General features: G+C 44.4%; 1 protein-coding gene, 3 long non-coding RNA genes and 1 other non-coding gene across 10 annotated transcripts; 3 read left to right on the top strand and 2 right to left on the bottom strand.

Annotated features, from left to right (window-relative positions):
- Positions 1 to 3,610: 3,610 nt before the first annotated feature.
- LINC02910 (long intergenic non-protein coding RNA 2910) lies at positions 3,611 to 4,867 on the top strand. The gene is made up of 2 exons (XR_008541345.2): positions 3,611 to 3,767; positions 4,712 to 4,867. It is a non-coding gene; the product is annotated as a long intergenic non-protein coding RNA 2910 (long non-coding RNA).
- LOC107970073 (uncharacterized) lies at positions 4,251 to 21,720 on the bottom strand. 2 transcript variants are annotated; one of them, XR_008541349.1, is made up of 4 exons: positions 21,497 to 21,715; positions 15,266 to 15,358; positions 6,966 to 7,088; positions 4,251 to 6,370 (listed from the first exon to the last, which is right to left on the bottom strand). It is a non-coding gene; the product is annotated as an uncharacterized LOC107970073 (long non-coding RNA). The 2 variants fall into 2 exon arrangements; XR_001712329.3 differs by lacking the exons at positions 4,251 to 6,370; positions 6,966 to 7,088 and adding an exon at positions 14,638 to 14,895 and having other exon boundaries at positions 21,497 to 21,720.
- On the top strand, positions 21,336 to 224,517 carry LOC107970072 (uncharacterized). 5 transcript variants are annotated; one of them, XM_063802703.1, is made up of 8 exons: positions 21,768 to 21,923; positions 30,650 to 31,632; positions 33,039 to 33,195; positions 35,195 to 35,901; positions 51,824 to 51,887; positions 55,111 to 55,204; positions 88,812 to 88,906; positions 114,393 to 114,481. In XM_063802703.1, exons 4-7 carry the CDS (start codon positions 35,720 to 35,722, stop codon positions 88,904 to 88,906), a joined length of 435 nt encoding a protein of 144 aa, XP_063658773.1. In that variant the 5' UTR covers positions 21,768 to 21,923; positions 30,650 to 31,632; positions 33,039 to 33,195; positions 35,195 to 35,719; the 3' UTR covers positions 114,393 to 114,481. The 5 variants fall into 5 exon arrangements, 2 of the variants coding, with proteins under 2 accessions (XP_063658774.1, XP_063658773.1); XM_063802704.1 differs by lacking the exons at positions 30,650 to 31,632; positions 88,812 to 88,906; positions 114,393 to 114,481 and adding an exon at positions 56,556 to 57,080 and having other exon boundaries at positions 21,394 to 21,923; positions 34,263 to 35,901; XR_008541347.2 differs by lacking the exons at positions 21,768 to 21,923; positions 30,650 to 31,632; positions 35,195 to 35,901; positions 51,824 to 51,887 and adding exons at positions 72,280 to 72,652; positions 115,168 to 115,250 and having other exon boundaries at positions 114,393 to 114,632.
- Positions 224,518 to 242,912: 18,395 nt separating this feature from the next.
- MIR646 (microRNA mir-646) lies at positions 242,913 to 243,004 on the top strand. Its single transcript, NR_035966.1, has one exon. It is a non-coding gene; the product is annotated as a microRNA mir-646 (primary transcript).
- A 24,047-nt stretch (positions 243,005 to 267,051) lies between these two features.
- LOC107970074 (uncharacterized) lies at positions 267,052 to 269,620 on the bottom strand. Its single transcript, XR_001712330.2, has 2 exons — positions 268,553 to 269,620; positions 267,052 to 267,452 (listed from the first exon to the last, which is right to left on the bottom strand). It is a non-coding gene; the product is annotated as an uncharacterized LOC107970074 (long non-coding RNA).
- Positions 269,621 to 288,358: the final 18,738 nt, after the last annotated feature.

The following is a 288,358-nucleotide window of genomic DNA, read 5'->3' on the forward strand; positions in this document are numbered from 1 at the left end:
CCCCTCACTTGGTCCTGTCATGCATCAAATCATAGCCACATGGTTTTTGCTTTCTGTTTTTCAAAGAATTTCAAATTCTCTTCTCCCACAGGGCCTTTGCACAAGCTTTTCCCACAGCCTGCAACACCTGCCCTTCTTCCCCACACTTGGCTTGTTCCCAGAAATTCATCATCCTGTCTTAAATGTCACACTCTTCAGAGAGGCCTTCTTTAGCCCAGATACATAAGTAGGTTGACCCTATTGTTGTCTGTGACATTATCTTCTTGATGTCTTTGGACTTAATCACACTTTTAAATATATATTTGTTTTTCCTGTCTCTTCCACGAGGCTGTTGAATGTTGCATGGACCTGTGCCCGGCACAGAGAATGTGCTGGTTTCAGTAGAGTAATTAATACAAGCAGCAGCAGTGAATAACCCAGACAACGTCAGTGGCTTATCTTGGAAAGGTTTTTTTTTTTTTGAGACAGAGTCTCGCTCTTGTCGCCCAGTCTGGAGTGCAATGGTGCAATCCCGGGGCTCACTACAACCTCCGCCTTCTGGGTTCCAGTGATTCTTCTGCCTCAGCTTCCTGAGTAGCTGGGACTACAGATGTGTGCCACCAGGACCTGCTAATTTTTGTATTTTTAGTAGAGACGGCGTTTCACCATGTTGGCCAGGCTGGTCTCAAACTCCTAACCTCAGGTGATCCCCCCACCTCGGTCTCCCAAAGTGCTGGGATTACAGGTGTGAGCCACTGCGCCCAGCCAAAAAGGTTTATTTCTTGATCACATGACTCAGCCAGAGCAGGTGGGCATGGACCTCTGCTCTCCCCACTCCACCTAAAGAACCTTCTCCACCTCCTGGTCTCCTTACCTGGAATATGTGGCCTATGAGGTTTGCCAAAGAGGAGAAAATGGAGACACACTAGCTGTTATCAGCCTGGCAGCCACAGGCTCACTTCTGTTCTTGGCCCATTTGCCTGACCAGTCCTGTGGCTCCCACCACCTGCAGGAGAGTGGGGAACAGAGGAGGCAGGAAAGACACTAGGAAGAGTGGGGAGGGAGGAGAACTGCACAGCTGGAGAGTGTAGGAGGGATGCTGAGGGGGTGCTGCTGGGAGGAGGGTATGTACTGCTGGGAGGAGGGACGCTGGGTGGGTATTTCTGGGAGGAGGGGGAGGGGGAAGAGCCACACAGCCCGAGGTCCGTGGCAGGAGGAGATGACAAGCAGGGAGAACACCAACGGAATAAACTCTGCAGTTTCCTTCAGATCATCCCTGCGTAGGTGTTTCTCGAAACTCATGTTCAGTGAGAACAGCAGGCATAGACTCAGGACAAACCCTCCGTCTCCTTTCAGGTTAGGTTGGCCCATGGGCTGGAGCGTCTGCGTCTTGGTCGGCCCGGCAGTGTACATGTCAAGCAGCGCGCAAAGACTCCACAGCCATTCGTAGGCACTGCTGGCCTCATGCTCCAGACAGCCCTGGGACAATGGGCCACCAAGGGAAATCAATGATTGTGTGGGCGCAGGTGACCTCCAGCCTGCTTCAGGGCCACCCTTGTTCCCCATGCCAACTCCCTCCTTCCTATGGGCTCCCAAGAAATGGGTGGCAGAGACCAGCCCGGTGATTTACCTCCTGCCTTTCCGTGACTGCCTCCCAGTCCTGTGCATCTCATGTTTAATTATGAGGCTGTGGAAGGTGGTGATATTAATTATAGGGCTGAGGTTGTGTTACTTGGAGAAAGTCAGTGCACATGTCATTTGATTTTCCTCAAGAAGGAAAATTGTATTTTTTTCCGATCTCAAAAATAATTCCAGGGAAATAAATGTGTACAATCACACTTTGGGGTTTAAAACTAACGAGTTTCAGTTTTAAAACATGTTAAAAACCTTTCTATTTGGAGAAAGCTGGAAGAATCCACTTTGGGGATCTGGCGGTTCTCAGGAGCTGTATTACCTCGGGATGGTCTCACTGGTTGGTAGCAGCTTTTGTATGAGGAGGGGCATGGGGTCCCGACTTAGGCAGAGAAGGCTTTGCTGAAGAGGTGCAAAGCCCAGCTTAGGGCTGGGTTTTCTACAGACCAGGAACAAAAGCATTGCTTGGCAAGATTTCTTCTCTGCTCAGAGAAAACACGCAGATTCCAAAGAGTGAGATGGAGAGAATTTGACATGTCTTGGTTTGAAAATAAGTCAAAAGAAGTCTAATATTAACAATAGCAATGATAATAACAACCATTAATTGTGCCTTTGTTAGGTACCAGGCCCTATTCTAAGTGTTGTGAGTGCCCTCTGTCATTTAATCTCCATGGAGTCCTGAAGGTGCTTCCCAGGTTTGTCCCCATCACACAGATGAGGCAATCGTTCTGTTAAGACTGTCCTTGGGTCATTATGTCAGCAATGAAATCGGTCCTGCCATTACTAAACCCTTACTGTGTGCTGGCATTTGTGTATACATGCATGTGTGTGTGTGCACACGTGTGTGTTTGCGTGTACATGTGCACGTGTGTGTTGTGTGCCTGTGTGTGCACATGTAGAAAGAAAGTGATGTGTGGGAATGGAGAATTCCAACCCAGGAGGAGGCTGTGCCTGGGGCTGCCACGAGAAGTGGTGACACTTCGAGAAATGGGTTCCAAATGCACGTTGCCTTCCAGTTCTCTGTGTGACCTTGGGCAAGTCACTTCAGCTCCCTGAGCTTTGTTTTTAAAAATATTTTTTAAATGTATAAAACCATGGACCATTACATATGAAGAGAAATGTGTGTGCAAACATTCAGTTAATAATCACAAGGTGGAGGAGTGCCTGCTCAGACCCAGAGCTGACACAGGGACCTCTCCCAGAAGGCTGCAGGGCTTCCCTCCCGACCCTCCAACGGCCCACTTGCTGAGCCCGTGCTTATCTGTTCAGTGGAAATGCCATGTGCCACGTTCCTCAGAAGTAAAGCCACTAGGTAAGTGTGACACTCTGTGCCCAGCTTGGTGCAAAGTCCCTTGTGTGTGCTATCTTATCGACCTCCCAAATAGCATGGTAAGGTCAGTACTGTCACTTTCCCCACTTTGAAGATGAGGAGAGCACAAATTCTAGATGGAAATGGAAGTCACGCAGTGGAAATAGGATCCAGACAGATTAATCCAATCTCAAGCCTGAATTCTTCCATTCCACGCTACGCTTGAAGCTCAATCTCTCTTCCTGGTTGATTCTCCCCACTTCCCCACCCCCAGATATATACCATCGCTGCTTGGTGGACAGTAGCCATGACTGGATTTTGGTAAAGGTTGCTGAATAATCAGGCTGCTGGGTAGTTTTTCCATTTCACCTTTCCCAGTGAAATGGGGCCCCATGAAAAAGGCAGCTCAAGTTGTAAATTACTCAAAGGAAGGACAGAAAGGTCTTCTGTTTGCACCTACCCTAAGGATTTGGGGTAGACAATGGGAATTTACTAATTATGAATTCCAGTGCTTTCCTTGCTGAAAGAGAGGCGTGGAATCAACGCTGAGTGAAGGCATCAAGTTTAAGCTGCTAATTACTTCCTGATCATGCAGAATAAAAGCTACATCCCTTGAAATACACCAGGCAGCTAAACATAATCTTTGCCTTTCCGTAGTGTTGGTTAAGGAATCCAGATGTTACCGCAATAACCACTCCATAAACAAAAGGAACACCCAGCTGTGAGAACTGGCTTCTCAGCATTCGTCCCAGCAGAGGCTCTTCCGGGGCTGGGTTCTGATGGTTGCCCTGTTTCAGCACAGCCCTTATTGGCAGGCAGACGGCACGGGCACAGCCACAGGCTGAAGGTAAGTCCAGCACACAACTTCCTGACAGTGAACAGGAGTAAACATGGGACCCACCCGAAACCTTTGTCTGTTGACTTCTTAGCAAATGGAGGCAGCTCTAGGCTCTGGAGAGTTCAGGTATAGGAGACCATGACTTGAGCAGACTGATATAAGTGGAATGCAAACATATTTAGATGGCACAACTTAATTTAGATTTATCAGTGCTAATATAGGAAAAGCTAGTATTTATTGGGGCTTATTAGATTTTTAGTCTGAATCCTCACAACTTACGAGGGGTTTCGTTTTACAGACTATGATCTTGCATGATTTCCCCAAAGATGCTCATTAAGTATATGGTGAAAGTAGAATTTGAATACAGAAGACCTGGTTCTGCTACTTTCTGTGTTTCTATTTGGTTCAAACCAGCCTTTCTTCTTTCAAAACAACTTCAGTGCAATTCATGGTTTTGGAAAGTAAACTTGATTTTGAGATTCAGACAATAAGTGCATTTTTAATGTTTATTCTTTTATCTTGAAAAACTGATATATTTATGAAATGATATGTGCTCACTCAGTGTCAACACTTCAAACAACACAGACAGTACAATGACAAATTGGAGATCAGCTCTAATCTCGGCCCCCAATTTAATGCATTGCTGAATATTCTTCTGAACATAGTCCATCCCACACTGTCCCATGACACAAGACGCTCCAAGGGGCTGAAGATAGAGGGACTTCTGCAGTCAAGAGAGCTGGGAAACTCTTGGACAGTCACAATGTGCATTTGGGTATTAAAGGCTCTGAAAAGTTCTGCACCAAATAAACCCTTGGATTGGCTTGATCCGATGCCATGTTTCCAAAACCTACTTGCCCGTGGGACACCTTAGTCCATAACACAGGTTGGCATTTCTTCTAGAGAGTGTGCTGTGAAAAACACTGGTCTCACAACACTGTGCATTCATCCAGCAGGTATTTACCAAGCAGGGACTTTGGGCCAGGTCCGTGCTAGGCTCTGCAGGTGGACCAGCCAGCCCTGACCTCCATGGTGTCGCTTCTCATGGGAGAGGCTGCACAGCAGTCATTGAGAAAATGAAGAAACACACAGGTACTTTCAGATGCTGATAATGACTACCATGTGCTAAAAGAGCTCCAGTTGTTGTCTATTTTGAGACAATCTTCTCGACAATGAGATAGAATGAACCATGCAAACTTTGGGGGCTACGATGGTTTTAGGAAAGAGCTAGAGTGAAAAATCCTTTGACATATATACATACAAATAAAGATACATGTGTATAATTTTATGTAATTGACATCACATTATATGCTGGCACCTGCCTTTTTTGCTTAATGAAAATGTCAAAGGTAATATTACCAATCAATCAGTATATTTCACCATCGTGTTTAATTTCTGCAGAGCACTTATTCAAGCACATACTGCATTTTTCTTAGTCACTCACTGGTGGGAATAGAAAGTTTTCTCAGGCATGCATTTTTCCCACTTCTGAAATGATCTCCTTAGAATAAATTCCCCAAATTGTATTGCTGGGTTCAAAGGCATGAACATTTTACATTTTTATACAATAATGTCAAACTACCTTCTGGAAATGATGCTCACTTTACTTTCCCTCCAAGACTGCGTGAAAATGCCCATTTTCCTAAATGCTTACTATGACTGGTTTCCAACTACATTTTAATTCTTGTTCAATCTGATAGGTAAAAAATGATATTTAATTTTTATTTGATTGATAATGACCTTGAACGTGCCTATTAGCCTTTTGCATGTATTCTTTTATGAAACATCTGTTCCTATCCTTCATCAATGTTCCTCTTCATATGTTAACTTTTCTTATTGATTTGTTAGAGCACTTTGTATATGGTGAATATTAGCTTTTGTGATCAGAATTATGGAACTGTTGTTGTCTTTAGTTTTGCTTATCAAGGTTAAAGCCATTCAGAGATGTTGTAAATGTGTATGTTGTTAAATTTATGTCTTATTTTGTGTTTTCTGATCCTCCTATGTTTAGAATGGTCAAGCAACCCCAACTTATGATTACATAAATATTCTCCCATATTTGCTCTTAGCATTTTTTTTTCTTTTCATGTAACCCTTTGTTCTTTCAGGAATTTACTTTGCGGTAAGAAATGGGCTGGCTTCCAGTTTTATGTTTCCCAAATGGTGATTCAGCTGTTCCATTTCCATATTCTCCCTTATTAGAAATGACCACTATATTACGTTCTAAAATATCTGCATACTTGTGTCCCTTCCTATAATCTCAGTTCATCTCTTTGAGCTATCTTTTGATTCCTTTTTCAAACCACACTGCTTTACTGAACTGTCATCATCTTATACATTTTTAATACTCAGCAAGACAAGTTTCTCAATGCCACTCTTTTTCAGAGTTTTTCTGGTGGTTGTAAGATGTTTATTCTTCTGGATAAACTTTAGAATCACTCTTTTTGTCCAAGGTAAAATATATCCCACATTGAGATCATACTGAATGTACAGACTAATTCAGGAAAAAATGTATGTCTTTATTGCATTGAGTCTTCTTATCCAATAAAAAAGATATGAATTTCCATGTATTGAAATCTTCACTGAGACTTATTTTTGGCTTTTCACATGTCCTGCAAATGTATTGTTAAATTTATTTTTAGGTATTTCAGGGGAAATGATTTTCTAAAGTTTGTATTTTCTAGCTTGTTATAATTTACATATGAGATAGTCATTGTTGTATATTATTTATAACTGATCATATTACTGTACTTTTATTGTTTTAATAGTTTTTCTATTATTTTGGGTTTTCCTGGAATACAACCTTATTATCTACAAATTATGATTGCTTTGCCTTTTCCAATGTTCATAACTGTTTTTATATTCTTGTCAGATTGCTTTGTTCAGCACTTCTAGAATAAAGTCATGCAATACTAGTGATAAAGGGTACTCTGAACTTGTGACTCTCATAGGATGCTGATAGTATTTTTACAAGTAAATTTGATGATAATTTTTGGATTGGAATGTGCATTAAAAAAATTCTATGGTGCTCACACCTGCAATCCCAGCACCTTGGGAAGACAAGGTGGGTGGATTGCTTGAGCCCAGGAGTTTGAGACCAGCCTGGGCAACATGCCAAAATCCTGTCTCTACAAAAAACAAACAAACAAACAAAACCCAAACGACAACAAAAAAACCCAACAATTAGCCAGGCATGGTGGCACACACCTGTAGTCGCAGCTACTCAGGAGGCTGAGGTGGGAAGATCACTTGAGTCCTGGAGGTGGAGGTTGCAGTGAGCTGAGATGGCATGGCGCCACAGCACTTTAGTCTGAGCGACTGAGTGAGAGCCTGTCTCCAAAAAAAAAAAAAAAAAAAAAAAAAAAAAAATCAAAAACCAACCAAACAAACAAAATCTTATAAGAAGGAGTTATTGATAATTTCAAGTATCAGAAATGGATGTTAAATCTTATCAAATGTCTTTATGACTCATAAGAAATGATCATATACTTCTTTTTCCTTTGTCCTATTAACACTTTGAGAGTATTTTTTAAAGTTTCCTAAACCATGTAGCTCCTGGATTTTGCAAATGAGTTCCTCATCATCATGGTGTGTTATTTACCAGCGCTTTTCTCAAGCTTTTTGCGTGAACTTTCTCTAATTAACTTTTCTGCGGGGAGTCTGTCAGGCCCTGGCATTCAGGTTATGCTGACTGTGGAGAAACCATTCAGTGACTTTTTGTCTTTCTCAATGTACTGGAATTATTTCCATAGTACAGAAATAATCAGTTCCTTGAAGATTTGAGAAAATAAGACTCTGGCAAGCAGTAACTTCTATCCCACTGTTGGGAATATAAATGGTTTCAGCCACTTTGGAAAGTCTTTTGTTAATATCTAGTTAAGTCAAAACACTTGTACCCTATGCTCCCGCAACTCTACTCCTCTATCTGGGCCCTAGAGTAATGGTCCCCGGCGTTTTTGGCATCAGGGACGGGTTATGTGGAAGCCAATTTTTCCAGGGACTGGGTTGGGTGGGGGATGGTTTCAGGATGATTCAAGCACCTTACATGTACTGTGCCCTTTATTTCTATTATTATTAGCACATTACATTTATTGTGCACTTTATTTCTATTATTATATTGTAATATACAATGAAATAATTATACAACTCACCATAATGTAGAATCAGTGGGAGCCCTGAGCTTGTTTTCCTGCAACTAGCTGGCCCCATCTGGGGGTGATGGGAGACAGTGACAGATCATCAGTCTTTAGATTCTCATAAGGAGCACATAACCTAGATCCCTCGCATGGGCAGTTCACAGTAGGGATCACGCTCCTATGAGAATCTAGTGCTGCTGCTGATCAGACAAAAGACAGAGCTCAGGAGGTCATGCAAATGATGGGGAGCAGCTGTAAATACAGGTTAAGCTTTGCTCACTCGTTGGCCGCTCATCTCCTGCTGTACAGCCCAGTTCCTAACTGGCTCCTAACCTGTACCGGTTCACGGCACGGGGTTGGGGGCCCTGCCCTAGAGAAACTCTCTTATGCATGCGCAAGAAATGGTATGTGTCAGAATTTTCATTGCAGTGTTGTTCGTACTGGTTAACAAATCAGAAATGACTTAAATGTTCCTTAGTAGGGGATTGGATTAGGTAATTTATGTAGTGGATTACTCTGCCACAGATGAAATGATTAAATTAGGTCTACTGATATCGACCTGGAAAATTCTCAAAAAATTAGTATGGGGGAGGAGACGGTGAGAAGAAAGTGAAAAAGAACATGTTCATCATGATACAATTTGTGTAAAAATAACAGGAAACAATGTTACATATAATTTTGTTATATAACAAATAATAGGAAATAAAGTTATATATAATTTTGTTATATAACAAATAACAGGAAACAATGTTATATATTATTTTGTGCACCAAGTGTGGATAATATATACACATATATCATCAAAAGCACAGAAGAGAGGGGTATTAATCACCTTCAAGAATCAGGGTTTCCCCTGTGGAGGGAGGGAGCGGAGACAAAATGGTAACAGAGAAGTGGAGCTTCAAAGGTCTTGTAGTATTTTATGCATTAACCAAAAAAGGTCTGTTGTAAATACAGAAACACATGATATCTTTGAAAGCTGTGTGGTGGGGCATGGATATTTGTTATATTAACCACACTTCATTTATGGTCTTTATGAATTTCTATCTGGTTTCTCCATTAAGGATTAGAGAGGTATTTCAAAGGCTCCTATTGTATTTCTACCAATTCTGTCTGTTCATCTTCCTTTTAAAAATTGGAGATGGAGGCTGGACACTGACAATTGTTATTCTTTAGATACTTTGAGTTAGATAACACAGTGCTTGGCACGGGGCAGGTGTCCAATAAGCGCTAGGTGGCATCATCATCCTCTTGGACACTTTGGCTCTGTGTGCATCCCTCCAAATCCTCTGTTCCCTTGCCTTGGTGTGAAGCCAGTGCGCTTCAGGTGAACCCCCTTGGCTCCCAGCTCTTCCCAGGCTGAGGTGGGCATGGCACCCCATCGAGAAGTTGGAGCATAGGCCCTTGTGCTTGGTGAGAACATTATGTGTGTCCCTTTTTGACTCCTTTGACTTGCAACACTGATTCCTAGGTTACGCTTCGGGACTGCCTGCCAGTTCGTGAAAATGACAGGGCTGTCCCTTCTCACCTGGGTCCTGCTGTTCACCTGACCTGCTGGGGTGGGGCACCAGCCCAGGAAGACAGTTTCTCTTTCTCCCTGGTAACCTGTGGTCCAGGCCCCACTCTCACATCTTCTCTTACTTGTCCATGAGCTAAAGTGACTCACCTCCTTTGCACCTTTCACTTTGACCTGATTTGGATTGCTTCTGGTGGATTTCCATCAGTGTGGCATGGCGGTGTGCTTTCCCCAGTTTCAGGGAAGGCTGACTTAACTAGTCTACTTGTGGATCCTTTGGGTCCGTGGATCTTACTTTGGGGTGATTTTGCATGATGGGGATATTTGGCAATGTCTAGACACATTTTGGTCATCACAGCTGGGCAGGGACACAGGGAGGGTATGCTACCAGCATCTAGTGGTGGAGACCAGGGATGCTGCTGAATGTTTTAAGATGCACAGGACAGGCCACCCCCTTTAAACAAAGATTTATCCTTGAAGTATAAATAGTGCCCAGGCTGAGAAACTCTGCCTTAGGCCCATTGAGCCAATTTTACTCTGATATGCCTCACTTTGCTTCAACAGCTGGGCTTCGGAGAGACAGCATGCATTTTACATTGATGTGGTCTGATGTAACAAGCACCAGGCACCTTAGTATCTTAATATGACTGATTAGATTATCATTTGCATTGTCATTTTGTTAATGTGTAGAGGAGGAAATATGACTGGAAGTCAGAAGATGGATCTTTGTTATGCCACCTTCTTCCATTCCTGCATGCGTTTAACAACTATTTACGGAGCATCTACTATGTGCTGGATATCATGCCAGATGATGCCCTTTTAGTGCTCTCAGTCCAGCAGGAACACAGGAAAAAAAACCCAACCAAACAAACAGATAACTGTATGTCTTGGAGATGGTAGCGTGTAGCAGAAAGGAAATAAGAGCATCAGGGAATCCACCCATGTAGGCGGTGTCTTAGCCTCCCGTGGCTGCTGTAACAAACACCGCACATTCAGTGGCTCCAATCACTAGAATCATATTCTCTCCAGGTGTTGGTAGGGCCTTGCTATTTCTGGGGGCTTTAGGGTAGGATCCTTCCTTGCCTCTTCTGGTTTTCGGTGGCATCTCCTGGCCTTCCTCCCTGTGTAGCTGCATCACTTCTATCTCTGTCTCTGCTGTCATGTAGACTTCTGTCTGCATCTTCTTCTCTCCTGTCTCTTGTAAGGGCACATGTCATTGATTTAGGGCCCACTCTAATCCAGAATGATCTCATCTCAAGATCCGTAATTACATCGGCAAAGACCAGGCCCTTCTTTCCAAGTAAGGTTACAGTCACAGATTCTGGGGATTAGGATGTGGATATATCTTTTGAGTGACACTTTTCAAACCACTACAGATCAGCAAAATTTTCCCTGGAAGCCCCTAGCTGATTTCTTTTCTGTTTTTTTTTTTTTTTTTCTCTTTAATCACCAAAAGGAGATGAATGGATTAGGCCAAGCGAGATTCATCCACTTTTCCTAAGCACATTGTTGCTCAAACATAGATTTCTAAGAATCAAGAAGAAGGCAGAGAGCCAGCAGGGTCTGCCCCAGAAGCTCTCCCTGATTTTCAGATATGCCAAACTCCATCTTCTCTGTACGTTTTTTTCTTTTTGCTTAAAACAGCAGTTCTGAAGCTTGGGAAGGCATCAGCATCACCTGGGAGCCTTGCTAAAACGCTCTCCCCTGGAGTTTCTGCTCACAATGTGCATTTCTAAAAAGCTCCCAGGTAAGGCTGATGCTGCCAGTCCAGGGGCCACACTCAGAGAACCACTGCTCTGAAACATTCTTCCTGCTCCTGGCTCTTGTCACTCTTGTCTTCCCCCTTGAGGCTCCCTTTTGCCCAGAGCTTCCTGGTGTCTCCAACCCATGGGTTTCACCCTTTCCTTCTCTTCTGTGGCATTTACCACAGAAATCTTCCCTTCAGCTCCACACAGGGCACATGTCTTGCAGGCACAGATGTTGTCTTTCTGTCTCCATTTTCCCAGCACCCAGCACCTCGTGTCCACAGGGACGGCAATGCTGAGCGTCTGCTGGATGAACAAGTGAACGAGATTCATGCACGTTCTTTTCCTTCTCTGCAGAGTGCCTGAGCCTGCCAGGTCTTAAGCTGTGGTGGGCTCTGGACTGGAGACTGTCTGGGTTCAATTAGTGCCTCAGCAATGTGACTCTGGTTAAGCCATTTAAATTCCCTGAGCCTCAGTTTCCCCATCTGTAAAGTGGGCATAATAATAGCACTTACCCTAATCTCAAGGGTATCAAATGTGATAAAACCATATAAAGTGTTCATTGCATTTATTAAGTGGCTGATCTGTGTTAATTACGGTTAGTATCATTTAAGGCTGGAGGAGTGCACCTTAGTTTTCTCTTGTTGGGACAAGGCCAGTTGGTTGTGTGTGCCCCTTGGTTTAACCCTAGGGCAGAACTTCTTTGGTTTGGGGTGCAGGCCTCAGGGGTGCAGGGCTGAGAGGCAGAGGCTGAGTCAAGCCCAGGGAGAAGGCTGGTGTGTTGCCCTGGAGCACCAGTTTCCTCCACAGTCAGCAATGTCAGCCTTTGAAGACTATTAAGACAAATGCAGTTACATTACAGAAAGCAATAAAAATGCTTGTGAATTTTTAAGGTAAGATACCTAGATTTTAGCCAGGTCCTGGGCTGGGGCCCCCTCCTTGCAGACATTCCCTTCCTTTGCTGCCTCTCCCATGGCCCCTGCACAAGGCTGCAGGCTGGGTGGGGCTCAGGCCTTGTAGCAGTGAATGGATTGATGAAGCTGCCCTTCAAGGCACTTCTCTTTTCCTTACACAAATGCTTTTGCAACTCCTGTGCCCTGAGGCTGTCTTAAACTGGTGTAGGCCCCAGTGGCAGGGCTGACACCTGACAGCTAAGCCTGGGAGGAAATGCTTTTGATTGTTCCATGCCAGAATAGTCCAACCTTCACCTCCCTGGCCTTTTGTGTGCTGGAACAAGGCCAATCAGTTCTGTCTGCTCCTTCCAGTGGTGATTTGGTTTAATCAAACAATTGCATGTCTGGGAGAGTTCCCTGTCCGCCTTGATTATACATGCATCACCCTTGCCCCGCCTTGCACACTCCCCAAGTCACATTCATCCAATTTCATTTCATTGCAGATAAACCACACACAGAAATAGATAATGCAATCACCACAGCCCACGTCTAGGAGAACATCTTGTCCAAGCACAGGAGCAATTTTGCCTCCACTTGGCCGTGTCCTTGCTACCACCTGTGTGGTCTTGGGCCCTGCGTGGGGGAGCAAGAGGGCCTGGCCTCCTTCCTGTCTCATCTCACTGTTCTTCCACACACAGCAGGCAGCACCCTCCCAGCCACCCTCCCCATCGCCGTCCTCTGATTTGTGAGGTGCCTGACAGGGAGCCAGGGAAGGGCTCACTCCGCAAGCACAGTCTCCCAAAGTGGCAGTGTCTCAGCACTTTGCAGAGCTGGCATGATCGTTTCCGAAATGTCCACCCAGGCTCTAGGGCAGGGTTTCTTAGCCTCGGCGCTATTGACATTTTGTGCAGGATCCTTCTGTGTCATGGGGCTGTGCTGTGCACGGTACCCTGGCCTCTACCCACTCGATGCCAGTAGCACTCCCTCCCCAGATACGATAACCAGAAGCATCTCTTGACAAGGCTAAATGTTCCCTGGAAGTCAAAATCGCTGCCAGTGGAGACCCATTGAGAGACAGGAAGGTGCAGACAAGGCTTAGACTGTCAGGGCATGACTGAAGAGCAGGTGGCCAGCCCCTGAGAGGCCTTGATGGAGCCTATCAAAGACCCTGCTCACCTGACCCCTGACCCCTCCGTGTGAGCTCTGCCCAGGCCTTGCTCTCCGCCTTGGGGTGCTCTGCATGCAGAACCCATCCTGCCTGCACCTCTGAGGTGGCTCTTCCTCTGCAGGGTTGCTTTTGGCACAGGTGGAGGCTCTGACTATGGGGACAGGGCTCCCCCTCTGTCATGCTCAGCACTGTCCCGTCTAAGTCTCATCGCTCATCAGGAACACCCAGGCCCTTGGCTCCCTTTAAAGCTGGTGTTGGGCCTCAACAAATGCCTCTCTCTTTTGGCTGGAAGCTCCAATATTATTTTCCTCTTTTTATTGGATTATCTTTCTTGAGGTATTCAAATGATAAGATAAAAAATATGTCAAAGCCTAGGCTGTCAGCTGCAGGGACTGGCAGTCCTCCATTCAGGAGGCTGAGCAGGTGAGGGCTTTTGATTAGGAAGCTATCATGCTCTGATTTTTTCCAGAATTATCACTTATAGATCAAGTGAACTAATCTGTCCCAATTTGCTCATCATGACCTTAGGTCTTTATCTGCATGTCTAGGCTATCCCTGTTCGATTTACAAAACCAAGAACAAGAAAGGTTGACCTTACAGCCCCTATGAGGCCTTGGCCCAGACGGCCGCCTATAAAAACGGCCCACTCATTATGCAGTCACCCAAATGGCTCAAAGGTATAATTGGCACATTTGACTGCATATTGCTCGGCCCTTTAAATATCTCTTCTGATGTGTTAAAATTAGCTTCTTCCCAACCACAAAAAGGGAAAGGAGTGTCCTTTTTAAGCAAATATGGGGAAAAAGCTCCTCTTTGTCTGGCTTAGTTAAAAGTGACCCCATCTAAAGTCAAGGGTATGTACCGGGTGACCTTTCAAGGCAGCACCCAGACTTAAGATGTAAGGATTCTCCTTTTTCGATTGAAAAAAATAGACTTTCTTGACACTTCAGAGCCATCATAGCACAATGGGAACCGGAGAGAGGGAAGGGGCGGAAGGGCAGAGACCCCAGCTGTACAGTGCCCCTGGGTCTAGGCTTGAGCGAAGGAGTGGGAGTGGGAGGGAGACCATGTGGCTCATGGTGCATGGAAAGGATTTGATGTAACTCAGCCCTCCTCTGTCCCCCAGGTGAGTATCGTGTGTGCTGGCTTCTGTGGATAGGGGTACAGCACACAGGGAGTCTCACCTGGGTCTTCAATATGCTTCATCTCCATTTCACTGCAGACAGACCCAACCTCAACCTCAGGGGTTAAACAGCTGCCCTGGGTTCCCCAGGGTGCAAGGGAAAGAGCAGGAATTTGAACCCAAGTCTGTCTGACCCAAGGGCTAAGCTCATTACAGTTTTCTGGTACTGAGGTTAAGGGAAAAATCAATCTTGCTTGATTTTCTTCCCTGACCAAATAAAAGCCCCCAAAGACCTAGATAATTCATCTGAGGTTATAAAAATAAAGTAAAAGACAGCCCTTTGGGAACAGTCCTGGTCTTGAACTTGAGCTGGTGTTATCGCTGGTGGAGGTGCCCACAGTTTTCACTTGTGGACTCAAGCTCCTTCCCTGACAGCTTGCTGCAGAGAGCCCTTCACTGAGAGGATCCAGGTGATGCAGCCTCCAAAGTAGGAATGGGCAAGGTGTGTACCCGGAGGTGAGAGGCCGCTGTCCTGGGGCACCGGTGGAAGGAGGTGCTGAGGAAGGTCACAAAAGACATGTTTATTTGACTTCATTAATATTTGAAGGGTGAGCTCTATGCCCCAAGCAGAGAAAAAAGAAGTGAGGAACTATTAGCATTTTTTATCATATTTAATGGGACAAACATCTAAGGGGCAGATGTCATAGCGGTTAAGAACACGGATCTTAGAGTTAATCAGATTGGGATCAAGTGCCAAATTTGCCAGTTTTTGGCTGTGAGACTTTGGTCAAGTTACTCTACCTTTTCAAGCCTCAGTTTATGCATCTGTAAAGTGAGGATGATGGTAATCATATCCATTCACTAGAGTGTGATGCCTGATAGCTAGTACACAGAGCATTAAGGAGAGCTGGGATCTATGCACTCACGGTCAGAGGTTGTGTTGTTTCAGCTCCGTTCTGTTCCCTACTTGATGTGTGACTTTTCTTTGGTCCCTTTGATTACCTAAGCAGTTTCCTCATCTGGAAAAAATAAAAACAAAAAAGGTCAGGGCAGAGGGAGAATCACTGCCCAGTTTGGCAAAGAAAGGTAGAGATGATGGAAAGGAAACATTTTTGTAAACTGCAAAATGCTGTCAAAATAGAAGCAGAGATTCCAGAGAGACAGGACTGATGAATGGCTGGGCATTGTCAGGCACCTCCTCGCAGGACCCTCAAACCATTAAGAAGGACTTAACTTTGCTGTCCCCAGTTCTTCCTCTGTCTAAGACGTACGATTCAGAGATGAAAAGTCAGGGCCCACTGGAAAGACGATGGAGGGATTCCTACTGGCTGGAATAGCATCCAGGCTCTCTGTTCTTTATAATATCTGGGTTATGGGTGGCACAAAGAGGAAGCTGGGAGAGGTGGCGGCAGTGCCCAGGAAGTTGACATAGAGAAGGGGTGGGTGGAGGAGGAGGAGGGGAAGAGAGGATCACTTTGGATATCAGGAGATTGATTTTGGGGTTTGGCAGGTGGGACATCAGGAGGATATAAGGTAATTGGGGAAGAAAGGAAATTTGGAGAAGTGATGTTTTGGGTTATGAATAGGTTTCCCATTAATGTCTGTGGAGAGAAGCAAGAAAAGATGGTAATTTATTGCTGATCATTTTTAGCTGTTGGAATGTGTGTCTTTGAATGTTATTCCATGCAAAGACTGGGCACTGGTGTGCATTTGTGCAAATTGCAAAGGTGTTTTAAACATCCTCTGCGAAATGAGATATTTCATCACGGGGCAGACAGTGTTTTGTAGTCCACAGAGTGTTTTTGCAAGTATTTTTCCCTTTGAGTCTCTTCCAAGCCCTCTGAAAAAGATATGGCATGAATTATTATTATTATTGTTATTATTATTTTGACAGTGCCTCCCTCTGTCACCCAGGCTGGAGTGCAGTGGCATGATTTCGGCTCACTGCAACTTCCACCTCCCGGGCTCAAGCAATCCTCCACCTCAGCCTCTTGAGTAGCTGGGACTACAGGTGCACACGACCATGCCCGGCTAATTTTTGTATTTTTAGTAGAGACAGGGTTTCATCATGTTGGCCAGGGTGGTCTTGAACTCCTGACCTCAAGTAATCCACCCACCTCGGCCTCCCAAAGGAAATTTTATAATGTCTTGGTCCTAAGGGTTCACCTTTCCTGCTTGCTCTTAGAGTAGGATTCTGAGGCCTTGGTCATGCACGTTAAGCCTCAGCCATTCACTAACTGTTAAGCTTTATGATTGCCTCAATCATTTCATTTATCCATTTAGGGAATGTACATAAGCACTCCCCTGTGCCATGCACTGTGTTGGGCAGTGGAGGTACAGCATGCACGGTCAGACATAGTTTCCAGATGAAGTAATATGTAAGGAGATTATGGAAGGATGAACAGGAAGTAGTTACGAGGACAGTCAGGAGGCAGGTGGAGGGAGGCATGCAAGGCAGAAGCACCCAGTATGTCAAAGCCTGGCTCAGAAAAACACGGCAAGTTTGTGGAGATCTTCTCACATGTATTGTTTTGTTATCAAGTGTCCTTTTGCGTTTCATATCTTAAACTGAATGTAAATGGCATACAGCCCACCGTATCTATCTGCAATAAATTGCAAATAATTACATGTTATAAGTAAAAGTTACCAAGAGGCCACAAGAAGTTTTTTTAATTTATTGTTCATTTTAACCCGATTTTCCCAAGTGTGTCATTGATTTTTGAATTTTTAATATTTTTTCTAGAGTTCATGTTAAGACATACCAGAAGCCAGCAATTCTGTTGTTCTATTTTACTAAATATTAGTTATTTTCCAAATAAATTATTGGCAATGTATGTTAACAAATATTAAGTTGACAAAGTAACTTATTGAACTATCACCATATTTTTATTCTTAATAAACTTCATCAATTACATGGTACATATATGACATTCAACATCGACATTCTTTTAGAATACTACAGAGTTATTTCCACTTTAAAGCAGAGAAAATTGAGGCACAGGATGATTCAATGATTTGCCCCTGTCCTCCTGCCAATAAAGGGTCAAACTGGAATCAGAAGTCAGCTTTTCTGATGGAGGCTAACTCCTGTAAAATCGCATGTGGAGGAAGGACTCTTGTGTTTGACAGTCTAAGGGCCTTTTCTGCCTAATCTAAGGTCTGTTTCCCTATATGCAGGCTGGGAGGGGTGTTTGTGCAGAGGGACCCTTGGAGAACTGTTACATTATGCAAACTTGATTATCCTGTCTGACATTATTGATGTCAGCAGCCATTGTGAAATGAAGTTTGGGAGATGGAGTGTGGAAGGTGGCACTTGTAATTTTTAATAATCATCCTCTTTTACTTCTTGGGGGGAGGCAGTGGGGGAGAAACAGAGCTTCAGGGTTGCGGATGCTTTAATGGAATCTGTCTGTCACAATAAGGAAGTAGAGAAAGTCTTTTAGCATTCTACAGGCTAAATCACAGGGCTTGAACCATGGTGTTTTTGGTGAACAGAGATGCCGTACCATAAAGGCAGATGGAGAATGACTGCAGGGTCAATGAGATTGTCACCCCCCGCGGCAGGGACAATGTTTATTCATCTCTGAAATCCTAGTGCCCTTCACAGGGCACTTAGCTGGAGCTGGTCCAGTGAGAGCTGATTCCAAATACACTCTATAAAGGACCTTGTCTGTGTAGAATTTTGGCATCTCAGGCACTGTAATGACCACTCCCCCCAGTTCAAAATCTCCATATCCAACTACCTGATGAATTTCTCCCTTTGGATGCCAAATGACCAGAACAGGACAGATAATGTCCCCTTCAAGAATTTTTTATCTTATGTGAAGTCCAGTGAATGGTGTTACTGTCTACCCAGTCTTCCAAGTAAGTGTGACAGCTTGGCATCATTTTTAAATTTCCATTCTCCTTTGCCCCACATTCCAGATCATTCACCAAGCACTGCCTCTTCTATTTTCTCATGATCTCTTGAATTTGTCCACTTCCCTCCATCTCTACCAACACCTCCTTGGACGATGCCAACACCATTTCTTGCATCTGCAGTTTCAGCAATCTCCTAATTGGTCTTCCTGCCATTACCTTCATTAATCCATTCTCCATGTAGTAGCTGGAATGACATCTGGTTAACCTTTACTTAAAACCTCCATGGCTCTTGAGGTCAAAGTTCAAACTCATTACATGGCCTAAGGCTTTTTGGGGTATGAGCCCAACGAATTTCTCCATCTGTCTCCCATCCTGCTCCCTGCCTCCCTATCTTCTTCCAGTTCCTCTAATGCCACACTTCCCCACACCCAGCCTCCACTCATGCTGTTCCTTCTGCCAAGAACATCCTTCCCTGCTCTTGCCTAGCCAAATCTTGCTTATTTTCCATGTCTCAGTCTCAGTTCTTCAGTGGGGACTTCCCTGAATAACCGTATAAGCAAACATTAATAAAGTTCTTGCTATGTGCCAGATACTTGCCTTTACATAGATTAACCTGTTCAATCCTCACAATAACCCTATGACATAGATAACATACGGTCTACAGTTAGCAGATGGAGAAACTGAGGCACTAAGAGATAAATGAACTTGTCCAAGGTTACATGCAAGGTAGAAGAGCTGAGATTCAAATGCAAGCGTCTTGGTTCCCTAGTCTGTGTTTTAATCACTACACCCTGACTCCAGACTATGCTGAGTTGTACCTGCTGTAGCCTGGAATTCACTTCCACTGCACCCCTAATGCTTACGCGGCATTATTTTCCCTTCTATAGTTACAGCATCATGTGGACAGGAACTGTGTCTGTCTTGTCCACGGGTGTGTCTGCAGTACCTGCACAATGCCTAGCATGTCACAGGCACTCATGAAGATGTTTTCTGGTTGAATGAATAAAAGATTAAAATTCTCCCTGAGCATATCAGCTGTTGGAGCCACTCTTGTTCCCAGTGTGTTTCAGATTCATTTGGGGGCAGAGAGCAAAAGTGTCTGCATGTGGCAGGTGAGATGCCCCTATATGAGGTGTTTGGATACAGTCGTATGTTGAAGAAGACTTTACCTCTTGGTTGGTGTTTCCCTATTTCCACTCCCAATATGGATGGCAGCCAAGCTTTCATTTTGCAGGTCTAAGCCTCTGTGTCTAGAAAACGGAGGTTTTAGTGACTTCTCTTTTGCAAAAGTAAGAATTGGCAGACACCATGGCAGTGGGCGTCCTCTCTTGCTGAGGACAGGAATGGGGCTAGGCTGCAGCATGCCTGATGAGAAGCTGCTGTGGGTGGTTGGGCAGTTAGGCACTATTTCCCATGGCCTGGAGAGCAGCTGAGAGGGTCCTGTGGGTCACTCTGTACTAGAATGGACTGCAGCTAGGGGCGCCCTGAGCCCTTTCCCTGGAGCTGAGTGACAGCTTGAGCTCAGGGGACCAGCATGTAGAGTAGCAGACTTGGGCTGAGGTCCCGCCCTCGTGGCCCCATCTCTGTGGGGTGTCCACTACGTATGAGTCCAGGCCCTTAAAGATACCATGGGGTCGGGGGAGTAATAATGAATGCAGTTGAATTTGCTGTCTCTTGGATAGTGGCGGTTATTTGCAGATGAACTTTGGCTTAAAGAAAATAAAGAATGTGGCATGTCTTTCTTCCTAATGTTGTGAATAGGAATTCATTCCAGCTATGCTTGTTGGCACACCTTAAGCACCGTCCAGGGCTCAGGAACATATCGGGCTTATGCACCTCTTGGATGCTTACCACAAAAGGTGGGCTGGTTGTGGGTGAGAGCCATGGCAGAGTCTGGGGCATGGCAGGTGCATTGCTGCAGGATGAGCCTTTGCGAAGGGCTAGGCTTGCTGCTTTGGGGCAGCTCCCAGGATGGCCACCAGCAGAAAAAGCTCCAGGCCTGGTTCCATGTTCTTTCTCCGGTCCCCACCTTTCCTTCCTCCACAGCACATTTTAAAGTCTGATTTCAGGGGCTTGGGAACGTCCCTCTGCCAGATCCACCCGCATGCTTGCGTCTTGGGATGTGACCACAGTCTTCAACCTTCTGAGGGAGTAGTTACCACCTTTTTAGGTCAGGGAGTGGGTGATGGTGAGAAGGGAGCAAACAAGCCTCTTGGGAGAGGGTGCAGGGAAGTGCACTGATGTTTTGGAGTACCTTCCATTACCATCATTGTGCTTAACGTGTTCGTTACGAAGCAGCCTGGTGATGCTTGCTTCTCCTCCTATGGGTGACTCCTCCTCTGTCCAACAGGGGAGCCTCACGGTGGGTGCCTTTGCTCAAAGGGGACCCATCCTCAGGGAGTTTGCAGCCAGCCGAAGGGCAGCCAGGAGTGAAGAGTGAATGGGAGGTGAGGCGGGAGAGGAAAATCCACCTAAGCTGAACGTGGCTTCAATAATTAGCAGCAGCGGGCAAAGCCGACATGACATTAGGAAAATTTAATTAGAACATGCAACTTATATATGTAATTGGATGCCTGGGGCAGTAATAATGCATTTTCACCGTACCTCAACCATCCCCCCAGGCTTGTTTTGACTCATAAAAAGGGATCAGTCATGAAGAGCTGTGATGCTGGAGTGTTATTTCTGTTGTCCTGGTGGTCACTTACGTAACCTAGTGTGTAGCCTGGGGCAGGCTGTAGCACCTGGTAGGTAGGTCCTCAGATGATATTTGTTGACTGATTTAATGGGATTTTATGATGAGATTGAATAAATGAGGGCACACCTGGTTTTTAGGACTTCCCTGGATGGCTGCATGCTTCCTCCTAGACCAAGTGTGTTCAGATGAGAATGGCCCTTCCTTGCTGTGGGCACCCTCTTTGCTAGGGTGCCAAGGTCGGAGCTGATATTGGTTATCTCATCGGGCCTTGCAGCAGCGCCGCAGATATTCTGCCGCCCATTTTACCCGCGGGGAAGCCGAGACCCAGTGCCGTATTCTGCCGCCCATTTTACCCGCGGGGAAGCTGAGTCCCGACGCCGTATCCTGCCGCCCATTTTACCCGCGGGGAAGCTGAGGCCCAGTGCTGTGTCCTGCCGCCCATTTTACCTGTGGGGTCGCCGAGGCCCGGCGCCGTATCCTGCCGCCCATTTTACCCGCGAAGAAGCCGACGCCCAGTGCTGTGTCCTGCCGCCCATTTTACCCGCGGGGAAGCTGAGGCCCAGTGCTGTGTCCTGCCGCCCATTTTACCCTTCCATTTTACCTGTGGGGAAGCTGAGGCCCGGCGCCGTATCCTGCCGCCTATGTTATCCGTGGGGAAGCTGAGGCCCAGTGCTGTGTCCTGCCGCCCATTTTACCCGCGGAGAAGCTGAGGCCCAGTGCTGTGTCCTGCCGCCCATTTTACCCGCGGAGAAGCTGAGGCCCAGTGCTGTGTCCTGCCGCCCATTTTACCCGCCCATTTTACCTGTGGGGAAGCTGAGGCCCGGCGCCGTATCCTGCCGCCTATGTTATCCGTGGGGACGCTGAGGCCCGGCGCCGTATCCTGCCGCCTATGTTATCCGTGGGGACGCTGAGGCCCGGCGCCGTATCCTGCCGCCCATTTTACCCGCGGGGAAGCCGAGGCCCAGTGCTGTTTAATATCTTACTCATGTTCACTTGATGAGAAAGTGACAGAGCTGAGACAAACCCAGGTATGAGGCTGCAGAGCCCTGCTCTGAACCGCTGAGTCTGTCTCTTTTCCTGGGACAGGGACAGCTTCCTGTGGTGACAGCCTTGCTCTTGGCTGCAGGGATTAAGGGAGGAATAAAGCTCGGGGCTACAGCCAGCCCATCCGGGATGGGGAGCTACCGCAGGGCAGCAGGTTTAGCTCTCACTGCTTTTCTGACCTGAATATGCCTAGACTAAGGGGAGCTCAGAGCCATGGAGGAGCAAGGAGAGGCTTGGGTCTACCGCGGCTACCAGACCTCTGCGTGCAGTTCTCGCCCTGGGCAAGCCCTCTGTGTGGGTGGGTGGGTGCTGCCAGGACAGGCCTCTGGGAAGACGTGGAACACTGACGGAAGGAGGGAGGAGGGCAGAAGCCAGGGTGTTTGCTCCTCTCTCCCGTGGCGTGGGATGGGGGTCTCGTGCACTGATGTGTTTCCCTCACCACTCCCGTGGCACGGCCCCTCCCCCTTTCTTCCCCGCTCCAGCCAGCACACCCCTGACTTGACTCCACCTTCAGCAGGATGGCCTTGGCGTCTGTGTTCTGGCAATGTCACCCTCCTCTCATTTCTTCTTTAGTTCTAGAGGTTTTGACACCAGCTATGGAAGAGCAGAGAGGCCAATGAGGTGGGGAGGTTGGAAACAAAAGGCCTTCTCCACCCCAGCTTGACCAACCCAAAAGCTGGAAGGCAAGGAAGACCTAGGTGGGTTCTGTTTCCCTGAACAGACCTTGACTCATGGACCCTCCATATGGCCAGAAGGTGACCCAGGCCTGTTAATCAAAGGCCCGCACTGCCCTCTTTGCAGCCACTGACTCAGGGTAGGGCATGTGGGTTAATGAAGCCAATCATGAGCAATGGGACTGAGCTCTGAGTGTTTTGAGTGTTTTGCTTGAATTGAGTAGGGGCTGCCTCTCTCTGTCCACTTCCATGTTGTGACATGGTGACAAGGAGCTGAGGCAGAGCAGCGTCCCTGCAATGCTACCAGAGCAAAGCTGGTTCTGAAGGCAGAGCTCCTCTCCCTAACTTTGCTGATATGCAAGCCAATAACTTGCTTTTTAAACAGAAGCCAGTAGCCAGTTTGCATGGGATTTTATCACCTGTAACAGAAGAGTCTTTTTTTTTTTTTGAGATGGAGTCTTGCTCTGTAGCCCAGGCTGGAGTGCAGTGGTGCAATTTCAGCTCACTGCAACCTCCGCCTTTCAGGTCCTGGTTCGAGCAATTCTCCTGCCTCAGCCTCCTGAGTAGCTAGGATTACAGGCACACACCACCATGCCCAGCTAATTTTTGTATTTTTAGTAGAGACGGGGTTTCACCATGTTGGCCAGACTGGTCTTGAGCTCCTGACCTCGTGATCCACCCACCTCAGCCTCCCAAAGTGCTGGGATTACAGGCCTGAGCCGCTGTATCAGCAGAAGAGTCTTAACAGATACTGTTCACTTCCTCACAGTAGGAGTCACCCAGGCAATGGGATGATGGGGGAAGCGCATGCGATGCCCTCAGGTGAAACTGGTCCTGTGCCCACATCTCGCATTAATTTGTTAACTGACCTTGAGCAATCCACTTCCTTCTGTGGACCTCATCTCCCACCCTCTCCCGTAAAATGAGAGGGGGGCTCTCCTTCCTTCCCCAGTCAGCAGCCCTACAATCTACAATGGCAGGAATGTGTGAGTGCTCCTGTTGCCACCCCGCTCAGCTTCGATGGTGTGAGTGCTCCTGTTGCCACCCCGCTCAGCTTCGATGGTGTGAGTGTTCCTGTTGCCACCCCGCTCAGCTTCGATGGTGTGAGTGTTCCTGTTGCCACCCCGCTCAGCTTCAATGGTGTGAGTGTTCCTGTTGCCACCCCACTCAGCTTTGATCGTGTGAGTGCTCCTGTTGCCACCCCGCTCAGCTTTGATAGTGTGAGTGCTCCTGCTGCCACCCCGCTCAGCTTCATGGTGCCCCGTTGTCCACCACACAGCTCTTCTTAGATTCCCTTTTTAAAATGAAATGCTTGCACTTAGCCACGCATATCTTACAAGGAACAAATTCATTGATGGTTGCATTTCTTAGGGACTGGACAACAGTGTGTCATAGGCCTGGAATCTGAGTAAAGGGGGAGAAATGCAAAAAGGTGCAAAAAAGGTGCAAAAAGGGCCACTAGACTTGACCAGCCTGACAGTTTTCACAAAAACTAGACTGAACAAAAAGAAAGTGCTCACTGCCTGATAGAAGACACGCACTGTTATCATCAATAAGAATGGACTTATGTATTGCTAATGTTTACTATGCAGTTAACAATTTCCGTTGACTGTGTGAAGCATCTTAAGTGCATTTTAAATTTGCTCCTCCTAAAAGGGTACATGGGCACTGTCTTTATCCTCAAGTCACAGATGAGAAAACGGAGCCCCAGTCAGGTATTAATTAATTACTCAAGGTCACAAAGGGAGAAGCCAGGTGCCCCAGCAAATCGACCCTGAAGGCAGAGTCCCTGCCCTTCATCCTCCTCCTCTTCTTGGGGATTTTCACTGACTTGGAAACATTCTCCTCTGCTCCTGAGGATGGCCTGAGTTTATCAGAATGGGTGTATATTGGCAATTCTCCTAACATTTGCTGAATCTTCATCAAAGATGCCAATACTGTCTGTCAAGCCTGCAGTTCCAGTGTGGCCCCTCTGCCACTGCGCATTCTCCTCGGTTCACTTTCAATTGCCTTTTAATGGGAGAGAGATAAAGTGAAATTACAGCCTTGGGTAGCTGCTTACTTGGGAGGCTAGGAACAGCCCAGCCCTGTGCATCACTTACTAAAGCTGCATTTACAGTCCCAAGAGCAAAGGGACAGATCACAAATCAGATCATTTATTGCTGCTGCTAGCTCAGCGAGGAGAACATTCCCAAGGTGAGAGAGGTGGAGGCTCTGTCCGTGAGTAAAACAGTTTGTGTGTCCTGGGCTCTGGAATCCCACCCATCCCCTGGTGGGTCATTTTAAGTGGTAAACTTCCCAGGAGCTGCTTCAGCAGAATCTGAGCGGAGAGCCTTGGAGTGCTGAGAAGAACACGTGATTTGGAGGTGGGGTCTGAATCTTGAGTCCTAGTGCTCATTGGCTACCAAATGCTTATTGATGAAATGTAATTTCAGAGGAACCTTCTTCTGCCATTTAAAAACAGAAATTTAAGGGAGGGACTCTGCTAACTCCTCCAGGTTCTAAGAGGAGGAGCATATGGCAGTTTTGAGCAGACACTTTGGAATTTGGCAGAGCCAAGTTCAGCTCCTGGCTCCCTGACTTATAAGCTGAGACCTTTGCTGGACCTCACTCAGATTCTTCTACTGCAGATTCGTCTTGTGATATCAACAAAGGCATTTACCTGTGCCCCTAGCACAGAGCCTGGCATCCAGAAGTGTTCCATAAGCAGCAGCAGTTATTATGATGATTATTCCTGTGACTATTATTAAGAGTTTGCCATTCTGCAAATAGTTGCCTTTTTTCCATTCCTTTAGCACCAGGTGCCTTTGGGCCACCAGCTGCCCTTCAGCAAGCACTGCCCAAGGGTTCCAGGAGTTGCAAGCAGCCCTCATTCTCTTTGGTTCACTTTCAATTGCCTTTTAATGGGAGAGAGATAAAGTGAAATTACAGCCTTGGGTAGCTGCTTACTTGGGAGGCTGGGAACAACCCGGCCCTGTGCATCACATACTAAAGCTGCATTTACAGTCCCAAGAGCAAAGGGACAGATCACAAATCAGATCATTTATTGCTGCTGCTAGCTCAGCGAGGATAACATTCCCAAGGGGAGAGAGGTGGAGGCTCTGGCCGTGAGTGTAACAGTTTGGTCCCAGGGCTCCTGAGGATCATACTGGGCAATGCTAGTGATACTGGCTGAGGAGAGCAGTAAATGATGACCCACAGAAGCTTGCTCTCTCTTCTCTCTCTGTGTTGTATCTCTCTATAGTTTGCTCATCCATCAATCTGTGTGTGAGATGGGGAGGCTCTCTGACCAATAGTCTTCAAAAATAAAATGCAATTTGCCAAACAAACAAAAATGACTGAAGTATATGAAAAGGCCCCAGGCTTCCTGCAGTATGTGTGACCTTCTGGGCTCTCCTAGTTTGCTTGTAGGGGAAGATATCTTAGGGGAAGCAAAACTGTTCTCCTCCAAGCTCCAAGGGGCCTATCTCAGGAGGTTCCTTGCTTTATTTCCTGGTAGGATCTGGCCATTGAGTCACTGAGAGACCGGGGAGTCTTCATAGACCAAGCCCATTCTCTTCATCAAAGTCTCCCTATTCCTATTGGTGAGCATGGGGCTTAGGACAACACACAGTGCATTCCAGTAGAAAGTATTTACTGAGTAATTTTTGTGAGTCATTATTGAACAAGTGGTGTATTCAGAATTCAGAAAATGTTGTAGGTCCCTTCACTGTCCCCCTGTATGTTCTGTATGTTATACTTATCTTATGTATGATATCTACATAGGGTGAAGACCCATCAGAGGTTATAATTGTTATTTTCCAACATCCAGCAGATTTTTTAAAACTCAGGAGGGGAACTGGGCTGGGCACCATGGCTCACGCCTGTAATCCCAGCACTTTGGGAGGCTGAAGCCAGTGGATCACTTGAGCTCAGGAGTTCAAGATCAGCCTGGGCAGCATGGTGAAACCCACATCTCTACAAAAAATACAAAAATTATCCCAGTGTGATGGCATGCACCTCTAGTCCCAGCTACTCAGGAGGCTAAGGTGGAAGGATCATTTGATCCTGGGAGGTTGAGGCTGCAGTGAGCCATGACGGTGCTGCTGCATTCAAGCGTGGGTGACAGAGCAACAACAAACAAGCAAACAAACAAACAAATGAACCTCAGGAGGAGAACAATCTGTTATACTCACTCAGATTGTTACCATTTCTGTTGCTTCTTCATTCCTGATTCTTCAAGTTTCCTTCTTTTTGAAGAACTTCCTTTAGTACTTCTTGAAGTACATGTTTGCTGGCAATAAATTCTCTTAGTTTTCCTTCATCTGAAAATATCTTTATTTTGCCTTTATTCTTGAAGTGTATTTTCTCTGGATAAATCCTGGTTTGAACATCCTTTCCTTTCAGCACTTCAAAGGTGGTGTGCCATTTCCTTCTCACCTCCATATTTTCTGATGAGAAATCTGTAGTCATTCAGATCATTGTTCTCCTACAGGTTAAATAGATTGCATTTCCCTGTCAGTTTCAAGATTATTATTATTATTTACTTTAATTTTCACCATTTTGATTACAAAATAGTGAAATATTTGATTACAATTTGAATACAAAATAGTCTGGGTGTGGATTTCTTTGGGTTTATCACCTTTGGAGTTTGCTGAGCTTCTTAATTTGCAGGCTTATATCTTTTGTGAAATTTGGGAAGTTTTTGGCCATCATTTCATTACATATTTTTTCAGCCCTACACTCTTTCTCCTCTATTTCTGAAACTCCAACGACTAGAAGGGAAGCATCTCCTCCTTCAGAATTTTGGCTCTTGTGGGAACCTATTTCTGCCACTGATTATTGCTTGGGGGCTGAGAGAATGGAAAAAAGAAAAATGTGGGGATTTCTGCACTCTCTCAGAGTCCTAGGAGTTTGCTTTCTCACTCCCCATGCCAGACCAGAGGCCTCCCCACTGATATCTCTGTCTGAGTCCTGATGCCCATGTCCAGGTCTCAGGCTGTGCTGGTATCAGGCTCGGGGGTCCAGAAGGAGAAGAAGGGCGAGCCTGCTGCCCACTCAGTGGCACTTCACATTCTGATCTTCTTCTGGATTTGCCTGCCACTGTCTACTTTCAGAGCTCACAAATAGTGCTCCATGCAATTTTGCCCAGCTTTTATTGTTACACTCACTGGGAGAGACAGGGTAGAGCCCTGCCTTACCCAGGGTTCTTGCCTGGTTCACTTTTAATACAAAACCTATCCATGCCCAATGTAAAGTCAAGCTCAAATGACACAGAAGTATGTAGAGTAACAGGAAAAAAAGAGATCATTTTTTGCCATCTCGCCCCCTAAGGATAGGGTCTGTTGATGCTTTTGTATGATTTTCCAGACTTTTCTCTCATGCACATGCTGGCATCCTTGCGGGGAGCAGTCTGGCTTCTGATGGTCAGGGGTGCAGGCTGTAAACACCAGAACGGCAGGTTCCTGAATCAGTGCCTGTAACTCTGGCAAACAACCTAACTTCACCAAGTCCAAATTCCCACTGATGTAAAGTGGGAATCATAATGCCTGACCCTCAAGGAAGTTCTGAGGGTGAGAGGAGCAAAGGCACATTGTAGTTGCCTAATAAATGTCTCCATGTCATCTGATCTATACATAGAGAGAGCACATGCTCATTTCTGGGTATGGAGACAGACATCGCTTGCTGCGATAAAACCACAGACGGTTGCTCTTCTCTCCCTCTGCTTTGTCTTGGCCATCTCTCCACATTAGTAGATAAGATTCTCTTACTCTCTGGGACGGCTCCAGGTGACATTGTTGCATGGACATGAAGTCGCTTATTTTCTCTGTTGCCTTGGAAACCCCATTTCCTGAGAGTCTTGCCCTCCATTCTCCCTCTGACAACAGAGGGGCAACCCTTCATCCTCTGTGTGTCCTCACGCTTTTCGATAAGCAGGGGTCATTGGGAAGAAGCCACAGGAGAGTGGGGCCAACAACCCCCGAGAGAGCTTGCCATTCTCTGTTTTAATTCATTGAGGTTCTTGGCTGATGCTGTCTGGATTGGAGGGAAGGGATTCATGTAAGTGTACATTAAGGATTCTAAGATGTGTGTGTTACATAAACTGCAGGGCAGGTATTGATTGGTTTGCTTTCAAGAGTGTGGGGCATCATCTTTTTCCTGGACCAGAAATGACTCCCCGTGGGGGGGTTCTTGTTCATTCCAGGAGAAGGGTTGAGGTCCTTGATGGCTTTTCTGGGGTGCTTACCAGGGGTGCTCTGGTGAGTGAGGGGCACTTACCACCAGGAGGTGTTCAGAGGCTTGGCATTAAGTAACCATCCACATAGTAAACGTTCGTTCTTCCTCTTCAGTTCCATTCAGTCCTGAGAGCCTCAGAGAATGTCTCAGACTGGGGCTCAGCCGCCTCTGTGGCTCTTGCCATTTTCTCTTTCTCAACAGGGAGAATGGACCAGAGGCCCAGAGGTGTTGATAGCTGCAGTACCTCAGCAGAATATAATAATATTCATTGATTTTCATGGTATTCCTTTTTTTGATTGTTTTCTATTTGTGGCAAGTTTCATTTTTAAGTGTATTTATTTTCATTTGAAAGCTGAGATAATTTGAAGAAAAATATGAAGTAAACAATGTGGTCCTGGTGATATGCGGGTAGGGTATGATTCATGTAGGGGTTCCCTAGACGATTTAAGTTTGGCAAACATTGAACTAACATGTGAATGACTCATAGCAGGGCTTTCCCTGAGAACAAGCTCACAAGGTAGATGGGAAGACTATGGGCAAATGGGCGCAAGAATGCTGTCCATAGATAGTGGGGAAAACTCCATCAGTTTTATGCATTTTCTGGGAGTTGACCCTTTCTGCAGACTATCTGCTGAGGTGAGAGAAGAGGAAGGACACAAGCCAGGGCAGGGAGTGGACTGGAGAGGTGATGGTGGCAGACAGACTGCTGGCTTTGCTGTCTTGTGGGAAACAGACTGGATAGGAAGAGGCTCACACTCTCCCGAGGGAGACAAAGTCTTTCGTAGCAGGTATCCGTGATTCTATTCTGTCTGGGACGCATTCCCCAATTTCTGGAGGGTGATCCTCTGTTTTATCTCAGGGGAATATCCCTTCTCCACTCTTAGTCCATGTGGTGCACACATCACCCAGCTCAGGCAAGCTCACATATTCTAAACCCTTGGCCTCTGTGATTGGTGTAAGGCTGGGCTCCTTGCCCAACAGGGTCCCATGAGGATAAAGTCAGCAATGCTGAATGGCTTTCTGCCAGGGTTGCTAAGCTAGTGGGGGCAGGTGAGGAGCTCTCTGTGAACAGAAGGTCCTGAGATTGAAGCCACCACCTAGGAAGGAGGAACTGACAGAAGGAGAAAGGTCGAGTCCCAGGCATCTCCTTGGAGATTCTGGGCACAACTGGGACAAGAGCCCTCGTTTGCGTGAGCCAGTGAGTCCCTTGCATTCCCATCTTATTCTCTGAAACTGATTTGAGTTGAGTTTTTGTTATGAGCCACTCCAAGTCACATGTACCTACTGACCTACGTGGAGACTCTCTTGTGCTCTGCATGGCTGTAGCCATAGCTCCGCAGTCAGAGAAACAGGCACTGGAGTTGGGACCTGGACTCCCATTGCAGCTCAGCCACATATGGGCCACAGGACCTTGAGCAAATCATTTCTCCGGTTGATGGGAGGGTGAAGTGAGGGAATCCATGCTAAGCTCCTAGTAAAATGCCGGCATAGACGCTCCGGGTGGATGTGAGCTGCTGCTGATAATGATGGTGATTAAAATAAAACCTCAGTTATAATGAAATGTAATTCCCATGCGAATGCTGTTGCCCCCTTCCCCACGGTGAAGTGTGTGTGTGTGTGTGTGTGTGTGTGTGTGTGTGCGCGTGCGCGCGGGGGAGGGGGCTTGGAATTGTGGCATCTGCAATGCCAGGAGAAGCTTTCATAAGCCTAAGGCTGTAGTCCTTTTTCAGGGATGGAAAGATGCCTCCAGTCGGTCCAATCTGAGTGACACCCACGTCTTTGGTAAGCAGCTGGGAAAGAAAAGCTCTGTCTCCTTCCAGATGGTGTGCTGCATTCCCATGGTTTTGGATCCTGCAACCACTCTTGTTCCACGCAAAGGCCAGCCTGTGGGTTAGAGAGATGCACAGAGAGGGACAAAGCCCGGAACAATCACAGAGAATCAAAGCACTCTGGTTATACCTTGCCTTCCCTAAGCTGCTGATGAATTAGCAGATCAAATTCCAGAAATAATTCAACCTTCCACTGTTTTTTTTCATGCACGTGTCCCTTTGCCAGGCAGCCTTGCTGTAGTGCCTCTGTTTAATATTCCATTTGTAAGATGGGCAGCTCCAAGTCTATGCTCACTCAGCTGCTCATCAAGAATAACAAGGTAAATGACAAAGGAGGTAAGGATGTCCTCGTCAAATGTCCTATGCTGTCACCTGCCAGAAAGCCCTCAGCAGTCAGTGTCCGAGATGGCTCCCCACGCAGGAATCTCTCTGAAGTGCTCTGTGATCTCCACAACTAAAACATAATTTCTGGCTCCAGAGAGCTCTGGGGCTCTGTTCCCTTGTTCAGCCCGTGCTCCTGGTCATCGTCAGCCCCAGGACTGAGGCTTGGACAGGCTCAGGGGCTGCTGTCTGTGAAAATCAGATTGATGCATCTGATTACATGGCCTGTTAACATCTGCAAAAAATAAGATAAAATAAGAATTATTTACCTGTCACAGCTTTGAGACACCATCACAAACTGGAGCTGACACCTCTTCTGTTCACCTTGGAGAGGTGCAGAGTGAGGAGCAGACCGTGACACACTTAATAGATTGCTGGGCATTTACGGAGCTGCTTGTTACCCAGCTCAAGAGCCGTGTCCAACTGCTACAGCGTTCATCAAAGACAAGAAGCCACAAGGAGCAAGTCAGTACTGCAATTCATTAAGGCAACTTGACCTCTGGGGAGAGGAGAAGAAAAAGGAACTAGCAGCATTGATCGCCTATGTTTCCTGAAGTGTGGTGTCATGGCATAAAATGACATTGAATCACAGGGTGAGAAAACCACGCATTTCAGCTCTTGCTTGGCCTTTGAAGACGACATAGGAAGTCTCTGCTGGTGCTAGGTGTCTTGAGCTTCTCTTTAACACCCTTTCCTAATGCAAACAGAGTGGGCCTCAGGATGGGAGCTTCTGCAGGTGACTCTGCTAAGAGGTTACTAACACTGTATAGTGGTGTTCCATCCATTTAAAAATATACTTTAATTTTTAGAGTAGTTTTAGGTACACAGTAAAATTGGGTGGGAAGTGCAAAGATTTCTCATTTACCTCCTGCCCCCACCTACACACAACCTCCCGCATTATCAAGATTCCCCCTAGGGTGGTACATTTGTTGTAATTGATGACCTGACATTGACAGATGGATGACATATAGTTTGCATTAGGGCTCACCCTTGGTGTCATACATTCTATGGGTTTGGACAAATGCAAAATCACATATATCCCCCATTACAAGATCCTACAGAACACTCTCACTGACCTAAAAATCCTCTGGGCTCTGCCATTCATCCTTCCATACTTGTAGTCCCTGGCAATCACTGGTCTTTTTATTGTCCCCATAATTTTGCCTGTTTCAAAATGTCATACATTTGGAATCACACAATACAAAGCCTCTTCAGATTGGCTTCTTTCACTTAGCAATGTGAGTTTCAGTCTTCTCCTCTGTCTTTTCATGATTGGATAGCTAATCTTTGTTTCATCTATTTTTAAGGTTATGCACCAGTTAAGGGAAGTGGTGTAAGTTTTCCGTGTATAGGAGTGATATATAGTTTTCATGTTCTTTGATTTGAAAATTAACTTCCTTTAAATATATAATTGCTTTGTTTATTTTTGGCCAGATAGGACACTCACTCAGCTCAAAAATCAATGTAAATCAAAAGGTTTGTATTGAAAACTCTGCCTGCCATCTGTCTCCTGCCACCCAGCTCCTACCCACACTGTGTTACCACTGACTTCTGTTCATCCTTCCAAAGAGTTTATGCAAATACAACCTGTTATAAATATATGTTCTCCCTCAACAGTTTTCTACACAAATGGTAGCATACTTTATGAACTCTTCTGTATCTTTTTGGCATAACAGTATACCCTGGTGATCGTTCCCTATCTGTATATTTCCTCATTCTTTTTTTCTGCTGTATAGAATTCCATTTTCTGGATGTACCACAGTTCATTCAACCATCCCCTACTAATGGACACTTAAGGTGCTGTGGTCTTTGATGCTGTAAACAGAGTAGCTGGGAATAGCTTGTACTTACATCGATCCACACGCATAGGAGCATATCTGGGAAGTGGCGTTGCTAAGTAAAAGAGAACATTAACTTCTAATTTTGGCAGACATTGTCAAATTGCCCTCCCTAAGGAAGTCATAGTTTTTTAATTGTTAAATGGTCTTATTATTTGTAGATCGACAGAGAAGAAATGAGTCAACGATGGTGCAGGTGATCTGTGCAGTGCTGTGCAGGGGATGGGTCAAAGCTGTGATGCTGGCATGCAACTAACTCACCATTGTGAGCCAATCACAAAAGCAGAAACTTGGCCAAGCTGGAATCTTTCTAGAAAGGTAACAAAGACAAACTTCAGATGTTTAATTTTTATTTATTTATTTATTTATTATTATTATACTTTAAGTTTTAGGGTACATGTGCACAATGTGCAGGTTAGTTACATATGTATACATGTGCCATGCTGGTGCGCTGCACCCACTAACTCCTCATCTAGCATTAGGTATATCTCCCAATGCTATCCCTCCCCCCTCCCCCCACCCCACAACAGTCCCCAGAGTGTGATGTTCCCCTTCCTGTGTCCATGTGTTCTCATTGTTCAGTTCCCACCTATGAGTGAGAATATGCGGTGTTTGGTTTTTTGTTCTTGCGATAGTTTACTGAGAATGATGATTTCCAATTTCATCCATGTCCCTACAAAGGACATGAACTCATCATTTTTTATGGCTGCATAGTATTCCATGGTGTATATGTGCCACATTTTCTTAATCCAGTCTATCATTGTTGGACATTTGGGTTGGTTCCAAGTCTTTGCTATTGTGAATAATGCTGCAATAAACATACGTGTGCATGTGTCTTTATAGCAGCATGATTTATAGTCCTTTGGGTATATTCCTCAGGGATCTAGAACTAGAAATACCATTTGACCCAGATGTTTAATTTTTAAATGGACCAGTAGAAGTGGAAAGGAGGGACATGTCTGTCTATACTCAGGGAGAGATGACAGATGCCCTCATTTGCCCCCAAATTGGTGCATCGGGGCGGGGCTGGGGTTGGGCTTTGGGTGCTGCATCTTGCACCCCTTAATGGGTGTGAAGGGTCCCAGGTGCTCAGGTGGGGCTGGCCACGTCTCCAGGGGACTTCTGTTTCCTGCTTGTCTTGCTGGAGGCTGGCCGCTTTGTCTTCTTCAATTCCTTGACATTCCTGATATTAAGCCCCTTCTTGGGCCAGTGTGAGTGGGCTTCCTCCCTTCTAAAGATCAGCCCGCCCTGAGACACTCGCTGTTTCTCCCTAGGTGGAAGCACCCTCAGTGGGGGATGCTAGAAATATCTGCCCATCATTTCCACTTCTACTGGTCCCATTTTAAAAATTAAAAATCTGAAGTTTGTCTCTATTACCTTTCTAGAAAGGGACCAGCTTGACGAAGCTTCTACTTTTGTGACTGTCTCATAATGGTGAGAGTATTGAGAATTTCTTCTTATAGTCGCAGCAGTGAAAAGGAACTTTTCATCCAAAAATTACAAAACAGATTTATGTTGAAAATAATGAGAACTTTGTTGGTGCCCTGGAAAAATATTTGAGAGAAGCAGAGAGTGATTCCTTTTATTGGGCCAGAGTGTAAAAGTCAGCTCATTGGTCTCAAGGGAAGAAAAAGTTCTTTTCTTCAGTTGGCAATTTGTTTTCAACAAAAGATTTGGAATGCCTTTTTCTTTTCTTTTCTTTTCTTTTCTTTTTAATAAAGGAAGGATATAGTTAGTTGACCAGGAATTAGCTAGGGATTAAGAATCGGTTGGCTTGGCAATATTTCTACCTGCTTGCTGTGCATATACTTGAATTAACAACGGTCAATAATCAAAAGGGCATTAGAATGTGAGTTGGGCTGTGGAGGGACCACCCCAAATCTACTTCTCTGTAGTATTGAACCCAGGGGCCTCACTTTGCTTCGCTGCAATTCTGTGGTTTTTAATTTATCATTTCCAGGATCTGGGGGTTTCTTCAAGCTCCCAGACTTGCTCAGGCATATTGCAAATAGCCATGATTTGAGATGATTTTCTTTAATGCTGAAGCAGATGAAGAACCCAGGTTCTTTTTAGTGGCAAGGCTTGTTTATCAGCAGCTATACAGCTATGGGCATAGACACAGGTAAACAGCACAGATGCTGGGAGAGGGCTGGCATCCAGACTCACAATACGGCCAGCATCTGACCGTGACCATCACGCCCATGTGACAAAGGATGTCACCACAGTGAACAGTTCTGACCACAGTGGCTTTTCACCTGCTTTGTTAAATTTAACTCACACTGGCTCAGAGGACAATTTGATTCATTCTGTATATCAGCAGAAACCAGAGCACCTCAGAAGATCAAGGCTTCCAAATTCTCCTGGGGGAACAGACGTCAGCCATTCAGCACAAAGGAAACTTCCTTCTCCGTATGTCAGAGGAAGACATAATTGTGCCATTTCCTTCTTGAAGAAGTTTACAAACATTTGCAAGTTGTCAAAAATAATTAGTCTAAAATTGTTTCATAAACCATGGAATGAAACAGGACGTGCCTTGTTGAGATCAAAGGGCTTCTGTTACCTTCTTGTAAACTCAAATGAAATTCTTTTGAAAGTAAACTCTTGGAATTAGCAGTGGTTTTTGTGGCACATGTATGGCAGGGGGAGGGGAGCAGAATGATTCAGATAGCAGAGTCCAATGGAGAGCCGGGAGGAGTAAAGCCCTGTCCACAGAGAATGGGAATGGGTCTTGAACAGCCATGGTGATCTGTGCCAGTGGGCACAGGACTTCTTCAACGGGAAGCTCAGGCATTCAGGAAACACTCGTTTTGGTGATCTTGAACTTGCAAGAGTGAGAGTGGGCATGGACACTCACAGTTCTACAAACAAAGTAAGAACTGGGGCTTGTGAGTCAGTCGGACCGAGTTTCCATTCCAGCACGGCCGGCTCCTACAAGCAGACCCTGGAGAAGCCACTTCACCTCTGCGTCTCAGGCCACTCACCTCCAAAGACAGATGCAAACTCCGCCTCCCTCCTCGGTGAGAGGTAAGTGAGGTGTTGCCTGTGGGGGGGCTCAGTTCAGTGCCCAGCCCCGAATAAGCTCTGGGGAATGGCCGCTCTGATACTTATGATTGTTCCTCATTATTAGGATGGAAACAAGCAGGCATTTACCGAGGGCTTATCGGTGGCAGATGCTAGAGGGGGCCTGGGACCTCATTGAGAAATGCAGAGGTGTGCATCCTCTCCCTCAGGGGAGGTTGGATAGGAGTCCAGCTCCTAACATAACTGCACAGGGCATCAGCCCCACGGAATGCAGCTATTGTGTGGCCGGGTCCTTTGGGCACGGTGCCCATAGAACTGAGCCTGGTGGCCTGGTGAGCAAGCGGGAGGGCACGTGAGAGGCGGTGGTGAGAAAGCAGGAGCCTGGGGGGCTCCTGTGAGCCCTGCTTGAAGGGTCAGTAGGGGAGAAAGAGTGAGATGATAAAGAGTTGCTTGTCGAGAGGAAGCAGATAAAATGGAGCTAAATAGCTACAGTTTTTTCTCTTTCTGTGTGTGTATATCTGTGTGTCCTGCCCTTCCAAGGAGGAGACAGAGGACAAGCAGGGATGAGAGGAGAGAATCAGGCTGGACTGTCAGTCTTTTCTCCCCTGGAGACCCTCAGGGTAGCAGGCTACAGGCCTGAAGTTGGCCTGAGGCCCTGGCTGTAGGACACGCTGTGTGGAGGAGAGCAGGTAGGGGAGAGAAACAGCATCTCTCCTATGTGTGCTGCCATGCAGGGGCCCTCAGAGAGGGTGCTTGGGAGACAGAAGCATCCCACACCACTCTCAGGTTGCAAGGACCCTGCTGAGAAGGGAAAGGTGGCCCCTGACAAGCACAGGTGGACACAGCCTGCACACAGTGGCCTGTCCTCCCCACACTGCATTACTCTGTCTGCTGGAGTCATGGCTCAGTGAGCTAAGGGCAGGGATGTACATTTCTGACCCTGTAAATCATATATTTGCTGTCACACAGGGCAACATTTATCCTTTTAATACAGAGTCTATCCCTTTCTCAATTAAACAATAATACTTTTTACCAGATTTAGACAAACTTCATCTGCTGAGTCATCAGATATTTACAGAACACTTACTCTGTGCTGGGTCCTCTGAGGTGCAGAGGAGAGCAGTGAGGAAGCGAGTCCCTGCTGCCCTCATGGGGCTCAAAGTGCAAACTCCAGCTTGCAGGCCAAATCTGGCCCACCGCCTGATACTGTAAATAAAGTTTTATTGGCACACGGCCACACCCACTTGCTTATATAGTCTCTGTGGCAGCTTTCAGGCTGCAGTGGCAGAGTTTAGCAGGTCTGACAGCGATCATCTGGCCCACAAAGCCAGAAACAATTACTCTCTGGTCCTTTACAGAAAAAGTTTGCTGGCCCCTGGTCTACACCTCCCCTGTCCAAAAGAAATATAAAATGAGTTATGTGCTTAAGTTGATGTTTTCTAGTAGCCATATTAAAAAAAATAGAATGAAACCAGTAATGCTAGTTTCATTAATATTTATGTAACCCGATATGTCCAAAATATTATCATTTCAACATGTCATCAATTTAAGAATATAAATGAGTTATTTTGCTTTTTTTGTAAACAAACTCTTAGAAATCTGATGTGGATTTTACACTTAAAGTCGATCTTAGTTGGGATAAGTCCCATTTCAAGAACGCAGTGGCACACGTGGTGGGTTTCTGCCAGGGCAGAGCTCAGAGGAGGGCCGTTATATAAATCACTGCACACATGGGACCCCCAGTGAGGAACCTGGACACATACTGAGAGCCTAGAGTAGGCCCGGCACCAGGTACTCATCGCCCTGGAATTCTGTGGAGTAGGGGCGAGTGTCCTGATTTTCTCATGAGGAAGCAGAGGCGTAAAGAGGTTTAAGAGCCTGTCCCAGGAGAAGCAGGGGCCAGCTGGGGGGCATAGAAAGGGAGCTGGGACCCAGCTTGAGGAGGTGGGGAGGCCTCCGGGGTAGTAGCATCATTTTTTCCAACCATAAAACATGCAGCCTGGGCTTCCTTCTTGAAGTTGTAGGTCCTGGAGCGTATTCACTTTGCATAGAGATCATTTGAAAAATGAAAATAAAAAGCAAATTGCATCCATGGTGTGCCTTCATGTACTCATCATTGTTTTAAAGCAGGGAGAAACAAGCTGTGGCCTCTTCATGTTCACTCACAGATGCTGCAGGTGGCTTAACTAGCAGAGTGGAGTGGCTCTTCAAGCCACTAAACCAGCCACTGCTTGCATTAAAGGAAGGTATTTCGATGGATTGAAAGCATTTTCTAAATCACTAAGGTTTGCTTTTCAAGTGGCAGAAAGCTTACCCCCGATTGCTTCAAACCATTAATATGCTGGGAAAAAATGTGTGTGAGCCACCGTAGCAGGCACGTTGTACTCTCACCATTCCTCTGTCTGACAGCCGGTGTGAGTTAGTGCTCATCAAGTAACCCATATGGTTGCAGAATCCACCCATGGTCAGCACTGACCCTGAACCGGGAGCTGGACACATTGGTCTAGTCCGGGTGGGTTGCACAGCCCTGCGCTCAGAAGGGCCCTGCACTCCACTGAATTCTCTGCAGTTCTGACCTGAGATGCTCAGCACCTTTTCAACAAGGACCCACATTTTCATTCTGCTCTGGGATGGCAAGTTCTGTAGCAGGTCCTGCATCCAGTCTGTCCTGCTGCCCCTCACTGGTGGAGCCACTTTGGGCACCATGTCCAGTTTGTCACACCTCAGATGAGAACCACACAGTGCTGGGTGTTGTGAAAGTGACAGGAAGGGCTTGGTGTGGTCCTTAGTGCACAGCAAACAGCTGGGAAGTGGTGAGGGCATGATGACACATGGTCCGCCTTGGAGTATGGCACTGAAGGGGGAGCTGGGCTGAGATGCTGTGTTAGTCTGGTTTTCACTGCTATAAAGGCAAACCTGAGGCGGGGTAATTTATAAAGAGAAGAGGTTTATTTGGCTCACAGTTCTGCAGGCTGTACAGGAAGCATGGCACCGACATTTGCTTCTGGTGAGGCCTCAGGAAGTTTACAATCATGGTGAAAGGAAAAGGGGAGCAGGTGTGTCCCACGTGAGAGGGAGAGCAGGAGAGAGAGAAGGAGGTGCCAGGCTCCCTGAAACAAACAGCTCTCACTCACGCGAACTAACAGTGAGAATTCATTCATTACCGTGGGGAGGTCACCAAGCCATTCATGAGGGAGCTGCTTTCATGACCCAAACACCTCCCACCAGGCCCCACCGCCAACATTGGGGATCACATTTCAACATGAGATTTGGAAAGGACTCACATCCAAACCATGTCAGATGGGCTCCCCATGCCAGACTCCTCACCAACCCAAACCAGGCCCCAGCTCAGCCAGGCTGATTCTCCCTTTGGCCCTGAAGGACTCTGATTGCTTTACCCACTCCCACCTCCAGAATGCCACTGCAGCGTCTACCCTCTGCCTGGGGATTTTTCAAGATCTCTACCACTCACCGGCAATATTTGCACAACAGACGATTTCCTTTGTTGTGCAAATGTGATCACAAGCTCCTTGGGGCTTAAAACTCCCTGGGACTTTAAGTTTTCCTCAAGAGAAATGACAACTTTTTTTTCTTTTTTTTTTTTTTTGGTGATGAAGTCTCTCTCTGTTGCCCAGGCTGGAGTGCAGTGGGGTGATCTCTGCTCACTGCAACTTCCACCTCCTGGGTTCAAGTGATTTCCTTGCCTCGGCCTCCTGCGTAAGAGGAATGACATCATTTTAAACATGGTTTGTAAAGCCCAACCCAAGGTGCCTCCTCCTCCACACTCATGTCTCTCTCCCTAACTCTTTGTGTTCCAGACAGACTGGATTTCCTTTTGTTGCCTTCCTTGCCCAGGGCCTTCATGCATGTCTATCTTTGATGACTCTCACTTCATCTAAGGCTTCTTCGGAAACTGCTCTCTTTTCAGAAGCCTCTGGTTTCAGAAGCTGCATTTAGCCTCCGACACATGGCCACAACCCTCTGCATCTTTCTCTCCACCACTCCTCATATCTGTCTTCCCTACAGGGCTCCAGGAAGACAGAGCCATGGGGCTAAACCTGCCAGTGCTGCTTCCTCAGTGCTTGGCACATAATAGCTGCTCAATAAACATTTATTTCATCACTGAGAAATGACGGCTTGAGATCTCAGTAATGTAGGAGCTACCCACAATGTCATTTTTTTTTGAGAGAGAGTCTTGCTCTGTTGCCCTGGCTGGAGTACAGTGGCATGATCATAACTGACTGTAACCTCAACCTCCTAGATTCAAGTGATCCTCCCACCTCAGCCTCCCAAGTAGTTGGGTCTACAGGTGCATGCCAGCACCCTTGGTTGATTTTTAAATTTTTTGTAGAAACAGTGTCTCTGTATGTTGTCCAAGGTAGTGTTAAACTCCTGGCTTCTAGCAGTCCTCCTGCCTTGCTCTCCCACAGTTTTGGGACTACAAGCCTGAGCCACTGTGCTTAGCCAACTCACCATGTCTTTTAAACATTCAACTTTCAGTTAAAGGGAACACTCAAGACATGTTATGAGGCTGGGCATAGTGGCTCATGCCTGTAATCCCAGCACTGTGGGAGGCCGAGGTGGGCGGATCACTTTAGGTCAGGAGTTTGAGACCAGCCTGTCTAACGTTGTGAAACCCTGTCTCTACTAAAAATACGAAAATTAGCTGGGTGTGGTGGCACATCTGTAATCCCAGCTACTCAGGAGGCTGAGGCAGAATTGCTTGAACCCACGAAGTGGAGGTTGCAGTGAGCTGAGATCGTGCCACTGCACTCCAGCCTGGGTGACAAAGGGAGACTCCATCTCAAAAAAAAAAAAAAAAAAAAAAGACATGTTACGGTGATCATATGAAAATGGACAGGAAAAGTGATACCTCCGCTCACCAGGGGACCTGAGGCAGAAAATCAACCACTCTGAGCCTGTTAACATCATTGACGACAGGGAACCCAGGGTGCCTGGAATGCCCATCGCGCACATTCTCAAACCTTCAGGAACCACTGGCAGCAGCAGGCATGAGTCTCATCGTGTTTTATTTAATGCTGGTGTCACAGAGTTACTTATGGCCAAATACCTCAAGACAAATTATGCATTTTGGAATTTAAAATACCTTTTTTTCCCAGTGTAAAACCAATACATCCTTATTCGAGTTCTGCAGCATTTGAATTTTTATGTATCCTGTAAAACTGAAAGCCCCTCCAATAATCCCCGCAATCCTCCAGCAACATTTTCACCATAGATCTATGCTAGCAGCAGGTTGTTAACGTATTTGACAAAATGAGATCAAACTATAACATTCTTGTACAGCTTGCTTTTTAAACTAATCAACGAATCATGGGTTCCTTCCTATGGGAGTACCTACCAACCTCATTCTTTTTAAGTTTTCTCTGTTACTCAGGACAATGAAATGACCATTGTTTACTTAACCAGTCCTCTGTTGATGGAGATATGGTTGTTTCCAATTTTTCATTATTATAAACCGTGCTGCCAAGACCATTAAAAAAGTTTTTGCATAATTGAGTGAGGGATTCTGCAGGGTAAATTTCTTCCTGGAAATATAATTCATGGGCAAATGGCACAAACATTTTAAGTATTAATTGACATCGCCAAACTGCCATCCACACAAACTTGGGCAAAATGTACACTTTTAATGATCTGTGGAAACTTCTACCAGGGAGGATGCTTTTCAGTGGAAGTGGCAGAAAATCTAAATCAAACCAGTTTAAACAAACAAAATTGTATTGGATCACATAATGGGGAAGTTTGTTATAAGGGCATAAAGGATGCGATCAGAGCCTGGTTCTCTCTGGCTCCCTGCTTAGCTTTTCTGCGTGCTGTGTGTGTATTCCTTCCAGGCAAGTTCTTTCCTCACGGTCACAGGAAGGCTGCCAGCAGAAGCTGGGCCACAGGCTCCAAGGTCCACATGAGGAGAATACAGCTTCCCAGCACTCCTGGCACAAGCCCTGGGAGTCACTCTGATTGGACGTCTTTGGGTCACATGCTCACCATTGAACCAATCAATATGGCTGAGAATTGCAACGTAGGGGTTGGGTGAGCTCAGGGTCACATGAGCTTGCATTTAGGGATGGATGTCGCCTCTGTTCACACCTTGTGGAGGAGATGGGGAGACTGGCCCGACTTCTTGAGTGTGTGGCCTGGGTGGCTGCATGGGGTCCCTGTTCTCAGAAGGGCCCTGTTCTTAGTTTAATTTTCTGCTGTCACCATCTTAGAAATTCTTAATAGTTGTTGAACAAGGGGCCCCACATTTTCATTTTGCACCAGGACCCACAAATCGCACAGCCTAGTTGCTAGATGACAATGGGGCTGTTTCTAGAAAAAGGGGAAGATAGCTGAGCTGGGAAAATGTGAATGTCCTCTGCAATGGTCTGTGCTAACATGATTCAGATGGAGTTTCTCCTTGAGTGGTTTTGTCACTTGCCCTCTCTAGTCCTTTTAGTTCTTTTCCCTCTACATTAAATGGCAGGGTTGGGTGAGGTGGCCTCCAAGGATGTTTCGGTTGTGCTCTTCTCTGATTTATGATGTCTGCCTCACTTATGCTATGAAAATCCCAACCTTGCACCAAGTTTATGGACATGGTGATATTCTTCAACATAAGTTGCCTCAATTGTATCGGTAATAAAAAGTGACCATGAATTACAGTCAAGTGCTGCACAGTGATGTTTGAGTCATTGACAGACCCTGTATACCACAGTTGTCCCATAGGATTATAATGGAGCTGAAAAATGTCTATCGCCTAGTGACATGGAAGCTGCCGTAACATCATAGCACAGCACATTCCTCACGTGTTTGTGGTGAGCTGGTTTAAACCTACTGCACTGCCAGTTGGAGAAAAGTCCAGCACATACAATTGTGTATAGTACGTAATACTAGATAATAAATGACTGTGTTACTGGTTTATATGTTTACTATACTATAGTTTTAATCATTAATTTAGAGTATATTCCTTCTACTTATTAAAAAAAACCAATTTAACTGTAAAACAACCTCAGGCAGGTATTTTGGGGAGAATTTCTAGAAGAAGGCATTGTTCCCATGGGAGATGACAGCTCCAAGCCTGTTTAGCCTCTGATGACCGTCCAGTGGGACAAGGTGTGGGGTGGAAGGCGGTGACATTGATGATCCTGACCCTGTGCAGGCCTAGGCTAATATGTGTGTTTGTGCCTTAGTTTTTAACGAACTAAGAGCGAAAACAAAACCAACCCTGTCTTTTACAGAAGAAAGCTTATAGAATAAGGATGTAAGGAAATTATTTTTATACAGTTAAAATGTGTTTTAAGGTGTTATTACAAAAAGTTAAAAAAATAAAAAGTTTATAAAGTAAAACATTTACAGTAAGCTAATGTTAATTTTTTATTGAAGAAAAAATTTTTTCTTTTTTTGAAAGAGAGTCTCTGTTGCCCGGGCTGGAGTGCAGTGGCACAATCTTGGCTCACTGCAACCTCTGCCTCCTGGGTTCAAGCAATTCTCGTGCCTCAGCTTCCCAAGTAGCTGGGATTACAGGAGTGTGACACCACACCTGGCTAATTTTTGTAGTTTTATTAGAGATGGGGTTTCACTATGTTGGCCGGGCTGGTCTCAAATTCCTAAACTCAAGTGATCTGCCTACCTCTGCCTCCCAAAGTGCTGGGATTACAGGTGTGCGCCACCGTGCCTGGCCTGAAGAAAGAAAAATGAATTTAAATGGATTCAGTAAAACCTAGGTGTACAGTGTTTATAGAGTATACACAGTGAACAGTGATGTCCTGGGCTTTCACATTCGCTCACCACTCACTCACTGACTCACCCAGAGCAACTTCCAGTCCTGCAAGCTCCGTTCATAGTAAGTGCCCTATACAGGTGGGCCATTTTCTATCTTTTATACCATATGTTTACTGTACCTTTTCTATGTTTAGATACACAAATACTGTTGTGTTACAGTTGCTTACAGTACTCAGTACAGTCCTGCTGTACAGCACTCAGTATAGTCACAGGCTGTGCAGGTTTACAGCCCAGGAGCAAGGGGCTGCCCACATAGCTCAGGTGCGTAGCAGGCTGTAACCTCCAGGTTTGTTCAGTTCTCTCTATGAGGCTCCCACAGGAGGAAACGGCCTAAGGATGCATTTCTCAGAAGGTATCCCAGTCGTTAGGGGATGTATGACTGTAAAAGAAAAGAACCCAGCTTCAAGAATCAGGAAACTGCATTGATGGGTTTCAACTTGATTCATCTCTTAACAACCACCAGTGTCATGGAGAATTTCCAATAAGAAAATCCCAAGGTTTTGGGAAATGCTCTTTGAAGATTTTTGTAAATTGGTAACAGCTTGGTGTCATGGATTAGACATATTTTCATAGTTTGCTTTCTTTTTTACAAGTAACCCAATTATTTTCGTGTAATTGAGGAACACAGCAGACACTTAATGACATCTAAGTATTTCTGACGTGCTTCTTTCCTTTTCATCCTCATAAGTGATCCGATCCATACATTTCGGAGAAAATTATGAGGTTGGTGCAAAAGTAATTACGGTTTTGGCCATTATTTTCAATGACAACAACCACAATTACTTTTGCACCAACCTAAGTATATTATGGCTCACATTCCAAAAAAGTGATTAACATTTAATTTAGTTATCAATACATGAATACACTCTTTTGTAAAAAAAAAAAAAAAAAAAAGGAAATGGAACATTCCAGATGAAGGCAAAGTCCCTTTTGATCAAACGTCTCCCCCCTCCTGTTCTCTGTGATCCCTTCTCAGGCCTCACCCCTTCTGAGGTGACCATCTCCATCAGTTCTTTGTCTCCTTCCAGAATGTTTCCATGTGTTTGTATTATAGATATAGCCAGCTAGAGTCCCACAGAACATCTATCAAGTGGTTTTGTTTTGACCTAAAAGGCCTCATTGTTGGCCCTCTCTTGCCCCCCTCAACATAGCTTTGTGAATTTTCCGGTAATTCCGTGCAGACCTGCAGGAGAGTTTGTGCTGTGGAAATATTGCTCATTTTATACAGCCTCGATGGGTCTCTAGGTTGATTTATGATTTTCACAAAGAAGTGCTGTGATGAACAGCCTTGTGTGTGCCCGTGGGGGCAAGGTACCACCCTCTGCCTCAGTGAGGGTGCTGAGGAGGGGTAGAGGCCAGAGGGCATCCCTGTGAGGCCAACTGTGACAGGGTTTATGGGGCTGTTCTCAGGGTCACACTGCCAGGGAAGTGGAGGCAGTGAGGTTGGGCGAAGGAAGGCCTCGGCTGCCCCCAGGGTTGGGGTTGTGTCGTGGAGCAGGGACGGCTGCCCGGAGCTGTTCTGAGCTGGGGCCACAGGGTAGGGTGCCTGCACCCCAACATGTGTCAGTCATTGGATGTGGGTTGCCCTGGGGAGGGGGCATGACCTTGACGATCTTGAGCAGTCCCGGGGATGGGCTGGTAGGGGTGTGTGATAGGAACCTGGCTATGGCTGTCGGCCATGAGCACCGGGCAGCCTGAGGCCCCAGAGGTCTGGTTCTGAGGGAGGGAGTGTGCATAGAGCAGGGCCCATGAGGTCTGCACATGGAGTGAGCAATGCACAATTGCCTTTAATGGGCCCATGCACTTGAAGAGTGGGCGCTGTCAGGAGATGGACTGCTTGCTTTTAGAGTAAGAAGACAGTGCCAGATAATCCGAGGCAAGCTCTGTGGCATTTGGGATGCATACCTGCATTTTTGGAACCATTTCCAAAAGCAACCTTTATTTGTAGCTGTCTACAGTTGATCTCGTTCTGTGTATCACCCAGTGAAGGGTCACTTTATGACATTGTTTTTTCCATGCAAATGATTTTTAAGGTAATCCTAGGAAGCTGGACCCTTTTTGCGTGTCCTTGACTAGTGACTCAGAGCCCAGTGGAAACCTCCAAATGGAAATGGCCACCCATTAACACACACTGCACCCTGCTGGGGGCAGCCACATCAGCTAGAAGAACTTGAATTAAATTGGGGTCTGAAAACTTATTTTTATGCAATAAATTTTATTAAACATAAATGGAAATCATTAGCTGAAACACTTAATTAAAACTATGGCCAAATTAGATGAATGCTAAGGAACGTTCTCTGAATTTATTGCCCAGTGATCTATAGACTTGCTCAGTAATAGACTCCCAGAAACCTCCTTAATGAAGCTATTAAGTGCATAAATATCATATGTGCCAAATGGCAAAATTTAGCAATGATCTAACCCAATTTACTTGCTAAGTAAATAAGCCCTGTTGAGAGAAGCCACTAATTTATACTGATGACAGTTGTAGGACAAAAACCCCTTACCTGCCTGAAAACAGGCATTTTAAATAAGCAATTTATTGCATCTTGAGGCTGGGCAGCGAGGAGCTTTTCCACTCTTCTTGCTCCATTTCCTGAATTTTCCTTCTTGTGAATGTAGAACACGCGCCATGGGCCACAGAGTCACTTTGGCTTTAATCTGCTTTGTGGAGTTTGAAATTCCTTCTCAGGGTCCCCTCTTCTCTGCTTGCAGATTTCAATGAGTTCTTAGCTGACTTCAACCCTGGAACTGCTGTGGTTTTGGAGGTCCGGGTGGGCTGCAGCTGAGGCCTTGGACCCAGCCTCCCCACCCACTCCTACCCTTAGGATCTGGCTCATTTGAATGGTCAAAGCTTCATTGCTAAAAGCTGGGCTTCAGACTCTTCATTTAACAGCTGGGCTGGGTAGGTTGGAAGGCAAAGGCCCAGATCATGGCCGCAGGTGGGCGTTGCAGAAATGGGCTGTCCTTTCCCTTGCTGACCTGGGTTGACCCCATCTCTTGATCTCAGCCTCGCTCCGGCAGCATCAGCAGCAGCACAGTGGCCTTTCCCTCCACCTGGAGTGCCCGTCCCCAAATAACCACACACTGCTCCCTCCCCAGCTGATGCCAGAGTGCAGCCTGCTCACCTCCTCTCATCATGGCGTCCAGCAGGGCCCCCTCTCCTGTCATCTTCCCTCCCTGGCTGGTGCTTGCTTCACAACTCTTGACAACACGTGATGGATTTTTATGTTTTTTATTAATTGTCCATCTCCCCTCCTTGAATGTAATGCCAGTGGAGCCAGGGGATGGTGTGGGTAGTTGTTTTGTTCATTTGAATTCCTAGTGCTTCATACAGTGCCTGATTCCTGGTAGAGGCTCTCTAAATATTTTTTGAATAAAGAAGTGAATGAATGATATGCAGCAGTCACTTGGAGTCCCCGCTGTGCACCAGGCACTGTGCTAGGACAAGAACCACACTTGTCCTTAAAATGGTTGCCATCTATTGGGGCTGGAAATGAAGTCACGGGAAGTTGCATGAAGCAGGTTGATTCTCTGGTGGGGCCGTGCGTGGTGAGGAAGCAGCACAGGGAAGTGTGCCTAACTGGGTGGCAGATGGGGAGGGCTCCTGAGAGAAGTGAGTGCAAGCTGAGCTCATACCCTGGTAGTCTGTGCCTGTGTGTAGCGGGTGGTAGCTGTGGGGGAGGCTCAGTCTCTCTGGAGCATCTGCACAGTGAGGACAGACCGCCAAGGAACTCCAGGAACAGGCATGGGGCAGAGGAAGAGAAGCCCTCAGACCCAGTGCAAGGAGAGAGAGTGAGCCAAGGGCACAGTCAACTACGTGACCTGGTGCTCAGCAGGCAAGAAGGAGCAGGAGAAGCATGGCCACTCACTGGAACAAGGAGGCTGTGCTGGGGGCCAGGTAGCCCAGGCCAGACCGCAGTGCAGAGAAGAAAGTATTAAAGGCAGAAGCAGACACAGTGAAGGTGGGGGCTCTCCAGGGTTGGCTGGCAAATTTTTCACATGGTCTAATCCCCACTTGACCCAGTTGAGACCCAGACTGCTCAACTAGACACAGGTCAGCCTGACTTCGAAGCGTGAGTTATGTCACTCTGATAGTGGGTCCTAAAGTGCAGATGTGTTTGGGTGATGCTTTTCAGTAGCCTATGGACATGGCACCAAGTGACAATGACTTCCGTGCCTAAGGAGTGTTCTGAATGCAGAACAGGGAGCACCTCCTCCGGGTTGGGAGAGATGCCTCTGCCCCCACCTGCCCAGTATCGGCCTCTGTGCATAGCAGTACTGGGCTTTCCTGGAACCCATGTTTCATGACAAATGAGGCTGGAGATGAAGTCAGCAGGAAGTTGCACGAAGCCGGTTGATTCTCTGGTGGAGCTGTGCATGGCAAGGAAACATCAGCACAGGGAAGTGTGCCTGACCGGATGGCAGATGGGGAAGGATCCTGAGAGAAATTAATGCAAGCTGAGACCATATGTGCACTGATAGGCTCCTCACCACTCTACTGGGTCGAACAGTGTCCCCCCTACAATCCATGTCCACTCAGAACCTCAGAATGTGACCTTATTTGGAAATAGAGTCTTTGCAGATATAACTGGTTAAGATGAGGTTGTACTAGATTAGGGTGGATCTTAATTGGCCAATGTCCTTATAAGAAGAGGAAAATTTGGATGCAGAGATGGACTGAGAAGAAGGCCATGTGACGAAGGCCATGAGAAGAAGGACTGGAGAGGAATAGCTGCCAGTCATTGATATAAAAATGGAGTCGCTACATCAACCATAGTAAAATGGGGTGCAGCACCCCCACCACATGCCTGACTTATCACAAGACATCCCTGCTTGTATGCCTATGACAGGAACTATGCAAGGAACTCCTCAAAAACACAGGATTCCAGGTAAGCCACTTATGGATGCACATAACTTGTCCAACACTGGCTGCTTCCACCAATGAGCTAACACCAACTCCCGGAACAAGCCCCTGTGATCAATGGTCTTCATTTCAAAACAACTGAATGTGGACTTCTCCCTTTTGTCTTTAAAAGCTTCTCCTAGTCCCAACCTCTTTGGATGTGCTTATGGCTCACCAGAGAATGCATATCCTGGATTGCAATCCTCTGCTATTCCCGAATCAACTCTTTGGAAAGTCTCTCTCTGTGTTGTTATTTTACAAGGCCAAGTAATACCAGGGATTTCCAGCAACCACCAGAAGCTGGAAGAGGCAAGGAAGGACCCTCCCTAGAGTCTCCAGACAGAAGATGCCTCATAGACACCTCGATTTCAGATTTCTGGCCTTTGGAAGTGAGAGAGAATAAATTCCAGTTGATTTAAGCCACCTGGTTTGTGTGCTTTGTTGGCAGCCCATGAAAGTCATATCATGACTTTTGCAAACTGACCAATTAATAATTAAGAAAAATGGCCTGAGATGGTAAACTGATGAGCATTTTGAAATTCACAAAAATTTGTTCTCACGTTTGTTATCCTGGGTGAATCTTCTGAAGCTGTATGTTAAACACACAAGATTCCTATGTAAACCATGATGTCTTCACAATATCGAGCATATTTTATCTTTTAAAAAAGTAAATTACCCATTCTTGCACAAAAAAGTAGATTTTTGTTGATCTATATTTTTATTTAGAATAAATTTGATGAAATCAGGTGGTGGGACAGCTGGCCCAGCTTGGAATAATGATCCCTCTGGATATATCCTTGTCTTGTTCTCATTTACAACTTTTGAGGCATAAAAGCATATTTTCAAAAAACCAACGCTTCTATATGAAAGCAGATTTATCATTCAGATCCATCATTAATTTCCCAATGACGTTCTGCCTGCCCATAAAAAAGACTTAGAGCTCGTTATGAAAATTTTATTCCAGAGAAAATGGTCTTGGGACATGGTTTGCACTGACCTCTTTTAACCTCTGGTTCCCTGTGTTATTATTATTAAGTAATAATGTTGCTTCCTGCCATTTCCTGCCAACATAACTCTTCCCTCTTTGTACTTCAGGAATCTGGGGACGGTTTTGGTTGCAGAGGGCAGATCAGCACTTTGCCATCGCCCTGCGCTCCTGGCCAGTCCCCATGCCGCTGCTGGGATGACAGTCTTACATCATCTTTTATGAGTACATCAACTTATTTGCAATTACGTTTAGATTGTCTAATAAAATCGGGTGACATTTTAGCTTACAGTTTATGTCCCAGTAAAAGGCTCCAAATGTTATTGCCATAAGAATCTATGTGGCAACCCAACATAAACCTTTTATTTCTAGCTGGACAGCTGACTCTGCGTTTAGCAACAGGAAAGCAGGGAATTGGAGGAGCGGGTTTCGGGGGGCGGTCGTGACAGCAGCCACCTCCTGCGGGTTTTGTTTTCTCTGTCAGGTTCCCCTTCTAGCACTCAAAAGCATCCAGCACTTTCTGAAAAGGAGGCCTGGGAAATGGTTGGACATGTCTCTGTTGTGGGCTCTGGGTGTGAGCCACAGAAGTGAGAGCTGAAGAAACCTCAGAGACCATCAGGCTTCCTCGTGGGATAGTTTTGGGTCCTTAGGAAATTAGGCCTTGGCACTCAGCTTAGATGACTTCCATTACAGTCCTATAGGTGTGAAATAAACATCTGGCTTAGAGGTTCTCCACTGAGGGCCACCATGAGTCAGTGTCTGGAGACATTTTTGGTTGTCACACCTGGGGGCAGTGCTGAGACTAGTGTGTGCGCATTCATCTAGCGGGTGCAGGTGGGATGCTGCTGACACGTAACATGCACAGGGCAGCTCCGCCACAGAGAAAGATCCAACCCCGAATCTCGGCATGACGGAGGCTGAGAAATCCTGATCTAAGTGATAGCTTACTAAGCAAGGCCTTGGCGTTCAGAAGCGGTTGCCTGATTTCCTTCTTTCCTTTTTGAGTCGTGGTTTTGTTGAGTTCTTGAAAGTGATAGACCTGCTGTAAATAAAATCACTGGATAAAGTTGGCGAGGGGTGGCCTGCCAGCCTCCAACCCCTGCCTGATGTTGGGGGCGTGGCCGGGCAGCCTCCAACCCCTGCCTGATGTTGGGGGCGTGGCCGGCCAGCCTCCAACTCCTGCCTGATGTGGGGGGCGTGGCCGGGCAGTCTCCAACCCCTGACTAATGGGGGGGGGGGGGGGGGCGTGGCAGGCCAGCCTCCAACCCCTGCCTGACGGGGGTAAAATAGTGAAAAGCAAAAGCACCTGGTGTTTTTAGTAGACAGGAGACACAAGAACTGAATATGTGGGCAGATTTGGGGGAAGAAAGAAATGAGCCCCAATGACCTGCTTCAGTTTTCTATTGAAATAAATGCAACTTGGAAGCTTCATTTTTTTTTTTTTAAGCACATCCTTTAAAAACATTGCCCAGTGCGTTTGGAAGTAGCCTTCCAGAAACCCTTGGGATTTGTGACTCCAAAGTATGCTCACAGGTGCTCCCAATGAACCTTTAGGTGTAACGTGGATGAAGTGTGGAATGTGCCGTGACTCCTGCCTCTTAAAAGCTTACAGATTCCAGAAATGAAACCAGTTCATGCATAAAATATCTTCTCTCAGAGCACGGTCATTTTCATGCTTCCCCTTGTGTGATGATCAGGGTTATAAAGTATTGTGGTTATACCAGAAGATCCTCAACTGTGTGGAAAGAGGCTCTTCTATTTATAGCTCTCCCCATCGTGACTTACAGCATATGTGTTAATCTCCCTGTGAATTCTGAGCTCCCAAATGCCGAAGGAGATATGCTAAACCCTTTCCCCGTGGCGTTCTTCCAGACAGAATTTAAGAGACACCAGAGGATGGCACGTTTATACTGAGCTTGCAGTTTCCTAAACATGAAGAAGATGAACGGCTCTCAGTTAAGCAGCACGGGTCAGATAGGAGCTTGAAACTGAATATTTGAGCTGACACGGGAGAGACATACTGTGAGTGGCCTCATGAAGTTAGCTGGATCTCTAAGCTTCCTAAGACACCATGATTAGAAATAGATTGAGGTCAGGGTATGCGGTCCTATTTGAATTAATGAAAAGCCAAATTGCTCCTCAGAGTGCTGGTTTTTGTGCTGCAGGTCAGACCACTGGGTTTTGTGGACCCTTTGCAGAGGTCGGGGGAGCAGCTGGGCTCTGTCCTTTTCTCACCTTTCGTCTTCTATCTTTTATAGTTTGAGATTCCAAATACGATTTCTGTGGAGAAAACAAAAAAGGACTCTGTTTTTAATTCAAAAGGTGAGGCATGGTTAATTAAAACATTGATGTGAACTGTTTTAAAAGAAAAAAATAATTGGTTTACTTTTGAGTGCTGAAGAGTCTTGGCAGAGTGGAAAGTAAGTGGGCTTTGCTATTGATCAGACTTTGGTCAAAATCTATGTGCCACTTACTAGTCCTCTGACCTCAATCCTGCTGATTCTTAGTTTCCTTGTCTTTAACATGGGGATAGTAATTCATACTTTCAATGGGCACTGGGAGGTCATAGAGAATGACACCCACAGCTCCCTTTGATGGCAGCTGTGGCAGAGGGTCCAGACAACAGGTCTGCTTAAACAAAGAGGTGGGTAATGATGGCAGTTGGTGAATGGAGGTCTTGGTTCCCCTACCGCAGGTCCCTACTGACCTTTCTAAGCCCGGAATCATTTAGAGTTCTTTGGTAGCAAGCAATAGAAATGAGCTCTGTCTATTTTAAGCAAAAATGAATTTGCCTAAAGTCTGCTGGGTGGCTGGAATGGACAGGAATGCTGTAGGATCAGGCTCTCGAGCCAGAGAGAAACCAGGGCAGCCCCCTTCAAAGAACAGAACAGATGGGCGAGTTTGTTGGGCATTTCCAATGGAAATAAACTGATGCCCTTTAGTTTTTCTTTCTTCCCTGATCTGACTCCTTCTAACTTTGTTTGGGTCCCAAGCCTGGTTCTTAAGGGAGGACAGAGCACTTAGACTAAAATGCATGAAACCTGTGCACAGTGGGGCAGAGGTGAGCTCTCCAAGTACACCCAGATGTTGTTAGGATGTGGGAAGGGATGCTGGGAGCCAAAATGCTAACAGTGCACTGCAGGCTTCATCTGTCCCGAGCTTCAGAACACCTTGCCTACCCAAAGCCATCCTCCTCTCTTAAGTTTGCTTACTTCAGCCACCCTCAGCTGCCAACTGGGTAAAAAGTATGGTCAGTCCCAAGTCAGCTGCCCCTGCTTGTTTATCTGAAGTCAGGATTTTACGGAAGCATCGGCTGCCATGGCAAATATTCTTGTCATCACCAGGCAGATAAGTGACATATGCTACCATCTCAGGGAGTTAGAGGGTCTTTCTAATGATGCACTCCAAAAACTTGATCTGAGATCTCACAAGTTTCCAAGTTAATTAATAACCAGGGTCCCCAGAAACATGAACAAACATTCATTCCCAACATCTTTCCTAAGTAGGTCCTCAATATGTGGATTTGGGATGAAACCTGAATAAATGATTGGCATGCATGCTCTGATGCAAATGCCCGGCTCCCCTATGTGTTCCCTGTGCAATGACAGCTTTAGTATTCTGTTGGGAAACGCCTCAGATTTGTTTTAATGGTATCTTATTCTGTAAGACAGTATGAAGCGATCTAGGAAAAAATGAACAATACAGGCATATAGGCTAATTAAAAAAAGCTTGCAAAACTAAGAGAAACAAACAGCCTCTGAGTTTCATGCTTATGAAATATTTATTCAGTGCCAAAGAAGACACTGAAGTCAGAAATGAACTTTGCAAAGTAATTACTTTTGATCCCGGCAAAATCCATTCAAAGGCCTTCAGGTAAACATCATCTTTGATGGGCGGAAGGTGGGTCGTAAAGCAACATAATATTTTTAAAGGAAACAAGGAATGTGTCCAAGTAAGCCACTTGTCCAGGGCACTCTGGAAAGTGTTCCTGGGTGGAACTTCCTAGATGTCCTCCTTGCTAGCCGTGCAGAGATATAAATAGGAGGAAGATGAGATATGATCAGATGGCAAATAAGAAAGCCACAGGCAGCACGACCATGAGAGGGGTCTTCCTTAAAAGACTCTAAATGAGGCACACGTATTTTAAAAGAGAGTACGTGCCACTAATTTTGATATAGATCTTTAAAATGACATTAAAATGGAAATACACTCAAACTAGGCATCTCCTGGGAAAATGTCAGCAGTTATGTTACACTTGTTTTCCGTTTCGTTCCAGTGCTCCTGTGAAAATAGCTTTATCTTCAATACTCCCAGTGTGGAAGAATACAGTTGTAGGGAGAGGGGAGTATTTGTTTTTTTCAGTTTTAAATGAATTCTCCAGGGAGGGTTTGCTCTGTGTGAGACATGCAAGCCTTTTCAAGAACTGAGCTCACCTGGATATTGATTCCAGTGGCATGTGTTTGCCTGTATTCTTTTATCTTTAGATTTTAGGCCCTCTTAGAGGAGGCCAGGGTCCATTCCCAAGCTTAAGAAGTAACATCATTGACCAAAGAGCCCTGTAACAAAACAACCCAGGGTTCTAAGTTCACATGTGGCTCATACCCCATAAGACCTAATTTCCCGGCTCTGAACCAGAGTCCAGCTGGAGATGACCTGATGGCTTCAGGGGATGTCCCAGGGCTATTCATTTCTCTTTAAAAATTTTAAATCTATTTATTTGTTTTCGAATTGACAAAAAACGTATATATTTGCCATGTACAGCATGGTGTCTTGAAACATGTATATGTGCCGGGCGCGGGGGCTCACTCCTGTAATCCCAGCACTTTGGTAGGCCGAGGTGGACAGAGCATGAGGTCAGGAGATCGAGACCATCTTGGCTACCATGGTGAAACCCTGTCTCTACTAAAAATACAAAAAATTAGCCGGGCGTGGTGGCAGTCGCCTGTAGTCCCAGCTACTTGGGAGGCTGAGGCAGGAGAATGGCATGAACCCGGGAGGCGGAGCTTGCAGTGAGCCGCACGCCACCGCACTCCAGCCTTGGTGACAGAGTGAGACTCCGTCTCAAAAAAAAAAAAAAATATGTATATGTTGGGGAATGGCTAAATTAAGCCAATTAACATACACATTACCTCACACCCTTATCAATGTTTGTGGTGAGAACACTTCAGATCTACTCTCTGAGCAAGTTTTCAAAGTCCAATACATTGGTATAACCATAGTTGCCGTGTTGTACACAGGGATGCTTCTTATCTAGGTTCACGTACCCACCACTTCACCATCTCATTCCAGGGCCATGTCAGTGTCAAGTCTAATGGAAGTAGGTTCCCATCTATAAATTCCCCATATGGAAAAAAAAAGAGTAAAACATTCGAGCCCACCTCTTTGCTTCCATAAAACCCCTAAGACGTTTTCTTGTAACTCAAAAGTCATTTCTAGAATACTGCTCTTGAAACCCTCCTGCTGAAATCTTGGGGCAGCACTTAAAGAAAGAAAGAAAAAGAAAAAGAAAGAAAACCAAAACTCTCTTTTCCTCCTCAATTCATAGGGAGAAGTGAAATTCTACCTCACTTTTTTAAAAGAAGAGCCTGGAATTGGCCTATCCGTCTTTTTCCCCGTTGGATCACAGAGCAGAAAGGAAGGTGAGCAGAGATTCAGAACAGTAATAAAGGTCAAATCATCCTCCAAAGAGGGCTCGAGACTAATCTCGGCCTTTGTAATTGGAGCAGTTTTAGATTTTGAGGGTGTGCTTTGGAAGGTCTGGAGACAAAGCTGGAGGTGTTTTCTTTGGGGTTATCCCATAGAGCTGATCCTCACTACCCCTTCAAAGTGGAGGAGTGGTGAGGGCTGCTTCCATCTGTGATGAATGCTACCCAATGCCTAATGCAAACCAGCCCTGAGCACCAGCTCTGTGCACAGAGGAGACGTTAGGAAGCTCCCAGGGGCTACTGGTGGGGGACCGGGACGGTGGGACAGAGGAGGCCAAGAGGCCAGCCAGGGTGGGATTTGCAGTTAGAAGCAAAAACACGAAGAAACCTGGGAGTGCAGGGCCACAAGCAGAAACAGTCAAAGACCAGAGGAGATCTGGATACATCTCCTATACCAAACATCACATCGTAAAAAGACAACAAAGTGTAAGAGGCTGGGCAGCCTCATAAGAGCTTATGTTTTCCCAGAACCTCCTCTGTGGAGCTTCTGTGGTGTGCAGGTCACTTGCTGTTCTTGATACTTTGCCACTCACCCCCGTCCTGATACTGTGAGGTAGGTCTTGCTCTCACTTCTCACAGATGAACTAACTGAAGCTAGAAGGCTGAAATCACATGCCAAAGGTGTTAAAGTCCCGTTGGTCTTATTGGAAGGGCCCCAGTCTCTGTGTCCCACCACCCTGCCTTTCAACTTCAGCCAAATGTCCTTATAGGCATTTTGTTATAAGACACTTGGCAAAACCCATTTTCTCCCTGAGATTAAATAGATTCACTAGCTCACCTTGCTACTTTGTATGCTTTGCGGAATCCTGGATTGTTTGACTACATCCTTCTCTTCCACGAGGAAGACGAGAAAGGGCCCCGTTCTCCCCCAGCAGATGTGACAGTCTTGCTAAGTGACAGTGAGAAGTAATTAGCACCCCGAGTCCCACTGCCTGCAACCTGTCTGCAGCGGTTCCCACGTTCCCTGTCAAACGGGGCTTCTGAGCGCATGGATAATTCATGGTTACTTTCTGCATGCAGGTAGAGATTCTGCTTTGGTTGTTATTGGAAAAAGCCCAGCTTAGTGGGTGAGGCAGGTTTCCTTCTGAAAGGGGGTTTTGCACATAGAGCTAATAGGCTGATGACCAGCTCAGATGGGCTTTTTGGGACACACAGAGACACCCCAGCAACCAGTTCAAAGCAGAGCCCCAAGAAGGGCTAAATTGGTTTGGGGGTTCCCCCGTTCATCCTTAGATGTGCTGCGGTAGCTTTTCAGGTTTATTCATTCACCTAACATGTTTTTAAGGAGCATCACTGAATGAATGATCAACCCGGGACTCCATTCCGCAGTCATCAATACGGACAGACAGACATCATCTCTTCTTCACTGGGACATTCTATATTTCACTTTACTTCTCTTGGGCCCCTTGCTATTCCCTCCCTCATGATTCAGTTGGTTGAGTACCTGTCTGTTTCCCTGTGGCTGTCTATATATTCCATCATCATTCTCCTGTCACTACTGCTCCAGCCTCTGCTCCTCCAGGTCCTCCCAAGCCACTTTGTAGACATGATCTCATTCACCGCAGCTCTCCCTCTGAAGGAGACCTATCACCATCTTCAGTAGCCTAGGAGACTGAGGCCACAGTGCGGATGTAACTCGCTTGAAGTAACGTGGTAGCTCTGAGATGCAGTGAGCCCTTGAACCCAGGAAGTCAGCTCCGCAGCCCACGCCATTTCTACCTTCTGCACTGTCTTTCTGTGCCCAGCATCCTGCCAGGTGTGTAGGACACATTCAAATATCTATTGAGTATAAACAAGTCTATTGAGTATAAATAAGTCTGAGTTACTGGGTCTCTAAAGGCTAACATGTTACTCTTTCTAGGGATCTTTTGTAGGAAGTGATTTGTTTTTCAACAAAAAAGCAAGGGAAGGAAATGAAGAGCTTTCCCAGTAAAAAAATTACATGGGATCAAACACATCCTACATTGTTTTTGTTTTTGGTTATGTCAAGGGGCTCCAACCACTTGCCTATCATCGAGCACTGAGTCTGGGCCACGCACTGGTGAGCTGTTCACATTCCTCAGCTCAGCTAACCCATGAGGTCGTGCTGCTACCATCATTGGACACATGAGGAGGCCGGGCTCAGAGTGGTCAAGCTGGCCCAGCTCCCACGATTAGTAGCGGCGGAACTCAGAGTCGCTGGAGCTCTCCCCTTGGCATGTTCATTTATTGACCAAATATTGATTGAGCTGATACTGTGTAATAAGTTCAGGGACTATAGGATCAACTTAGTATGAACACCTTCACCCTCTCCCAGGTGGGCGTTTGTGTTCTGGGTGTTGTCCACGCTGGACGTGCCAGCATCTCCCACTGAGCCAGATGTTCCAGGGCTAAGGCCAGCTTCATTTGAAGGCACAGCCTTACTATATCATGTGAGTAGCAGGTGGTTGGCTGCAGGTCAGGGGGCTTATTTTCTAGACTCCTAACCTGTGAGTGGGTTGATAGATCATCTGCCTGCAAATGTATTGAAAAGCTTTACCTAGATAAAAATGGAGTTGTTGTAACATGTACCCAATACCTTTCTTCTCTGTCTCACTACCTCTAGATTAATCTGATGCCAAGTTTTTGGATGTTATGAGCAACCACCTCATTTATTTTTTGTGGTTGTTTAACCACAATGAGTAAGGTAAATTTCGTTGAAGGAATAATTCATAGTATGGCTGTTTTCCCACTGGAGGGGTTTTATCTTCGTATTCTTTCTTACGTAAGCATCAATAAGGGAGAATGGGCAACAGAACACTCCTCCTTAAGATTCCGCATGGTTCATACTATGGGTCACATTCTCAATGAGCCTAAGTAAAATTTCCTCCACTTAATGTTCTTGCTCATTGGTTGTTATTTGGAAGAATAATGATGAGAATTTGAGAAGTCTTTCAGATGGAACTTAAAAATTCACATTTAATATTTATAGCGTAGAAAGGCCTAAATTGGAATTTCCAAAGTCGGGGTATGTAGGAATGTAGAAACTGATTCTGGGCATTGTTCAACCTGATATAAATAAAAGTGGATGCTTTTTAATTTTTTTAATTGTGCATTTCATCAGGATGCAGGTTGAACCCAGAATAATAATGTGAATGCTTTACACTAGTTGCTGACTTGAACAATGCATTTCATTTACATTAAATATTCTAGAATTCAGAGCATAGACTTGATACTTATTTATGTTGTACATTTTATCATTTAGCTGCTTTTTCTAGCTCACTGAAAAAAGTCTGAGCTCTGAAGCCATGGGCTCAAATCCTGGGTCAGTTCCTTAAAAATCCTCTGATCTTGGACTGCCTCATTATCTGTGCCTCAGTTTCTCCATCTGTCAAATGGAGATCATAACCATATCCCATTCACAGGATTATGAGGATTGAAGGAGATAATTTACGGGATGTATCCGCATTGTGCCAGCCCCAAGCAGGCCCTGAATCAAACTGCTTGTTTTGATTATTAGCTGGAGAGACTAGACTTTTGTATAGCAAAGAAGAGGTGGTTGCAAAATGCTGTGTGTGAGATGGACCAGTCAGTATGAACAGGAAAGTCTGGGAAATTACTTCTTAGAGAAGTTTAGGTTTGTGGAAGAACTGGAGGCATAGGTGGGATTCAGACAAGCAGGGGAGTGGGGGCTAAACTGAGCTCAGTTCCAAGCCAGTGTGGGTGGTGGGCAGAGCACAGGCCATGTCAGTAGATTTGTGTATTCCCGTCTGCATTTCTATTGTGCAGGATGGCTGATGTGTCTCAATGTATATTTATCTTGTTCCTTGAGTCACATGGCCCCCACTCTGTCTGCATTTTGAACATGTCTTTCTGTTCATTTGTGTTCTGCATACAGAGCTGGCTCCAGAAAAAAATTCTGTATATTGGTTGCCTGCCACATGCTGATGAATGGGTCAATCAGAGGTGCAGGGGTCGACCTTCCAAGAATGGAGAAAGAGAATTCAGGCCATGGTTGCAGATGCAGTTAGGGTCTTGTAGAGCAGAGGCAGGGCTCTGTGCTGGGGGCGGGGGAAGCGGTGCTGTCTTTAAAGCCTGTTTGTTATTCATAGAGGAAAGCAAAATTTTGCAGAAATAAGATAAATATTCCATGCAATTGCACAAGTTTTCTTGTCAAATTAAAAACACAAATGGTGTAGCAGCAGCCTAAATATTTTCTGCTTGTTGTGCCACCTCCAGCAAAAAATAAAATAAAATAAAATAAAGTGAGAATGGGATGCAAAGGGGAAAAAAATAAGAAAAAAGAAGTCTCAACACAGGTGAAGCTAAGCTTGTTGGCTTCCCATATCTACAGATTCTGTTCCTGTGCAGCGTGGAAGGCTGCCAGGAAAGGTGTGAGAGGGTGAGATTGTTTTTGAAAATCATCTGTCGCAGTTTCTAAGAGCATTTTGGTGCTGTTTGCTTTCATTATGCTGTTGGAGGTGAGAAAACTGTGATGCGGTCGACTGGCACCTAGCATTGCCCCTATCTGGAACATCTGCAGCCTAGATCTGTTCTGATGAAGTAGAAGCCGCAGATCTTATCCTGAAACAGGCCAGGTGCAAGCATCCTCTTAGAAGGGATCAACCATGGGATGCGGCATTAAGAGAAGAGAGAAGAACATCCTTACAACTGTGCCTTTCTTTCAACTCAGTCGTGCGCATTAGGCTTGTATCAGTTAAAGTGCAGGCAAGAAATTTCAAGCAGAAAGGGAGTCAGGTGCTCATAGCATTGCTGGCAGAATTGAGAGCAGCGGGAGCCGTGGGATGGGGGTGCTGCCTGGAAATCAGGAAACTGGAGAAGCCTGCTGGAACCTGCTGAGGAACCCATCACTGCCTGTGGCCTGCAGCAAGAGACTGATGGTGGACTGCAGGGGCCAGGAAGGTGCAGGAAGCCCCTGCTGCTGCAGGAGAAAGGATGAGGGATGGTTATCTTCCACCTTCCAAATCTCACAGGAACACCTCTTCTAGGTGGAATCCAAACCAGATTCCTTCTGGAAAGGGATTCTGGAAAGTGTAGTTCTTATGCTTCCAGCCTCTGAGATAAGCAAGGACAATTGCTGGAGGCGAGGGTGTCGCTGAATACCAAGGAAGGATAGCAGGTGTAGTTGCCCACATGGCCACTCGGCATCCACATGGACATCCCATCTGTGTTAATTTCCAAAGAGCCATCACAGAAACATGATCATGCTTCCTCACAAAGAAGAAATGCTCACCTCCACCCCAATAGAAAGGGTCCAGGTATCCATCTCTGAGTGATGGTCACCCTCCATATTCAGTAAAAAACACCCTCGGATAGAATGTGGTTGAAAGACTAAACCTTTAGATTAGCCACAGTCAATATATCTTATATAAAATAGGAGAGGCGGGGAGAGCAGGGGAAAGAGATACTGGGTTATGTATGTAAAAACATACACAATAAAGCAAACAAGAAACGCTGTGTAGTTCCTAGAGTCCTCATCTCTACCAGTGGTCACAAGGTTTTTGTGATGGGTAATTTTAGGTGTCAGCTTGACTGGACTGAGGAATGCCTAGATGGCTGCTGAAGCATTGCTTCTAGGTGTCTGTGAGGATGTTTCCAGGGGAGACGGGCATGTGAGTAGACTGAGAAAGACCCCCCTCAGTGTGGATGGCCACCGTCAAATTAACTGGGGGCCCAGTTGGGACAAAAGGGTGGAAGGAGGGATTCTCACTTTCTCTTTTTCTCTTTCTCTCGGTCTCAGTCTCTGTTCCCCAATTCCTGAGTGGGACGCTCAGCGAGGATACAGTTAGCTGGTGAGGATACAGAGAAACTGGATCACTCCTACCTTGCCCGTGGGAATATAAAATGGCACAGCCACTCTGAAAAGCAGTTTGGCAGCTTGTCACAAAACTAAATATGCAATTCTCCTTCTACCTTTGAACATCAGATTCTAGGTTCTCTGGCTTTTGGACTCTGGGACTTGCAACAGTGGCCTGGGAACTACAGGGCCTTTGACCTCAGACTGGGGGCCACATGGTCTGCTTTACTGGTTCTGAGGCCTCTGGACTTTGACTGAGCTACACTGCTAGCTTCTCCAGTTCTCCAGCTTGCAGATAGCCTGTTGTGGGACCTCTCTGCCCCTGTGATCATGTGAGGCAATTCTGCTAATAAACCCCTCTCAAATATCCTATGGGTCCTGTCTCTCTGGAGAACTTAACACAGCCCTATCTGGTATTTATAAATTCCTGGCAAGGCACAGTGGCTCACAACAGTAATCCCAGCACTTTGGGAGGCCAAGGCAGGTGGATCACCAGAGGCTGGGAGTTCAAGACCAGCCTGGCCAACATGCTGAAACCCTGTCTCTACTAAAAATACACAAATTAGCTGGGTGTGGTGGCATGCGCCTGTAGTCCCAGCTACTTTGGAGGCTGAGGCAGGAGAATTGCTTGAACCTGGGAGGCAGAGGCTGCAGTGAGCTGAGATTGTGTCACTGCACTCCAACCTGGGCGACAGGGTGAGACTCTGTCTCAAAAAAAAAAAAAAAGAAAGAAAGAAAGAAAAAAATCCTCTTCCCATGCTCTTGCTTCTCTTAGCCATTGCAGTTCCACCCAACATCTCATTCCTGAGGGGACTGTGCTCTCAGTGGTCTTTCCTGTTTTGAGATTGCTATGGTTTTCCATGTGCAAGTCCTAAGAAGAACCCCAGAGAGTCCCTGGGCTTCCACTTTTCTCTTTCCTTCCCCTAGGGCAGCAGCCACGTTTCTCTTTTAGAACTGTACTCAGTGGGCTCAGCCAGCATGGGGGGGCTTCCTTTGCCTTTGGAGGCACAAGGAGTCTCAGATTCTTGCACCACAGTATTGACTCCCAACATTGTTTCTTTGGAAACCAAGACCACTAATCTGCAGGGTTGAGAGTTGCTGAGACGAGAGGTAAAAATCTGTTGAGTGGAGGGTTCAGTGTTATAGGGACAGGGGCCACTTGCATTTTCACCCCTTAGTTCCCAGATCCACTTATTCTGGTGAGGGGAAAAACACTACTACATATTGATCACTGGTCCAGAGTTCACACTGCGTCTTACAAATACAGACTTCAACTTAGCAAGGTGCTGCCTCCCATTGGTCTCATCACCGAGTCTTCAGAAGGCCATTGCTCACTCTAACTGATAATAAGACTTACAGTGTAGCTGCCATAATCAAATCAGTGTGACACTGGCAGAGAGATAGACACGTGGATCAATGGAAAATAACAGAGAACTCAGTGGTTAGGTCCACATAAATATGCCCAACTGATTTTTTGCAAAGATGCAAAAGCAGCTCATAGTAGGAAGAATAGACTTTCAAGAAAAGGTGTGAGAGCCATTGGACATCCATAGGCAAGAAGAAAACAAAGAAAAAGATAAAAAGAGAACCTCTACCTAAACCTCATCACCTTATGCAAAAATTAACTCAAAATGGATCATGGACTAATGTAAAACTAAAGCCATAAAACTTCTAAAAAAAACATAAAATCTTTGGAGTTGAGGGCTAGGTGAACATTCTTAGGCATAACACACAAAGCACAACCCATAAAAGAAAGAATGGATACATTGAAGCCCATCAAAATACAAAACTTTTGTTCTGTGAAAACCCATATGAAAAGGATGAAAAGAGAAGCTACAGGCTAAGAAAATACTCAATAACTATATATCCAATAAAAGATTTATACTAAGAATATTTAAGGACTTCTCAAAACTCAAATGTAAAAAAATAAAAGAATCCAATTAGAAAATAGGCAAAATACATGAAGACACATTTTACTGAAGAGAATATACAGACGGCAAATAAGTATATGAGAAGATATTTAACATCATTAACCATAAGGAAAATGTAGATGAAAACCGCAGTGAGAAATCACTACATACCTGTCAGAATGGCTGAAGTAAAGAAATAGTGACCACACCAAATGCTGATGAGGATGCAGAGAAGCTGGATCACTCACACTTTGCCCGCAGGAATATGAAATGGTACAGCTACTCTGGAAAGCAGCTTGGCAGTTTCCTCATAAAACTAAATATGCAATTACTATACCAGACATCCAACAGTTGTACTCTTAGGAATTTATCCTAGAGAAATGCAAACTTAAATTTGCACCAAAGCCTGTCCATGAATCTTTACAGCAGGTTTGTCTATAATAACCCCAAACTGGGAAAAATCCATCTGTCTTTTAGTGGGTGAATGGTTAAGCAAGTGGTGATATATCATATCATGGAATACGACTAGACGATCAAAAGGAATTAATTGCGGATAGTCATAAACATGAATGAATTTCCAGGGAATTATGGGTGGAAGAAAAGCTAATACCAAAAAGTTATATATTTTTGTATGCTCGAGTCTGTTTATATAACATTGTTGAAATGACAAATTTATAGACATGAAGAACAGATTGCCGGTTGCCAGATGTTAAGGAGCGGGGTGAGGGTGAGAGGTGGGTGTGGTTATAAAGGAATGGCCCCAGGGATGCTCTGTTCCCTTTAATGATTTTGACGGTGGAGATGTAAACTTGCACACGTGATGCGATTGCATAGAACTAAACACACGCGTGCACACACACACATACCACCCACACAGGAGCACAAGGAAACTCATGAAACCTCAGTAAAATGGATGGGTTATATCAATGTCACTTTCCTGGTTGTGATATTTCCTTTAATTTTGCAAGATTTTACTACCAGAGGAAATGGATAAAGTGTACGCAGGATCTTTGCATTATTTCTTACAGCTGCATGTGAATTTACAGTTATCTCAAAATAATTTAATTTAAGAAAAAGGATGGTGAGATAGGTGGTAAGAACAGTCAATCTCTAAAGTGGCCCCAATGACTCACTTCTGCTATAAAAAAAAATCAGTGTTTCAGTAGCTATTTGTTGGATGGATGGATGATCATGGTAGGCTCACACCCTTCTCTCCCATTGTCTGCCAGAACCGTGCTTTTGATCTTGCTGGCAGACAAATCCTGGTGGGTCTGCCTTGAGTTTTAAATCTGATGTTAAGTTTAAATCATTTGGACAAAATAAGTGAAATATTTTTTAAGAATAAAAAGTAAATAATTAAATTGTATATAAGAAGGCCATTGATTGTTGTGTGATATATCTCCTGCCGCCTTAATGCATTATCTTATCATTTGCATTTCTTCCTTGGATATTCCTTTAAAAGGAGATTTGTATGAAAATAACAGCGTGGCTAGTGGAAATATAAATTTATATCCTTTTCTTGAGAGGTAACATGACAACATGAATAATTTAAAACACCCCGAAAATAACAATAACGAAAAACCGCTTAGTCTAGCAATTCAACATCTATGAATTTATCCTAAGAAAATAACTGGACAAGTGTGCAAAGATGTATGTGCAAGGATATTGACTAGTATTGTTTATAATGGTGAAGAAAATGGTAATAAGCAAAATGTCCAAAATAAACAAACAAACAAAAACAACTTGAATTGTGGTACAGTAAAACAATTGAGAAGGAAATAGCCATTAAAAACTTAAAGTATAATAAAAAATGAAAAAAAAGAAACAAGCAGGAATACATGTTCCTAAAATTCTCAAAAAAAAAAAAATGGTACTGTGGTTCTGTATTTGCTAAAGTGAGAGGTTGTTTCAGAATAGTGATCTGAAAGAATCCATAGTTATTTGCAAAATACTGAGGTTGTGTGGGGGGATACATAAGCATGAAAATAGGACATCATATGAAAGGGTAAAGACCCCACTGCAACTGTGGAGGGGGGAGAGTTCAGCTAATTACATAGTTGGAAAATGTATCCCTTTGAGTATGTTTACTTATTTTCTGTAATAATTGCTTGCATACATAAAAATATTCATGTCTCCTGAGTTATTGTGTATGAGGAATTTTTGTTTTGTTATCGTCTATATTTTCTAATTTGTAATAAATTTACCACAAGGAAAAACTGAATAAAAACAGCAACATTTATTAAATACGATGAAGAAAGACAACCTAATTCTGACTTCAGAATGAGCCATGCTGCCAACTTCTGGCTGAGTCGGTCCCAGCTTCAGGCAAGTGTATTCAGGGGGCACAGATGAAGAGGTAGGGTTGATGTCCATTCCTAGGAGCTGGACATTTAGTTAGGCCAAGAAAAAAGGATGGGTCCAGAGCTCTTTGAGGGCAAAGAACATGCCTGCCTCATTCCCTAGTGGGTCCTTGTATGGGGCTCAATACCAGGCTTACAAAACATTTGTTGAGTGAAGAAAAGAAAGGGATGCCACTTGCTCAGGAAGGACGTCGGAGTGCCTGCTCTGTGCCAGGCATGGTTCTTTGTGCTTAGGAAGCCGCTGTGAATAGGGAAGCCACGGTCTTGGCATCCAGTGGGGGAATAAAGGGGCCAACCACAGAGAGAGGCATGGGAAGAAACTACTTGCAGCATGAGACAGATGGCAGTCCTGTGGGGCCACAGCAGGAAAGGACTTTCCGGAGAGGAAATGTTCAAACCAAGCTGGCCTGTTGAGTCACCACCAGAGATGGGATGACTTTGGAGGGGCACATTCTAGGGAAAGCAAAGAGAAAATGCAAGAGCTGCAAGGAAGAAACGACTTCAGGGCCTGGAAACAGAGAGAGAGGTCGGGTGTGGCCAAGGTGCTGGGTGAGGGATGTAGGCTGCACTTGGCCTTGTGGAGTCTGGGCAAGTCCAGCAAGGAGTTGGACTTTATTCTGGGTGATACAGGAAGCTGTTGGAGAGCTTTAAAAATCTTTTAATTTTAGAATGGTTTTGGATTGATAGAAAAATTGCAAAGGTAGCACAGACTTCCTACATATCCCTTACCCTGTTTCCCCCACTATCAACTTCTTGCATTTATATGGTGTGTTTGTCACGGTTAAGAAACTAACATAGGTGTATAACTACTAATGAACCCGTAAGCCTTATTCTGCTTTTACTCATTTTCATTAATGTCTTTTTTTTCTGTTTCAAGACCCCGTCCAGGGCACCGCCTCGCACTTAGTCATCATGTCTCTAGACGCCTCTGGGCTGTGATGGTGTCTCAGACTTTTCTCATTTTTGATGACTTTGATGGTTTCTAGGCATCCTGGCCAGGTGTCCTTCAGTTTGAGTTTGACTGATGTCTTTCTCAGGGTTGGACTGGGGTGATGAGTGTTCAGGGAGAGGCCCACAGAGGTGGCAGGCCCGTGATCATATCTGGGCTCCTGCTGTCAACACGCTGTTACTGGTGATGGGAACGTTGGCCACGTTGTGGGTGAGGGCAGACACTGGAGAGATTTAACAGGAGAGGTGACCTGGTTTGCTACATTCTTTAAAAGGGTCAGTTGGGCTGAGGGAATTAGCTAATGTGAGTGAAGCATAGTAGGATGAAACCAAAGCTGTGTTGGTGACAGTGGGTGACCAGGTGGACCTGAGATGCAGATTCGTGCAGAGGTGTGTGCAGGGGTGAGTCATCGAGAGGCTCTGAATGCCAGGCTAGGGAGTTGGCATTTTATCTTAGTAGATTTCAAGCACTGGCCTCAGAGTTCTCTCTTCAAATAGAACTTTACAAAAAAATAGCCAAAGGCAATACAAAACCTAAAGATGAACTTCCTGTGATGGAAAGTGAGACCCTGAGTGCAGCGTCACTGGAGGCTCTAAGATTCCTAAATGGAACCTCCTGGGTGGCTGAGGGCAAACCGTCAGCAAGGCACGTGACAGGCACAGCGAGCCAGTGAGGTTCCTCCCCTCCTCCAGGTAGGAAGCACCTGTACCTGGATCAGGTGGGCAGAATGGAAAGTGTGAGGAAGGCAGGAAGAGCCGAAGTCAGTGTGCCTGTTGGCAGAGGTAGGGGCCAGGACAATGCCGATATTGACAGCAGTGAGAAGCCAGCACCCCCACATGGGGAGGTAGGCATGGGCAGCAAGGTCCCTTTAGAGGCAAAGGTGGAACACCTCTGTTGCTGGGCTCCCCAGGCTTTGGGTGTCCTCTGGGCCTGGTCTCATGGAGTAGTTCAGGCTGGAGACTCAAGACTGCAGAAGACGCTATGGCGAGGGGAGATCCACCTTTGTGTGGAGTTTGGCTACCAGTGATCTGTGCATTGAACTGAGAAACCACCTCCTGGACCCACGTTTCTTTTCACGTGAGCATTTTTGTGATGTGGTGGTAGACTGAGCCAGATTATGACCACAAATGATTGCTCAAGAGGCGATCTGTTAAATATTTAATGTGCAATCACAGTTGCTTGCTGTGGAGCTCCTTCTCCGTCTGAGATGAGTAGGGTCTATTGGCGGGCAAGTTCCAATTTAGTAATGAGATCATTATAATCCTGACCTCCTCGGAAGGATCCTTCACACCAGAGCAAGCCACTTCTCTGAATTCTTTCCACCTCTTCCCAGCATGAATTTAGTTCTCACAACTCTCAAAGGAACTCCCATTTCCTGTTTCTCCCCTACTCCTGACCTCACTCTCACTCCCCTTAGCAAAGTTGTTCTGTCCTTCCAGACTCCTTCACAATGGCTTCGCTTCATCTCACAAATGAGACGCTGAACACTGCTACTTCCACACACTGTGCTTTGTCCCTTCAGGGACAGAGCTGGGGCCTGGTTTCAGCTCATAAAGAGCTCACAGTCTTGTGCTGTTTCTTGGACCAACAGAGTCAGAAATAGCAGAGGTTCTTGTGAGCACATAGAATGTTCTGGAGCCCATCTCAGATCTTTAAATGAGACACTTTGGGGTCAGAGTCTGGCCTCCTCCTTTTACTACACAAGACCCCTGGCTTGGTTAGGGGTTCACCCTTACACCAAACTCCTAGAGTGGTTGATGGTTTCACCCTCTGTGGTGGTTGATCTTAGGTGTCACCTTGACTGCGCCTCTGGGTGCCCAGGTTAAACATTGCTTCTAGGTGGGTCTGTGAGAAGCCTTCCCAAAGAGATTAGCATTTGAGTTGCTGGACTCAGCACAGTAGATTGACCTGCCCCACAGGGATGGGCATTACCCAATTTGTTGAGGGCCTGAATAGAACAAAAGATATAGAAAGAAGGAATTCGCCTTTTTTCTTGACTCCCTGCTTGAGGTGGGACATCTCATCTCATCTTCTCCTGCTATCACAATAGGATTTACACCTCAGCTCCCCTACGTCTCAGAGCTTTGAACTCCAATTATACCATGGGCTTTCCTGGGTCTCCAGCTTGCTAATGGCAGACTGTGGGACTTCTCAACCTCCATCACCACCTGAGTCAATTTCTTTTTTCTTTTTGTTTTTTTTTTTTTTTTGGAGACAGAGTCTTGCTCTGTCACCCAGACTGGAGTGCAGTGGTGTGATCTCTGCTCACTACAACCTCCGCTTCCTGGGTTCAAGTGATTCTCCTGCCTCAGCCTCCCGAATAGCTGGGATTACAGGCATATGCCACCATGCCTGACTAATTTTTTGTATTTTAGTAGGGATGGGGTTTCACCGTGTTGCTCAAGCTGGTCTCAAACTCCTGAGCTCAGGCAATCTGCCCACTTCGGCCTCCCAAAGTGCTAGGATTACAGGCATGAGCCACCGTGCCCGGCCACAAGTCAGTTTCTTATAGTAAATCTCCCCACACCCATATGTGTGTGTGTGTGTGTGTGTGTGTGTGTATATATATATATACACACACATATATGAGATATATATACACACATATATAATATATATACATATATAATATATATACACACATTTATAATATATATATATATACACATATATATAAGATATATACAATATCTCCTATTGGTTCCGTTTCCCTGGAGAACCCTGACTAAACAACCTTCCTAGAGAATCTAGAAAGTAGACTTTGCAGGAATATTTTCTCCCTTTTGCTAGTTGTTTTGTCTTATGTGAACCCTGAAAGAGCCCATTCTCCGAAACAGCTCTTAAGCATCTAACTGGGTCTAGTTTCCAAATAGAGCCAAGCAGCCATTTGCTGACTAGAGGTCACACACATACTCTGTGTTCCAGGAAAGCACACACCCTTGCCATGTAACTTAGGGACATTCAAGGCTGTTTTTTCCTGTTCATGCCACCTGAATCAGTAGCTGTGGGAAAACCTTATTTTCCTCCTGGACCTGAGCAATAGACTGTGACAGCATCGGCCAATCAGAACTGAGCAGTTTACATCCCACAATTGCATAAGTGGCCCAGAGTGGGAAGCTGGGTAAGAGCTTTCTCTATCAAAGACAACCACTCTCTTGGTTCTCTCCGGGCCCACCTTTGTTTTGTACTGAAGGCTGCATCTCCCCAGTTTGCAAACTGCTTGTGCAAATAGAGTCTCTGTTAACCTAATGTTTCTTTCTCAGGTGTTTGGTTAACACTTGTACATGGTAGGCATTCTGTCTATATTTGTTGGGCAGATGTGTGCGTCGAAGGTGGTTAAACTTTCCCAGCCAGAGTGGGCATCTCCTCTGGGGTAAGGAGTTGGTGACATGCAGGTACCTGAGGCCCTGCCATGGGTGCATGGGCTGTGATTGTCCATAGACCACGTTAACTTAAACTTCTGGTCTAACACATAGAGTGGGCATCTTCCTAGGAAACCCTGGAAAAGCAGCAGATAGGACTGGCTCTCAGCAGTGACGAAAAGCAATAAGAGGACAAAATGTGGTACTTTATACAATGGAGTACTATTCAGCCATAAAAAAGAATAAGAACCTGTCATTTGCAACAACAGGGATGGAATTGGAGGTCATCATCTTAAGTGAAATAAACCAGGCACAGAAAGACAAACATCACATGTTCTCACTTATTTGTGGGATCCAAAAATCCAAACAATTGAACTCATGGAGATAGAGGGTAGAATGATGGATACTAGAGGCTGGGAAGTGTTGCGGGGCTGAGGAGGACGGACATGGGGATGAATAAGACCTAGTGTTTGATAGTACAATAGGGTGAGTAGAGTCAACGATAATTTAATTGTACATTTAAAAATAGCTAAGAATATAATTGGATTGTTTGTAACACAAAGGACAAATGCTTGAGGAGATGGATACTCCATTTTCCATAGTGTGATTATGGTGCATTGCATGCCTGTATCAAAACATCTCATGTTCCCCATAAATATATACACCTACTGTGTACCCATAAAAATGTAAAAAAATGATTAAAAGTCTAGATATAATTTAAAAGAGGAAACTGTCTTTGTGTGGAGGCCAGCTGAAGACAGATACTGCATCAGGCACTTGGCAGCCTGGTTTCCAGTAGCTTCTCAACCCAGTGGAGTAGACTCTATGGCCCCATTTTATAGATGAAGAATGGAGGTGCAGAGAAATCACAGCTCTAGCTTTGTCAGGAGGACCATAGAGGTCCAGGGGCTGGAGGTCTGAATATTTAATAGAGGGATTTGAATAACCATGGAAGTTAGCCTGGAGAGAGATTTAGGAGGCAGATAAGCCTAGTGTTCACTGTGGGGGCAGATGCCTTCCCCATCTGTGCAGAAGATTGGCCCAAGTGGCCATGATGACATGGCTCCTACCTACTTCCTAATGGACCTCAGAGAATTAAACAGCGAGGACAACAGCGAGTGTTGTCTCTCAGACCCTTGGCTTTTTCAGGACTGCCTGACCTTTCTTTGTCCTTATTTGGCTTCAAGTCAAGTCAGCTCAACCCTGATTGAGCACCGGCAATGAGTCATGTCTGTGAAGGCGACACAGCCCCTGTCCTTGAGGAGCTTCGAGTCCAGTGACTGTCACTTCAGTGGAAGTTGGGCTGGACACAGTCACATGTGTATGCCAGACATGAGGCTTTGTTCTCGTTACAATAATTGCCCTGCATTATTCTAGCAATTAAGCTTCTCCACGTGTGTGGATGCATGTTCCCAATTTTTTCTGGCCTCTACCGAACACAATGTTAATATTTGAGAGCAGTCCTAAAAAATTAAATAATTATACAAACTGAATTAGGATAGCATAATATTACCAATCAGAGTAATGTGGCTTTGTAATCCAGTGTGATGTCATATGAATCTACAAATTAGGAAGCATGTCAGAGGAGGAAACCACATCCTTTATTGCTTTGCCTTAAATAGCTTAAAACTAATCTTTTCCATGAGCCAACAGCTATCTCTCATGTTTAATAATGCTCCTCCCTGCCCAGATGAAGCTAACTAAATGATGTTGCCCCCTGCAAATGCCTGGTGCCAGGGCAGGGACACAGGGAATGGCAGAAGGGGAGACCAGATGTTGGCTGAGGCATTGATTTATGGGCATGACCTTCCATGTGCCCCGAGGATGGCTGAGACCAGGGTTTGATGAATGCAGTGCTCTGTGTGAGAAGTTCTAAGGTGACAAGCAAAGATTCTATCCTCTGGAGGGGCAAGCCCTATTATTAGGTTGGTGCAAAAGTAATCGCAGTTTATGCAGTTGTAATGGCAAAAACAGAAATTACTTTTGCACCAACCTAATACCAGACAGAGGAGGTGCAAGTGCATGCCACCAGGGCAGGTGCAGGTGATGGGGGCAGAGAAAACTCAGATGTCTCCAATCTGTGCAGAGTAGGGAAACAGAAAAAGCTAAGTGAGGAAAGTGAGATTGCTATCACACAGATGCATGTCTTAGGTTTTCTGATTCCATTCCTCATGAATTTCATTAAGTAATCAAAGTGCTAAGCATGAAATGTGGGTATGCTGTCACCAGGTGGCAGCAGCATCCACTCTCCAAAATGCATTTTGTTCAAACCTGGTATGTGCTGGGTATTCTGAGCACATAGCAGAGACTAAGGCAAAGAGTCCCTGGCACTGTGGAGCTTAGAGGCTAATGAGGTGGCAGGTGCTTACACTTTAGAAACCGTTGTGAGGAATAGCTAGTGGTAGTTAAATGATACAGTGATAGTTAACAGAGAGAAAAGCTTTTCTCTCACTCCAAGCTATATTTTTATCACTATTAATATAAATAGAAAATAAATATTAAAATAGTTATTAAATCAAAAGATAATGTTGCATTTAGTTATACGATTAAGTAGAGGTTTTCAAATATTTTTTAGCTTCGTGCAACCGAAATTATATGAGGAAGCAAAAACCACAAATACAGAAAATAAGAAGAACTTTTCTGTTTGAACAGAAACGAGGACACTGGGGAGGCCCTTCCAATGCAGGCCAGACTTTTAGGGGCTGGACAGAACACAGCTGGAGAAACATCCACACCACACGCGGTTTCACCTGCCACACGGCAGCCCAGGTGCCCGGATCACTGTGTGTGGAGACTCAGGCTCACCGGCAAACCTCTTCCGGTTCCGGTCAGGGTGCTGCCTCCCTATCCACTGGGAGTCCTTTTGCGTTTCAGATGCTCCCAGGCTCTCCCGCAGTTTAAAGACTTAACTCAGCGGCTTTCAGGGCCTGTGGTTGAGGGACTCCGAAAGAACTGTTGCTGGTGGACCGGTTCAGGGTCTTGACTTCGCCACACAAAAGAACTTGAGAGCACGTCCAAAGTAAAGGTAAGCAAGGGAGTTGATTGCACAGCGAAAGCGCACTCTGCCAGCGGATCGGAGCGGCCGCTCAAAGGCGAGGCAGTGCTGGCCGACACTGGGGAAACCCCCTTTATGGGGGTCTTACATGATTATTCATGAAGGGCTGGGAAGGGGTGTTGCCATTAAGCATGTTCTGGGCTGTCTCCTGGTGGCACATGTGCTGTGGTTGTGCATGCTAGTACACACATCGCATGTCTCGTTAGCATCGTAAATCTCCACCCAGTTCTTTAGTATTCTAATGAGCGCAGGTCAGCCCAAGGACACTCATCTTGGGTTTCTGCACTTGGATGAATTCGCGGATTTTTCCTTCGCTCTTTGACCTCCTCGCTAAAGGATGGTCTAACCACGAGCCTTGGATGCGGCTTGTGCACCGCAGGTGGCTTGTTCTCGCCATCTATTTAGCAAGTTTGCTCTCCTTTAAGTGAGGCTGTGACCACCCTCTCTGACCTACCTCAGAACCTGTTGCTTAGCTTCAGAAATCCAGCCTGGTGCTGGGCTGAGGTCAGCCTGAGGTCAAGCCATGCCCCTGAGACTTAACTACCCTTGGATACCAATTTTCAGCAACAGAAAAGAATGAAAATAAAGTTCACATGAGGGCTAGTGCTGCTGGCAATGAGAAGGTCCTGTGACTACTTTTATTACCACTTCAACGATAAGGAGGTGACTTTTCATTCTCATTTCTCTCTCTCTAATATTTTGCATTCTCCAACTGTTATCTGTAAGAACATCTTAGCGCATTTGAAAAGCAGGGAAAATACATAATAAAAACCACAACCAACCACACCATCTTAATGATAGCACTATTATTTTGTAATTCCTTCCAGTATCTTTGCCCAAGGTTTATTACTTGTTGAGTATTTGCAATTGTCCTCAGTAAAATTCTGAGACATGATTTTTAATTTAACATACCTTAAGATTTTTGTTTGCAGGTGGCTGAATTTCTTCAGAAAAATTATTTTAAAGGCTACTCAACACTGAGCAGTTAGTATTCATTCAGGTGGCCATTCTCTGACGCCTGTATTGCTTCCAGCTGTTGGGAAATGAACCCAGTGGAGAATATTGTTTTTCTTTTGCTAACAACAACATCCGTTAGGACAGATTTCCACATGTCTGATTGCTGGGGCTGATGACACAAACATTGACAATAGCGCTTCACGCGTGTTGACTGATGATTTCCAAAAGCTTATCTTCCCAGTAGGCAGTTTTCCAGATGCTTCCAGAAATAGATGAGAATGCCAATTTCATCACACTGTTGCCAGCACTAGGTATGTCCACTACATTTTAATGCTAGTGTAATAGGCAAAGGGGACCTGCTGTCTGTTTCACCATTCATTTCTTTGCATGGTTGTCAGGTGGGACATTCCATTCTCCTGGAGAGGCCAGATCACTATGTCTCCCAGGAGGCCCTGGCAGAAGCTGCTCTGGTGTCCAGCTCCTGTGTGAAGCCTCCTGGTCCCTGACTCTTGGAACAGACTTCTTTTCTGCCCTTTAAACACCCCTAACATCATGCGTGGTCCTTTGCTGTGATACAGTTGTTCCCCATTCTGCATCGTCATGAGGCTGTCTACACCCTTTCTCTCTCCTGGGCAGGGCTCCGGCTCTGCAGGGGATAGGGACGTGTGTTACTCTCTTAGTCCCCTGCCTTGTCCAGCACAGCACTGTACATGCCACAGAGGCCCCACAGAGCTTGATCAAAAACTAACAATGATTAAACCAAAATTACGAATGGACAAAAAATTTCCATCAAGAAACCTCAACATTTTAATGTTCATGAGGGGGGAATGTAGGGTAAATGCACCTGATAGTAATAAGCATACCCTTAGAATGACCCTGTATGGCAGATGCGCCTAAATGTGTGTTCTGTGCTAGGGAATCCAGGAGTGGCCAACCTGGAGATTGATTCTGTGTCTATGATAAACATCTGAGCCCCTGGCCTGTTCTGTGGAACGTGGGCTGTTCACGGGATTGAGGCCCTGGGTTTCGGATTGGATGAAGGTTGCCAGGGCGAGGTTACCAGGAGGGTGTTAAGTGAAAATGGTATGTACATGGCATGCTGTTCAGAAGAGGTTACAGTTTTCCTGCCTGGCCCGCCACCACTGGAGCATTTCTGTACATAAGGTGATTTCCCTGTTCAGCCCACCACCATTGAACACTCTCCCTGCACGTAAGCCCCTAATAAAACCCCATGGCTTGGTTGCTAGCTCTGGGTCTCTTCGGCCTTCCTATTGAGCTTAATAGGGGTTCAGCACAACCTTGGAACAAAGAACAACAAAAAAATTGGTGATCTTAGCTCTAGTTTTCTTTCTTCCCTGAATCACATATGAAGGGAGTCATGTGGCCTTTCAGCCTTATCTCATTTGAAAACAGAGGCTGTAGGATCAAATCTCAGTCCCCTTAGTCCTATATTTAGGAGTCAAACTCTGACTTCTTCATGGGGCTGTCATCAGGTGGCAAAGCACACAGGGCAAGGTGGAGCAGGAAGCTGCTGGACGCTCTGCCTTCCTTATCGAAATAGTGAGGTTACATGGGGAGAGCTGTGGTCCTGATTCACTTGAGTGTTTTTTAGGGACCTACTATGTGCCAAGCATTGAGCTGCCTCTGATAGTGAAGGTAGAATGTGATCAATAATAGCTGTGTTTAACAACACTGTTGTCTGAGCTACTTATGATGTTAGAGCTTGATGTCAGGAAAGCCAGCTGATCAGAGTTGCCATTCAGTATTTGGCCTCACTAGTAATTTCTTCATTGTATAAAGCAGTGCTTCTCGTGCACTAGCAAGCATCAGCGCACCTGGAAGACTCGTTAAAACACAAATTTCTGGACCCACTCACTGAGTTCCTGCTTCAGTAGATCTGGGGTGAGAGCTGACAATTTGCATTTCTAACACATTTGCAGGTGATGTTGCTGGTCTGGGGAACCACAATATGAGCGCCACTGCTGTCAATTGAAATAATAACAGTTCCCATATATAGGCGATTTACCTGTGCCAGGTGTTATGTGGACAGCTTTACTTGCCTTATCTCAATTCCAGAGAGACTTACAAAGGAACTATTGATAGCTTTAATTTCTGAGATGAGGTATCTGAGAGTAAAAGCTGTGAAAACCCTGTTGAAGCTGGCACAGTGAGTGGGATTGGGGCTGAGCCCCCGTCTCTCTGGCTCCAGTCACATTGCTATCCATGCTTGGTGCACCCACTGAGTTACCAAGCCACTCTACCTCCTTGGGGACCCTTCTCCCTATTTACCAATGAGTCACCTTCAGATAACACTGGGCCCCCCCCAGGCAGTGCAGATGCCACCTAACAGAACATTCCCAGTTCCTCCTTCAAATTCTTGGGATGTTGTTGCCTTCACCCCACTTCTCCATGTGCCATAATCACTCAATAAATTGTTCCTGTCATTTTAAATGATTGCCTTTTAAATATCAATAAAAAAGATCAAAGATTATATTTTATCTTCATGATTCCTTCATGACGCCCTTCCTTTCTTTATGGAGATCTGTATTTCTGACCTCTTCCTTATTCCTTCTCCCTGCAGAACTTCCAACAATTTTTTCAGAGCAGGTCTATGGGCTGTGAATTCCATCCAGTTTTTGTTTGTCTGAGAAAGTCTTTGTTTCTCCTTTACTTTTGAAGGATCTTTCTGGATAGAGAAAGAAAGCGTTTTCTTTTTTCTTTTTTTTTTCTTTTTCTCTCAAGACTAAATGTTTCATTCCATTCTCCCATGGCTTGTGTGGTTTCTGATGAGAAGTCTGCTGTGATTCTTATCTTTGCTCCTCTCTAGGTAAGAGGTTTCTCCCCCAGCCCTTGTCTTGTTTCAAGATTTTCTCTTAGTCTTTGGGTTTTCTGCAGTTTGAACATAATATACCTAAGGGTATGTGATTGTGGCTTTTGTTTATTTGTTGCTTGTTTTGTATTTGTCAGTTCTCTGGGTCTATCATTCATTTTGAAATGTTATTAGCCATTATTACTTTGAACACTCATGTGCTGTTCTCTCTTTTTCTGGTATTCTGATAACACATACATAAAGCCTTTTGATGTTGTTCCACAGTTCTTAAGGATTCTGTTGTTTTTTGTTAAATATGTTTTTCTCTTTGCATTTCAGTTTGTGAAGTTTCTGTTGCCATATGCTCAAGCTCACTGATTCTTTCCTTGGCTCTGTCTGGGCTACTGAAGAGCCCATCAAAGGCATTCATCATTTCTTTTGCAGTGATTTGATTTTTTGTATTTCCTTTTGATTCTTTCCTAGTATTTTCATCACTCTGCTTATATTACTTATCTGTTGTTGCATGTTATCTAGTTTTTCATTGGAACCCTTAACATACTAACCACAGTATTTTAAATTATCTGGCTAATAATTCAGAGCAATAGGAACTGAGGTCAACAGGCCTTAGTGTGAGGATTTATGTTCATCTGGCTCAGAGTTGGGCTGTGTTCAATATTTGCTGTAGGTGCCAGAAGCCTCGCCTCTCGACCTTGAGTCCTGCTCTTCAGAGCCTCTGTCTGGAGCTCTTTCAACTGTAATTCACTGCTGTTATACTGAAGCCCTGTTGTTGAGGTGGTAAATTGTAGGGGAAGGGGAGTGTCCTATAATCATCAAATTAAATCTCAGTCCTTCAGTGGGGCTCTGTGTCTGGCCTGTGACTTCACAAGTGTTTCCCCCAGCCTTAGGTGAGACTGGAAGGCTGGAGGGAGCTGCAGTAGAAAATGCCCTTCCCCAGGCTGGAATGAGGCTGAGAAGTCTTTCCCTTGGAGAGTGGACCTTCCAGGGGAAGGAGAAGGTCTGGTGTATTTCATAAGGAATACTCTTCCTTTCCCTGCCAAAGCTGGGAGCAGCTCTTTCCAGGATCTTCACCATCAGAACCTGAAGGGCTCCTGGAGATAAAATCCATAAAAGCGTGAGGTCTCCCCAAGGCTGCAGTGACCAGTCTTAAATTGCCTTCCTCAGTCTCACACATTCAGTTCATAGGAATGTGTCAACTTGGTCATCTAAGTGTTCCTACCAGTTTATGTCTACAGCGGCTTCTGCTCCAGAGAGGCAGAGTTCAGCTGTGATTCTCTGGACTCATCCAGAGATGGAGAGATTCCAGATTTCTGGGTAGTGACTTACCCTGTTATCAAAAGGCAAACTTACAACAAACTTAAAGGTCTTAATGGGCTTTTATTTTCAATTTTTCAACACCTCATTCTATAGAGTCCGTGTTCTAATAAGCTGAGCATAGGAAGTTGGCTTCATGGGCAGAAAGGGGCTGAAGAAAGCAGAAACAGAAAGCAGATTGGGCACTTTGAAGATATTTTCCTTGTAGGACTAAAACAAAGAGAACTTTCTTATTATGCTGACTGGTCATTTTGAAGATATTTTCCTTATGGGACTAAAACAAAGGAAACTTTCTTATGCTGACTCAGGTTAACCAGAATCTCTCGTTTTTTAGGAAAACTGGTTCATTTCAAAGTTCAGTTTCATTAGGTAGCCCTCAGTACATTGACTCCGTTTTGGTCTGCCCAGGGCCTAGTGCAGGAGGCCAGTCCTAAACAATGGCCTCCCATGAGCTCTGTTTCACACTGTGAACTCAGTTCTCCAATAGGTTCAAGAAAGGTCATTGATTTTCAGTTTGTCCAACTTTTATTTGTTGGAAGGACTGGAGTGATGACTTCTAAGCTCTTTACATATAAACTTGAAACCTAAACTCTCTTCCTTATATGTAAAGGAAAAATGCCCCCTTTCATGAATATATCAACGTATGTCATCTGTCAACTCTTTGACATAATTTACACACTCAGATAAGCCCAATTTTTAGCATTTTCTAATTGAACAAGAGACTTATGGTTTTTTCCCAGGAAATGTTGTGTCCACTCTCCATTCCCTTGTAGGAGATTTTTTTTTGGGAAACAGGAGCCCAGGAGAGCCCAGGTGACACCATTTTAGAATTAATGCCATCTTAAAACCAGCAAGGCTCATTCCTTGCCAATCACAACCCATGGTCATAAGATGTTTATGGCTAAGGAAGCAGTTTACAATGACTGCAAGGACAAACTCCTATGACAACAAAATGTCCAGATGCCCCAATGTACATAAAAATATATGCCTTCAAGATACTTCTTATTATGCTTTGATGTACATATGCACTAAAATGCCAAATACAGTTTTCTTTAAATCAGCAGAATAATAAATTTTGTCACGCTGTCAGCCCGTCTGCACATAGTCATAGCTTAGCTTAGCTTTTGCATAGATAAGATCGCTATGGAAGAAAAACTTAAAACAAGGATGATGTGTTCCTTCTCTCACTTTCTGAGGATCCCCACTCTGTAATTGGAGTAGCTTTCAATAAATGATCTCATTTTATTGTATTCTGTGACTCACCTTGAATTCCTTCCTGCACAAGATCCAAGAACCCTCCCTTAGGGTCTGGATTGGGACTCCTTTTTCCAGTAACAAGATAATAAATGAGAGATGGAATTAATTCAAAATAGCACTTGTTGGAGTAACATTAAGGGGTAAAGATCATAGGAAGTTGGGAGAATTACTTCTTGTTTGGTCCAATATTTGAAACACTGTCATCAAATGAGCCCCGGATATTTTCATATTATTTAAATGACTGACTTCTAGCCCCTAGATTTTATCTTCCCAGGAATGTATAAGTAACTTTAACAACATGCTGTATTAAAACACATCGACACAATTATATTACAAAATGAGTGCATTCTTTTCAATATATTGGAATTAAAATACACGATCAAAGTAATAAGAATTTTTCCCACTCCTCCTTCCCCTCCTGGCAACCTCACCTCCAGGATTTGTAACAGAGCCTCTGCCCCCAGCAGGCCTGTCCTCACCAGTGCTTGCAAACTGCAAATTATATGCAAGTTGTTAAAACAGTGCCTGGAGGCCTTTATCAGCCTGCTAAAGCTTATACATGTTTTGTTTGGTAGAGAGGAATAAAGCAATTAAAATCGGATGCGTTCTGTTTATACGTGCAATTTAACTAACATCACCAGTGCCTCTCGATGTCTCGAGGTGCTCTCTGATACCAAGAACACAGAGGGATCTTTTCTGAACTTCTCGCAGGAAGTGGGTGAGGCCTCATGGGGTTTGGGAAGCGTCTCTTCCTTTCTCCAGAATCGTATGCTTTGTGGGCAGAGATCTTCAATGGATTTATCTAAACAACTGTGTGCAGTGGGAAGTCAAAGACCATGGATTTCAGGGAATTAAAAACCTGAGGGTTTCAGGAAGAAAAAGAAGGCAATTTGAGGCATTTGGACTTAATGAAACTTACTCAGATGGTGACAGCAGCATTTTCTTGGATGCACAATTGGCCACTGGGGATGCTCATACAGCATTTTTTTTTTTAAGGACTTGGTGGCTTCCCAGACAGGAAGAATTTGTTTTGACTAATTGTGTTCTCTAATGAACCCCTAAACACACTTCCTCTGATAAGCCTGATGAAGTGCTTCACCTGGGAAAAGTCTTGGTGCTGATTTTCTCCACCTGGCTCTCTGGGCTGCAGTTGAAGCTAGCCTGGCTCCACGCTTGCCAACTGATTCTCCATCCTCCTCCACACCCAAATGACTTGTTTCATGATGGCCAAGCGATTAAGACAATGATCCAGATAGGGCAGCCATAGAAAGCCATACAGATGTATCTTTGAAACCTTTGATGGTTGTACTTTGGCAAGGAATAAATTATTTGTATTACTATTGGATTTTCCATTCTTTTATTCCATTGCTTCACTGATCCATTTGGATGTCACACAAGCCTCAAATTTAACAAATGTGAAATAGAATGCTTAATGCTAATCTCTACAACTTATTTCTCCCCCTGTTCACCTACTGTTCCTCTTTCTGCAGTGGGCTTTCCCCAGAGTTTCAGATGGCAGGTTCCCTCTCATTCTTCGGGTCTCACCATAAGTGTCACCATCCTAGAGAGTCTTTTCTTGACCACTTGTTATGGAATGAATTGTGTCTCTACTCCCCATCCCTCCACCACCCCTGCAATTCATGTGCTGAAGCTCTAATCCCCCAATGTTACAGCATCTGGAGATGGGGCTTTTAGGAGGTCATTAAGTGTCAGGCCTCTGAGCCCAAGCTGAGCCATCATATCCCCTGTGACCTGCACGTATACATCCAGATGGCCTGAAGTAACTGAAGAATCACAAAAGAAGTGAAAATGGCCTGTTCCTGCCTTAACTGATGACATTACCTTGTAAAATTCCTTCTCCTGGCTCATCCTGGCTCAAAAGCTCCCCGACTGAGCACCTTGTGATCCCCGCCCCTGCCTGCCAGAGAACATCCCCTTTGACTGTAATTTTCTTTTGCCTACCCAAATCCTATAAAACAGTCCTACCCTTTGCTGACTCTCTTTTTGAACTCAGTCCGCCTGCACCCAGGTGAAATAAACAGCCTTGTTGCTCGCACAAAGCCTGTTTGGTGGTCCCTTTACACGGACACGAGTGGAATTAAGGTTAAATGAGGTCATAAGAGAGGGGTGTATGAATTTGCAGACTTAATGGTGGAGCTCATGCACTCTCTCTTCCTCCAGGGACATGCACAGAGGGAAGGCTCTGTGGGGTTTTGACAAAAAAGAGTCAAACTCTGTAAAATATTTGAAGGGATTTATTCAGAGTCATAAATGAGTGACCAAGGCCTGAGGCACGGTCTCAAGAGGTCCAGAGAACATGTGCTCCAGGTGATTGGGTTATAGCTTGATCTCATACATTTTTGGGGGATAGAAATTATAGATAAAAACAGAAATGAATACGTGCAAGGTGTACATTGGTTTGGCCTGGAGAGGCAGGGGCTCCCAGGTCATAGGTGGATTTAAAGATTTCCTGACGGCAGTTCGTTGACAGGGTTAAGCTCTGCCTGAAGAGGTGAAGTCAGCAGGAAGAAATGCTAAGATAAGGAGGGTTGTGGAAGCCAAGTTTCTTGTTATGTAGATGAAGCCTCTAGGTAGCGGGCCTCAGAAAATAGATATTAATAGTAAATGTCTTTTATCAGGTGCTAAAATGTGCCAGACTCTTAGTTGAATCTCTCCTGGGTAGGAAATTACCTGGAAAGGGAAGGGGATTCTCTATGGAATGTAGATTTTCCCCATGAGAGACAGCTTTGCAGGGCCATTTCAAAATATGTCAATGAAATATGTTTTGGGGGAAAGTACTTTGATTTCTTTCAGGGCCTGCTGTCTGTCATGTGACGCTCTACTAGAGTCAGGTTGGAATTTGATATCTTATTGCTACATGGATTTTCTTCTGTCAGTCTTAAGATCTACATTTTAATGTTAAAGCTGGTCAGTTGTGCCTGAATACCAGGGGAGGAGGGTATAAGGAGGCATGTCGGACACCCACTTCCCATCATGGTCTAAACCAGTTTATTTTGAAATCCCCTTGGCCAAGAGGAGGGTCCCTTCAGTCAGGGGACTTTGAATTTTATTTTTGGTTTACAGAGGACATTGTGACAAGGTGGCCATTTGCAACCCAGGAAGTGAGGCCTCACCAGAACCCGACCATGCTGGCACCTGATTTTGGACTTACAGCCTCCAGAACTATGAGAAAATCCATCTCTTTTGGTTTAAGCCACCAAGTCTGTGATATTATGTTATGGCAGCCTGAGTGACTAACACATCACCTGAGGTGAAGTAGTAGCCCCCATTGTATTCTTCATCAAGACACCTTGCATTTTCCCTTTATAGCAACCATTCCAATCTGTGGGAATTTTGCTGATGGTCCTTCTGAAGGTCAGGCTTGGCCAGGTCAGAACAATGACCCTTTCATGCATCATTCACCTCTATGGCCCTTTCCCCACCCCAGGGACAGCACTGCAGAGCAAAAGTAGGTGAGCAACAAAGACCTATTAGAAAAATAATTTCAGGATGTCAATCCTGTTAGATGACTTTAAAATTAATACTTTCTATATTTGCATAAGGGTGGATTATTTTGTACTCACATGGTCTTAACATATCCACTCAGAAACCCTGTGAAATGGTGGGCCGGCAACGAGGTATCCAGAGAGTTATGTCCTATTTCAGGAGGAGAAAGCCAAACATTCAAAGCAGAGAGAAACCTCACTCTTCAGTTTTCTTTGTGAAGAGAGCACTCTGAGGATCTGTTTCATAAATAATAAAGAATGACAGACACAAAGAGGGAGAAGCAGGAAAAGATACAAAGACAAAGAGGAAAGGGGAAGCAGTATGGAAGAAAACAGGCCAGGCAGGAGCAGGAAGAGAAAGTGTGGAAAGTCGCAGAGATGCAGAGGCCAAGGGTTGGAGAATGAGCCAGGGGGAGCAGAAAAAATAAGCATGGAATGTCACAGAGATGCAGGGGCCACAGGGTGGAGAGTGAGGCCAGGGGCAGCATAAAGAGTAAGCATGGAAAGTCTCAGAGATGCAGGGGCTGTGGAGTGGAGAGTGAGGCCAGGGGGAGCATAAAAAAGCATGGAATGTCACAGAGATGCAAGGGCCGCGAGGCGGAGAGTGAGGCCAGGCAGGACTGTAAAGAGTAAACATGGAAAGTCTCAGAGATGCAGGGGCTGAGGGGTGGAGAGCGAGGACACTTGTGATAGAGTGGGAAGTTCAAAAACCCAGAGAGGGAGCAGGAGTGGTCCTTTCATAATAAGATGTTTGGGGCATCAGACTGTTAGAGTTGGTATTTAGGCAGACATGAGCAGGGCAGAAGAGGGCCCCCTGCCCCAGGGATGTCAGGTGACCATCAGGTGATAGCCAGGTTGTTGTTAAGCTGTCTCTAATTGGCCACGCCTGGCACTAGGGAAAGGCTGTCTTCCAGTAGATAGGAAACATCCGAAGCTGGTGATCAGCTTCCTGATAGGATCTCAGGAGCTGGATGAGTGGGCCCAAGTATGTGCACTAAATGGCAAAATGGCAGAGTTTAACTGGTATGTGACCTTCCTCTAGGAATGCTTACCTGGAAAGGGAAGAGCGCCTCAAATGAGCTTGCACACAATTTCAGCAAACACACTGTGCATGCTCCTCTCCCAAGTGCTGGCAGGCCACTGCATGGGAGCAGCCTGCTGCAAGGGAAGAATCAGGGAAGAAGAAATGTGGACCCTGGAGTCATGTCATACAAGACCCCACCCAAGTCGAGGGTCAGACAGAGCACTTGAATCTCTCAAGTCGCCTGCTTGGCCCTTTCCAACTGTACTTTACTCCCTTTCATTCCTTCTCTAAAACTTTTTAGTAAACTTTTACTCCTGCTCTAAAACTTGCCTCAGTCTCTCACCCTGCCTGCTGCCCCTTGGCTGTATTCTTTCTTCTGCAAGGCAAGAATTGAGTTGCTGCAGACTTGTACAGATCCACCCCTGCTAACAAGACTAGACTGCAGCCTCCAAAGGCAGCCCCCACAGTGGGCGACTGCTGACACGGGGGTCTGGGGAATGATGACCTCAGTCATAAATTTGCCTTAGACTGATATATCATATGCACTTAAATGTTTATAGAATGGCTGGCAGGTGCCATGAACCAGGGGCAAGGAAAGGCTTGGGTTGCCCCAAGGTTCAGAACCTCAAGAGCAGTTCTAAAGTAGATAGTTCTTTCTCTTAGCATGGTGGCCAATTCCAAGGGAAGATGCTCTGAATAGGATGGCCTCCTGTATTTGGGAGCTGAGACTGCTTGGGATTGCTCAGCCAGCTCACTTGCAGACTGAACACTGAAGCTGTGTGTGTGACCTCCAGGACAGCCCCAATTTCTATGCCCATGACCATGTGTTGCATATAGTTTCTTTCTTCTCCATTATCAGGAGCTACTTTCTATCTGGCTCGACAGGACAATGTGCCCGATCATGTGGAGATCAAACGTGTTCCCCGAATGTTCAGTATGCAGTGTGTGCACACACACAACCCATGCTTTAGATATATGACTTGTCTTCGTGAATCGTGAAAGCATACCTTTTCTTCCCTCAGCTTGCCTTTCCAGAATAACAATAAGATAAAGCCCACATGGCTCCCAAATAGGATCTTTGGGGATTACAATTATCTAATAATTGACACCAAAGTGATCCTCCCGACTTGAAGTGGGAGGAAATTTGGATTTCTAAACTAGGGCAAATGCTTCTTATGAAGCATCAATGTGTGTTGTGTTCCCTATTCTCTTTGCTTTAAAAAATAAAGAGAATTATATTTCTTTTTCTTCAGGCAACTTTGCAGACTATCAAAAGACATAGATATCTGAAAACTCTATCTGCCTATTCCCTGTTAGCCATCATTTGGAAATAAATTTGATCCTTGGTTACTGCTTGACATAATGTACAGGTGACCAGCAGGAGGGAAACCAAAGTATAAACAGATCCAGTCTGTTGACAGGGATTGAATGATGCAGCAACTTGATTGCATTGAGCCATTTAAACTTTCTTTTTCTTTTTTAAGCTACAGGTTGAATTAAAAAAATGAAGTAAACTCGAGAAATCCATTAAGCCAGATTAGTATTGAACTCCAGTCAAGACCGTCACCTGTGGTCATTAGATCTGGCTGTGGGTGAAACAAAAAGTAAAGTCTGGCTCCTGCTTCTCATATCCACACTTATCCAAATCACCTGAGATTAAAGAAAACCCTTTAACTGGTGTTAGAGAGGGGACCTAAGGTGGAAGATGTAAAGCATGAACTACCTACAGTGATGCCTTGACACCATAGAACCAAAAGCTCCAGACTTCTGTTCTGAGGATGGAAACGCGGTTCAGCTGGACTTAACTGTGCTTAGAACCCCACGCTGGATGTGCGTGGTTCCCCTAGGAGGACCACTAGGGAGGCTTACAGAGAGGAGCCACAACGATAGAAAGCAGTGACTGCTGGGCTAATTAATAACGATAACTGTGAAAGGTCATGAGTGGAGAATTGAAGAAAAGTGGAAACTAATATTTAAATGCCTCCCAATGTGTGATGCTTAATTCAGAGAATGAAGTCCAAGTCTGCAAGCAGTAGATTTTGCATTAAATGAACTGAAATTGGAATAGGACTCAGTGGGTATTTCATTTTGCCTTGGTCTTAGGTTAAGTAATTAAAATCAACATCAGGTTGTGCCTGAAAGGTACAGCAACTGAGCAACGGCTAACTGTTGTAGCGGCAAAATTAGCAGAGGATCAAAGAGAATTTCAGAGTTTCTTGCCAGAGTAGATATGCATAAAATTCTATCCTCTGGTCCAACAAAATACATACAGGGTACAATTAAATTTAGCTAAGTAAATTAAGTATAAATTAACTGATTTTTTAATTTCTTACACTGTATTAACATTTATCAAGACTTTGACCAAAAAGTAGAGATTTTATAGTTGGAAGGGACCCAGGTGATTAGCCTATCCCCCATCCTCCATTAAGAGCTTCACCCTCACCATTTCTCATTTTCCTAGACACATCATTGTTCACACTCTACTTGAATCATCCCAGAGACAGAGAACTCACTACCACTCCCTTCCACTTTTGAAATGACAGTGGGAAAGGTGTTGAATTCATAGAAGAGAATGATCAATTGTCAGATTCAAGAGAGACATTGAAAAATGAAAAAGTTACGAAGAGGGGATTTCAGAATGAGTGCATTCTAGTGATCACACGTGAGGTGAACCCCAAAACATTGTAATGCTAGAAAGTGGAACATTGTGTGGCCTATGCTCACAGCATCATTGTGCGGGAAGAAACTGGGAGAAGGGCAATCTCATTCTTTGAAGGGTGGCTTTTCTAGCAAGGATCGACTTCCATTTCTTTGCTTCCAGTGAAGAAGGTTGAGTTCATCCCAAAAGGCTAGGATGAATAGAAGTGGAATTTCTTTGACAGCTTACATTGTTGAATGGTTTGGATCATGGCAGTAGTCTCCTAACTCACCTACCATCAGTCCTGCAAACTCTGTTAAATTTTATCCATTCAGCATCTAGAGATTAGATATTACTTTAAAAATATTTTTATAATAAAGGATTACTTTATGAACAATAATATGAACAGGTCTTACCATCTTAAGTATCTATTTCAATGAGTTTTGTCAACGGTGTGTGCTCCTGTGATCGTCCACCCAAGGCATGATATAGAATACTTTTGCCATGAAACCCCCAACCAAAAAGTTCCCTAGTCTCCTTTCCAGTTGATACCCTTAGTCTGGAAAGGCAAGCACCTTCTGATTCTGTCACTGCAGGTGAGTTTATCTGTGTTCTTCGATCTCGTACCAATGAAAGCACACAGAATGCCTACTTTGGGCAATGGCTTTATTTTTGTGACTCAGTCATGGTATTGTGTATTAGCAGTAGTCCTTGCCTTTTTATTGCCAAGAAGCATTTTATGAATATACTTCAATTTGTTTATCTACTCATCTGTTGATGGACATTTATGTCCAGTTATGAGCTATTATAAACAAGGCTGTTATGAACACTCTTGTACAAGTCTTTTTGTGGACACAGATTTTCATCTCTCTTAGGTGAATCTCAAGAGGGCAGACTTGCTGGGTTATAGGGGACTTGTATATTTTTTATAGAAAACTGCCAAAAAGTTCTCCAAGGTGCTATTCTACCCTCCTGCCAGCAACATATGAGAGTTTCTATCACTCTGTGTCCTTGCCAACATAGGGTATTGTCAGTCATTTTCACTTCGGTCTTACTAGTGAATGTGAAATCGTATCTTGCTTTAATCTAGTTTTTCCTAATGACTAATGGGGTTAAATGCCTTTTCATGTGCTTACTAGCCATTTTATGTCTTCTTTTGTGAAGTGCCTGTTAAAGTCTTTTTCCCACTCTTTTAATTGGAGTGTTTGTCTTTTTATTATTGATTTTTTGGAGTCATTTAAACATTCTGGATATGAGTCCTTTGTTAGACAAATGTGTTATGGATATTTTCTTCTCTGTGGTTGTGTATCATTTGCCAAATGGTGTCTTTTAAATAGCACTTTTTTTAATGGATCCCATGTAACCTTTATTTTTCCTTTTTGCTTTTATGTTTTCTTCTAGAAGCTTTATGGCTATAGCTTTTACATTTCAGTTTATAACATGTTATTGTAATTATTATTTTGGAGTGGAGCAAGGCGAGGTCAAGCATTTATTTTCCCCTGGATACAGCTGTCCATTTGTTTCTGCAGTATTTGTTTAAAGCGCTTTCTTTTCTCCATTGAGTTGACTTGATGCCTTTCTCAAAAATCAACGTATGGGTCTCTTTCTGTACCTTTTATTCTTTCCACTGATGGAGGTATATTCTATTTTTGTGCCAATATCAACTCATCCTGATTACTATAACTTTATGTAAACCTTGAAGCAGAAATTATAAGTCCTGTGACTTTGTTTTTTTAAGATTATTCTATTTTAGATCCTTTGAATTTCCATATAAATTATAGCATTAGCTTTTCAATTGATGCAAAAAACCTGATATAATTTTCACTGGGATTGTCTTTTATCTATGAATCAACTTGAGGAGAATAGGCATCTTAACAATATTAGTTTATCGGGCTGTGAGCATTTATTTAGTTTTTAAAATTAATTTGTATTATTACAATACAACATACACTTGGGTTGCATACAATGTTTCAGTCAATGATGAACTGCATAATCAACGGTGGTCTCACAAGAATATAGTACCATATTTTACTGTGTTGAGATATGTTCAGATACACAAATACTCACCATTTTGTTACAGTTGCCTACAGCATCCAGTATAGTTACATGCTGTACAGGTTTGTAGTCCAGGAGCAATAGGCTCTACCAGATATAGCCTAGGTGTGTTGTAACCTGAACCATCTGGGTTTGTGTAAGTATAGTCTATGATGTTTCTATAAGGAAAAAATCATATAATGACCCATTTCTCAGTAGATATCCTGCTGGTTAAGAGGTAAATGACTGTATTATAGTTTTCAGTGATGAGGTCTTACAGATCTTTTGTTAGATTATTCTAGGTATTTAATATTTTGGAATGCCACTGTAAATATATATGTATACAGATTTAAATGTTCGTTTTCCCATTGTTACTGCTTGTATATTGGAAATACACTTGAGTTTGGTGTATTTATATCCTGTAACCTTTCTAAATTCAATTAAGTCCAGTAGTTTTTCTTTGCAGATTCTATTGATTTTTTTACATTTACACAATTATGTCTATAGTAGGGACAGATATACATTGTTTTTCTCAGTGATTATAGTTTCTTTATTTTTTCTTATTTCAACAGCTAAGACCTCTAGTACAGTGTTCAATGGAACTGGTGAGAGAAGACGTCCTTGCTGTGTTCCTGATATGAAGAGGAAAGCAGTCCTTCTCCATTAAGTAAAGTATAAACCTTAGGTTTTTCATAATGTCCTTTATCAGATTTTGAAATTTCTCTGCTATTCTCATTTTGCTGAAAGTTTTAAAAAATTATTTAAATAACGGATTTTGAATTTTGTCAAGTACATTTTATGCATTTATTGAAATAATTATATGGTTATTCTTCTTAATTTCATTTATGTAGTGAGTTATACCAGTTGAGGTTTGAATGTTGAAACCACCAGAATTCCTGGGTTAAGCTCTATTCAGTTATGATAAATTTTATATATTGCCATATTTGATTTGCTGATATTTTGCGATTGTACTATGAAGGATATTGGTCTGTAATTTTATTTGTTTGATTTGTTGTGTTTTGCTACTATGGTTATGCTGCCCTAAAACAAGTGGAGGAACTGTTCCTTCTTCCTTTTTCTCCTCTTTAAAAGAATATACATTTGGTATTATTTTCTTTCTCCAACATTGGATAGCATTCGCAGTGAAGTTATCTGGATGATATTTAACTGTTGGAAAGTTTTTGATTACAAATTCAAATTCTTTAGAAGATATCGATCATTTAGATTTACTAATTCTTGTGTCATTTTTGTTGGCTGTGTTTTTCAAAGAATGTTTCCATTTTATCTGACTCGTTAAGTTTATTGATAAAACATCGTTCCTCCTGTTATTCTTTTAATGTCCATAGAATGTCTGGTAATATTGCCTCTTACGGTCTTCATATTGGTGATTTATATGTTCTCCTTTTTTCTTATAAGTCTTAATAGAAGTTTGTAAATTGTATTAATCTTTTCACAGAAGCAAACTTTGACCTTTGATTTTCTCTATTGTTTCTTTGTTTTCTATTTCTTTGACTACCACTCATTTTAAAATCACTTGCTTTATTTAACTTCTTTCAGTTAAACATGTTCTTTTTCTAGCTAATTAAGTCGAAAGCTCAGTTCGCTGATTTTAAACCTTCCTTTAAGTATATATATACATATATAAAGATATGTTACCTCTAGACATCAATTCAGCAGCATCCTAAAATTTTGACATTTTATTATTTGTCTTGTTATTCAGTAGAACTAATTTCAATTTTTCCTTGTCATTTATTCATTGATATACATTATTTAGAGGCATTTTAACAAATTTCAAACCATTTTAAGGTTTTCTAGAAATCATATTATTTTCTTAGGTTATACCATTTTAATTAGAGAACATACTCTGTGCGTTTCAATGTTTTGCATTTATAGGGACTTGTTTTTATGGCCCAGCATTGCTTTATCTTGTTGGCTGTTCAATGGGTATTTAAATACTTACGTTGATTGAGAATGTTGAGCAAATTTTTATAACCTTATAAATTTATTGTTTAGTTGTTCTAGTAATTACTGAGAGAGAAGTGGTAAAACCTCTAACTAATATTGTGGATTTGTCTGTTTCTCTCATTTCGCTGTGAATTTTTACTTAAATTTTCACAATCTTGTTTTTTTTTTTTTTGCCTAATATGTAGCACTGTTACATCTTATCAATTAACACTTAACATAATTATGAAATTTCCCTCATTGTCTTTATTAATACCACTTACATAGAAATTTTTTTCTGATATTAATGTAATTTTCTTATGTTTATTTTTTGCCCAATATATGTTTATCCACACATTTACTTTTAACCCGTATGTCTATAGTTAAAGAATGTTTTTAGTAAATAGCATATAGTTGTATCTTGATTTTTTTTCCTTGAAACTGACAATCTCTGCCTTTCACATGTTTAGTCTACTAATAGTGTCGTAGTCAATAGGATTGTATTTCAGTCTATTATTTTGTCATTTAAAAAGATGGTCCCATTTATTCTTTGTTGTTCTCTTCCTTCTTTCCTATCTTCTTTTGGGTTAACTAAATATTTTTGTAGTATTCCATTTAATCTCCTTTTTTTTTTAAAAAAAGCAATTATTTTAACATTTAGTGGTTCTATGTATCACAATATTTATCTTTAAATTATCAAACACATCTTCAAATAATAATTTGCCATTTCATGAACAATGTGAATTTTTTTTTTTTTTTTTTTAGACTGAGTCTTGCTCTGTCACCAGGCTACAGTGCAGTGGCACAATGTTGGCTCACTGCAATCTCTGCCTCCCAGGTTCAAGCAATTCTCCTGCCTCAGAATCCTGAGTAGCTGGGATTACAGGCGCCCGCCACCATGTCCAGCAAATTTTTGTATTTTTAGTAGAGACGGGGTCTCACCATGATAGTGTCGATCTCCTGACCTCGTGATCCGCCCGCCTCAGCCTCCCAAAGTGTTGGGTTTACAGGCGGGAGCCACCGTGCCCCACAATGTGAATATTTTATAGCCACATAACTCTATTTATTTCCTACACTACTCTGTCCTCTTAGTGTCATGTATTTTACCTCTGTGTATGTTATGCACTTGCAATACTTTTATTCGTGCTTTAAGCAGCTCATAGTGTGGTATAATTTCTCATAATCCTAAACAAGGTCTGTTAGCATTTTTTTTTGGCAGCACATATCTGTTGGATGTGAATTCTTTCGGCTTTTGTCTACTTAAAAAAGTCTTTATATTTCTTAATTTTGAAGTATATTTTAACAGGATAGTATACTGTAGATTGGGAGGTTTTTTTTTCTCTTAGACTTTTAAAAATATTGTTTCATTGTTTTGGACCACCACAGTTCTTATTGTGAAGTAGCTTACATTCTTTTTAGTGCTTCACTGTATGCAATATCTTTTCTTTCCCCTGTGGATGCTTTTAAGATGTCTTCTCTGTCTTTGATATCATCAGTTTGAGTATGTTATTCTTAGTTGCAATTTTCTTTGTATCTATCCTGTTTGGGGTTTGCTGAGATTCTTGGATCTCTAGATTGATGTCTTTCATCCCTTTTTAGTAATTTCCAACAATGATTTCAAATATTTTTCTTCATTATTTCCAATTTTGGGGGGGTTCAATCACACTTATATTAAATACTTCATATTGACTCACAGTTGTCATTCTCTAACATTTAAAAAAATTGCTCTTTTTGGAATATAAATTGTTCTATTACAAAGGCACATGCATATTATGTTCATTGTGGCACCATTCACAATAGCAAAGACATGGAATCAAACGAAATGCCCATCAATGGTATGCTGGGTAAAGAAAATGTACATATACACCATGGAATACTATGTGGCCATAAGAAAGATCAAGATTATGTCCTTTGCAGGAACATGGAGGGAGCTGGAGTCCATTTTCCTAAGTGAACTAACACAGGAACAGAAAACCAAAGACTGTAGGTTCTCACTTATAAGTGGGAGTTAAATGGTGAGAACACATGGATACATAGAGGGGAACAACACATACTGGAGCCTATTGAAGGGTGGAGGGTGGGAAGAGGGAGAGGATCCAGAAAAATAACTATTGGTACTCAGCTTAATACCTGGGTGATGAAATAATCTATACAACAAACCCCCATGTTACAAGCTTACCTATACTACAAACTTGTACATGTACCCCTGAACTTAAAAATTAAATTTAAAAAATTGCTTTTACTCTCTTTGTGTTGCAGATAGAATAATATCTAATGTCCTTTCTTCAAGTTTCCAAATCCTTCTGATATCCAGTCTATAAAATTAATAAAATATTTTTTGTATCATGTTATTCAATTATTGAATTTCCAATTGTTATTTAAGGGTTTGAATATTCTGCAAAATTTTTCTACCTATCTACTAGACCTTTAACACATTTTTCATAGTGATATTAAAGTCCTTATCTATTAATTCAATGATTAGGTTATCTGTGGATTTACTTCTAATGACTGTTTTCTCTCTCTTGAAAATGGGTCACCTTTTCCTCCTTTCTATGTCTCATAATTTTTAATCCTATTCTAGTTATTGCCTGTATGAAGACAGTAGATATTGAATAAATATCTACTGGAAAGGTGGTGTGCCTCTTCTTTTGTCAGGACACAAGTGTTGGCAGCTGAGTAGATCCAATCTGCCTTAGAGCTGGGTCTAGGCTTTCATAAGACTCATCCTGATAGGGAATTAATTCATTTAGGCTTGTCTCATTTTTACCTCTCTGGTGGGTCTTTAAAAACTGATTTTGTGGTCCATCTGTCTTGTTCTCATTGTTCATGTGGTATTAACTACCTCTTGCAACTTTCTGCATTCTTGTGATAACAGATTTCTATTATCTTTGTTGTTATTACGATGTGATGATTTTACCAACTGCAACAACTATTTTAATCCATGTTAACTCATTAAACTGTAACAGAAATCATAGGCAGGGTGTGTTGCTCTATGAAAATTGAAGGGATGGGGCTATGAAAACTTGTGGGCTTGGAAGAGAACTGTGCTATTTCTTATTGAACAAAATAATGATTAATGGCAGGGACTGTTGGAAACCAGCTGGTTTCCATACCTGCTTTAAAAGCAACACTCAACTTTAAGAAGCAATAGACTGGATAGAGAAACTGTGGTATATATACATATAGTCTTAAAGAGAATAACGGAGTATGTCCAAGAGGAGACAAACTGGGAGAAGGGAAAAAGGTAGAAAGGAAGGGGAGAAAGAACGGGAAAGGGAGGAAGAGGAGGAGGAAATAGCAAAAGAGAAAGAGGAGGAGAAAGCGGAGGAGGAGAAGAACTGATGGAGGGAGGGAGAGAGAAAGAGAACCTTCATACAATTCAAACCCTACAGTGGTCATCTCTGAATACCAATCCCTTGGGCTTCTCAGTTATGAGTTCTTACATTCCTTGTTTTGACCGAGACTGGTTTGAGTTTCGTCCCAGTTTAGCAACTGAAAGGATTTTAACTATAAATTGATTACTTTCTGTTCAGTGGCTGTATCTTAACCTATTTTTACATCTAGTTAAAGTAGAAGTTGGCAAATTGTAACCAATGGGCCAAATCTGGCCCACTCTCTGCTTTTATACAGCCCATGAGCTAAGAATAAGAATAGTCATTGCATTTTAGAATGGTTGAAAGATGAAAGAATATGACATTCGTAAGGCATATGAAATTCAAATGTCAGTGTCTTAAATAAAGTTTTTTTGGAACACAGCCAAGCCATTCATTAATGTATCATCTATAGCTACTTTATTCTCATACACGTGAGGCAGAATTGAGAAGCTGAACTGAGACTGGATGGCTCACAAAGCCTAAAATATTCACCATCTTCCCCTTTACAGAAAATGTTTGCCAATCCCTGACCTAAAGAACCTACTGCAGAAAGCATTGGCATTACTGGGGCCGTTAAGAAGATACCCTTTATTTAGGGATGAGAAGGGGGCAGAAAGCCCCATGTTCATTCTAGAATTGCCCCTTAAAGCTCTGACCTCACAGTCTCTGCCTCCCTCACCTTTCTTTGCCTCTCTCTGTTTGGGCACCAGCATGTTCCAGGCTCTGCGGTTGGGGGCGGGGGTGCAGGGGGGAGCAGTCACGAGTGAAAATTGCACTTGACTGAAGGTCCAGAGACCATTTACTCACCATGCAATTCCTGGGAACTCACCCAACCCCTCTGACCTCCAGATAGTGAAGTGGGGTACTTAATGACACCCTTTTCCTAGGTTAACTGGGAAGATTAAGTGCATAATGATACATGTCTGTTACATAGAAATGGGCAGCAAATGCTTCCTCTCACTAGTATTGTGAGAAGCAGTGAGATAAACTTTGGGACAGCACTTTGTAAATGATAATGCACAGCTGAAGGGAAGTAAATATAATGTTATAATAATGGCTACATGTGCAGTTAGGACCTAAATGACTTCAGAGTCACTACAGTTTCCCCCCTTTGATTAAATAATTTTATATTGCAAACCTAATCGATGCCCTTGAAAAGTTTAGAATAGTGAGACTCCACTGTCCCTCACACATTCTTCCCAAGGGCAGATGAGGTTGTTATCTTTATACACTTCAGAAATGGTCTCTGCACATATCACTAGTGAATATTTGGGGTGTGTATATGTATTTGTGTGTATGTGCCTATACCACCATCTCTTTTTCATATCAATGACCATAACATAACCTGATCTTTACTTGACTGCATTTACTTAAAAAAATTATTACATTCACCAGGGATATGTTCAAGAATGTCTAAAGCAGTACTATTTGAAATAGCTAAAAACTGGAGAGGACCTAAATATCTGTCAACATGAGGATGAGTCAGCAAATTGTGTATTTATACAATAGAATGTTATCCATTGATGAGAATGAACGAAGCACAAACGTAAATGGCCCCAGGACTTAGCTATGAGGTCACAAGTTAGGACAGTGGTCATCCTGTGTAAGAGAGACCCTGGATGGGTGCCTACAATGTCCTACTCCCTGTAGCTGTTGGCTGCCCAATGTGTAGACTTTGTGAAAATTCATCATCACATATGGTTTGTGCACATTTCTGTAAGCATGATTTTCTTCAATAAAATTCATGTTAGAAATTTAAAAAAACATATCTTGGAAGTCAATTTCAGAACATATGGGTTTGCCGCCTTCTCTTTCATAGCTGTAGACACCTTTATCGTACGGACAAATGGCATTTTCCCTCAGACTCCCACCCTCTCATGCACACTTGTTTCTGGCTATTTGCTGTTGAATGCATTTTCCAAGATATTTTCTAATCACCCTTCTAAACAGAAGCAGGTTGTTATGAGCACAGACAGATGATACCTTGGTGCATGGGACCAATTCTGCCCTGCAGATGCCAAGAGGGAGCTCAGCCTGTTCCAGGCCACCACACAGGTGTGTGGAGCCCTGACCCTTCGTGAACCAACAATGGCATCGTGTGGGCAGACATGCTGCCTGCATGGACGCATTGCTGCTAATGGGTATTCCCAAGGCATGGGTTGTTATTTGCATTTTCTCATTGTCATGAGCACCCAATGTTCTGAATATTAATGAAACAATTTCCAGCCTCCTTTGCAGGCTTAAAATATTCAGCATCAGACATACTGTTTTGTTCCCATTTCAGCCAAGTTTAATTTCTCTTAACCAGCTTTGTTGTTGTAAAGTAAAATTAATGTATGATTTCAGTGTTTAAATCTCAATTCTCAGCAATTCACGACAGATTGCAAGTGAATGTGATTTGTTCGTTAACACCTAATGGGTTGAAATAATTTATTGCACAAACATTTCCAGGAAAACGAAGCCACTTGAGCAAGAGCAAAGCAGGAAATGTTACTTGTTTATCTAATAAACTACCCTAGGGTGAGCGAGTACATTAGCATTGCACAAACTTTGTGACTTATTTATCATCGCTATTTATTATTAAAACTTTATCTGCTTCAACTTAGTGAATGGCTGCCTTGGGATATACCGCTTGCAGCAACAACAACAAAATAAAGTTTATGCAATTTGCATAATATTGTACAAAGAATATTAGCTTAGAACAATATGAATCCCTGGATCATTTGCACAGCCCTTTGGTGTTTAATGTTGGTAAATATTTAAATAACAGCAAGCCTGTATAATTATAAAGATTTCTCTTTCTAATCTGCCCTGGATGTACAGCTGTTGTAAATCACCACATTCATGTGATTTGACTGGGAGAATGTTAGGGATGACGAAAAAGCACTTGTTGCTTATGCTGGCAAAGATGATGGAGACAGAAGCACCTGCAGGAGAAGTCTGAGACAAGATGCTGAGGTCTTGCTGTATTTCCTTTTTGATGGTTTATGACAGCGTTGGTGTTTCACATGAACTGGGTCCTGCATACAGTAAGCATGCAGGAGATGGGTCTCTACAGTTCCAGCTCCTCGTTCATGAATGGAATATTTGCCTATTAAGAAAAAATATGATTCATACCCCTGGGCTTTTGCACATGCTATTTTCTCTCTGGGTCATTCTCCCTATGTGTCACCTGCTCACCTCCTAGTTGTGGCTCACTCATCCTGTTGGTTTCAGCGTAAACCTCTGTATTCTTTGTGACGCCCACTTGCCCCTGCTGGGTCTAGCTTGGTCTCCCTATTAAGCACCTTCTTGATGCTTTGCATTGCTCTCTCATAGCTGAGTCGCTCAAATGTCTTTTTTCTCCACTGGACTCTGAGCCCCATGAAGCGGGGGGGATGTGTCTATGTTGGCCAGTGTGGCAAATCCTGATTTACAGTTTTGTTGAATTAAAAAAATGAATAACTGAATGCCTACAGTAATCCATTTAAAGAAGTGTCTGCATAAGCCACCATCACAGGCTATGTTAACCTTTCATATTAGACACATTAAAAATGAATGCTGGCCGGGCGCAGTGGCTCATGCCTGTAAACCCTGCACTTTGGGAGGCCGAGGCAGGTGGATCACCTGAGCTCAGGAGTTCAACACCAGCCTGGCCAACATGGTGAAACCCTGTCTCTACTAAAAATACAAAAAATTAGCCTGGTATGGTGGCGTGTTCCTGTAGTCCCAGCTACTTGGGAGGATGAGGCATGAGAATTGCTTGAACCTGGGTTGCGGAGATTGCAGTGAGCCGAGATCGTGCCACTGCACTCCAGCCTGGGCAACAGAGTGAGACTCTGTCTGAAAAACAGAAAAAAAAGAATGCTATGCTAATATGCTAATGCCTTGTGTTGGTGAGAGTCTGCAGATGTGGGAGCTCTGAAATACTTCACAAGAACACTTTAGATGCATGAGGCAAAAGTCTTAAAGTGATTATTTTATTTTTGGCTCAGCAAATACGTTTGTGGGAATTTACCCTAAAGCAGTAATTTGGGAATGTGTGGACATATTTGGGACCAAGGATATTCGTCACAATGTCGTTTAAAATTGTGAGAAATTGTAAACAACTTAAATGGTCAATGGTAGAGAATTAGCTGAGAGAGTTGTAATTTATCTAAATGACAGAATACTATGAAGGTATTAAAATAATGATTTAGAAATATGTTAATACATGGAAGAGGTTTATGATATACTCTGGGGTGAATAAAGCAAATATCAAGCCTTATGAAACTATGATTCCATTTTTTGAAATAGCATTTATGTAGGCAAATGACTAGAAACATATATTAAAATGTTAAGTCATTTTCTGTGGTTTGGCATGATTTTGTTTTTAATGTGATCCTTTTCAAAATCAAAAGCAAAATGAGACAAATAAACCTATGCATTGAGTTGTTGTTTTAACCCTCACAGAGGGACATCAGTTAAGTTACTATAAAAAACAGTTACTTGGCTGTACATCTTAATGGAATATATGTTAAGGACGTAAATAACATCAAAGAAATTTTATTTTCTTTTCAGTAATTATACTGTTAATAATAACTTTGGTATTTTGTTTGGAAGCTACTTAAGTAAATTCTAGGAGAAATCAAATTATGTTAACATGAACAAGAAATAATATATTTAGCTTAAGAGAGAAAAATATAAAAGAATTTAAATAAAAACCCTGCAACCTTAAATTTGAATTGAAAATATCAGCATAGATGCCCAATATACTTTCACTTGAAAGATACATTTTCCACCTCTGTCAACTGAACAAGCCCTGAAAGAACTTAACTAGTAGCAATGGATGTACTTAGCATCTGCACTATCACTGCTGAGCACCTATCCACTAAAACAAAGCAGGGATTCTTGGAGAAATGGCTGACTCCTAATCTGGGGCACGAAATATATGAGAAGATCCCAGATCATCTTACTCAACCCCAGGAAGCAAAAGAAAAGGTTGCTGGGTCTCCTCGGAGGACCCAGTAGCTGATCTAAATAGGCTTCCACCGGACAGAGGTCACACACTCGGGGCTTCAGTAAGAATAACAGCGTGGAATGGAAACACATCGTCTGTGTTCCCATCCATGTGTAAAAGACAGACAACAGACAACAATGGAGCAAGACACATCAACCATGTCGAAATCCACAGGTAAAGCACAAAACCACCACAGAAGCAGCAGCAAATCAACACCACCACGAAATGCATTGAAAGAATGATAGGGAACCAACTCACAATTTTGAAAACCAGCAAATAAAGAGAAAAAATTGAGCATTTTTCCTGCCTTAATTTTACAACTGTACCTCAGGATAACACAGTGGTTTATTTGGGAACGTTTCTTTTTTATATTGAAGAGTTCCAGCTCAATAATAATGATGGATGATAGAATTAGAATATCATAATTTTTCAGCCTCAAAGGCAATAATTGGACGATGCTGTCATCCCCAATGACTGTTGGCATCACAAAAAAGAGCAACAACCTGGTATTGTGTCTCTAGATGAAAATACATGATACCACTTAGGGGTTTTCTTGAAAAATATTGAACCTGAAGACCAGGGATAGAGCAATACGTTAAATGATACCACAGGGTTGTAATCAACAAATTTTAGAATGTGAGAGACCCTATGTCGTCACTGACAAATAAATTGTGAAGCCATTAAAAAGAGAGGAGGAAGAACCTACAGATAGAGATTTAAGGGTCATATTAGGCAACTGCAAGGCGAGGCCTTCTTTGGATCCTAACTTGAATAAGCCAACTATATATAAAAACACATACACACTATATGTAAAATATATATATACACACACACTATATATATAAAATATACACTATATATATGCATATACTATATATAAAATTGATATATACACACTATGTAAAAATATATACACAATTCTATGTATACACACACCATATATATAAAATATATATACATACAACTATGTATACACACACACTGTATATATATACTATGTATGTACACACATATATATACACACTATATAAAATGAATGCTAATGCCTAGTGTTGAGAGTTTAGAGATGTTTTACACTATATAAAAAATATATACACACAACTATATATATACACACACATATGTGCAATCAGGGAAATGTTGACTTTCCCTGGATGTTGGTTACATAAAGACGTTATTGTCATATGTTATGCTGATAATGGTATTGTGGCCATTTAAAAAATGTTATATTTAAGAGATACGTGTGAATTATTTCCAGAAAAAAATAAGCTCACCAGAACGTGCAACAGAGGTAGCTTCTTTTGACTTTCACTAATTTTTTAGGTCCTTGAGACTGTTCTGTTTTGAATACTCAAGATGAGATTTAATTATTTTCAGTGCTCAGAAATTTTCTTCTATGATTTTATTGATCCTTGCCACAACTCCATTTATTCTGTTTCTCATTTTGTAATTCCCTTGGGTAAATGAGGTATCCTGGGCTGGTTCTATATTTCTCTTTTCCTTTTTTCTCCAAATTCATCATTCAATCATAATAGAATTAATTGAATTAAATGAAGTTGATCCAAAGCAACTTATATCCCACATGTGATATGCCAACATCTAGATTTCACATCAGCCAGATATCACGACAACGGAAAGCTTGAAATATGAAAGAAAAAATACAAAGATCCTTCTTATTTTGTAGGAAAGTGAAGTTTAGGGAAAAAAACTAACAATCACCTTTTATTCTATAGAGAAGCAGTGAGAGCTGAGAGCTTCAGACACATTGGAAATAATATGAAGTATTTGAATCAGTTATATGACGGCAACAAAGAATAATTCTGTTTTCGTGGGTCAACCACTAATTGCAGTATAATGTTCTCAGCACTTTCATCTGTCATTGCTGGGAAATATTAATGGGACTGTTAAGACCAAGGCTTCAGCACAACTATTGGGTAATTAGGGCACGAATCCCCATGCATACTTAATTGTATGATATAGGACCAGGCTAACTTTAGAGTGGGGGTGGTTTCAGAATGACAATACAGAGAAACACCTCCTTGGTTTCTATAACTCTAAGACATCAGATTAAATTGAGTACGTTGAAAAGAATTGCACTGAAATATCCCAGACTGTGTTTCTGTTCTAATTAGCTTATTTACAAAGTTTAGTTCATCTATTTTTCCAAAAAGATGTTTCTCTGGACTGCCCTACAATTCTGTTATAGTCTTCTAGTTACTGAAATCCAGCTCAAAACATAGGTTCATTTCCCTTTTAAAAGGGAATTTATTGTCTCATATAATGGAAAAGCCAGAAGCCAGCATCCCAGGCATGGTGGATCCAGGTGCATAAATGGCGTCCTCAGGAATCAGTTCCTGTTCTCATGTCTTTCCATCTGGTGATGAAGGTGGTCACCAGGAGTTTCTGGCCACATCTTACCAGTTTAGCAACCCTGCTATAAAGAGCACTAAGGCTCTCGTTAGCCTAGCTGTGGTCACATTTGCAGCCCTAAACACATCACTTGGCCAGGGGGATGCTGTCCATTGGCCAAGCTTGGGTCCCAGGCCCACCTCCAAAACCACAATATGGGTTCAACCTCCCATACGCCAAATGGCAGAGGGTAGTTCTTTGATGGAAACTTTGTCTCCACAACCTAGAAAAGGGAGAATGAATGTTGGGCAGGCAGAAATCACAACAGACATCTTTTGTGGAATTTAAATAACTTCTGGAATATTAGTCACTACTCTGTCTAGCCTGACTGTTTCCAGGCTTGCTAAAGGAACAATAGCAAGGCTGACTTGAAATGCTGGCAGAAGCTTTGCTGTTCTGTATTTGAGGGTAAAAGAAGGAGCAGTTTGAGGAGAATGTGAATGTTGAGCTGTCCATCTGTCTTTCTCTCTAAGGATGCAAAAGCAAGAATGGTCAGATATACATTTACTGATGGATCGTTGACTTTTTAAAATTCCTATGAAAAAGCAACCTGTAATCCTTTGAGATTTTAGAAGTGATAAAATGAATCCCCTCTAGTCAACTACCCTAATGGGAAATACAACAGACACTTATTTATTCTAGCTTTACATTAACAAAGGTTATGTGATAGAATAGCTTTCAAGAATGCTGTTTCTAGAACTTTCTGTTTGGTCAAAGAATGAATATTATACAGTCACAAACACATGGCCAGCCACCTGAGGAAAGGTAGCATCTAAATGACACTATGAGATAGGAAGTTCAAATAGTCAAGTGTTTATTAAGGTGGGTATTCTGAAGTCTCATCAAACTTTAGCCCACATATATTGAGCACTGACTGTATACTGTATGATTTACTGTGCCTTGGGCATGCAGATATATTAATGACATGACCTCTGGTGTCTAATAGGGATGATCTGCTTATAACAGGTTCTACATCAGATTAATTCAAAGAAAATGGAGAAGAGGACTTATAGTGAAATGTCAGGAATTTTATGTTTTTCAATAAATGGAGCTTCATTCCTAGACCTACTGATGGAATGAATAGAGTAAAATTCAATTTTAGGATTTTTGTTCCAGAAGTCCTTACAGCTAAGGGGTGTAGATGTTAATCTCTGAAATGGGTGAGTTTGTTTTGTCTTAAATTGTGTACTGCCAGGATATATGATGTCAGACAAAATAGATTCAGGCATTGATTTCCGGGTGAGTTTAATTGATTGCTATTTCTTTCTGCTTGACTAGAGACTGAGGTTTGCTGATGTTTCTGCATGTCTAATATAATTTCCATTTGGTATTTGGCTTGCTTATGTAAAGGAATACATATTCAATTGAGTTGAGAAAGACCAGACCATGGTTGTTCAAAACCCTGGGGATGTGGCTTATGCTTGTTAGCACTTAGTCTTCTCTGGTTTCTACACACAGTTGCATTGTGACACCAAGCTCCCTGTCAACTTTCACCACGAAATAAGTACAAAAATATTTACATGGGTGTAAAGACTGATGGTTGCCTTAACATCTATGGCCAGTGCAGGGAAATAACTCATTAGAAGGATTAGAAGACCTGGGCCAATTTAAAATTATGTATAAATGCCAGATTCTAATGAGCATTTCAGCCACAGTGGGTGATAGTAAATTAATGTAAGCAAGGTTTTTCTTCTTTTCTTTACTTTCTCAAATCTCAGTGGGAGACATGTAGAGTTGGGGCCTGTTGCTACCATCTCAAGTACAAACATTTCTTTATGTCTGTGGTGAAAGTGGGGATCTGTTGTTGGGTCATTTCAGCCCATCTCAACAAATGCAGGTATCGAAGTGTGTGTTTGCAGGATGAAGACAAGCTGCATCCCAGGAAGAAAGTTTTCAGGCAAATAGTTTCAGGACCAATCATCAGTTATATCAGGACAAACAGGACTTCTTCATGATTGAGGGAGCCCAGGCTATTGTCAATTCCTGAAGCTTCCAATACATTGAAAAATGAAGGAATCTTGAAACAGGTTATAAAAATTGGATATATTTATATTCTTTTCATTGAAGAAATTTATGCTTTTTACACAGTCAAGTGCAGTGACTAAATGCGTGATCTTACTTGAGGATATGTCTAGCAATTACTCCCTGGACATTTGGGAATATAAGGCCAACACCATGAAAGACAGAGGGCAGAGGAAGAAGGAAGCTGGATTTTAGGCTATGTCACTGAACCACTGAATGACTCCTCACCTGCAGTCCTCAGGTAGATGTCCTACTGCTATACTCTTCATAGTTGAGCCAGTAAATTATTTTCTAAGTCAGGATGAGTTAGGTGCTGGCTCCTTGCAGCTGAAATCATCGTAGCTGATGTGGACCTGCTTCTGCCCAGTGCCTCCACCCTTTAACCACTCTTAGCACTCACACAATGCTGAGGCTGTCTTCATTTAATTGCAAGGTTAATTATAGGTGGAGGTCTGTTGTAGAATATGTGGTTATTTTGGTCTCTGTAACAGTAAACAGGTTTGACAGTGCTCTGACTGACTTGACTGGATGGATGGATTGTTGATATGACATAATTCTAGCTATTAGCTGTCAATCCTTTCATCCTGAAAGATGCTGTTTTCTCATTTCTTTACACTGGTTTGACAATTTATACAGCTTGAAATGCTTTCCTATGCATTATCTCATCTGATCATAAATCCACACTTGGGGTTATAGAATAGACATTTTCTACTTTTTCAGTGGAGGAAGCTGAGACAGCAGCCGCCCCAGGCCAACATAAACATAGAATCCAGGGCTCCCCATGAAATGTGTGTGACCTCCCTGGCTCCACATGGATGGGCCAATCTAATCAGTGTCTGCATTGTTGGTCTGCATTAGGCTATAAGCGACTGAATACAGTGACTCAGACCAATCCAAGCAGTAAGGATATCCATGGTGCTATGTAACAAGAAATTCGGAGTCAGAATGGGGTCTAGGCATGGATGTCAGGCTCTGGAGCCTTTATCTGCATTTTTCCGGTCTCCCATTGCCTTTGAGGGATTGGCGTCATCCTCCAGAGATGGCAAGGTGGCCACAGCTGGTCCAGGCATTATCTGACTCAACAACGTCCAGGGGCAGGACCTTCTCTTCTCCTGTTCTTTATTGGAGCCTGGAAACCTTTTCCATAAGGACATGTAGCAGACATTTCCATTTTATCTGCACTGGGTCCATGCCCACTCCCCCATCAGTCATTGAAGGGGAAAGGGAGCCCATAATCCTCTGAGAATAACCTGCTGATGAGAATCAGTTGTTGAATAGTGAACCACAGTAACCCCCACAGCGTGGATCTAAAATGCGCTGTCCTAGAGTATGCAGCAGGTGAAGAAAATTGGCCTGGACATGGTGGATTGCTGCTGTCACAGCCCCTCATTTGTTCATGCCTCTCTGTGTCCTGGCATTTGCGTCGGTGTGGTCCACTCTCACGCTGACTCAGGACCTGGCCAGAGGACTTGTTTAGGTCAATGAGAAAAAAATCAAATATTACACAAAGGGCTTGTCTTCTATTTGCTCTTGGGAACTGTTACGGACTGATTGCATCCCACTAAAATTCATAGGTCGAAGCCCTAACTCCCAATGTGACTGTATTTGAATGTAAAGCCTTTAAGGAAGTAATTAAAGTTAAATGCGGCCAGAAGGGTAGGGCCCTACTCTGATAGGACTGTGTTCTTATAAGAGGAGGGAGAGATACCAGAGACTACTTCCTCTCCACAGGCTCACAGAGGAAAGGTCACATGAGGACAGAGCAAGAAGGCACCCCTCCACAAGCCAGGAAGAGAGGCCTCACTGGAAACCAGTCCTGCTGGCATCTTGATCTTAAATTTCCAGCCTTCAGAACTGTGAGAAAGTGAAGTCATATTGTTTAAGGCCCCCCCTAGTCGGCGGTATTCTGTTATAGTAGTTCTAGCAAACTCATACAAGAACTTAACAACCACCATCCCAAGAACAAGCCTGGGCAGGCCTGCTGGGTGATAAAAGACGGGACACCTAGGTACCTTCATGGCCTCAGCCTGCAGCCAGCCAGCCTGTAGGCAGGCACGTTAGTTCAATGACCACCAGCTGACCACAGATGAGTGAGTCTAGTGAGACCAGTAGAAGAGCTACCTACTTGAGCCCAGCCCAGGTTTCAGACACACATAATTAAAAGCCAAATAAATGCTTGTTTTAAGTCACTGAGTTGTGGGGAGGTTTGTTATTCAGCTATACGTAATCGACACTTGTAGGATATAGAGGTTTTCAGCCACATGCTCCATTGAAACAACTTGAGTTGCACGTCCTTCTGTTGGTCTGATTGGGAATGCAATTTATTGACACTGTGGGTCAAAGCCATATCTACAGGGATCAGGTAGTCAGGCAAATGAGCAAGGCAAACTGCATAGAAAAATAATCATCAGGCCCTTTTAGTTTGAGTTTTGTTGTACATATTTGGATAAATGTACAGATACAGAAATAGCCACAGACCATAGGAAAGCAACTGTCTAAGAGAGGTGCCGGATGACGACTGGTACACACAGTCTCAAGGATGGGGATTCAGTAGGGAGTGGTGGGGACTGTGGGGAGCTGGAATGAGCATGTCACTAACAGAGATAGCCACTGTTCCGCTCCAGCCCTTGTTGCTATGTAGGCATGTGGGCCCAGTGTTTTGCTATGAGAATTTCCAATTTTTCAACAAATACCAGAAATCTGGATTTTTATGTAACGTTTTATATTTTTAAAACACTGATTCACTTGGAAGTAAAACACTGAACTGGCAAAATAAAACTCATTTTAGGCTAAACTGCCACTTTGTAATGTCTGCTCTGCACAAACTGGCTAACAGTAGAGTTAGAAGTCAGTAAACTACCCTGATGTCAAGTGGCTGGTTTGGCTGAGTTTTTACTTTCCTATTTGTTTGGGATTTGCATATTTATAGTGTACAGATGCAAATGAAAGACTTTGCAGAAAAGTGGATTCTGAATCCAAAATATAATAGACAGGAAATAAAACAATGAAAAAAATACAGTCTTTGATTGCAGGTCTTTCTGCCTCCAAGCTCAGAGAAAACAAACAAAATGCAAAAACCTAATATGGGTAAACCCAGTAAGAAAAGTTTTTCAAAATCAGAAAACAAATAAATGGGGGTTTGGACCTTTGCATTCCAAAATTATTCTCAGCCAGATGGTGAATTTCTTGAATTAAGTCAGGGACCAGATTTTATTTATTTTTGTATCCAGGGCAGCTGGAAGCATCGAATCAAGTTTAAGTGAATGAATGAATCAATGAATGAATATTTCACATGGATTTATAGGTAATTAACATATGGCCCATGTGTTGGGGAGTGGCCCTGTGTGCGTTACCACCATGCTGTTTGGAGTCAGGAGACATGGCTTTTTATCTGACCTGCTCTTCCATTTTAGCCACATTAGTTATGTAACCTCTGTGTGTCTCCATTTCTCATGTGTGAAGTGAGGATAATAAAAAATGCATACCTGTTAGTGCTGTGAAGATGCAATGGAACCTGCCTGTAACTGTACTGCATGGCCTGACATGGAGCTCGGGTCCAGTAAATGTTTCTGAGGTTGATGCCTAGTTAGTTTTAAACAGTGGATTACCAGGGGAGTGGGCAGGAGAAGATGACACCTACTTTACTCCTCTTCAGGGACACGAATTTTGAGTCCAGCAACCTGAATTTGGACTAGCTTATGCCAACACATTCTTTCTATGGATTCTGTGAGAATCAGCTCAGGTCACCTCATGGGCAGAGGTCTGAGGAATCTGGAAAGCAACCCAGTGCTGTTTCCAAAGCATTGTCAACAGCAATGAGGCAGATGCTGCCCTTGGGAATGATTCTTTGCTACAGAGTTGGCCATTTTCAGCAACACACAGTGATGTTGTAATAAGGAGATAAAACATGTGAGTCCACAGCCGGCCTTTTATGGGGTGTTCGATGCATCCCAGTTGTTCTTAAATAAGCAAAGAGAAATTGCATCCTCTAGGCCGGTGGAAGCTTGCGGCTTTTCATTTTCTGCCTCTTTTTGGGTATTGTTGCTTTCCTTTTCACTTTGCTCTAATAAGGAATGTTCTCTCTAGAGCAAAATAAATGCCAATCTTATGCATTTCTGAAGGGAGAGCTATTGTAGTTGGAAACTACTGAATAATTCTCAGAGTATTATTTTGTCATTATTACTCAACCTTTACTATCATATTCCTGATGTTGGCTGGGACCTCCTGGTCCTCTGAGGCACATAGACAAGGTCAGGGCCAGCTTCCATCACGTCCCATACTCGGAAAGGAAAAACCTGCACTGAAACTTCTCCTCTCCTCCAGTGGGCAGCAGGGTGAGCAGTGACTCAGAAGGTGGGAGCTCATTCTCATGGCTTCTTTGCATCCCAGGGGACACCTGCCTTGCCTGTGGGCTATTTTGCCCCATGTTGAACCAGATGGAAAAAATCTTTTTCTTTACAAATCATAAATTTGCCCTATTCACATACAATGTATGTGAATACAGAAACCTTAAAAAAAAAAAAAAAAAGGCTGGGTGCGGTGGCTCACGCCTGTAATCCCAGCACTTTGGGAGGCTGAGGTGGGCGGATCATGAGGTCAGGAGATTGAGACCATCCTGGCTAACACAGTAAAACCCCATCTCTACAAAAATATGAAAAAAAAAAAATTAGCCGGGCGTGGTGGCGGGTGCCTGTAGTCCCAGCTACTTGGGAGGCTGAGGCAGGAGAATGGCGTGAACCCGAGGGGCGGAGCTTGCAGTGAGCTGAGATTGCACCACTGCACTCTGGCCTGGGTGACAGAGTGAGACTCCATCTCAAAAAAAAAAAAAAAATAGAGATAAGAATGATGAGGATGAGGGGGGAAAACTTGTACTGGAATAAAGAGAAAAAAAAAGAAATTCATGTAGAATAGTCAGGTAATGCTGTTAAAATGCCCTTTGACCACCCCACTCCTTCGCCAGGGAGTTTCTCTGATTCACTCCATATTTCTTGCTCCTCCGTCAGATTGTTCCTAAAACTCCAAACTCTCAGGGTATTTGCAACCTCTGCAAGGTCCACGCTCTAACCTAACAACAAATCCATGAAGACACAGCAGGCAGCAAGGCATCCCTTCAATGGGGCATGCACCCCTTCAAGAGCAGTTGAAGTTACAAGAGGAATCTTTTATTTCTGTTATATTTTCAACAATCACATTTACTGGTTAATTAGTGAGGTGAGCATATGTCCTGGCTTATGTCGGTTGTTCTAGTGTGGTTATTAAGAATGCCTGTGGGCACTGTCCAATTGTCCCACTTTGGATCATGAATTAAATGGTCACTCCATATACTTGCTTTACTCATTGCTTATCTGGAGTGGCACTATACAATAGATATATAATAGAAGCCAAATGTGTAATTTAAATTTTTCTGGTAGTCCTATTAAAACACAAAAGGAAAAAGGTAAAGTTACTTTTAATAATATACTTTTTCTCCTGCCTCAGCCTCCCAAGTAGCCGGGATTACAGGCACCCACCACAACGCCTGGCTAATTTTTGTATTTTTTTAGTAGAGATGGGGTTTCATCATGTTGGCCAGGCTAGTCTTGAACTCCTGACCTCAGGCGATCCACCTGCCTCAGCCTCCCAAAATGCTAGTTGCAATGAGCCGACATGGTGCCACTATCCTCCAGCCTGGGCAACAGAGTGAAACTCCATCTCAAAAAAATAAATACATATTATACTTTATTAACACAATATATCCAAAATACTATCAATTTGACATGTTGTCCACATAAAACATGTAATGGGATACTTTACCTTTCTCTTTTGTAGGAAATCCTTGAAATCCAGCAGAGCATGTATTTTAATTGTGGCACCTCTCAGTTTGGACTAACTACATTCCAAGTGCTCAATAGCAAACTATGGCTATTGGCCACTGGATTGGATGCTCAGATCTAGGTCCATATTACTCATTTTTATAAATGTTTTAATGGTACAATGAATAATCACAGAATAATCACAGAAGGTAGAAGCTGTAAAATTATACTTTGAGTGTGGGGAGGGGTACATAAGGACCTCTTTCCAAAAGTTGAATATCTTATGGAACTTTAACATGTAAGATCAGCACAAATAGCATAGTGTTAGAATAAATTATTGTGTATAAATTTAAAATTTCAATATATAGTTAATGTACAAGGGGACTTCAAAATGTTCATGGAAAAATCGAATTAAGAGATAAAAATAAAGAATATAAACTTTCTTAACATAAGCTCCATTAACGTCAAGATACTTTTGTAAGCAAGGACACCAATCATTTAGACCATCCCCAAAGAACTGAGCATCCTAGTAATTGAACCATGTCAGTTCAGTCCTTTTTCCATTATTAACTGAAGAAAAATGGGTTTCCTTTACAATTTTTTTAATATTTGGAGACAAAAAAAAGTCAAAAGGAGCCAAATCAGGTCTGTAAGGTGCATGCCTAATGATTTTCCATCAAAATATTCCCCAAATTGCCCTTGTTTGATGAAAGGAATGAGCAGGAACATTCTCATGGTGGAGAAGGACTCTCTGGTAGGCTTTCCTGGGTTTTTTTGCTGCTGACGCTTTGGCTTTCTCAAAACACTGTCATAACAAGCAGATGTTATTGTACTTTGGCCTCATAGGAGTCAGTAAGCAAATTTGAGCAGCCTAAAAAGCTGTTGTCATGACTTTTGGTCTAGCCCAGTGCACTTGTATTTTGACTGGGTCACTCTTGGTAGCTGTTGCTTTGGTTGTGCTTTGTCTTCGGGATGGTACTGGTGAAGCCATGTTTCACTTCCTGTTACAATTCTTTAAAGAAGTGCTTCAGGAGCTTGATTCCACTTGTTTAAAATTTTCATTGAAAGCTCTTCACTTGTCTGCAGCTGATATAGGTGCAACAATTTTGGCACCCATTGAGTGGAAATTTGCTCAACTGTATTTTTTCAGTCAGAATTGTGCAAACTGAACCAACTGAGATGTCTATGGTGTTGGTGATTGATTGCACTGTTAATTGTCAATCCTCTTCAATTAGGGCATGAACATGATGCATGTTTTCCTTGCAAATTAGGGGTGTGGTCTCTGCTGCTGCAGGCTTCATCTTCAACATTGTGTTGTCCCTTCGTATAATGAGTTATCCATTTGTAAACTGATGATTTCTTTGGGGCATTGTCCTCATACATTTTTTGTAAAGCATCAATCATTTCACACTCTTTCACACAAACTTCACCATAAACTTGATGTTTGTTCTTGTTTCATTTTTAGCAGAATCCATGTTGCTCTGATAGGTCTCTTTGCAAACTGTTGTCTTATCCTTCTTAGTACTTCAAACTAGATCCTATTCAGACAAGTTATAACAAGTTAGTATGAGTTTATTTTGGTGCAAAAATTGAAAATTTTCAAAAAAAAATTAAAAAATTTTTTGAAATCCACACAGTTTTTTAATAATACATATTTTCCAAGATTTGTTGAAGCTATCTTATATATTTAATAAATATAATAAGAAAATTAAAAGAAACGATTTGTAAAATGTTAAAATAATCAACCTCATGTTTCTGCCACTCAACTTCAACACCTACCATTCCCTTATAATCTCGTTTTACAGGTACTCCTGCCCACTCCCCAACTAATGGTTTTAAGATTTACATGTATCTCTAAGAGATAAAGATTCTTGTTTTTACACGTAGCTACAATAGTATTTAAAATATCAATAATTCCTCAATTTCATTCACTACCTAGTCAGTGCACAAATTTCCCCAGGTACCTTATAAATTTTTCTTTTACATTTAGTTTGTTCAAATCAGAGTCTGAATAAGGGCCATACATTGCAATTGGTTGATAAATTTCTCAATATTTTTTATCTGTATTTTTCCTCATCTCTTATAATTTACTTGTTTATTAGTCCTGTGGAGTTTTTCGCAGTTTCGATTTTAATGCTTGATTCTCTGGGGTGTTATTTAATGTTCCTCTGTTCTCTGTGCATCTGTAAACTGATAGGGCTAAAGGTTGGAGGAAATTCAGAATAGAAACTTTGGCAAAAATATTTCATAGGTAGCATCAAAGGGTACATCACATCTGGATGCCTTTTTCTTCTTTTTGAGTGTGCGTGCGTGTGTGTGTGTGAGAGAGAGAGAGATGGGTGGGGAGAGGGACAAAGGGAAGAAAAAAGGTAGAGAGATTGAGAGATGGGGGGAGGAACAGAGAGAGTGGGTAGAGAGAGAAAGAGAGAGATTAGATCAACCATTGTTGATCACTGCATAAGACCTTAATTCAGTAAGTGTGACAACATTAGAATGCCCTTGTTCTGTCATTTATTTCTCATTTGTTTTGTGGAACATCTCTGTCAGAATAATTCTTCCAATTCAAGTCCTTGGTTACTCTGAGGTATAGTTTGTATAGGAAATTTAGGATAAAAACTTAAATCTTTCCCCTTTTATTTACTAATTTTCAAAATAACTTCACTTCCTGGCATTCTCCAGAGGTGACCAATCAGTTTTTATTTTCTTTTTTGTTTTCGAGGTAGAGGATGGTATTATTAACTCATAGGTTTGAACATGTTTGATGTACTTCAACGGACTGTGATTATCTCTGGCCAGTGGGAGCTGCTGCAGGTTGATTGTGACTTTGTCTGCTGTCAGACATGACACGATGTCTAGGCTAATCTTGTACATTTCTCGACCTACAACTTTGATTCAGCCATTTCCCCATGAGGAAATTGAAACCGAGAATAGCATCAGCGTTGAAACTGGGGTTGCATTATTTAAAACTCTTTTGCTTGCAAGTAGCAGGAATTCCAACCCAAACTGCCCAAGCATGGTGTCATTCATTGGCTCCCATGATATAAAGAGCTGGGACTGGATTTGGGGGCAGGCTGACACAGGGGCTCAAGCCCTCTATGGGAGCTGGTGTCTCTCCCTCCACTTCCCTGCTGCATTTCCTTTAGGTGGCCCCAGGGGAGATATTAAAACTATTTAGCAACCACGCACTGAGGATCAGAAGGAACACAGGCCAAAGTTTTGAGTGGCTCCTGGAAGACCCCTGCTGTGCCAGCATTACTTCTTCAGTTGCTGCATTGTGGGGAGATACAGGAGGACCAGAGGAGGGGCTGGGGTGACAGGTGGTAGAGGGAGAACTTGGAGGACCTGAGGGTGGTGGCTATTTGCCAGCAACTATGGAGGTATTTTGACAGTTTAACAACCAACTCAGTCTCCCCAGGGCTACCTAGTCTAGTTGGTTCCATTCTCTGACCCGCTCTTTGCACATGGTGGCCAGATGGCCATACTCCTCACATCCAGCCAAGAAAGGCAAGGCTAACCCAAGTCCAGAGAGTCACTTGGATGGACTGAGCTGGACTGTGTGCCCGGGAATGAGCTGAGTTGATTAGCTCGTCCCAGGCTCCATTCCAGGAGCTGGGGCCAGAGCTGCACGTGTACCAGGACTGAGCATGGGGAGGTGAAGACCATAAATAAAAATTGGGATTATGGCCAGGGGAAAGGGTACCAGCTGTGGCAGGACAGCACCATGTGCCCACCACAGAAGGGGCAGAGGACATTTGCACCTTATGTTAGTTTCAAGGTCAAATTTGCTTTTATGTTTTGTTTTGGTTGCAGAATATTAAGAATGTTAGGCTTCACATTGGTATAGAGGTAAAAATTGTAGATGTTTTCAACACCTTGCCTTCCTATCTCATCAATTACACTAATCAGTGTGATTGAAAGAGAAGCAGTAGGAAACATTTTCCAACATGAATTGAAACACCAACAATCAGGACTGGTGTGTAATTTGTGGGACCTAATGCAAAATGAAAAGGTGGATCCCTTGTTCAAAAGTTATTAAAAATGTCAAGACAGCAATGGCAGAGTAGTAAACCTGTGGGGCCCTGTGTGTCTGTACAGCATTGCCAACAATATCTGGTAACAGCCCACATTTCTTTCCTTGAATAGAAAGATCAGACAAGAAGCACCCTAAAATTTCAAGTGCTGAAATGTCTATATGAACTAAGGTTCAACCTCAATGTGGTGTGTACTCACCGTTGTGCACAGTTAGTGCAGTGGTGAGGAGGCCAGGCTCTGGCCTCTTAATGCTTCTGTTTTTCAGTTCTCCCCACTCACTGGCTCTGTGGCCTTGGGCCAATGATTTCACTCCACCTCACTTTATCCTCTCCCTCTGTAAAATGCGAGAATAACATGATCTACCTTGTGGGATTGTTTTAAGGATTTGATATGAGATATGAAAATAATTTGAAATGAGATCATGGAAATTAATGTACTCAGAACGGGGCTGTTACAGAATGGCCACTCTACATAGGCTTTAGCTGGTATCTCAGTGACAAATGTTATAGTTATTATACCTAAAGCATGCATACACAATGTGTCATACATGTAGGCGTACTGCATGTGATGCTGGAGCACGCCCCACACAGGTGCTTCCCAGTCTTGCCTGGCACGTGGTTGAGAGAGGCACGTGTGTGCTTCATCAGCTTGATGCTTAGATAATTTTATCTGAGTAAAATGGAAAAAGCACTGAATTTTTTAAACACACAATGCAGAGTTACAGCCTTCTTAACCAGTAAAACATGTTCAAGGAAATTAAATTATGCACAAAAATTGCGTGAGAATTTATTCGAAGTTCTGCAGAAACACAGTTTAACCTGTGCTATAATTTGATATATATGACATTTAAGCATATTGCTCTTTATTGTACAGGTTTTTTTGAAAATAGTTAAAATACATTTTAAGAAAAAGAAATTTGAGCACAATCTTGGCAGAACCCTTGAACTTCTTATCATGTCCACAAAGGTCTTTGTGATCCTAGGATATGGGGCCCCCAGAGAAAGGCCTCATAAGTGAGTTCCTTACAATGGGCACCTGCTTTTTATTATTAAACAGTAAAAAGAAAATCCCTTCCCAAACCCAAACTTGATTGAAACTTCATCTTAAAATAATGAAATGAAACTAGGAAGATATGTTTATCTTATAATTAATATTTACATTATAATCACAACTATAAGCTAATTTTAAAATAGAGAAAGAATAAACCAAGTTGACTTCCTTCCAATTTTTTTTTAATTGTGGTAAAATATATGTAACCTAAAATGTAGCATTTTAACCAATTTTAGCATATAGTCAGTGGCATTGAGGACATTCCCATTGTAAAACCCTCACCTTCATATATCTCCAAAACTTTTTCATCATCCCAAACTAAAGCTCTGTCCCCATTAACCAACAACTCTCCATTCCCCCTTCCCCCAGCCCCTGGCAGCCACCATGCAACTTCCCCTCCCTATGCATTCGACCACTCTAGGTACGTCATATAAGTGAAATGACACATGGTGGTCCTTTTGTGACTAGTGAGTGTTAATTGTTTGTAGAATTTTCCAAACCAGGTTGTATGACAGCACAATAAAATATCCTTCCCTTTCTGCTTGACTTTCACAGAACCATCAGGAAGAGGACATTTTGTACAGTCATTCAAGGGTTTCATCATCAATTTTGCAAGAATATTCTTTAAGTTTTTATGTGGAAATGAGTTATAGTAAAGTATTACTTGAGCACAGTGCATGTCTTCTGTCTTCAGCCCAATCAACTTTCACATCCGGGTACTTCCATGTGGCCATCCTCAGATGCAGATCTAGAACATTGCCACCACCCAGAGTCTTCTCACGTGATTCTTTGCAGGTGTTAACTCCTCTCCACTCACAGGTCACCGCTGTGCTGACTTTCCTTACCTCAGGCTAGTTTCCCCTCTTCCCCAACCTCATAGAAATGGAATTGTTATCCTGAGTTCTTTTGCATCTCGCTTTTCACCCAGCCTGTCTGTCATCTGTGAGGCTCATCCTGGCGACTGTTCTTTGCAGCTCACTCGTTGTTAGGACTTTGAGCTATTTCTTGCTATGCAAGTACTATCATTTATTTATCCATTCCTCTCCTGATGGACCTTTGGGTTGTTTTAATTGCCTGTTATAAAGATGCTATAACCACTCTGCCAAGAACATTTCTTAATTCAAATGATTTTTTCTTCGAAAATGTCTGCATTGTCACCATTCTTATAAATTCTCTTTTCGGTTCTTGTCTCTGCCGAAGAATCCTCTTGCAAATGCCTCTGCACAAGACTCTGTGTTTTCCAAAATCACAGTTATCTGTTTCATAACACCATACATCATTTGTGAGATCTTTACACTTCCTTTGAAACCAATTTGTCTTGTCCTTTTAGATGCTGACAACATGAGCCTCCCGTGGTCGGAACGGGCTTGTGAAGGCAGTGCTGGGGTGCACCAGGGCAGCAGCTACAGGTGAGTGGGCGGGGACATTTGAAAGGGGCTAATTTTCTCGTGGTCCTTTATAGGGGGATGTTTGTATGTTAAGACAGCTCTTTCTTCCCTATACAACTCTGTAGCTGGGGTTGAGTGCATGTAAACTCAGCTAACAAAATCTTCTTGCATTCGGTTTGAGGTCTATTGCTCTGCAGAATCCCCAGGCCTGCCACTTTCCTGGCACATCTTCTCAGCCTTTAGGCTCAGGCTGCAGTCTTTGATTAGTGGTGCATGTATGTGCGACGGGGACAGTTGTCACTGAAATTACAGACAGCTGAATGGTGATTTGAATTGCATGAGCATTAAGGCCTTTCTTAAGAGAGATATGCAAAACCCACGGTTTGATTCTCTTGAAGCATCGGGAAGGCCTGTATAGATAAACCCCCCTGACATCAACATAGCGGGGACACTCTAAGAACCTAATTTTAATGAATATACATTTTGACTTTCCAACTGCAAGAGAATGAGGGCAGATTTGTTTAGATCTTCCTAATTAATAGCCCAGGTTGACTGTACTTTTCTGTTTAATATAACTGATTTCATCTCATTAAGGGAGAGGTAGAAATTAGATGCATTCTCCACTTCCTGGTAAGAATATCTTCTTATTATAAGCTGGGCATAAAAACCCATCATGGCATGCGTACTGGGACTGCTGTGTTCTGGGTGGAGCCACGTTCGGAAGACCTTGTCTGTAATGAAATGGGACATTTTTCTGTACTTAGTTAATAATCTTTGGGCAGCATTTGATCATTTGAAAAAAGTCACACCATTCACTTGATCAGGAGGCATCTGCAGGGAATGCAGGTTGGGCCTGAGTCCTGTTGGCCCAGGAACAGGTAGTTGTGGCGTCAGGCAATTTTTGTTGTTGTTGTTGATGTTGTTGTTGTTTTTGAGACAGAGGCTTGCTCTGTCGCCCAGGCTGGAGTGCAGTGGCACTATCTTGGTTCACTGCAACCTCCGACTCCCTGGTTCAAGCGATTCTCCTGCCTCAGCCTCCCGAGTAGCTGGAATTACAGGCACGCGCCACCAAGCCCAGATAATTTTTGTATTTTTAGTAGAGACGGGGTTTTACCATGTTGGCCAGGATGGTCTTGATCTTCTGACCTTGTGATCTGCCCACCTCAGCCTCCCAAAGTGCTGGGATTACAGGAGTGAGCCAATGCGCCCGGCCTGAGGTGTTTTTTTAGTCAGGTAATTGAGGTGTTTCCACCAGGACGAAGCCTCTTGGTGGCTGAGAGGGACCCCACTGAACTCTCTGCTGACCGATGGGGGAGCATGCTAAGTGCTTAGGAACATTAGCACACACCTTGTGAAACTGATGTTTTTATGGTCAAAAAGGGTTGGATATCAGCACTTCCATAAGATACAGTGGACATTGGGACGCACATTTACTCCCAGTGACCCCCCACTCTGTTTCTTGGTGCTCTGTGTCTCCAGCTCAGCTGCTCTGGGCTGTGGCTTTCTGCTCAGCAGTTCTTGTTTTGTTACTGCTGTTGTTGCCTTGGGGTGAGAAAGGATTTGTATCCGCACACAGAGGAAGATGAAAAATGTCATATTTCTTTATTTCATAAAAGACTGAATTAAATACGACTCTCAAGCAATATCTTGGCAGGCTGGTGGGAAATTCAATCTCAGACATTTTGGACTTCCTTGTGCCTTCCTTTTGGGGCACAGACATTCTGGTGGTTTTGGTGAGTTCGAGGGTGGCTGTGCTGGTCTCCATCTCTGGTGCTCACTACTGATGACCTTGCGCATGCTGTATCATTATTTCGAAAGATGATTTTATCTCAGTGTTTTGAATAAACATTTTCCACTGTGCTCCAAGGGCCTCCCAGTGGACTGATGGGTATTAGTTCCCAGATATGGGTCTTTGTGGAGGTTGTAGGCCCCGTGAGGCAGGGGACCACACCTGTCTTAATCACTGCTTCGCCTCCAGAGCCTAGAACAGTGCCTGGTTCATAGTGTCCAATAATTATTGAGTGATTGATTTAGATGGAAAAAGTCTCAGGGGTAACTGAATCAGGAAGTTTAGGATTTTAGGAGTAATCTGGATACAGTTCCTTCTGGACTAACAGACAACTTAGGTAGAGAAAACATTGTTGAAATATACTTACATTATTCAGCAGAAAGAGACCTGAGGAATAATAAAACACTAGAAAGAAAATCAATAAGGAATTATCAGTAGACTTTCTGCAAGCAGTACATTTGTATAATTTATTACTGGATATATAACAATATGATCTCTTTTAAAATATACTTATTTCAGTATAACATACATAAATGTACATAAATAATACTTTGTGTAGTTAATGAGTCTTTACCTACTCAAAGGAAGAAAGAGAAGGTTATCAGCATCTGGAAAGCACACTCCTGCCCCCTCCCAATTACAGCCTTCTCAAAATCTAATCCCTATCAGAAGGTCTATCATTAGGAATTAATTCTGATTGTTGAACTTTATACACAATGTGTACACAGTGTGCTTTCTTTTGTGTTGGACTTCCTTCACTCATCGTTATGTGTGGGAGATGCACCCATGTTGTGTGTGGTTGTAGTGTATTCATTTTCATTGCAATGTAGTATTCCACTGAAGAAGTCGTGATTTATGCATCATACTGTTGAGGGCCATTTGGGATGCCTACAATAAATAACAGTGCTATAACATCCTTGTTCCTGTTTCTGGTGGATTCATGCAAACATTTCTATTGAGTGGAATTTTATTTAGGAGTGGAATTACTGGCTGACTTAGATCACATTCCCCAGAAGCAGAGTCTGAGATGAGTCTTACTGTGCAAGTGATTTACAGAAAGGGTGCTCTCAGGAGGAAGCTGGGAGGAAGCAAGGGAAGGAGGAGACAGCCTGGGAGAAGCTATACCATATATGGATTCGGGTAGAGTCCAGGGCAGCCTGATGCCATAGGGAGCTCTGGGGGGTGACCAGCACCACAGCATTGATCCTCTGAGGGCTTTGGTATCTTTTCATCAGCCAGACATTGGCTGGGTGTCATCCCAGAGGGGTGGGGATAACATTGTGAAGCATCTGTATGTGTGATGGCTCCCATCAGCAAAATCACTCTCTGGAAAAGGTGTGGGACCTCAGCAGCTAACACTCTGAGGAGCTGGGACATTGGTGCCCTGGCTCATAAAATGGCCTGGGTGGGTCACCAAGCATGTCTGCTACACTAAGGCAGCAAGGAGCCAATGGCCAGTATTAGCAGGCATTGCTAGTGTTTGTATGGATAGGAATACCTCGAGCATCGTAGGAGGGTTTCTGTTGTTCCAGCTTCTCATCAACACTAGGTATTGTCTGATTTTTCATTTTAGCTCACAATTTTTCCATTGTGCTCATTTGGCTAATAAGATACAGTGGTATCTTGTTGTGACTTTAATTTGCATTTTCCCGATGACTAATAAGGCTCCCTTTCCTTATGTTTATTGCCGTGTGTTTATATTATTTTAAGAAGTGTCTCAAGAACTCTACAATTACGTCGTCTTTAATTGGGTCATCTGCCTTTTTCTTATTGTGTGGGTTAATTACCTATTCTGGACTATAGTCCTCATCAGATATTTGCTTTAGAAATGCCTTCTCCATCATTACGGTTGTCCTTTTTAATCTTGTAACATGTCCTTTGCTCAACGGAAGTTCTTAATTTTAATGAAATCCAGTGTCATCTTTTTCCTTTTGTGGTTTGTGCCATTTGCCCTATTTAAGGAATCTTTGTCTGCCCCAAGCCCATGAAGATATTGTTTTATATTATCATCTAGAAACTTCATTTTAATTTTCACCTTTCATATTTAGAGCACCAAAGCTTTGGGAACAGATCTTTGCCTATAGTGTGAGGCGGTATATCTTTAGTCATAAATCAAAGAACTCTATGTATGGTCTGTATCTGATTTTTCATTTTATTGGCTCTGTTTTCTATTCCAGTAGTTCTCAACCGGGGGTAAATTTTTCCCCCAACAGGGGACATTTTGCAATTTCTGGAGTTGTTTTTTTGTTGTCACAAGTATGTGCAGAGGCTGCTACTGGCATCTCATGGGTAGAGACCAGGGATGTTGCTAAGCAACCTACATCACACAGGACACTCCCTAATAAAACCATCCAGCCCCAAATGTCAGTAATGCTGAGGTTGGCTAAGAAACCTGGCCTGTGACTACACCAAGCCCACAGTGTCTCACTGGCTGTGGCTGTGGCTCCACAATCAGCCCCTGCTTTTGGTCTTGTGACCTGTAACTCTGTGATTCTTTCCAGGCATACTTGGTGCTGCTTTTTTTTTTTCTATGTAAATTTTTGAATCATTTCGTTAGTGTCCAAAAAAACAAAACAAAACAAAAAACAAAAAAAGCTGCTGGGATTTTTATAGGATTGCCTATAATCTATACATCAACTTGAGGAAAACTGGCACCTTTCCAATAAGAACTCTTATAATCCACGAACATGATATATCCTTCCATTTACCTAGGTCTTTTATATTTTATATTTTATTTTTTTATTATTATACTTTAAGTTTTAGGGTACATGCGCACAATGTGCAGGTTAATTACATATGTATACATGTGCCATACTGGTGCGCTGCACCCACTAACTCATCATCTAGCATTAGGTATGGTTCCCAGTGCTATCCCTCCCCTCTCCCCGCCCCCCACAACAGGCCCCAGAGTGTGATGTTCCCCTTCCTGTGTCCATGTGTTCTCATTGTTCAGTTCCCACCTATGAGTGAGAATATGCGGTGTTTGGTTTTTTGTTCTTGCGATAGTTTACTGAGAATGATGATTTCCAATTTCATCCATGTCCCTACAAAGGACATGAACTCATCATTTTTTATGGCTGCATAGTATTCCATGGTGTGTATGTGCCACATTTTCTTAATCCAGTCTATCATTGTTGGACATTTGGGTTGGTTCCAAGTCTTTGCTATTGTGAATAATGCCGCTATGGTGTTTTTCTGTTGTTGTTGTTGTTGTTGGTTTTTCTTTATAGGAATCTAGCAAGTCTTCTGTTAGATTCATTCCTGGCTTTTGTACATTTCTACTGATATTGTAAATACTATTCTTCACATTTCAGTTTCTAGTTGCTTGTTACTGGCATTAAAATGAAATGACTTTTGTGTATTGACATGGACGTAGCAGTGATGCTGAATTCTCTTAATAATTCAATAGTTTGTGAATTCTTTTGGATTTTCTACATAGTATTAGATAGGAGAGTCTTATCTTTTTCTTTTCATGTTTTATTATATTGATTGATTGCTTGCTTATTGTCCTGGTTAGGAGCTCCAGTACAATTTTGAATAATGGCTGTTCCCAGGCTGGTTTTGAACTCCTGGCTTTGAACAATCCTCCTGTGTCAGCCTCCTACAGTGCTGGGATGACAGGCGTGAGCCACCGTACCCAGCTTTGTTTTCTATTTGAATATATCCTGTATCTTCCTTTATATTCCTTTCATTCTACTTCAGGTTTTTTTGGTTTTTCCAAATGTAATTTCTTGAGATTGGTAGTCAGACAATTGATCTTTCAGCTTTCTACTCTCCTACATAGGCATTTAAGACCATGAATTTTCCTCTAAGCATGGCTTAGCTGCATACCACACATTTTGATATGTTGATATATCATTGAGATGTTGATATGTGTGTGTATGTGTGTAAAATGTTTTACATGTATTTTAAAAGTATGCAAATTCTACAGCTGTTGGGTGACATGTTCTATACATGCACATTAAGTCAGGCGTGTCAGAATGCATGAATCTTTTGTATGTTTTTCTGGCATTTTGTCTGCTTATTCTATTAATTCCTTAGAGAGGTATGTTAAAGTCTATCATATTCATTGTAGATTTCCTGTTTCCTGTTTTATTCCCATCAAGTTTTGTCTCATATATTTTGAATATATGTTAATTAGGTACATGCAAATTTAAAATGATCATATTTCTCTGACATATTCTTTTGCCACGATGAGACATCCCTCTTTATTTCTAGTAATGCTCCTTTCTTTAAAATTGATTTGCATATTAGCCTAGGAAACCACCATTCTTTTGATTACTGTATGCATGCCTTTTGTCCCATGTTTTAATGTTCAACCCGTTAGTATCCTCATGTAGAAAGTGTGACTCTTTTACATCATACATTAAAAAAAAATCTAATCAGACATTCTTGCTTTTTAAACTGGAGCATTTAATCCATTTATGTGTTATGCAAGTACTAATATATTTGAGCTTATAATTTTGCTATTTGTTTTCTCTGTTACCTGTTCTTCCCTTCCTTGCTTTCTTTTATATGGATCAATGTTTTCATGATTTTGTATTCTCCCCTTTTTACCTTGTTATACATTCTTTTGCTCTTATTTTAATAGGTAAACTAGAAATTATAACATGTATTCTTGTGTCACTACAGTGCCTCTGTCTAATCTAATTAGCACTTTTACCACTTCCCAGACAATTCAATTACCCTAGAACACTTTAACTTCATTTAACCCCTTTACCATTTGTGTTACGGGTATATTTTATTTCTATATATATACTTCAAGCACCACAAGACAGCGTCACTCTTATGATTCAATACTCTGAACAATTCTTGAGATCCATATATCTACATACATTTTTCTGTTCTCTACATCTTCCTGAATTTCTGTGCAGGATCGTTGTATTATACCGGTGGACATCTCTTTAATATCTTAGTTAGGCCTGCTAATTTTTGTTTGTCTGGAAATATGTCTATTAATCTTTACTTTTCAATGATATTTTCACTGGGCATAGAATTCTAGTTTGGATATTAGTTTCTTTAACCACTTTAAAGGTGTCTTTTTTTTTTTTTTTTTTTTTTTTTTTTTTTTTTTTTTTACTGGTTTCCACCATTTCTGTTGAGAAGTTAACGGTCATTATTACTGTTTACTCCTTTGAAAGTAATGCCTCATGTGGCTTTTCTCCTTAAGAACCTAAGAGTGGTTACTATCGCATGAACTTTAAATAATTTTTTTTTTAAAGAGAGGAGAAAAAAATAACCTAAGTGTGGCTTTCTTTTCCTGTATCCTGCTTGTCAGTTTTATTGTTACTTCTTTGTGATAAAGTGGGTTTTTAAAATCTGGTTCCTTTTCAGTTTTTCCTTGTCTTAGATTCTCAATTATTTCATTAAGATGTCCCCAGGTGTGGTTTTCTTTTTATTTAAACTTCTTAGAGTCCATAACATTTTTGAATATACACTTCTATAATTTTATCAGTTTTAAAATATTCTTGACCATCACCTTATCAAATAGGGCTCCTTCCCACCTTTATTCCTTCATCTCTTTGGGGACTGTAGTTAATATGTATATTTAGTATTATAATCACATGTGTATTTTCTATCATTTTTCCCCTTTTGCACTTCAATGTGGGTATTTTTCTATTCTATCATCCAGCTCATGAGTCCTCTTTTTAGTTCTATCTAATGTGCTGTTAGACTCGTCTATTGAGTATGTAATTTCAGTTACTTTATTTTTGAGTTTTTGGATGTCCAGTTTCAATTTGAGACTCTAATTCTCTACTAAAACTTCCCATTTTATTATTTATTGTCTCGTATATGTTAACCATAGTTCTTTAAAAATCCATACCTTATGACTGTAATGTATGGATCATCTATGGATATGCTTCTGTTGTCTGCTTTTTCTCTGTGTCTTATTTCATGGTATACATGCTAATTTTTGAACTTTTTCTTGAACGATGGTGCAGAGCCTCTCTACGGTATTACAGTCTTCCAGAGAAGAATTTTATTTTATTTGAGTTTATATCAGGCAGTTATATCAGGGGAAGACCACTCAGGCTAATCAGAATTTGGTTGATCACTTCAGGACTGGGTTTCTACTCTGTAAGACAGGGTCTTTTTTCTTCTATTTGCCGCTTTTCCCAGGTATACCTCTGAACTTCACTTTTTCTTTTTTAGCCCTGTAAGACTGCTGAAAGCCATGCTTAGTTTCTCCGACATCTAGAACCGTTTGTGCTTGTCTTTCTAACCTTTTGCTAGTCCCCACTTACGCATTGGCAAATATCTCAAGGGGAAAACCAGAGTAGAAATGCTGGGCTTGTGTCTCAATGCTTGCCTTCCCTCCAAGATCTTGGACCTATGTGTCCTGGTAGCCATCATGTCCGTGAATATAACCTTCATCTCCCATCTCTATAAACTGCCAAAAGCTCTGCTCAGCTCCCACTTCATGCTTGGCTTTCTGCTCAGGTTCTCAGCCTTTTGCCCACATAACTTGCAAACTAAATAAACCTCAAAGTGAAAGCAATGGAAAATACTCGCCTCATGTAAATATGTTTTCTTTTTCTCCGGGATCTTGGACTATCTGTCTTCGTTTGGCAGACCTTTCTCCAACCTTGAAAATAACACAATCACGTAAAATTCACCTTTTGAGTATACATATTTCATCTAATTTTTGTGTGTGTATGTTTTCAGCAAAAGATTTGTCTTGCTGCAGACTAGTCCTTTATATCATCAACCAGATGACTAATATATATCTTAGTCACTTGATTTCCTATTATAAAATAACATCCTATGTATCAGTTTTTGTTCTAAGCAACAAAAAAGCAAAGATTGTTTTTGTTCTAAGCAACAGAAGCTGACTCTGGTTAACTTAAATTAATTTTTTTTAAGGTGTACTATCTGGGATTGGCATTACCATGACCTTCATTGTGTATCTGAGGCTCTGAGGCTCTGGAAGGTTGAGTAACAGGCCCAAGGTTGCAGAGGCAATAGGGAGTGATGTAGGGATCCAAACTGATGCTCCCCAGCCCACAGATGCCATTGTGTCCTGCTACTCCCCAGTGACAAGGTAGTTTCACACACAGTTGTAAGAAATAATGCAGAGAAATCTTGCATACCCTTCTTTCAGCTTTCCCCAATCTTGCAAAACTAGGGTACAAGTGTATATCAAGACAAGGATGTTGGCATTGACACACTCAACCAACTTCATTGACATGGCACCAATTTAATGTGCACCCTGATATAGACTGAATGTGTCCCCTCAAAATTCCTATGTTGAAATCCTAATCCCAAAGATGATGGTCTTAGGAGATACGGCTTTGGAAGGTGATTAGAACATGAGGGTGGGGCCTTCATGAATGGGGTTCGTGCCCTTATGAAAGGGACCGCAGAGAGCTCTCGTGCCCTCTTTTCTCCATGTCAGTGGCAGTTTGCAGCCTGGAAAGGGTCTTTACCGGAACCAGGCTGTGCTGGCATCTTGATCTTGAATTTCTAGCCTCCAAAACTAGGAGAAAAACCTGAAGCAGGCTTTAGAAACTAGAATCCTTCTTCCCCAAAGCAAGCCATGACACCTAGAAAGGTCACTCTTACCTCTTCCCTTCTCCCCTGAAGATCCTCATTGTCCTTCCTCATACCCGGGGCGGGGGAGGAATGTTTTGCAGAAACACAGAAAAGAATCTGAACAAACCGGCCTTGCTGAAGATCCCCCCAGATTGTTACCATTAGATCATACCCATTTTGTGCCATTTTACTTCTCCACAAATTAAATTTTTCATCAGACTTATTATAAAAAGACATAGTTTTCCCTGGGTCTTTGAATATTCATTTCTGGAGGCTCCTCACATTAACCTTTATAAAAATAAATGTGTTATGCTTTCTCCTGGCAATCTACCTTTTGTTACAGGGTTGTCGGTCAAGACCCTTGCCATGGGTGAGGAAAAGGTGCTTTTTCTTCCCTACACGTGGGTATTTAGTTCCCTGTAATTTTATGCCACGTGTAGATTCTTGTGAACATCACTTCAGTCCAGAAACAGCATATCCGTCATAAGGCCCCTTGTGCCACTTTGTCATAGCCACACCACGCGCTTTCCTTGTCAAACTCTGGCAACCATGGATCTGCCTCCCATCTCTAAAATTTTGCCATTTTAAGAAAGTTATATAAATGGAATCATGTACTAAGTAACCCATTGAGATTGGTGTTTTTCACTCAAGGTAATTCCCTTGAAATCCAACCAGGTTTTCTCACGCATCAGTAGTTCACCCCTTTTCATTGCTGAGAGGTATTCCACAGGGGTTTCCTTTCAGGATTGTATAAGATACACTATGTTGAAAGCTTAGAATGGTGACATTATATGTGCCTACTGCATAATGGGACATCCTGTAATGGAAGCTGGTGCTTTTCCTCTATGCAGAAACATGATGTAATTTTTAAAAATTGAGTTCAATTACACATGCAACTTTAGGTCAGAAGACATCAAGTTACCCTGGAGTAAGTGTTCAGTTACGAACGGTATTGGGAGGCTGAATTGAGATGCCTCCCTCTCCTGCAGAACTTAGAAACACTGGCTTCAACAGGGCTTTAAGAAATAGATCAACACGTAATTCCCCAGATGAGAGAGGCAGAGCCAGCTAGGGAGGGAGAGAGAAGGCTGGCTGGGACCTGGGTGAATTTATTAACAACTTCAAGATGAGGTTGTGTCATTCAAAGAAGGTTTGCTGTGCTCAGGAAGCTGTGTATAAATCCCACTGGCAAATACTGGGAGTTTCATTTAGAACCTCTCTGAGGGGTAGAGAGAGCTTTAGCCATGGAGGCAATCTGGCCAGGGTGGCAAAACCCATCAGGTGAGGCTGATGCATCTTCCTAACCCAGTGACATTAAACATTGAACACCCCTCCCTCTTCCTGTGTCTATTCCAGGCTCCCCAGGCTATGTGCTGATTATTTGTGGTACCCCCATTGTCTGCCTGCAGGGAAATAATGCAGGAATCATAGAGACTTTGAGCATCCTGTGCCCAGCATGAGTTACTTCTCATTCTAAAATCAAACAAATGATGCTCTGAATACAAGTTGGCTTCTTATGCCTACCATGCACGGGCAATCTTTTCAATCACCATGATAATTACAGGACATTTTGCTGCCATTTATTGAACACTTATTAGGTGCCAGGCTCCCCAGGAAGCCCTCTGTGCATATTATTTTGTGTCAATCCCCGCTCCAATCCTATGAGGTAGGATTGAGAGAGGGGATTAACAATCCACAGTGTGCAGGTGGCATCACTGGGATTTGAATCTAGGTGGGTTTGATGCCAGAGTCTGTGTTCTTGACCACAAAATGACAGAGATGAGTTACTGTAAGTTAAAAATTGGCATTTGGAGCTTAGACTTCAGCTGTAAAAACTTGGCATATGTGGGGTTGCCATTGTGAGAAGGATCAGCTCTTGATGTGCTGGCAAACCAGCCTCTGTAAAGTCTGTGACCACAGCCTGAACCAGGGCACATTTGCAGGCTGAAGAGGACAGTAGAAATCATGATAATGTTGTATAACAATGATGGGGGTCATTGTTTAGAATGAGCTCCGTTTTAGGCGCAACAGACCAACCAGACCAGAATGGATTCATCCATGCTAAGTGCCATGTAATCAAACGGACTCATATGGACCAGTTTTCCAAAAAACAGGAGATTCCTAGCAGCAGTTGGAAGAGAAGCCCCATTTGTCTGAAACAGCATGATACAGAAGTTCCCTCCATTTTGACCTTATAAGGAAAGTAACCTGTAATGCCCATTCTACTTTTTATTCCTTTTTTCAGCCATAAAGTCCATCTCCTTTTCTCAGCTTACAGGTTCTTCTTTCTAAAGCTTTAGATGGAATGTTGCCTGACACATGACTCACTAATGAAAGCCAGCTACATCTCTAAACTAAATTGGTGAGAATGCTACTTATTTTTTTTAACAACAGTAATAAGAGGAAGAGTAGAATAGCTAAAACTTAGTAAATGAATATTTGGGTCAAGTGCTGTTCTATGTGCTTTACACATGTTAACTCATTAATCCTTAAAACAAGCCTTTGAGATAAAAACAATGGCATTAGCTGCATTTGGTAGATGAGGAAATGGAGGCACATGGGGGCGAGGTGACTTGGTGACTTGTCCAAGTCATACAGTGGTGAGGAGCAGAGCTGGGATTCAAGCTGGACAGCCTTGGTCCAGAGGGCACATACTTCACTGTGGATCTGTGCCATCCCCTCCATTATTCAGGGCCACAGTGGAGGAGCTCTGGGCCTCCTGTGCTGGGTGCTGGCCTGGCCATCCTTTGAGGGGAGGGGGACACTGCCAGGCTCTTGTTGCAGAGGAGGAAGACTAGATGCCCTGCAGTGTCTGGGAGGACTTCTAGCTGCTGCTTCTCAGGTGAGGAGGAATCATTTGATCTGTCAAAATGAGTTTGGGCCAGTGAGGGTTACCCAGGTCACAAACTCTGGTTAAGCAGAAGAGGATCTAGTAAGAGCATGAGAACTCTGCTTGGGAAATGGCAAGATCAAGGGCAGAGCTATGGTCCAGGTAGCAGGAGCTGGCACCAGGCATCTCAACTCAGTGTATCTGGTGGGAATCAGGTTAACTCTTTTCCCTATCTTGTGTCATCTTGGCTAACAGAATATCTGGGGGTTGGTGGAAAGAGAGCTCATGAGATTGCCCCAGCTTGAGTTCCAGTGCCCCTTTACCCCAACATTGCTAAGCAATGAAGCAACGGCAGGGCATCTTGACTTATAGCCAGTAACCAGCCCACCCCACCAAGCAATGGCAGGGCACCTTGACTGACAGCCAGCCTACCCCACTAAGCAATGGCCGGGCACCTTGACTGACAGCCGACATACCCCACTGAGCAATGGCTGGGCACCTTGACTGATAGCCAGCCTCCCCCACTAAGCAATGGCAGGGTGCCTTGACTGACAGCCAGCCTACCCCACTAAGCAATGGCAGGGCACCTTGACTGACAGCCAGCCCAGTGCACTAAGCAATGGCAGGGCACTTGACTTATAGCCAGCCCACCCCACCAAGCAATGGCAGGACACCTGACTTGCAGCCAGCCCACTCGACTAAGCAATAGCAGGACAACTTGACTTGTAGCCAGCTCACCCCACCAGCAATGGCAGGATACCTTGACATGGAGCCAGCCTACACTACTAGACAATGGCAGGGAACCTTAACATACAGCCAGCCCACCCCACCAAGCAATGGCAGAATACCTTTACTTATAGCTAGCCCACTCAACTAAGCAGGGCACTTTGACCTCCCACCAACCCAAGACCATACACAGTGGGAGAGGGGCAATTTCCCCAAAGGGAGATGGGCATTGTGCAAAAAGTAGGGAAATAGATGTTGGGGTAGCCCAACCCAAGCAAATCCCCTAAAGAAGTGTGTGGTCCACAGCCACCATATTGGGTAAAACAGGGGAGGCAAGTGCTTTGGGTGGTGACTGCAGAAGAGGAGAAACAGTCCCTAACATTCTGCCAATTTACCTGTTAAAAGTCCTGTGTCTCTTCAATGGGTCCTTGCAGTCTCCAGGGAAACTCAATTTCCCATAAATGATGGTTAAAACAATAAAATAATTTCATCAAACTTGGGCATATTACATTTGGCTATCTTTAAAGTGGAAAAAAGTCTGGAATCATCCATTTTCCCTCTCATTACCTTTAATTTCCTTGCCATCATTTTTTTAAAACCAAGTTAAATCCATTAAAAAGTCAATGAAAATGAATGGGTCTTTACTGGACATGCACACAATGTCCCTTTATGCAGAAATTGCCCGAAAAATTGCCAAAGAATTTACCTCCATAATTGGGATGTCTCTAAAAGTTTAAGAAAGTGCCAGTTTGTCAAAAAGAAAGGTAAAAGGAGATGAAACAAGTTCAAAGGTATTTCAAAAGGAAAAGACTTCAAATGGGAAGTTTCCAAATGATTCCTTTGGTCCTAAGGATAAGATATTTGTGCAGAATAGTCGGCTGGAGGTGCTGGTCCCTCGACACTGCTGTGTGGAGGTGAGACCTGTGAGTGCTTGAAGAGAGAGAATGCCAGTGTGCATATCTGCATCCAACAAGGACAGGGGCCCACATATTTTATTGGGAGCAGTTGCTTTTAATTTTTGTAAGGCTTTGAAATTACCAAAAATGGGATGCTTTTGCTCATCATGAAATGGCTAAACTTTGCAGTGAAGGTGTTCTAAAGTAATGTTCCCGAAGAGAATGGACGGAGCACCTCCCTGACCTGCCCCTGCAAATCCTGCTGACTCTTCTGCACAAATACCTTTTCCTACAGTCCCCTCCCCACTGAGAAATCCAGCAAGGCTGGGACTCAGCAAGTGGCTTAGAGCTGTGAGATATGAGACTTCAAGAATGAATGTTGTGTAAAAAGAACTTTTGGTACATTGGTCCCTGGAAAAACACAGTTCTGCATAACATTCTATTTTTATAAAATGAATTTTTCTGTGGTCAGTTAAGAGAAACCCATTTGAGCCCTTAGCATTGTGTACATTTGTGTATTCAGGTCTCTTGGGAATCCTACACAAAAGAAATTCAGATAACTTAGTGAAATTCAGTCTCTTTCAAATATATTGAACAATATACCCTTTGTTCCAAGGAATATATTTTTTGGAAATGCTCTTTTTCTTTTTTTTTTTAAGTTTAAGTTCTGGGATACATGTGCAGGATGTGCAGGTGTGTTACATAGGTAAACATGTACCATGGTGTTTTTTTGCACTTATCAACACATCACCTAGGCATTAAGCCTAGCATGCATTAGCTATTTTTCCTGATGCTCTTCCTCCTCGCACGACCCCTCCCCCGATGACAAGCCCCAGTGTGTGTTGTTCCCTTTCCTGGGCCCATGTGTTCTCATTGTCATCTCCTACTTATAAGTGAGAATATGTAGTGTTTGGTTTTCTGTTCCATGGATAATGGCTTCCAGCTCCATCCATGTCTCTGCAAAGGACATAATCTTGTTCCTTTTTATGGCTGCATAGTATTCCTCAGTGTATATATACAACATTTTCTTTATCTAGTCTATCATTGATGGGGATTTCGGTTGACTCCATGTCTTTGCTATTGTGAATAGTGCTGCAATGAATGTATGTGTGCATGTGTCTTATAATTAATATTCCTTTGTGTCTATACCCAGTAATGGGATTGCTGGGTCAAATGTTATTTCTGGTTCTAAGTCTTTGAGGAATTGCCACACTATTTTTCACAAGGGTTGAACGAATTTATATTCCCACCAACAGTGTAAAAGTGTTCCTATGTCTCCATAGCCTCACCAGCATCTCTCGTTTCTTGACTTTTTAATAGTAGCCATTCTGACTGGTGTGAGATGGTGTCTCATAGTGGGTTTGATTTGCATTTCTCTAGTGATCAGTGATATTGACATATTTCTAGTGATCAGTGCTGTTGAGCTCTTTTTCATATGTTTATTGTCTTTGAGAAGTGTCTGTTCATGTCCTTCACCCACTTTTTAATGGGGTTGTTTTTTTCTTGTAAATTTGTTTAAGTTCCTTGTAGATTCTGTATATTAGCCCTTTGTCAGATGGATAGATTGTGAAAATTTTCTCCCATTCTATAGGTTGTCTGTTCACTCTGATTGTAGTTTCTTTTGCTGTGCAGAAGCTCTTTAATTAAATCCCATTTGTCAATTTTTGCTTCTGTTACAAATTGCTTTTGAGGTTTTCATTATGAAAGCTTTGCCTGTGCCTAGGTCCTGAATGGTATTGCCTAGATTTTCTTCTAGGGTTTTTATAGTTTTGGGTTTTATGTTTCAGTCTTTAATCCATCTTGAGTTAATTTTTGCATAAGGTGTAAGGAAGGGGTCCAGTTTCAGTTTCCCTCATATGGCTTGCCAGTTTTCCCAGCACCACTAATTAAATAGGGAATCCTTTCCGCATTTCTTGTTTTTGTCAGGTTTGTCAAAGATCAGATGGTTGTAGATGTGCAGTCTTATTTCTGAGTTATTCTGTTCCATTGGTCTATGTGTCTGTTTCTGTACTGGTACCATGCTGTTTTGGTTACTATAGACTTGTAGTATAATTTGAAGTTAGTGGCATGATGCCTCCAGCTTTGTTCTTTTTGCTTAGGATTGTCTTGGATGTACAGGCTCTTTTTTGATTCCATATGCATTTTAATGTAGTTTTTTTCTAATTCTGTGAAGAATGTCACTGGTAGTTTAATGGGAATAGCATTGAATCTATAAATTACTTTGGGCATTATGGCCATTTTCACAATATTGATTCTTCCTATCCATAAGCATGGAATGTTTTTCTTTTTGTTTGTGTCCTCTCTGATTTCCTTAAGTAGTGGTTTGTAGTTTTCCTTGAAGAAGTCCTTCACTTTCCTTGTTAGCTGTATTCCTAGGTATTTTAACCTTTTTGTAGCAATTGTGAATGGGAGGTCATTCATGAATTGACTCTCTACTTGTCTAATGTTGTATAGGAATGCTTATGATTTTTGCACATTGATTTTGTATCCTGATACTTTGCTGAAGTTGCTTATCAGTTTAATAAGCTTTTGGGCTGAGATGATGGGGTTTTCTAAATATAGAATCATGTCATCTGCAAACAGAGACAGTTGACTTCCTCTCTTCCTGTTTGGATACCCTTTATTTCTTTCTCTTCCCGGATGCCTTGGCCAGAACTTCCAATACTATATTGAAAAGGAGTGGTGAGAGAGGACATCCTTGTATTGTGCCAGTTTTCAAGGGAATGCTTCCAGCTTTTGCCCATTCAGTATGATACTGGGTGTGGGTTTGTCATAAATGGCTCTTATTATTTGGAGGTATATTCCTTCAATACCTAGTTTATTAAGAGTTTTTAATATGAAGGGATGTCGAATTTTACTGAAGGCCTTTTCTGTACCTATTGAGATAATCATGTGGTTTTTATCTTTGGTTCTGTTTACATGAGGAATTACGTTTATTGATTTGTATATGTTGAACTAGCCTTGCATCCTGAGGATGAAGCCAACTTGATTGTGGTAGATGAGCTTTTTGATATGCTGCTGGATTTAGTTTGCCAATATTTTATTGAGGATTTTGCATTGATGTTCATCAGGGATATTGGCCTGAATTTTCTTTTTTTGTTGTATCTTTGCCAGGTTTTGGTATCAGAACTGTGCTGGTCTCATAAACTCATAAAATGAGTTAGGGAGGAGTCCCTCCTTTTCAATTGTTTGGAATAGTTTCAGAAGAAATGGTACCAGCACCTCATTGAACCTCTGGTATAATTCAGCCATAAATCCATCTGGTCCTGGGCTTTTACTGGTTGGCAAGCTATTTATTACTGCCTCAGTTTCAGAACTTGTTTCGGTCTATTCAGGGATTCAACTTCTTCTTGTTTCAGTCATGGGAGGATATATGTGTCCAGGAATTTTTCCATTTCCTCTAGATTTTCTAGTTTATTTGCATAGAGGTGTTTATAGTATTCTTTGATGTTTGTTTGTATTTCTGTGGGGTCAGTAGTGATATCCCCTTTATCATTTTCTATTGTGTCTATTTGATTCTTCTCTCTTTTCTTCTTTATTAATCTAGCTAGTGGTCTATTTTATTAATTAAAAAAAAAAAACTGGATTAGCTATTTTCCTGAAGGGTTTTTCATGTATCTATCTCATACAGTTCCACTCTGATTTTGGTTATTTCTTGTCTTCTGCTAGCTTTGGGGTTTGTTGGTTCTTATAGTTGTGATGTCAGAATGTCGATTTGAGATCTACTTTTTTGATGTGGGCATTTAGTGATATCAATTTCCCTCTTAACACTGCTTTAGCTGTGTCTCAGAGATTCTGGTATCTTGTCTCTTTGTTCTCATTGGTTTCAAATAACTTCTTGATTTTGGCCTTAATTTAATTATTTACACAGGAATCATTTAGGAGCAGGTTGTTCAATTTCCATGTAGTTGTGTGGTTTTGAGTGAATTTCTTAATCTTGAGTTCTAATTTGATTGTGTTGTGGTCTGATGGACTGTCATGATTTCAGTTCTTTTGCATTTGCTGAGGGGTGTTTTACTTCCAATTATGTGATCAATTTTAGAGTGACATGTGGTGCCAAGAAGAATGTACATTCTATTGTTTTGGGGTGGAGGGTTCTGTAGAAATCTATCAGGTCCACTTGATCCAGAGTTGAGTTCAAGTCCTGAACATCTTTGTTAATTTTCTATCTCAGTGATCTGGCTAATATTGACATTGGGGTGTTCAAGTCTCCCACAATTATTATGTGGGAGTATAAGTCTCTTTGTAGGTCTCTAAGAACATGTTTTATGAATCTGGATACTCCTTTATTGGGTGCATATATATTTAGAATAGTTAGATCTTCTTGTTTAATTGAGCCCTTTACCATTATGTAATTCCCTTCTTTGTCTTTTTTGATCTTTGTTGTTTTAAAGTCTGTTTTGTCAGAAACTAGAATTGCAACCTCTGCTTTTTTCTGCTTTCCATTTGCTTGGTAAATTTTTCCCCGTCTCTTTATTTTGAGCCTATGTGTATCTATGTGTATTCAAGTGATGGGTCTCTTGAATACAGCACACTGATGGGTCTCAATTCTTTATCCAGCTTGCCAGTCTGTGTCTTTTAATTGGGGCATTTAGCCCATTTACATTTAAGGTTAATATCGTTATGTGTGGATTCGATCCTGTCATCATGATGCTAGCTGGTTATTTTGCACACTTGTGATGTAGTTGCTTCATAGTGTCATTGGTCTGTGTGCTTCAGTGTGCTTTTGTAGTGGCTGGTAACAATTCTTCTTACCTACCTTCTGAAGCCTACTTCTGTCATTTTCATCCATCTCAGCCTCAGCCCAGTTCTGTGCCCTTGCTGGAGAGGTATTGCAATCATATGGAGAAGAGGCACTCTGGTTTTTTGAGTTTTCAGCATTTTTTCATTGATTCTTTCTCATCATCATGACTTTATTTACCTTTGATCTTTGGGGCTTTGAGGTTTCTGATCTTTGGATGGGGCTTTTTGTGGGGACTTTTTTGTTGATGCTGTTGTGGTTGTTGCTTTCTGTTTGTTTGCTTTTCTTTTTAACAGTCAGGCCCCTCTTCTGTAGGGTTGCTGCAGTTTTCTCAGGGCCCAGTCCAAACCCTATTTGCCTGAGTCTGTCCCACACCTGGAGCTGTCACCCAGTGGAGGCTGCAAAACAACAAAGATGGCTGCCTGCTCCTTCCTCTGGGGGCTCCATCCCAGAGGGGCACCGACCTGATGCCAGCCAGAATGCTCCTGTATAAAGTGTCTAGTGACCACTGTTGGAGGGTCTCACCCAGTCACAAGGCATGGGATCAGGGACCCACTTAAAGAAGCAGTCTGGCTGCCCCTTGGCAGAGGAGGTGTGCTGCCCTGAGGGGAATCCCACTTGTCTGGACTGCCCAGATTCCTCAGAGCCAGCAGGGGAAAGACTAAGTTTGCTGATCTATGGAGACTGCGGCAGCCCCTTTCCCCAGGGGTTCCATCCCAGTCCTAGGGAGATCAAAGTTCTGTCCATAAACCCCTGGCTGGAGTTGCTGAAATTCCCACAGGGAGGCCCTATTGGGTGAGGAGGGATGGGTCTGAGTTCAGCCTAAAGAGGCAGTCTGGCCATGGTCTGCCACAACCGCTGTGCTGTGCTGTGGGGAATTCCTCCTAGGTCCAAACCACCCAGTCTCCACGGCACCAGCAGAGGGAAACCGCAGACTGGAGCTGCAGTGATGGTGGCCGCTCCTCACCCTGGCAACTCAGCAGTCTTAGGCAGCCTCCTGCCGAGTGGCCTCTGAGAACCTGCACAGCTGTGTGCTTGGGACCCGAGGCCCTGGTGGCGTGAGCTCACGAGGGGACCTCCTGATCCATGGGTTGCACGTATCAGTGGGAAAAGTGTGGTTTCTCGGGTGGGATAGCACAATCACTCGCCACTTCCCTTGGCTGGGGGTGGGAGGTCCCCTTGCCTTGGGTGGCTCCTGGGTAGGCTGTCACTCCACCCTGCTTTTTCTCGCCCTTCGTGGGTCACGCCAACCGCCTAGTCAGTCCCAGTGAGAACCTGGACACCTCAGATGCTGGCGCAGGATTCACTCGCTGTTTTTATTCTGCTCGGTGGGAGTCTCCAACCATAGCTGTTTCTAGTTGGCCATCTTGGCCCCAGAAATGCTCTTTTTCTAGATTTTGAGTTATCAGTTGGGGCCCCATCTTAAAAAAAAAAAAAACAAAACAAGTGGTGCTGATACTTATAGCAGAAGACTTTCTAAAACAGATTTTTCTACTTTAACTTGCCATTTTCTTCAGGCCAGAAAAGCTGAGACCTCAGCACTTTGCAGGAAGGAAATAGGTCTCTAGTGCATCCCGGAGACCCGGGGGACAAAGGGCTCTATGAGTTCACATGGTTTCAATATGGTGATGTCATGTGGCACAGCAATGTCCCCTGAACCTATGCCGCATTGGTTTTTAACAGTATCATCAAACAACACATCTACCAGGACTCTTTAGGTTAAAAAAAATCCAGCTCAAACTGGATTAGAAAAGGAAGAGGGGAATTAATTGGCTGCAGGCATGGCAGATCCAAGGGCCCCAGGTGACATAAGGACTCACTCTGTTCCATTTCTCACTCACTTTGTTGGTTTCATTTTCTAAGATGCCTTATACTCAGCAGTCTCTCTCCATGCAATGACAAAAGGTGGCCTTCAGCAGCTCCAGGCACACAGCCTCCCAGCTCAGCACCCTCACCAGAGGAAGCACAGATCCAACAAACAGTTAGAGGATGGCTTCATTTAATTGCATTAGGTTATGTGACCATCTCTGCACTCATTCCCATGATTAGATGTGAAAGCTATTCCTAGAACTGGCCTGTGGGTCTGCACCATCCTTACCACATGGTCTGAGAGTAGGGAAGGGGTGAGGTCCCCAAACAAAATGATGACAGCACACCTGGAAGAAGGGGAATGCTTGCTGGGCAGTGAAGAGGTATCTTTCACATTAAGGCTGAGAAATGGAAAATTAATCGGTGATCCAAGTGAGACTCAAGAGGAAATTCTCCCTACTGCCTATTCAATTGGAATTCCCCTGAGGTTGGTGCTCAATGAAACTTTGTTAAATATGTTAAATGAAATAATTGTTCAAGAAAGCAGAAGATAGCAAACTGTCATCTGTAAGGCAAAATTGCAAACTACTGGAGATAGGTACAGTGGCTGACTCCCTTCCACCTGACTGGTTTGAAAATCAAATGATTTGACACATGGGCTCCTTGGAGAGATGAGGCGCCACAGCGTTTGGGCAGAGTTAGGCAAGGTTCCCACAAGATCTGCTGCAACCCAACACTGAAAACCCAGAATGATCCAGCCTTGCTCCCCGTCCTGATGTCTTCCGGCACTGCTGGGCAGAGGAAGGGCTCCTGTGTTATAGGCAGCTCCCCCACAGGCCCCTGGGTTGTCCTGACAAAGGAGAGGATGGCACCAGTCGCAGAAGCTGCCTGCCAACTCTCACAGTTGTTCTGGGCAGATAACTCCGTCCTGACAAGCCTGACTTGCCCTAGAGTCTCTCCAAAGCAAGGGCTGTGGCTGCAGGAGGGAGGGACATGGCTGCTCTGGACACCCTCAGGGTATTGCTCTTATGTGATCTGTGGACAAGCAGATTTGGTCCTTTAAACTCTGCCTTTACCTGTGGGCTGCTATTTCCCGTCCACAGCCCTTCTTCACCACTGTGGTTCCACTTAGGTGACTGCAGACCTAAAGCCCTACTGGGAGCATTGCATTTTCCAGCTTTCCTCTTTCAGTCTGTAATTGTCTTAAACAATAACACTAGCTGCAGCCCCGAATGGATGGCGTGCAGGCTCCCAGGTCACTAAAAAGTGGGTCCTAAACCATAGCTTTCTTTATGCTAGCTGTGTGTCTTTGGGAGAGAGACTTACATTTTTGTTCCAATCTTTTTTGTTTTTTGATAAACTTTTTATTTCAGAATAGTTTAGATTTATAGAAAAACTGCCAATACACCACAGAAAGCTCAACTGTCCCCATTATTGACAGCCTACATCAGTATGACATATTTGTTATAATTAATCAATACTGATGCATTCTCATTAACTAAGTAAGGTCCAAACCTCATGTAGAGTTCCTTATTTTTTCCTCTATAATGTCCCTTTTCTCTTGCAGGTGCCCATCCAGGACCCCACATGACAGCTAGTCATCATGTCTCCTTGAGAACCTCTTGGCTGTGACAGTTTCTCTGACTGTCTTTGTTTTTTATAACCTTGACAGTTTTGAGGAGGTCTGGTCAGGGTTTTTGTAGACTATCCTTCAGTTGGGATTCATCCAATGTCTTTCTCATTGTTAGACAGGGAACATGGGGAGGCCTGTTCTATTTTCTTTTCTGATGGCTGACATGTAGTGAGCATCTGCTCTGATCCAGCACAGTGCTAATCACTGCTCCTGGATGATCTCATTTAATCATTACAAAGCAAACACCACGTAGATATCATGATTAAGCCCATTTTACAGATGTGAAAAGTGAAGCACAGCAAGGACTAGTACCTTTGCTAAGGCCCGACAGCTGGGAAGATGGACAGCCAGTGGTGTTAATCGGAGTCTAGAGAGAACCAGAGATCAGGGATGCCAAATCCTCCTAGGATGCAGGCTAGAATGGAATCTTGATCATAAAAAACTTGCCATTTATTTGTGGCAGGTCTATGAGCTCTAGTTTTAAATTTTGTCAACTCCTACTGGCTTGAGCAAGACGTTTGACTCGAGGCCTGTAGCTTCCTAGGCCTGGCAACCTCCCACCATAGAAGGCCCTCCAAGGCCAGGGAGCCTGGACCTCTGTGGGCAAGAAGGTGTAGATGCAGCAAGCCTGGGCAGGGATGGCCTGACGAGTCCCACCCCAACTATGAAAGGAATTTGCAGGAGAGCTGGAAGGACAGAGGAGTTCAGAATTTAGGTGGGAGTGATGTCTGGTGTGGGCAAAAGGTAGCAGGGGAGGGGAAGCAAGGCAGCCTCGGGCCGTTTCACACAAAGGGTGGGTGAGCCCGGCCAGTCTGCAGCAGACATTCAGCCACTGCCCCTGCCCCAGCCCACTCATCAGCTCGTGGCTTCATCGTGCTGTGGGATCCTGCAAACTACATTTCTCCTTTGGGTCCTGACAACAGGCAGGAGGCTGCAGGGCTCCTTTCTGTTCGGGTGTCCCCCAGCTGTGGGCTCCAAGCTCTACTTCTTCCAACACCCCAAAGCCAGCCTCGGGGGCCTGTGAGGCTCCTGTACACACTGGGCCGTGCCCTCTGCTCTGTCCTCCCAGCTTCTAGGTTCTGATGGCTAACAATGAACATTTGCTAGTTTAGTGTTGCCCTCAATTCAGTCTTTTTTTTTTTTTTTGAGGCAGAGTCTCACTGTCACCCAGGCTGGAGTGCAGTGGCGTGATCACGGCTCACTGCAGCCTCCACCACCCAGGTTCAAGTGATCCTGCTGCCTCCACCTCCCCAGTAGCTGGGACTACACACAGTCTCACACCACCATGCCTGGCTAATTTTTGTATTTTTTGTAGAGATGGGATTTCACCATGTCACCCAGGCTAACCTGGAACTCCTGGGCTCAAGTGATCCTCCCGCCTTGGCCTCCCAAAGTGCTGGGATTACAGGTATGAGCCACCACGCCCGGCCAGTTCAGTTATTTATGTACCACCCTATGGATGGTTTTCAAATCCTACACTGCAAGTCAATTCATTCTTTTAAATATAAACATTTAAAATTTAAAGGTATGTATTTTTAAAAGACACTTCATATTTTTATTATCAGTGAAAAACCAATGTCTTAATTTGTCTTAATTGTTAAAAAATGCATGGCAATTAAACAAGTGTTTGTCCTTGTACTAAAATCTGTCTCCCACCATTCACGATGGAGTAACAGCCTCTGCAAAACCCTGGGGTATTCATTCAAATGGTATTTATTGAGGACCTATGGATGCAAATGCTTTCGTAATTGCTCTGAGAGTTTTACAAAGGTGACCCAGACCCTCAGCCACAGTAAACCAGGCTTTCAAGCCTTCCTCCCCCACCGCCTTTCCACCCATGATGACCACTCAAACACGGAGCTTGGAATCCTTTGAAATGCCTGGTGGAGCGGGCTCCGTCCCTAATGGGTACGGCTGGTGTTAGGACCTGGGGACACCAGGGAGAACACAGAACTGAACTTGAATTACTCACATCACACATGAGCTGAAACCCCCAGAAGTTTAACAGGACATTATTTATTATAATTTATGGAATATATTAGAGAATTTCCCAATGTAACTGAAAAGGTCTAAATGATATTCAAAGGAGAATATTTAATGACATGTTAGAAGGTACTATATTTGAGAGCTGTTTGTTAAAGTGCTCCCAATTTTGACAAACATTTGTAGAAGTGTTTTTTTTTTAAATCCTGAGGGAACAGAAGTAATAATATGGGTAAAAACTTTGAGTAATATTTACAAATGACACTGGGAAAAATAAGAAAGCATCTGACGTATTTTCTCTTGTGTGCATAATAAAATCAGACATCACTGGCTTATGTACATAATTATCAGGACTCATCTTTATAAAACCAATAAGGAATGTTAAATCAAGAATTTTTGTTAGAATTTTAAGTTAAACAGATGGTAAAGACTTACTAGTGCCGATTCATCTAATAAAAATATCTCAGGATAAATTCATCTAATTTCATAAAATCAAAGCAAATAGAGTAAGTGCTTTGCCATTTTCTTTTGAGAATATATACGTGTATATGAATATATATGTGTGTGTATATGAATATATGTGTATATATGTATGTGTGTGTGTATATTGCATTAAGTACATTTACGATGCTGTGAAAACATAATCGCTACCCACTTCCAGAACTTCCTTATCATCCTAAACAGAGGTTCTGTACCCACTAAACAATCACCCCCATTTTCTCCCTCTCCTCAGCCACTGATCATCTCTATTCTCGCTTCTGTCTCTGTGAATTTGCCAATTTTAGTTACCTTACATAAGAGGAATCATACAATATTTGTCCTTTTGTGTCTGTCTTATTCCACTTATAATATCTCCAAGGTTCATGCATGTTGCAGCATGTATCTGCATTTCATTCATTTTTAGAGTTGAATAATATTCCATTGTGTGACTATGTCATATTTTGTTGGTCTTTCTATCTATTGAAGGGCATTTGGGTTGTTTCCACCTTTTGATTACCGTGAATAATGCAGCCATGAATATGGGTATTCAGGTGCCTGTTTGAGTCCCTGCTTTTAATTTTCATGGTTATATCCCTAGGAGCGGAATTGCTGTGTCATATGGTTATTGGATGTTTAACTTTTTGAGGAACCCTTTTGTCATACTTTTATGTCAAATGAATCCTTTGGAAATTGAATTTATCTGTACAGTTATGAGGCACAGTCCTTTTTAAATTTTATTTTAAAATCCAGAAGCATTTGGTTACCCACTAATACCTACTGAGCCCCTCCTGATTGCTAGGCTGGGTTCTAGATGCGGGGACTATGTAGAGAACAAAACACAGCCCTTGTTCTCGTGCAACTTATGTTCTAATGTGGGAGACAGAAAGCAAGCATGTGAGTCTATGATGTCAGAGAGTAAGAAAGTCCTAAGAGGACACAGAACAGAAGAGGGCGATGGAGAGTCTCCCTGAGCTCCTGTCATCACTGGGTGGCTGGGGAGGGCTCCTGCAGGGAGGCATTGAAGCAGAAACCTCCACTGACTGAGGAAGCCGTGGTGGGGGAAGCTGGAAGGAAAACATTCCTAGCTGGAGGCACAGCAAGTGCAAAGGTTTGGCAGAATCCTAGAGCGGCTGGAAGCCTTGTGGCTGCAGCCCTGTGAGGGAGGGTGATTAGGGGGAAGCTGGCTGGATCACAGAGGGGCTCCTCAGCTGTATCAGTCAGTCCTCACGTTGCTATAAAGAAATACCTGAGGCCAGGCACGGTGGCTCACGCCTGTAATCCCAGCACTTTGGTAGGCTGAGACAGGAGGATCACCTGAGGTCAGGAGTTCGAGACTAGCCTGGCCAACATGGTGAAACCCCATTTCTACTAAAAAATACAAAAATTAGCTGGGCATGGTGGTGCATGCCTGTGATCCCAGCTACTGGTGGGGTGGGGAGCTGAGGCAGGAGAATCACTTGAACCCAGGAGATGGAGGTTACAGTAAGCTGAGATCGCACCATTGCACTCCAGCCTGGGTGACAGAGGGAGACCCTGTCTCAAAAAAAAAAAAAAAAAAAAAAAAAAAAAAGGAAAGAAAGAAAAATACCTGAGACTGAGTAATATGTTTGTTTGTTTTGAGACGGAGTCTCACTCTGTCACCCAGGCTAGAGTGCAGTGGCACAATCTCAGCTCACTGCAACCTCTTGCCTCCCGGGTTCAAGCAATTCTCCTGCCTCAGACTTCTGAGTAGCTGGGACTACAGGCACCCACTACCATGCCCGGCTAATGTTTTGTATTTTTAGTAGAGAAGGGGTTTCACCATGTTAGCCAGGATGGTCTCGATCTCCTGACCTCGTGATCCTCCCTCCTGGCCTCCCAAAGTGCTGGGATTACAGGCGTGAGCCACCGTGCCTGGCCGAGACTGGGTAATTTATAAGAAGACAGGTTTCATTGCCTATGGCTCCACAGGCTGCAGAGGAAGCATGGCAGCATCTACTTCTGAGGAGGTCTCAGGGAGCTTCCAATCACGGCGGAAGGCAAAGTGGGAGCAGGCGTCTTACAGGACAGGAGCAGGACCAAGGGGCTGGGGAAGGTGCTGCACACTTTTAAACAGCCAGATATCAGGGGATCGCACTCATGATCAGACCGGCACCAAGGGGGAGATTAGCCCCCATTATCCAATCACTTCCCACTAGGACCCAGCTGGGGATTACAGTTCAATATGAGATTTGGGTGGGGACACAGATCCAAACCATATCATCAGCTATGTGAGAACTTTGGGTTTCTGGTTGAGGGCAATGGCAGGCCCTTGCCAGGTTTTGTGCTGGGAGTGAGAGGATCTGGTTTCTATTTTGAAAGGATCCTTCTGCCTGTTGGTGAAAATGGTTGGGGAGGGCAGAGAGTGGAAACAGGGAGGCCCACTTGCTCTCTGCGTGGGACGGCACCCCTGAGAAGGCATTTCTTCCAGGCTTAGGGAGTCAGTGCCTGAAGAGCACGTTGAAACCGGCATTTCAATCTGACATTGAAGTTGCTTTCCAGGAAATTACACTCTTTCAACGCCTACATTAGAAGGGCTATGTGGGCCGTTCACCTTTTGCCTTTTCAATTTCTCATCAAACTCATTGCCCAGTGTACTCCTGTCATTACGCACAAAGGAGCAGATGAGGAGCAAATGGCATCCACACCTTTGCCAGCATCTCGGCAGCTGAGTCCTCCCCCCACACAAAAGATGCTAAAGAGGACATCTGGGTCAAGATGCTCCTCTCTAAGCTAGGACCCAGGAAAAATAGTCTGTAAAATTAAGTGAATGCCTTCTTTCTGTGTGCTTCTCTCATCCTGTTTGAAGAAAACCAAATGCGAAAGAAGAATTAAAGAAGAAATCTGAAAGACTTCCCACGCGGAACTCTGGGATGGTAACCAAACCCAACCTCTAACCTTAACGTGAAGAGTATCTTGGGTTGTAATAACAAAAACAAAACAACAAAATTTAGATTTTTAAGCACTTTGTTTATCTAGTTTTACAAACTTAGGAGTTACATGTTCCTTATTAAAATTTATTGGTGGAGGAGAAGAAGAGAATAGAAGAGGAAAATATCAATTGTTCCGTTTTGAGTATATGTTTCTCTTGATTAGTGAAGGGTTATTTCCAAATTTAATATAAGATGTTGGTGATCTGACGTTTAACATTTGAAGTTACTTAGAGTAACTTATTTCCCCAAATTCAGTAATGCCAAGAAACACAATTAAGCTGATTAACTCCATGGAATGGGCCGTCTGTGCTGTTTAATCCATTTTGGGGATGGTGACCTCCGACACCACACTTTGGCATCAGTATTGATGACTTCGTACATTTCCTGGCCCTCTCTACACTGGGGAAGTCATGTAACCACAGAAATAATATTTATTTTTCTTACATGTTAAATCCCATCCCAAATCATATGGGAAGAGCAAAACAACAGTGCAAATTATAATCCAAACAAGATAAAGTGACAACAGTAGACCAGGAGGTCTTGAAAGTTAAAAGGCAAATAAAATCAGCCACTCAGAGAAACGAAGCCAGATCAAACACAGGCAAAGGTCCGGGAAGGGCAGGAAACAAATCCAGAGCTGAAGACCTGGCAGGCGGGAGGGTGGAGGTGGGGTTCAGGGGCCTTGCCAAGCAGGTTTCCTGAGGGTCTTCATTCGGGGAGGAGGCTCTTTCCATCTCTCCACAGTGTCAAGTAGGAATGATATTTGCCTGAGGCCAAAGCGGGTAGTGAGGGCTCCAGGTCACAAAGCCAGTGAGTCAGTGACCTCCAGAGAGCCAGGGTGGCTCCCACACCCAGAAAACAAGATCTGTCAGCCAGCAGCAGCTGGCCCTGCCCCTCCCCACAATCTCAGAAAGCAGGCATCAATAAATGGACCAGGCAGGAAACCAGGGCGTTTAACACATAAAGATAAGCAAATCATCACACATCAGCAGACACTTGAGAGAAATCAACAGTGGGGTGCATGACTCCAGATGCATCCAACTGAAGAACCAAAACGTAACGAATGGGAATAACCCAGCAAACTGAAGAAAATGGAGCAACTTTAGGTACTTCGGAGAGATTCAAGTATGTAAAGCATCATCTAGGATGTAAATGAATCCACCAGAGATCTAAGAAGTTAAAAATGGGATTATTGAAATACTGTATTAAGCTCCATGCATGGGCTGAGTAGCAGAATGGATATAGCTAAAGCTTAAGGGATTCTTCTAGAATGCACCAACATTCTATGTGTAAGATAGATGAGAGAATGTAAGATAGATAAGAGGCATAGAGAATGAATCTCCACGATGGACATCTAGTTAAAGAATTCTGGGAAGGAAGAAAAGAGGGAATGTGGAGAAGGAATTGAAAAGAAAAAATCAGTGAAAATTTTCCAGAGTTACAAAAAGACACGTGTCATCATATTGAAGGTACCCACTGCATTGGGAGCAGGAGAAATAAGAAAGGCCTGCGCTGGACACATTGTGCTGAATTTTCAGAAAACCAAGGCCGAGTAGAATATCAAAAGCTCCCAGAAAGAAAAATGAGGTTTCTTGCAAAGGAACACAGTTCAGATTGGCATTAGACTTCTCACTGCCAGTGTCAGATGTTAGGAGACGATGTGGGACTTGGCAGTTCTGAGGGAAGCTGGCTTGCACGTAGGATCTTGTGCTGAGCCGAAATCACATTCAGGTTAGAGAGCAAAATGGAACCCTTGCAGAGATGCAAGGACCCAAAAAGCTTGCCTTCCAGAGATACTCTGAGGATGACTCGAGTATGTCCTCAAGCACCGTGATAGTAAATCCAAAATTAGTACATGTTTGCAACACAATTCAAATAATGCAAACATGTACAAAGTAGAAAGTGAATTTCCTCCTTTTCCTCCCACCCCCCAACATAGCCACTGTTTGTAACATCACAGTGTAGAACACATTCTTCCAGATATTATGTGTGTGTGCATGTGTGTGTGTAGAGCACACATCTTTACAGAAAGACCACATTCTACATGATTTTGGCAAAGCTACTTTTGTAACTGAAAATTTTACTATGGCAAACCGTCCAGTCTCCTTACGTGCATAACTCCTGGTTCATGGCAAATTGGTTCATGGTAAATTTCACACAGGCTTCTGTGCCCTAGAGGGCCCTAATTTATTTTACCAGTCCTATTAACAATGTTTACATTGCTTTTATATTTCACTACTAAACGAACACTGCAGTGAGTATCCCTTGGATTTTTATCTCTGCATACAAGCTAATATTTATGTGAGATAAACCTCTAGAATTGGAATAATTGCTAGATTAGAGGAAATGGCCAATTAAAAAAGTGATAGATCTTACTAACTCTTCCTCCAACACCATAGTAGCCATTTATTATTTATTATTTTTATTTCTTTAAAGACGAGGTCTCACTCTGTTGCCCAGGCTGGCGTGCAGTGGCGTGATCACAGGTCACTGCCGCCTGGAACTCCCAGGTTCAAGCGATCCTCCCACCTTGGCCTCCCCAGTAGCTACGACTACAGGTCCATGCCACGCCACCGTGCCAGGCTAATTTTTATTTTTAGTAGACACGGGGTCTCACTATGTTGCTCAGGCTGGTCTCAAACTCCTGGACTTAAGTAACCCTCCCACCTCGGCCTCCCAAAGTGCTGGGATTACAGATGTCAGCCACTGTGCCTGGCCCATTTATTCTTTAGATGACCGAGTTGGGCATTCAGCTCATCCAGGGATGGGTGTGTGTGTGTGCTGGGGAAGGAGTGTTGGTATCGGAGCTTCTGAATCCTGAAAGTGTGGGACGGGGCTGAACCACAGGGTTGAGCGTCCTGCCTGGGCTGTGAAGTTTCTCCTACAGATGGCGCTGTTGCCTCGCGCCTGTCACTCAGGCCGTGGGGCAGAGTGGTAATTATAAGACAAAAAGAAATTAAGCAGCACGCAAGCGGGCTGCCGCATTTTTATGTTTATGCCGAGACGACCCAAATCTATGTTTCTTCACCTTCCTGGCTGTACAACTCAGATAACTTTGTGATCCACTCTTCTTCAGAAGGAAGAAAGAAAAGATTCTATTTGACCGTCTTTTTTGAAATCCTTAGAAATTCACCCTTTGAACATAAGTCTTTGAGAACTTCCATCAATGTGCATAGTGAGTGTGTTTCAGGAGAAGAAATAATTTAGATTTTAGCTCAGTATTTTGTTTTTCATTCTATTTCTTCTTCTAAAAACAAAAACAAAAACCTCTTGATCCAAAGGAAACACATGGAGAATGGAGAATTCCACAGCAGCCTTGCAGCATGAGCGGCTCCGGATGGCCCTGCCTCTGGGCTCCAGACCCACAGTGTTTGGTTCCAGGGCTTCTGCCCAGTGGTGATGGGGCTGGGAGACTAGATTCACTGTGTTGGGAGAGCAGTGGGTGTCTCCTGGGCAGGAGAGCCTCATCCCTGTGCGCACCCACGCTGGGGCCTTCTAGGTGTGTGTCCCCGAGTGTGTTTAGTATGTCTCATGTGTTCAAGTGACAGACTCGAGCTGGTAAGGACCTGGAGTGCCTTTCTACCCAGGCAGAAATCAGGAATAAAGTGTGAGCTGTTGACAATCAGGCTTCCCGGACTGTAACTACCAGGTTCAGAACATGCTTGGAGTTAGGATTTAAATGTAAGTGGTAAGACTGTCCTCTCTGCCCGTTTGAAATGAGCGCAGGCCGTGTTGCAGGTCTCTGATTCGGAGTAAAGATGAGCCTGGCTTCCTCTGTGGAGGAGGCCAGAAGCAGGTGCGGAGGGCTTAGCAGAGGCCTTTGCACTCAGAGACTTTCATCTCCTGCATCTTTTTAGGCCTGGAAGGCACCCGCATGCTCCTCTCGGCGCAAAGGTTCCAGGAGGTGGTGACCTTGACGAATCTCAGTCAAGATTATGAATAATTTAGGAGTAACACAACCCAGCCAGAGAATGCTTTCCCAGACAGCAGACAGGCTGCCGTTCTTCCAGGCGTCCCTAAATGGGCATCAGATATAGGAAGACTGGTGGGCACAGCAGCGGAGGGCTTTTTTCTTGGCATTATTAAAAGCTGACATGCTTCTTTGTGTGAGTTGCTTGTTCCACTGACATAGAATTGTTTTGTTGTCACTGTAGCTTTAGTGTACACATAAGCAAAGCAAGCTCTTTAGGTACCGTGAAAAAGCGATGGTGGATATTTCTGTGTGTCTTGAGCATAAATTGTAAGAATACCAAACAGATTTTAAAGGGTTTGGAGGGGATGGCGGGGAGATCTGGGTGTTTGCAGAAGAAGGGACTGTGGCTGGGGGTTCTGAACAGGCACTGCCATATGTCCCAGGCCACGTTTAGTGCACAGTAATTATGGCAAAGGTGGGAACTTGAAGGGGTGACCTGGTAGCATTATGCTAGAACCTGAGCGGCAGCGGTCCTGGGCTGGACAGAGGAGCTTGGCTCTAGTGAAGGATCTTGGGCAGCGGTCAGGGAGCAAAGGCCTTGGGGTCATGGCCAGAGGTCAAGAGCTAAGTGGTATCTGAGAGCCAAGAGGTCAAGGCAAAGGGCCTCCTGCCAGTGTTTAATGTTGGCCAGAAGCAAGCTCAAGGCTTGGGAGGCAGGTCAGCAAAGCAGGAAGGAATGGGCCGGGGAGGACCCAGGTAACAAGAACTTGGTGGAAGCTTAGTGAGAAAGCAAGTGGGGTGGAGAAGGAGGGATTCATATCGCAGGCATCATTTCACGGTCATGTGCCATGTGGCATGGGGTGCGTGGGAGGCCTCACGTGGGTTTCTCCTGCTGGCAGCAAGGGTTCCATCCTGTGCTCAACCCTGGGGATGCTGGACAGCTTTGAGGAGGTCACAGAACCAGGCCAGTGTTCGAACTCAGGAGCCGAATGTGGAGCCTGTGCTCGTAGGTGTCGCTAATTCCACTCCTGCTTCCTGTGTCCTGTAAGCTTAAGTGACATGCTCCAGGCAGCGCGGAATCTGGGGCGTCTGGATTCCCACCCAGGCGTTTCAGACGCCCAAGCCCAGCCTCCTCGACTCAGCCATGCTGCTATGCCTCTGACTGTGGATCCCAGGCCAAAGACAGAGGTTCTAACCCCCTTCTCCCCCAAGGTGGCTACCTTAGTTAACAGCTTTCTTGCCATCTGCCCTTCCCATCTCCACCCACCCCAAGTCCCTTCCTTTCTACCTGTGGAATGTCTACTGGTCTCAGCCTCCTCCCTCGAGTGCCTCTTCCCTTCCAGCTGTCATCAGGACCATGTGACTCCTAGGACTCACTCTCTGCCTGCCCTACCTGCCCCCAACTACCTCTGCCACCTGCTGCTACCCTCCCCCAATCCATCCTGTCCATGAATACCAGGGCCTTTCTAAAGCAGTGATGGAAGCTGAACACGCCCTGCTGGAAAGGCAGTGATGGCTTCCCCTTATCCTAACTCTGCAGCCTGGATGTCACTTCCTCTCTGAATCTCATGGTCCAGCTCTTGTGGTGGGAGCTGCCTGGAGCTCCATAGAAGGATTCTAAGGCCAGGTCAGAGCTTCCTGGAGCCCAGGGCCATGATTGATTAGTAATGCCTCCAGGGCACAGGACGGGTAAGCAGGGGTGTGTTTACCATCAATCTCTCTCTCTGGCAACTTGTGGTCACTTGAGCATACTATATGGTTTTGGGAGCCTGAGTTTTGAATGTCCCTTTCATTTCATAGGATATTTTACCCTCTTTGGGTCACTTTGCAAACTCTTAATTGTCCTTCCAGACTCTTCTCTGCAGAAGTCAATCCTTTGAGGTTTTAACAGACCCCGCGAGCCATGTTATCCCCAGTTGCTGCTATAAACCCTTGGATGTCTCTCTGGGCCTTCACTTCATGCCCTGCAATCGTGAACATACTCCTCCCCCATCTTTCCCTGCCTGCCGTTTACTGTGGGTTCCTGAAAGCACAGAGGGTTTTAGAAATTGCAAATTCCCAGTAGCTGGCACATAATCAATATTCAAAAATGAGAGTTGAGTTTTGGAAATCTACATCCTTTATATCTGCCTTTAAAATCAGCCGAGGAGAGCACGAGTAAATGGAGTTCTTATTTAACTGTATAAATGAATTCTTTTACCTGCTCAACTTTCCTGAAAGAGTAAGGCCAAGGAATTAAAATACAAAGATAGCAGGATTCAGTTAAGGAAAAGAAATTAACATCCAGGTCGCTTCTGAATTAGCTTTGCTTCAGTTTGCACATACTTACAAAGCTCCTACTTTGTGCTGGACACAGTCATGGATTCCCCTGTGTGTCTACCCTTAGTGTCTTGGATGATGAGAATCAATCTCAGGGTTCCAGCGAGATGGGGATGCCCAGGCATAGGTTTGAGAACTTAGTAAGTTCATCAACAGGTGGAGAAATGGATCCACCCCTTCAAGCCTTGACTCGCTCGTGTGCAAAGTGAAGGAGACCAAGTCACTCTTGGCTCCCATTCATTTACCAACATGCACTCTTTCTCCCCTTGGTAAGCATTTTCGATGGATTAGCCCCGTTCATACTTACAACACCCTTGGTAAGCATTTTCAATGGCTTAGCCCCATTCATACTTACAACAAACCCGCAGGGAAGGCACTAGGATTATTCCCATTTTATGGACACAGAGGCTGAGGCTCAAGTTGTGAGAGGAGCTGCTATATCCACTGCTTTTTCAGAAGTCAGCTTCTGAGGATCCAATAAAATGCAGCATGGAAAGTAGCTCAGAAAACCACCCAAAGCCGTCGTACTTCGTTCACTCTGCGAGTGGCTGTCAGCCAGCTTTCCTTGGTCAGGGATCTGGTCCACAAGTGCTGAACCCAAGGACGGAGCAGCGAGGAGCACAGACAAGTCTGGGCACTGGGGGAACCTGCAGGCCAATGAGTCGTGTGGGAAACAGATGTTCATCAAATTCACACCAGTTCAGCTCTCACGCCCCCTCTGTCTATTTGCTGTAGTATTTACCACATTCTGCCTTATCATGTACTTAATGCTGTGCACATCCATCTCCTTTATAAGACAGGAAGGTTTTTGAAACAAGGGCCATATGCTTTTCATCTGTCCTAGTGCCTCGCGTGGTGCTTTGCAGAGCAGTCCGAATGTAATTTTAGAAAGAATCAGATGATGAATTTAACTCCACCACTGCAGCCATGGTTTTCAGGTACATTCAGGGGTCGTGCAGCTTCTTCAGGAATTAAATCAATACCACATATATTCACTGAGCACCGACTGTGCCAGACTCTAGGGCATACTGGGAGGTGAGTGTCATGTCATCATCCCTGGCCCTGGAAGAGACATCAAATGCTGGGGGTTTTTTTGTGTGAGTTTTAAGGCATTGCTCTTTCTGAGCCCTTACATGAATTCTCATCCCAGGCATCCATGCAAAAGCCTCCACTGATTTTGCACATAGCACACTGACAGCTGGATCATGGGTGCCAGATTTTGTAGATGCTAAGGGGAGGCTGCTGGGAGGAGGAGCAGGGAGGTGGCAGATGATGCAGGGAGAGAAGGATGGAGCTACATCCTGGCTTGCTCCCTGCTCCAGTTGACTGGTACATTTCCCTGCTTCACGGCTCACCCAGGTGCAGTCACTTAACTCTGTGGTAGATCTTGCAGCACGACAGGTCGGGAGGATCCTAGGCCAGACCCTGGTCTTTCTTCCTGTGCTCCAGATAATTTGCCATCCCGCAGAACTGCTGGGTGGGGCTGCACACCATGCTGACCAGAGTGAGTGCATGATTCTGAGTCCAAGTTATCAGAGTGCAGCCTTGTCTGTGACAGTATTGCTGTGTGACTTTGGGTAAGTTACTTAATTTCCCTGTGCTGCAATGTCTCATGTGTAAAGTGGGATAGAAGAATAATCCCTCCTTCTGAGGTTATGGAAAGGGTCACATAAAGGCATCTGTGCCGTGAGCTTAGCATGGTGCTGGCAGGCATCCCAGGGCTCGGCTCATGCTGGATGCTGCCCTTGCTGTTTTAATCAAGGGCTGTTCAACCCGCTAGCAGCACCAACCAGCCCGTCAACCCCACACCTAGCCTGCTCTCACAACTGCTTGGGGAACTTTTACAAGAGACAAATTTTCTGCTATGCAGCCATGATGAAAAAGGAAATAGATGTCCACATGCTGATGTGGAACAGTTTCCAAGATACATAGTGAGGAAGCACAGTGCTCTGTAATGTGCAGTCAGCTTCTATTTGTGTAAAATACTGGAGAGATTTACACACATGCTTGTATGTGCTCAAAATATTTCTCGAAGGATCCACAGGGAACTTGCTACAAAAAGGGCCTTTAGAAAAGAAATAAATGTTTGGGTACTGGGATTGGGGGGACAACTTTATATATTGTTGGAATTTTACAGTTTTTTTTTTTTTTTTTTTTTTTTGAGATGGATTTTCGCTCTTGTCGCCCAGGCTGGAGTGTAATGGTACAATCTCGGCTCACTGCAACCTCCTGGTTTCAAGTGATTCTCCTGCCTCAGCCTCTCGAGTAGCTGGGATTATAGGCACATGCCACCATGCCTGGCTAATTTTTGTATTTTTAGTAGAGAGGAAGTTTCGCCATGTTGGCCAGGCTGGTCTAGAACTCCTGACCTCAGATGATCCATCCACCTTGGCCTCCCAAAGTGCTAAGATTGCAAGCGTTACTGTATTTTATTTCTTAAATGACAAAAGAGTCCATCTCCATCTGAATACAGATTCCTGGACCCTGTTTCTAGTCTTCTGATCTCATAGTTTTCAAGTGGGATCTGGAAATACATGCCTTCATGATGTTTCCTAAGTGTTGTATATGATCCACTAGATTTTGGAACATCTGCTGTAGAGTGAGAAGGACAGCCTGGGGGGCTGCTAATCAGCACCATCCCAGCATGTGGTGGGCCACAGGTTTGTGTTTGCCTGACTGATGTGAGTTGTGGAAGGGAAATGGAGGCAGATGCTTCAGGTTGGCTAATCCTATATCTGTTTCTAACTCCTTTCTCCCTTTTCTGTCTCCTCTTCGGAGGGTGGAAAGTGAAACACCCACTTTCTCAGACTCCTAGGAGTGGCCATATCTACACACAAGTGTTCTGGGAGGCTGCAGGAAAAGCTTTGGCTTTGGGGAGAAAAATGATATCCAGGGGTGATTGGCTCCAGGACTCCCTGCAAGCACCCAAGTCTGCGGATGCTCAAGTCCCTGATATAAAACGGCGTAGTTTTGCACATAACCTGTGCATATCCTCCTGTCTGCTTTAAATCGTCTCTAGGCTACTTATAATGTCTAATACAATGGAAGTGCTATGGAAATAGTTGTTATAATACATTGTTTAGGGAACAATGACAAGAAAAAAGTCTGTACCTGTTCAGTACAGACACGATTATTTTCTCAAATATTTTTGATCTGCAGTTGGTTGAATCCAGGGATGTGGAACCCACAGACATGAAGGGCCAACTGTATTTAGATGGATTCCTTTCCATTTCCCTCTTATCTTTAACTCCTCCATGGTGTCTGGAGCTTTGGCAGCCATTTTGCACTCATGAAGAAAAGTCCAAGGGAAATTGTGAACACCTCAGCCGTGGTAGCATTAGACCCCTCAAATGATGCACCAGCCACCTTCCCAGACTTCTTGTCCTGTAGGTAAAAGAGGAACCCTTTTTTATTGAGGTTGGTCAGGTTTTCTGTTATTTCCAGCTAAAAGGAACCTAATATATGGGCACTGAACTAGGGATGTGGGAGACTTGGGTTCCAGCCCTGGCTCTGCTTCTGATGGGCTGGGTGGCCTCAGGAAGATTTCTATCCCTTTCTGATCCCCAGTTTAACAACCTGTAAAACATGTTGAGGCTGGGAGTGGTGGCTCATGCCTGTAACCTCAGCACTCTGGGAGGTCAAGGCGGGCAGGTCACTTGAAGCCAGGAGTTTGAGACCAGCCTGGGCAACATGGTAAAATGCCATCTCTACTAAAAATACAAAAATTAGCCAGGTATTGTGGTGTGCACCTGTAGTCCCAGCCACTGGGGAGGCTGAGGTGGGAGGATCGCTTGAACCTGGGAGGCAGAGGCTGCAGTGAACCAAGGTTGCACCACTGTACTCCAGTCTTGGCAACAGAACTAGACTCTGTCTCAAAAAACAAACAAATGAACAAACAACAACAACAACAAACCCATGTTGAACATTGTACCTCATAATGATGATGCTGAACATTTTTTAATATGCCAGTTGGACATTTGAATATCTTCTTTTGAGAAATGTCTATTCAGAATTTTTGTCCATTTTAAATTGGACTTTTTTTTTTTTTGCTATTGAGTTGACTTCCTTATTAGATATTTTGGATATTAGCTTCTTATCAGATACATAGTTTGCAAATATTTTCTCACATGCATAGGCTGTCTCTCCACTCTGTTGATCGTTTCTTTTGTTGTACAGAGCTTTTTAGTTGGATGTAATCCCATTTGCCTGCTTTTGGTTTTGTTTCCTGTGCTGTGAGCTCTAATCCAAAAAAATCCTTGCTCAGGCCAATGTTATCAAGCATTTCGTGGATGTTTTCTTCTAGTAGTCTATGGTTTTGGGTCTTACAACACCTAAATCTTTAATCCATTTTGGGTGATTTTTGTATAGGGTGACAGATAGGGGTCCAATTTCATGCTGCATGTGACTAGCCAGTTTTTCCGGTACCGTGTATTAAAGAGACTGTTCTTTCCCCAGTGGGTGTTCTCAGTACCTTTTTGGAAGACCACTTAGCTCTAAGTGCATGGAGTTATTTCTGTGTTCTCTGCCCTGTTCCACCGGTGTATGTGTGTGTTTTTACTCCTCGGTCTTCAGGATTGTTGAGAGCTTGGAGCCTGGGTGCACCAGCTTCTTTGTATCTCACTGTCTTCCTCCCCAAACCCAGTGCCCAGCATATAGCCTGGCACGCATGAAAGGCTCAGCCAATTGTTTGGGTTTGATATACATGTTAATATTGGGAGATTGCTGCATACACTTAAGTGCCGATGTTTCAAGCTGGGGAGGCAGAAGTCTGGGGAAAACAACAGGTTGGAACTTCATTGCGACTCGGAACATGTCTGGCTGGCATATGAATCCATCTGCCATGACGGCTTGGATAAAAATAGTCCACATTGGAGGCTTCATTCTATTTGAATGTACAGATTAACCAATACTATGACGACTATTTTCAGAAAGCAGCTTGCTGAAACTTTGTAATGATGTGTTTAGGCTTCACAGCTTCAAAACATGATCTTCTAGGTGAAAGATGATAAATAGCTTCAAAGAAAGGTATTCCCCCTCCCTTTCCTCCCCTTGGAAAACATAACTAGATGATGAATAAAAATGACTCTGGACCTGTCCATACCACCCATGAAATGTTCCACTTCTTGAGTATTTTATGTAACCAGTGTCAGCCTGGCACAGTGCATTAACACCAAGAGTTTCTTGTGATGTTTTCTGACTGATAATATTTTCCTTACAAGTTCCCTATGAAATCTAAAGCAATAACAACAAAACAGGGCGCTTCTACGCTCTTAAAAATGTAATTGTCCTATTTTTTAACTAGGCAGGATGTCCCTGATTTCCCAGGGGAGTCTATGGGACGCAGTGTTTTACAGCTTATCATTTGGACACCTTAAGTCTGAAGATTGGGTCCAGGTAACAGGGCCAACAAGAAACTCCTGCACCAGGAAGGTCAGGGACACAGGCCAGGAACCCTGGCTCAGACATGGTGGCTGCAGCTCCTTGGTCACAGGATCTTGGGCATCCATCTCTTGCCAGTTTCCCCATCAGTAAAACACGAATGCTGGACTAGATAAGGGTTTCCCAACTCAGCACTACTGACGACTTGGGAAGGATGATTCTTTGTTGAAAGGGGCTGTCCTGTGCCAGTTAAGATGTTTAGCAGCACTCCCAACCACTACTACCCACTAGATGCTAGTAGCAACCCCCAGTTGGGATAACCGAAAATGTCTTCAACATTGCCAAATGCCCCTGGAAGGAGAGGGAAAAATGACCTGCGGTTGATGACCTCCTCGCTGTGGCTGACGTGCTTTGGTGATGCATATGGAGGAGATGATTCAGAGTGTTCACACTGTGCGTTTCCACTTCTCATGGCTCCTAATTACTCCCAGTGGCTCTGGAGTGGCTCCCCACCCTATGTGCACGTTCCTTCTGAAAGCCTGGGACAAACTTGTCTTTACTCAACTTTACAGTTTTATATGTTTTGTTCACGTATAACTCACATGCAGAAAAGTGCACGTCAAAAGTTTACATCTCAACGACTTTTCACAAAGTGAGCAATCCATGTGGATGTAGCCAGCACCTAAGCCAAGCTGCAGAACAGGAGCCACGCCCTCTCCTTCTTCTCCTCTGCCCCAAGTTAGCCACTAGCCTGACTTTGGAACCATAGATTAGTTTTGTCTGGTTTGTTGAACTTGATACAATGGAGTCATCCTGTATGTGCTATTTATGTGCCTGCCTTCTTTCACTGTACATTACGTTCGTGAGATTCATTCATGCTCTGTGCACTTGCAGCCCATTCATTCTCAGCGTGGATGGTATTCATTATCTGACTGCGGCAACTGAATCTTCCATGCCACTAGGGAGGGGCCTTCGGGGCATCTACAGGTTGGGGATTATAAATTGCACTGCTGAGAACATTTGTGTGCATGTCTTTTCATGAATATGTGAATGCATTTCTGTTGAGTATATACTGAAGAGTGGAGTTGACAGGTCACAGGGCATGTACATATTCAGTTTTAGGGGCTGCCAAACAGATACTTCTGGAAATTAATAAGAAAAAGACTGAAAACCCTATAGAAAAATCAATAACAGAGTTGAACGGTCACATCGCAAAAGAAGATGCTCAGTTGTCCAATAAACATGGAATGGTGGTGCTTAACCACTTTAGTCATCTAGGAAATACACATCAAAACCAGGCCATACTACTGCATCTCCATCAGTGGCTATAAAGAAGGACAAGTTGAAAAGGACATGGAGCAACCAGAAGTTCTGTATGCTGATGGTGGGAGTGGAAATTAGTGCAACCACTTTGGAAAACTGGCAATATCTTCTTTGAGGTTTGTAAGCCACAGAAAGGCACAGGTAAAAACGAACATTTATGATTTGGAACAACTAGGTTTTATATAAGATAGAAAAATTAAACAAAGGATTTGTGCATTGCAAAAAGCTACAAGGAGGTCCAAAGCAGGAAGTTATGCAAAACATAGCATTTGCCCCTGACTGGGAGTGCAGGGAAGATGTGGAAGAGCAGAGAGGAAGAGAAGGAGGCTAGGGTTAGGTACCTACTCAAGAAGGTTGAAGGGAATTCTGGAATGAGAGGGGCCGGTGTCCTGCTCCTGCTGTCAAACTCTAGAACCTTGTGGGGCTGCTGTGATCCCACAGAGAACGTGAAGAGGGCTCCCAGTTCCCTATGGCCAGTGCCAAGCTGCAAGGACATTAGGGAGTATCTCCAAGGCTTGTGGGTGGGGTAGGAAGTGAAAGACTAAGAGATCAGGGGCCAGGACCTTTTCAAGACTGGTGAGGAGGATGCAGGGAGGCCGTGGCAGGGACCACAGGCAGATGCCTTGCCAAGGAATGCCCACCAGCCAGAGAGATGGAGTCTAGCACCTGCAGACACATGCAGAGACCGGAGGGGCAGGGGGCTGATGGATCACCACCCTCCTCTGCCAATTCACCCCCAGACAGGGAGAAGGAGCTAGAGGGTAAAGCAATGTAAGATGATTTGCCCAAACGTGACTAGTGAGTAAGATAAAAAAAAAAATTCACATTTGACTAAAAATTTGGTGGATTAAACTGAATAGGTCCATAGGTGACAGCTTAAGTGTTCTTCTCTAGGAAGACTGGGGGATTGAGATAAAAGCTCAGTCAATTATAGCAGGCAAAGAAAAATTCACTGAGAGCAGTCAGGCCACTGGCTGTGAATTGCCCATGTCTCCCTTCTACCTGCAGCTCCCAACTGCAACACAGACGGTCTTCCCTTCTTCCCTCCCTGCTTTCCTTCTTTATAACAAAGACAACCATGAGCTATGGACTGGAGACCCAGTGGGCAAGAACACGAACACTGCTCTCTCCCTTACTTCTCTCTCCAGTCTAATGGGAGAAACAGCACAAAAGAGAATGACTACCTACACAGAATACTTTTACTGTTGTGTGTGATGAGTGATGCTTTAGGTGGTTGTTACAAAGAAGGCATCTCTGAGAAGCTTGGAAAGGATGAGGAGGAGGCAATTGTTCCAAGATAGTGAACACCTGGGAGCAAGCTCCAAGGAGTGGGAGTGGCCTGTGCAAAGGCCCTGGGGCAGGGCATGAGTAGGATTTTCCAGGGAGTAAAGGAAGTTGATTGTGGCTCAGTGCTCTGAAAGGATCATGGGCGGGGGCACAGACTGTGCAGCCCAGAGGGAGGGATTTTGGAGAAATAATGGAAAAACCATTGCAGGGATTTCAGCAACAGGAAAAGCAACCTAATTTGTGTGATAGGCTCATTCTTCTTGCTGTGATATAGAGAATGTATTAGAGGAGAAGAGTGGAAGTGAGGGGCCATTCGGAGGTGGTGCCAGAGCCTGGAAATAATGGTGGCCTAGACTAAGATGATGGCATGGAGAGAATGTGCATGGATTTAAGATCTCTTAGAAGCAGAAATATAATAACCATAACATACACTATTATTATTATAACCACCACTTGCTGATAACCTACTCTGTGCTGGGCAGTGTGCTTATAGTCTCATATATAATATTCAATTTAACCCCATGCGGTAGATACTGTCTTTATCATCCATGTTTTGTAGATGAAAAATGGAGCTTCCTAAAAATTACATTGATACAGTGCAGGGGAGCCTCAAATTGGGGCTTAGACCAAAAGGGTTCTTTGCTTCACCCAGGAAAGAATTTGAGGGTAAGCTGGTGGTAGAAGAAAATGCTTTATTGAGATGGCAGTGTTACAGCCCCATGACTGCTCCCACAGAACAGGCCACCCCATAGGCCGTGTGCTGAGAGTAGCAGGCCAGGGCAGTTCTGCAGTCGTATTTATACCCACTTTTTAATTTAAATTTAATTTAATTTAAGTTTTTGAGACAGAGTCTCGTTCTGTTGCCCAGACTGGAGTGCAGTGGTGCGATCTCAGGGTCATAGATAGTTTTTGTAAATGCTAAAGTAATATTCAAATTTGTATTACTTTCAGAGAATAAAGAACCACCAGTCCTAACAGCCCTAGTACAGTTTTTTCTTTTCTTTTTTTTTCTGGAGATAAGACTTCAGGAACAGGAATGGAAATGTCCTTTCAGAGAATCTCATGTCTAGAAAGTCCCAGAGAGGGTCGAACCTGAAGTTCTTTTTCCCTGAAACCAGAAGGATAAACCTCAGCTTGGGCTTAGGGCCTGCTCTGCCTGTGGAAACATCTCTGTTCTCCCATATATTATATTCCCCACTATGTGATGGCCCCTCACATTAGTCAGGAGTGCCTAGAACGTTGTGTCCCTCACCGCCTTCCCAGGGGGTCTGCCCCCCAGAATGCCTGGCTTCGCTTTCTACCTCTTTTGCAGAGCTTGCCTTGGCAAAACCATCCCCAACGCCTCTCCTTCCACAACTCCCGTCCACCCCATTCTCCTCTCCTGCTTTGCCCATGATGATAATCACTAACATTTATTAAGCGGTTACTCTTTATCGAGAGTTTTGAAAGTGCTGCCTTGTTGGGCCCTGCCAGCCTCCCCAACAAGTAGGAGTTGTCCTATACATTCTGCTTACAGATATGGAAACTGAGGTTTAGAGAGGTTTCAGGAACTTGACCAAGTCAGTCATGCTGGTGAAAGGCAGCCTGGGATTCCAGCCTCCATCTCTTTGAACAGCTGTGTCTCTGTTTCTCCATCTCCTCCTTGAGGTCAGGGCCTCATTGTCTCAGTAACTTCAGCGCTAGCAGAGTGCTGGGTGTGCGGGCACCCAGTACACATTTGCTGAGTTGAATTGAGTGCTAGAGAATGTTTGAGTGCATTGGAATGTTCGAGCTGGGCCAGATGCAAACCCAAGGTGTCCCGTTGTCACAACCAGACACGGCGGCTGTACCCAGGTATGACAAAATGCTGCTGCTGCAGCTGATGGCAGGAAATCATGATGGAACACCTGTTTGTGTCAGACCCTGTGGAAAGCAATTCATAAAGTCATCTTCTATGGCCTGAATGTGATCTCCCCAAATTTATATTTTGAATCCTAACTCTAATGTAATTGGGATTAGTGACTTTATTTTAAAAAGGCCCTGGAGAGACTCTTCAGCCCTTCTACCACTTGAGAGCATAGCAAGAAGACAGCTGTCTAGGAACCAGGAAGCCGGCCCTCACTAGACATTGAATGTGTGGTGTCTGAGTCTTGGACTTCCAGCCCCCACAACTGTGAGAAATGCATATTTTATTTTATTTTGTTTTGTTTTATTATTATTATTTTTTGAGACGGGGACTCTCTCTGTCACTCAGCCTGGAGTGCAGTGACACAATCATAGTTCACTGCAGCCTCAACCTCTCAGGCTCAAGCGGTCCTCCCTTTTCGGCCTCCCAAAGTTCTGGGATTACAGGCGTAAGTCACCGTGCTCATCCAAGAAATAAATTTTGTGTTGTTTATTTGGACTAAGATATCATCTTATTTTATCCTATGAAGGATCTATTGTAAGCTTCAGTTAAGTGACTGGCCTGGCCGATGGAGACCAAACCTGGCCATGGGACTTGGGAGATGTAACCATCAGCATCACTTGCCCCCAAGGACCACCAGAGGGCGGATGAGAGGCAGGGGAGGACTCACCCTCAGAGCCCCAGGAGGAACCAACCTGGCTGACATCTTGATTTTGGAATTCTGGCCTCCAGAACTGGGAGAGAATATATTTCTGTTGTTTTAAGATGCCCAGTTGATGTATTTTGTGACGGCACCTCTAGGAAATGAACACAGAAGCTCAGGCAGGCCCGACTCTCAGTTCATTGGCCTCCTAGTAGGGGAGGCCTATAGAGCGTCTGTCGGACACACGGCAAATGACCCCCAGTTAACATTACGGTCTCCCCACATTATAACCATGGCGTGGCCTTTTCTGCTGATAGTTAGTCTAGGCAGAGGTCTTCCCTCGAGATATTCTGTCTGCTGAAAGGAGGAGGATCTGGGAATTCTTCCACCATGACATGAGACATATTTAGCTTCATTGCAAACCTGAGGTTTTATCCTTTGGGAACATGAGGTAGTACCTGTGTGTGGAGGTGCGAGGGGGAGTGGGGCAGCCTGGAGAACCACCTGTGTCTTTGCATTTCCTGGGGGAGAAGGCCTAGGCTTGGGGGTTCAGCTGGGTCTTTGGCTAAACAGTATGATGGAGGAGGACAAGGGTGTCAGTGTCAGCCAGGCCCACTCTGAGTCCTGGCTGTTGGGCTGAGGGCAAGCTATCTAATGTTGCTCAGCCTCAGTCTTTGCGCCTGGGAAGTGGTCCTGGAGTTCAGGCAGATAAAGCACTTAACACAGAGCCTAGAATAGGGAAGCAAAACAAAACATACATATATACATATGTGTGTGTATGTATATGGTATAAGTGTTTATTAAAATTCACTTTAATTATAAAAGTTACACTGTTTATATCATCCCAAAGATTTAAATTTTTGAAAGGAGATCATATAAAAAGAAAAGAAAGAAAAAGAAAAAAAGTACATATAAAACAAATTAGAAATAAACATACAGAAGTACAGTCAGCCCTCTGTAATCCACAGATACTGCATTGAGGATTCCATCACCCTCAGATCAAATATATTAGAAAAAAGTAGCAAATATAACAATTACAAAATGATACAAATAAAAAGCAATAAAATGTAACAATCATTCACATAGCATTTACATTGGATTAGGTATTATAAGTAATTTAGAGATGATTTAAGCTGTATGGGAGGATGTGCATAGGTTATATGCAAATATTATGCTAGTTCATCTGCAGAAGGTCCTGGAACCAATCCCCTTGGATACCAGGAGACGACTGTAAACAGAAAGAATATTTAGTGTATAGTTTTTGCATATTCTCTCTTTGCTGATACATCTCTTTACTTAAAAATTGGACTTTATTATACAAAATGTTTTCGAACCCTTTTCATTTAACAATATATGGTGAATGCTTTTCCATGTGGTTAAATGTTCATCTTCAATATTCAATTTAATGGCTCATTGTGTTCTGCGTAAGAATTTTCGTGGGGCTTTGAATGGCACCTACAGACACAGGGGAAGAAATAGGGTTTTGTGATGACAAAATGTGAGGAAATCGTGTACACAGAGATGGGACAGGAAGCAGGCTGCTTGCAAACTCCCAGAGGCTTCTGTGAGACGTGCGGCTGCGGGGGCACCCACTCTTCTCCAAAGGGGCTCTTCCGGTTCACAACCCCAGCACGGCCTTCCCGGCAGAATACTGGCAGATTATACATTTTGCCAATCTGAATGTGTGGGAATTCTATCCTACTGTTTTCACTTGCATTTACTTTATTACTCAAGAAGTTGAACATATTTTCCATTTGCTCCTCCCATTTCCTCTTCTACGATTTGTCAATTTTTTTTTTATCAGTTTGAATGGATTTCTTTTATTATTTTATAGGACTACTTTATATATTCTAGATAAGATTTCCTTGCCAGTTACATGCCTTGCAAAGACATTGTTTTGTCAGATTGGAACTTATCATTTAATGTGGTTTATAGTGTCTCTTGTCAAAGAAAAATTTACTGTTTAAAATAGTTAAATTTGTCAATATTTTCTTTTTTTTGAAACAGGGTCTCACTCTGTTGTCCAGGCTGGTTGCAGTGGTATGATCACAGCTTATGGCAGCTTCAATCATAAGGGCTCAAGCAATCCTCCGGCCTTAGCCTCCTGAGTAGCTGGGACTACAGGCATGACCATCATGTCCAGCTAATTTTTTTTTTTCTTTTGGTAGAAATGGGGTCTGGCTGTGTTGCCCAGGCTGGTCTCAAACTCCTGGGCTCAAGCAGTCCTCCTGCCTTGGGCTCCCAAAGTGCTGGGATTACAGGTGTGAGCCACTGTGTCTGGCCCCTTTCTTTATTGGTGTCTTATATACTTTGGATGTCTTAGGAAGTACATGTCTACTGCAACACTGTGGAGACACTCCCCCATGTTATACCTTAGTAATACACTGGTAAGCACTCATACTGAGTAGCTCTGTGACTTGGGGAAAGATCTCTCTCTGGACTGAGATTTCTTGGTTTATAAAATGCGGGTAATAAAGGTACCTGCTTTGTCAAGTTGTTTGGCAGGTTAACAGAGTTAACCTATGTCCTTAAAAGTGCCTGGCGCCTGACATTCACTCAAGGAAAGTTAGACGATTATCATTGTCCTGAAAGTCTTAGTTTTCCTTCTAGTATTTTTGCCTTAAAATTCATCTGGAGTTTGTTTGTACATAAGGTATGGATTTAATGTAATTGTTTCCCTATGACTAGCTTACCGCCCCAGCATCAGGTATTGAACGATCCATGTATTCACCACAGTTTTCAAGGCTACTTCTTTTCCATATCAGGGTTCCAGATATTAATTTCTGTGCTACCCTGTTCCAAGGTCCTAATTTTTTTATCCCCAGGACAAAAATGCATGTTTAATTTCATATAGACTTAATAGCCGATAACCGAGTGGTCAGTACTCCCTTGTACATTTTTCTCCAAAACTGCCTTAATCATTCTTCATGTAACTTACCTATGTGGATTACAGGAGCTGCTCGTCAACTTCCCTGAAAACCCCGAGACCAACACTCAACCACTGAACTCTCTCTCCTAGACACACCACATTAGGACATTTGTTTACCTGCCATTTTGTTTGTTTAATAAGGTTTTATTTCGGAAAATGCTCAGTTTGATGAACTTTTGTATGTGTCTTCACTGGCAGCAGGGGCAGGTCTTCTCTGTGTCGGTGGCTCAGGTGCCTTGGGCTGTGTTATCAGAGTAACTTGACTGGTCCTTTTCACAGGGTTCCTGGAGCTCACTGGAACCAGAGAACTTCAAAACTCAGGTACTCAGAGATAATCCTTGCATTTCTGAGCATGTTGGGGACTTCCTCACAGGACAGGCTGTCTGTGGCTTTGGTGACAAGATCAGGCTGTTGGGTAAGCTCTTTCTGGGCTTGCCCCAACGTGTCTGCCGAATTTCTGGCATCTTTCTGCTTTTCATCTTCTCATCTTCCTCTTTTTTGGTGTCATTACAGCTCTGATTTTAACTGCATTTAGGTGGATAGATTCGATCTCAAAATTTCTGTCTTCTAACTTTAGTATTTTACCAATTTATATCTACTGTGATTACTGAGTTTAGTTCTACTATGTTATTTTGTGGTTTTTATTTATTGTCTTTTTGAAAATATTTTTTCTCCTCTTTTTAGTCTTCCATTACAGACTGAATAATTATTCAAAGTTCATTTATTCCCTGATTTCTCTGTATTGGTATGAAAAGTCCACATTTTATTACAATTATTTTTATGGCCAACTTGAAATTTATAACATGCACACTTGATTTAATGAATTATAGAGCTAATGAACATTTTTATCATTTTTATCCTCCCCCAAGCAACATGAAGGCATTTAAACTTTTTTTTTTTTTTTTTTTTTTGAGATGGAGTCTCGCTCTGTTGCCCAGGCTGGAGTACAGTGGTGTACTCTCCACTCACTGCAGCCTCTACCTCCCAGGTTCAAGCCATTCTCCTGCCTCAGCCTCCCAAGTAGCTGGGATTACAGGTGTCCGCCACCCCTGCCCAGCTAATTTTTTTTTTTTAGTAGAGATGGTGTTTCATGGCCAGGCTGGCCTCAAACTCCTGACCTCAGGTGATTCACCCGCCTTGGCCTCCCAAAGTGCTGGGATTACAGGCATGAGCCACTGCACCTGGCCCTAAACTTTTAAATTTGATTACTCATTCTATTTTCTAAGATATATTATTTTAGTATTACACTTTCACCATATTTTTAACCTCTGTTAATTAGTAATTATCAATATTATTTTTATAATCAATGAACATTAAATTCCCCACGTGTTTACTGATAGTGGGATTGCAGCTATCTCTTGACTCTCACTCTTTGATACTTGTTTCTTATTAGTCAAAAACTTCTTTTAATAGTTCTTTCACTTTGGGTCTGTGAGTGGTGAATTTTTCAGTCTTTGTCTGAAAATGTCTTAATTTTTGCCTTCACTCTTAAACAATGGCTTATTTTAATATCAAGTTTTAGATTTTTTTCTCATAGTCCATGAAGGTATTGTTCCATTGTTATGTGGTCTTTATTATTACTGAGAAGTTGATTGCTGTTCTCATTATTGTTCCTTTGTAGAGAACTATGTCCTTCTGGCTGCTTCGAAGGTTTTCTCTTTGTATTTGGTAATCTTCATCTCACTGGGACACATCTAGGAATGGGTATATATTTCATATGTTTTCAACAGAGGATTTATTTGTATCCTCAATTTTGAAAAACTCAAAATGATTTTGTTTTGAAGATTACCTTTCTTCCATCTCTGTTATCTTCTCCTGCAACTTGTTTTGACTATACGTTGGCCTTCTCATTCTGTTGTTTATGTTTTGAAATTCTTGCCACGACTTCCATCTTTTAAATTTCTGTTGCATGACTAGTGATTTATTCAGCTCTGCTCTCCAGCTATGTCTAATATCTGTTGAGTTTTAGATATTAGTGACTGTATTTTTCATTTCTAGATTTTTTAAAAATTAAATCCACCATTTCTTTCTTTCATAGTATTTTGTTCTTTCATAATGGAGTATCTTAATTCTTTACTCCCTTTAATTCTTCAATTTTTCCAAGTTCTTGGATAGATCGGTTATCTTTGTTGTGTATGCTGGTTCTCTGTTACAATGCAGCTTTTCTTCATCTAGGTTAGAATTTTTAATTTTCATTTTGTCTTCAGCTGATGAGGCTATGTATTGTGACAGTTTTATGTAACTTTGGTTACAAAAACTCATCCCTACAGACCAATTTTCCTTAGCCTGAATGCAAATGTTATGTTCATTTTGGTTTGGAATTTCTGCCCCGTAGATGAAGTGCAAACTTGAACTCTGTATCCCGGATGGTATAGACTTGGGTTAGAATTTCTAGCGAGGCTTGGCTTCTTATATTCAGAGCCAAGCAGTGCCAGGTCTCTTGCTGTTTACCTGTGCTGGTGGAAGTTCACTTGCTTGAGTGATACGTATGAGGAAGTTCAAGGCTTCATTTCAGGTTGCCCTTCAATTACATACTCCTCCCACAAACAGCTCATAAGTATGATTTTGCAGTTTTCTTGTTAACCCTAAATGAGTGGTTGTCCTTCTGGCTGCTTCGAAGGTTTTCTCTTTGTCTTTGGTAATCTTCATTTCACTGGGACGCATCTAGGAATGGGTATATATTTCATGTGTTTTCAACAGAGGATTTATTTGTATCCTCAATTTTGAAAAATTCAAAATGATTTCGTTTTGAAGATTGCCTTTCTTCCATCTCTGTTATCTTCTCCTGTAACTTGTTTTGACTATACATTGGACTTCTCATTCTGTTGTTTATGTTTTGAAATTCTTCTGTTTATGTTTTGAAATTCAACTGAGGGCAATTTTGCCCCCCAGGAGACATTTTGTAATGTCTGGAGACATTTTTGGTTATCCTCACCAAAAATGGAGAGGATGCTAATGACAACTAGTGGGTGCAGGCTGAGCACTGCTGAACATCCTACAATGCCTAGGATACCCCTCCCCCCAACCACACACACCACCCAAAGAGTGACCTGCAGTGGCATGTCAATTGTGCAAGGCTGAGCAGCCCTGCTCTAGACCAGAAGCCCACTGAGGACAGGGACTTGGTCATACTGGTGCAACTCTGTATCCTCTTTGCCCATTTTACTGCTTGGTAACTAGTAGTTACTCAGTAAATTTTGCAATGTATCAAACAAGCATTAACCTTCAAAGCCATTATTGCCAATGTGACAGGTTGAATATAGTATCTTGTTTTAATTTTTATTTACTGAATTACTGGAGAGGCAAAGCTTTCTGGTTTTTACATGTTTATTGATCATGATCACCTGTATTTCTTCTTTTGTGAACCAACCCTTTTTTCCTTTGCTTACATGAATGTACTAATGCCTATTCAACTATCTATTAATATAGTTGGGGTTATGAATAGTAATGAGATTATTTGAGAAAAAAACCATGGATAGTATATAACACTGGACAAATAGAGACTTTATTATCATTTTATGCTGCCCAAGCAGCCTGCCCTTAGGAAAAAGTCCAAGGTGCTTTATACAGGCTGCTCACTGCACAAGAGGGCAAGGGGAGCGCCAAAATCCACCCAGCACTCTGCCCTCTCAGATGCCAAACGGTCACCAGGTTGGTGTGCCTGGAGCAGAGCCTCCTATCTCTGTTTGCATTCGCCCTTCAACAGTGTGATAGCTGAGCGTATCTTGGTACTTTTCAAAATGCATTCATACATGTGGTTTATTTTGGTCCTTACATAACCCTGTAGGAATGCTTGGGGTTGCTCTTTCTGGCAGGTGAGGATCCAAGCTGGTTGCACCTCAGAGATGCTGGCAGTTTCAGAGGGCAGATACTTGGATGCTGCTTCTGCACCCCTGCACTGTGTCTCTTCCCCGGGGCCTAGCATTAAAGGAGTCTCGGGGGGAACCTCTGCTGGGTGAGCTTCCTTTCAGCACGTAGAACCTAAGCTTCACATGGACCGATGGGACTGCATTTGTGAAAGGAGAGGACCTTTATTCTCAAAGAGATCAACCTCGCCTGAATGTAAGCAGGTCTTGGGGAACTCCTGTGGTTCTCTCTTTTCAAGGTTTTCCATGAGACACAGTCCAGCAACACAAGAGGTAACCATATCTACATGACCCTCGGAACCTTTGGGAGTGATGGACCCCTAAGAATCTCATGAAAACTGTGGACCAGGAAAATATACCTGCTTTCAGGGGCTTCAGGGTCCCTGGAGAGTCTGTTCAGGCCTCTCTGGGCTCCAGGAGTCCTTGGTTAAAAGCTGCAACCTACACAAAATTGGATTTTCATGGTCATGTCAAGGGACGCCAGAAATCAGTGTAAAGTTACCCAGGTGGCTCGAGTGCCTGCAGATACCAAGTTCTGTGCTCTTCCCACTTCTGCATCTTTGCATCTTTGCACATGCTGTGCCTTTCAAGGGAAATGCACCTGCCTGTTTTGAAGACTCATATTGACAGCTCAGATGTCACTGTCTCTATCACGGATCTCCCTGGGGGCAGGGTTGAGCATCACTTTCCAATTCCCACAGCCCTTCCTTCACATCCTTTTCACTGTACTCAGAGTTCTAGTTATTTGCTTATATATTTGTTTTTCCAAGTAGACCGTGGGATGCTTACTAGCAGGAATCATGTCTTAGTTTTCTTGACTTGCCTTTGTTAGCCTCTGTTTGCAGCCTGGAATATAGTTACATAACAAGTGTTGCAAAAATGGTAAAGTGCAATAAAGCATGGGGTTTTCATCAATTAAAAGGGTGTAGGAGATAGGAGATTCGTACAAGTGACCCTTATGTCTATGTATTGGGACAAGATTATATGTAACTGTTGGGCAGGTATCCAGTGCCTAGTCAGCACAGATGATTTGTGACTCTTCTTTAAAAAATCATTTCCTCCAAATACTGTAGACTTCTCTCAAATCAAACTCTACAAACTCTAATTCAAGAAGCACCAGCCAACCTGTTCCCTGACAGATGGGTGTGGCTTGAGCTTGGGCAATGTCAGCTTCTGTAGGCGCCCACATGGGACAAATGGCCCATGTCTGGGACAGTGCCCAGCATCTGGAGCTATGTTGGCCCTTTGAAGATTCATCTCAATGTCCCTGAACTGCCGGGGAGGAAACAGCAATGGTGTTAAGTTGTCTGGTATGAATTACTGCTGCAAATAAATCTGACAAACCAACGGTCACGGTGAGAAGAATTGCCTCAGACACACACTGTCAGCCTGCTGGGTTAACCTCCATCTTTAAGTGGGAGGAAAAACAAGCATAACTATCTCTAAGAACAGAAGGAAAAAATCCTTCACTTGAGGTCTCTGTCCAAACGCTATGACTCAGTGGTTCTATCCAGACTTATCACCCTGGGGACGCTGGAGAGATCCATTTCCTGTAAGAGAGAAAGAGAACTGAATTCCAGCCATTCCTTCCCCACCACCTCCTTCTCTTCTTCCTTACTGGCACCATTAATCTATATGATAGTGTAGCCTTTTCTTGCTCATCTTTCTTTCCCATGCCATACAATATTCTCTAAAACATTTGTTCATAGCTGCATAGCATGCCTTCAAATGGAGGTGCCCTAATTTGGATACCACTCCTTTATTCTTGGGCTCCTAAGTTTTTTTCTCAATATTCACCATTGTAACTATCACATCTCTGACATCCTTGTTCTTAATTTGCCTTCATCTGAGATTATTTTTCAGGATACTTTCCTGCAAGTTTGCTATAATAACATCAAATTACTCTCCATGGTGAAATCTACTAATTTATGCTCCCTGGCCCGATGGGTTTTCCATTCCACCTTTCCTTGATCACCAAACATCATTACAGCATTCAAAATATCTCCCAAGCTTCTAAGTGAGAAATGGAATGTTGCTATAGAATTCTTTCCATTTCTGGTAACTTCAAACATTTGTATCTTCTTTGTGATTACCTAATCACATCTTTTAACCATCTTTTTATTGAGGTGCTTCTCACTTTCTTATTTAGAAGATCTCTTTGGGTATTAAGAATATTATGCACATATAATGCAGATATTTTCTCCAAGTTATTACTTCCCTTTTGACCCTGCAATCACTCATACTCATGGATTCTATTTTGGTGCAAGCCGCAAGTAGGGATCCAACTTTGTTTTATTATAAATGATCTCACATCTGTTGAATTAACCACTTCGTGTTAATTTTAAAAATAATTTTACTATTATTTTAACTGACACATTATAATTATATATAGTTGTGGAGTACAATTTGATGTTTGGGTATACGTATACAACATAGGATGATTCAATCAACCAAATTAACATACCCGTCACCTTGGGCCATTCATTTTTAATGTCATTCTTATCACACACCATTCATGGGTTTGCTTCTAAATTTTGAATCTGTCCTGGTGATATTTGTGATTATTTCTGGATAATAAGAGACTATTTTAACTTACTGTTCATATTTTGTTAAGACAATCCACCTCTGCCCTTCCCCTCCCTCCCTTTCTCCTTCTCTTGTTTTATCCCTCCTTCCCTTTCTCTCTCTCTCTTTCATAACTTTTTGGCTGATTTTATCCACTTTTTCTTCTTGAAAAACTTTAAAATCATATTGTTAAGATTCAAAAAGCCTTGCATAAGAACTTTCATTGGAATTTCACTAAATTTATAGTTTAAAGTTTGATATTTTTACGACATCAGACCTTCTCACTTAAGACTATGATGCCCTCTCCATTTCTTCATTGTCTTTTATATTTCTCAGTACAGTGCTATAATATTTTTATGAAGTCCTGTACATTTCTTTTTAAGATTAGCCTGAGGTATGTTACATTTTTGTGGCCATTATACCTGGAATCTTTATTTTATTTTTTTAACTGGTAATTGTGGGTAAAGACACGCATTGATTTACTATTTATTAATAGGTCATTTAATGCACCCTTGTTACGTATCTCAGTAGCTCTTCTGTTTTCCAGGTAGACTTTTTTCTGTATGACAGTAATAATCATCATCTCTATTTTTCTAACAGATCATTTTAGGATGCTTAATTACTTTTGATAGAACAATGACAAATACAAAGCTTATGGGGATTCTTACCTTTATATAGACAATAATGGTATGCTTCAAGTGGTACTGCCTAAAGATAGTTAGTCTTTACCATGACAGCAATTTTCTTCTGATTTGAGTTTATTAGGAAAATGTGTCAGAAAAGAATGTTGAATATTATCAGATGCCTTTCTATGCCTACATCCATGTAGAAGGTGATGACAGGATTTTCCCATTTAACCTCTAATAAGATACATTATTCTAGTTATATAAGTACTTCTGTCAGTATTCCTTTTATCTTTAACTTTTCTTTATCACTTTATGCTGGAGTGTCTTTTAGACATATATAATTGGATATATATGTACCTGTAGGAGATATTTTATCATTTGATAGAAAGTTTAACACATTTACATTTTTGTTGCAATGGATATGATATACTTGATCTTCTTCTTGTCATTCTATTTCCGTATACTGTATTTATGCCTCTTTTTTTCTTTGCTGTATGGATTATATTGCCTTTAATCATTTCTTAGTAATCTTGAAGACATATGTCCATTTTTATGGCCATGAATAGTTACCTTTAAGTGTTAAGAAAACACCTAAACTTCTGTTTATCTGTAGTTATCAGTATAAAGAAGAATAAATATCCATTGTATCCCCTTCACATAATACAAGGGACACACAGTTAAGAATGTTTTGGCTAAACAAACAAACAACAACAACAACAAAAACAAAGCTGTGCTCAATGTATCTTAAATAATTAAAGGCTTATTTCTCTAAAATGAGAAGAAATCTGAACATAGTCAGTTCTTGGCATTGGTTTAGTAGATCAAAAATATAAGAGTCAACATCTTTGCAAATCTCTTCCTCGTGGTAATAAAATGGCTGCTCCAGTTCCAGACATCATATTGACATTCAAGGCAGTAAGAATAAGGGAAGATCTGTGCCAGCCATCTCTATCCCAGGACCCAATACCTAGAAGACTTCACTTAACATCTCATTGGCCAGAACTCTGGCACATGCCCCTCCCCACAAACACAGAGGGCACTCAGAGAGGGAGCATCTCTTCTGCCTGGATGGTATAGGTGAAAAGAAAGGTGTGCCAGCCTCAGGAGAATTAGCACCTGTGAGCTCTTCCCACTTCAATGTCCTCTGTAGGGACTTTCCTACAAAATAAATATTTTCCTTTACAAATTATAGCATTGCATTATCAGTTAAACTGAAGGATAATATAGCATTTTCCCAGTGCATAGGAGGTAGTTCAAAAACATTAGTCAAACCATTTTTTCAGCTTATTCATGAATCACCTACCTTTGAATGGCTCTGCTTAAATTGCCAAATTCTGTATCTTTTATTATATGATCTCATTTTTTATCTGCATTCCATTCCAACATGATTGCCTTTTTCTATTCCAAGTAATAACAAAATACATTTTCTTTCAAATAATTTGTATTGAGTTATCTATGAAAAAAGCTCCTTCAATGAAAAATAGACATAAATGCTGTCACAGCATCAGGAATAAGTAAGCAGATATCTACCTGTATGGTATTGCTCTCTGATGTTCTAATGCTTTTGTATTTAGATACTTGATCTGTAGTTTAGTTAACTCATTTATGGCTTTAGAGAATTTCTGGTTTAGTACAGAGATTTCAGGGAATTCCGGTTGCAGAGTGTTGACTGAGATGGTCTTGTTGCTTTCCTCATACCACTTACAGTATGACTACTTGTATAATGAAATATGCTTTCTTCAAGGCTGGATGTTTCCCTGCAAAGCCTGGCATGCTTAGATTTATTTGTGTTGGAAAGTTTATGCAATTATATACACAGTTGTAACTTAAATAGACATGAATCCACTGAAGTTAGTTTTAGAAACTATCCAAAATTAATGCATTTTTGTGGTGCTTTAGAAAGTACTTAAAATTCAGGCTCTTTGGGTTCAAACCCTGGGTCTTCCACCATAAGATATATAGCTTGAGCTAGGCAGTCATTCTTTTTGGGCCTTATTTTATAAAATTTATAAATTTTGATAAATTCAATTACAAAATCAAGTTGGTATATTATAGGATTATTGTGAAGATTAGGAGTCATATGAAAGGGCTCAGAATACTGAATGAATATTTTAACTTACCAAGTCATTTTAACCTTGGTAAGTGTCTTGTTTCTTGGTAAATCTTCAACTCAAGTTCGGATGAACAGGAAAAATGAAAGCTTTAACTCTGGGGAAATTCTGTCATGCTCAGCTCTGCTCCTCAAGCACTGCAGCAGGAACTCTATTTCTTTTCATTGCATGCTGTCCAGGTGCATTTGTACCAAATGAAATGGTCATGGTGCCCCTCATAGCCATTGTCTTGCAGCTGGTAGAGCACTTCCTAAAAGACCAGGTGTAAGGAACAGCGTGGGTATCTTGTGTGCCTGGTGAGGAGTGCCTGTGAGATCTGGGATGGACACTACCCAAGAACAGCCCAACCTGAGTGGACTGGCATGATGGGTTCTGCTCAGCAGGGAGTGGGAACCTAAATATCAGATGGGGTCACCCCGCCTCTTGAGTTCTTGACAAAATTATCTCAAGAACAGATAAGAAATCTGATGCCCTCCCCCTATCTCCACCAGTTCCCGGGGGCTGCCAGTTCCTGACTCCAGCCTCCAGCCTCCAGCTTCTACCCAGTTGAAAGTTTTTGCGGCCCTGCAGCATTCCTGCCTATGCTGCTCAGGTTTGTATCACTTGGGCCTGGGTGTATGACTCAGTCTCTTTCCTCAACGATCACAACATAACTTCTTCCAGGCTGTCATGAAGGCAACTTCTTCACAATTCCGTGTCCTGGCTCTCTGCAGCTGAGTACAAACTATACAAAATATAGTGGCCAAAAGCATCAACAACTGTTAATGTTGCTCATGAATCTCCAAGATGCTTCACTCGTATGGCTGGAGAATTGAGGCTGGGAGGTCAGACAGGGCTATTAGTTAGGGCCTTGATTCCTCTTCAGGCAGATGTCTCCTCTCTGTGGGGCTGCTTGGGCTCCCTCACAGCATGGGGGCTGGGTTCTAAGAACGGAGATTCCAAGACACAGAAAGCAGAAGTGCCAAGTGTCGGAAGTCTAGACGTGGACTCAGAAGCCAGCAGAGCCAACATCACTTGCTCTTTATTCTGCTGGCTGGGAAGCCAGAGAGCCTGCACAGGTTCATGGGAGACCCTCACTCTCAGCAGGTCGCAGATGAACTTGACATCATTGCTAGTTTGCTACATTTAGGAAGTCACGGGGAGATTTTACAGCTCTGCATCCTGACAGCTGCCAACTGAATGTCAGACATTCTGAGTCTCAGAAGTCCCTCAGTGAACCATCCTGTCCATGTGGCCATCCCTGGCCCTCTCTTTTCTCCCATTTTCAGCCCATTGCTCCTCTGTCTCTCTCACGTCTGTGTTTCTGTTCCCTTCTCATGCACAGCAATTTCATGACCATTTTCACTCCTTCATGTCCATTCACCAAATTTCAGGGTCTCACCTACCCGTGTGGCTTTGTAAGATATTTTTTCTAACCAAAGACATATTTCTCCTTAAGAAAGGATAGTTACCAGCTCTTGGAATAACATTTTTTTACTACCTTGCTACAAAGAACATGTAATTAACTAAGTTAATCAAACTGAATCATGACCTGATATCCCCTAGGTCCTATGCAAAGGTCTGAATGTTTGCATTCCCCAAAAAATTGTATGTTGAAACCTACCCGCCAACGTGATGGTATTTGGCGGTGGGGCCTCTGGGAGGTGATTAGGAATTAGTCCCTTCTTAAAAGAGGTCCCAGATAGCCCCCTTGTACCTGCCACCATGTGAGGTTACAGAGAGGAGGCAAGTCTGTGAGCCAGAAGCCAGGGCCCTCACCAGACGCTGCTTCTGCCACAGCTCTGATAGTGCGTTGCCAGCTTGCAGCCTGGGAGAAATGACTTTCTGTTGGTTATGAGCCACCCAGGCTATGGTGCAGCCTGGGTGGACAACGATGATTCTGCACTGCTCTGCCCTTCCTCTCTATCAATCCTCCCCACATCCTCTCTGCTCCAGACATGACTGGCCTCCCTGTCTTCCTCCAGGACTCCAGGCACACGGCACTCCGCCCCTGCATGACCACAAGGCCCCATCTCTTCCTTTCTTCTTGATTTTGTTTTAATGCCAGCTCATTGCCAAGGCTGTTGCTGGACATTTAACATGGTTTTACCCCACCTCGGGACTCTGTCTCTCCTGTGCGCAGTTGTATTCCATCCCCAGCCTTTGTTACCATACAGCGTGCTGGTGATGCTTTGATTCAGTGGCGCTGTCTGTTTCCTGTGTGAGCAGGGACTTTGCCTGCTTTGACAGCATCTTCAGCACCTGGAACAGTGCCTGGTGCACAGTAGGTGCTCACTAAATATTCAGAGAGTGAGTCTTACAGGGATGAACAAAAATATATTGGGAATTGGCCAGTAAGGGTTGCAAAGACAAATGTGGTGACCTATGGCTCCAGCTTGCCTGGGACTGAGGCATTTCCAAGGATGCAGGACTTCAAATGTTAAACCCAGGAAAGTCTCAGGCAAACCAGGACAAGTGGGTCACCCTAATTAGAACCCCCAAATGTCCTCAGAGAAATCAGGGTGCTGTAGCAATGACAGCGGAGTCTGGAGGGAAAGCCTGAGGGTGGTTGTCCCGTCTTGCATTTGGTCTGGACAGATCTAGGCTTCAATTCATAGCCACCTGCATCCTTGCCACGACTTAAGGCTGATCACACAGCCCAGCATCACAGTCTAACAATGAAGGATGTGGCAGGTTGTTGTCTTGGAGGAAGGACATGATTTCCAATTTATCTGAGCTGCTTGGAGCCCATGCTGCTTTACAGCATTGTTCAGAACTGACGAGGACTCTGTCAACTCTCCTTTCTCTCTCTTCCTAAGCACTCTGCAGTGATATCTTCAAGCCCCTGGCTTCGCAGGGTGCAGCACACATCACAGACTCCTAACAAAATGCAAAACACAGAGCAGGCATGGCAGCTACACGAAAGGAGCGCCTCGTTCGAGGACTGCCCACCATGTGGGGCTGTGGTCACAGCACCGCCCCTGCTCTCTGAACCTGGCAGCAGCAAGAAAACATGACGTCCTGTCCTGGCTCGCCTCTGATCAGAGTTGGAGGGATCTGACCGAGTCCTCTTGTTCTGTTGGGCAGTGACATAGGGAACAAACCTAAGTAAACTTGAATGGAAACTGCGAAACTGCAGAGAGAAGACATGTGCAAAGCAAGCCTCTTGAAGACTTGTGAGCGGGGAAGACCCTGGCACCTTTTTGAACTGCTTGGCTTAGGAAGATTTGCTTTGGCACAGCTTCTGCCAGAGCAGAGCAGGCTCCTGTATCGCCTGCTGGACCTGAGCCTTTTGGGCCGTGCAATTTGGTTCCACAATCCAGAGGCAGATTTTCAGACCATGCAATAAAACAAAGCGACATCATCAATGCCAAGCCATGGTCTGCCCTGAGCCATGGCAGCGTTTCCGCTGAGCGAGCTGCCTTCCAAGGAGGATGCTCTCTGCTGTGCAGTGCTTACATCTGCTGTCACCAGCCGGCTCAGGGGTGACAACCAGTCACACTCCAGTGACTTCCTCCCATGTCCCTCCAAACATCTTTGGAGTGAAAGGGAGTCTCCAATTATATGCTTTCTTTTTCCTTTCCAAACCAAGACGATGTTCAGTAATTAATGGCATGTTTTGAATATGCCAGGGAGATGTGCATTTTCCTCCAAGGAAGAGTGAAACAGCAGCACATGTAAATACAAACCTGAAGTCGGGGCTCCTTCTATACCAGCAGTCAGTAGACTTGCCATAAAGGAGTGGAGATTATTTTGCCCTGCTGAGAAAAATCCTTTTTGTTCAAGGGGGAGAAAAGTTTTTGACAGTATGTGCTGCTGCAGAAGCATCTCGGCAAGTCCTTTATTAAAATTTATTTCTCTTCTTTTATTAATGAGATTTGGTTCGGGGAGACTATCTTGTGGAATAATTAAACCCCTGCCTTTCAAGCCAGTTTTCAACAGTAGGCTGGGATTTGGCGATGGGTGACTCAGCAGCAAAGAGGACAGGAAACAGTCAAGAGACAAACAGTGCAGATGCACGCCGGGGTCCACATTTCCCCTGCGGGTGGTCCCTGCCCCAGCATCTCTATGTTGTCCCAGCTAAGAATATGGTTTTTGGAGTCCTACTAACGTGGATTTAAATCTGATCTCTACCCCTTCCTCCTGTGTGACCTTGAGAAAGCCTCAGTTTTTCCATCTGTAAAATGAAGAAATTGTTACGGGGGAATCAAATGAGATAATCCTTGCAGAATCCAGCACACAGCCACCTACACATGGTAAGTCTCAGCGCAGACATCCTTTCAAGTTGTGTTGCTGATAGATAAAGTCTCTCTGAGATCCGCCGATCTGCAGTCTTCTGAGGCCATGGCTTGACCGTGCTGCCCTTCTACTGTAGAATGAATGTTTTCCTGCAGATCCAAGCTCTCACTATGTTTAATCAAATTTAACCCATAGAATATTCACAGCAACATTATTCATAATAATGCAAAAGTGGAAACAACCCAAACACACATGAACTGATGAATGGATAAACAAAATGTAGTATATCCATACTTACTATATATGGGATATTATTATCTGATGATAAAAAGGAATAAAGTCCTCATACCTACGACAACATGGGTGAACCTTAAAACATCATGCTAAAAGAAAGAAGCCAGACAAAAAAGGCCACATACTATATGATTCCTTTCATATGAAATGTCCAGGATAGGGCAGTCTGTAGAGACAGAAAGCAGATTAGTGGTTGACAAAGAGCTGGGGAAAGTGGAAATGGAGAATGACTGCTGATAGCTATGCGCTTCCATTTTAGAATGACGAAAGCATCCTAAAATTAGATTATGAGGATGCTTACACAACTGTGTCAATATAACAGAAAGTATTCAATTGTATATTTTGAACAAGTAAATGCTTATGTTGTGTAAATGAAATCTTAAAGCCATTAGTATAGCTGATGATGAATACTTGTCCTTCAGTGTCCATTTGTACACATAGAGTGCCATGTTCGCTTTTATATAGAATGCATGCATTTATGTATATTGTATACAATGTAGGCATTTGTAGGCATGGCCTTTTTGTTTTCACTTGCATGGACTACTGAATCTGAGGGCAGGACCTTTGTGTGCTTAGAAACTCTTGATTGATCTGTGGGTCCCACCCACAGATGGAGGCCAATTTTAACTTGTCAACTGCTCAGAAGCAAGACAGAAAATTATCAAAGAGACTTGCACCATGAATACTTATTCAGGATAGATTAAGACAGTGGCTCCCAGATGCTAATCTGTGGATTGATAGCATTTTTAGTGATGAAGTGTCTAAAAATTAGAACCAAGTGATTAATAGTATTGTCTCAATATGAATTTATTAGTTTTGACAGCCATACTATGATTATGTAAGATGTCATCATTACAGGAAGCTAGGTAAAGGATATATAGAAACTCTCTATTTTTGCAACTTTTCTGTAAATATACTTTTTTTCTACAATAAAAGTTTACTTACACAATCTACTACCCCCCAAAAAATCCAAAAACCCAAACTAACAACAGTGACAAAATAAAGACAAAGACAGAAAGACCTTGGCAGTAACTTAAAATAAAAAACTCTCTTCTATTCTAAAATGATCATCTTGATATTGGTAATGTTAAATGTTCCTTTTATGGAGAGGCATTAAATGGAATTTGCATTTATTCTTTTCCAACTTGACAACATAAAAGGTGACAATTCTATGTCTCCAGAGTTGTAGCAGATGCAGTCAGATTCTGTCCCTGTTCTCAGCCAGCACTCTTCCCCTGCATGGGTGGGATTCTCTAAAGAGTGCTGTCTACACTGTCTCCCAGAGGTGCCCAGGGAGTCTGTGGCCCGGTGGCCCACACAGGTAACCTCAAACTCTCTGCTGGGCACCCTATTGACTCCTTGCCTCCTCTGCCTTCCTTCCCCGTCCCTACTGGTGTTTGCCAGGATTACCTCCTGCTAAAATATCTGCCCTTGGATTCCTAGCCTTGGTCTGCTCCTGGGCTACCCAAATTAAGACACTTGTGGTTTGTGAAGTTGAGAATATGGGACTACTGACTAAAGCTTAAACTGAAATATGGAATACCATGTGTATGTGTCATTTCCAGGATGGCCATTAGCACAGACCAGCAGTGGTGCTAGACCCTGGGCATGGGGACTCGATTCCTTGGGTTGTCACAACAAAGTATCAACAACTGAGTGACTTCCAACAATGGAAATTTATTATACCATCTCACAGTTCTGGAGGGTAGAAGCTGGAAATCCAGGTGTGGGCAGGGCCATGCTCTCTTGGAAGGCTCTAGGGGAGGATCCTTCCTTGCCTGTTCTAGCTCCTGGTATTTGATGGTAAGCCATGGCTTTCCTTGGCTTGTAGCTGTGTGGCTTCAGTCTCTGTCTCTGTGGTCACGCAGTGTTCTCCATGCATCCCTCTGGGCTTCCCTCTTCGTATAAGGACACTAGTTGTATTGGATTAAGAGCCCACTCTACTCTGACCTCATTGTAGCTTAACTAATTACATATGCAGTAGTCCTGCTTCCAAATAAGGCCCCATTCTGAGGTCCCAGGAAGGACAGGGATCTTTGATGGACACAGTTCTATCCAGTGCAGGATGCAAAGAGGAAGACATGGACAAGACCCTGCCTCAAGGTGCTTATAGACAACTGGGTGTGTATGCATGTGTGTGCAGATATTAACTAAACAAACAGAAGCCAATGAATAATTACAAAGATATAGACTTTTTAAAAAGGGTACTCTGAGCTCACATGAGAAAGCAAGCTGGCCCAGCCTGAAGAGGTGAAGGCGAGAAAGTCCAGAAACCCAGGTGAAGGATAGGAGCAGCCATGGGGTGAACATCAGCAGATGTTCACCTCCCACCTGAGGCCAGGCGCTCTGTTCTCACTGGCTGTGCATGGAAATTATTTTAAAGGCCCTGGAAGGGCTGAGAGCCAGGGAGAGAGACAAGGGGCAGAAAGAAGAGAGCATGTGGAGTTTAGCAGGTGCACTGGATGGAGGATGGAGAAACACCTAGTTCAGTGACCTACATACAGCAAGATCAGCAAGATCTTCTAGGAGCTTCCAGGAGACACGCCCCATCCCACAGATGGACTTAGTTCTATGAACACGGGGTCCAAGGAGGACCCACAGGCATCTGGGGATGCTAACGTAGGGTGGCCTCTACAGAGCCCTTGCTGCATCTGGTTTAGGTTGGCTCAGAGAGAAAGATGTCCAGAGTGGAGGTGAGGGGAGTGAAGAGAGGAATGGGAGGGCTAAAAGGGCAAGGGACCTTGGAGAGAAAAGGAAGAGAGTGAGGAGAGAGGGAGATGGATGGATGGATGGGAAAGGAGAAGAACAGGTAGAAGGCTGGATGGAGAACATCTCTCTACAGACAAAGAAGAGGGGGAGGAAGAGTGAGGAGAGAGGAGGGGAAAAAGAACTGAGGCAAGGGGAGAGAGAGAGGGTAAAGGAGGGAAAGACAGATATGGAGAAAGAAATGGAGACCTAGAGACAGAGACAGAGGTGGAGAGAGATGGAGAAAGAGAGCGATAGGGAGAGGGAGATTTCTTTCAAGAGAGCAGAGCGCGCTCCCTATCTGGAGCCTGAAGAATGGCTCTGCTCCTCCTGCTTTCTTCCTCCCACCCTTTCGCCTCCCTTTTCTCTCTGGAACATTCCCTGAGGTCCCCTAATGCACTTAACTATTGCCTTGCTAACCAAGGCCTACACTTGCTGGCTGAAAACCACATCAGTGGTTTCACCCAGAAAAACCATGTTCAGCATTCAGCTTCCAACAATAAGTGGCATAAGTAATAGCATCGGACCCCCCTTTGCTGGAGGGGCTTCCTGACAATTCGTTCTCTCTGCGATGTTGAGACTGATTGCCTGGGAAAGACAATGAAATCACACGGGAAGTCCTATTATTGGGGTGAACCGTGTGACTCACTGGCTGCACAATGGTGCACGGGGCATGGGGCGTTAGATTTGGGACTCTCTGGGAAGCATTAGATATGAAATTACTTTGCATGATGTAGCTCAGACGTTAACAGTGCAATGCTCGGGACTACATGATTCAGTGAGAAAATATAAATGGAAAATTACTGGAGCTGAAATTTTATTGCAAAGTTATTTATCTTTGTTATTACTTTCTGAATCCTTTTGTGCTTTTTGTTCACAGCGATGGATAGAGGCACTCTTACTTACACTTTAAGTAGAGATTAGGAGGGGAAAATATTCCTCGCTGTACCACAAAATACAGATTAAGTCTCAGCTCAGGCCTCTGATTTCACCCATTACAATGAAATGTCTAGAAACTGAAATAATAACAATAAAAAGTTTTGTAGTCTTTTCCGCAGACAGTTCATGTGGCTTCCTACTGATTCTATTTAGCCTTTCTTATTAGAATATTAATGGCAAAAATAGAGCTCTGATGGAGACGTGCCTGGGATTTCATAATTGCACAGACTCCAGCTTGTAACCCAGGTATTCAGAAGATGGGGCTGGGAATTTTGTTGAATCAGACCCATAAGATAACACCAAAATCAATAATCTAAATAGCCACCCTTTACTTTTTCAAAGAGCTCTATTATGTTTAGGATCGTCACCAATATTCTCTTCTTTGATTATTTTTTAAACTGTATATGGTTTTTATTAAAAGAAAAACTAATTCTGCTTATAAAATAAAAATATGCATTGCAAAATATATGTATACATAAACATACACATTTAAGAGTTTTAACAAAAGATTTTCTGTTTTTACATTCATTATCATGCAAGAATTTGCTGCTGTATTCAGAGAGAAAGAAATAAGGGTTTTCCTTTTCTCTTCTCTGGTTTTTACAGTCATGCCGTGAGGGCCCGGAGACTGTGTCACTGTTGTGATGATAGAGTGCAGGGCCCTTCAAAGGGAGGTCTGTGGGCCAGCAGCACCCAAGGTAACCCTGGGGAGCTTGTCAGAAGAATTCAAAATGTGCGTCCTCGGCCCCCACCCTGGACCTGTGTGGTGGGGCCCAGGAATCTGTGTTTTAACAATGGGTTCAAGGTGGACATGCTTGGATACAGAGGCCTTTTCACTGGTAGATGTTGCCACTGGGTGGGAATTAGGATATTGTGTCTGGAGTCAAATTGGCTGGGTTCAAACCTCAGCCCCACCACTCTGTCCCTTAACTCTGTGGTATCAGGTAAGTTATTTTTTTCACTTATGTATTTATTTATTTGAGGCAGAGTTTCTCTCTTGTTGCCCAGGCTGGAGTGCAATGGTGCAGTCTCAGCTCACTGCAACCTCTGCCTCCCGGGTTCAAGTGATTCTCCTGCCTAAGCCTCCCAAGTAGCTGGGATCACAGGCACCTGCCACTATGCCCAGCTAATTTTTGTATTTTTGGTACAGACAGGGTTTCACCATGTTGGCCAGGCTGGTCTTGAACTCTTGACCTCAGGTGATCCACCTGCCTTGGCCTCTCAAAGTGTCGGGATTACAGGTGTGAGCCATTGCTCACTTGCTTATCTTAAAATAATGCCTTGGCAGTGGGGTGAGGTGCAGTGGGGGACATTTTGGGGTGCTTGCAAGTGTGTATCCTCATTCTCTGTTAATGCCAAAGGGCTCTCCTCCCAAGCACCCAACCAGCAAGATGGGTCTGAGGATACCTGTGAGAAGTAATTCAACACATCTTTCACATATGAGCCAATTTGTTGGTCTAAGTTAAATCGGAGTGACAAGGACACCTGCTTAAAGAGTGAGTTCTAAAGCCCCAGGAATTAGGTGATATCTTGAGCTGGGGTGAAGCAAGGCAAGTGGGATGGGGAGAGATGGCTGGCTTCTGCAGGAGTGAGGCTAAGGGAGGAAGGCAGGGCTGCCCGGCAGCCCGCATGCTCCAGAAGAGGCCACGCGAGATGTCTGTCCCACAGGGGCTTATAGCACCTTGCACTCCCTCAAAGGGCGGTGTCTCATGTCCCCTCTGTTAGGCTCTGGGTGGGCTTTTGTGACAGCTTTGATAATGTTCTGGAAGAGATGCTACTGGGCTTCTGGGCTCCCGCGACCCCTTAGAGAAAGTGGTGCAGCTTCTCGTTGGCTCTGTCTCTCTCCGAACACGCCCCTTTTGGAGCCCTCTGGAAGGGAAGACACTGAGCAACCAAATAACATATTTTGACACTAATTTCCTGAGACCATTTTTCTTTTTTCTTTTTTTTTCTTTGAGATGGAGTCTCGCTCTGTTGCCCAGGCTGGAGTGCAGTGGCACGATCTCTGTTCATTGCAAGTTCCGCCTCCCAGGTTCGCGCCATTCTCCTGCCTCAGCCTCCCAAGTAGCTGGGACTACAGGCACCCGCCACCACGCCCGGCTAATTTTTTGTATTTTTACAGAGACGAGGTTTCACCGTGTTAGACAGGATGGTCTCGATCTCCTGACCTCGTGATCTGCCTGCCTCGGCCTCCCAAAGTGCTGGGATTACAGGCTTGAGCCACCAAGTCCGGCCTCAGACCATTTTTCTAGAGATGGTGAAATTGCCCCTGCAATGAATCAAGCAATAGATAAAAATATTGGTCCAGTGTTTGGGGAGAATGGTAGGATGTTCTCTGGCAGAGCTCTCTCTTTCCTTCTCTCTCTCTCTCTCTCTCTTCCTTTCCTTCTCCTTTCTCACTCTCTCTTCTCCCCATTCCCACTCTCTCCACTAGGTTCTCTTCTCTCTCTGTCTCCCTCTCACCCTCTTTGTCACTGGGCTCTCTTTACATGTTGCTTTTCTAGAGAAGTAATCCCAACATAAGGTATATTGAGAAGTTTTCAATGGTTTTCCTCTCAGAACCCTGTTCGTGGGGTCTAGCAGGGCATGCACCCCAAGAATCCTAATTCTTGGAATTTTAAATACTAACATTTGGGGATGAAGGCCTTGTTTCTGTGCTATCAAACAAATAATATTTCTGTGAACACACACAGACGCATGCCCACACACACACACACACACCCCACTCCAGTACTTACATGCACGTCCACTTTCTTCCAGGAGGAGGAAAGGAAAGGGAAGGAAGCTTTTTCTCCATTGCCCAAAGTCTTTGATATTTGTATTAGTCTGTTCTCACACTGCTATAAAGAACTGCCCAAGGTGGGATAATTCATAAAGGAAAAAGGTGTAATTGACTTACAGTTCCGCATGGCTGGGGAGGCCTCAGGACACTTACAATCACAGTGGAATGCACCTCTTCACAGGGCAGCAGGAGAGAGAATGAGCGCCGAGCAAAGGGGGAAGCCCCTTATAAAATCATTATATGAGAACTCACTCACCATCACAATAACAGCATAAGGGAAACCAGCCCCATGATTCAATTATCTCCACCTGGTCCCTCCCTTGACATGAGGGGATTATTACAATTCAAGGTGAGATTTGGGTGGGGACACAGAGCTAAACCACATCAATATTGATTTCTTATTTACTGATTTTCTAAATTCCTAGAATTCATCCGGGCCTTGTACTGTCTTTTGGTGCAGGTTTAACCACAGTCTTGACTGTGTTAGGAAAAGTCTCCTGATGCCATGGACTCAGCCTTGCAAAAATGGTCTCCTCTGTATTTTATCCAGTTCTTTAGAGTAGGTAGGGAATTTTATTGATTGAAACATCTTTATAAAAAGACTCTTCTCCTTCCATCCCTCCCCTGAAACACATTTCTTTCTCTTGACATTTCATAAATTTCTGGTTATATTTAGTAATAATAGCAAGAATAGCAGTGATGATAGCAGTAGAGTTGTAGTAATTGATCCAAGCGCTAAAATTTTATGATGTGCCACGTTTTTCTTTAACGTGTATAAACTCACTGATTCTTTGGGAAGTCACTCAGTGGGTCTGGGACGAGGCTAACTGCCCTTGTCTTCCCATCAGGGGAGCTGTCACTCAGACAAGTTCAATCAGCACAGGCCATCCCCTGGCCTTGGGATTTGTGTAGGGATGAGAATGAGACCCCAAACGCCCCATAAGAATAGATCATGTGGGTGGGGTGGGAGAAAAGGTCTCCTGCTGTGAGATCAGAACTGTAAACTTCATGGAAGCTGGGGCTTTGTGCTTGTCCCTCCTTCTTATGGAGAAAGACTGTCTGGACATGAGGTGATCCCCAAGAAAACAATCCAGGAAGCAAGAGAGGGGACATGTCAAGAACATTTGAACACAGAGTCAGCCTTGCTTCATTTCCATATGTCTCATGAAATTCCATTTACATGAGCTAGCATTTTTTTTCTGTAACTCAGATTGAGTTCAGTTTTGTCATTTGCAGTCAGAGTCTTGGTAGTACAATTACTATGGCCATTTCGTTGATAGCAAGCTACAGCTGACAGAGCCGAGGTCGTCTCCTCCAGGTCCCAGAGCTGCTACGTGGCTGAGCTGCAGTTCAGAGCCAGGGTACTCAGCTTGCAAGCCTGTGCCCTCTCCTCCGTGGCATGCTTCTCCCAGGCTGGCACTGAATCACCGGAAGGACTCCTTAAGACATGGATAGGGGATCCACCCCAGAGGTCCTGAATCAGCAAGTCTGGGGAGGGGACTGAGAATTGACTTTTCTATCAAGTTCCCCAGTGATGCTGATGCTGCTGGTGTGTGTACGACGTTCTGGAACCTCCGCTCCCTGCTCTACTGCCTTCTGGGTGGAGCCCTAGAGCTGAGCTCCCAGCTGTGGGCATGGCAGGCACTGAAGAGTGTTGCTTTAGGGTAATGTGTTAACAGTCTAAGAAGGTGCGTGGTGAGTAGGCTGACCATTTCTCTCTCTTATTGAACAAAATATTGCTAAGCCCTGGATTTTCTCAGCTGTAAATCACTGAAATCTGAATAAAATTACCCCTACAATGAATCAGTCAATAGATTAAAATATTGGCCCAGTGTTCGGGAAGGACTGAAGGATGCTCATTGAGCTCTCTCTTTCCTTCTCTCTCTCTTTTCTCCCCACCCACACTCCCTCCCCTGTGTTCTCTTCTCCATCTTTCCGCTGTCCCCCTCTCCTTTGCTGGGCTCTCTTTATGCATTGCTCTTACTCTGTACCAGCACAGGTGGGCTCTTGGCATGTGACAGGGCAGCCAGCCAGGCAGCTCTGTGCTGTGGGGTGATCTTCTCTGGTGGCTCCGACAGACACGCGTGCAAGAGGAGACTCTGAATAACTGGGCCTTAGCTTGGATGCACCTCAGTCATGCTGTGGGCAGAGAGAGGCTATGTCACCAGAAAAAAAGGAGAGGGCTGGAGAAACATGCTGGAAAGACAAACAGCAAAAAGATTTTCCTGGATCATCCTGGCCCAATGTAACCATGAGTCATTAAAACTGGAGGAAGGTGGAAGAGTGCTCAGAGGGTTGAGACAGGAGAGGAAGAAGAGATTCAAATCATGAAGAGACTCAGCACTGCTGGCTGGGATGATGGAGGAAGGGGGCTACAAGCCAAGAAGTGTAGGCTCCCTTTAGACACTGGGCAGGGCCCGCAGCTGACATCAAGGAGACAGGACTTTGGTCTTGCAACAGTGAGGAAATGTGTTCCACTCACGCAGTGAGCAGGCAAGGAAGCAGGTTCTCTCCAGAGCCTCTAGAGAGAAACCACAGCCCTAAGACACCTTGATTTTGGCCCCGTGAGACCTATGCCAGCCCTCTTACTGCCGCAGGGTGAGATAGGAAATTGGTGGTGTTTCAGTCACTGAATTTGTGGCAATGGGTTATAGCAACAATGGAAAACTACGGAAGAACCAAATACCCCAGCTGTATCAAATTAAGAGACATAAGCCCTGTTGCAAACCCTGGCTCATTTCCTCACCTGCAGGGTCCGTCGTCCTCCCTGAGGTGCAGTTTCCTTGCCTTTAAAATAGAAATAACAGCACAACCAACCTCCCAGGTTGCTCTTTTAATTGAATAACATTATTCTTGTAAGGCACCCAGCACATACTAGCTGTTCAATAATTGTTAAATTATGAAGAAGAACTAAGAGAAAAAAAAGAGAGAGAAAGAAGCTCCTTTGATATTTTTTGGACTTTTAAAAATAAACTGGGTCAAAAAGAAATACAGCTTGAATATATGTTGCAGACTAATTCAGTTTTGAAGTCTTTTGAGAGCTTTTATATTTTCATCTCTGTAAAATTGTAGAGTGCTGAAAATACTCCAAAATACATTAAAATTTCATTAGAAGGTGCTGTATGGGGCCACACCTTATTTTTCTTGAAAGGAAAGGAATGTGAAGGGGAGGGAACAAGAAACACATAATTTCAAAATTCCACTTCCAAATGCATCTATTTTTTGACATTTAAAATCGCAAACAGATTCAAATGCCTTGGCTATAGTGTCACAGCAAGTTGAAAACCAAGCACATTAACATGGAATTATTTCTGTATTAAAAGGTTAACCTTGTCGGTGCTCAGATGTGCTTGCTTCCCATTTCATATGGCTGGGTGTGTGATTTTTCTCCTGCATTACATTTTCCTATCACACAAAACAGCCTTGACCCCACTCTTTTATTTTTGCTCGACTTCCCTATCTTTTAGGATGGACATAAAACCTTGGAGTCTTGGGGTTGGAGTCCTGTATCCACCATCTACCAGGTGGGGCCGTGGGCTGGTTATTCAGCCTCTGTGATTCTCCCTGCTGGCACCTGTAAAGTGGGGACAACAGTGGAACTATCTGACTGATTGAGTGGTTGGAGGATGGGACAAGAGAACCCCGAGAATGCACTTGGCAGAGTAGCCCCTGAAACTCACAGGCTATAAGTGTTCTCATCGCCTCCACTCACCCCCTTAACAGTTCTAGTGCCAAGTATCCAACCCAGGCTGGTGTTTATTCACTCCAGCGTCACATAAGTAATGTCATTCAAGGTCTCTGGATCTTATCCGCCTGTCTTTTACTTCTCAGCTCCTAGGTGCTCTGCCCATTGATTTGTTGCTGCTATTCTAGGAGGGTGTGCATTCAAAAATATTTATCATTCTTCCCCAGCCCACCCTATCACCCACGCCTTGACTATCCAGGGATGAGGGTTTATTCTCAAATCATTGGTCGGGGCCAAGCCCACACACATGCAGTATGGAATCATCCTTTACTCATTGGTTTATTAACAGAAAATCGTTTTCTAACTCACTATTACAATAACAATGATTATTGCAATTGAATTGCAATTCAAGGTGTCTTCCAGTGTTTCAATGGTTATTTTTATTTCGCAGTTGCCAGTATTGCTAATAACTCATAAGGGGTTACAGTCATCACCCACTCCTATTAGCTTCAAGGTGTCTGCAGCAGATGCAGGGAGGCAGGAGTTCTTGCGGGGCAGAGGGGCTTTAGCAATCCCCTTGTCTGAGTCTCATCCAGGGAGTCAGCTTCTGTTTGATTCCTGTACTCGTCCCCCTGCCACTTCCACCTGTCCAAGGCTTCTGAGAAACTGTCGGGTACGGAGGCACCTCAGACCTGCCAGGACGTTCTGTCTGACTTGACGTCTGACTTGACATCTGCCCTTTGTTCTGAGGGGCCAAGGTCAGGCAATGGAAGGAGAGCTGGCTGCCTGCCTCTCTGCACAGGGAGGCTGAGCCTACTTCAGACCACCTGTCTCCAAAGCTCAGACCACTTAAGATGTGAACACAGAAAACCTGCAAGAACCTTTCTCAGGGGATGTGGGGTCTCTGAGTTGGGATTTCTCTCGAGATAAGGATTTGAGTGATTGAAGGAAACACCAGTTAGAGAGTGGGGAAGGGAGACAGGGACGGAAGGAGGTTGCATCCTTGAAGGTGCATCCTCAAGCTATACTCCATGAGGCAACTGACCCCGCTTGCAGCCTTTGTGGCACCATGAGGGAAGTGGAGAAAATGTCTCTGCACTGTCCTGAGAGAGGTGTGGGAAAGCAAGGGCTCATCTGCAGCCTCCACCCATCCTGGGCCAAGGCTGCTCCCATTACCCATTCTGGACTCAGAGCTGCAAGTGCCCCCCAGGTAGCAGCCTTCTGTGTTTTGAGGAGGCTCCTCACCCTTCTCCAGCCAGCTTCTTTCTTCAGCCTGATGCTTGGGGCTCCTGGCAACTTGAGGTCCGACCTCCTGGCTGTAGTGGTGGCAGTGACAGAGGGCTTAACAGAATCTCCATGTAGGAAAGAATCTTAAAGGGTGAGCATTAGGTATGTAAAGGGAGGGTGTTTACTGCAAACTGCAGGTGCACTGATGCCCATGTATGTCTGCAGCCACTGTCATTCCTACCTGGAGAGAGCTCAGGAGAGAGATGGTCAGGACAGAAGTCCGTCTGTGGCTGAGTCAGTACCTCAGGTGGGAAGAAGCTGATGGAATCCTTCTTGGGCAGCTCCTGCCCCTCTCCAGCCTAAGTGTAAGCAGTTTGGAGCCCCAGCACTGGCCGGGGGCGGGGAGGGGGGCGGTTCATTTTCTCCTTACCTCCATCTGGAGCTCCCCGAAAATGCTGACAGGAAGGTACAGGATGTTGCAGTCCCTGCTGGGCTGGGGCAGCCCAGTGTGGCCTCTCCAGGTGGAGTTCCAGGCTGCCGTGCAGTCAGGTGGGAGAGGAAGTCTAGGTGGATGGATGGGGCCACGGCTTCGAGCTGGTGGACAGGCACCTGGTAAGAACTCCTATCAGGACACTCAGAAATTTCTGGGGCCACTTTGAGGATCCTCATTTCATCAATCAGGCCAGTAGGTAGATACTAGTGGAGGGTGTCTACCCACCACCAGGGGGTCAGCCTACCCATTAGGAAACACAGGGAAAGTCCAGTTGATGGACAGGCTGTAGAGTAACAAGCCTCAAGATTAAGGAATTGTTTCATATTAAAAGGAGACTAAAGAGATGAGAACTAAATGCACCAAGTGATCTTGGACTGGATCCTGTGCAGGAAAAAAATCCTATCAAGGACATTATTGGGACCATTGACAAAATTGGAATACGATCTATCATTTAGATTTTTGTATTAATGTTATATTTTCTGAAGTTAGTGACTGTGCTAAAATATGTAATAAGTCTTGTTCTTAGAGTGTAGACACTGAACATCATGGAGAAATGGGCACGGTGGGTGCCACCTGCCTAAAAATGACTCTGAAACACAAGCTTGCACACACACACGTGCACATGTATGGAAAACTTGGCAAAATGTTAAAAATTAGTGAATCTGGGTAAAAGGTGTATTGGAGATCTTTGTACTATTCTTGCAAATTCTTTTATAACTCTGAAAATAATTTCAAAATAAAACATTTCTTAAAAAGGTATTTTGAAGGCCAGGCGCGGTGGCTCACGCCTGTAATCCCAGCACTTTGGGAGGCCAAGGTGGGCAGATCACGAGGTCAGGAGATCGAGACCATCCTGGCTAACATGGTGAAACCCCGTCTCTACTAAAAATACAAAAAATTAGCCGGGTATGGTGGTGGGCACCTGTAGTCCCAGCTACTCGGGAGGCTGAGGCAGGAGAATGGTGTGAACCCAGGGGGCAGAGCTTGCAGTGAGCCGAGATAGCGCCACTGCACTCCAGCCTGGGCGACAGAGCGAGACTCTGTCTCAGAAAAAAAAAAGATATTTTGAACTTATGTTTAGTTACAACTTAGGCCAGAATAGCACACCCATAGGTGCACACACAGGATTGTCTCCCTGAAGGTAAACAGCCCCCTGCCCCCATTACTCCTACCCCCGCCCCACCCCCTCACCGAGCGTGGTTCATGGAGCACCCAGGCAACCCCACTGCAGACGCCAGCATTCGGGTGCATCCACTCTGGAACTCTAATTTGGGACTCATGCTTGAAACAGCCAATTGCGTTTTTTTCTGTCTTTATCCTCTTATTCCACGTGACCTCTTTTGCTGTTTGCTCTGAAGCTGACCCTTACTGAGCCCCAAGGCCCTTCCAAGTGAATCATGACTGTGTCACATGGCCTGTATTTTAAGCCAGATTCTTGCTAACATACTCGCAAAATTGGGTGAAAATTTATCCAGTCCTTTTGGCATGATGTCATGAAAGAAACTTAATTTTTTTGCTAGAGTGAGCCTGTCAGGCAGGGCCAAGGAGGTTACAGGAAGGGTATGGCTCACCCACAGACCCTCCTGGGGAAGCCAATATCCAAAATGCCCAGGCATAGGAACTGTTAGGTCACTTTCATCAGAGAGAGGGATGGGCAGGGGGCCAAGCACTCACCCTCAGAGCCAGAGACATTGCCCCGAGGCACCTTTATATTAGAAAACGACAGGAAATAGAACAGTGCCACACAGGCAAAGCGTCTGTCCATTGTGATCAAATCAGGTGCAAAGTATAAGAAATGAGAGGACCCTGTGATGTTGCTGGGGTCTTCCTTTCTCAGTATCTCCTTGAAGCTGAGGTCCAGGAGGGACTGGGTCTGGCTGGAAGAAGGATTTGCAAGAGAAGGAAATCTACCCCCAACCCCCAGAGGAAAGAGGGTGCTCCCTGTGGTGCAGAGTGGCAGCAGCTGGAATTAGGGCAGGCAGTGTAAGGCTGCTGCAGACACAGAAACTGAAAACACACAAGGACACTCCCAGGGATTCATAAACACACCAGCCAGGTGTCCTCTCCACAGCCCATTTGCAGCTGGCAGAAAAACCCTCCCAATCTGCAGGGAGGAGCTTCACAGGGACCCTGGAGAGAATGTTGTGCTTCAGCGAGTTCACGTAAAATCATCTCTGACGGTGTTGAGGAAAGGTGAGCAGGGGACTGGCCACCCTATATTAGGTTTGTAAAATTTTAATAATGTTCCTTTTAATTTGTGAAGTCAATATTTTCTTTTCTCTGTGCTGGGAAAGGCTGCGCCGTAGGGGCCGACTCAGGGTCCTCTCCTTGCTGGGAGGCCATGGCCTCTTATGTCTTATTCACTGGCCTCCTGGCAGACTCATAATGAGCCCACGGACCTGCTGTGGAATGAAGCCAAAGCTGTGAGTGTGTCTGGGTGACTTATTCTCCTCTCCCAGTGCCAGGGAACTTTGGTCTCTCAGTCACTCATGGATTTAGCAGATACTTTGGAGCAGCTGTTATGGACCAGGTGCTCGTAGCTCTCACATCACTAGGTACTGAGGTGAGAGCTGTGAGCAGAATGGCAAAGTCCCCACCCTGGGGGTCTCACATTCCAGCCAGGAGATGCACAGGAAATAAGGGAGCAGACAGCCCCACGGGGTGTGCTGTGAGATGCCAGCTATGATGATGAAGCCGCTCAGGGCTGGAGCGGGTGGCTGGAGATTAGGTGGGTCAAGGTGTTTGGGAAAACTGCAAGGCCACCTGAGCCCAGGGGACAGGTGCCTTCAGATGAATTAGGGGTCAGGGAGTGGGAGCAGTGGAGGAGGACCTGGGACGTGGGAAACAGTGGGAGGAGCACAGCCTGTGGGGCTCAGGAAGGGTTTTGGGTTGCATCTGAGTGACAGGAGAAGTGGGTTTGGAGATAGAGTAATGACATGGTCAGAGCCGTGTTTTTATAAGGAGCTTCTGATGGTGAGCGGAGATGGGGTCTGGAGTCAAGGACAGAAGCGGAGGGATGAGGCACTCAGTATCAAGGCCAGTCAAAGCATTAGAATGACCCTACTTGAATTCAGTGTCTGTGATCCTCAATAGCTGCCCAGACTGAGCTGTGCAAGGCAGAGTGTCCCTGTTCCTTTTCTGTCCCCATGAGTGGTCACGGTATTGGTGACAGCGGGAAGCAGCCAACACTTAGGGGGTACTCTTGATGGACTAGACCAATGCCTCTCAACAAGGGGGATTCTTCTCCACAGCGGACATTCAGCAACGTCTGGGGGCATTGTCATTGGCACATTTGGGGGTTGTGCTCCTGGCACCTAGTGGGTGCAAGCCAGGGATGGCTCTCAGCATCCTGCAGGGCACAAGATGACCCCACCTCAGAGTAGTGTCTGACACAGAAAGTCCCAAGTGCTGAGGCTGAGAAATCTTGGGCCAGAACAGGATAAAGGCTACGTGTGCTTTGCTTCATTTCATCCTAGGAGAACCCTGTCAGGAATTATGATCCTCATTGTGTAGTTGGGGAAGCTGAGACATGGAAGGCTGAGCTGTCTGACGTGACGCAGCTGGGGAGTGGCCGAGCTGGAAATGGAGCCCAGGTCTGTCTGACTCTGGAGTCTGTGCCTTTGACTGATGCAGAAATTCAGAACATCCGTGCTGAGGCGTAGCAGGGGTCCAGCATACACGGGGGCTCAAGTGCATAAAAAACCCTCTCTTTGTTTTGAGATGCAAGTTCGTCAGGACCTCCAAACCGTTGCCTCCCATCTTCCCCTCCTCCAAACTGTTCGGCGATCCCCTTGGTTTGTTCAGCCTCCCCAGAGTCATCAAAACATTGACACCGCTGCCCTATTACTCATCAAAAATGCACCCTGTCACACCAGCAAGCCAGGGGTTAAGGCATCTCAAGGTGAGGGTGGAGGAGACTGAGTTCAGCAGAGGGTTAGTGGCCCTGTGGGAGCCGTGCCCGGACATGACAGAGGTGGGATTCCACATATGAAAAACACCTTCCTCCTGCCCCAGGCCCCTTTCTTATGAGAATACAACAGGCAGCCAGTGGTCTCCAGCATGGGGATTCCTGGACAACATCATGTGGTAGGTGACCCCTGAAGGCTCACTGCACCTGCTGTATCTATTGGACGTGTGTGTGTGTGTTTGAGTTGATGACTATGTATAGGAATTCAATTCAGCAGACATGTGGATGCTTACCACATGCACTGCCTCCACTTGCTTTTGCCTGTGTGCACCTGCTCATGCAACATCTTCATGGCAAACCCAGGGGCGCATGCACTGGGGTAGTGCAGGATCCAACGGTGCCATCTGCACCCAGCAGACTTTCCAGGAGAGAAGATTGACTGAGCACTCAGCCATCAATATCAGCCCGTAGTGGAAGGCTCTAGGGCAAAAATTCTTTTATGGGCATCGCAGAACAAGTCTTCATTGAACACTGTGAACTGGACAAGTGGGAAGGTGGATGAAGAGCTAATTCACTGAAACAAGGTGAGGCCCCACGGACCAACCAAAATGTGGAATCAAGGCTGCTACTGTTAGGACTTTCAGCTGCTTAATGATATATATTCCTTCTCCTGTTAAAGATGAGACGCCCGAGAATGTTCCCTCCCCAACTTAGAATCCTTTGCAAAACCACCAGGATCTTGGACAAAGAGGTAATGAAGATTTTCTGCAATTAAAAAAAAAAAGAAAGAAAGAAACTTGGAATGAATCTATTTTTGCCACTTCAAGTGTGGGTTCACCTGACCCATAATTGCCATGTTCCTGCTCATTTTGCCTCTCCGCCCCCAACTATTGATTTGATTTGGGAGATAAATATGCTGCAGTGTTATTTAGAGTCAACCTGCCTCTGAGTGTCGGTTAGCGGGGTGGGGAGGAGAGAAGGTGGCACTGAGCAGAATTTTAATCAGGTTTTAGCGGTCTCTACCTGCTCATGTAACTAATCAAATACTCCTGTCCCGAGGGCAGAAATTCACACAATGCATTTCCATTAAAAAATTACTCTTTAATCAACTTCCTCCTACTCAGGGCCATCCGAGGGGCAGGAGGACCAGGCATTCTTGCCAAGGTCATCCTGATTGTGGAAGCTTGCCAGGACAGAGTCCCATCTCTGGAACAAAGTCTTCTTTGTGCGTGGTGAGATGGAGTTGGTGTCTTTTGGTTTTATTAACCTAGGGACTATTTACCCATCTCACTATTTCCCTTGCATATGTCTAAAAGGCAAAACTAGGAAAGGGCTAGGTGGTCTCTGAATCCTCTCCTCTCTATCTCCCTAAAAGAGGTGGCTGTTTCTGTCAAGACCATTTGGTGGCTGGAGAGACCCACGGCAGATAGCTACTTACTCAGCTATTTCCGTGTGTGTGTGTGTGTGTGTGTGTGTTGCGGAGGTCTTCATATTTGAAAAAATATTTTCTTTATATATGACAATACTTGATTCCAACAAATTATATCATAATGCTGGAAGTCCAGGCAACCTGTTAAGCCAGAGTGGCAGATCCATTATGTGGCCTGGGAATCAGTGTGGACCCTTTCAGCGACCCTGAAATCCTAAGTGTAGATAACACACCCTGCTTTCACGCTGAAGTGCTGCAATATGACCCAAAAGGAAGAAATAAAACCTCTCAGTTGTTGTTGCTAATAATTCCTATTACCAAGAAAATCCATGCATGCGGTATAAACTGTTGGTTTTCTTAGAGGGCAAAAATCAGGGTTAAGCCTGGGTTTTGGCCTCCTACAAAAATGTAAGGCAGCAATGAGGAAAGACGTGATCCTTTACTGAAAGAAAACAAATACATAGGATCATAGGAAAGGTTTCACAGCTAGATTTTTTTTGGGATGGAGTCTAGCTCTGTTGCCTAGGCTGGAGTGCAGTGGCAAAATTTCAGCTCACTGCAACCTCCACCTCCCAGGTTCAAGTGATTCTCCTGTCTCAGCCTCCCAAGTAGCTGGGATTGCAGGTACCTTCCACCACACCTGGATAATTTTTGTATTTTTAGTAGAGACGATGTTTCACCATGTTGGCCAAGCTGGTCTCAAACTCCTCACCTCAAGTGATCTGCCTGCCTTGGCCTCTCAAAGTGCTGGGATTACAGGTGTGAGCCACTGCGCCCAGCTGGCTTCATAGCTAGATTTTGGATGCTAGAGTCTGTGGAAATTTTGTCTTCTCTCTCTGTCTCTCTCTCACCCTTCTGAATACCTGCCCCATTTTCTTTACTTTTCTAAAATGTTTCCATTGCTTTTCTATCTTGCTCATGCTTTTCAGTTGCAAATGGTAGAATCTGTCCTAGCTAGTAGCTAGTTTCAACATAAAGGGATTTCCTTAAAGGGCCTTGGTTAGCTCACAGCATCCCTAGGAAAGTCAGTGACTTGGGCTTGAGGTCTGTGCACCCAGGAACACTAGCCCTCACTGAGCTGCTTCCTTCAGGGTCCAGGATGCCCACTGCCCCTGCTGTCTCTGAAGCTTGCTGTGGGGCAGGCTGATGCTATTGGTGTAGACCTAGACACAGGTCCCTGCAGTTAGGACAGATACCTGACCTGGTCCCACATGCTGTGAGGACACAAGACCCCGTGTCCTTATTCTTTGCCAGAGCTTGGAAGCAAGGAAGACAGATACATCAGGACGGTGCCTAGGCAGTCTGCAGCTGATGGTCCTCTATCCACTTCATAATCTTTACTGTGTGCCAGTGAACAACAGCCCCAGGTGCCCACCCTCCTCAGAGACAGTTCTGTGCGAAGAATAGACCAAACCAAGCAAGCAGACAAATACATCACAGTAATTGTATGAGGAGGAAAATCAGCAAGGAAACCAGCAGTCAGTGTGCGGAGAGCTGTTCCCCAGATGGAGTCAAGGAAGTCTTCCTGCAGAGGTGACGTGATTGAGACGGGAGTTGGGGAAGGTGCACTGGAAGCTGGGTGGGTCTCAGAGGGCAGCCTGGTGGTTTATTCGGCCTGGTTGTGTGTGCCAGGCACGGCTGAGGGCACTAAAGGAAGGGTGCCTCACTGCAGAGGAGCAGAAAGCTCCAGTGCCTGCAGGCTCCTGGGATGGAGTAAGGACATGTGGGTGTCGGGATGTGATTCTGGTGAAGCATTCGAGCCCTACCACTCCAAAACCTGAGTTCAAGAACTCACCCGCTACATATGAGCAGTGTGGACTTGTGAAAATTAACCTCTCTTATCCTTGGCTTTCTTTTTGGTACAGTGGAGTTGATGAAAAGCATCAGCTTCAGAGGATTGGAGGAAAGGCACGTAGAGTGCTGATGACAGGGCCTGGCACACAGCAGGAGCTCAACCAGTGCTCAGCGCTGAGAAGGGACTCACTGTGCTTAGCAATATTGCTGCAGGAAAGCCAGATTGTCCCTTCAGGATCCATCAATGCCGAGGGCAAGGAGAGAAAAGCATTTGGGATTTTCTTTTATGGGTCTCTTCTTTCAATTTCATTTTCATGTATCTCAATTTTTGTTGACTGTATTCACCACTACTTCTTGACTGCTTTTTATGTTCTAGGCACTTTTCACAAATATCTATTTAATCCTTAGTTCCCTATGAATTAAATAGCTATTTGTGAAATCCTATTGGTGGAATCCTCCCACCTTTGTGAGTGTGAGTGTGTGTGTAACTTATGTATCATAGAGTTTAAGTAAACTGTTAAATATTACACAGCTATTGAGTGGTGTAGCTGGGGTTTGAACCAAAATCTACCTGGCTCCAAGTTCCTTCTCCTGACTGATATTAGTTTGTTGGGCATCACGAGGTGAGGGCATCTAAAAAGTCTTGTGTGTTTAGATCCTTCCTGGATTTCTCAGGGACTTGTTTCTGTTGACCAACAGGTGTTAGGAGGTAGAAGGAAATGCATGTAAAGTACCGGCCTACAACTGTTGCTTCTGGCAGAAGAGCTGAGCTTCACCCATCTCTGCCATTAGATAAAGGATGTGGTTGCTATTGCCTAAGAGCCTTCTTCTTGGAAATAATGCCAAAAAAAAAAAAAAAAAGCAATTCCTTGCAAATCCAGCAGTCACTAAAAACACATAGAACTAAGTTTTTAGGATGGTCAAAAGCCACCCACCTAGTCCATTTTATTTGTTTCCTGTTCATTTCTTTTATTTTCTTCTTCTATCTTCATAATCTTTATTTCCCCACGACAAGATTCTCATCTAACTCTCTATTTAACATACCAATGCTTCTTGAGGACGCCGTTATCTATTGTTTCTTACGGTGCACATTCATTAGCACTTGCCAGAGAGGGGCTGTGTACTGTCATTTCTGTGCCTGCCTTTGTAAGTTTTAGATTAATTCCTGCTGTGGTCATGTTCTTTGGGATAATTTTATCAAGATTTTCTTTCTGTTGCTTTATTACTTGCTTTCTTGGTTACTTTATTAAATTTTAAAATGTCTTATTAAGGTTACTTCTTTCATTGTGACAAAAGTATAACTTTTCCAACTTTGCTCTAAAAACTTGTAGAACAAACTCTTAATAGCCGCCCCCCTCCCCAGGGACATGGGGCAGGACTAGGGTGGGAGTGTGGTGGGGAAGAACAGCTCTTACTTTTTAGTCTAAATGTTTCTTTATGGCTTCAATTATTTATAACCATCACAGACTATTTTAATGAATTGTTTTCAGTAATAAGACTTGTAGATCTGATAATGTTATTTTTATAAACTTTTTTTAAATCAGGCCATGCTCTTCAAGATGCAGAGGTATAAGAAGTCCTTTGTGAAATAACTTTTAAGAACTGTGCATTAAAAAGATGGCTAATGGCAATCCCAGCACTTTGGGAGGCCGAGGTGGGTGGATCACGAGGTCAGGAGTTCAAGACCAGCCTGGCCAACATGGTGAGATCCTGTCTCTATTAAAAATGCAAAAATTAGCTGGGCATGGTGGTGTGCACCTGTAATCCCAGCTACTCAGGAGGCTGAGGCAGGAGAATTGCTTAACCGGGACCCAGGAGGTGGAGGTTGCAGTGAGCCAAGATTACGCCACTGCACTTCAGCCTGGGCTACAGAGCGAGACTCTGTCAAAAAAAAAGAAAAAAAAAACAAGGAAAAGAAAAGAAACTATTGTGAATATGAGAGCTTCATTGAATCCAGGGATATGGCTTAATAGAGATTTTTAAGGCCACTTGACCTAACTAGAGTTTGCAGCTCAAATAGAAGTTTTATTGGGTTCTGTTATTGGATTATCCAGTGGGGCAGAGGTAGAGCTGCCAGCTCCCAAATTAACACTGTAGATTGGCATCTACTGCAGGCAAATGACTTCCAACTTGGCCATCACTGAAAACCATATGGAAAGACAAGTTACAAAGTCTCTGGAGGCTTTTTGGTGACTTAGTGATTGGCCTTTTGGAAATGGACAGAGCAAGGAGACAGAACAAACCTGAATATTTGGTGGCTGCAGCTCTTTTGGTCTTCACAATCCATTAAGTCCTCACCTGGGTAGGTGTCTACCTGTTACAGGTGGGCAGGTAAGCCTGCTCGCTGGCCATGAAGGCAGGAAACCTCTGGATGGAAAATGAGCCTGTCTCGGAGAGCGACCCCTGGTGGATGGGGAGCTTTCCTGCACTTCACAAACATCACTAAAGGTGAATCCCATTCCCCTCCTCTGTCTACCTCCTTCTCTCTGGGCTCTTCTCTGTTTCCAGTCATCTAAATAGAAAGGAATCCTTAAAGATACAGTAGTCAAAACATTGTAAGCCCTCTCCTACCCCTCTGTCCACTCCCCACACTCACACATCAGATGTGGGTTTCTTAAATATAAATCTAGGATTAATGCATTCAAGCCTGGTTCCTTGGGGGAAAGCTGGAATAACCAGCAAATGTCAAAATGTTTTCTTTAACTATCTAAGTGAGTGGAAAATAAAACAATATAATTTCCCTAGGAATTACCTGGCCACTGGTCTTTTCCATAGACATGATACATCCCCTTATTTCTCCCCAGGGTGAATCCAGTTGGGAGTATTTGACACTGCAGATCTCGGGTGCTCAGAGGGAGGCACCATTAGTTTAATAAGAGAAGGTCCTGAGTCTGAGGGTTCTAAAGGTGGCCCCCATAGTCTCTAGGCAAACTGCTTAGCCACGGTCTCATGAATATCACATCTTTCTGTAGGTCTGGAAGAGACCTGGCAACACCTCCAGAAATGGCCTCCTTCTCTGGGTAGTACCAGTTAACCTCTAGAATCTAGTATAACTCGAAATTTTTATTGGAATTATCCAAGCCATTACCCTGCTCGCTGTATTAGCTCTGCCCTCGAGCGCTCTTGACTAAGTATCAGGGGAATGAAGAGCTTTGTCAATTGGAACCCAAGCCTCCTGATCTTAATTAGAGATGTGCCAAAGTACCTGAATTTAATGGGGGAGGTTGGCAGACAGTTCTCTCTCCACCCCTCTTGCATTTAATGACTTCATTACTGATTACTGTCCACAGCAATGCAGAAATTAAATATGCTCTGCAGAAAAGCAAAAAGGTTGAAATGCAGTTGCTTTTGCATAGCAAGTTCCACGCGAAGCTTTGCACTGTTTGCAAAACGGGGAGAGCCAAGATGTTAGCATGCCTCCCCCACACATACCCTGCCACAGCGCAGCTCAGCCCAGCAGTCTGGCCTCCCAGGCCCGGGAGGGGCCCATACGGAAGGTGGGGAGAATGAATTATTCATGTGCTCGCTCCCATCCACAGATAATTCAATATTCTGCTCTCAATAATCTTTGCCAGCATTATCTGTATTCATTCTCTCGTTCTGTAAAGAAGGCTGCTAAGTAATTGTTAAATATCTTTCCTGCTCCCTGAATAAATTGGAGATACAGAAAAATAATAGGGATATGATTGCAACATATTCATCTGGTCATGTTTGCCCTGATTTAGTGGGGCACGGCAGACAGCTCCAGCATTCCAGAACTATTGCCATACACCGAGAAGGGTCAAAGTCACACTTTTTTCCAACGATTTTTCTCAGACACTCATGCTCCTTAAAGCTCCCTCATAACCCATCACCCTGTGGTGGGGACACCAATTCTTAGCGTCCAGGTATCTTTTCCACGGAAGAGACATTCACGTCAAAATTCTGACAGTTTTCTTCTTTTATTTAAGCTAAACATTTCCATTTGAGACAAGAACATTTTAACCATTACATCCACAGGCTTTCTATGGTGCATTTGCAGGTTCAGTATTTCCCAGGCCAAGCAACAGTTTGTGCATATAGTAAATACAGCTGGAGGAAACTGTGTTTATAACACTTAGTTAGAAGCAGTAAATAGCCCTGGGTACTGATAAGAAAGGTAAAATGTATCCAGAGCTGCTGCAGAAGACAGAGGCGGAGGAAATGATGGAAATGGTGACCCTGTTTGTAGGAAAATCACCTGGAAAACAAACAGTTGCTTTAGCTTTTACACACGCAGAAAACTTTCAAGGAGAATGACTTCGACCCAGGAGGATGGGCTTTGACCTTGTTCCTAAAGGAGCCAAGCCCTGGCTAAGCTTGGGGTGGGGGACCGGCTCCAGGATGAGATGTCTGTCTGTGTCATTTTCCCTTTCTCTGTGAGCTTGTGAGCCAACCCGGAAGACACTGGGTGCTTTGGAAAAGAGCTCTCTGGGTTTGGGGGATCTGCTGGGGCTTACAGGTGGAGAATGGGGGGGACCAGCAGCGGGTTAGGGTGAAGATGGCCTCAGAGCGTGGCGGGCTTCTGACAGCCCCCTCCATCCACGTTGGATCTCCATTGTCATCAAGGTTGTTTACTGAGCTCCTGCTTGCAGTTGGCCTTGTGCTATAAAAAATACACTTAGACACTTAACACTTCTCTTCCTGAGAGCTTAGTCTATGACAACAGGGTCACAGATATTTATAAACACATGTATCTATTAAATAAATATCTGCTGAGGCTAGTCTCTCTTGCTATGAAATCCTTTCTCTGCCTTTATTCTCCTGCCTTTTTTTGTCATGTTCAACTGGTCTTTGGTGCAAATTCTTCTGAGTACCATGTGGTGGCTGTGCGTGGTGCTGCTCTGCTTTCTTGGTCCAGGGACTCTCCCGAAGTACAGGGTGCTTTGGTGTAAAGGGTTTTCTCACCAGGGTGATTGTGCCCCCTGCCCTGGCCCCTATGGAACGTTTGTCAAAGTCTGGAAACATTTTGGTTGTCACGATGTGGGAGAGATTGCTGCTGCATACAATGGGTAGAGCCCTGGACTTCACCATGGGTGCATGAACATCGTCTGTGCACAGCACAGCATCCACTCCCCAAGAATCTTCCAGTCCCAGAAGTCAGCAGTGTGGCGGCCTAGATGCCCTCATTGATAATGGGGCTGCCCCTTCAGGCGTTGCTGGGTTGAAGACCGGACTGTCACTTGCCAGTAGCAGGTTCTTTAACTTCTATGTGACTCCTTGCCTCATCTGAAAAACATACCTAGGGCTCCTCCTCAGGGATTCTGGGGGTTGATGAAATCGTGCTTGTGAGTACATAGCAGAGATATTATTCCTGGATCCTGTAACCGTGCAGGCCCAGCTGTCATCATTGTTGTTCTTATTTGGCTTTTAAACATCTAAACTGTATATGCTTCAATATAACCTCTCTGCTGCTTGTTGCCTCCTCTGCTCAAGAACCCTCAGTGGCTTCCCACTTTACCCACTTGCAATGGGCACCGCTTCCTGTTTGCCAGGGAAAGCACCCGGTAGCTTGGCCCCCACTGCCTGTTGTTTGATGCTTCTGAGCCAACTGTCAGCTGCTCAACTTCCTCCAAGGAAGTTGCCAATGCTTCAGAACTTCTGTTGGTCCCAGGCAGTATGGGGGGGCTGCGGTTTAGAGAGATTCAGTGTGTGCAGAGGTCTCCTCACCTGGCATCAGTGGGGAGGCCTTCACTCATCTCTCTCCTGTGTCTACACAGCCCCACCTGACCATCACAGCGAGCCTTGCCTCTTCTCAGATCTGTGTTCCCGGATGGGGTGGGGTGTGGTGCATGGAGCGCCCCTCCTTCCCTCCCCTGAGTCCTTCCCTGATGGAGACAGCTGCTCCTCTCCTTGCGGAAATACACTCCGGTGGCAGTGGGGTGGGGGGAGTGGGTTTAAGGGACAACTTATCAAGTGATACTGGTGACCCTCAAGAGGTCTGGTGTTGCCACCTATGTGGAAATGAGCTCCAGGGAAGAGGAAAACAGCCTCTGTTATCTGACACTCGGAATCTGCTTAAAAGGCTGCCTATTCCCAAAGACTTCCCCATTGTGCAGCTGTCCCTTCATTTGCTGCAGCTAAGGGGCCCGCCATGCCTCTGCTACCTTCCCGGTGACAGGGAAGCGGGGGTCTAGGTGGTGGAGCCCAGCCCCAGCCCATCAGAGCCCCCAGCTCTTCCCCTGGTAAATTCTGTCAGGTCCTCTGTCTTGGGTCACCCGTCAGCTCCTTCCATGGGCATTCCATGAGTACCTGACAGAAAGGCACCTTTTCCCAGTCATTCTGCATCATGTTACTTGCTTCTCGTTTCTCTATACTGTTGTCACCATCTGAGACGAGCTCACTGATTCATCCCCTTGTGATTCCTGTGAGCTCTGCATGGGAACAGGACGATTTCTATTTGGTTTATTCATCAGACTATCCAAAGAGCTCAGCTGAGGACCTGGCATGCCACAGGTGCTCAATAAGTATACACTGAATGCACTTGAATATGGCAAAGGCTCTCCTCGTGCCCCATGGAGAGGGAAGAGATGGTGGAAAGTGAGATGGAGCAGGGGAAAGGCTGGGCTCTTGACCTCATCATCTCTCTTCGTGAAGGCCCCCCATGATTGAGGCTGGGACCAGGGCAGGCTCTCATGGATGTGGCATGGTGACACCTACGAGGTTGATGGATTCTTCTCAGATTCTGCAGTGCCAAGGTCTCTGTCGAAGGTTACACTAGTATTCTGAGGGACGGGAGTCATTCTTAACTAGACAGGTGGGCCCATCACTCCATGGCTCTGGGTGAACATTTGTTGTGTTCAGGAGTCTGGACCACAGGCCACACGGAGCAGCAATGCTGCCGTCAGACACGGCTGGGAAAACAGTCTATGGAAACTGGCAAAGGACACAGACTGTGGGCATGAAAGGTGAAAGATTAGCCCAGGCCCCCACTCCATGTGGACGTCCAACCCACAGCTCCTCCATGTGCTGTGAGAAAAAACCTCTGTCATTTCAATCCACAAGGTGGATTGTCAGTAGCCTGTGGGGCCTCAGCGCTGGTAAGAACATCAGTCTTCATTCTCTGCCTCTGGACAACCTCAGCCCCTGCACCTTGCACCTTGCTTCTTAACTGACCTTTGGTGCAAACTGATCCTCCCACCTGCATCCTGTCTGAGCAGAGCCCAGTGACCCAGCAGGTGCCCAGTCCCTGGAGCCTGCTGTCACATTCTCCAGAAGGCATCCCATTCCTATTGGCTGCGACAAGTTTTGTTTAGAAGAAAACTTGCCCAAGTGGGATTGTGAATGGGCCTCTATCATTGATGCTTCTGAAACACCACAGCGTTTCTATTCTATTCCTAAGTGTGAGTGTTGGTGGCATTAGCAGGGTTTAAAATCAAGAGCTAAAGGGTGAAATGTTGGAGCAGGCTGCAGAAAAGTCTTAGAATTTGGGCTCACACAGACCCTGTTTGAATCCTGGACCCACCATTTACCAGCTCTGTGACTTTGGGCAACTTTCATCACTTCTCTGAGTCTGTGTTTTCCACCTATAACATGTGGATAAAACAAGTATTTCACAAGGCTCTTAGCTGCAGATTACATGGAGTGTGACTGTTTCTGCCTGCCCCAAATTCCTTTCTTCTCTGCTAAAAGGGCCCCTCCTTGCTGTGAGGAGTACATTTCACTTGGTTCAATATCCTGACCTTCCCCTAGAGATAGGCAATGATCTGTCTTGACTGAACCAATCAGCTCAGGTATATACATGTGACTAGGTTGAATCAGTCTACTCAGGGACACGCATGACCAATTCAAACCAAGCAGCTCAGGGGTGCACACATGACCAACTAAAGCCAATCAGCTCAGAGACATACATATGACAAGACCAAACCAAACAACTCAGGATGGCACACGTGACCAGGATGAACTAATCAGTGCAGGGATGCCCACATGACTGGACCTAACCAATCAGCTCAGGGATAGGCACATGACCAGGTTGAACCAATCAGCTCAGAGATTTATGCATGGCCAGGTCAATCAGGATTCCCCCTAAGTTGTTCCCTGGTGACCATCAAGCCTACTAGGAGGGAGGGCTGGAGCCAGGGATGTTCTTCGAACACATAGACTGGGACCTCCCTGGAGTCCCTGAACTTTGCAGGTATATAAGCCTGTGTATTTCCTCTCTGCCTTGCTAGTCTGAATTGAGCATTTCGGCTATTGCAGCCAGGAAAGCATTGTGTGGTGCAGGGCATGGTAGGTGTGCAAGGGCGGGAGTGGGCCCAAGGCTGTAGAAGAAGAAACGTCATTTTCTCTTGACTGCACACAGGCATTGGAGCAACTGGCTGGAGATGGGCTGAATGGCCCTTCACAGTCTCTCCTAAAGGCCACCCACTCCTTAAATATCTGGGAGAAACCAAAAGTGCCTCTGTGACGCCTTAGCTCTTAGCCACTTAGTGGGATGCAGACTCTCATCCTTGAAATGGGCGCTGAGCAAAATGTATGTCCTTATTGCAGCTCTGAGAGAGATCTCCTTCTCACCTGGTAATTCCCCAGTAGCCAAAAGAGGCTAATGAAAATGCGCTTTCGTTCCCAATTCCTCATGTAATTAATTTCTTCTCAGCAATGTAGAGCATGGTATCATCTCCATGGATTGCAGGTGAAGAAAAATTTTGCCTTTCCTGAAAAGAGACTTTGATCCTCATATGCGTGTGATCAAATCTTGATGTAACTTGAGTCAACATTTTAGGGTCCGAGTCTTTGTGTTGAGTCCCTAGAAGCCTTGGTCTTGGAGGCAGGAGCTGTCTTTCTGATGGGCAACATAAAAGTGAAGCTAGTTAAGGCCCTGGTTAAATAAGTCACAATTGGTAAACTCTCTGAATTTCAGGAACCTAAGTAAATTGAGTGTGGCACATAAGGGCTCACATGGAGTCTGGTTTCATAGGGCTTGACAGCTGAGCATCACATAAATAGGACTGACAGTACCAAGCCATGAATTATTCCTGCATAATGACGTTCTTCGAGACTAAGACAAAAGATGTCATTACTTCATTACTCTGCTGTGTCTTATTTATTCGGGGACTGCTCTGCGGAAACCATGAGAAAACATTTTCTTTATCCCCCGTACAGGATTGCCTCCATCAGGCAAAAATGGCCTGCTTCCAATCAAAGCACTTGCAAATCAATTATCCCCAGAGTCATGAAAATTCCTGGAGGTCACTGCAGACTGAGCTGGAGAGGGAAATCTGATTCGTCTCTCCTCGGTTCATCAGCTCGGAGTGTTTGCACCTTCACAGTATCCTTGCTGGAGGGTCTTCAACCTTTTCCTGAGAAGTCACTACTTCTGATTTCCCTGAAGTCTTATGACTGTTGATGAGAAAAGTCAGAGGCCGGCACGCTGAGGACACCTTCTCTAGGTCATTTCGGGGACCTTCAGAGAGGAGATTCTGGCAGTGAGGAACATCTTGGAGATTTATCTGTTGGTGCAGGTGGTAGCCATCCCTCTGGGATCCTGGACTCTAGATGTGGTTCCTGGCTCCTTATTACTTCCAGTGATCTCAGTGTGTGGAGGGAAGTGGCACGCATACACCCAGGCTGTGCACTTGCCAGTGAAGCAGATGAAGAACTTTGGGGGAGTGTTTTAGGAAGACCAGTGGACAGTGTTTGGGTTTCCTCAGAAGCCTAGTACAGGGCTTAGGAGAACAGGGGCTGCAAGCAGACTGGCTAGGTTCCCACCTCTGCTTCTCACTAACTAGGTGACTGGGCAAGTTACTAGGCTGCCCTGTGTCTCAGTCTCATCTATAAATAGGTTGTTGTGAAGATCGAATAATTTAACACTCATAAGATGCTTAGCACAACACCTGGTACACAGTCAGAACGGCCAGCCTTTATTTTTATTTTTATTGTTTTGAGATGGATTCTCGCTCTGTCATCCAGGCTGGAGTGCAGTGGCTCGATCTTGGCTCACTGCAACCTTCACCTCCCGGGTTCAAGTGATTCTCCTGTGCCTCCTGAGTAGCTGGGATTATAGGCGTGTGCCACCATTGCCTGGCTAATTTTTTATATTTTTAGTAGAGATGGGGTTTCACCATGTTGGCCAGGCTGGTCTTCAACTCCTGACCTCAAGTGATCCACCTGCCTCAGCCTCCCAAAGTGCTGGGATTACAGGCATGAGCCACCGCGCCCAGCCAGTGTTTATTTTTTAATATGTCATTGGACTGTCATATTGGATTGAAATCTTGACAAAGGAGTATAAAAGAACTAACATATTAGAAACATATCATTGTTGATAGGCACTTAAAACGAATAGACATTGTACCTCCAATAGAAATGCAAGTCCATGGAAAATTGCTACTTGGGCCAGGCGCCATGGCTCATGCCTGTAATCCCAGCACTTTGGGAGGCCGAGGCAGGTGGATCACGAGGTCAGGAGTTTGAGACCAGCCTTGCCAACATGGTGAAACCCTGTCTCTAGTAAAACTACAAAAAAAAAGTTAGCTGGATGTGGTGGTGCATGACTGTAATCCCAGCTACTTGAGAGGCTAAGGCAGGAGAATCGCTTGAACCCAGGAGGTGGAGGCTGTAGTGGGCCCGGGACTGCAGCACTGCACTCCAGCCTGGGCAACGGAGCAAAACTCTGTATCAAAAAATAAGTAAATAAATGAATAAATAATTGCTATTCGATGTCCCTACATTTTGCACTACCCTCCATATCTCCAGGAACAATCATTTGCATAAAGTAGGGTCCTTTTCATGAGTGACCCCTTGGTCCAGAGAGAGATACTGCTCAGCAATTCTTAATCCAAACTGGCCCAACCTCTCTCTCATGGAGGGTCCAGAGAGGGAAGGGTGACCGAATCTTGCAGATATTTTGCAACTGAATAGCTTTGTGATCTGTATGTGATCTAATAAACTTGGTGGTTTATCAGAATCATTGCAGTGACAGAATCTAGAATGCTAGATTTAATGACAACCATGATAGGGACACAGCACTGTTTCTTTTAGAGACAGGTTCCACAATGCCCCTTGAGGGCTGGCTAGTAATGACATGCAGAATCGGTTTCTCTCTGTTGGAAGGGAGAAGCCTGGAGCACCATTAACTTTTTAAAAAACACTTTTCTCAAGAAGCAAGATGCTGGCTGGGGTGCAGTACTGCATGTAAGTTTAGACATCAGAGATTTAGGCTGATCATGGTTAAAACTTACCTGATTCTCAGTCCTGCTTGGTATGAACTTCACAAAGGTTAGTACCTTAAGAATTGCTGACACATTTATTACAATTTCAAAGCAACAACTCAAATCCCAGGAACACAGGATTGCAGTGACCTACATAATTTGGGCTCAAATACATGCAAGGCATTCTGAAGAGACAGAGAACATCAGAACAAGGGAGAATTGGGAGTGGAGGTGGATGCTGAAATTCCAGTATAAAAATCTACTCTGGCTGAGGAATAAGACAAAATATAAGTGATTTAGGAAAATTATCCCAGACAAATGAGAGGTGAACTTTGGAAGGGGGTATAAATCAAGATAATAATTTCCATATTTGCTATTTCTTTTACTTTTTGCAGAAGAAATGCAATATAGTCGCTACTCAGGAATTTTGACTGAGGTTGGACATTGTTTAGAAATGGGAACAAGTTTGAAGGATAGGATGGAGGGCAGGAAAATATTTTTTATTGCTTCCAATATAGTGGCTTTCATAAAGCTGAAAGTCTCCCCTGGAAGAAGACCTCAGGGGCCCTTTCCTGAACAGGTAAGAATGGTTTGTAATTAACATATTAATTGGTAGGTGCTTCTGAAATGCTGGAGGATGCTTGAGAAAGGACTTGAGTAGTTCCAGCATTACCTTTTCCAAATTGTTCTTGTCATAAATTGACTCAGCCAACCCTCTTCTTTATACAAAGGTTAACTTCCCGTCCAGCAGGTGTGGGTTATCACAGTCTAAATGTGGCAGTTTCTGTATAATATTTGCCTCTGGGTGCCCCTGTGAAAACAGCTAAAAATAGGGACTTTTGGAGAGAGAAGTCTGTTGGGACAGCTAAGGACTGCAGGTGACCTTGAAGCCATGAGGATAAGTCCCCGCTTTTTGGAAGAGGCAGCCGGAACCTGTTAGACTGCTACTGAAGCTCGGTACGTTATCTATACTGGCATCTAACTGCTGCCAGCCACTAAGAAATGTTTTCTTGCTACAAACAAAAAATAAAAAGAAAAATAACATTATCTGCAGTAGCAATCTACAGTTTACTCAGTCCTTTTGCATATATGATCCTCACACACCCTTTGAGATAAAGAGAACAGATTTTGTTACCTTGAGAAAGGCTGAGTGATGTGGCTGAGGTCTGAGTCAGAATTCAGACTCAGGCCTTCTAGCTCTGTCTAATGCCTAGAATTTCTCTCCTGGGGCATCATTTATTCCTGTTTTTTTTCCAGTCGTTTGGGGGGCACCACATCCTGTAGACAATCGTCCTTGCTAGAGAAGCCCCCAACATCCAAACTAGAAAAAATAGAAATTAAGAAAGAGGGTTCACATAACAGAGGAATGCTTCTCCCTCTTCTCAAAAGAATTGCCATTGAGTTTCTTTAAACAAGAGAGCATGTTGCCAATGTGATTTGGTTAACTATCACAGAGGATGTCCTTCTCAGAGTGTGTCCATTTGATAGACAGGGACACATCTGAGAAAGCAAACCCCACCCTGTTCAGGAGACCTCCTTCACACCGTCTTAGCCTTCTCTGCCTGGGCAGCTCGGGCCAGATGGCTCTGGGGGGTCTCCCCTCATCCTGTGCCTGGTTCCTGGCCTGCTCCCACTGCTGGCTGGGCTTCAGGCATGTGCCTGTGCTCCTCCATGGGGCGTGTTAATAAATGGCATGGTTGGCAAGTCCTAAGGTGGACTCACTGCTCCTTCCTGGCTTTCAGCAGCTTTCTTTCAAAAGAGAAGACAAAGGTGTTTCTGAAAGTCTGAGCATGAATTAACTCTTCTTGTTGAGCTGTAAACTTCCCTATTGGCTCAGCAGCCGTCTCCTCTTACACAAACACATGCCTGAGTACTTGTGTGCATACACACACACACAGACACACACACAGGCTTCTCTCAAGTAGACGTGCACGCACACATACACACACAGACACAGGCTTCTCTCAAGTAGATGTGCGCACGCGCACACACACACCCCCCCACACACCAGCCCATCTTCTTAGTTGCCTGACTCAATCTGAGACCCTTATGGCGAGTCTTCCTGTCAGCAATGCTGCTTCCCACATCAATATTCAGCCTCTTATTCATGTGGATGTGGATGGTTCCCCTAAGGGCATCCTTCTTTGTTCAATCTATAGTAGTGGTTCCCAACTGTGAGCAATTTTATCCTCTTCCCATGGGATACCTGGCAGTGTCTGGAGACCTGTTTGGCTGTCACAACTGGGAGGGGTGGTGCTGCTGTCATCCGGTGGGTGGGAGCCAGGGATGCTGCTAAACCCCCTATAGTGCAGAAGATAGCCTTCCACAGCCAGGTGTCAATAGTACTGAGGTGGAAAAGCCCTGGTCTCTAGGGGAAGATGGCATAAAGATGAAAAAGATGGCATAAAGATGAACAATTCATTTTTGTAAGGAACCCTGGCCCCTGGCCTAGAAGTTTTGGACAGCACTGGGATCTGTCTTTGGAATATTTGAAAAGGAGAAATATGTCCAAACTCACAGAATGATGCCCATGCATCATACAAATCTTGCCTTTTTAGGAACAATGATGACAAGGACAGCAACGGACATTTTTCCTTTTAATTACAAAGTGTGGCTAGTAAGCAGGGCGCCATAACTTCTAAATTACAGTCCTCCACGGGGCTCATTCCCCGAGCAGCCAGGCAGAGGAAGGACACCTGGTCTGATGATGTGCTGATCATGTTTGAGTTATAGACAAGGAGAATGATCTGGTCTTTGCTGAAACACTTTTCCTCCTATTATTAAGATACTGCATTGAAAAAAGACACTTGCAGTGTTTGGTGCTATTAATAATTCTCCATTTGTGACATCACCTACATCCCCAGAGAAACAGAGTTTCAATTACTGCATTACAACAAAACTCTTGCAAGATTGGGCTGATAGATGGAGATATTAAAATGGAGAGGCTGAGAGTGTCTGCCTGTGTAGGGGCTGTGAGGAGGGGCACTGTAATTTAACATCGAGATGGCATTTGAACAGGAGAGCGAGAGTCATCATCACAAGAAGCAGAAGCGTCTTTGGCTTGTAACAGTATTAAATATAATTTGCCACTGAATGCACCAGCTATATTTAGCTGGATATTGAAAAGGGTAGAAGAAGGATATGTTTAAATAAGGTTTGGGACAGCTTGTCCTATACAAACTCATCACACTTGTTGTACACATATCTCTACAAGTTAGGGGGGAAGAAGCTTCCATCTAATGGTTCCCTTAAATGGTGGTTTCTGCCCCTTTTCCATCTCAGAAATCCTGAACACAGCAGTTCTCCTTAACGAAGATTTTAATGGGAGATATTTGTTTGCACTGCTCTGTCATTTCTACTTGCATGAGGCTGCCATTTACAACAAGTGTAATAGCATCTTTGAGCTTTTTAATTAAAAATTAATTAGGAGATTTAAGAACAGACTCATTGGGGGTTACTGTACAATAACATGTTTACAAAATTAGGTCTGGGCTTTTTGTTCCAGCTAAGTGTTTCAATCAATTCTGTGTCTATTAAATGTAATTATGTATGATGCTTCCTCAAAATTATAATGTGGCATTTAAAAAGCAGCTGGGAAAAGTCTATAATTTTAAGTTTGGAATTAGGGTAACTATTAAAATGCAAATAAAGGCAACTGTAGTTGGTTGACTGGGGAGTGGGAGGTAACAGTTAAAAACAAAGTTTCAGCCAGAGAGAGTTCATCTAGAATGCCTGCCTGTGGGTTTCACCTTTCTTCTCACTCCTGCTGGATCTTCCTCCTGGGGAATGCGAGGGAAGCAAGATTGCATTGATACCGAATGATAAGAACCGTAAGCGGAAAGGATTAACAGTCTTGCACATTTCCTTGCTAGGTATTTAAGCATGTATTACTTTTTAATGAGAGGTATTAATTGATTAAATGTTTGCTTTAGATTTTGGTCCTTTAAACACATATGTTTCCCAAATACTCTTCATTTTCTCGGTTCAGAAACGGCACTTTTAGACACTTTGGAGAGAGGTTCTATATGCATTTTTTTCTGTGTGCATTTCCTTAATGGGTAATCATTTGATGAGAGATTTTAATGTGTGTGGAGGCAGAGATTTAAGATCTGGAATGTCTGAGTACTTTCTGTCCCATTCATTCATGAAGGTCTGCAGCAGCATCTTCAGTTTGCACAGCATATTGAGTCCCACCTACCTGATAACTTCCTGGACAGAACTGGGTTATATCAAAACATTATGTGAAGTAATTAAAAAGCAGTGCTTCTCAAAGAAGATGCCAGGGTCTGTTTCTGCAGCCAGCTCCCTCCTCCCTACCCTGTGATGGGCACAGAAGAGGTCAGTTCACATCTAACTAGAGCAGACTTCAAGAAGCTTGCTGTGGTGGGACTCCCCAGTGGATGGTAAAATGATAACCAGATAAGAGTGATCTTTGAGCAACAAAGGAAATAGACAGACCCAGGCTCTTTCTAAGCATACGAGGCACAGAACTTACACTTGTCGGTGCTGATGGAAGGGCCATTTCAAGATGGCGCCCTCTCCTTGCCTAATGGGACTTACAGCCCAATGATGCCTTGTATTTTTAAGTAGAGGGAAAACTCTCTATAGGGATATCTCCTGAACTGCAGTGTGTCAATATGCTTCTGATTTGAGGGTGTTGCTGTAGATCACTGTGTAGACATAATCATTAGGCAGGCACTCTATATACTGAAGAATTCAACTCTTCCCCAGATTTTTCTTTTACCTTTTGCCATTATCGTTCTCAATGAGAGATGTGCTGGGAGATCTGTGAAAAATGGGGTGTCAATGCCCCAACGTGGCTCCTGGTCATTGGTGTGGCCATGGGTGGTGCAGGAGGCCGCCGGTTGTTCATCTTTCCATGATCCCTCATGTCTCCGCAATGCATACACCCGGAGTCCCCCCGAGACAAAGGGAGGTTTCTTGTCTTGCTCCACAACATGACCGTGACTTATCTACCATGAGTAGGTAAGTCCTTTGGAGAGATTCTAGTAGGGGAAAAATACAATATTTCTCTTGCTATGTCTATGTAATATTTGTTTATTTATTTATTGGAGATGGAGTCTCGTTCTGTCATCCAGGCTGGAAAGCAGTGGCGTGATCTCGGCCCACTGCAACCTCCGCCTCCCAGGTTCAGGCAATTCTCCCGCCTCAGTCTCCTGAGTAACTGGGATTACAGGTGTCTGCCACCATGCCCTGCTATTTTTTTTGTTTGTTTGTATTTTTAGTAAAGATTGGGTTTCACTATGTTGGCCAGTTCATCTTGAGCTCCTCATCTCAAGTGATCTGCGCGCTTCAGCCTCCCAAAGTGTTGGGATTACGGGGGTGAGCCACCGCACCCAGCCAATATAGTATTTTAAGGTTATAAAAATGGTCTAACTTACTGTCATGGCTTTGTGGGACCTAATTAATTTATTGGAGCTATCCTCTTTTGTCTGTTTTCTCAAGAGTAGAGTTAAAAATTTAAATTCAAATTCAAATTTTTATGGCATTTCCCCTACTGTGCTGCTTGAATACCAGATGTCAATTATGAAATTATATTTATCATATATACCTGAATAGAAGAAGCATTTTTCTAAAAATCATCCCTCAGAAAAGGAGAATACCTTTAGGTTTGTGTTTTTAAATGTTTCTCCTTTCATATGGCTCTCTTTTTATTTTAAAGAACAATGTTTTGACTCTGGAAGACACATTTGGCTGAGACAATCTCTTTCAGTTCCAGCGTTGGGTGCTTATAGAGGGCACATGTCAAAATTGGGATTGAAATTTTTTCTTAAAGTAATAAAAATTAGCACAGATTTGGTGAATATTCCCTGGGGGCAGGACTTTACATTTTGAAACTTTGAGGGTTATTGCACACGGCTTTGAAGAACCACTTTAAAAAGTGACATGGCCAGCAGTCCTCTGGAGATAACTGATGTGCACCCGCAATAAAAACAAACGAAAAACAAACTCTCCTTGTGTTCTATGAATGAGGACTTGGATGAGGAATCAGTTTCCTTTCATACGTGGAGTCAAAAAGTACCAATTGCAAAAACCTGAGAAGTAAGATAAGATGGTGTACTCTGGAAAACCACATTGATCATTCACTAAGTGACCCCAGCGATGGCACTGACGTCAAAGACGCAAGAGAAGAGCCTGAGTAAAACTGTCTCATCAGGAATGAGATGGACAAAGCGATGTTTCCAAGTCCATATTTTCTATATCACTCAAATATGCTATATGTCCAAACAACTTCAATGTTATTAATAGGCATTATTAATATTTTTTAAACCTTTATTTTAAGTTTATGGGTACATGTACAGGTTTGTTATATAGGTAAAATTGTGTCTTGGGGTTTTGTTGTACAGATTATTTCATTACCCAGGCATTAAGCCTAATACCCATTAGTTATTTTTCCTGATCCTCTCCCTCCTCCCACCCTCTACCCTCCAACAGGCCCCAGTGTGTGTTGTTCCCTTCTATGTGTCCGTGTGTTCTCATTATTTAGCTCCCACTTATAAGTGAGAACATGCGATATTTGGTTTTCTGTTTCTGCATTTGTTTGCTAAGGATAATGGCATCTAGCTCCTTCCATATTCCTGCAAAGGACATGATCTCATTCTTTTTTATGGCTGTGTAGTATTCTGTGGTGTATATGTGCCACATTTTCTTAATCCAGTCTATCACTGATGGGCATTGAGGTTGATTCTGTGTCTTTGCTATTGTGAATAGTGCTAAAAGGAACATAAGTGTGTGCATGTGTCCTTGCAATAGAACAATTTATATTCCTTTGGGTACATACTCAGTAATGGGATTGCTGGGTTGATAGACTTCTTCGTCTTGTCCCAGGAGCTTTCTCCATGGAGGGTGATCATAGTCTCTTTGAGAGAATTTCAAATCGAGGAAACAGGGAATCACTTTATATTTGAGCGCAAGTGTGGGTGTGTTTGTTTTGCTTTTTAAACATGAAATCAGGATCAATGATTGGAAATTATTAGTGGAGGTTGAAGGAACTCATCACTGATAAACACCTGCTGCTTGTGTATTGCCAGATAATCACAAAATTCAGATTTAATCAACAAATCTTTGAGTGTGTGTTAATACACTTGTTCTCAATGTCTTATGTATAGCAGAATTGCCTGTGTAGTTTATTAAAAATGCAAATTTCAGCTTGTCATATTCCAGCAGCTGGGATGGAATCAGGAGTCTGAATTTTGATCATGCACTCCACTATAGCTGTGATGGAGGGTGACTGAGGGCTATACTTTGAGAAACACTGGCCCTGGCGTGAGGAGGGGCCTCACAAGGAAGCAGCCATCATGCTGAGACCTGAGGAAGCATCCAGGGAGGACATCCATGCATGAAGATCCAGCATTAAGAAAAAGCATGGGCAACAGAATGCCACACAGCAGGGAAAATGGAGGAACTGGATTTATATGTGGAGAGTGAAGAAGTAACTTTACCCAAAGGGAGATCTGGCCTATGTCCTTGGCTACTGGGAGTGATCTCTGGGTTCCTGGAATGTTCTTCCCTCTAGGAGTGTCCAATGTTTGCAGTCTAAACATGTGATTCATGATGAGGCCTTCGGACATGCCACATCAGTCCCAACCTCTGGAAGAATTGGAGAACAAAGATACCAGCCTGACCTTGCAGGAGAGACAGGAGACCAAGGGCCAGCCACACAGACACTGATGGCTCTGGCGAGTGTCCCTGGCTGGCAACATGCTGGAGTGTCCTCATGCATCCTACCTGGGAGGAGGTAACACCAGCCAGGCCTTTGTGGGGATTGATTAATGGGACCAGAAGCTTCCCCGTGGGACCCCTCCTAGACCTGCCCTAGCTGTCCCTCTTTTTGTCTGGTTCTAATTTGTGTCATTTTACTGTAATAAAACTGTAATTATAAATATAGCATTTTCCTGAGTTCCGTGAGTCACTCTTGTGAATTATCCATCCTGAGGGGGTTGTGGAAACCTCCAATTTTGTAGCCAGATGACCAGAAATGAGAGTGACCCTGCAGACCCCTGGACGTGTGTCAGAAATCTTGGCTGGCTTGGCCATCTGGAGAGCTGAGCTCCTAACCCTGAGTTTGACTAAGTCCTCTGCAATATTTCATCCTGAATGAGTCTCAGGAACACAGACTAAAAGAAAGAAATAAGTTTCACAAAATTGAGATACCATTTACGCCAATTTTGAAAGAGGATAAAAGAATTCCATGTACTGCTTTGTATTGTATATATTAACATATATACATATAATTCATATTCTAACACTCAACATATATTTACTTACATGTAAAGTGCATAGGTAAACACATATACATTTTATATATAAATCAATGTATTCATTTATATTTACATACAAAGTTTTAATATGGGAACAGAAGGATACCCACCAATTTCACAATAGTGGCTGCTTCTGGGGTCAGGATAAGAAAGTCAAATGACAAGCTCTTAACGTTTGTTAATTATGGGTGATGATGGGTGATGATTATTGGATGTTTGCACTATTGATAGTCCATATGTTTTTTGCTATTTAAAATTAATACTTTTTATAGTGGAGATGGAGATAGTGGCTTTTTTTTTTTTTTTGAGACAGAGTTTCACTCTTAGTTGCTCAAGCTGTAGTGCAGTGGCGCAATCTTGGCTCACTGCAACCTCCGCCTCCCAGGTTCAAGCAATTCTCCTGTCTCAGCCTCCTGAGTAGCTGGGATTACAAGTGCCTGCCACCATGCCTAGCTAATTTTTGTATTTTTAGTAGAGATGGGGTTTCACCATGTTGGCCAGGCTGGTCTCGAACTCCTGACCTCAGGTGATCCACCTACTTTGGCCTCCTAAAGTGCTGGGATTACAGGTGTGAGCCGCTGTGCCCAGCCTCAATAGTGGCATTTTCAAGCACTATGAGGAGACCTTTGAGGCTGGAGCTTGGGCAGGAATGGGAGAGCCCTGAGGGCAGGGCAGCCAGAGGACTAGTGGCTAGCTACATGGGTGAGTGGATATGCTAGCAAGTGTGGATGTTTTTCATGTCCTAGGACAACTTCTCCAAGGACATCCACATCAGGAGGGGTTTTCTAACTATTAAACCTGCAGAAGAAGGAGTCAGGAGCTGCTCATCTTTGGAAGTGCCTAGCAGTGGCTGGAGGACCTGGGATGCCCTGAGGGACAGTCAGCCAGGTAGGACACCTGCCAGGCAGCTGTGAGCCTGAGACTTTCCTTCCACGCAGAGCAGATTCCAGAGCCCCCCAAGCAGGAGCTGCCGCATGGCTGCATGGATCTTTCACCTTCTCAGACTGTCCCCCCATGACTTGGGAAGGCATAATTCTTGTGGTTGAATAAGAATGAGGTGAACGACAGAGGCCCCAGAAGCCACCTAAGATTGGAGGGCCCCACCCTCCTGCTGGAAACATCTACAAGGCCCTTTCCCCATCCTTCCAGCCCTGCTGACTTGCTTCTTGGGTGACTCCATGGTTTTTTGCCTCAGTCTAATTATGCTCAACAGTGGCACACGTCAGTAAAAACCCCATCTGGCTCTCACATCACAAAAGACTGTATACGCCTTGAAACTTAATCTGTGCTGAGCTGAGCACATGCTGCTAAATCACAGGCCCCCGAAGAGTCAAGGTGACATGGCAGGCAGAGGGAAGACCAGCCGTCAGAACCCTCAGCACCACAGGGCTACATTTCACCTTTAGTTGGGAGGAAACTGAAGGCATGCTTTCTGGTTTATCTGGATGTTCAGAGGAAATGAGGGAGGTCTGGAAACACACATTGAGACCAACCCTGTGCCAGGCACTGTGTAAGAAGCACTTCCCCCCGGAAGGCATTATTGCCCAGCAATTTACACTTCATTTCTGTTTGATTTAGTTGATGACCCTGTGAAATAGACCACAAGTCACAGATTCACTGTCTAAGAATCTGCAGGCCTTGTAAGCCCCCAAAATGCTTCATGGGACAATGTTAGTCACATGTCGAACTGGTGCTCCCAACTTCAGAACCTCCCTGTGCCTTTCCTGACCTCATAAAAGATTTCCAGGGGAGAGAAAACGCCAGGCAGGACAAGAAGTTTGTGGAAGCCTGGATTCCAGAATAGAGATAAATCTGATGTCAAAAAAGGTGTTTTAAATTTTTTTCAGTGAGCAGGTGGGCAGGTGGGTACAGACATGCCCTTACTTTCTGAGTAAATGCTTTTTGAGAATCTGTGATGCCTGATTCCTGAGCTGAACATTAGAGAAACAGTGCTGGTCTACATAAGGGGAAATATATTTCTAAAAGTGTGGAATTGTTCTCATTTATAAAATGCTTATATTTGATAGTTCAGGATTTTTGCTTTTTAGGGTTTCACTAAAATTTAAGGTTACCAAGGATTAGAATTCTAGTTAGCACATAATTCTATATTCAAAATGTGCCAAAAGATGTGTTATTAGTGAGAGAAAAAATAATTTTGTGTAATTTAGAAGTTATCTGAAAGTTAATTCAAATTATGGACTTTATTTTATTTTATTTATTTATTTATTTATTTTTTAATTATTATTATACTTTAAGTTTTAGGGTACATGTGCACAATGCGCCGGTTAGTTACATATGTATACATGTGCCATGCTGGTGTGCTGCACCCACTAACTCGTCATTTAGCATTAGGTATATCTCCTAATGCTATCTCTCCCCCCTCCCCCCACCCCACAACAGTCCCCAGAGTGTGATGTTCCCCTTCCCGTGTCCATGTGTTCTCATTGTTCAATTCCCATCTATGAGTGAGAACATGCAGTGTTTGGCTTTTAGTCCTTGCGATAGTTTACTGAGAATGATGATTTCCAATTTCATCCATGTCCCTACAAAGGACATGAACTCATCATTTTTTATGGCTGCATAGTATTCCATGGTGTATATGTGCCACATTTTCTTAATCCAGTCTATCAATCATTGTTGGACATTTGGGTTGGTTCCAAGTCTTTGCTATTGTGAATAGTGCCACAATAAACATACGTGTGCATGTGTCTTTATAGCAGCATGATTTATAGTCCTCTGGGTATATACCCAGTAATGGGATGGCTGGGTCAAATGGTATTTCTAGTTCTAGATCCCTGAGGAATCGCCACACTGACTTCCACAATGGTTGAACTAGTTGACAGTCCCACCAACAGTGTAAAAGTGTTCCTATTTCTCCACATCCTCTCCAGCACCTGTTGTTTCCTGACTTTTTAATGATTGCCATTCTAACTGGTGTGAGATGGTATCTCATTGTGGTTTTGATTTGCATTTCTCTGATGGCCAGTGATGATGAGCATTTTTTCATGTGTCTTTTGGCTGCAAATTATGGACTTTAAAAAGGGGTTATTTATTTAAAAAGGTAGGAAGGAACCAGTAAATAGGGGAGAGAGATGTGAAGAACATTATGTGTATGAAGATGTGTTTTTGGTAGGAAAGGTTGTAGAGACAATAACTTTGCATGAGAAAGGATCTTGTATGGTAAATGCTTGTCCTAAAGTAAAATGCCTGGTTGTTTAAAACAAGGGATGTTTAGGACAAGTCAGAGAGTCCAAGCATGTCATAGATGGTCTGTGTAAGTCATGAAGAGGACTTGTGTAGGAAAAGTAGAATATACATTTGATAAAAGTCATAAGAATGTGGATTTTTGCCTAAGTTTTGTTAAAGGATTGTTTTAAGTGAGATAGGAAAAATCTAGAGGCTTGAACAAGTTGTGTAAGGTTTATTAAAAATTAATTATAAAAGAGATTCTGTGTGTGAACATATTGGCTAAAGTTAAAGAGGAAGACTGGTAATTATACTTCACCCATATGCTAGCTTGCAAAGGATACAAGTTTTTGCTAGTACTAGTAGACACCTTTATTATTTATTGGCTGGTTGAAACTTACCTTACCGGAACAGAGAAGGCTAATGAAGTTATAAAGATTCTCTTAAAGGAAATAATCCCTCAGTGTGGGGTACCCTAAAGCCTCCAAAGTGATAACAGCCCGTCTTTTGTCTCCTAGAAAGCTCAAGGGGTTGCTAAGGCTCTCGGAATCAAATACCATTTACATTCATCATGGAGACCTCAATCCTCCAGAAAAGTGGAAAGAGCTAATCAAACTGTAAAACAGGTTTTAGCTAAGCTATGTCAGGAAACATCACAAACTTGGGTCAGCTTATCTGCCCATAGCCCTCTTAAGGATCCATAGTTCCCCTAGAGCAAAAATTAATATGAACCTACATGAAATGTTATATGGAAGGCCATATTAAACTAATGATTTATTACTGATCCAGAAATGGCCAGGCTAATAAAATACTTAGTTAGCCTAGGACAATTTCAGCAGGCTATACAAAAGTTTGGAACTCAAAGACTCCTGACACCAGGAACTAACCAGCAACCCAAAATCAGGCCAGGAGATAATGTACTTGTTGAAACATGGAAGGAGGGATCACCTGCTCAAAAATTGCAAACCAAATGGAAGGGACCATTTTCAGTGGGACTGGTCATGCCTTCTGTGGTCAAAGTACTAGGATTAGATGGTTGGATACATCTTTCCAGGGTCAAGCCTGAGACACCTGAAGCCCTGGACTTGGAATCTGAAGCTGTCATCAGCCAGTACACCTATGAACCTGTGGAAGACCTGAAGTACCTGTTTAAAAGACAGCCAAAAGATAAGTAAATACTTCCCAACTTTCCTTGGTGTCTTTGTTGCATAGTTGCTGTAGGCTGGATAATAGTAGCCATTGTTATATTTTTACAATTAATTTCTTTCCTCCAAACAGATAGAATCACTTCCTTTCTAATAATTAAGCAAAGTAAAATGTTGTAATCCATTTTTGTAACAATCATTCCTGACAGGATAGGTATCCATCACCACCCCTACCCCAAAGTTCCCATTCTATAGAACAAAATAACAAATATGTATTTTTTGTGTTCCATAATAGTCACCCATAGCCTGTGTATACTGGGACCAGGCATATGGGAATCAACTTTATTTTACAACAGCTTCTCTTTACCTCTCCATCAGTTAATGGATTCTGGGTATTTATTAAGAACTTTACATTTAATGGAAAGACTGTTAAATACCACCAGCCCCACTCTGGCAGAGGACTGTTGGCTTTGTGTATCTCCATCATCATCCCAATACTTTGCCATCTCAATCCCAGCCCAATCTTGGGCCTTTGAGAAAATAACCTATCATTCCTAACTATAAGGGTGGAACTCCCTTCAAATTAATGAGCCTGGATGACTTATATGACTTCAAAATTATGTAAATGACAAGGGTTAGAATGACAGTATGAGTAGTAAACCTCCTCCAGTCCCATCAGAACAAACTTTCTGGGGTTACATCCCATTAGAAACCCATTTGGGGGCCAATATCAACGTACACAGAACTAAAATTCCAGGTGCCACTTTGTATTAAGAGAAGCCACAATTTTTGTCAGGCCCTGGAAACCTTGAAAAGTCATCGATACAACTGCACCCTGGAAATTAATCCCTCACATAATCATGTAAGCTATGCAGTTACCCAATCAGCATTATTTAGAAAACCTGTATGGTTTTCATGGAAATCATTCTGAGTTAAGGACACTTTAAAGGATATACAGTCTAAGTACTGTCAAGGTAGGCCCACTAGCTGTGTTCACATTTTCCATTGGGAAGACTGTACTGATCCTCAGATATCTGGTTGCCTTTTGATTTCCCAGTATGAAAATAGCTTTGGGTGATTGTTGGAGGACACTAAGTGTAACTAACTCCATTCGGAAAACAGAACTGCTGGGGCAACTCAGGATACTTCCCAAGGTCCTTTCCAGCCTTTAACTGGGGCCATCTTAGCAGGGACCTTAACTACTTGGAAAAACAAAAATGGCAAGCTAACCCACATGTTCATCATAGAAAACAATTTTTGTCTTGAATAACAAGGAGCTTTTTTTCCTGCGTGGAACTGGTTCCTACTTATGTTTACCAGCCAACTGGACTGGAACCTGTACACTTGTTTATTTAGCCCTGGCAATTAATATAGCTCCCAATAACCAATTCCTCATTTTACCTTTGACTGCAACTGCCAGGCACAAATTAACCAGTCAACTCATACCCTTTTGGTAGGGCTAGGCGTAACAGCTGGAATAGGAACAGAGGTTAGCGGGCTTGCAACTTCCCTATCCTATTATCAATGCTTGTCCAAGGATTTTATGAAAAGCTTGGATGGCATTGCCTAAAGTATCGTCACCTTACAAAATCAGATAGACTTTTTGGCAGCAGTCACTTTATAAAATAGGAGGGGACTGGATCTCCTAATGCTAAAAAAGGTGGCTTATGTCTTTTTCCTAGAAGAAGAATGCTGCTTTTATGTCAACCAATCAGGATGTGTAAGGAATGCTACCCGGAAAAATTAGCTGACTGGGCCTCTGATATATGACAACAGCTGTCCAAGTCATGGGACTCCTGATCAAAAATGCTAAGTTGGGGTTCATGACTCCTTCCTCTAGCTGGCCCTTCATTAATGATGATACTTCCCTTGGTTTTTGGACGTTGTTTGTTAAATCTCTTAACCAAATTCATTTCCTCTTGCCTGGAGACCATCAAGCTGCAGATAATGATGCAGCAAGGCTTCCAGGTAAAGACACCACCCCTGGACATCAGGAAGCTAGCCTCTCTCCACTAGACAGACCAGGGCAGGATTTCTGTGATCCCCAATAGGTAGGGACTGCACCCAATTCAGGATGAAGCAGTTACAGAAGAAAGACCGTCAGTCTCTCTGCCTGCCGTGAAGACTTTATGGGGATCACGTCTCTCATGGGGGAGAAATGAGGCAGGAAAATAGGTACTGGGGGCAGGGAACCTAAGGCCAATTCACACTGACTTCCTAGAACTAAATCAAAAGGAAAAACCCAACTTTCCACATAACAAAAGAATAGAAGCTACTCCCTTTGCAATCCCCACCCCCTTTCTGCATGGCAGATGAGAAATGGAAAGTACCTGTGATGGCTTCCCTCTCACAACCAATCAGACTGGACACGGGCCTAGTTTTCATTTGCATAGGGGTGTAACTTTGTAACTTTACTTCAGCCTCTGATTGGTCCCCTCCCACAACCAGTCAGATGTTTGCATAGGGTATAACTTTCTAAGTTCACTTCAGCCTCCGATTGGTCACCTTCTGAAACCAATCAGACTGGTCACAGGCCACTCCTTCATTTACATAGAGTGTAAACCAAGTAACCAATGGGACACCTCTGGAGGGTATTTAAACCCCAGAAAATTTTGTAACCTGTGATCTTGAGCCACTTGGTCGAGACTGCTCCCACTTTGTGGAATGTACTTTCATTTCAATAAATCTGTGGTTTTGTTGCTTCATTCTTTTATTGCTTTGTTTGTGCATTTTGTCCAATACTTTGTTCAAAATGCCAATGACTTGGAAAACTCGTAGTCAAGACCCTCCACTGTTAAACGGGAGGAGGATTAGAGGGAGGGAGAGGAAAGGAGGAGGAGGTTAAGGAGGAGGAGGAGGTATGGACAGAGGGAGAGAAGGAGGAAGAAAGCTGAGAGAGAGTGAAGACGTGGAGGTGGAAGGAGGGAGGAAGGAGGAGAGAGAAGAATAAAGGAAAGAGTGAATGAGTCACTGTTTCTGGGTTGTGGGACTGGCTGTGGTTGTGGCTTGCCTGTCTCCCTGTCTCTGGCCCCTTAGGCCAACCACGGGATTCCTGGCCCCAGGATATTTGCAGCACTGGTCCTTGGAACTTCTTACTGAAGTCCATTCCAGAAGTTCTCCCTCTGACCCCACTCTCTGCTTCTGTGGCCCCCAGTCGGGTCCTGCTTCTGGCCTGGGATTTCACATTTAGATCTTTTGTCCAGTGACTAAACCTCAGCATGGCCCAGCAACTGGGGGCCTGGTATCTCTCTAGGTGCAGTGCCCATCGCAGCTGCTCCTGTTCTGGAGGATTAGGCGGCCACTGATCTGTCCCCACTGGGGCCAACTTTCGGGGTCTTTGCAGCAGCACTGTGCTCTCAGGTTTCTGGAAGAGGGTATTTCGGCAGACATAACAGAATCGGCCAGCAGTACCTACCCATGTTTTCCATCCAATAAGCCATCACCTTCCAATTACCATAATGCCTGTAAGTGTAACAAAAGGCTCATTCTGGTGACAAACGTGGCCCTGCACTCTATGTCCATTGAAGGATAAAAAGGTGTTTCAAATTCTAGTTATGAATTCTGTCAATAATTCTAATAAAAACTTGCAATAATTAAATTAGAAGCAGAATATAGCTTTTTTTAACATAAAAGGAGAAACAATTTGCTGAGATAAGTCAATTAAAAAAAATGTAACTGCTTGTCCTATGTATTTATGAAGTAGAAACTCATTTTCCCATCCAATTTTAGCTTCTTATTTCATGTTGGGTAATAGGTATTTCTGATAAGAACAACACCCTCTGATGGAAATGTGAGTATTGTCTTATCCTCAAGTTCTCTTCAGACCCAGATCAAAGATTTAAAAAGGTCATTAAGGTTTGAATATTTCACTCAACTGACTCAGGCTAATTACAGATGGAGTGGTGGTTTGACAGCTAACTCCATGGTTCCCCACCTTTCTGTGTCCTTCTTTTTATTTTTTATTATTCTTACCTAAATGCTGCCTACCCTTTACAAATAATTTGAAGATCTCCTCCTCCAGGAAGCCTCCAGGGATTGCCTCTGGATGGATGGAGCTTTGCAGCTGGTCACCACTTGCCCTTCAACCTCCTGTCGACAGGGTTGTCCTCAGGATGGGTCAGGAGGAAAACATTCTCCATGTCTGTCACCCACCTTCTGTCACCCACCCCCTGTTATTAGGCTGTTCTTACATTGTTGTAAAGAAATACTGGAGACTGGGTAATTATAAAGAAAAAAAGTTTAATCAGCTCATGGTTCTGCAGGCTTTACAGGAAGCATGGTGCTGGCATTTGCTTGGCTTCTAGGGAGGCCTAAGGAAGCTGATGATCATCTCGGAAGGTGAAGGGGGAGTAAGCACTTCACATCATGAATGCAGGAGCGAGACAGAGAGAGAGAGAGTTGGCGGGGAGGTGCCACACACTTCTACATGATGAGGTCTCGCAAGAACTCAGTCACTATCATGAATATAGCACTAAGCCACAAGGGATTTGTCTCCACGATCCAAACACCTCCCACCAGGCCCCACCTCCAGTATTGGGTATTCCAATTCAACATGAGAGTTCAGCAGGGATAAATATCCAAATGACATCATTTCTCCCCTGGCCCCTCCCAAATCTCATGTCCTTCTCACATGGCAAATACAGTCATGCCTTCCCAATAGTCTCCCAAAGTGTTAACTTGTTCCAGCATTAACTGAAAAGTCCAAAGCCCAAAATCTTATCTGAGACAAGGCAAGGCCCTTCCACCTATGAGCTGGTAAAATCAAAACCAAGTAATTTATTTCCAGGATACCATGTGGGTACAGACATTGAGTAAACATTGCCATTATAAAAGGAAGAAATCAACCAAAAGGAAGGTGCTACAGGTGCCACACAAGTCTGAAACCCAGCAGGGCAGTTACTAAATCTTAGAGCTCCAAAATAATCTCTCTTTTTTGACTCCATATTCTGCATTCAGAGCACACTGGTGCAGGGGATAGGTTCCCATAGTCTTGGGCAGCTCCACTTCTGTGGTCTTTTCATGGATCAGCCCTGACTACTGCTCTCACAGGTTGAGTGCTTATGATTTTTCCAGGTGCATGCTGCAAGTGGCTGGTGGATCTACCATTCTGGGGTCTGGAGGGTGGTGGCCCCCTTCCCATAGTTACACTAGGCAGTACCCCAGTGGGGACTCTGTGTGGGGGCTCCAACCCCACATTTTCCCACCACACTGCCCTAGTAGAGGTTACTGTGAGGGCTCTGCCCCTGAAGCAGGCTTCTGCCTGGGCACCCAGGTTTTCTCATACATCCTCTGAAATCTAGGCAGGGGCTGTCAAGCCTTCACTCTTGCACTCTGTGTGCCCACAGGCTTAACACCACGTGAAAGCCACCAAAGCTTACAGCTTGCGCTCTCCCAAGTAGCAGCCCAAGCTGTATCTGGGGCCGTTTGAGTCATGACTGATGCCATGACTGGAGCCACAGCAGCTGGAATTCAGGGAGCACTGTCCTGAGGCTGTGCAGGGTAGGGGGGGCACTGGCTGGCCTGTGAAATCATTCTTTTTTCTTAGGCCTCTGGGCCTGTCGTGGTGGGGGTGCTGCCTGGAAGTTTTCTGAAATATCTTTGAGGACTTTTCCCCGTTATGTTGGCTATTAACACTTTGCTCCCTTTTAGTTAAGAGTAAATTTCTCGGCCGGGTGCGGTGGCTCACGCCTGTAATCCCAGCACTTTGGGAGGCCGAGGCAGGCGGATCACGAGGTCAGGAGATCGAGACCATCCTGGCTAACACGGTGAAACCCCGTCTCTACTAAAAATACAAAAAATTAGCCGGGCGTGGTGGCGGGCGCCTGTAGTCCCAGCTACTCGGGAGGCTGAGGCAGGAGAATGGCGTGAACCCGGGAGGCGGAGCTTGCAGTGAGCCGAGATCGCGCCACTGCACTCCAGCCTGGGCGACAGAGCGAGACTCTGTCTCAAAAAAAAAAAAAAAAAGAGTAAATTTCTCTATCGAGTGGTTGCTCTATAACCAATTAAATTTCTTTCCTGAAAAAAGCTTTTTCTTTCTTGGCTTCATGGCCAGGATGCAAATTTTCCAAACTTTTATGCTCTGCTTCGTATTTAAATATAAATTCCAACTTTAAGTTATTTCTTTGCTCCCACACCTGAGCGTAGGCTGTGAGAAGCAGCCAGGCCAATTCTTGAATGCTTTGCTGCTCAGAAATTTCTTCCACCAGATACCTTAGGTCTCACTCTCAAGCTCAAAAGTCAACAGGTTCCTAGGGAATGAACCCAGTGCAGGCAAGTTCTTTGCTAAGGCGTAACATGTGTGACCTTTGCTCAAATTCGCAATAAATTCCTCATTTCCCTTTGAGACCTCCTCAGCCTGGACTTCACTGTCCATATCACTATCAGCATTTTGGTGATAACCATTTAACCAATCTCTAAGAAGTTCCAGACTTTCTGTCATCTTTCTGTCTTTTTCTGAGTTCTCCAAGTTCTTGCAGCATATGCTTATTACCCAGTTTCAAAGCTGCCTCCAAAATTTCAGTTATCTTTATAACAATACCTCACTCCTCAGTACCAATTTTCTGTATTAAGCCATTCTGTCATTGCTATAAAGAAAGATCTGAGACTGGACAATTTATAAAGAAAATAGGTTTAATAGGCTCATGGTTCTGCAGGCTGTACAGGAAGCATGGTACTGGCATTTGCTTGGCTTCTAGTGAGACCTCAGGAAGCTTACAATCACGGCAGAAGGTGAAGGGGGAGCAGGCACATCATATGGCGAAAGCAGGAGCAAGAGAGAGGGAGGGTGGTGGGGAGGTGCCACACATTTTAAACAACCAGATGTCATGAGAACTCACTCACTATCACAAAGGCAGCACCAGGCCATGCGGGATCTATGCCCATGACCCAAACACTCCCAGCAGGCCCCACCTCCAGCACTGGGGATTACAGTTCAATATGAGATTTGGGTGGGGACAAATATTCAAATTTATCAGCCCCTTCACAAGAAATCCATTTCGAAGAACTGACTAGGTCCCCTCCCCCTAGGCTTGAAATGGGCTGGGCTATCCTCTGCCAGTTTCAGTCCCCAGCTTGGGTTGGGGATGAGGACAATGGGTAGAAAGACAGGAGAAGTGGAGGGAGACAGGTGGGTCTGAGTAATTGAGTGAAAAGTGATTATGGAATATTTGGTCACTGGAAAACAAAGAGAGACAGAGAGAGGATCAGAAAGGGGAGACAACTAATGACGCAAGGCACTAGGTTTGGGAGAATCGTGTGGGATTGGAAGCTTGAGAGGAAAATGTTGGGAGAGGGGGATGGATAGAAAGAATTTGAGGGCAGCTACAGGGTGTGGGACAGACCAAGAGTGAGTGGAATAGGGATTTAGAAATAAAAGCCTTACTATGGGTTATGAATTGCATTCTCTTTGATGTTCTTTGAGAGACTCCCACAAAAAATGGAAATGATCTAAATTTTGTTTGAGCATTCAGAGGTGTGATTGTGTGAGCCTGTTTCTTTATGTGACTCCACGCAGAGACTGGGCCCCGTGATGAGCCCTCTTCTGTCTGGGTTCATGCTGTTGTTCACGTGGTGCCCTGTGTGCATAGCATCTGGAGTCAGAAGACCTGGCACTTGAAAGCTGGATGCAAGATGTTGCAAAAGTTACTTAGCTTCTTTAAGCCTCAGTTTCCTTAACTGTAAAATGGACACACTAATAATAGCTTTCTAATAGGGCTGTCCTCAAAGCAAACTGAGATAATTAGATGTGGAGATGCAAGGTTAGGCTTATCACACTGTAAGCAATTAATTATTAATAGATCTTTATTTCTTTGCTTTTTTTTTCATTCATCCCCTGATATGGTTTGGCTCTGTGTCCCTACCCAAATCTCACCTTGACTTGTAATCACCATAATCCCCACATGTGAAGGGCAGGACCAGGTGGAGGTAATTGAATCATGGAAGTGGTTTTCCCCAGGCTGTTCTCATGATGAGTGAGTCTCATGAGATCTGATGGTTTTATAAACATCTGGCATTTCCCCTGCTTGCACTTCTTCTTCCTGCCGCCTTGTGAAGATGTCTTACTTACTCTTTGCCTTTCAGCGTGATTGTGAGTTTCCTGAGGCCTCCGCAGCCTTGCTGAACTGTGAGTCAATTAAACCTCTTTCCTTTATAAATTACCCAGTCTCGGGCATGTCTTTATTAGCAGCGTGAGAACAGACTAATACATCTCTTCATGTTACGTCTTACAACCCCAGCTGTTGCGTTTGCTCTTTGTAGAAAGGACTGTGTCCTCTGAGCCCACCCAGGATGGCATACATTTCTGGAGCTCCAGGAGGCCATCTGGGGTGAGTCTACCCTGTAACCCCAGGGGGCTCTTTCACATGCTGCCCCAAGAGGGGCAGCCTGTCATGACCCAGGCACAGATATGTGTGCCCTGACACCCAGCCTGTTCCCTTGAAGGGGTTTCTGTGTGCTCTATGCTAAGCCTTGTCTGAGTTTCTTGACCCTGGCTGTGAGTCTCATGAGCGAGCCATGAGGGTTTGGCCTGTTTGCTCAACCCCTAGAAAGAGGACATGTACAAGTGGGCTTTCACCGAACGTCCCTGAGCAGAATCAGAATCATACATTCATAATCATATTTAATTCCTCAACAACAAAAGAGACACATTTGTCTCAGGGCTAAGTACTAACAAATGCATGGAGCAGGAGAAAATCATCAACAAAAATTTAACTGAATGACCATGACTAATGATTTATTTAAGGTGTTCTGGCTTGATTACAGCTGGCTGTATTTGAAAACAACCAGCTTGTGTGGGAGGCAGAGTAGGGGGCAGCTGTAGGGCAGCCTGGGCCTGGCTGGTGGACTGAGGCCCCCATCTACAAGCCAGGCAACTTGGGCAGCTCCCCCTCTGTGTATGAGGCACTGAGGTGTTGTGTGCAAAATGACTGGCACCAAGCTAGTGCTCAATAAACGTCACATACTGTTACCGTTTTTTGCTGTAGTCAGGAGTGTTAATGCCATTTGCTCCTCCTGAAAATAAAATCTTAATTTTTTGTACTCCAAAATGACAGATAAATATTTTATTTGTTTGATACTGAGTGTTCTGCATCTGACAACCTAATGAACACTGAACATATTTCCATTCACTAATGCTGTTAAAAGAACCACAGGCTTGGTTTTGCAAAAAGATGTATCTTTGCAACCAACAGACTTACCCATTACTGCAGAGATGAGAGGACTTTCTGCTGTTTGAATGTATGCATTAACCAAAAATACAGAAGCGAGTGTGACCTTGAATATTAGCATTGGGAACAACAGGTGGTCGTGGACATAAAGTCTTACCCACAGCTAGGGGCAAAGGGCATGCTACGAACATTTCATTGAACATAGGATCACAAGCATGCACATTGTCACATTGTCACACGGAAGCTATTTGCAGAGGGAAAAGTGGGGACGAGGGTACAATGACTTGGACAGAGACCCCACAATCTATGGGAAGGCCTAAGATTGTGAGGTAGACACAAATGCCTTCTCCTTCTGGCTATTTTAAGATAAGCAACCTGAAAAGCACACATATTGACTGAGCTCTATCCAATAATTATGAAAAATACAGACCAAAACACAACAAGGAAAAAGAAAGTGATCAGAGGTGTGGTGGTTGGTGAGTGTTTGGCTTCTCTACCTGTTCATCCCAAAGCCCACTGCTGGTAATTGCTGCTGCCTCTTTGATCCCAGACAAGGAATAAGGGCCAGGCCTGATGCTCAGAAGAAGCCAAGGTGGCCTCTCTCACACAAAGGTACAGAGCATGGGTGTGAGCCCTCTTGTGCAAGGTGCTTTGCAAAGCATGACTTTGCATATCTATTCTAATTTTATCTTTGCAATAACCTGTGGGATGGAAAACACTGCCACCCATTTCACAGATGTAAAAAATGAGGCCCAGCAGGGGTAAGATGCTCTCAATCACACAGTGTCAAAGTTTCAGCCTCTGGGAGTGCTTGTTCCTCCTCGTGTTGGTCTGAAATCTGATTTCCCAAACTTCTGCCCACAGTCCAGGCTTCCTACTTGGTCAGCACATGCCTGACCTATCCTGGGGGACAGACCTTTAGGTGGCCAAAGATGGCACTCACTTCCCTGCAGCAGTTTCCTTCCATCATTGCCACATCCTTCTAGCATCCTTCATGCATCTTTCCCACAGCCTGGCTTTGAGTCTCTCCAACATTTTATTTTAAATCTACCTCCAGCTGATTGATATCACTCTGCAAAATTTAGTATTTAGAACCTCATGCCACACCACGACCTGGTTTTAAAACACCTGAATTAAGTTTACAATGATCAACTGTATTAACTCTGTCGCTAGGGTTCTTTTATTGCAAGCTAAGTTTGTGCCAGCCTTGTCAGTAGCCAATAATAGCATGAAGATCCTTGTGCATTCATTGGGTCACAGAGCGCTGTTGGGTACCTCCTGCACACCAGGTCTTGGTCTCTAGGATATAATGGTGAGCAGCAGAAAATTCAGATGCAGAGCAGTAGGGAGGGCAGAAAGGAAGGAAACAATCAAACTAGTGCGTGTCAGGTTGCCACTCTGTGTGTGCTGTGAAGGGAAGGACGTGGTGCACTCATCGTATAAACAGGCAAGCCTGGCGTGGTTTGAATGGGGATGGTGAGAAGACACTCCCCTAAGGAAGTGGCATTTAATCTGATAGGTAACGAATGAGCATAAAGTGGATGAAGTGGTCAGGTGGGGTGGCTCACACCTGTAATCCTAGCACTTTGGGAGGCTGGGGTGGGTGGATAGCTTGAGCCCGGGAGTTTCAGACCAGCCTGGGAAACATGGTGAAATACTTTCTCTACTACAAATATGTAAAACTAGCTGGGTGTGGTGATGCATGCCTGTAGTCCAACTACTCAGGTGGCTGAGGTGGGAGGATCACTTGAGCCCAGGAGGTCAAGGCTGCAGTGAGCTGTAATCGTGCCACTGCACTCCAGCCTGGGTGACAGGAATGAGACTCTGCCTCAAAAACAAAACAAAACAAAACAAAAAAACCTGGGAAGAGGCAGGAGATATAGAGGGTGGAGTGTAATAGGAGAGAGTGTTCCAGGAAGCAGCTATAGCATATGCAAAGGTCCTGAGGCAGGGAGGAGCTTCGTGGTGAAGGACATAAAGGAAGAATGGCTGATGTTCAGAGAATGAGCATGTTCTGAGTCAGGGATAGAGAAGCTGGCCCCAGGGCAGCCATGCAGGAGCTTGTCAGACATGGCTGGGGGTTGGGCCTTTATTCTGAGAGTAATAAGAAGTCACTGAAGAATTTCAGGCAGAGCAATGTAATGATGAGGCTGCAGCTTGAAAAGCTCCCTTTGCCTGCTAGGTGTAGACGGGAACCTCACAGGGCAAGAAAGCTGGTAGGAAGGCTACTGAGGCAGGGGAGGGGAGAATTGATGGGGTCTATGAGGGAGGTGTGAGTGTTGACTGATGGAAGATCTGGGGCATGAGCTCCTTCTCATGATGGAGTCCACAGGCTGGCCCCAGCAGTTACCTTGCAAGCTGGAGTAAAGACTTTGGACCAGGTGCTCTCTTGGGTGGAAACAAGACCCACCAGAAATGGTCCTACTGGTTCACCACCTTTCTCTACTTGGAAATCAGCTAGTAAGGCAGGATTCCCCCCTTTGACATGCATGGGCCACCTTCATCAGTGGTTAAGAAGAAAAGGTAACACTGGGACCTGAACTCGCGTTATTTAAAATGGGAAGTTTGAGGGGAGGCTTCGTGTCAAACGGAGCAATATTTGTTGTAAATGGTGCATGCGCTGAATATGGCAAGAGGAATTTTTTGATGTCAGCTATTTCTTTGAACTCTGAAGAGCCCTACCTTTCCCTGGCTTCTGTCTAGCAAGCCACCCTTTCAGTGTCCTGAGCACACCTTAGATCAAAGCCCAGGCCTTTTTTATGTTCCTTTTGCACAGGTGAGATGAAAGTTGCTGGGAATGGGGATGTCATTCCATGAGCCAGATGAGAAATGGGGGGATGAGCATCTGCGGGAGGGTCCACAGCACAGTCCCCAGGAAGACAGCAGCTGTCCCCTTTTCTCTCCAGTGACCAGCATTTCACCAGGGGAGAATTTGGGCTCAAAGTTTTCCTGTTTGGGGTGGGACACAGAAGCCCAGGCCACCCTTTCAAGGGCATAACGTTGTCAATTTCTTAACCCTATTTGTCACACTCATATGGATGCCATAATTAGTTATTTAATTATGATGTGTAAAACCAGAAGCTAACGAGGATAAAATGATGAAAGTTAATCATTTTGCCACCCCAAGGTAATGAGCTTTCATCCTGGACTCAGATATTGGGGTTGGAAATCAGATTCTTGTAAAACGACTCTCTGTGGGCTGACTTCAAAATGTGGGGAGTGTCTATGACATGGCTCCTGTGTCACTTCTGAGGGACGGAGGGAGGCAGAATTAAAACAACACAACAGTGAGCACAGGCAAAGAGGGGGAGGTGGCTGGTGGTCCCTCTGTGCCTGGCGCTGCTCCAAGGACATGACTCCCATGACCAGCAGTGAGCAGTCAATTCCGTAGTGGCACCATCACCCCGGTGAGTAATAAGAGGCTGAGATGCGGACAGGAGCGGTGGCTCAAGCCTGTAATCCCAGTACTTTGGGAGGCCGAGGCAGGCGGATCATGAGGTCAGGAGATGGAGAACATCCTGGCTAACACGGTGAAACCCCGTCTCTACTAAAAAAAATACAAAAAATCAGCTGGGCGTGGTGGAGGGCGCCTGTAGTCCCAGCTCCTCGGGAGGCTGAGGCAGGAGAATGGCGTGAACCCGGGAGGCGGAGCTTGCAGTGAGCCGAGATCGCGCCACTGCACTCCAGCCTGGGCCACAGAGCGAGACTCCGGCTCAAAAAAAAAAAAAAAAAAAAAAAGAGGCTGAGATGCCAAGTAGCTTGTCAAATATCACATGGCTGGAAAGCAGTGGAGGCAGGCGTGCGGTCTGGTTCTGCATCCCAGCTTTTAGAAGGTCTGTTGAGCTTGCATGAAGTAAAAAGGTGCTCTGGGACACCTGCTATCAGGAAGCCAAAGGCAAAACTGCACAGACATGCTCCTTCAACCGGCGCACACGGCAAAACTCAGGCCACTTTGGCTGCTCTTACTTGTTCTCTATAAAATGTTTGTACTTTATAACAGCGGTCCCCGACCTTTTTGGCACCAGGGACTGGTTTCTTGGAAGACAATTTTTTTTTCCATGGACGAGGGCAGGGGGATGGTTTGGGATAATTCAAGCACATTACATTTATTGTACACCTTATTTCTATTATTATATTGTAATATATCAAGAAATCTACACAGCTCACCATAATGTAGAATCAGTGGGAGCCCTGAGCTTGTTGTCCTTTAACTAGACGGTCTTAGCTGGGGGCGATTGGAGATGGTAACAGATTGTCAGGCATCAGATTCTCATAGGGAGTGTGCAACCTAGATCCCTTGCACGTATAGTTCGCACTCTAGTTCATGCTCCTATGAGAATCTAGTGCTGCTGTTGTTCTGGCAGAAGGTGGAGCTCAGTTGGGAATGTGAGCCGTGGGGAGTGGCTGTAAACACAGATGAAGCATGGCCCGCTCTCCTGCCACTCACCTCCTGCTGTGCAGCCCAGTACCCGTCCGTGACCCTGCGGTTGAGGGCCCCCGCTTTATAAAGAACCTTACACTTACTTCACTGTAAACACAATTTGAAATTCTCATTCTTTTAAAATACTTAGTTCTCATACTTTAAGATATGTAAGTTTGACAAGTGATCAACTTTTGAAAAAGCAGCATTTAGGTGTTTGGAAATAAATGGCATGACTGCAAGGTGTTTAGCTGATGCTGTTTCTTAGTGATGCCTGTGGAAATAGCTATGTTAGATTGTAACTGTTTCCTGTGTCTGCTGTAACAAATTACAACAAATTTGGTGGCTTAGTGCAACAGAAACTCACTCTCCACAGTTCTGGGGGCCAGAAGTCCAAAGTCAAGGTGTCGGTGGGGCCACACTCACTCCTGAGGCTCTGGGGGAGGGATTTTCCTCACCTTTCCTAGCTTCTGGTGGCTCCTGGAGATCCTTGGCTGTAGTCACCCCCTCCCATCTCTGCCTCTGCCTTCACATTACCGCCTCCTCTGTGTGTTGATGTCTTCTCCTCTCTGATCTTGTAAAGGACATTTGTCATTGGATGTAGGGGCCACCCAGGTCATCCACGATGATGACATCGCCAGACCCTTAACTTCATCTGCAGAGACCCTCTCCCACATAAGGTCACATTCACAGGTGCTGGGATGTGAACAGACCTTTTCTTGGCTCGGGGAGGGGGCAGCATTCAACCTACTGCTGAGGTCATTTGTTCAAAGCACTTAGAACAATGGCATCAATAAGAGCTCAAGGAATACTGGTGGTTGCTATTAATATAATAGTAATGATTATTATTTCCTAGGGTAGGGTTTGGGAAGCCTCCAGGCCTTTTGGTTAAAACTGAACTGATGAGCACAGAGAGTCAGTGCAACAGGTGGGGGAAAGGCCTGGGAGCCTGGCGGCCCCTGCTCCCACCAGTAAGGCTGCCTGTCCGAGGGGAGGCCTGGGGGCTCCAGCCTCGTCCCCCATCAGCACGGCGAGAACAGTGGTTTCTTGCTGGGGATTGCAGTGTCTGCCTTTCGAGTTTCCTTGGAGCAGATGTTCTGAGAGTTCAGTGTTTTCCCTGCTGAGAAGCCCAGGGCTCTGACCCTGCCAACATGCTCCCGAGATTCCTAAACACAGCACTGATTGGAACCTGACCTCTTCACAGTGCAGAGGATCCTTGGGGGCTCCTGCTCTTTAGTAAAAACACAGCTCGCTTCTCATGTTCCACCTGGAGCTCCTCACCCGCAAGCCCTGGTGGAGCTGCTTTGAGGATGGACCAGAGCCTCATTCTGTGATGCTATCATTTCTGCATCCACAGATTCACTGCACTGGCCACACACATGCTCGGCTGCCGGGGGACCAGGAATGCAGGGTGCGGGCTCCTGACCTGTGTTTCTAAAGTCTGCTCATTCACCCCTCGCCCAGTGCTTCTCATGCTTTCAAGGAACACACACCCTTTCAAGGGTCTTGTGTGTGCCAGGCACCCAGAACAGGCCCAGCCCCGCACTTAATGAGCTACTCACGAATCAGAGGACAGGATGGTGAAGTGACAGGCAGTCACACTGCTTGCAAGGGGGTGACATTTGGGGGCAGGAGGCTGTAGGGTCCATGAAGAAACTCCACTGTAGGTTGTGGGGTCGGAGGAAGCCGAGGGCTAAAGGATGAGTATCACCTGGAGAGAGGAAGAGGTTTCCATTGACCTGGAGAGAGGAAGAGGTTTCCATTGGCAAGTGGTACTGGATTCCTGTTTGCTGTGGGAGCTGCCTAGGTGTTGTAGGATATTGAGTTTAGGCAAAGCCCTGGAGGCAGCAGATAGCAGGTGTGTCTGTAACTATGTGACCCCAGGGAGGTTGGCGCCCAGTGGGCAGCCTGGGGAGCATAAGAGGAGGCTGTAGGAGCAAACAAGCAGGCAGGATCCTGGAGGGCCCATAGGTACTGAGGAGTGTGGGCTACGTGTTTGGAGCAGGAAAGCCACATACTCCGAGCAGCCTTTTACAATGGCCCACCTGCTGTACTGGGACCTTATCACTTCATGCTGGGCTCAGATTAACACCAGTGAAAAACATCTCAAGATCTGCTCCTGTGTGGTTTCTCCTGGTCAGTCACCCAAGAACCAGCCCTGCAGCTTTCTCCACTGGCCCACGGCACAGACTCCAGAGTGGCCGCCACACTCGCCCTGGATGGGCCCTGCAGCTTCTGTGCCATCACTTCCCCGAGCTCACTCACACCTTGCACCCCAGCACCAGGCCACCCAGCACCGTCCACGCTGTGCAGTCGTGTGCTTCCCAAGAGTCGGTTATATTTGTTCCCAAACCTGTTTACTCCAGTCGTACTTGCTAGTGTAAATACACCCTGCAATTAAATATTACATAAAACAATGACATCTGAGTGCAAATAAGAAGGCCGTCGCTTCTATAAATAAAGGTTGAATTTTTGGAAAGACTCAAACAAGGCAAGGTACTAAAACTTTCTTCAAATTTTTTTTTCTGTGAAACAGCAATAAAGCACTGAGGGAAAAATAAGTCAAAATTCCAGCTGATGGCTATACCTGCTGCTGCTTCAAATTCTCTTCATGTTCTCTCGCCAGGATAAACAAACTGGAGGTGGTTTCATGGGTGTGGCGCATGCAAGGCCCACAGCAGAGGGCAAAGGGTTTATCTTTTTGTTTTGTTTTGTTTCTCAAAGGTTGGTAAATCTACACCTGCAGGCATGTTTAACTGTTTTATGTTACAGTATTTAAGATGCATCATCTTTAGCAGTGTCTCCTGTTGTATTGGGTAAGAGGGTGTGGGCTGAGAATGTTTGTGGTCAGGATGAAGAGGGCACCCCTAAGAGCTCAGGGTGGCTCCAAGCTCCATCCATGTCTTGGTCTGTAAACTGGAACACCAGTGACAGTTTCTACCTATGAGACAGCCGTGTGGAAAGGTCTCAGCCATGCCTGGCACATGCTCAGCACCCCAGCATTAGATGTTGAGAGAACAAAAAAGTATAGAAGAGAAGTGAACATTTATTCCTCTAGGAAACAAGCAAATTACTTATATATATAACATATATTAGATATAAATTGTATCTAATATATGTTATATATTACATAATTATATATAATTTATATATATTTATACATATATAGCTATATAATTATATAATTTTATATAATTATATATAACATAATTATAAATATATAATACATATAAAATATATGTATGTATTATATATTATGCATATGTGTTATATATAATACATACGTAAAATTATATAATATATACATATTATATATAAAATTATGTATAATATAGTTATATAAGTATTATATACATATTTTTATATATATATAATTTTTTCTTTTTTGTTTATTCCTTAGAGAATACCTCCACAGATGACTTACGTTTCAGTCAATTTTAAAAAATAATCCTGAAACAATGGGAACTCACTTCCTGAGGGAGAAAAGGAAGAGTAGACAGAACAAGTCATATGCTGTGATTGGCAAGCCTATGAGGTGTCTGAAAGGTCCCCAGGATGACTGACAATTGGCCTCTTGAAATTAAACAACCATATCCTGCCGCCTGGGCACTCATGCACCGAGGCATGGGTATCTTTTGCATGCAAGGCCTGCCCTACAAAGTGTCTAGTAAGAAGGCATTATCTTTTAAAAGATAAAATACAGCTCAGGTAGATTAACTTTTTAAAGCTCCTTCTGTGATTTTATAATACATATATATATATATATATATGGCATTGAAATGAATGAGGGATTTACAGAAGCACATAAAGGGGCACATTTTCCTAGTGCGTCATTGAGATTTAATGCAAAGGAGTGGACCCTGGTGGAGGGATGCAGGTGAAAAGTGCTGGTTTCCCCTCTTAGGGTGACTTTTTCTTGCCTTTTTGAATGCAACTGAGTTTGGAAAAGGAGCTATGGGGTCTCCAAAGTGGCCGGACGTCCTCTCTGAGTATGAAGGGGATGCTGCTGACAGCACTGTCAGGCTGTTGACCATTACTTTGCATCTGGTGTGTAGGGTAGGGTGCAAAAGGCCAACTGTTGCTGAGTGGAGTGGACACTCAGTCCAGTTAGAGCTCTCCGAGAATCTGTTTGCAGCCAACTCGCAAAGCCAGCTGGGAGAGTCTGTGCAGAGTGATTCTTAAAGTGATTGCTCCTCTAGAGGGAAATGTGATTTCAGTGACCACATTTAGGGTTTGGGTAATATTGACAACGTTTTATATATAATTGTGATGATATCACTTCTTACCATACTTAAAAAGGACTTAGAGACACTGGCTGAGCCACTTAGCTAGGACATCCCTCCCTTCTCCCTAACTGCACCTGTCTCTCACTTTGAAGTTCATATCTCAGAGCAAGACCACCCACTACTCCACCTGTTGTCATCCACAGATGCTCTGGTCCCTCCCCTTATACGTGAAGGGGATTGCAGCCACCTCCCTGCACTTTCTTCATATAACTCCTGCTATATTCTTGGTGATTTCTGTGTCCTTTTGAATGATCTTTTCAATATCCCGAGTTCTCAGTTTTGTGACCTCCTCTCCTCCAAAGATATTGTATTTTTCCCTATCTCAGTCACTCAGTCCCATGGGTCATATTCTAGACTATGGATTCTCAACCTTGGGGAGCTTTAGAAAATTCCACTCTGCATGCTGTGCCCCAGATCTATTAGAGCACAGTCTATTGGGATACGAGCTGGGCATCAGCATTTTAAAACTCCCCAGTTTACTTCATTGGGTAGCTAAGGTCACGAATCCCTGCTCCTCACTGCATCCCCGTTGGAGCTGGATGTCCAGTGTCCTTCTCTCCAAACTACACCTACTCCTTTTCCGGCTCCCCCAACTCCAATTCATCAATTTCATCATGACCTACATTCTTCTCACCCTTTTCAGCTCTCAGTCCCCTTTGCATCCTCACTGCCTTCCTCATCTAGTTTAGACTCCATCATGCAATATTAAGATCAGTCCCACGAAGACACTCTCAGCTGTCTCTCACCTCTGTTGATGCCATTAATATGGCAAGGTCTAAGCAGGTGAAATCCAACCTCCCACTTATTTCTTCCTGCACCCAGGCAGGTAAATATGTACACACACACACACACACAGACACACACAGACACACACAGACACACACAGACACACACACACACACACCACTCAATGTTCTGTTTTTATTTTAAATGCAAAACCACAGATGAGTCACGAGTCTTTGGTTCTGCCCATCAAGCCTATATTATTCCCTAAGTCTGCCCATTATCCACTATCTGAGATGACGACTTCACACCTCCTCCCCTTCTCAAGCCATTTACCCCTTGTCTACTGCATCTGTTTCTAGCTCTTGACCTCGTTTCCTATTTCACTAAGAAACAAACACTCATAATTGCCACATATCCCATCAACACATCCACCCGTCACACTCCTCTGAGCCCCAAGACTCTTCCTCCCTGTCCCCAAGACCCTCAGAGACCAGATCTCCATGTGTGCACTGGCATCTATGCCTCCTGTCTTCTCCAGCACAGCACCCCAGAGGGTTTGTTTTCTGCATGTCTCAGCATTATGCTTCCTTCATCCCTTAAAATATGCAGAAACATCTCTTAACTCAACAAACGTGCACCAGAAAACCTCCCTTGGTTTCAGTGCCCCTTTTCTCATCACCCAATTTCTCTACACCCCTTTACAATGAAACACATGGAAAGTGATCTCAGTATTCATCGCCTCCCCTTTCTCTCCTCCCAGTCTCTCAGGGATCTCTATGGTCACACTTTTGTCCCCACCCTGCGAGATCTCCAATGCCTTTTGCATTGCAAAATTTAGTGATCCATTCTCAAAAGCACTGACCAGTTAATATTGCATTCCCCTTCTTGACTTTCTCAACCTGGCTTGGAGGCATGATTTTTCTCTTCTGTAAGTTTTCCTTCTAAGTCCGTGGCTAGTACTTCTAAGCTGTTACTTCGTTTTGTTGAATCTCTCTCATCTCTCTGCCACTAAATGTTAGAATACCCTGGGGCTCGGTCTGTGGGCCTCCTCTCCATCTGCACACACTCTCTTGGTGATCTTCTAGTCTCCACATTTAAATGCTCTCTACGTCTCTGCTTGGATGTCTAGAGGCCATTTCAAAGCTGACATGTCTAGAGTGGAAGTCCCACCCCAAACTTTCTCTCCTAAAGTCTTTCCTATCTTAAAATGTTCTAGGAAATTTAAGCCCTGTCCTTTCAGGTCCTGCAGCCAGAAATATGATTCATCCTCAACTCATTCTTCTCTGACACCTCACACTGAATCCATCACAATGCCACTCAGCTCAACCTTCAATATATGTTGAGAATTCAACCTGCGTGATGTCTAGCCTGCATGTAGCCTTCTGCCCTGGCCTGGAAACTGGATTTCCTGTTCCTGCTCCTGCCCTGCCACCACCTCATTGCCTAAAGTAGCCAGAGTGAATCTGTTAAAAGGTAGACGGGGCTAGGTGTGGTGGCTCATGCCTGTAATCCTGGCACTGTGGGAGGCCAAGGCAGGCCGATCACTTGAGGCCAGGAATTTGAGGCCGGCCTGACTAACATGGTGAAACCCCATCTCTACTAAAAATATAAAAATTAGCTGGGCATGGTGGCACACACCTGTAACCCCAGCTACTTAGGAGGTTGAGGCAGGAGAATTGCTTGAACCCAGGAGGCGGAGGTTGCAGTAAGCCAAGATTGCACCATTGCACTCCAGCCTGAGTGACAGAATGAGATTCCATCTCAAAAAAAAAGAGTAGACGGGATCACCTCACTCTGCTTCTAACCCTTCAGTGGCTCTTTTCTCACTCAGCTGGACACATGAAAATATAAGTGAAGGACCTTGTAAGCCATGCCAAAGGGCAGGCTCTTGAGGCTGGAGAACTACAGAGCAAGGGGAGATAAAAGACAATGAGAATAATAATGAAAGGAACAGGTCATGCAGCCAGTAAGCAGGTGCTGAAGGTTCCAGCCTCGTCCCTCTGATATCAGAGCATGTGCTTTATTCAGTTCACTCTATTGCCAGCCAGGGAAAACTTCTTAGGGCAGGGTCACAGTGCAGTGGGGCTTTGGAGGTCACAAAGGTGGGTTGGTTGTAGGGGAGAGAGAGTAGCATGGCAGATGAAGAAAATCTCATTGAGTCTATTCTAGCCTAGGAAAAACCAACACATCAAAAATACAGAGTGGCTGGAATAGGCAAAGGCTAGGAATGACCTCTGGTCTTTGCTATTTTGTGCCAGGACCTCTGCACTCTGCCCGTGAATGGGGTGAAGGTGAGGGACTGAGACTGTCGATGCAAAGCTGTTGTTGCTCTTAAAGAGCTTACTGTTTGGAAAACTTGCCAAAAACCTCCAAGAAGGTTCTGAACTGGTAGGTGTCAACCTTGCAACAAACAGTTTGGTTCAAGGCAAGTCTTGTACAAGAGGACTCATTGATACCAGAGGCCAAGGCAGGAGAATGGCAGGAGTTCAAGACTAGCCTGGGCAACAAAGTGAGACCCAGTCTCTACAAAAATAAAAAATAAAATATTAGCTGGGCATGATGGCATGCTTCTGTAGTTCCAGCTTCTGGAGAGGCTGAGGCAGGAGGAGCGCTTGAGCTGGGAGGTCAAGGCTACAGTGAATGAGCTATGATCACATCATTGCACTCCAGCCTAAATGACAGAGCAAGACCCTGTCTCAAAAAGATAAAATAATTTGGAGACAATATCTGGCTTTCTTCATACTTAGCCCAAGGCAACTCAAGTGTTACATCTAAGGCCATCTCGGATTTCATTTGCATCTTTTCTATCTCCCTACTTCTGGATTCCTTTGAATCTAGCATTAAGCCAGGAGTCTAGATTATTGATTATTGGTTATTTCACTCATTCCCGCATCTTAATCGGTAGCCTCTTATGTGCAAGGCAGCTAGCCGTTGGACGTTGGGAGCCAGACAAGCTCCTGATTTTTACTGAATTCCCCCACACTGAGAGTCCCAATGCCAAGTCTCTGGAATAATCCTTCTGATGCAGTCATCCAAAATCTGTCTTCACAAGGGTGTCTGCAAGGCTTCCCTCTGCAGCTTCCTCACATCTCGGCTGTATGTTGTCTACGTGAGGGGCACAGGAGATTGGTGACAGGCATCGAAAGTACCAGAGATGCTCACTCAGAGCCTTAGAAATGCATAGACCGTTCCTGATGCATAGACAGCATCGATATTTTCACTGCTCCATTTTTACTGCAACAAATATGAACAACAATTAAATCCATTTTCGTGGGATAATTGCCTGCAACCTGATGTCTTTGTAAGACACATTCTGCAACTTCGGTCATGTGGATTACACAGCACTATTTAAAACCTTCCCATTACCAGATAAGGTGGAGGGAAGGAGGAAAGAGCCAATCCATGGCCGAGTCCATTCCTAGATTGTCCAGCCTTTTGTGTCTGTTATTAAGCCCTTCAAAGGTACACTGCTTCCCTGGAGAGAAAATATATTTACATAGTTCCCAATCACTCCACCAGAGCAGCAGTGGCCTCAAGATAAACCTCCCAGCACCAGGGAAGAGGGGATTACACACACCACAACGAAGTCCAATTATATTGAAAACTAACAGCTAAATTTCTCTGCCCCTGCAGTTCCTAGAGTGTGAAGAGAGAAGGAACAAACGGAAGAAAAAAATTGTTGTAGCGCCTTAATGATGAGTGTGTGAGAAGCAGCCAGTTCCCTGTTCCTGCCGTTCATCTTCTGTGTGTCGGTCCCTAACGAGGATTGGCAAGATCTGGAGATTCTCCAGGTCCCTCCTCGTGCCCTCTTTCCCTTATTCAAAGCACTGTGAGCCTCTCTTGCTTGGTTCCAGTTGCCTTGGAATGTGTTTTGGAAGAAATGTCCTGGATAGTCTCCAGGCTTCTTTATATTCTTTCTTTTTAGTAATTAACTTTGTATTGAGTTCTCCCACCAAAATGAACAGCCAGGCCTTCCTTCCAGATAGAAATTGTGGCAAGAAACAAATGGGAGTTGAAATAAATAACATCGTGTTGCTTGATAAATGTATTTGCAGTAGCAACAGAGACTGCCACCCAAGGATTTCTAATTACGAATCTGACCCGGTAGAGCCAATGCCACAGTTGCTACAGAAAATAAATAGGCTAAGCAGGGCCTGGGGTTGGTTATTTCCATAGACTTGTCCTGGAAATGTTAATCAAAGCAAACCAGAGGGAGCAGGGAGCCGGGGTTATTCTGATAGTGCTAAAAAAATTAAGTTCCCGGCCGGGCGTGGTGGCTCACACCTGTAATCCCAGCACTTTGGGAGGCCGAGGTGGGCAGATCACGAGGTCAAGAGATTGAGACCATCTTGGCCAACATGGTGAAACCTCATCTCTACTAAAAATACAAAGACTAGCTGGCATGGTGGTGAGCACCTGTAGTCCCAGCTACTTGAGAGGCTGAGGCAGGAGAATTGCTTGAACCCAGAAGGCTGAGGTTGCAGTGAACAGAGATTGCACCACTGCACTCCAGCCTGGCGACACAGTGAGACTCCGTCTCAAAAATCAAGTTTCTGTTAGCCCTTTGCAAACTGGTCATAGTTCTTTCTCTCTTCCTCCCTCACTCTTTCTTTATGGAAACTATGCCTACCTGTGTATATTCTTTGTGAAATATGATTTCACACTTTAGCTTATAAAAGAGGTTTTGCCAGGTGTAATCGCTCACGCCTGTAATTCCAGCACTTTGGGAGGCTGAGGAGGGTAGATAACTTGAGGCCAGGAGTTGGAGATCAGCCTGGGCAGCATGGCAAAACCCTGTCTTTACTAAAAATACAAAAATTAGCCGGGCATGGTGGCGGGCACCTGTACTCCCAGATACTCAGGAGGCTAAAGCAGGAGAATCACATGAACCTGGGAGGTGGAGGTTGCAGTGAGCTGAGATCACACCATTGCACTCCAGCCTGGGTGACAGAGTGAGACTCTCTTCTCAAAACAAATAAAAGGGGTTTTAAAATTTGTTGTGGGGGGTGGGGAGGATTGGTAAAGGCTAGGAAATTCATTTAAAAAGAAGACCCAATGTTTGTCATGGCATCTTCAACTTCCACCCTCAGGGATGGAGGGAGATGTGCACTTGGCCTTTTCTAGTTGGACAGGTGTGCAGGTGAGGGCAGGACTCCTGGGGGCTTTAATCAGCCAGGGTTTGCCTGGTGCACACTGCCAAGAAGGTGAAAAGACGCAGGATAGGGATCTCCTGTAGGCGGTAAAGGGATGGGTCAGGTGTAAGTCATCACACGCTCCTAAGCCCTGAGCAAATCACCCAGGATCTGGTGGAGATGACATTGTCATGACAATTCTGTCCTTCCTTCTGCCTTCCACGCACCAGGTAGAGGGGTAGGGCGACTGTCAGATTTCACTCATGACACAGAGCCCCTCTGCTGGGTCAAGCAGGAAGGGATTCAGGACCGGGAAATCAGATGCTTACAGGTCATTGTTGAAAGTGCTGAGGAGGGGCTCTGGCTGGCTCCGGGTTTTCTTGAGCACTGTGTAGCAAACCTGCCAGGACAGCACTGACTACCACAGCCAGGACGGTTCAGAAGCCTGGAGATCAGGAGTCTGCCAGTGGAGTCAGCACACCTGCTTTTCACCTGTGATCCCAGGAGAGGAAGCAGCTGCCTCTGAGGCCTCAGGCTCAGTGGGCTATCTTTACCCCAATGCATGCAGGTCAGAATGTAGCTGAACAGCAGCCTAGGGTCCTGCCCTGCTGCCAGCGGGAAGAAGAAAACAGCCAAAGCAGGAGGTGACCCTACCTACCCCTCCACCTCCACCTCGGGCCCAATTTGCATCCTGAGTCCCTGCACGGGGGCCTGCCAGGGGGACTTCACATGCTCAGCTGATGCAGGTGGAGGGGAAGGGAGAAGGCTGCCTGGATGCGGGGCCTGTCCACCCCTTCCACCCCATACAGCATCTGGTTCTGGTGTGGGTCCTCTCCTCCTCTTTCTCTACACACACACACACACACACACACACACACACACAAGAAACACCCAGTCTCACACGTCTGATGCTGCCCCACACGTGTCGCCAACATCAGCCTTTGTCCAGCCTCAGCCTCTTTCCTCTCTGAGGGTTTGGCCACATCCACTGGCACTGCATTTCTTCCCTGTAATTTTGCTACGTCTAAGTATTGTCTCTATTATGATCTAGTTTTTGTCACCTTAGTTGACTTGTTAAGCTGAAATAGTTATTTCAAAAGGAACCAGTTACACAGATGGAAAGCCAGTGTCATTTGTATTAATAGGAGATAACGGAATGATTAATACAATAAAAAGGGAATGCATCTTTATGAAATATTAATTATCAAAGGCTCTGAGTCCAAGGACTGTGTTCTTTACTGAAAAGATAAATGAGTAAAGTGAGGTGTCAAAGATACATTATTCTGAAACTGAGCCTTTTTCATCAGATGGATCAAAAAGCAGTTACAGTTGAGCCTTGAACAACAGGGGGCTTGACCTGCATGGGTCCCCCTACATGCTGGTGGTCTTCTACCTCCACCACCCCAGAGACAGCAAGACCACCTCCACTTCCTCCTCAGTCTACTCAATGCAAAGACCATGAGGATGAAGACCCTGTGACAGTCCACTTCCACTTAATGAATAGTGGAATATGAACAGAGAAAATCTATATGAATAGAGAAAATGAATAGAGAATATGAATTGAGAAAATCCATTTTCTCTTATTTTCTTAACATTTTCTTTTTTCTAGCTTACTTTATTGCAAGAACACAGGATACATATAACATACAAAATATGTTTTAATCAACTGTTGGTTATTGGTATGACTTCCAGCCAAGAGTAGGCTATTAGTAGTTAAACTTTTGGGGAGTCAACAGTTACTTGTGGATTTTCACTTGTGCAGGGGGCGGTGGGGCAGCTGGTCCCCTGACCCCCCACGGTGTTCGAGAGTCAAATGTGTGAAAGGGTAATGCACATTGCTGCACCTGCTAGCTGAGATGATACAGGACAACAGTGGTCATCAGCTTATCCTTTTTCATTTCTCATTTAATTTTTCAAACTATCCTGGAATACGTATCATTCCCAGTTTAAGATGGGGAAGTTGAGATGCAAGAAGAAATGGGACAGGGTTCCAGATTGAGGAAGTGGGGGTGCTGGACCTGTACCCAGCTTCTTGACCTGAGTCCTGGGGGCTCCATATGAATCAGAAGGGGGCAACCGTGTGTCAAAGCCCTCAGCTCCCAGCATTAGACTCATGCTTACGACATGCAGCTTTCACCCCTCTTTGATCAAGAGAGGGTTTCTTCTGTAATGTTTCCCCCATTCTGAGATCTCAAGGCAGTTGACCTCAAGGGACATGGTGATGGCTCTTTTCAATCTCTGGGTTGGTTCTCTAACATGAAAGACCACATGGCCAGGTGCAGTGGCTCACGCCTGTAATCCCAGCACTTTGGGAGGCCGAGGTGGGCAGATCACCTGAGGTCAGGAGTTTGAGACCAGTCTGACCAACATGGAGAAGCCCGTCTCTACTAAAAATACAAAATTAGCCAGGTGTGGTGGTGCATGACTGTAATCCCAGCTACTTGGGAGGCTGAGGCGGGAGAATTTCTTGAACCCGGGAGTCAGAGTTTGCAGTGAGCCGAGATGGCGCCATTGCACTCCACCCTGGGCAGCAACAGTGAAACTCCATCTCAAAAAAAAAAAAAAAAAGGAGAACACGGAGAGCATGAATGAGTGGAGCCTACACTGCAGAGATCTGTTGGATTTTTCTGGGAATGGCTTTGCCTTCATAAACATTTTCCTTTCTCAAGTGTCAGGGACAGGGAATCAAAGCGGCACATGCTGACCTTTCTCCACAAAACGGAGCCTCCCGGCCCCGGGGCCATCTGTCTTCATTGATGCACGGCAGCTAGAAAGATGAGGACTCAGACCTGGGAAGTCTCTCAGAGCAGCTCTCTGGCAGGCCTGTGGCTCATTTTTAATTGCTCAGCAGTAAAAATTATAGAGGAGAATAGAATGTCTGCCCTGGCAGTTGGACGATTTTCTTACCAGTAACCTGAGGATGTGACCTGGTGGGCTCTGCAGAAAGAGAGGAGAGTTGTAAGTCTGTCACCTGTGAACATCTGGCAGAGGTTATTATGCATGCAAATTTTATGCATGAAGTTCAAAGATGGAGGCCGACACCCCCTCCCCCCGCAAGTTTTATGACCTGTGGATAAGTTATGCGTGAGTTATGCATCTGACTAACGTAGGGGCAGACCCGGGAGCGTCTGTCTGGGTATTTCCAGCTAGCTGTGTCTCTGGTTCTGAGCAGGAGGATTGATACCCCTCCAGGCTCTGCTCTACATCTTTCCCTTTCTACCACCTTCCCTCCCTCCCTCCTTCTTTCACTCAGCAAATGTTGAAAATGCAGCCACAATGCACCAGGTGCTATGCTGTACACCAGAGATACAACCACCCACAAGAGAGACCTGGTTTCTGCTTCCAGCTGGCAACGTAGCATGCTAGTTGAGGACGCAGACCTGAAGTCCAGGGGTCTCAGTCCCAGTTCTGCATCCACGACTTCTTCCTACCTGTGCAAACCTCGGGAAGTTACCTGGCTCCATTCTGCCCCATCAGGAAGTAGAATTGTGCTCACCTTCTAGGCTGTGTTTGTGAGGACAGGAGGTACATACACTTAAGGGAAGCAGGCCTAATTCCAGGGAGACTAGGAATATGCGTGTTGGGGTCTTTTTCCTCCCCAATTTTGGGGCTGTGTGGGAAGAGAAGATGGAAGTGGGACCCACCCACTTTGTCTAAGCCTCAAGTAGAGAACTGAGTGATGGAGGGCAAAATGTATAAATGGATGCAGCAAAGGGGCCTGGGGCCTTTTGTCTGAGAAGTTTCTGCAAACAAAGAAAGTGAGACCAAAGTCAAATGGGTCCCTCCATGATCCTTTGTGGTCAGTCTGTTTAGCTCAGTTCTCTGCCTGTGGCAGAGCATAGGGGAGCAGGATCCATCATCCATGGGAAGGAGACAAGGACTAGGCAGGGTGGCTGTGCCCCAGCTGATCTTCAGGCAGGAGCCTAGCACCCACGTAAACTAGAGAGAGAGCTGCCCAGAGATGCTGCCGCAGTTATCCAGGAAGGTGAGGCAGCAGGAGGCAGGAGAGATTTGACTAGTGAGGACCAAAGCTCAGGGGCTACAAACACACAACACCTGTACCTGGGAGAACGAGACAGAGCTTGGTCCTACCACCAGCCAGTGAGGCTTTTGACTTGCCCTCTGCCCTGTCTTCTTTCAGGTCCAATGTCATCTTCTCAGTGAGGGCATTTCTGGGCACCCTATTCACCATCGCACGCCCTGCACCCACTCTCTTCTCCACTCTGCTTTCCCCTTTAGCTGTGGTCACACCAAATGTATTATGCATTTTATTTCTTTATATTGTCCACTGGGGTTCTACCTATGAGGATCCAGGTAGGAGTTCTCACCATCTTGCTCACAGTACCTGGCACAGGGTAAGCCCCTGACAAATCATTCTTAAATAAATGGATAGATGGGTGAATGAAGAGTGGGTGTCCTGATCAAGTTTGCTCACACATTAGGCTTATAACCTCTTTAGAAAGGGGCATCTGTCACTCTGATGGCCCTGAAAATATCTCATAATCTGTCTTTCCAATTTTCCCTATAATATATTTTCTTTAAGTAAACTTCAGTTAGAGTAAATTTCCTATAGAATTAAATGTGAAAAATCCTAGTGCTTTGTACCAGGTCAGAATTAACTTTCATAAAGATGACCTCGGAGCTGTCCCTTTTCACATCTTTTTTTCAGGGAACCATGAGTAAAAGTATAAAGACATTTAAAAATTTTTCCTTAAGGAAAAGAGATGCTGAAGTCTTCTCTAGTCTACATTAGACAGAAGAAATTGAGCCAGGACCTTGGGTTGGAAATTCTTATCTGTATATGTATTTACTCCTTTGCTTAATCATTCTCTCAGTCAACACATATTTTGTACTCCCTAGGTGCTAGGTGTGATATGAAGTACAGGCAGTGATGAGTAAGCTGTGCTCTTGGACTGAATGCTTTGAAGGTCAAGGAGGACAATGGTGGGGGAGAGGACATTGGCTGTAGACAACAGGGAGTTGCAGGTGGTCTTCTGGTGGGCCTCTGTGTGAGTCCACTGAGAGTCAAGGCAAAGATGTAAAGAGTGATGAAGGTATGAACAGAAGGAATTGAGGTAGCAAGGGGAGGATACATTTTTTGAGAATTTTGGAGGTGAAGAGGAGAAGTCAAGGGTTGTATTGGGAGGAAAGAGCAGGGTTGAAGTTTGGGAATTGAAGTGATTATGAATATGTTGTAAGTACGTGGGATGTAGCCAATGGAGGGAAGAGCTGATGATGTGGGGAAGCCACTAACCCACTAAATCCCTTTCCTGAATCACAGGCCCTGCTGAAAGGGTTGACAATGAAGACTCTCAGGCCACCGTAACTCATGGAGAAGCCCTGAGCATCTGGCCTGCTTGTAAGAGAAGGAATGTGCTGGTATCAGGGCTGGATGGGATTTCATTTTCCTCCTATCAAGTTGCCCTTAGCCCTGGTATCGTGGAGAAGTTTGTAGCCACGGGCATGCCATCCAATGGAGGCAGCCTCTACACTTGTGCCCTGAAAAATCTAAAGCAAAATAAGTCATTTGGCAAATACATGTGGGTGCCTGAAACAAGCCAAAAGACTTCCTCCCACATGATCAGCGTTCAGGATGTGCAAGCCACATTAATAATAATGAGAAGGAACCAGGTCATCTGTTTCCTGATGCTCAGTCCTGGCAGCCTCTTAGATGGAACAGGGGCCAGACGCTGGCTAGAGAGCTCTTACCTAGAGTTATTGGTCTGTGTGTTGAGACATGGGGCATCTCCTGGTGGCCTGAGTGGGATGAGGACATCAGCTGAGCAGCAGTGGTGCTGCTCTGCAGCTTCAGCTTACATGTTGTCCCAGCCACATAGCGCTGGAAGAAACCTGCCTGGAATGTGATAAAGTGAGTGCTCAGGAGTGGGGAGGTCACACGTGCTGCATTTTGATGCTGACTTTTTATATTCAAAGCAATTTGCCCAGGTGAGCTCAGTACAAGTATTGCATTACCTGATGGTTTATGGATAAAATGCCTGGATGTACAACTTAGTTGTCTCAAATTCAGCGAAGTTGTTATAGTCTAAGTGATGGGGGTGGGGGGTGTTCAGTAGAGGTCTGAAATCCTGAAATCTGGGATTACAGTGATTCTCATAGGGAGATTTCAGGTACCTTTCTGTCATCCACTACCTGCCCTTCTGCCACTGCAGGGTCTAGTTATCTTTATCTCCTCTGAGGTCTGAGTTCTACATTCACTTGTTTCCTCATTTATTCATTAACAATATTGATTTCTTAGCCAAGGATGGTGGTGCACACCTGTACTTCCAGCTACTCAGGAGGCTGAGGTGGAAGGATTGAAAATCCATCCATCTATCCTCCTACCCATCCTGCTATCCATCCATCCATCCATCCTCCCATAATCTATCTTCCCATCCATTTGTCCTTCCTTCCTTCCTTCCTTCATTCCTTCCTTCCTTCCTTCCACCCATCCATCCTCCCATTCATCCTCCCATGCATCCTCCCATCCATCCACCCAACCATCCTCCCATCCATCCTCACATCCATCTTCGCATCCATCCATCCATCCTCCCATCCATCCTCCCATCCTCCCATCCATTCTCCCATTCATCCATCCTCCCATCCATCCTCCTATCCATCCATCCATCCATCCACCCTCCCATCCATCCATCCTCCCATCCATCCATCCTCCCATTCATCTATCCATCGATCCCTCGATCCTCCCATCCATCCATCCTCCCATCCATCCATCCATCCTCCCATCCGTCCATCCATCCTTCCATCCACCCTCCCATCCATCCATCCTCCCATCCATCTACCCTCCCATCCATCCATCCTCCCACCCACCCTCCCATCCATCCACCCTCCCATCCATCCACCCTCCCATCCATCCATCCTCCCATCCATCCATCCTCCCATCCATCCATCCATCCATCCATCCATCCTCCCATCCTCCCATCCATCATCCCATGTGTACATCTGTCCTGCCATCTATCCATACATCCATTTCTCCATCCTCCCATCCATCTTCCCATCCATTCATCCATCCATCCTGCCATCCATCCTTCCATTGATCCATCCATCCATCCTGCAGGAGACCAGGAGTTCAAGGCTGCCGTGAGTTATAATTGTGCCACTGCACTACAGCTTAAGTGACAGAGAGAGAAACCATCTCCAAAAATGAAAAAAAGAATATATTGATTTCATGCCAGTTACATAGATTCTGTGTTGAACAAAACTAGATGTGTTTCATTCCTGTCTTTAAGGAGCATAAATCTAATAGGAACAACAGATAATTTTAAAAAAATATATCAATGTGTGTAAAATTTCAACAGGAATAAGCCCCAAGGAGGTGTGGTACCTGGGGCTATAAGAGTAGCTAATAGTAGAATTTGGGATAGTCTTGGGGAAGGAGAGGGCAGAGAAGGCTTCCTGGAGGGGTGATGGTTGCTTTGAGAGTGGAGAGAAAGAACCAGTGTTCTTGGAAAAGAGGGTGGCCTGAGCGAAGGGCCTGTGGCAGGAGGGAGTGTAGAATTCAAGGAACTGGGAGGAGGTCCTTGTGGCTAGGAATATGCAGAGTAAGGGGAAAAAGGCAAGAAATAAGGCTGGAGAGTGGGGAGGGCCACAGCACACGAGGCCTTCACTGCCCACCTTGCCCACATGCCCCAGACGTACTGAGGAGCTGGATTTGGTCATTGTTCTTATGAGTGCTGTGTTCCCAGATTTCCCCTTCATAATCTGGCGACATCCACCAGAGCCAGCTCCTGTGTCCCTGATGTGATTACCCTTGACTCCTTCCCCTCCTGACACCTGCCCCAGGTACTCACACCTCTACCGATGATGCCTCAGCCTGGCCCTTTGGCTTTCTGACCTTGGACCCCTCCCCACTCCCTCTCCACCTCTCTGCTTCCCACTTCCCTTGTTTCCAGCTGCTCCTTTCCCTGTGAGCCATATTGGTTCCAGCCCCAGCCTCTGCAATAGCTTCCCCAAATGAAATGAATCCGAGGACCACGTAGGATGTAAGCCCCGTCACCGTGGTGTTGGTTAGTGAATGTCTCTTTACTGTCTATTTCCCCATTCAGTGCCTGTCTCCCCAACCGACTGAAAGCTGCAAGAGGACAGAGTCCTTCCCAGGGCCCAGCACAAAGCTTAACACTCAGAACATGCACCATAAATGATATCCAACCATGACCTTCCCCTCCCCCAAACTGCCCCACAGAGCCCAGTCCCACAAAGCCTGAGACAAAGGAGCTGCTTTTCACACAGACAGACACAGACAGACTGATGGACCAGCTGGAGGACCCGGGGACGGTGAGAAACAGGCTCCAAAAGCATTCTGGCTGCTAGTATTTAACACACAGAGCTATTTTCAGATGCTAGTCACAGACATTTTGAACTGCATTAGAATAAACAGAATTCTGAATTATCTTCTCAGCAGTACATGAAAGAACTGTCTATCACCCAAAAGGGAAAGAGAGAATGATGAATTTCTAAGGTAAAAATTCGGGAAGAGGGAGGAAAAAAATCCAATCCACAGGCGGTTCTGGAATCTTCTCACACAACAGGTGGTCCCCCGCCCTCCAGTCCCCTAACTCCTGTGATTAGGAGAAAGTGGAAAGCTGTCAGCTAGACTGGGCTCAGGCTGGGTATCTGGGCTCTTGGAAATGTATATTTATTTGCTCATGCTAATGGTCAGCAGGCCAGAATAAATGGGGCTGGGGCATTAATGCAGAGCCCTGTAAATCATGCATGAAGGGGAAGACCATGCCCAGCACCGAGGGGCCAGCCAGCCGAGGAGGCTGCATGAAATATTCAGCAGCCAGACAGACTCAGGCCTGCTCCAAATCCCCACGTCCAGACCTCTGAGGATGTGATTTTTGCAGAAAGCTTTAAAAGAACCTCAAATGCCTTATCCTTGTGTTCCCCAAGTCTCCTATCAAAGCTGGTTCTTGCTGAATGGTGTCTCTGTGTTCCGCCTCTGGGGCGTTGGTCATGAGGACCCCACACTGATGGTTCCCCTCCCCTGTGCCACTGCAGCACTGCTCACCCATCTGGCCCCGCAGCAGGCTGTGGTTTCCCTCCCCATCAACCACAGGGCCCTTGTACATACTTTCCTGTTTCAGGAAGGTCCCTGCCTGGCTCATCTTGCTCTCCTTCTCTTCTTTAGGTCTCAGCTTGGATGCTACCTCTCCAGAGAGGCCTTTGTTGCACCACCCCCCCCACCCCTAAGTTGGCCTTCTGTGCAGTTCTCTAGCTCTGTCCTCAGTCCTCTTTCATGCCCTATCACAGCTGTGCTCATTTTGGGGGCATGCTGTCACGGGCTCTTTGCTGTCCTCCTTTACCAGAATTAATCTCCATGCTAGAAGAGGCTCTGTGGGCCCATCCTCGCTGCACTGCAAAGCAGCATCTGGCATAGGCAGGACTCAGCACAAAGTCAAGGAGTGAAAAACAGGTGCCTCTCAGCAGGCATGAGGTGAGCCTGGAGGTTCATCCCTGGACTCTACATCTCCTCTGCAGAAAATGTTCTGATCCTTGGATATGATCTTCAGGTTCCCTATCCGTGAAGTCTGTACAACCAATAAACCAGGCAATGATTTGATGAATAGGAATAGTAAGGTTTTTTTCCTGATCCATTCTAACTGCAGTAGCCAAGTTAACATATGGCAGTGTGCTTTCTCAGGACAAACAAACAATGATGGATTCATACCCAAGCTGAGAGGGGCGAACTGTAATGCCATCCAGCTTCCCTCCCAGTATAACAGGGCCCTCTGGCTTTGTGTGGGTGCTTGTGGACAGACACCTCACTTCCTTCCAAGGTAGCTGGTTCCACTCCCAGCCAACAGCTCAGGCTGCCTCCCAGCCCAGCTATCCTGCAGGTTCCAGCCCCACAGCACGTGTGTCTCTGTGTCCTCTAGCCAGTAGCCTTCTCCCCCAGAATGCTGGATTTCTTATGGAGATTTTCCTGGATAAGATGAGCAATTGGGCTGACCATTGGACCATGTGTATTGATGCAGTTATTGTATGCACCCAGAGATGGAGAGGCCCTGGTGCTTCCATTCTGATGTGCTCTTGGAGAAAGCCATTGAGGAACTGTGGTCAGCAGGTGTTCCAGGAGTTTCAGCGCCATGGGCTTAGTGGGGCTTCATGGCCCTGTGTATGCATTTCCGTGTCCTGCAGCCAGGGTGTCAGCTCACTGCATTCATTCAATAGCTCCTGAGTTCCCACTGCATGCCAGGTACTGTGTGTGTGGTGGGGGGGGGGTGACTTTTTATCAAGCAAAGTCAAACCACACATGCCCCCTGCCTTTTAAGAGTTCAAGATCTGTAGCACAGACAGCCATGGGGACTAGGAGCTCCAGCACCGTGAGCTGTAGTGGATGTACACAGAGTGCCCCGTGGGCAGGCACAGGTGGCAGCTAATTCCAGCCGGGCTGGCTTGGGGATTCCTTATGTGACACCCACTGTAGACCCAGCCTGCAGCTGTTTTCTTCAGTGGTCACCTCCACCTGATGAAGGAAGGCCATGCGTTCTCGTGTGAACGGCTGCTCTTTGCTTCTGGTCCAGGCCTGCTCGGACTCCATCTCGCTCATGGCGTGGCTTTGAAATGATGCTCATCAGGCTCCCTGAGCTGCTCAGGGATAGGCCACTGTGAGAGTTCCGCTTTGATTTTCAAGCAGCTGAGACACCAGAGGCGTGGTGAATCCCCCCAGCCCTCCCCTCAGAATAAGCTATCTGTCCGGTGAGAGCAGTCACTCCTCCTGTTCTTTGAGGACAAGACCAGCAAAAGACTTGAGTCACCATTTCCAAAGAAAAACAAGGAGAATGCAAATTTCTCGGCTTAAAAATATATACAAAGGGACTGATTCTATATAACTCTCCGGAGTAAGAAGAGCTGTGACTTCCATTGGCTGGTGCTGTTTAGAGAAGGATCGCTGTGCTGAAGTTGAAAAAGAATCTATTCAGCTTTGATATTTGGAGAAAGTGTCCCAACCATCATGTATTTCTGCCTGGTTTTCTTTTAGAAGGCACCAGCTGGAGTCGACATTAAAGGGCCCCATTTCCCATTTGCTGCAGAAGATGTTTAATTGGAAGTCTCTCCCTGCCCTTTTGTAAGCCTCATTTCTGCATATTAGCTTTACACATGAGTTCTGGGGTGACTGGTCAAGACGGGAGTCTGTGTGTAATTAGACCAGACCAAGGAAGAAGCAGGAAGTTTGCTGGCGGAGAACATGGGAGTCTCTGTATCGCCTTTAATCACTCTTCCTGCTTGGTGTAATGTTCACATGTTGTCTTTCATCACAGCCGTGGGGACAGAGCGCCAGTGCATGCTGTCTCCTCACGGGGCCCTTCGGTCCATCTCCACTCACCACCCAGCCCTCACTGTCATCTGTCTGACCCCATTGGCCTTGCTCTTCTTTTTGGAACATGATAACCTCCCGCCAGCCGCCACGGCACAGTCTCAGGACATTTGCATGTGTCGTGGCCCCTGCACACTGTTTCCTCAGCTCCTGGCCTGCTTGTTCCCTTCCCATTACCCTTGTCTCTGCTTAAGCATCAGCTCCTCAGAGGTCCTCCTGACCAGCCCATTGCAAGTACCCTTTCCCCTTCCTCCTTGCGGTTCTGTTGCTCCCTCCACCTTGCAGCTCTGCAGCTTCCCGTGAATGTGCTTGTTTACATGCTGACTATCATGTCCCCCGCCTGGCTGTTCACCCCTTGACGCCAGCACCAGCTTTCTTTCTGGCTGCGTTGCTGCCTGTGCCTGCAGTGGTGGCTCCGTAAGCATCTGCTGAACAAACGCATGGATGAATGAGCCCTTTCAGATCCAGGCTGTGTGGGGCTCAAAATTAAAGAAAACAACATACAAAATGACACATACAAAATTAGTTAGGAATGGGGTTTATTTAAATTCTTAAAAGCTGCTAAATTTCTGTATGTCACAAAACTATACAGTATTGAATATTTTAATAGTTACCTGATTGTATTGTACGTTTTCCTACATCTTTCTCTTGCATACATTTTGCCTTTTCATATGACAAAAATGTTTGGTATTGCTTTTAACAGGACAGAAAGATAGTTCCTCTAGTGTGGTCAGGTAAAGCTTTTTTTTAAAGTTATGGATAGTTGGTGGCATGCAACGTGCAGGTGGACACACAGACAGACTCATGTGGCATTGGGTAAGGTTTTGTCCTATAGACACAAAAATTTTGATGTATTCTTTTTCTTTCTTTTTTTGAGACAGTCTTGCTCTGTCACCCAGCCTGGAGTGCAGTGGAGCAATATCAGCTCACTGCAACCTCTACCTCCAGGGTTCAAGTGATTCTTGTGCCTCAGCCACCCAAGTAGCTGAGTAGCTGGGATTACAGGTGTACACACAATACCCAGCTAATTTTTGCATTTTTAGTAGTGGCAGGATTTCACCACGTTGGCCAGGCTGGTCTCAAAATCCTGGCCTCAAGTGATCCACCCACCTCGGCCTCCCAAAGTGCTGGGATTACAGGCATGAGCCACTGCACCCGTCCTTAGATTCTTTTTCGTCCCATAAAAAAAAAAGATTCATTTACATTTGTGTATATGCATTACAAATTATTCCTTACAAGGGAGAACATTTATTTTGACTAGGTAATAATGAGAACGGAATCCTCTCCTGATAATAGCATGTCTGATCATAAGATTTTTCTTAGACTGGCTTCTGGCTCCATACATTTCAAGCCTTGCTCCTTTTCCTCTTCCACTAGACCCACTGGTGCTGGGCACCAATGAGAAGCTCATCTGGCCCCAGGATCCTGGCAGGACACTGGGAGCACTATTGCCATGGGCAGCAGGGTTGTTCCTGGAGACATCACTGACCCAGGACACCTAGCACAATGGCACTCAATGTGAAAGTGGCTTCATACAAATCTGCCACTCAAGCCTAAATAAGTGCATTCCAGAAGAGCCGCAGCCCCTCTAACAGCTCCTGAGGTGAGGGAAACCCTAGGGATGGGAAGTTGGAGCAGAAAGAGATGGTGGCCTGAAGTCAACTGCAGTGAAAATCTCTCCCCATCAGCAAGTTTTGCAAAGCTATGGCCACAGGGACACATGACTAGGGCCCCTCCTAGTCTTGGAAGGAGCCCCCATGGAAATGAGGGCCTCACAGTGAATCCACCTCTGATCCTACTTCACCTTCAGTCAAATGAGAAGAGATTTCAATCAGCTAAAGACACCCTATCCCCTCTCCCCGACCCCTGCGACCCCAGGAGCTCCTGCCTTGTCACTGTGTCCCCAAACGAACCGCATCTAAATCAAGCCCCTTTCTCTCCCTAGTGGTCAACATCTGGGCTGTGATGGGCAGCTCCCACTCTTGCCTTAGAATATCACTGGAGAGGTGACTTCTCATCACATGGAGAATATGTTCACCCCATGGTGCTTTCCACCCAAGCTGACCATGGCTTGACTTTTTGGTGTAGTTGCTAGCTCTGTGCCATCCTTGGCAATGTGACCCTGGAGCAGCTGTCCCCAGTGTGCATTTGGGGGATTTCATATAATTATGAATAGGATGCAAATTTTATAGCCCCAGTGAAGGGAAACACCCCTGGCGAGGCTTCCTGGGGCCAGAGAGAGGACTCCACTGAGGGAGATGGTGGCAGGGCCATTCTTTATGTCCTGCTTTTTTTTTTTTTTTTTTTAACATCCTCTTTATGTCCTGAGAGCCATGTGCAGATGAGGAAAAATGACATGCAATGCATTTTTGCCTGCCACAATGACTTTGCAATCATAGCAAGCAAAATATTCTAAACAGTAAGTGAATCGAGGAAGATATACTGCCAAGTCAGGAAGAAAAAATCCACCTGTTCAGTGATTTCAGGAACTGCTGAAGAAAATCACCAGTGAGTATCAGTTTCTGCAAGATAATCTAATGCAGGCTTTGCATTAGATTGACTGAGAGTCTAGGGGAGAGGGCAGGGAATGGATTTATTCTCTGCTAGGTTTTTAACAGTCAAGAAGGGCTGTGGTCCTAAGGGGCACTGCTCAAACCTTAGTGTGCATCAGAATTATCTGGATAAGGCCAGGCACAGTGGCTCATGCCTGTAATCACAGCACTTTGGGAGGCTGAGGCGCGTGGATCACCTGAGGTCAGAAGTTCAAGACCAGCCTGGCTCTTTTAGTAGAGAAACCCTATGTCTATTAAAAAGTACAAAATTTAGCCAGGTGTGGTGGTGAGTGCCTGTAATCCCAGCTACTTGGGAGGCTGAGGCAGGACAGTCACTTGAATCTAGGAGGCAGAGGTTGCAGTGAACTGAGATTGTGCCATTGTGCTCCAGCCTGGGCAACAAGAGTGAAACTCTATCTCAAAAAAAAAAAAAAAAAAAAAATTACCTGCAGAGCCTGTGAACATACAGAGTGCTGGGCCCCATGCCAGAGATACTGATTCAGCCTGTCTAGGGTGGGCCAGAGATTCTGCATTCTGTCTAAGGAGCTCCCAGGTGAGGCACATTTGCAGACCACAGTCTGGAGGTTTGAGGACTTGGAAGACCATGGCTGACATATCTTGAGTCTCTGCCTTGGTATCCTTTGCCAAGCAGAGAAATGCACTGTTTATGTTTTTCAGGAGCTCAGGAAGCAGAATGCAACCCATGCAGATGTAGGGGCTGGATTCTCTCTATGACTGAGCGGGAGTCTCAGCCCCAAGAAATGCCCCGGGTTGGCCCTGAAATCCACAATGGCTTGCTGGGCTGGAGGCCACCAGCTGATGGGACCCAAGAGAGGAATGAATTATTTATCTGGACTCCTCACAGAGAACAATGCCCTGCAAATGTCCCCCGCACCATGCTGGGTGGAGTTCATAGTCAACCTAACAACCAGCTTAGCATCTTCTCTCCCGGACCTTGCCCCTCCAACCGTATCGAACTTTGAGGAGCAATTAGGGAATTGCTTGACATCTTCCCTGAGAGCTCTTGGGTCACAAAAGCTAATTAACCTTCCTCTTGCCTTCCAAACTAAGTAACAACCTCCAGAGCCAAGTCTTCTGGAACAAAACAGGAAGGAAGAAAGAAACTAAGAAAGAAGCACTGTCTCTGATTTTTTTTTTAATGAAGGTTAACATATAATTTTTAAAATAAACTCCATGGAAAGGAGGTTGTGGGGTTCACAACCCCTGGGAGCAGTTCCAACAGTGCCAGGACGGTCTCAATGGCAGCCCTCTGCTCATCTTTGAGGTCTACTTTGCCCAGCAGCTAACTCTTGTAGGCGGAAACATGGTGGCTTCTTGTTCTCTGGGAAGTTCTGGATGGGAACTTGATGTGGGAAGTTGTGAGGTGCCCTGAACTTGGAGGTGGGGCTCATTGGCACCACAGTGATGGTCCCATCTGTGCCATGTAGACTTGACCAAGCAACTCAAGGTGTCCTTAATGTCCCAGACTGAGAGAGAACTTGCCGGCCTCCACCTTGGAATATTGTTGACTTTCAGTGCACGACGCAAGTCCTCTCCTTCAGCACTCCTCTCTAAGAAGATACACAATCAAACACTTAAGGACTTGGGCTTGCAGAGGGTGTAGATCTGAGCTCAGATTCCCATTATGACACTTACTGGCTACCTGACCTACACTGTGATTCCCAAACGCCCCCGTATCCACACACCACTGTGTCCCACTGCACTAGCTACCCGGAGCTGCCATAACACATTACCACTAACTAGTGGCTTAAAACCAGAGGAATTCATTCTCTTATAGTTCTGGGGGTCAGAAAACTTTTTTTTATTTGTTTGAGACGGAGATTCACTCTTGTTGCCCAGGCTGGAGTGCAACGGCATGATCTCGGCCCACTGCAACCTCTGCCTCCTGGGTTCAAGCGATTCTCCTGCCTCAGCCTCCCGAGTAGCTGGGATTACAGGTATGCGCCACCACGCCCAGCTAATTTTGTATTTTTAGCAGAGATGGGTTTCTCCATTTTGGTCAGGCTGGTCTCAAACTCCCGACCTCAGGTGATCCGCCCCCCCCCCCTTGGCCTCCCTAAGTGCTGGGATTACAGGCGTAAGCCACCACACCTGGCCCTGGGGGTCAGATATCTTAAATCAAGGTATCAACAGGACCAAGCTCCCCAAAAGCTCCAGGAAAGGATACTTCTTCTTGGCCTCTCTTCTGGCTTCTGGTGGCTGCAGCAATCCTTGGGGTTCCTTGGCTTATGGATGCATCACTCCGTACTCTGCTTCCGTCCTCACTTGACCTTCTCACCTACCTTCCTTTACGTCATCTTCCTTCTGAGATGCTCTGTGTCCAAATTTTCTTCTTTGTAAAAGGATGCCAGTCATTGGATCAGAGACCACCTTAATCCAGGATGACTTCATCTTAACTAAATTACATCTGCAAAGATTCTATTTCTAAATAACCCCACATTCTGAGGTTCTGGGTGGGCATGCTATTTGGCAGGACAAAGTCAACACAGGAAACTCATTTTCAGGATTGTTCGCATGGTTTGAGGAAGCTGATGGTGACATCTCTTCTTAAATCTGTTTTCAGGAAAATCATACTGGTAGCCTTCAAGTGGCCATGGTGGGAGCATTGACCCAGGGAAATCCACATTTCCCAACACATGCTGGATACCTGAGGACTCCAGAGCTACTATCTGCTCATATCTGCTCAACATTAAAAACAAAACAAAACAAAACAAAACTCACATTGTTAAGTGAAAAGGTTTATTGGCAGATTTGCTTAACTCAATTTGCAAAGATACCTTAGACCAGGGCTCGGCAAACTACATTCCACAGAACAAAGCTGCCCATTACTTGTCTTTTTTTTTTTTTTTTTTTTGAGATGAAGTCTCACTCTTGTTGCCCAGGCTGGAGTGCAATGATGTGATCTCAGCTCACTGCAACCTCAACCTCCCTGGTTCAAGCAATTCCCCTGCCTGAGCCTCCCAAGTAGCTGGAATTACAGGCACATGCCACCATGCCCAACTGATGTTTTTGTATTTTTAGTAGAGATGGGGTTTCACCATGTTGGCCAGACTGGTCTCGAACTCCTGACCTCAGGTGATCCACTGTCTCAGCCTCCCAAAGTGCTGGGATTACAGGCGTGATCCTAAGTACAGTTTTATAGGACAACCATGCTCATTCATTTCCGTATCGTCCACGGCTGCTCTACAGCAGCAGAGTTTAGTGGTCAGGACAGAACGGGCACAATCTGCACAAACTGCACAACTTTCAAAGGCTGAATATTTACTCTCCGGCTCTTTAGAGAAAGTTTGCAACTCCTACTTTAGACTGATGCTTCTCCAATGCTAACGCGCCAGTCACCAAATCACTGGCATCTGGTCCCAGCCTCCAACCATAAACCACAGCTGAATGGAAACTTGGTAGCGCTTGCCTTCAATAGCAGATGCTGTAAGAGGAAAGCAAGGTGAACAAGAAAACATTGCAAAACTCTGGGCAGAATCTGGGGCCTGAAGACTCTGAGTCAGAGGCCTCTTTTTTTGCTCTAAACACATATTAGCAAGAGTCCAAGAGGCATCAAAGATGAGTTAGCAGCAAAATGAGGCTTTGTCCTTCATGTAGAAAGGATTAAATGATAGTTGAAAATGCAATAACTTTCACCCTGTGGGATTCAGTGATGTTCAGTGCTGTGATTAATGTCCAACCTCAAATCTTGCTGTCCCAACTGGGACAGCCCAAACATAGGGAGCCACTGCAGTAAGATGTTATGATTTATTAAGATAATAAAGCTAGCGGGATGACAAATGTTTCATTTTTCCCCCATGTGTTTCCCCCAAAGGACCGTCTGCTTTTGCATGTGATTTGACTATTCGCTGAGGACCTAGCATGGTATATCAGCAAAGTGGAAAAGTCACTGAAGTGATTGTTTATCATCTTCTACCAAGTTACACCACTTTAAGCTTTAACTCCACAGCTCTTGCATTATTTTAAAACCGTCTGGCAGATCTCTAAAACTAATGGTACAAACCACTCTGTGATACATTAAAATACATCCCACTCTGTCATACTGCAAACAAGTAGCTGCTCCCCAGTCTTTGAAAAAGTACTTTCAAGATAAAATATGTACTCATGGGTTCTGCAGGTTTTTAAAAAGTCTTGAATCTTCACAGATTTACTGGGGGGGAAGGGGTGTTTCATGTAAAATGTGTTTTTCCTTGACATTTAGAGGTCTTGCAAAGTGGTTTATTATAGATCTTGTGGACATCTTGCTATTTAATTAAATTTCAGAAATACATTCTCTGCACTCATAAGAAGGAATATGAAGAGTGTATTTCTTCACTGTCTATTTATTATTCTTTTTCTGTTTCTAACACAAAATTATCAGTTCGAAATAAGTCATCAGAGGCACTTAAAATTTTTCAGGGTCAGAACTCTAATTAACCTCAGCAACTCTGCTTAAAATGTTGAATAATATAAGACAAGTCCTTACAGGAATCTTTGGTAATATTCAGTCTTGGTGATATATTTACAACTATTTTTTAAAAACTGACCTTCAATGTCTATTTTCAAAAGACGTGAGGGAATGGAAAGCAGACTGAGAAACAAGTCACTTGTGAGGTCTCATCCAACACGTTTCAGTAAATTATTGCTGGATGTAAGCAGCTGAATTTGTAAACGATTTCATTACCTTACATTTTATAGAGAAAATTAAGAGTAAGTTCACAGTAAATGAACCTCTAGTCTGAAAATAGCTCTTTCCCCTCATTTAAACCTGAAATCAGAAGGATACAACCCAAATGTGTTCAACCCAACACATTTTGAGATAAATACATTTCACAATTGTCTTATTGGTGGATTTGCTTAACACAATTTGGGTATTTGTTACCCTCTGATGAATTCAGAGGAGTTTTTCAGAGGATAACATTGCATGTTTGCAAAAAGTTTGCATGTTTGCATGTTGCGTACAATAAGTTTGCATGCTCACAATAGGTTTGCATGTCCCTTAGTGCTATCTTTTATTTTTCTGTTAGGGATTCTAGTTTGCAGTAGAACAGTTTCCTCCTGCAGCCTCATTCAAAGTACCATCAGGATTCAACCTGTTTCTCTCCATGAGACTGTTTTGCTCCTAACTTATCAGAATAAGAGCTCATGAGATCAGCAGCTGACGGAAATTGTCAGAACAGGAGCTGCTGGCACCCGTGTAGAAAGCACAGAAAATATGAACAGTTGGAGGCTCCTCCAGGCAAGTCACCTGGGAAGGTTGGTGACAGGTGAGAGGAATTGGCACAGCAGGTAGGAAGGTGGTGGGCAGGCAGGTAGGTGGGCACCTTACCCATTAAGAGCTGGAAACCTTGGCCAGGCTCAGTGGCTCATGCCTGTAATTCTAGCACTCTGGGAGGCTGAGGTGGGCAGATCACCTGAGGTCAGGTGTTCGAGACCAGCCTTGCCAACATGGTGAAACCCCATCTCTACTAAAAATACAAAAAATCAGCAGAGTGTGGTGGTGGGCGCCTGTAATCCCAGCTACTTGGGCAGCTGAGGCAGGAGAATGGCTTGAACCTGGGAGGCAGAGATTGGAGTGAGCCGAGATTTCGCCATTGCACTCCAGCCTGGGCAACCAGAGTGAAATTCCATCTCAAAAAATAATGAATAAATAAATAGCTGGAAACCTTGAGGGGAGGCAAGACTGAGAAGGGAGAGCCCAGGGCAGATATTAATGTCCAGTGGGCTGACTGGGTAAGAAGTGAGGAAGTGGAAGCCAGAGCCCAGGGAAAGAGGGGAGGGAAAGTGCTGATCCTGGGGCCATTGGGCACCAGGCCCGTGTTAGTTTCCTGTGTCTCCTATAAAAAATGATCGCAAGCTCAGTGGCATCAAAGAGTGCGGATTTAGTATCTTACAGTTCCAGACATGGGAAGTGGGAAATGGGCATCCCTGGCTAGAATCAAGGTGTTGTCAGAGCTGTGATCCTCTTGGAGGCCCTGAAGGGGAATCCGTTTCCTGGCGTCTCTGGCTCTGAGGGGCTGCCCGCATTCCTTGGGTCACAGCCCCACCCTCCATTCCTAAAGCCCACAACCCTGGGAAGAGACCTGCTGCTGCTGTCTTCCACTTATAAGGACCCGTGACCACACTGGATGCCCCTAGACAGTCCAGGATATGCTCCTCATCTCCAAAATCAGCTTAACAAATGGAAGCCCTCCTGTAACCCTAAGCCCTCTGTTACATGTATAGTGACATAGCCACAAGATGTGGTTGTTAGGCTCTAGGTATCTTTGGAGCCATTATTCCATCTTCTATACACCAGTGCAGAACAAAGGCTTATTACTCATGGGGAATTTGCAAGATCTGGTACCAAACAGGATGTGGCTGGAGGCACAATTGACCCTTGGTTCTGCTGTGTCACACACCACCTGCAAATCTAGTGTCATAGAACAACTGTTTTGTTATGTGCACAGAATCTCTGGGTCAAGAATTCAGCCAGAGTGTGGCAGGGACACTGTGTTTCTTCTTCATGAGATCTGAGGCCTCAGCTAGGAAGATTCACGCATGGGGGTGGCTCCATGGCTGGGGGCTGGAGATGTCTGAAGTTACCTTGTCTGTGTGTCTGGTAGTGGATGCTGGCTATTGCCTGGGACCTTGAAGGGAATTTCTGGCTTGCAGCCGGGACAGCTACAGCCAGCCTCTCCTTGGTGTCCTCACAATATGGCCACTTCTGGGAAGTGGAGCTTCCGGTGTCATGGCTGAGGGCTCCAAAGGCCTGCAGCCACAGAGGTGGAATCCGCATTGCCTCAGGTCACACCACAGCATTTCTGCCACAATCTGTTGGTTTTAAGAAAGTTACCATCCCATCCCCTCCACCTCCCTAATTCACAGCGAGGAATATTAGATTTCATCTCCTAATGAAGGAGTGGCATGGACTGAGAAGAGCCTGCAGGATGGGAGAGCCTGAGGCATCCGTCTTCAGAAAAACAATCCGCCACTTTCTTTTAGGATCCTGGCAAGGCCAGTCCTCAGCAGGAATGCAGTGGTGGTTTCCAGCTCAACCCTTATTCTGGGGTTGCCAGATGTAGCAAGGAAAACTACAAGACATCCAGTTAAATTTGAATTTCATATGAACAATGATTTAAAGTATAATTATGCCCATGTGATATTTGGGATATACTTATGCTAAAAATTTTGTTTATCTGACGTTCAATTTTCACTGGGCTTTTTTACATTGTATCAGGCAACCCTACTCCATGCAGAATGCCCATTTAAAAATATGTTGATCATCATCCCTGGACATGAGGGAGGAGAAAGAGTAACAAGGAGGCAGCTTTTAAGAGGAAACTCGTGCAGAGGGAGAGGCCAAAAGACCCAGACCCCAGGTGGTTAAACTTGTTTATTCCTTGGCCCACTTCCTCAGAGCCAATGTGATCCATTTCCACTTTCCACAGTCTGTAAAAATACCTCCCAGCCTTCTGGTAATTAATGGGATGTATAGAACCTATTCTTCTGATGAGCTTTCAATTAGCCTGTGTCTAATTTTCAAATGCTCATGAATAAATGATTAACTTGGATCAGAAACAAAAATCAAAGAGCTCACCTGCTTATAAACAGAACGGTTTGAGAGATCACCTCATCATCATTTTCATAGACTGCACCATCATTGCCTTCCTTATGACCCAGAAAACAAGAATCGTCAGCCTTTACTGAGCATATTCTCTGGCAGACACCATCATGGGTTCCTTAGTCTCTTGAAAAACTCACTGGCTAGTTTCTACTATTTTCTGAACCACACAAACCAGCAGATGGGTGGGTGACCAGCCCAAGGTCCCACAGCCAGAAAGCAGCAGAGCAGGAAGGATTCAGTCTGGGTCCCCCAGCCCAGGTCCTTAGATCGTCCATAGGAAGCACTTTTGTCCCTACATTTCTTCAAGAGCATAGCCTTTTTGCCTTGTGAGGTTAGAAAAGTGAACTAGTGTGCACTAGCATTGGGGTGAATAGGTCCCTCTGGCTGCTACAGTACCATGAATATTGTCCCCCCAAATATGTCTGAGTCCTAATCCCTGGTAATCCTGAACGTGACCTTGTTTTGGAAATAGGACCTTTGAAGATGCCATCAAGGGCCTCCAGATGAGATCATCCTGGATTTAGAGTGAGACGTAATCTCTTTAGGGCTTTAGGTCTCTTTGCTGTCCTTATAAGAGAAAGGAGGGGACGTTTAGAGGCACTGACAGAGAAGAAAGCCATGTGAACACGGAGGCAGATTGGAGTGATATTTCTACAGGTCAAGGAATGCCAAGATTTGCTGGCAGCCACCAGCACCCAGGAACAAGCCATGGAAGGGATGTTCCCTCAAAGCCCCCAGAAGGAACCAACCCTGGTTTCAGATTCCTGGCCCCCAGAACTGCAAGGCCATGGATTTCTGTTGTTATTAAGCCATCGCCTGGTGGCCCTTTGTCACGGTAGCCACAGGAACATGGAGGCTGTCTCTCTCTCAGGCCTACCAGCTGCTCTGCTCCATCCCTATCATCCCCAAAACCAAAGCCCCCATGTTTCTTTTCATCACAGAAAACACACTGCTTTAGCTTCTCCTCCTTGTATGTGAGATGCAAATGGTGATTTGTGATTCTGTGTGTGCCTCTGCCTGCCCACCTGGTGCTGGGGAAAAAACAAATCATGTCACCAGCACCCCTACTGGGGTCTTCAGAGGGAAACTTAGAGTAACGTGAAGTCTTTGTGCTTTTCTTAGTCACATAATAAAAATTACACTTTTTATAACTCGAGTGACTAAAACACTTAAATCACCTCCAGGAGTGAGCCGGCCAGCCACTTGTCAGTGTGGCTCCTGAGAGAAAGCTGAAGGGGGCATGTGTCTGGAAGGATGAGAAATCACTTGCTAAGTAAGAAGCTCACTGAGTTTAAATCAAAACTCAGCACCTCTGGTTTTAGGCAAACTTTTCAAAGTCTTACAGTTCCTGTTTTCCTGTGTGCAAATACCCCTAGGAAAGGGTAGAAGCAGAACTGAATTTTGCTGGTTTGCTTCTTTCTTTTTGCTGGTAAATTCTGCTGTGTCTCCTCCAGCCCTGACCAAACTTCAAATATGAGGAAAATAAACATTGTCATATATCAACCGGCCAGTTCCCAGCAATTCCTGCCTGCGTGCCCGTGCAAGGGGAGGGCTGGTGCTGCGTCCTGTGGTAACTACCTGCGGAGCCAGCTGAACTCATTTTCCCCTGAACTTCAGAAAGTGCCAGAATCACCCCAGAGCACTTGAGTACTTGCCCTGTGAAGACAGCAAGGAAATGGGAGAGGATTTGAAGGATTTGCTTAAGAGCGGCTTTGAAGACCTCCAACAGGGCGAGAGAGCCAGCTCAGCACAGACCCAGCCTAGAGAAGGAGCATTTTTCTAGTGGGCTCATCTTTAATTTGCAACTATGGCACAAAGGAAGGAGCAGCTGTGGAGACCAGGGCATTGGTGAAATGAAAGCATATTGTTTCCCTCCATCTTCCCCACCCTGGGGAGGCCAGGGTTTCTCCAAGGCAGACACTCTCTAAGTGAAATCTATGGAATTTTGGAAACAAGATAAAAGGCATACTCGACTACAATGCACATACTCACCGTGGAGCCCGGCACGCAGGGTAAAGACTCGCTGGGTTTGCATTGCACGTGCTCACCGTGGAGCCCGGCACGCACGGTTCAGACTCGCTGGGTTTGCATTGCACGTGCTCACCGTGGAGCCCGGCACGCAGGGTAAAGACTCGCTGGGTTTGCATTGCACATGCTCACCGTGGAGCCCGGCACGCAGGGTAAAGACTCGCTGGGTTTGCATTGCACATTCTCACTGAGGATCCCGGCACGCGGGGTTCATACTCGCTGGTTTTGGGTTGGTGGACTTCATTTTCTTTCACGCTGCTGCTTGCCCAGTGGGTGTAGACAGCAAGAAAATGAAGAAAATCAGCCCAAGGCCCCTTGCCATGGCTGTGCCAGTCACTCACTTTTAACCTGCACAAGTTCTGATTTATTCTAAGCCACCCGCCTTCATCAGTGAAATGGAGATAATGGGGATAATGCTTTACTGGGTAGTTTGGAAGATCAAATAAGGTCGTGTCGGTCAAGATAATAGCATTGACTGTCATTGATTGAGTGCCTGCCACGCCTGGGCACCATGCTAAGTGCTTTGCAGGCAGGGCACTGATTTGCTCCTACTTTACATTGGAGGATAGGGAGGCACAGAAAGGTGAGGGAACCCACTCAAGGTCATTTGGCGCAGTAAGGAGCCAGGACTCCAACCCATATCTAAGCTAGTGCTCTAACTCGTTACGCGTTTTTATAAAGCACCAGATTGTAAATATTTTCAACTTGGCAGGTCTGAGTGGAAAACAAGAACTCAATGAAAGTGCTTTTTCTATTCTGTCACTCACAACAATCAACACAGAAGACCTCTGTGATCAAATGTGGCAGGGAGGGGTTTCCCATACACACAAAGCAAGCAATCAGTTCTGCAGCAGGCCCAAGCTGCATGTCCTCTAATGCAATTCCATGGAGATAGCACCAGGTCCCACAGGTTGAGGGCTGAGTCCCCGAGACTGCTTCCCACCCAATTTCAGTGCCAATCACAAGCCCCGGGTTGTTTTACCAGGGCTTCTGCCCGAGGGGCTGTAAATCGGAGTTCCCAAAAGCCCTTCCTTGGGCTTAGTGAATTTGCTAGAGTGACTCACAGAACTTATGTTCAACAGTTTATTACAAAGGATATTTCAAAGGATACAAATAAACAGCCAGATGAAGAAACACGTAGGGTGAGGTCTGGAAGGGTCTGAGTGCAGGAGCTTCTGTCTCCATGGATTTGGGATGCACCAGCTGTCTGGCATGTGGATGAATTCTTGTTCACTTTCCTACCTCCTGGAAGCTCCCCAAACCCTGTTCTCTTGGACTTTTTATAGAGACTTCTTTGATAGGCAAGCACGTAGAAATGTGACTGGACAAAAGGATCTGGTCTAATACTAACGGGCCGAGAGGGGAACTCCAGTAAAGCCTGTCTGTTCAGATTCTTCTTGGCCTCCTCGTACAGCGTTCCTTCCTCCAGAGTGTGGGACAGAACCCATTCTGAAATGGGCCTCTTGTGACCTGTAATTAGACAAAATAGGTCAGAAAATATTTTTGTTGCTAGTTCCCAGAGAGGCAGGGGAAGATTCCTGCTTTGGGGAGAAAAGGAAGCAAGTGAAAGGAGGGAAGGGGAAGATCAGAGAGACAGATTCTGTTTCTAGGCCTGTTCCTGAGGCCTAAAGCACACAAGGCAGTAACAAAGGCTATGGGAGTTATGAGCCACGAATGCAAACCTCTCTCTCTCGATGTATACATATATATACGTACACACACACACACGTATATATAGTTATCATATATGTTTTATATATCTATATATAACCTAATATCACCACAGGTCTCTCTTGTATCTACTCAACTACTCAACTCTGCCACCGTAGCACAAAAGCAGCCATAGACAATCAATGAACAAATGGGTGTGGCTGTTTTCCAAGACAACATTATTTACAAGTCAGGCCGTAGGATGGGGAGGGGCTGCAGAAGGGTTGAAGGGTCTGTCTTTGTCCCTTTGGGCTGCTATAACAAAATACTATAACCTGTGTGGCTTGTAAACAACGGGAGTTTATTTCTCACAGTTCTGGAGTCTGCCAAGTCCAAGATCAAGGCGCCAGCAGATTCGGTGTCTGGAGGCCCCACTTTCTGGCTCATAGATGATGTTGAATGTGTCCTTGCATGGGGGAAGGGGAGAACTCCAGCCTCTGCAGCCGCTCATAAGGGCACCCATTCCATTCAGAGGGCCCCACCCCCATGACTGAATCACCTCCCAAAGGCCCCACCTCCTAACACCATCACACTGAAGATGAGGGTTCAGTGTATGAATTTCACAGGAACAAGAGCATTGAGTCCATAAGAGAGTTTTATTTGGAGTGTTGGAAGTGCCTGGAACTAGATAGAAGGGTACACTGGGAATGTACTAAGTGCCACTGAATTGCTGGCTTTAGGATGGTTAATGTTATATGAATTTCACTTCAATAAATTATTTTTAAAAATCAGGCAATAGACCCAATTTGGCCCACAAGCCATAGTTGGCTGACCCCAGCAAGCTATCCCTTGTCCCAAACTAAGTTAGATGTAGATATCTGAGAGAAGTTAGAGATCAAGTCTTTATCAGCTGCCAGCACCTTAAGTTGATTGCTTCCATATAGACAGAGGTTCTTGAGTCAGGCAGGAGGGATCTACAGTCTGGGTGTTCAGTGCCAGCCCAACTGGGTTTGCACCGTGGCTGTGCCAAGTGGTAGCGGAGTCATCCCAGGCAAATCATTCAGTATCTCTGGTTTCGTTTCGGAGGTCTTTAAGATGGGGACAATAAGGATTCCTTCCTTATGGAGTTAAGAGGATCGGCTGAGTTAATACAGGTGAATTATCCAGACAGAGCCCAATGCATAAGTATCTCACCTACGAGTTTGCAATCACTTTAATGTTAATAAATGAAGGGGCTTTCCTTACCCACGAGCTGCTGCTTGCTCACACGAGAGCTCCCCCAGGCAGCCCTGTGTTTTCAGAGTTGGCACAAGCAAGCCACGGATAGGTATCATAGCAAAGGCAGTCGGGGCAGCTCGAGGCAGATGTGGCTTCTTCCCAGGAGCCGGCAGGTGCTGTGAGCGAAGCCCAGGCCTGATAACTCCTGTTTCTCAGGAGGTAGAGCCACACACATGGCCTGAATCTCTCCATTCTTCAGGGCTCACAGCCCCTAGAAGTGCCCAGCTGACGGTGGAAGAGGCTTCATCTTGGCCACAGAAGGTTGGCCTTTCCCTGGGTGTGGGTCAGGGCTCAGGAAAGAAACTGACCATGAACTGACACTGGTGATGAAGAGTTTGATAAGGAGGTATTTTCCAGATGTAGGCAGGTTGAAAGAACCCCGGGCTGGTAATAGCGGAGGAACCACTTCTGCCCCAGTGCCTTTAGGAGCAAGGAGGGTGGCAGTTATGGCAACTGAGAGAGGGAATCTGTGAGGAGCCACAGCGGCATGAAACCAGCCACCCGATGGAAACGGGGGCTTCAGAAGAAGGGCGAGGCCAACCTACTGCACTGGAGCAGAGAGAAAACCAGAGGAACAAATGCCTCAACCATTCTTCATTCTCAGATGTGTTCTCCCTTGAGGGGCCAAAGCTGAACAGCAGCCGCTCTAGGCTGAGACCATCTCCACGGCAACCATTTCAACCAACAGTTGAAAGTTCAACAAAAATCCTAGAGAAGGTTCTGATTCTCCAGGATGGAGTCTTCACTGTTGCCAGTTGGAGAAAGCATTCTGATTGGCTAATCCTTGTGTGCAAAGGGGTTCAGACAAGAAAGAGAAGCTCAGAGACCCAAGAATAAAGGAAGAGCAGCAGGCAGCAGAGGATGATTGTATCTGCTGACATCTGCCACACTCATTTTTTCTCAGAAAGAGGCTGTTCCAACCTTCCCTGGATCACCAGTATTTTGCAATGACCTTCCGCAGGAGCCTACAGATCTCCCTGTTTCCCCCGCCCCCTCTTTCTTCTCCTCTCTTCTCCTATTTCTTAAAGAATAGACTGTTTCTTAGAGCAGTTTTAGACTCATAACAATATTGAGTGGAAGATACAGAGATTCCCCACATATATACCCTGTTCCCACATGTGCACAGCCTCCTCCATTATCAGTGTCCTTCACCAAAGCAGTGCATTTGTTACTATTGCTAATCCTACATTGACAGGTCATTATCACCCAAAGTCCATAGTCTACATAGGGCTTACTCTTGGTGGTAGACCTTCTATAGGTCTTGACAAATGTATAATGGAATGCATCCACCATTACCGTGTCATGCAGAACAGTTTCACTGCCCTAAATATCCTCAGTGTGCCACCTATGCATCCTGCCCTCCCTCTAAACCCTGGCAACCGCTGATCCTTTTTCTGTCTCCAAAAAGTTTTGCCTTTTCCAGAATGCCACATATTTGGAGTAATACAGTATGTAGCATTTTTGGTTGGCTTCTCTTGCTTAGTAATATGCATTTAAATTTCTTCCAAGGCTGGCTGCAGTGGCTCACGCCTGTAATCCCGGCACTTTGGGAGGCCGAGGCGGACGGATCACCTGAATTTAGGAGTTTGGGACCAGCCTGGCCAACATGGTGAAACCCCGTCTCTATTAAAAACACAAAAATTAGTCAGGCATGGTGGCACGTGCCTGTAGTCCCAGCTACTTGGGAGGCTGAGGCAGGAGAATCGCTTCAACCTGGGAGGTGGAGGTTGCAGTGAGCCAAGATCGTGCCACTGCACTCCAGCCTGGGTGACAGAGTGAGATTCCATCTCAAAAAAAAAAAAAAAAAAAAAGTTTCTTCCAAACACTAACTCCATTGTCTGAATGCATCACGGTTTGTTTATCCATTCACGAACTGAAGAACATCACTGTCGCTTCCGAGTTCTGTCAATAATGAATGAAGATGTTATGAACATCCATATGCAGGTTTTTGCATGGCCATACATTTTTATCTCATTTAGGTCACTACCAAAGATTGAGGTTGCTGGATTTTATGGTAAGACCACAGTACTCCCTTATCCCAGGGGGACATGTCCCAAGACCCACAGTAGATAACTAAAACTGCATGAATTTCTTTTTCCTTTTTCACAATTCTGTGGATAGAAGATTCGTTTTTACTGTAGGTCTTAGCAACCTCAGCATACTATATTTTTTCTTTCCTTATTAAGTCTAGAGCTTTCCTGTTTTCACTTAAAGCACTTTATGGCTTCTTTTTGGCATATCTGAATTGCCAGCATCAATAATCTCACCCTTTGGGCCCACTATTAAGTAAAATAAGGGTTACTTGAACACTAGCACTGTGAGGCTGTGACAGTCAATCTGATTACCGAGACAGCCGCTGAGTAGCTGAGGGGCAAGCAGCATAGGCAGTGTGGAGACCCCGGACAAGGGATGGTTCACATCCCAGGTGGGACAGAGCAGGACAGCCAGAGATTTCATCATGCTATGAAGAATGGGATGCAATTTAAAACTTATGAATTGTTTATTTGGGGAATTTTCCAGTTTTTTTTTCACACCATGGTTGACTGAAACAGCAGAAAGCGAAACTGTGGACAAAGAAGACTATTGTGTGTTGAGCTTTGTAAGAAATTGCAAAAATGTCTTCCAACGCAGCTTAACTCTTTTGCATTCCTACCAGCAGTGAATGGGAGTTCCTGTTGCTCCACTTCTTTGCCAGCATTTGGTGTCATCGGTGTCCTGGGTTTTGGGCACTCTAGTAGGTGTGTAGCATCCTTGTATTTATTTATCCTAAATGTGGATTAAATGCCTCTCCTAGTTTCTCAAAATAGGATTAAAATCATGCTATTTTGGTATTTATCACAACTTCATGGAAAGGTGGGAGGGACAGGAAGAAGTTGAAGGAAGGCTATGATTTTAAGCCAAGTTCCATCATAGAAGTCGGTCTTCACGAGACGTGCTTCTCCTAAACCCTCAACTGGACACCAAGTTTCTACACCGACTCTCCAGGACTGTATCCCACGTCCCACCTGCCATCAACAGAAGCATCTTGAATCCTAACTCCTACTATGGGTCTGACCACCTTAAATCTTCGGGAAACAACAGAAAGACCTCTGCAGCCCGAGCCCGATACACACAAACTCAAATACCAAGCCCAGCTCCCGAGACACACCACCAACTCCAGGTGAATTCTGTCCACAGAGCTGACAGCTCTTCAGATGATCGTGCAGCATGATTTCACTTCTCACTGATCAGAATCTCTTCATTCCTCAGCAGGGTTTGGGATTCCTCTTTGCCAAATCAAAAGGCTCATTGAAGTGCTTTGTGATTTTTTTTTTTTGGTTAATTTTTTTTTTCTGAAATAAAGGACTGATATTCCTCCTAAGGACAGACTCAAAAATTTCTGCAAGCTTAAAAATAGCAGCATGTCTCCCTCATACCCATCAAGTATTCAAAAATACGGGGTTGAGTCTCAGAATATCCAGTTTACACAAGGAAATATTAAAATTAAAATAAATTATTGTGAAAATCTATTTTCTGCTGGGAAGAACTGACCTGTGATGTGGCATGATGTTTTCTAGAAAAGCATCTCAATTTTGCCTGTTCATAGGGAATCATAGCTGGACCTCAGAGGTCTACAGGTCGGGAGCTCTGTTGGTTTGGCAAAATGCATTCTCTCTTCTTCCACCCATGTCTGGAGATGCATTATAATTAGTCCCTCCTGGGTTCTGTTCTCTATTTTTCTGATTTTTTAAAAAGTACTTTTTAATAGATGAGCTCTTTCTGCCACCCCCAGTCAAGACTTTGCAGTTTCTGTAATCACAGAGGTAGGAAATCAAAACAACAGAGGAGATTTGGCTCTGAGCTTCTGTGTGTGTCCCTAGCGGTGGGGGACATTTTGCCCAACAGATTTAATTGGTACCTTTGTGTTCTGAAGATAATGCTACTCCATTATCTGCTATTGTGATAAACATTTTATGATTTCAGAGAAAACCTTTGTGTGTGTGTGTGTGTGCGCGCGCGCGCGCGCCTCTGCACAGATTGGTTCCTCTTCCTCTTCATTTGGGAATGTTTACCACATCTTCTGGAACTGCTGATTTCAGTCAGGAAACCAATTGCAATCAATATGGGCATTAAGTATCGATCCAAGAGGCAGAGCAGTCCATGAAGGGGACCAGCCAGCAGCTGCTTCTCTATGCAGTGTTCTCTTGGACTCTAAGTCATCCCCTGGGCCATCAGGATCCCCATCCCACATCCCATAAGGCCTGGGGGGGCCGCAGGCCTGAAAAGACTGAATAACATCAGATCTCTCTGGCTCTGCTGAATACAATAGGAGCTCACATCCTCAGGGGATGTGCATACCCTGAACTGTTTCTTCAGAAGCACATTTGTCCTGTGCGCCTCTGCACACTGTCTTCAGAGTTGTAGGTGCCAGGAGACATCTGACCAGGACTAAAGAACTCACTGACTTACAAAGAACAGTTATGAAAACAATGGTGAAGGGTCCTTGTTGGAGCGTTGTTGATTGTTGCTGCGCCCATGACTGAGTAGAGTGTCAACGAGGCAGTGAAGAGCCATGTGGAGGCTGATTCCAATGTAACTGCTGTCCAAACAACACGAGCCCCCACGCAGTTTTTACTATAGTTGGCTGATTTCGGAGCACAACAGTTTGAAAGGACTGAGAAGGAAAGATCCACAGACAAGATATTTTCCACATGATTTCAAAGGGGTTCTACTTTCCTGAAGCCTCACTTTAGACCCCAAGTTCAGAGCTCTTATTCTCTTAAATCTGCTCTGAAAACAAGCATGCTTATTTATCCCCTGATTTGTTTAACAAATACCAATTGAGAGTGTATTAGGTACCAGGCATTGGTGACACCTGGGTGAACAAAACAGATGGCTCCTGTCCTTTGGGAGATTACAGTTTGTTGAGAGAGAACACACTATAAGACAATAATGAACAAGTAGAGTTATAAAATGCACAAGGGCTATAAATAAGCCCAAATCATGACTAATAGAGATGAACTGGTGCTGACATGGGAGGTCTTTTACTCAGAATGCTGGTCCAGAAAGATCTCTGTGAGGAGGTTGCATTTAAGCCAGGCAGAGAGAGGATGAGGACAAGGGTCCTGAGGTTGGGAGGAAATGGGATGGTCCAGCACGGAGTAGAAGTCAGTGCGGTTCCTCCCGGGGATCCGAGGGGAGAAGGGGAAGAGGTGAACAGAACTGAATCATGCAGAGTCCTGCAGGACAGGTGGGGGTTTGGGATTTTCTTCTAAGTTTGATAAGAAGCTAAGTACGGATGTGACCTATGGCCCATTTTAGGTTTAAGACTCCTCTTCAGCTGTAGTGGAGTGAACTAGAAGGGGCAGGAGTGGGGGAAGCTAACTAGTGCAGTTATCCTGGTGAGGGCTGATGGCAGGCTGGACTCAGATGGTTGCGGTGGTGATACCAGCGGGCTAGGGGAGGTCTCCAAATGCCAGTGAGACCTCGACCCCGGCCAGTGTCAAGGCTCTTGACGCTGTCACGTGAAGGAATTCAAGGATGAGTTGGAAAAAACTACAGAGATTTATTGTGAAGAGAAAAGCTTGCACTCAAGATGGGAGTGCAGGAATACTCAAGAGAGTCACACCCGAGGCAACTTGGGACTTCCATCTTTATGGGTTTCTCTAACGGGGGGTGGAATATTCATGAAAATTCCTAGAAAAATGTAAAGGTTTCTCAAAACTGTGGTGCTACCCGTTTTTACACCAAACGTGTGTTCCCAGAATTGTCCTGGCACTGATGGGTGTGTGACTCAGAATGTTAATGAGCATATAATGAGGTCCTAGGTGAAACCTAGGTCAAATCCAGTGCCACGTTGGGTCCAGTGGTCTTAGCCAGCGTGGCCCACATCCTGTTGTTCAGGGTCCCATTGGCCCCTCTCTTCTGCAGCTATTTCAGCAGTTTCCTTTTGCTAATCATGCAACACTGCTGCCTGGAAGTTTCTAGTCTCCGGTGACCACCTGACCACCCTGTATTACTCCTGTCTCAGTGGGGATGGAGAGAGGTAAAGCAATTTGGGGTACATAAGTGGTGTGCCGGTAAGCCAGCTCTCTGGAATAAACAAAGCCCTTAGTGTTAGGGTTTGCCGATTTCCGTGGTGTAAATACTCCCACAATGGGCTGACCCCTAGTCACCAGTGCGAGGTCATGGCCGAGGTGAGAGGCCTCATGTATGGTCCAGCTGCTTCCCCCTGCTGGCTGGGAGGAGAAACCTGAGGCCTGTGCATTGACCAGTCTCCCACTGTTTGGTTTGAGTCATTGAGGATGGCAGTTCCTTCAGTTGGGAAGGTACAAGACTGCAAGGGACACAGATTTCTGAGTGGGGCAGAGGACCTGCAAAGAAAGGCTGTCTGGAGCTCCTGCCCTCACAGGTGTCTCCACCAGCCCACAGAGGTCTCTCCCCTTGGAAACCTCTTGCAATGGTGTTGGTTCTACCTGATTAGTCTCTTATCACAAGCACTTGGCCCTGCTCGCTAAGTGTCTGCTCACATAGTTATGCAGAGATCTGTGCAGTAAGTGGTAGCAACAAGAGTGCTGGGCTGGAAATCCAGAGATCAGGAAACTGGGACTGGTGGAAGATATGCTCGGGGTTACCTGAACACTGAACTGCTCAAATGCAGGCCTTCTGACCCGAAAGGGCCCACCTTCTCCTCTAGGTCCAGCTGCTAAATTTGCTAATTCTTAAAAATCTATTCAAAACAAAACATAAAAACTAACCAGATTTTTTTTCTCGTTTTTCTTTTCCTCTGCCCCGTTTGTCTACTGAATTATTATGCAAGAGGAGAAGTAGCCTGTGCTGAAAAATGCATAAATATTCCGTCTATAGTAAGGCAGAGAAGTAATGAACCTCAGCGTAAATCCTGCAACATACAGAGACAGCAGCAAATGTGTTCATTTAGAAATTACGCAGGTAGTGTGCTTTGAGCTTTTGTTCTGTGTTAATCCTTCAGGCGCTGGTTAAACCAAGGCGTTGTACGCATGGTGGACCTTGATCTGAGCCCTGCTGAGATCAAAGGCTCAATCCAGAAAGCTTTCTGCTGATTTTCTTGTGTCTTCTACCATCTCCAAGCACTCTGAGAGCAATTTCAGAGCAACTGTCAAAGCTGGCAGATGATATTTATATCAGGATGCTGTTTGTACTTATTTATTTAACATCTGATGGTGGCAGCCAACCTGCCCATTAGACAGTATTAATAAAATGCACAATGTTAACAAGGTATACAGGAGACTTTTCGCTTATCCTCATCCACTTAACCCAACACAGAGCTTTTAATCTGCATTGAGGTAAAGCAAGAGGTTAAGAAGAAGCAAGAAGCTGGGCGTAGTGGCTCATGTGTACAATTTCAGCACTTTGGGAGGCTGCGGCTGGAGGATCACTTGAGGGCAGGAGTTTGAGACCAACCTGAGCAACATAGAGAGACCCTGTCTCTATAAAAAAATATAAAAAAATAGAAAAAGCTGGACATGGTGGTGTGCGCCTGTAGTACCCAGCTATTTGGGAGGCTGAGGCAGGAGGATCATTTGAGTCCAGGAGGTTGAGGGTGCAGTGAGCTCTGATCACACCACTGCACTCCAGCATGGGTGAGAGACCAAGATCTTGTTTCAAAAAAAAAAAAAAAAAAAAAGCAAGAACTCAAGAACTCTGGGATCAGATGGATCCAGGTTTGAATCCCAGCTCAGGTTCTTATTCACTGCTCGGTTTCTGCAGGTTTCTTAAACTCTCAGAGTGTTTGCGTTCGTGTCTGAAGTGAGAGTCATCTTAGAGCCATGTCCTAGAGCTGTTCTGAAGATTACAAGTCCAGGTTTAACCATATTAATGATGGTCATTATCATGATTATTATATTTATATTCATAACCTAAGTCCAACAGATATGGGCTAAGAGCCCAGTTCTGCCTTTTACTCACTGGTCACCTTCGTCCCAACATTCTCCAAGGTTGTTTGAGTGCACCCCAGATGTTGCCTCCAGCCCCCTATCTCCCGTCAGCTCTGAAATTTCTGCACACCCTGGGAATTTACTTCCTTACGGTCCACTTCAGGGCTGGGTTTCTCTTTTCCAAATCTCACTTGCTCTTGTCTCTCTCTTCTGACTTAAATGTGAAATCAGGCTCTTGTCATCTGATTCACACACACATATACACACTCACTCACTCACAAAACATCTGTGTGTGTCATAGGCTTTACTGACAATGAAGGGAGTTGGAGGGCTTTCCTGTATGAGACCTAGGTGCCTGACAATTAAAGCGCCTCCGCTCTGAAAAGCCCTGGGGCCCTTCCACCTTGGCACTTGCATTTCCTATCTTTCTCCTCAACCCCTCCCGTCTCTCCTCTCCATCCTCTGTGGTCCCAGAGCCTATTCCTACATGGAATCCCAAGACCTCTAGAAAGACATGGCGATTCAGAAGCAAGAGCAGGGAGGCTTTCCTCTGGCCCCTTCATTATCCAAGCTGAGAACCTTTGACGGACAAGCTACAAAAAAACCAACCAGGATAAATTCCTTACCCACCTCTCTAACCTCTCCCTGATGGCACTAGGAGGTCCCACCAATCATTTGAAATCTTTAACGGATGAAAAACAGATGTTAGACGTTCATCCAAAAGCATTGGTCAGGCACGGTGGCTCACACCTGTAATCCCAGCACTTTGGGAGGCTGAGGTGGGAAGATGGCTTGAACTCAGGAGTTCAAAACCAGCCTGGGCAATATGGCAAAACCCCGTATCTACAAAAATACAAAAAGTTAGCCAGGCATGGTGGTGCGTGCTGTAGTCCAGGCTACTTGGGAGGCTTGAGCCCAGGAGGTCGAGGCTGCAGTGAACCAAGATGGGGCGACTGCACTTCCAGCCTGGGTGACAGAGTGAGACCCTGTCTCGGTAAATAAATAAATAAATAAATAAGCATTGCATCAAAAAGGGGTGTTTTCTATTTAGCACTATTATGTCCCAGGGAAGAAGGACTCCTGTCCTAGAAGCTGAATCTGTACAACTGCAGCCAAACCCTCTTCCCAAAGGACCTCATTGAAAGGCAGAAGTCAAGAAGTGGTTATCACTTTAAGAGTTAAAAGAGAAAGGTACTATTAATTTTCCATTTTTAGCCATGAAATCTGTAGCTGTATGCTTATGAGAAGTATTATTTTAACCTTTGTATTTCTCTTTACATGACTTTGTGGAGACAAAATTAAAAGTTAAAAATTGATACCTGACATCAAAAGCTCAGCATGCTGAAGGGTACAAGCCACGAAAAGAAAAAAAAGAAGAAGAAATGGTGGCCTTTGAAGACTTTGCGAATAGACACATTGAAGAGTTTGCATTGTCTACAAAGATCTATGTCAGAGAAATAGCCTAGAGAGATATGTGGCAGGGAAGGAGAAAATAAGATTTGAGTACTTTGGCATGAGCCCTTACAATTAACATAAGACATCTGAAAAGGTTTCCAGAAACTAATCAAGACAGTACACAATAAGGTACACCTGCCAGCATACCCGTATTTCTTTTCTATTTATAAATTGTGGATTCTTTCCCTGTATCTCTAATAGTAATGAAACATTTTACCTTAGCTTGTCTTCCCTGCTTCAGTGACACCCTCTGGTGTGCCATGACCCAGCTAGCCTTAGTCCACAGTGGGTCCAGGGAGGTGATCACCCATGTGCTTATGAAGGTAAAAAATTCGTGCTCAGGTCTCAATGCAACTCTGTCTCCAAGATGCCCTAAGAACAAGGAGAGATAAACTTAAGAATACTGCATGCCTCTTTTCTGATTATAAGAAACATCTCTGTAAATAAACCATGACTATAAAAATATAGACAAGATAAGTATTGTGTTGGAAGGAAATATATCCATCAAGTAAAAAAATATTAGTAGATCAAAGGAGTGAAAAGAATAACTAGCATTTATTGTATGTTTACAATGTAACAGGCACTTTACTTAAACTGTTTCTTTTATTTTGTACAATGACCACTTTAAGTACTAGAATTTCTATTCCCATTCTACACACAAGGACAGTGGGGCCAAGAGAGCTGAGTGGGGGCCCAAGGACTGCCAGTGCAGAGTCTTGGCCTCCAGCAGGGGTTTCGGAGGCTGCCCTGCTGCAGTGACACAGCTGCAGCCTCCGTAGAAAACAAACCCTCTTCTCCCCCCTTTCCTGATCAGTCACCATGTATATAGGTGACAAGAACTTTCTTCTTTCTTTCTTTCTTTCTTTCTTTCTTTCTTTCTTTCTTTCTTTCTTTCTTTCTTTCCTTTCTTTCTTCTCTTTCTTTCTTTCTTTCTTTCTTTCTTTCTTTCTTTCCTTCCTTCCTTCCTTCCTTCCTTCCTTCCTTCCTTCCTCTCTCTCTCTCTTCCTTCCTTCCTTCCTTCCTTTTCTCTCTCTCTCTTTCTTTCTTTTCTTTCTTTCTCTTTTTTTTTTTTTCCAAGACACAGTCTTTCTCTGTCACCCAGGCTGGAGTGCAGTGGTGTGATCTTGGCTCATTGCAACCTCCACCTCCCGGGTTTAAGCAATTCTTCTGCCTCAGCCTCTGGAGTAGCTGGGATTACAGATGCACGCCACCATGCCTGGCTAAATTTTTTTTTTATTTGTGGTAGAGATGAGGTTTCACCGTATTGTCCAGGCTGGTCTCGAACTCCTGACCTTGCGATCTGCTTGCCTCGGCCTCCCAAAGTGTTGGGATTACAGGCATGAGCCACCGTGCCCAACAACAAGAACTTTCTAAACTCACCTCTTTGTTTATTTTCACCCCTTGCTTTCCAACGTGAAATGTGCAGTTTTGTGGAAGTTCAAACAAGCCACCCAGCTGAAGCCTCCCTGGGGAGACCTGAACTTCTGCACTCAGGCAAGGCCAAAATTAAGATGCTTTTGCTCTTTCCAGGCTTGTCTTTATCCATCTAAATAATAAATACTCATGTCCCTCTATAGTGATACATCTCACCTTTATGATCAAGCACCTCAGTGCCGTTTGAGTGATGGATTTGTCAAAATTCCTTGAGGGCTGGCCTCTGCCACTGCAGGCATGCAGCCCCCACCCCCATCTGTTTTACTTTGGAACTGCAACAGCAGAGCATCTGGCTGACCTCCAGCATATCAGGCGGTTCCTTGTGCACTGAGGTGCTGCAGTCTGCTCTGGGCCATGGGGCTCCTTCCCCAGATAACGCCGAGGCTCTTCAGGCTGGGGCCTGCCAGTGTCAGGACTTCAGCCTGGCCACAACGGGTGTCCTCACTTCCTTAGGACCTGGACAACCACATAGCTAGCTTTTTATTTCTTAATTTATTTTTATTGGATATTAACAAATTATAATTATATATATTTATGAGATTATATTTATAATTATATATATTACGAGATACAAAGTGATGTCATGACATGTGTATGCCATGTGGAATGCTTGAATTAAGTTCACTAACATATCTATCACTTCAAATGTGTATTTTCTCCTTTCGCCTCACTGAAACATCCTTTCGCCTCTCACTGAAACATTGCATCCTTGACCAGCATCTTCCTATTCCCCCACGCTCCAGCCCCTGGTAACCACTATTCTGTTCTCTGCTCCTATGTGTTTTGATTGTTTTAGGTTCCACAGAGAAGGGAGGTCATGCAGTGTTTTTTCTTTTTGTACCTGGCTTATTCCTCTTAGTATAAGGTCTTCCAGGTTCATCTGTATTTTCAGAAGTGACATAAATTCCTCATGTCAGCCCATCTCACGCAGGTGGGTCAGCATTTGTGTCCACAAGGCCCCCTCTTACGAGATACCTGAGATTTTCAATGCTAAGAGCAGGATGAGTACCATCAGAAAATATGGCTCAGAATTCAGGAAACCTTCTACATAGAAGAAAAAGTAGATAAGCAGGAAGGTATCTTCACTTTGACAAAAAAGCCTGCTGGGTCCTTGAAAGTGGCCACATCCAGAACAAACATAGGCCCTAAATGGAAAAGAGAATTGACTTAAGGAGAGAAACTCTTCCCACTGCCTCCCAGCATGAAGACATGAACACTTAGGTTGAGCTCCAAATACATTTTTAAAAATATAAAACAAACACACACACCTCTCTGTGCTTTATATTTTGTCCAAGAACATGATGGAAAGGCATTCTGCAGGTTCCAGTTTTCTTTGGACCCATTTGAGCAGTTCTGTGACAGCGGGTTTGTGAAAAGCTTCAGTTCTTTTATGTCGTGGACCACTTAGCGTCCATCCCCTCTTCTCCATGAGGAAAGGAGCATAGAGCAGCCTACTTTAGCCAGCCGGGATTGACTCACCTGCACTGAAGACTCACCTCCACTGCAGCATTGGAGATTTGCCTAAGAATATAACTAGCGTGTATACATACATACACAAACACGCACACACAATATGTAAATGTATTAAGATGACTGACTAGGCTGGGTGTGGTGATGCATGCCTGTAGTTATAGTTGCTTGGGAGGCTGAGGTGGAAGGACCCTTTGAGCCCATGGAGTTGAGACTGCAGTGAGCTGTGATCACACCACTGCACTCCAGCTTGGATGACAGAGCAAGATCCTGTCTCTAAAGAAAATGTCAGTTGTAGCACAGAAAGTCCTGTGTCCTGGGAAACCTCACAGTCCCAGGCAAACTGGGGTAGTTGGTCACCCCAGTGTCTGCATTTCTAGAATGGACAAGCTTCATCTCCCCGCTCCTACTTCCTGGAGGCTGGCACCCACTGAGGCTAGAAGGAGACCTTCTAGTTGTGTGATCAAGCCTGAGATGGAGAGACATTCTGTAGGCATCACAGGGAGAAGGATGTGCACGAGATCTCACTGTCTTTAGATGTTTTGCCCCAAAGTTGCATCACCACAAGGCCCTTGGTTTAAGTCACTGTCTTTTCCCTACTCCATCCAGTAGCGAACCCAGAGATAACAGCATGAAGACTGACAGCTGTGTAGAGGTCGCCCAGAGGGCGCTGGTCCTCATTCTGCCTCCTTACTGGATATAGTCTGAACACAAGTGTCCGGGCCCAACAGTGGCTGAAGCTCTTCATTCAAGACTGAATCTCTGAGCAACCTGGCAGCACTTAGAGGAGAGAACATGGCATGTGCCACGGACAGAGACTGCAGCTAAATTCCAAGGGAGGACTGAGGAGCAAGGAAGCAAGAGGGCCCAGGGAAGGGAGGGGTCCAGAGGGAAGCATGACAGGCACCGACCATGCTGTTGCCATCCCTGCAGGGACCCAGAGAAGGGCAGGTGCTGTGCTGGGCTCCGAGAGAGCCCTCACTGCAGAGTAGATGTGGGAAGGAATGTTGGACTGTGAGGTAACATTGGGATGGGTGGCAAGGGCCAGGAAAGGGCCACATCTTCCTTCCAGGTCAGCCTTTCATTTATTCATCATTGATGGAGTACCTACTATATGCCAGGAACCATTCTAGGTATTGAAGCTACAAATATAGCAGGGCTGAATAATATCCTCATATTCACATGCGCATAGAATACTGAAAGCCCTCACTTTCTTTATATCAAGGAATGAAAACTCTGAGCCTTCATCCTTCCTGGCAAGAGGAAAATGCAACCTCATTTGCTTTGAGGAATTACCCCCCATCTGCAGGCCCCACAGGAGTTGCAGGGTTTTAGGCAGCACCAGGGCATTGAGGAGGCTGCCCTGGCATTGCCATCAGGCAAAGGTGCCTGTGTGCCAGGGTAAGACCAGAGAAGTCCAGGGGCTCTGCTGCAGGTGCTGTCCTGGGCTCCAGGAATCACTGGCCAGGAGCTCTGGAATGCAAGGCAGGTGTGTCATACAGGTGTGTCCTAAGTTGTAGCCAGCGCTGGGGTCTCTGCTGCTTATGGATCCTCTTATCCCATCCTCCTCATCTATCTGCTCCTAGGAGGCACTCCTTTCCTCCAGTCCTGCAAATTCGACTCCATTCCAGCTTTCCAACATCCTCTCCTTGTGTTCTTCCCACCCTCTGCCCACTTCTAATGTCTGCCAAGTTCCTTCCTGTTTCAAGGTCTTTGCACTTTCTATTCCCTGTACTATCAGTGTTCTTTCCTGGATTTTGCATGGCTGTGTCAGCCTAACTTTGGCCTCATTTCAATTGCCATCTTTACAGAAGGGCCTTCTGTGGTCACTTGATTTTAATGGTCCTCATCCTTCATCACTTTCTATTCTACACCCTGTTTGCTTTTCTTCATCGTAAAATATTGCATCTTACAGTATCATGGTGACTTGTTTATCACATGTCTCTCCTAGAAGAATGTAGGCAAATGTAGGCAAACTTTGTCTTGTTCACCACTGAATCCCTGGTGACCTTTCCAGCCTCTGGCACATAGTAGGTGCTCAATAAATACCTGTTGAATGAAGGACGAATGAATTCAGAAAGTCTGGCTGCTCCCACACTAGGTACAATACACTTAGGGTTCCTAACTCCTGACTCCAAAGCATCCCTGTGAGTAGAGTTGACTGACTAGAGAAGTGGTCTGTTTTATTTTGTTTCTGGATCTCATAGAATACATCTATTTCTATCTTAATTTAAAAATAAGAGGCAATAAAATGTGCTGTTACAGATTGGATGGGTAAAACAATTGGCTTGACGGTAATCTGGGAATTTAATTATAGCAAAACATGCCCATGGAATATACATACTCAGGAAGAAAGAGTTTAAGAGCTTCAATAAATCATTGTTTTTAAAAACAGAAGAAGCCTTTGTGATCGTCCAGTTACTGCTGATGAGGCCATAAAGAAGCTCTAAGCAGCCTCCATGCCATGCATCATGGGCTCTAATGTGCAGGTGCCTCTTTAGAATGGAAAGCTGCCTGGGAAAAGGCTAAACCACGTGGTTATTTGTCTCAAATGGAAAACAATGACTCAAAGTATGGGGAAGCTGGTTAGCGAAGCTCCTTCATGACTGACCACGTGGTCCTGCACATCTTTGACCAGGGTCCTAAGGAGCAAGGGAGAAGGGCAAGAATTGGCAGGAAGTGGTTGCAGCCCCAGTTGGGCAGTCACCTGGGTAGACAGGTTCTGGGAGCTCACCAAGCACAGCAGGCCTGGCTGCTCTTCCTCCAGGTTCAGGAGGGCTGAGGGCATCCTTCTGGGGCCCGCTTTCCTGGGTATGGGTGCAGATACAGAGTGGCTCTGCAGGCCTTCCTGTTCTGGCACCTCCTTCATTTGTCAGCTCCCCAGAGAGGCCTCCTGCCTATCTACCTAAAGAACTTTCCATTCTTGCCCCTCCTCACCACCTACCCATCACCGTCTTTAATCTTCTTCAGAGCCTTTATCCGCATCAGAAAGTGCCCTATTGAATAATTTTCTTTTTTGCGCTGCCAGGTCTCCAGTAGAATGCAAACTCCCTGAGGTCCGCTGCGCTCCCACCAGTACCTTGGACAGCGCTGGGCTCGCAGTAATTGTGTGTTAGCGAATGAACAATTGGGCAAGGATGGAACGCTCCACCTGATCCTGAAACCGAACATTCATCCACACCAGTCTGCTCCTTAAGGGAGTGCAAGTGCTCATGACATTGATGAGTTCCCAGTGAGTCGAGGCTCTGACCCCACCCTGAATCTGCAGAAGGGTCCACGGATTGAAGTCATTATTTATTTTTAATATTTATTTATTTATTTATTTATTTATTTAGACAGGGTCTTACTCTGTCACCGAGGCTGGACAGCAGTGGTGCAATAACGGCTCACTGCAGACTCAGCCTCCCGGGCTCAGTGGATCCTTCAACCTCAGCCTCCTGGATAGCTGGGACCACAGGTGCATGCCAGCATGCCCAGGAAATTTTTGTATATATTTGTAGAGAGAGAGTTTCACCATGTTGCCCAGGCTGGAATTTGTAATCCTTTAAACATTTGCTTGGAGCCCAATCCTGTGGTAAAGCTCTTACCATCTCCACACACACACACATGCGTGTGAAACACAGACACGTGTACATGTAACACACATTATTAATAGTGGAGTAACCAGTAGTGTGGATTGCTAAACCTTTCATTGAAGAGTGCAGTAATCATTAGTGTGGATTGCTAAACCTGTCTAGCTTTCTGGCTCTTGTGCATATGGTAGGATGTGCATATGGTAGGATTATACTTCTGGTGTTCTCACTACCCCACCCCATGCTTGGATGGGTTTATGTAACCAACCCTAGTAATGAGTTGTGAGTGGATTGACATGTGTTACTTTCATGCCTGAGCACATCCTTCTGGTGTGAGAACTGAAAAAGTTCTGCCCTTCTTTGCTGCTTGGAGCAACAAGGCTCTACCTACTCAGCCTGTGACCTGCTTGGGTGAGAGTCCCCTGGTGCAGTCCTTTCACTCAAATGATGATGGGCATGTTGCTTAGAGGAGAAATAAACCTTTGCTGTTTGGAGCCACTGTGGTTAGGAAGCTTTTTGTTACTATAGCATAGCCTCGCCCACCCTGACTAATAAAAAATATTGTTTTCTTCTTTATGCAAAAATAAAGTATAACATCAACATTTTAATATGACAGAAACTTGTTGAACTCACCCAAATTCTTACTACTAAGAGGTTTGTAATGTTTCAGAGTATGTCCCTATATTCTTCCAGGGTGTGTGTGTGTGTATGGGCATGTAGAGAGAGGAAAAGGTATGTCTATTTAGATGTGTGGACATAAATATAAGAGACAAAGAAAGAGGCCTCTGTATCTATGCACCTGACTCTGACTTTATCATTGTGGCGAGTCCTTAGATTTCCAAGTTTCTAACCTGTCAAGTAAGTGAATTTGAGCCCAAGGCGGGGTCTCGATACACCCAAGGTCTTGGAGTTTAAGAGCAGAGCTGCCTGAGACAAAAAAACAAGTCTTTTTTCTCCCAGAAAGGCTCTCTCCACCACGACTCACCATTCTCTTTATTTCTTTGTTTCTTCTGATGATGGAGGATTTTTCTTTTTATGCTTGGAGCAGGGCCCAGGAAGGTATTTCAAATATCATCAGTTCTTTTGAGGCACTAGTCATTCTGTGCCTGTCTTTGCACCTTTCCTTCCCTCTGATTCCTTGGGTTTTGTGTTTATCCTCAGGCTATTTTGTTCTTCTTTAGATTGGAATAATTTCCCAGGGCTCAGGTACTTCTCCTTGGGTTAAACCGAGCTTTTTTCAAAATGTTGCTTAAGGACCATGGGCGTAAGCATTGCCTGGGTTTCTTTTTGAGCCTTCAGATGCCTGAGCCATCTCCAGACCTGCTGAGATGAAACACCAGGGCTTGGGCCTGGGACCCAGGCATGCTTAACTCCAGGAGGAGTTTCTTATGCACTCTGAAGTTGAGGCCCATGGAATGGGCAGTAGTGTGATAATAAGCCCTGTAAGTGATTATTAAACCTCCACAGTCCTGGGCTCAACTTTGATCACCTGTATGGTGATGCTGTCATTTGGTGATTAGGGAGTATGAAGGTCAAGTTGGAACTTCAGCAGTTTCAAAGAAACTCAAGTTTAGGGGGGATGATAAGAATGTGTTTGTTCCTCTGTTCATGATCTTAGATAGGACTGGCAGGAGTAAGTCCCTTCCCTTGCATTGGACATCTGTGCTTGCCTGGCACCTGTACCTGGGAAATGGAATGCGTGTTTTCCTTTTATGGAACCACCCTTCTCCTGTTTTTAGTCCAGGGGGTTTGAAAGAGGCTGACTCCATCCCTATCCGTAAGAGAACCTCCCTGGACCTGGCCTAGACAGCCAGTTTTTCCTGTTTCTTTGACTATAGTAATTTGTTCAGGGATGGGCATGACTCATCAAGCAAAGAAGACTTGAGACTTGTGCTTAGGGGACTCCTTTTTTGGGAAAGAGCTCTCTCTTTGCTGGAACAACAAGCTGATCAGAGGTGAGCCTGGTGCTGCTAGTGGCCACCAGAATAATAAAGGGGGAAATTGCCCCAGAATAAAGTCAATGGGAATGAATGTAAATTGAATGATGACATTGGGGCACCTGTATTTGGCCTGGTCCTAGGTCGTTGGGTTATGGGAGTCCATTGTTTTCTCATTTTTAATAGACCAATTTGTATCAGGTTTCTGTCACAACCAAAAGAGCCCTGGCTGATGCATCTTGAGTCTCACTCCCCAATGTGGGTTTCACAGATTGCTTGTGATGCTGGCCTGGTGCTCAGAGCTGATGGTGGTGTTTCTAGAAGGTGATTGGCAGCCCTGCAGGTAGTGTTCCTGTGACACTGGGCCACGTGACTCACGATGCCCAACGTGTTCACCAGGGATCGTCTCACGCAGGTGGTTGGTTTAACTCAGCAGATGGTGCCACCAGCCTCATCCTGAGCCAAAACTCAGAACAGCTGGTCGCCCCATCTCCTGTTGCTTCCCAAGGATGCAGAGAACTCTACTTGGAGACTCTTCAAGGCCTGTTCAGAGGTTCTGCCATTCATTTTCTGCCAATCACGCTGGCCCTGGTTCCAGCAAATGGCTGGCTGCACCTCCCCTCACAGGCCCTCATGTGGAAATAGGACCAGGAAGCTGCCTCCTTGGGTTTTAGTTTTGTCTTTATTTATAAAAATAGAGTAAATCAAATATGTTGCAAGGAATTCCAGTGTGTGAATGATAAAACAGCAAACTCTTCCTGCAAAACATACAGAGCATTGTGGTTCCAATAGGCTGGGAAACGCTGGTTGCAACAGAGTAGATTTTTGTGCTGCAGGGGCAACGTGGTGCTGCTAACTGCTAACACACATGGGCTGTGACCTGACCAGGCAGGGGTGCCGGCCGCTTTACCAACCCAACTTGCCCATAGGACCTTGGCTTGGAGAGCGTCTCTGGGGATTACATGTTCTGCAGAGCACTCCTTGAGAATGTCTCAAGGATGAAGCTGCAAAAGGATCTTCTCCCCTCCCTGGGGTGCATCTGTAGCCTTGAAAAGTCCAGCATGAGAATCAGGGTTCCATTGTTTACCTTGCTTATCTGCCAGCTTCAGGAGGGCAGATGCCTGCCTGCCTCATTTGCTGCTCTGTCTCCAGCACCTGCCACAATGCCGATGCGTGGTTGGCACTGGATTGATGCCTGTTGAAAGAGGCAGTGAATGGTGTACGGATGAGGCCGCATGTGCTTAGCATGGAAGCGAGGCGAATTGATGCAGCAGGCAGGCTTTCTGTGGCCTCTGAAGGGCCGTGGTGTGAAGGGAGGGATTAGTTATACTCCTTGTGGCTTTAGAAACCAGAAGTGGGGTCCATGGGTGGGCTTGTTGTAGAAGAGGAATTCAGCTCAGGATAAAATAGGCTTTTCTAGCAGTTGGTAGCAGCTCAACAAGCAATGCGCTGCCTCCAGAGCTGGGAACATATGAGGACTATTTTAGAAGGATTTGTGCCTCAGATTTAGGCTCGCCCACTATTATTTTTGATGGTAAGTCTGAGTCTACAATCATGTTGAGATAGCCATGTGTTCTTTCCCTGTAACTTCTTAATATATGATCTAAGCTGTTTCTGAAAGCTATTGGCATTGAACTCCATGTTTATCGAGTCGACTTCAAATATTTGAAGGTGTTGGTAATGTT

The sequence above is a fragment of the Pan troglodytes genome, chromosome 21 (genome assembly GCF_028858775.2).
Source record: "Pan troglodytes isolate AG18354 chromosome 21, NHGRI_mPanTro3-v2.0_pri, whole genome shotgun sequence".
NCBI classification, from domain to species: Eukaryota; Metazoa; Chordata; class Mammalia; order Primates; family Hominidae; genus Pan; species Pan troglodytes.

Bases quoted from the DNA above. Each gene is read 5' to 3' on its own strand.
- LOC107970072 (XM_063802703.1), top strand. From the start codon at position 35,720: ATGGACACTCACAGTTCTACAAACAAAGTAAGAACTGGGGCTTGTGAG. The intron at 51,888-55,110 runs GTGAGGCATGGT...CTCAATTCATAG, and splicing joins CTCTGTTTTTAATTCAAAAG to GGAGAAGTGAAATTCTACCT. The intron at 55,205-88,811 runs GTGAGCAGAGAT...TTATTTCAACAG, and splicing joins ATCACAGAGCAGAAAGGAAG to CTAAGACCTCTAGTACAGTG.